Here is a 224,193-nt window from a genome sequence, read left to right on the forward strand (position 1 = left end):
GCTGCAGGGGAGGACCCGTTTTCTCGCCTTTTCCATCTTCGAGGCTCTGCACACTTTGGAGGTTTGACGCTCGGGGCTCCTGACCCTCCTTTTCTCTCTCTTCAAAGCCAGCAGCAAAGGGCGGCATCCTTCTCATGCTGCCTTCCCTCTGAGTCTGTCTTCCAATTCCTTCTTCCACTTTGAAGGACCCTTGTCATGACGCTGGGCTCACTCAGATAATCCAGGATAATCTCCCTATCTTAAGTGCAGCTAACTCCACCTGCGAGCTCACGTTCCCTTTGCCATGCAACTAATACACTCACGTTCGCCAGCTGAAGAACGGGAGTGATCCTTTTAGGCAGCAAAAACTACATGTGCGAGAAAGAGAGGAAGCAAGAAGAACTGGGCATGTTTGAGGAACACAGGAGACCAGCGTGGCTGTGGTTCACTGGGAAGGGGGGCCTAAATGAGGCCGGAGATGGGCAGGGGTCAGGTTAGGCTTTTTAAGGCGACAGCAAGAAACTGGATTTTTATTTCAACTGCAGTGGGAGGCCCTGGAGGGTTGTATGTGGATGAGTCAAGTGATTAAATTTATGTTTTTAACATCATTTTTCTGCTGAGTATAAATGGATTGTAGAGCAAGCAGTTTAAAGGCTGTTGTAGGAATGTATGTGAAAGATGCTGGTGATGCAAATGGGGATGGGAAGTGAAGTTGGGACATCAGGAGTTGATGATGGCCCTGGCCGGTTTGGCTCAGTGGATAGAGCGTCGGTCTGCGGACCGAAGGGTCCAGGGTTCAGTTCCGGTCATGGGCATGTACCTCGGTTGCAGGCTTCTCCCTGGGCCCTGGTTGGGTCTTGTGCAGGAGGCAACCAATCGATGTGTTTCTCTCACATCGATGTTTCTGTCTTTCCCTCTCTCTAAAAATCAATAGAAAAATATCCTCGGGTGAGGATTAAAAAAAAGAGTTGATGATGGCAATGGGACGTGGGTGTTGAGGGGAAGGAGAGACTGATTCGCATTTCTGGAGTCACCGTATGGGAAAGTTTGTGGGGAGACAAAGTTTCAGGAAGAGGAGTAAGCATTCTATTCGAACATGCTAAGTTTTAGACGTTGGGAGGTATCCCAGGGACACATAAAACAGGCAGGTACATATGAAGGTTTGGAGCTGGAAATGTACATTTAAGACGCGTCAACATAAAGGTGGCATTAAATTAAATCCATGAAAATTAATGAGACCACCTAGGAAGAAACTGGGGAAAGAGAGAAGAGGATCTTGGGTTGAACCTTGAGAAATCATACCCTGGAGAGTTTGGGTGGAGGAAGAGAAGTCAGCGTATGGGAAAGAGAAAGCCATGGGCTATGGTCAAGGTTGAAAGGACAGGACTTGAAAGAGAGGTTAACTGCCAGCCAGCGGCCGCGTCCACACGGCCCCGAGTTGCAGTGGGAGATGCTGCAGTCAGGCCGCCCGGGTTCAGGCTCCTTCTCTGTGAGTCGGGTTGTGTGAAACCTGGACATCAACTTCTCGGTGCTTCAGCGTCCTCGTCAGTGAAAGGAGACACTGTGTGCAGGTGTACAAGTTAGGATGGGCCGGCCTCCTAGAACTCAGCATGTGGTTATAATCACTCATGTTCAATAAGGAGAGAATAGAGGTGTCCCCTGGATTTGGAAGCATGGAGATCCTTGGGGAGTTTGGTGACAGTAAGGATGGAGTGAGCTGAAGGAAATGAGAACATCAGACGGCAGGTTTACCAGACTTTGGACAGGTTTGACTGCAAAGAGGGGCTGGAAATGGGGCAGGAGTGTAGAGGCCTGTTGACGCCAATGATGTATGAATTCTTCTCTTATCCATTTAAGAGAGGAGACACATGTAGGTACTTTCTTTTTTTCTCACTCCTCCCAAGATCACTTCCTTTTCATCGAAAGCTGTAGTGGGAGGGTTAATGGTAGCTTTGCCTTCCCCTTACCTATGAGCATCCACTCTGATCCCCGAAGCAGACGAAGCCTAGACTCTCACCTTAGGTGAAGGAAGGAAGCTGCCAACCTAAACTTTTGACCAGGATGTCTGTCTGGCCCTAGATCCCAACCTGGAGTTGCATAGCTCTCTCTGGGAAGTAATAAGCATGCTGTTCCAGGTCATTGAACCCAGTCGCTGGAATCCATTGGGGTTAAATGATGGTTTGAACTGAACGGTAGAGAACAGTGGGGAGAGTGTTGATTTGGGATGATTTGGGAAGTCTAATAGGGTGGAGGAATGTGGTAAACCCAGCAGTCTGAAGGCACAGGGCTGCAGGCGGGGCAAAAGGGAACTGAGAGGGTGCCAACAAACCTCCTCAAGGTCGGGGAAGCCTCCCCATCCTCCTTCACCTGCCCCTTCTCAGTTGGACGAATAGGCAGCCAGTTGCTATGTATTCACATCAACTCACTGACTTGTCTGGAAAACTGTGCACACAGGAGCCCCGCCGGGATTGAGGTAGAGAAGAGCAAAGATGGGGGCCCTAGACCAGAGAAAGAAAGGATAGATGTGGCCTTATGTATTAGTCCACCACGATCCCTTTGCTAGTGTGGGGTGGGGGGGCTGTCACCAAGATGTCCAAGGAGACCTTAATGGTTGAACCCAGAGCCTCCCTATTCACGGAACAGTTGTAAATACACGGAAAAGCCTTAAACGCAAGTGTGCTCATATTCATAGTTTTATTTATTCTTAACCTTTCTTCAATTAAATGTTGAGACAAACTAATAAACTATTAGCATAAAAAGGCTAATTTACTTTTACAATGCCCTTTGAAGGTGCTGACCTTTTCTCCATTCACAAACGATTTGCTTTGCTCTGTAGGAAAAACCCAAGTTGACTCATCTTGAGTAGAAAAGGCTGTCTATCCTCATCACCCCATTAGGATCCTGACAATAATTCACCGATCTTCGGGGACAATCAGTAGGCTTTCAAATACTGCCTGGGCCGGTGATAAACACTATATTTAAAGAATAGTTATAACTGTTACATGGTTCCCTCAGGCAATTAACCTGTGCTGCTTGCCATAAATCGCCCGGCTTCTATCCCCACAGAGTAAGTATTTGGTCTGTCTGCTCAGAATTATCGTGCACTTTCTTCTTCCCTCCAGGTAGGTCACTCCTTTGTGAACAATGGGCATCAAACAGCCATTAACAAGGACTAAATATGTGTAAAATGCAGCTCTTAATATTTCTCTGGAGCACTGAGTCATATTATGCAGAATTATAAAATACTATCAGAAAAGGGCACTTTACATAATAGTCATTTTGTAAAGTTCAATTTGGCAATTCTAAGCCACATTTAATTTTCTCCGGAAATTCCCACGTGGCAGGAAAATACTGCTCTTTGTGGCTTTCCTGCCTCTTTTCAGGGAACTGGTGAAATGATAATCTTTTAGAAGTAGCACTTTCTCTATAAGTAGGCGCTAAACTATTTATACCAAATGAAGCCACATATTCATTTACATTAAAATAAATGCTAAAATAATAATAAGTAATTTTCCTATATAACCATTCTGGGATTTGTGCAAATTAGAATCGTGCATTCTACCTTAGTATCACTTAGAATCACTTGTAATTCTTCATCTTCACTGATAGGTGGAGCTAGTAATTTCTGTATTAATTATAATATTTTAGCATATTAAAATCTATATCTAGATGAAGCAGATACTTCAAAGCTTCAAAACTGATGAAACTGCAGACTTCTCTTTTCAGGGATAAAACTATTTGCATTAATATGTGAAATACACTATTAACACACCCCCTGCTGATTGCATGTGCTTTGTAGGGAGTAATGCATAATTTTCTGAGAATGAAAAGACTGAGAATCAGATATTTATGATGATAAAAATTAGATCTCAAGAACTATAAAAACTTGGAAGATTCTCCTAAGATGGAATTTTTTTTATTCAGTTCAACAATTATTTAACACATACCCGAGGTACAACAGAGTCAGAAGACCTGAGTTTGAGACTCAACTGCGCCCTCACTGGCCAGTAGCAGTGTTCACTGAATATCTTTGTAAACCATTAGGGGTTCAAATGAGAATTAAATGAAGTAACGTGGGAAACTGTTTTGTCACTATAGGTCATAACCTCACAAATGTTGATAATTTAAGATGGCATGGTATAAGACAATAATTCTCATATTTAGATCTGGGGACAAGTTCTTGGGAATCCACAAATTCTCCATGAAAATGTGTTTTTGTTCTTTTAAAAATTTTGTTTGGTTTTTACACTGGTAATCTTTTAAGAAGTTCGTGTGGGCACATTCTGAGCCACCTGAACTTTCTCCTGATTATTGCTATGCAACCTGTGTATTAAGGATGACATCCATGCCAAGTAATTCCACTTCAGTTGTTTCCACGCTAATGAAAATGGACCCAAGCAGACTTGTCATGTAGCTTCTATGTTCCTTTAAGAGAAAGGCAAGAGACAATGGCCAACATTCTGCACGAAGATTTGGTGTTAGTTTGGATCCAGAAAACTGGTAAGAAAATTCAATCATTACATGGCACATTGGTACTGAACTTTTTTTTTTTTTTTAAATTTCAGAGAGGAAGGGAGAGGAAGAGAGAGATGGAAACATCAATGATGAGAGGGAATCATAGATCGACTGCCTCCTGCATGCCCCATACTGGGGATTGAGCCCGAAACCGAGGCATGATGGGGAATTGAACCATCACCTCCTGGTTCATAGGTCTATGCTCAACCACTGAGCAACACCGGCTGGACAGTACTGAACTTTTTACAAAAGAATCCTACCAATCAGCATAAAGAGCAGTGACTTAACATTATGTGTCATTTGTGTTGGTTTGTAGGTTTGCATATACTTATTTTAATTGTGTGTAAGTTAGTCCCATGAAAACTAAACTTATAGTTTACTTAGTTTATATTGTATAGATTTACATAACATTATAAAATTAACATATATTGGTTAAATAATTAACTTGAAAATTTAATACTTGAGGTGTGTGGCCCATGAGATCAGAACTCAGAAAAGAAAAACAGGTCAAATCTTCTCTCTGCATTTTGCTGTGCATCCTGGACACGTCAAATGCCCTCAGCTCTATTTCATAGTCAAATCAGGATAAGCATCCGATCCTCATAGGACCATTGTGAGGACTAAATGAAACAGTGACTATAACTGCGAGTGAATGCCTTCTCGGGTATAGAATGTTTAGGTTCCAATAAGGGCTCTGAATCAAGAGTTTAGGCTTTCAGTCTACATTTCTATGCCACCTTGGGCAAGTCATCTTACCTCTATGGGAGTCACATCCCAATTTTCTAAAGCTAGGAGGTGTGTCAGATTACCTCGCAGTTCCTTCTAAGATAGCTATAACAGAAGGCAGCTGGGTTTTCCATGTCATACCATAGTTACTTGGTTGTCCATTAGCTTTATTTTAAACTTACTACTCTGAGAAGTAAAATAAAAAAAATAAGATTCACTTGTGATCGATGCAGCAATTTGCAAAAAGGATTAGAAAAGCTAAATTACCCTATCTATCAGACAGATTTGATATTTCTTTGCTTTGTTGTTTTCTCTGGTATAATGGAGAGACAGAACGCATATTTGATCCTCCTTTCTGTACTTAGATGTAGCATCCTAGGCAAGTCAAATGACCTCTCTACACTGACTGCACTGCTTAAAAAGAAGGCTCTGGACACAAACTTATGGAATCAAATCCTGAGTCCACCACTTGTTAGCTGTGCAACAGCCTAGGGCAAAACTTTATGTTTTATAACACTTATTGAAGTAATAGGTGTAAAGCGCTCAGTTGTGAAGTCTGGGACTTTGGGAAAAGCTCAACGAATGTTGGCTATTATTATTATGTTCCTTCCCTTTCGTCCTTGGCTTTCCCATTCTGCGAGTAGAGGCTGAATACTTGAAGCATGAAGGGGCAATAAGAAAACTGGGGGAAAGTAAACAAGACAATAAGACTCAATGCAAAGCAGATTAATAGCAAGAGCAGCCATCTTGCAAGTCGGGAAGCTAAGATTGGATCTGGGTCCCACAATTTTCTGGCTTTGTAAATTTAAGTTATATGACCCGAGTTTTTGTTTCCTCTGCTCTAAACTCAGGCTAGTAATGCTTATCCTATTGATGTCACAATACTGTCAGTGAAAAGTTCAGGAACAAATATACACAAAAACACTTCCTAAAGCCTCATGTACTGAACAAGGAAGTTTTTCTCGTTGATGTATACATGTTAAAGGGGCGGGAGAGCTGATTCTGCTAACACCCTCTCCCTAACAAACCGTGCTGACACAGGCTGAACCCTCTGGGCGCATTCACCTGTAGGTGATTGAAGTAGCAGCCGCCGCCCTGGTTGCAGGTTTACCACGTGCCACGCATTGCACCAGGTTCTGAATTCGCACACCCGGTGACCTCTTCCGTTTAGGCAGACATTCTGTCCACTTAACAGATGGAAAAACTAAGGCTCAGAGAAGTTAGAAACCTGCCATCCGCCCTGCAGTGCTGAGGTCCCATACACATCTAACCATGAGACAGAGTTGTGTGTTTTTTTAATATTTTTTTTTATTGACTTCAGAGATGAAGGAAGAGGGGGAGCGAGAGAGAAAAACATCAATGATGAGAATCATCCATTGGCTGCCTCCTACACGGCCCCCCTGCCGGGGTCCGGGGGATCAAGTCCACAACCCGGGCCTGTGCCCTTGACCAGAATCCAACTCGGGACCCTTCAGTCCGCAGGCCGACACTCCACCCACTGAGCCAAACCGGCCAGAGAGTTGTTAGCAACCAATAGTTTTATCTCTGATCACCAGCTTTTCCGCAACTATTAGGTACGTCCACCTACGTCCAGTCAGCCCAGGCTGATGGCTGGGCTGCTCGCATCCTCGGACCCCCTCCGAGTCCCGGCCAACGCCCCGCCCGCCCCGGAGAGGCGGCGAAACGGCGGACCCCCTACCTGCTCCGCCTCTAGCCCGACGCTGCGCCTGCGCGCTGAGAGCGCCCGGATTTCCTGTCCGCGCTCAAGTTCCGGCCGGATACTGCCGACCAATGAGGTGAGCCCGGAGGCGGGCCCTAGTCCTCCAGGCCCCTCCTCCGCCGGGTGCGTCCTGAGCGGCGGGGAAAGGTCCGCGTGCGGCTGGGACTGCCCCCGCGGAGGCTCATGGCGGCCTCCGGGGCGCTCGGCACTTTCCGCCTCCCACCGTTGCCCACGATTCGAGAAATCATTAAGTTGTTCAAACTGCAAGCGGCGAAGCAGCTCTCGCAGAATTTCCTCCTGGACTTGAGGCTGACAGGTGGATGGCTGCCCCCGCCCTGGGCGCGTGGGGCGCGGGGCCTGCGCGCACCCTGCGGGCGGGCGTCCCGGGTCAGGCCCAGGTGTGCACGCGGCCCTGAGGCGGGCCCTTCCTCCACTTGCTGCGACCCGGCGCCCGGCAGACGCGAGGGACGCGTGGTGGCCTCTCGGACCCCCGCGCCCGGGCGTTTGCAGGGCTCTGCGGGCGGGCGGGCGGGCGGGCGACGCAGCCCCGAGGGGAGCAGGGGCGGTGCTGGGGAAGGAAGACGGGGAGAGAGAGGTAGGGGCGGTGCTGGGGAAGGAAAGGCGGGTGTGTTGACCCTGAAATGGGGCTGCACGTGCCGGCTCGGTTTACTTTCCGCCCGAAGTTACCCGAGTTTAGATTTGTGCGGGGTTGGTGTTATCCGTAACTGGTCGCCAAAGAGTGTCAAACGCGTCCTTGTTGCGTCTAAGAAGTCCTCGAGGGCGCCAGCTCTCCTTCGGTAAATGCACGTCGAACAAGCCCTGCAGGTGCTGGAGTCGCGAAGCCGGAGGGAAAAGGGCCAGGCCTGCCCGCGAGGGGCTTAGGTTTAGGAAGTTGGCGTTCCCGCTCCCGCTGCGCAACGAAAGTCACCAGTGCGAAGCGCACAGTTGGATGAGTTTTGCAAATGGGTACATTCCTTTAACCCCTGTTTCCGAGTGATGTTCCCCGGGACGAGGCTGCAGGAACAGATGACAGATGTGCCCGCTGACCTCCCTGTTGGAGCACATTCCGTTTTTGAGGTTTTGATACTCTATTTGGCCTCTCCTCAGAAGCTGAGAAGATCAGTACCTCCCACCCAAAAAGTTCAGTCGGTTCAGTTAAGCACCGTCCACAAAGCACAACTAAGAAGTTTTATTTCTTGGACTTGGAGCCTTTATGCTGCCAGTAGCAAGAGGACTTGGGGTGAAATAGCTTAATTCTGCTTCTGTTTTTTAATTCGTGGATGGAAGGAAGGTCCAACAACAAGACCCACCCCTACAGTTACTTGGTTCTGGTAGTAACCAGAACCAGCCTTTTCCGCCAGTCATGAGCCACATTCTAGGTATAAAGCATCCCTCTCAGGACTGAAAATATAGGTCTTTATGTTTTTTAAAGATTTCTTCATTTGTATTTTCTCCTTGAGCCTTTTATTCTCCCCCGGGAGTGAATTCCCGAATCTAGATACTCTTCTCTCTTCTATGGGAACCAAAAGGAAGGGACATTAAGGTATTTGTCTGAGGTGAGCAGCTCAGTGGGAGCAGAGAAGACGGAACCCAGGCTTAGCCAATTGCCTGTGCCGCTGTGATGGCATTTGTACATGAAGAAGGCACCGACGTGCCTGCTACCGCTCTCCACTTTTAAAAGTGAGAATGTTAATTCCCTCCATCATGCCTGTGCTTAATGTATCCCCTCTGTTCCCTCTGAGAGACCTTGGTCCGCACCCCAGCAAGGATCAGCTTTGGAATTTACACCTGAGCTGGGGCCCCCTGCCTTCTTCCCCTTGCTTTCTAGACGACCTGTTCAAATAAAACAGGCGAGGGAGATGGAAAGTGCAGAGGAGTTGAAGCGGGATAGTGAGCGTGTCCTGAGGACTTGTGAGAAAGCAAGGAAGCGCCTGTGCCAAACAGATGGCCAGCAGGTGCCAGCCCTTCCTGCACCTTGAATAGACAAAGCTATTTGGGGAGGGATGAGAGACTTTCTCGCTCCAAACCTACAAAGGTCAGTTCTCAATAACAGGAGCAGAAATGGGACTTGACAGTGTCAGTGAACACTGCCGAGAAGGGCTGGTTGTTTTCAGTGACTGGATTACCACTGTGCCAGGAGGCACACTGGCAGGGTTTTCATAGCTCGGTCAGTAAGCCCAGCCGGCTGTATGTGTTTCAGAGTGACCACTGGTTGCATTGAATCCTCCATAATCTGCTTTCCCATGATTTCTTAAGGTCTGCTAACTTAAAGAAGTAGATGAGTATTTTACAGTTTTAACTTTTCCATATCAACTTGCATGTTTGCAAAGCTTAAAAACCTCCACGGCTAAATTTAACTTCTAACTGAAAACGACCAAGAACCCCAGTTTCTGCAAGTCTTATGATCTGTGAACTTGTTGCCAGTGCCATATGGTCCAGCAGCCAGAGATCCAGAGGTAAAAATGGACACTGCCAGCACTTTCTGCCTCTGGATTTTAAAATAGCAACATGGAAAATTCTGAATGGGAAACGAGTCTTGTCCATTCAGATGTCTGATGCTCAACAAGTGTTAAAAAGCGGTGCATGCTTAACCAGCCCATTCTTCTTAGGAAATGATTGGTTTGGAGGAAGAACATAAAACACAATGTTAGGCCAATTTAAGCTGAAGACGTTTGTCACGGTAATCCTATTTTTTGTTAAGGGGCTGGTACTTTTCAACAGTGATGAGATAGGATGATGAACGGCCACTATGTGTTGGTTGAGGTTGAGAGTTAAATAATTGGATTCATATTGTATATAAAGGATTCGTTGATTAAGTAATGGCTGATAAGAATTTGTATTTATTTTTTAATGCCATACACCAAAATTTGCCAAGATAATCAAGATAACTGAAACTTCCTTTTCTCCAGATAAAATTGTAAGGAAAGCTGGCGATCTGACAAATGCGTACGTGTACGAAGTAGGCCCCGGGCCAGGGGGGATCACACGGTCCATTCTCAATGCCAGCGTTGCTGAACTTCTGGTGGTGGAAAAGGACAGCCGCTTCCTTCCTGGATTACAGGTGAGACACTGAAAGTGTCTTTTTAAAGACCCAATGGGAATCTTTAGGCCAAGGCTTAACCTTTTGCACTCGGATGTCGAGTGTGACTCGACACGGTTAGCATTAAATCCCGAGTAGAATAAAGGAATCGAGAAAAAAGCAAGCGAGTGCAAAGGGTTAAGCCTCACCATCCCTGAGGATTCGATAGGTTGCAGGTCCCCAGGCTCCATCCCAGAGATTTTGATTCGTTGTCCTGAGGCCTAGAAGGCTGCATTTCTAACGCATCCTCACGTGGTCCGTTGACCAGGATTGAATGAACCTGCTATTATAAAAACACTAAAAAATCTAGCTGTTTTGTGTCACCTTTTTAAAAATCTAGTATCTGTGGGCGTTATGGCCCAGCCCTTTAAAAATAAATAAGGGTAAATAATAGTAAAAATGACTCAGCATGACTTCTGAGAACTTCATTTAAATTCAGAAAATCATTTCTACAAGCGGAAGACGGAGAAGACATTGGCTTAATTGAGAGACTAATTGTTAAGCTTAGGCATTCATAGAAGAGCATTTTTAAAGTGAAGGAATGGAGTAGTACCACTTTGTGTATAGATTCAAGAAGAGGTGTGAATGAAGTGGTATGTGCATCTTCAAAATAGTTGGTACTATATTGCATGAGAAATACTTGAAGGAACTGGACACTTTACAACTAGAGAAGAGAAGCCTGGAGTGAGGGAATTCAGAGCCACCTCTCAAGGTTGGCGGGGAGAGGATAAACTTGTTTTGATCTTCTCAAGGAAAAAATTAAAACAAACAGGTGAGAAGTGAAGAAGGCAGGTGTGGATTTAAAATTAAAAGGGACAGCCCTGGCTAGGTGGCTCAGTTGGAGCGCTGTCCTGTGTACTGAAAAAGGCTGCAGGTTCGATTCCTGCTCAGGGCACATACCTAGGTTGTATGTTCCATCCCTGGTCAGGGCGTTTCTCTCTCCCTCAACTTCTCCCTCTCTCCCTCTCCCTCTCCCTCTCCGGCATTTCTCTGTCCCTTCCTATCTCTCTAAAAATCAGTAGAGACATATGCTCAGGTGAGGATTAAAAAAAAAATAGTAAGAAGAAGGGACATACATTTTAAAAACGTTGGCAGTGATCATTCTTCATCAGGGACACTTAATGACTGAAGGGCCTTTTATTCCCCCCTAATTAAAACTTTAAAGAGCCTTTAGTAATTTATTAGGTGAGTCCAATAGAATAGTCGAATTATCTGCATGATTATTTTCATACCTGAAGAACAGTTGGTTTTAAATTAGCACATTCTAATACATGTATGTGTATCAATGGTAAAATATTTAATTTCTGCCAGAACACTCTGAGAAAATTTATTTGAAAATCTAGGACATGCATCTGATTTTTAAAAGAAACCTAGTGATTTTTTTTTTCTTATTTGCTATATCCTGTTTTTATGTTTTACAAAATTTTATATTTACTTTGATCTAATTTCGCCAGTCTTTATTGACAGAATTGGTTTCAGACTTATAAGTTTATTTGTGGATATTATGTGGTACATATTCTTTGATCAAATGTGGAATTTAATATTGAATTTTTGCTTTGAACTGCTTTCTTATTTTAAGAACTGTATCTCAATTGGAGGTGGAAGTGGGGATATTATTTTTGGTAAGATCATAAGATGATAAAAAGAAACTGAACAGCACTACATAATTCTCTCAGACTAAATCATCTAGCCCTTTTTCAACATAGGGAATACTCATCTGATATTAGGCTCTTAAAGAGACTTCTTAACCCTCAGTCTCACCCAATATTACATGCAATTCTTTCTCATTGGGCAGGGAGGTAAATCACATTTCTGTCCGTCTCCATCTTAATTCACATATTCTGTCCGATTTAAACTAAAGATCTTTGAAGACAGACTTTAAAAAACAACTGCACCCTTTTTATCTCAGCTATGCTCCCCCCCAGCCCCTGCACTCCAAACCACCTTGCTTTACTTGTTCATTAGCTTTGCCATCATCTGATGCCATCTGTGTGTTCTTATGCGTTTGCTGTTTCTTGCTGCATCTCTACCACATGTGAGTGCCCGGCACATGGCAGGTGGTCGGTAGTGCCTCGCGAGGGAAATAAGGTTGACTATCTGTGTATCTATCTGATTAACGGACTAAATGTGTCATTTAATAATGAAAGTGAATAATTGTGTAGCATTCATTATCAAGAAGTTTTGTGCCCTTTTTCTAAATATAAGTAGGTTGATTTCAAGGTAAATTACACTGTAAAAAATGTACACTGTTGCTGTAGAAGAAGCAAGATTCTTGGTGCCTTGTGTGCAGGAAAGGAGTTTGCCTTAAAGAGAAATGTTGGATACCAAAATATCAAATAGACTTCTTTTTCCTGTAAAGAATGTCTCAATATGTAAAACCACTTTCCTTTAGAAGTACTAAATTAATCATAAAACCAAGTACAGGCAGGAGGAGAGCGATCTATTTTAAGGATTCCATTTTAGTGACTTCTAAGCTCATAGAATTACTTTTTAAAGAAATTGTAATAATTTATAAAATGTCTTCTAGTTGGAAGTATGTCATTTGTAGCTTAATTCAGTTCTTATATTATCAGGAGGCAGCTTAGAGGAAAGAACATGGTGATTATGTAGGTCTCAGTATCAGCATGTTGTAGAGGAGGAAAACATCTCTCACCTGTGAAAGCATATAGTACAGTTCTGTGGTGAAGAACTCAGACCCGAGTGTCAGACTCTCTGGGTTCAACTTCAGGCTCTACCATTTACTAGTTTGTGACCTTTGTGGGTACCGATCTCTCTGTCAATTTGCCCATAGGATTGTTATGAGAATTGAATACTTCATACTTAGTAAATTTAGTGCAAATCTTTATATAATTAATCAGTTAAATTATTAATCGCATGCTTTATACACCCCTTTTAATTAAGGATTGATCAGTAGGTGCTGATCTGGAAAGAAGTATAGGAGAAAAGTAATGTTATTTCTTTGAACTAAAAAATCCTCAGTGCTGTGGAAACAATGGGGCTTAGAATTTCTCTTGCATTTTCTTCCAGGTTATTGTATAGCTGTAGCACTTTGTTTGGTGTTTTAGCGGTTTATTGAAGGTGTGTGGTATACGTCTTCACATATCCCAGTGTATTTTCGAGTGTTAGCATACAAACCTACGGTAGTCTACTTGCTTCTCTCCTTGTATGCTCATTGTGATACTTCCCCATATGGTACACAGTTCACCATACAATGCGATTTTTCTTTTAAAAGTCAATTCTGTGTTAAAGAGATTACTATTTTGTGTGTATTTCCATCTAGTATCATTTTCCTATTACCTGAAAGATTGCCTTTAGCATTTCATATAGCGTGAATCTGTTTGTAATGTAACTTTCGGCATTTATGTCTGAAACATATTTTGTTTTGTCTTCATTTTTTGAAAAACGTCCTGGCAGCGTCCTTTCACTGCTCTTAAGGTTTTGTGCCGCTGACTTCATATGTTTCTTCTAACAAGAAATCTGTCATCTTCATCTTTGCTCCTCTGTCTTTTTTCCTCTGGCTTTTATATTTTTCTCTTTAAAATCACTGTTTTGAGCAGTTTCCTCATGATGTGCCTTGGTGTCATTTTCTTCATGTTTCTTGTTCATGGGGTTCATTGAGCTTCTTGGATCTGCAGGCTTTACAGGTGCTCTCTGATGTCCAGTGTCTGTGTATTGTTGTTTCGACTGTTTTGTCCATTGTTTATTTAAGGGAAAAGAGTATATCTGGTCCCTTACAGTCCATCTTGTCCAGGGTAAGAAGTTCTAGGATTCTTCTTAACCTTTACGTTATATGCTTATTTTGTGGAATTTTCGAAATAGGAAGGCAGTGATTATTGTTAGTATTGTCTCTGGGTTTTATAACAGGTAAACAGAGTGATTATTTCTACTTGATAGACAAAGTGGAAAGTTAACAGAATGGAGACTCAAATAGGCTGGTGTTCAAATCTCAGGTATATCACTAGCTTTGTGACCTTGCGCTTATTGTTGAACCTTTCTTAGCTTCGGCTTTTTCATCTGGGAATAATAGTTACCTTTGGTAGTTATTGCAAGGATAGACAGGAATTTATGTAAAGAGCCTGGTATATATTGCAGTAGCTGATCAGTGGTGGTTGTTATAATTACTCCCCTTCTCATCGTCTTATAAAGGGACATAAAATATAATATAGTCATCCTGGCAGAAGGAGCTGTTTTTAATCAGAGATGATAAAATTTTGAAATTCTTCCATCTCTAGCAAACTCGTAAAAGGGAAGACTGCTTGACTTTCTGCTATGAGATGATTATGTAATTTACACATGTAACTTACTTGATGTAGCTAAAACCATATTAATCATAACATAGACAAAAACAACAAGTAAACAAAAGATGGCTTACAGCAGAGTGATTTCCTGGCCCGCTGCGCCTCAGGTTAAAGGTGTAGAGATCAGTGCTCGAAGCAGACCCTCTGACAACAGCAAGAAGTAACAGTTATTACTGTGGCAGACAGCTATAAAAAGCAAATATAAAAACGGGGGGGCGGGGGGGAGCACAGTCGTCAGGGTCATAACCATTGAGGCCATTACTCTACAGGCAGAAATGAAGAAGCCATCAAGAACAGGGTGAAACTGGGTTCACTGTACTTGGCTTAAAGAAGAGAATTGTGCAATATAGTTGATAAAGATTTCCATATATGTCTTTTTAAGAAACACTAACACTTAAAGGAGTAAACGTTCATTGAATAGAAAATGTAATAAGTCAAGCATCTAATTCCTTCATGAGGCTGAGTAAGTGAGTTTCTACCATATATGTTCTGGTCCTGTTTAAAACGCAAAGCAAGCTGACCTTTGGAAATGCTGTAATCTTCAACCTCAAAAAGTCTATTGTAACGTCTTGAATTTTTTTTTTTAAATGGCATTTGTCTTTTCTATGTATTCTGATAAGAATAAATTTGTATTTTCTCCTGTCATATCCTCTGTTATAGTTTTTTTGATTCTCATATAGTTTACCTGACAGTTAGCCCAGCCTTTATTCAGCAGCATGGGGATTCTTACTGTGTCAGGAAGAAGGCCATGGTCCTGAGCTGTGTGGCCGGTGCTTAGCGCACCGTACAGTGCTGGCTGCCCTAGGCCCCTCACCGGGAGAAGGTGGCATAAAATGTGCAAGATGGCTATTTGATACAGTGTTTTATTCTCAAGGAATTTATCATTGTACCTAAGTTCCAAGAATTACATAAATTCTTTCATCATCAAATGAGATCACCACCAAAGTACCTGGGTGGGCCATAGTCACTCCCTGCGGGAAGTGTGCACCAGGGCCTTGACTGTTGGAGGAGAGGATTTTAGTGAGCACATGCGGGCACTTCTGCCTTTGTCTCCTCCTTTTAGTGAAGGCCCTCTCCCTTATGTGGGGCCGCGGACGCTTTACAAAACCTAACACCAGGAAAACCATTTTCTCTCTTGGAGACGTGGTGTAATTACTTCCCTAGAGAGTCAGAATTCTATAATTCTGTGTGTTGGTCATGAGAGCTAGGATTTAAAGAGTCCTTTTACTCTAAGCCAAGCATGTCAAATTTGCGGCCCAGCCAATATAAGGTATGTAAGAAACGTTTTAATAAAAATGTTGTAACTTAATTTTTACAATATCCTGTTATACATAACTAGAGGCCTGATGCACGAAAATTCATGCACTGGAGGAGGTGGGGGTATCCCCTCAGCCCGGCCTGTGCACTCTCATAATCTGGGAGTCCTCAGGGGATGTCCTACTGACGGCCAAAGCTGCGGTCTGGCCTCCCTCTGCAGGAGGAGTCCGGACGGGTGATCAAGGGATGGCACCGCCCCCATCACCCCACCATCGCTGGCCCTGGCCTCCCTCTGCAGGAGGCGACTGGACAGGCCGATCAGGGGACAGTGCCAGCCTTCCCCCCCACCCCCGCCCATCGCCCCTGCACTGCCACTGGTCACTGCTCCCCGCACCCCCCATCACCATTCCCTTCCTCTGCCCGCTGGCACATGCCTTGGCTGGCCTGGCGCCACCTGCTCGCTCGCCCTGCCCCCCACTGACTGGTCGTTCCGCTATTTGGTCGATTTGCATATTACGCTTTTATTATACAGCATTATTAATAACGAACTACAACTTTCGCTAATGACTGATTACTATAATCTTGTTGCATTCATTTCCCTTATGTGCCTTACGCACAGGCGCACCATTTCTCTCCACTAATACCAGCAGCAAATACTTTAGCAGCCGATTGCCACGTTATTAGTCTTGCACTGACTTGTTTGGTGTGTGCAACAATTTCGCTTTCGGAGAACAAGAAAAATAGGTTTATTTGCGTGATGCTTATTAATTTGTGCAGTTATTCAGTGTCTGGTAAGTTAATGTTCAAGAAAAAAATATTAATTTTTATTAAAATTTTCTGTTATTTTATGTTAACGATTCCTCATTTATTTCAGCCCTTTGTATTCAGCATGTCTTTATCAAAATAAACCTACGTTTCTATGAAAATTGAAGCTTTTGTTTTTTTTGCGGCCCACATAACTTAAACCTTGCATATTTGCATATTTGGCCCGTGTTAGCCTTTGAGTTTGACATGCTTGCTCTAAGCTTACTTCTCATTTTGGAAGAATTTAGGATTGAAAACTAGATAGACAGTTTGAGAATGTCCGTAAGGTACACATTTGGCTGTGAGCAAGTGCCTGCACTCATAGTCCGCTGTGCCTGGAGTGTATGCAGAGGTAATACCTCTGGAGTTCTTGAGGGGCTATAACAGTGATCTTTCCCACTCCTCCATCATTCCCAAATATTATGATAATGAGACAGTCTTCTCTGTGAGTGGGTAGTTAGAAAGTGTCCCATTGCTGAATATCCTCAGGTGTTTGCAAGGCTGTTGTCTAGAGTCATACCATTTCAGTTTGCGAGCTTTCTCCCCCAAAGACCCTTCCCATAAAGCTGTGAACACCAGCATTCATCCCTTCTGCAATAGGGAGTGAGAAAGAGGAAGATCGGGCTCCCAAGTAGTCATGGGAGAAGTAGGCCTTGTAAAGAATGGGAGGGTTTGGTTTGTCATTGAAGGAGACTTCAGCCTGAAGGGGAATCAAAACATACATAATGGAATGTAACATTGAACCTAGGAAAGGAAGGTGAATGTGTTATATCAGCTTCCTGATAGGCAGCTTGGTGTGTCAATGTGGAAAAATGAACATCTCAAGCATGGTTGAGTTATCAGAGCATGTAAATTAATGCCAAGGAGCCTAGCTTGCATTGTTTTGTTTTGTCTGAGTCTTAATTACTAATTACTTTCTATATATTGACATTGTGAAACATAGGCCTTTAGTTCTGCCTCTTTGTTTTTGGTATGCTAATTTGTTTTGTTTTAATTATGTGAAACAATTATAGAAAAATTCTAATGTTCTTCATTGACAGTAAATGCTATCATTAAATACACAGTTTTTGTACAGTTAAGAGCCTGTTCCTTAGAGAACTATCTCCTTTTTTATTTATAGTATATTGAGGTTATTACGTTTTCTAAGATTTAGTGTCTGGAAATCATCAAATTAAATTTTAACAAATGGTGGTGATTTTAAATAATCCATATATATTTTAATATCAGAGGTGCACAGTCATTTTTGCTGAAGTACCATGGCTAAATATATTAAACTAGTTGATTCCCAAACTTTAAATGTTTAGCTTCTTACCAGTATAGACAATTCAACTATGTATTTCTGAAACATTACTTGTGTGATTCTGCCTGTTATCAGTCAAATAAGTCTTTGCCAGCTAATTGACCTTACAAATTTATGGAACCCCAAATCTCACAGGCTAGGCAAGGAAGTTTCCAGTGTCACAAAAAACTGAATGCCATTTGGTCATCCACTTAACAGATACCTTAGAAGTACTCGCTCTGTACTGTTGTAGCTGCAGGGGACCTTGAGGTAGATAAGAAACAGGTGCGCCCTAGCTGGTTTGGCTCAGTGGATGGAGCATCGGCCTCTGGAGTGAAGGTTCCCAGGCTCCATTCCAGTCAAGGGCACATGATCCCTATTAGGGGGCATGCAGGAGGCAGCCGATCAGTGATTCTCTGTCATCATTGACGTTTCTATCTCTGTCTCCCTCTGCCTTCCTCTCTGAAATCAATAAAAATATATTTAAAAAAAAAAAAGAAAGAAACAGGTGCTGCCCTTATGGAGCGTGCATTGTTACCGGGGGGGAAGAACCTGCAGACACCTAATTGTGATATAGGTACACATAACTGTGATAGATACACATAATTGTAGCTATAAGCTACAGAGAGGCATGTGCCAGGCACAGTGTAGGCCCAGAGGAGGTCCGTGTCTTCTCTGGCTTCTGTGATGCTTCTTTCATCCTTCCTGTCAGTTGCCTGGGTTAGGCAAGGAGAGAGTTAGGAGAGGAAATGAGCTTGGATTGAGCTAGAGAAGCAAGACCATGGGGTGCTCAAGGCCATAGTTCCCTGAATTGGAGCTGAGGTTCTCTGAGCTCCCTGAGCTGAGACTTAATGAGGAAGAGGGTCACCTCTTCCTTTGTAATCTACTTGAGCCATGTTTGTGCGCATTGACTATATTCATTTCTGCATTCTAGACTTTATGAGCTCAGGGGCTGCATCTGGTTTTACTTACCAAGAACTTCAAGAATCAAGTTTTGTGTTGGATACAGAGGCACTTAACAGAATACAAACTTATAGATGGCTTAGCTGTAAGGCTCTTTTTAGCTAGGTGCCAACACTGTAGTACTGTGAGAGCATTTCTTTCTTTTTTTTTTTCATTTATCTTTATTATTGAAGAATATACCATGTTCATGGATTGGTAGAATCAACAGCACTAAAATGTCTATATTACCCAAAGCAATTTACAGATTCATTGCAATCCCTATTAAAATACCAACAGTATATTTCACAGAACTAGAACAAATATTCCAAAAATTTATATGGAATCAAAAAAGAGCCCGAATAACTGCAGCAATCTTGAGAAAGAAAAACAAAGTTAGAGGAATCACAATACTGGCTATCAAGTTATACTGCAAAGCCAATGTACTCAAAACAGCCTAGTACTGGCATAAGAACGGGCATATAGAGCAATAGAACAGAACAGAGAACCCAGAAATCTAATCAAGCCATTATGCTCACTTAATATTTGACAAAGGAGGCAAGAGCATGTAATGGAGTAAAGACAGTCTCTTCAGTAAATGGTGTTGGAAATATTGGACAGGTACATGTGAAAAAATGAAACCAGACCACTAACTTACACCATACACAAGAATAAACTCAAAATGGATAAAAGACTTAAATGTAAGTCGGAAAACCATAGAAATCTTAGAAGAAACCTCAGGCAGCAAAACCTAAGACATCTCTCATAGCAATAGTTTACCAATATATTTTCTAGGACAAAGAAAACTAAGGAGAAAGTAAACAAATGGGACTACATCAAAATAAAAAGCTTCTGCACAGCAAAAGAAACCATCAACAAAATGACAAGAGAGCCCACTGCATGGGAGAACATATTTGCCAATGATACATCCGATAAGGGATTTTCCTCCAAAATTTACAGGGAACTCATACAACTTAACAAAAGAAAGACAAACAATCCAATCAAAAACTGGGCAAAGGACCTAAATAGACACTTCTCCAAAATGGACATACAGAAAGCCAAGAGACATATGAAAAAATGCTCTACGTCACTAATCATCTGAGAGGTGCACATCAAAACGACAATGAGGTACCATCTCACACCTGTCAGAATGGCTGTCATCAACAAACAACAAGTGTTGGCAAGGATGTGTTATACGCTGCTGGTGGGAATGCAGACTGGTGCAGCCATGTGGAAAACAGTATAGAGTTTCCTCAAAAAATTAAGAATGGACCTCGCATTTGATCCAGTGATCACACTTTTAGGAATATATCCTAAGAAATCAGGAACACCAATCCGAAAGGATATATACACCCCCTTTGTTCATAGCAGCACCATTTACAACAGCTAAGATTTGGAAACAGCCCAAGTGTCCATCAGTAGATGAGTGGATAAAAAAGCTGTGGTACATTTACACAATGGAATACTACACAGCTGTAAAAAAGAAAGAATTCTTACCATTTGCAACAGCATGGAGGGACCTGGGGAGTATTATACTAAGTCAGTGGTCGGCAAACTCATTAGTCAACAGAGCCAAATACCAACAGTACAATGATTGAAATTTCTTTTGAGAGCCAAATTTTTTAAATTTCTTCTAACACCACTTCTTCAAAATAGACTCGCCCAGGCCGTGGTATTTTGTGGAAGAGCCACACTCAAAGGGCCAAAGAGCTGCATGTGACTCACGAGCCACAGTTTGCCGACCACTGTACTAAGTGAAATAAGCCAGTCAGAGAAAGACAAGTATCACATGAGCTCACTCATATGTGGAATCTAGTGAACAAAATAAACTGATGAACAAAATAGATCCAGAGACATAGAAGCATGGAACAGACTGTGGAATTTCAGAGGGAAGTCAGTGGAGGGTGGGTTAGTGGAAAGAGATCAACCAAAGAACTTGTATGCATTATGCATAACCCATGGACACAGACAACAGGGTGGTGAAGGCCTGTGGTGAGGGGTAGGGGTGGGTTAGAGGAGGTCAGTGGGGGGATAAAAGCAACATATATAATACAACAATAAAGATTTAAAAAAATATCTTACAAATGCTTTCTAATTTAATAACTTACAGATAGGAGTTGAGTTTTTGCTAAATCTATACTGAAATACAAGTCATTCTGAGGGTCAAAATATCATTAATATAGCCTATGTTAAATGGTAAGCTATTTTTATACTTTCATCTGTTGCTGTCCCCTCATTCATATGTTAAAAGTGAAATGCCACTGTAGTCTATTGCGGTTGATACTGGGAACTTGAGTTCATTAACAGTCACGCTTAGTCTCTGGCTTTTCAGATTGATTTAATAATGCATAGATTTGAAGTAAAAAAATTGGTTGCAGTATTTGACAAAGTGTGTGAGCTCATTTTATTGGCCTTTCTGAACTAGATGCTCTCTGATGCAGCACCGGGAAAACTGAGGATTGTCCATGGCGATGTGTTGACATTTAAGGTCGAAAGGGCTTTCCCAGAAAGTCTTAAACGACAGTGGGAGGATGGTAAGTGACTTTGGATTGGTTTTCCTTTTGTTGTTGTTGTTATTATTTATAGTGGAAATACTTACATTATTATATATTACAGATGTTATTATATATTTATATTAAAAATTATCCAAACAATTAATAGGTAATATGTATTGTAATTTTATTCTGCTTTTCTACTTTCTTCCAAAATATAAAATCTATTACTCTTTCTTATTTCTAATTTATTTGTCCCATTTTTCAAATATTTTGGGTTCTATTCAGATAAACTTGACATATTTATGCTAGTGCATGAGGTGAACTATAAAGTGTTGCTTTTTCCAAATGGTAAAAAAGAAAGGGTTTTAGTGAACCAAGCCACACCCAACCTTCCTTTTACCTTTGTTTCCATTGTGTTCACACTCAGTGGCCAGCCAAGGCCCTCTTCGTTCACAGACTGTTTATTGAGAACCCCTGTGTTTCAGCGCTTCTGGTTTTTGCCTTTGAAACCCTGTAGAACACGTGGAGGGGCGATGTTGGTGCGCCCCCGTCAGCCGCCACCAGGGGTCTGGCCTCCAGGGCAGGCTCCTGCAGTGGTTGGTGCTGGCCCTCTCCGCCTTCCGACATGCCATGCTCTTCTCAGCACCTGCCTGCCCCTGCCCCGCCGCAGTGACCTCCCCGGGGTCCCCAGCCTATGACAGTTCTCCCGGTTCCTCTGACTGCTGCCGACTCTCGTCTGCAAGGTGGCTGCTCCTGCCTTCCCTGATGCCATGCCCTCCGATTTTCCTTTTACATCGCTGTGAGCTGTCTCTGGCTCTCCTTTGCTGGTGTTATTTTTTCTCCCACCTCTCACCTGTTTCTGAGCTCTTCCTCCTCGGTGTCTGCTGCTACAGATCTGGCTGGGTTACTCCTCCCTGGATTACACCTGCATGTCGCAGGCACTCGCAGGCTGTGTCCGCTTCCCGGGCGTCCGACCCTCTGCACGTTCCTCTGGGGGCCACAGGCACCTTGACCTCTTCGTGTCCAAAGCAAATTCTCTTTTTCCTCAAAGCAGTTCTTACTGTATCTTTTTCCTAAGCCAAAAATCTGAGGGCTTTCACTGACTGACTGAATGCTAATTAGGTAGAATTTTTTTCCTTAATAATTCAAAGCTGATTGGGAAAAAAACAAAAAACATTGCTTTTGAAGAATAAATGGTGTGGAAAATACTCAACCATAGTTTTTCATATATTTTTATTTGATGCTATTTATTTAGTTTGACTTTTACACTTAATTAAAATTATATTCAAACTATATTGATGAAATCATTTCAAGTTAGTTTTTCTCCTGTCAACCAGATCCTCCAAATGTACATATTATTGGAAATCTGCCTTTTAATGTGTCAACTCCACTCATAATCAAGTGGCTTGAAAATGTTTCTCAGAGAGATGGGCCTTTTGCTTATGGCAGAACCCAGATGACGCTGACTTTCCAAAAGGAAGTGGCGGAGGTAAGTTTTAATTTTTTTTTTGGCTATTTTACCACACGATCAAATTCCAAGACCAACTAGTACTGCATTTGTATGTCAGGCTGTGTTTTCTAAAGCTGATACTCCATTACACACACACACACACACAGAAATCCAACAAAGCGCAACCAAAAGTTAAGCATGTGGTGGTGGCGGCAGATGTCACTGCTGTCAGCGCTCCGTGCAGAGTAGGGGTGACATGCTGCCAGCTAAGAGGCGGCGTGGTGAATGCAGGAACTAGCCCTGCTCAGCTAAAGAGAGGCGGAACCCATGCACTAGCACATAGGGATTGGCACGTGACATGTTATCACTGATTTGTTGACCTTAATAGGATGACAGCTAAGGAATGTTATCATCAACTTGGAGCTGAGAAAGGGGAGAGGGTTGGTGGCTCACTACTCAGTATGCAGACTTTTACTTAATCCCCCACCTTGGCCATGCCTGCATGCCCACAGCAGTTGTGTTCCAGGTTCACGATCCAGAAAGTAAACCTTCAGGGTAGGCGAGGGGATCTGCAGACTATCAGTGTTTTTAAAAAGCTGTGTTCTGACATATAAATACAAAAGAATATTTAATGAATATGTATGGCTTAACAAAAAGAACACCCGAGTCCCCATCGCCCAAGACAACTTAGTAATTAAATTGCCAACATCTTTGACACTCTCTTGGATGCCTCATTCTGATTTTATCTCCTATCTTTCACCTACTGCAAAGGTAGTCAATACTATGAATTTGGGATTTATTATTTTCTGCAAGTTTATCTCATGTATCCTCTTTATCCTGATTCATTCATATTGCTGTTATATAGTATATACTAGAGGCCCGGTGCACGAAATTCGTGCACTGGGGGGGGGTGTCCCTCTGCCCAACCTGCACCCTCTCCAATCTGGGACCCCTCAGGGGATGTCCAACTGCCTGTTTAGGCCCGATCCCTGTGGCAGTCAGACATCCTTTTCACAATCCAGGACTGCTGGCTCCCAACTGCTCGCCTGCCTGCCTGATTGCCCCTAACTGCTTCTGCCTGCCAGCCTGATCACCCCCTAACCACTCCCCTGCCAGCCTGATCGACGCCTAACTGCTCCCCTGCCAGCCCGATCATCCCCAATTGCCCTCCCCTGACAACCTGGTCACCCCCAAATGCCCTCCCCTGCATATTCCCTCTTTATTAGATAGGGTCTTTTCTTTAACATATTGGACAGCCCTAACTGGTTTGGCTCAGTGGATAGAGCGTCGGCCTGCAGACTCAGGGGTCCCAGGTTCGATTCCGGTCAAAGGCATGTACCTTGGTTGGGGGCACATACCCAGTGGGGAGTGTTCAGGAGGCAGCTGATCAATGTTTCTCTGTCATAGATGTTTCTAGCTTTCTATCCCTTTCCCTTCCTCTCTGTAAAAAATTCAATAAAATATATTTTTTTAAAAAAGAAACATTTAAGAATTCCTCCATATCTGCCTGGCTGGTGTGACTCAGTGGTTGAGACCCCAGGCTGCTGCCGCTGGCAGGTCGCGCCGTGGGGAGTGAATTTGTTTTTGTTTTTTTATAAAGGGTCAGGAGGGCCTCTGGGCAGCATTCCTCCAGGCTGCTTACTCTGCAGGCTCTCAGCGGCAGCCCTCCCTGAGACTGGGGGACTCTGGCGGGGCTGAGAAGACTGGGCGCCGCCATCTTGTGGTTATGGGCGCTGTCATTTTGTTGCAGAGTGACGGTTAATTTGCATATTACTCTTATTAGATAGGATACTACTCACTCATTGACTGTGTCATAATTTGCCTGTCCATCCTCCTGTTTGGAGACCCTGTTTAGTTTCAGTATTTTGTTATGACGCGCAAAACTGTTCTGAACATTCATATATATATATATGTCAGGCAGAGCACATAGCACATAGAAGCGCTGGATTGGAAGGTCTGCAAATTCTCACCCTTGCTAGTTAATGCTAAATTGTTCTCAAAAGTCATTAAGCCTGTTTGTATTTCCACCAGTTCATTTTGCTCTATATCCTTGTCAGTACGTGCTTTTGCCTAATTTGCCCTTTTTTTGTCAATCTGGGGGAATGGTGTGTCACTGTGGTTTATTCTGTCTTTGCTGGTTTTTAATGATTCTTACATGTTTATCGGCCTTTTGGGTAAGCTCTTTTTTGTGAAGTACGTGCCTTTTACTGAGTTTTCTGTTGGTTGCTTGTCTTTTTCTCGTTGATTTGGAGGAGTTCTAACATATTCCCCTTGCTCGTCCTTTATTAGTTAAATGTGTTGCAGATCTTCTTCCACTGTGGCATGTTATTATTTTCTTTTTACAGTGTCTTGAAGGGCTGACGTTCATAACTTTAAATTGATGGTTAGTGCTGTTTGTGTCTTGTTGAAGAAATTATTTTATAGCCTGAGGTCATGAAGATATTTGTCTACGTTATCTTCTAGAAGCTTTATTCTTTTACCTTTTAACTGTATGTCTGTAATCCACTTAGGGTTGATTGTTGTGGATGGTTGAAGTAGAAAGCAATTTTAATACTGTTACCTATGAGCCTAGTGAACCTAGCACCGTTTACTGGAAAGTCTGCCCTCATTGGCCTTTATCATCCTGTGGCATAATGACAGAAGCCTGTGTAAGCACTGGTCTGATTGGAGCCACAGAAGAAAGGTGGTCTGAAATCTGGGAACGGAAGGTCCAGTACTAGAGAGGAGGGAATCTTCAGTCCACATCACAGCAGATCAGAAATTTCATAAAATACCTATCACGTTTGCATATAATGAACATTGGGGAGACTTTAGGATTGAATTAGTGATGAATAAACAAGACACTAAATACAGTAGGGGTTGAAGCAAATAAAATATATCATTATTGGAAAGAGAAGTAAAAAATATTATTTAGAAATATATTGTTTATATAACATCTCAAAACATAGTTAAGTTCCAGGGATCACGTGGAGAAATTGACCTGTAAGAATGGGTAAGACATTTTGGAAAAGAAGAGTGCTGAGAGACTTGCCTATCGAGTGTCAAAATGTCTGTGAGGCTGTAATAATCAAAGCACTGTGACAGCATGAGACAGACCAAGGCCAGGTTAGAGGGCCCTGAATTAGGCAGCTTAATTATTATGTATTATTATAATACATTGTTATTGTATAGGATAACAATGAGATTATAAATCATCAGAGAAAGACATTATTTAGCAAATGCATGCGTATTTGGTTAACTCTTATGAAAAGAATTTGGTTAACTCTTATGAAAAGGGGGAGAGATCAACCAAAGGACTTGTATGCATGCATATAAGCCTAACCAGTGGTCACGGACAACAGGGGGGTGGGGGCATATGTGGGGAGGGTTTGGGGTGGGAATTGGGGGATGAGGACAATTATGTGATACCATAATCAATTAAAAAAAAAAAAGAAAATACCTGTGAAAATAAATTAATTAAAAAAAAGTCAATGGAATGCAGTTGAGTTTTGTTTTGTTTTTAAAGAATTAGTAATTTGCCATACGTAAAAAATTAATTCCAATTGCTGTCTCTTCAAATTCACCACACAGCAGCCATTAATCTGAGGCTAAGTAAGTCCCACTACTAAGTCAGGACCTTTCTGAGAAATCTGCCCAGTGCCCTGTGTATTCAAGGCCCCTCCACTTTAGCTGTTGGGGATGCAAACTCTTTCCAGTTCTTTGTGAATTCCTTTAGTCATGCTTTCCGAGTGTATTTTCTCCAGCCTGCCAAGCCTGGAGGAGTTAGTTAACCTCAAGCACTCACAGATCTGTGCACCGCCTAAGACTTGAAAAGCATTATCTCAGGAGCTCTCCCTCACTTCCTTCCTTACTCTCTCTCCCACTCCCCACCCTGTGTGTGTTCCCGTTCCGCCAGTGGTCTGCCCCACCAGTGCTGGCTGCTGCGCCTCCCACACCTCCAGCCTCTGTCCGCTCAAGTCAAGGAGATCTCTGGGCTCTCTGTGTCCCCCCTCCCCGTGCTGCAGCCCGAGAATGGCTGAGACTGAGAGACTTTGTCCTAGAGTATTTGGCCATAAAATCCATCACAAAAGTGTAGTAAGACCCTTGTGTGTTTGTTAGGAGCTCCAAGGAGCCGTGCCCACTTTCCTAAGGTCTTTATCACTTCCTGCTCACGACTCTAAGTCTCTTCTGTTGGTTTGAATTGAGGCCATGCGAACAGTTTTCTGTGTTGGTTTTCTCAACCTTTGGATTTGTCCTTGGGTGTTTTTTCTCAGCTGACATGATTATTATGGTGTTTCTGCTCTTGAATAACAATAGAGATGCAAAATACTATGTACTGTGATTCTTTGGGGAGAAAGAGCAAGGAACAGAGGCTTAAGAGGTGGAGTGATGTTTTGTGACTCAGTGTCAGTTGTGGTTATTAATAATAGTGTTGCTCCAACTTCATATGCAATTATTTTTTTAACAAAGAAAGTTGATTTTGGTTGAATTTTAGTGTGAATATTGAAAAGCGTTTATAGTGGGTCTGTAATTTAAGAAATGCTTTAGAAGTACGGGAAACGCTGGTCCTCTGACTGACTGACATTTTGCACGTCGGAGTTTCCGTGGGAGAATATAATAGCACCCTTTTCTTATATACCCTCTCTTTGCTCTTGACAGTCATATTTGAAAATTTGTATTTTACCCACAGAAAGCACTTTTAAACATTTGCTTTGCTTGGCTTTGTGAGTTACAAAACAAATGAGCATGGTCCTCTTCTTTCTCTGTAAGAATGCAAGGCTTGAATATATGAATTCAGCCCACACACATTAAGGGACATTTAGACACCATAAAGCTACAGCTCGTAAAATAGAATCAGACTCGGTAGCAATAAATGATACCTTAACAAATCTCACCTAACCTTGTGTTTCGGTTATAGATGATGAAACCGAAGCTCCAAGTAATTTAATGGTTTCCAAAAGGTCATGAGCCCATTACAGGGAAAGCTGAACTTGAACACAGGTCACCTGTTTCCTGCTGAAGTCATGATGTTCAGCTTCTCCACGTGGCTGGACCTCTGGTCTTTTCCTTCCGGGTCCAGCATCAGCCTCTTCTCTCCTCCCATCTCCAGGGACCCTGGCTGGTTAATGGTCACATCCCAGCAGGAGGGAGTCACCTCTTCATTAATTACGTCGTTCTCTCTGCCTCTGATGTGTGGTTGTTTCACTTCTCAAGTATAAGCCAATCCTTTCTCCTTGTACTTAAAATTTTTTTAGATGAATAAGGGAAAAAAGTAATACTGTCCTTGTGAATTCTTTGACCCCCCTTTTTTTTTTCTTAGACTCAGAATGCTTTTAAAAGCTCAAAGGTTAGGTATTTCCTTTTAGTGAAAAATTAGCTGGTTTGGTTTCCTGGCCTTTTGCTGTTGCAATCGTCTGTCTTCTAATGGAGTTTGGATTTTCATAGCTTTCCCTGTAATATATACACCACAGAAATACCAGTTCATGTTCCAGCAGGTGATTGGCCATTTAACTCTAACGCTAGCTTTTAATGAAGCTCTTTGCTGAGCTCTTTGGTCAGGAGCTTGAATTTTTCCTATATGTGTGCTGCTTTCTTCTCAATTGAGCCATGTGGTTCGCAAGGTTTCGTCCCCACACCATGGCTGTATTGGCTGCGAGGTTGGGTGGGTCAAGTTAAGGGTCAGGACAGCCCCTGCCCTGGCAGGAGAGGACACACCGCACTCTAAGAGAAACAGGCTCAGATGTGTCTCCGTACCCAATTAGCTTACCCTCTGTGCCTCACTGGTTTGCTTTTTGGTTAAAATGATTTTTTTTAATATATATATTTTATTGCTTTTTTACAGAGAGGAAGGGAGAAGGATAGAGAGTTAGAAACATCGATGAGAGAGAAACACCGATCAGCTGCCTCTTGCACACTCCCTATTGGGTATGTGCCCGCAACCAAGGTACATGCCCTTGACCGGAATCGAACCTGGGACCCTCCAGTCCGCAGGCCGATGTTCCATCCACTGAGCCAAACCAGCCAGGGCTAAAATGATTTTTAAATCTCTGAATTCATCTGTGGAAACATACATTTCAGATGTAAAGTGCCATATTGGAAGAAAATCCAGGATGAAATAATACTTTTTAAAATCTGGGTATTTCTTTTGGCTTATATTCTAATTTTGTGATTATGTTCATGGTAGATTTTAGTTTTATATAACTGCTTTGAATTGTGCCAGTTTGCACAGTGCATTTTCAATTAATTTTTTACCAGGGGTAAAATTAAGCGCTTTTTTTTTTTTTCTGACCATTTGAGCTTAGTTTTTAACTTAAATCTGTACTTCCATTTTTTGTCTCTATATTTTTTATATTGGCTTGAGAATATATGTATACTCTTTGGTTTCACATTTTAGTCAGGAAGAGTTTATTTTGTCAGATATACTGCAGCATGTCATCACTTGCCATAAACTCAACTTCCCAGTAATTTCAACTGTCTAAACACAGACAGGAGCCAGACATTTAAAATAAAAAGGGATGAGCTGAGGGGTGGCTTCTGAATAGCGAAACAGATGCTACAAAGTCTACAGTTAACTTAGCCCATAGGAAGTTTTCTCAGCATCTCAGATTGAAACCTACTTTTTATTCTTGCTTAAGGCAAAATACCTTAGAAGCCACATTGTGCGGTTGTCATGTGCACAGCGGGTTAGAAGCGGCAAAGTGAGGGGCTGTTAGAGGGCCGTGAAGCAGGAAAGGGAAGGTCCCGCAGTAAACACGACCCCAAGAGCACTGCTCTGGGCAGCGAGGCTCGCCGCCTCGGCCCTGCCCCAGGACTGCTCCGTACGCGACCCTGCGTCTCAGAAGAGCTGTGCAACGTCTGGTGAACTCTCAGAGCCCGGAGAAGCAGGATACGTTTTAGAAAGAGAAGTATACCTAGTTTTTTTTTAACCCTCACCCAAAGACATGTTTTAATTAACTTTAGAGAGAGGAAGGAGGGAGGGAGAGAGAGAGAGAAGCATTGATGTGAGAGACAAACATCAATCAGTTGCCTCCCAAACGCACCTCAACTGGGGATCGAATCCACAATCTAGGTATGTGCCCTGACTGGGACTCGAACCCGCAGCCCTTGGTGCACAGGACGGCGCTTCAACAACTGAGCCACCTGGCCAGGGCTCTGCCTAATATTTTTTTTCCAAGACAGCTTTGTCCAGTCTTAACATACTGCCATTTTTCCCGAAGAAATAAAATAATGTAGATATGTTTAGAGCCCTCTTCTATTCCCTTCCTTTCCCTTCCATGAGTTGTACTTAGTTAAAATTTCTATTCATCATTCCTGTGCATGTTTTTTTTTGCACACACACACACACACACACTCAGAAGTAATCTTTTGAAGTTTTTATATAAATGAAGTCATATATATTTTCTGCACTTAATTAGTAGCTTTTACTCTATTTTGGGATCTGTCTTGGTGATCATTGCTACTCACTTTGACTGTCATTAATAGTTTACCGTTGTCAAGTTACCACAGTTTACTTATGCAGTCACCTGGGACGGCCCTTCGTTCTCCACTTTTTTAATTACCTATAATGTTGCAGTGAACGTTCATTCTTACACACATCTCCTTGTGTAACTGTATAAACGCTCTCCAGGATAAAGTCCTGACAGTGAACCTAAAGCACCACGGGGGTTGACCTGACTTCAGCTTTAATATGTATATTATCGAGTTACGGTCCAAAGTGCTTGTACCAGTTTCCCCCCACAAGCACTGTGAGAGTTCCTGTTGCTCCAAATACTCACCAGTACTAACTTCGCCCAGGTTCTCTTTCGTGTCACTTAAATTCTGTTCATCTTGTGGAAATGACATGTTATCTCACTGTAGCTTTCCTGTGCTTGTTCCTAATTTGCTGTGTGGTTGAGCATAGCTCACGGGTCCTTTGAGTTACTCTGACACTTTCTGTCAGTGTTTATGTTTTGGTTCTGATCAGACTGGGTTAGTTGTTTGCTAACGTTCCCTTTTGTCTTTCCTAGAGACTGGCAGCCAGTCCGGGGAGCAAGCAGCGCAGTCGCCTGTCCGTGATGGCCCAGCACCTCTGCCGCGTGCAGCACGCCTTCACCATTCCGGGCCGGGCGTTTGTTCCCAAGCCGGAGGTGAGCTTCTGTCGGTTTGGTTACTGCACCAGAACTAGGGTTTCAATTGTATCCATTGCTCCTCTGAGCATGTGTCCTAGGAAATGATCTCTAGGATCTAATCTGATATGCAAACTGTACCAGAAGTTTTCCTTTACCTCTCCTGAATCAGAACCATAAAAATCACAATATGAATAAAAATCACAGTTTTTACTCTAATTTCTCTCCCCTTATTTAGAATGACCAAATGCCCACTTTTATCCATGTTGCCCTGGTCATGGTGGTATTATTATTATTATCCTTTTTTACACTTTAAATTATTTCAGTATGGAAGATAAGGTATATGGTCATCCAATCCTCAAAAAAAGAAATCAGTATTTTTGTGTGATTTCTACTAGAGAATATTAGTTAAAGTTACATCAACCTTATTTATTGTGAATGATTTTTCCATTTTTTGGAGAGACCTTAGTGTGGTAATGTTACTTGCATGAAATGGCTGCTTTTGTGAGAGTTCAAAACACTCCTGTATGTATTTAGGAAGAAAATATTCCAAAAATAAATATAAATTATTTTTGAAGTATAGATACACTTATATAGAATACTAGAGACCCAGTGCACGAAATCCGTGCAAGGGGCTCGGCCCTCACGGCCTCGGCCGGCTCTTGCAGCCCCTCGCAGCCTCGGCCAGCCCTCACAGCCCCGGCTTTGTCCAGAAGGTTGTCCAGAGAGTCGTTCTAATTAGCAATGAGCTCTTTATTATATAGGATATAAAGTAAACTTTTAGTATAGGACTATTGGGTATGTAGACTGCATATACATAAAGCCAGTCACATTAAGCAAAATGAAAGAACCATATAGGTGTCAAAGCAATCCTATCCCATTAATCTGCATTAAAATCTTTTTATTAGAAGTATTTTTAAAACATTTGTTTAGAAAATATTTTGACCACTCAGAAGGAATGCATACTTTAAAGTCATTTAAGCTTCTCTTTCAGTGATTACCTTTCTAATCCATACGTGAAAGAGCGCCTTTTCATTTGAGTGTTCCATTAACAGCTGATGACATTGTTGGAGAAGAGAATGATGATCTACCTAGTGAAATAGGCATAAAATATTTTAGTCTCTACTTCTGTATGAACAAATGAACAGTCTTTACTCACATAAAAGGTATTCTTCCCATCCCTGAATCTTTTTATTTATATGCGAAGAAATGTTCTTTTCCCCCATTTACCATTATCTTGTGAGCAGTGACCGAGCTTGAATTAACAAGTTATAAGGAACAACCATTGCAATGTTTCTTTTGCACATCAAAAAGTTCAGTTTTTATTTTCTTGTTAAAATATTTGAAATACTCGAGATAATTTAACTTACATTTTTAAAAGCATTCTTTATACTTTAAAAATTACTTGCACATCCCATTAGCTCAGATGTTTTCGTTAATGTGGGTCGAGCTTGAGAACAAAATGACAACTTAAAAGTAGCCTTTGTCATCCAAATACTAATCAGTGAGCGAGTAGAGGAGATGGGGTAAGTTGTGTCTGGGTGACTTCATCTGGAGAAGCCACCAGCCGGCAGCAGGCGAGGGCCTCTGGAGCCTGTCCCGACAAACTGCTGTCGTCACTAGCTTTACCTAATGTCTCAAGCCCCGGAGGGAGGAGTTCGGTCTGGTTTGGCTTCGCTGTGGTGGTCTCTCCCAGCGTTCTTCCTCTAGTTCCGCCTCATCTTTGAACGTCACCTTGTCGGTTCTCACAGGTGTATGTAGATACTTTTCTAAAATGAAAAAAGGGACAGGGAGTTCCCAATAGAGAGGGAGTTGGGGTGGCTGGTTGGGCGACGTCTGAAAGAGGTGGACAGCTCTTCTGTCCCGAATGTGCCGTGCCGTGCCACCGGGAAACAGAAGCAAGTTCCTGTGGGTCGCCACCCAGACAGCAAATGCAGGCTGTCCCTGACCTCACACCAGGGCCAGGTGCTTCTCACACCTGGCAATTTAATTCTTTTCTAAAACCCAGTTAAGTACCAATTCGTGAAATATATCAACAGGCTACCTTAAAAAGGAAGAAAAGCTATCAATACATTGCCTTATTAATATAATCAGAGTCTCTTCCAATATAAACTTCTAGATAACCCATGAGAACAGGGATGGAAGAACAATCTTAAAGAACAGGTATAGTTGTACATGAGAGTTTGTTAGCATTTTAAATAATCTTGCCAATTTTAAAGTATTTAAAATCTTTGTGGAGAAATTTAAGCATAATCCTGGGGTGTGTGTGTGCATGTGTGTATTTTAATCTAAAATAAAGACAAAGTCCCAGCAGGCACCTAAAAGCTCCATGTGGGTTACACATTGCTTTACACGTAGTCCTTCAGGTTGTAAGCTGAGCTGCCCTCCGGCTTGGCGGCGGGGGGGTGCTGCTGCTTGGGTGGCGGGAGCCACGCCTCTGGGTCCTTTTTCAGGCAGAAAGTGCAGAAAATTGTGCCAGAGATCAACAGCAGCAAGGCCGCAATGAATCCGATGTAGACGGCTCCTCCCGGCTCATGCTTGTTGCTCTCTGGAACTGTCAGGTCCAGAAAGTTGGCGATGATCTCCTTCGTGTACCACACCGTGGGTATTAAGCCCGAGATCCCCGCGGTCATGAGGCAGAGGCCTCCAGCAAAGGCAGCGTGGCTCTTGCTCTCTCTGTCCCCTCCTAAGCGAATGCATTGCATCCCCACCGTGGCGGTGCAGATCCCCGAAGCCGCCAGGACACAGGCCAGGATCATGGTGGCCCGCGCGGCCTGCACGTGGGCGGGGAGGGACAGAACGGAGAACTTGAGGGTGCAGCTGAACATGCCGGTGCTGTAGCACGTGCAGTCCATCCACAGCCCCTGCAGCTGCACGATGGCCGTGATGACGTTGGAGCCCGTGTCCAGGTTCACCATCCAGTTGGGCAGCAGGGTGGCAGCCAGCACGCCAGAGACCCCACAGAAGGCCAGGGCGAAAGCAAGGAGCTGGAGACACACAGAGGCCATGACTTGAGCGTCAGCTGTCCACCCAGAAAATCCTGGGCTTAATGAGGACGGCTCTCGGTCAGAATGGGAGATTCTGTGCAGCGGAGGACCAGGTAACGAAGGCCGGGGAGAGAAGGCAGATGAGGATTGAGGGAGAGAAAGGCTCCGTGTGCGGGGGAGCCGAGTGGCCAGGCCCCGCCGTGGACGTGGAGGCGGCTGTGCGGGGGAAAGGCTCACCAGGCCTTCCGGGGCGCCACCCCCTGGGTGACCGGCGGCTGTGCTGGGTGGATGGCGGGAAGCAGGGAGCTGCCACTCGGTTCTTTTTAAAACTTCAGCTGTGCTCACGTCTGCAAAGTGGGTGTGCACCTTGTTCCGAGATGTAGGTATTCCACATTCCAGCTGTAAGATCTGGCAAGGAATTTGAATTGCATTTTAGGTTTTTAAAACTTACTTTGTTTTAAGTTAAAATATTCTATAGATAGTAAGATAGAAAAGAATAGTTTAAATTAACCCCTTAATATATATTAATTGATATTTTAGAAAAGTTTTAAGTATTCAGAAGATGGTTTTTTAAACAAGTATTTTTTAAGCGCCCACCAAGTACCTCCTCCAAGTATGACCCAGGGGGGCTGTGGATGGAGGAGAGGCAGGTAGTGGAAAGAAGGCCGGCACCTGCACGATTTTCCGAGTTCTAGTTAATAAACATTGCGAAGTCCTTACCGAGGGTGGCACTTCTTCCACTTCAGGACCAGGTACTCAGAAGCGGGCCAGTGACGCTGCTACCGGCACAATTAAGCTACTGTGCTCGCTACGAGAACGTGAGGCCCGTTCCAGTTGGGACCAGAATCCTTTCCTGACCCAAATGCAGCAGTCTGCTGCAAAACCGGTTCTTCCAACCGTTCCCCAGTAGGGACGTCGAGTCTCGAAAATGCTCAGCAGAAATAACCACATCGTTACTGGTCTGTGAAAGGGCACCAAACATAACGTCACACTTCATTTTCCCAGGGAAAAGCCAGCACTTTGTGGCTTGGCCGTTTCAGCCTGGCAGCACTGCTGCCTTCCTGGAGAAATGCAGTGGTTTCTGAAATACAGCAATTAAATTTTGAACAGTGTGTTCCATCATGAGTCATATATATTTGACAAAAGGCAGTATGTGTGGGTCAAACCTTGGCTTTCCAGAACCTCTCTGAGCCTTAGTCTCCTCTGCTGGAAAATGGGAAGATTATAGGACCTGTGTCATGGAGTTAAATACGTCAGTGCATTTTAAGGACTAGAGCAATATCTACCCTCATGGCAAGTACACAATAAATTATAATTGACAGTGTTATTAGTATTTTTATTTTTTTTCTATCTGACAAGTAAATGTCATATTTATTTTATATCATGGCAATTTCTTTTCCTTCCTTAAGCTGATTGTATTCACTGGCATAGAATCTTAGAGCTGAAAGAAACTGTAGATATAATCTTGTACATCATCATTTTTTCAGGTCAGCCTATTTAGGAGGTAAATCACCCAATGCCACCCAGGTCTCAGCAGCAGGTGGTCAGAATCCAGATCTTCCCCTCTCTTCCCACCTCCCTCCAGCCTGGACGTTTTCCTGCTACCCCAGTACCCCAGGTGTGAAATCCACCCCTGGGTGCTTCCCGTGGGAAGCTGGGAAAACTGCTACATCTGAAGGCATGGCGCACCTTTAAATATCAACTTCACTCCCTTTCCCACCAAAAAAAAAAAAAAAAAAAAAAGGACTCGAGAGGGTATCAATTGGGCAAATGGCTTAGCTTTGGAGACTAAGTCAGGACTTTTCTGTAGTTCTAACATTGATTTTCTAAGAAGTTAAATCCAGAGCTAGCTGAATCCTACTGATCTATTTTTATTCATAATGTTAAAATGTGAAATGTACAAATTTCATGAGAGAATTTCCCCTAGATTTTGAATTCTTAAGAATCAGTCTTACTCTAGGGATCAGAGTGCCTAGGCTTTGCCTGCCATCCAGTTTATTTCTTTACATACTGAGACCAAAATAGAACAAAAGTAAAAGTTTCTAAGAAAACACTGAAGCACATGTTTACTGTTTATAATACCTGTCTTCAGGTTTGGGCTAGGAGCTCCAGCCAGCTCACTCAATTACTGCCTTCTCCAGACCATTTTCAGCTGAGATTCTGCAGAGCGAGGCTGCTGCTAACATTCTCTGAGCGTGTCTCATTTCTGTCTTTTTACTTTGGTTGAGTAACCTGTATGTGTTGATCAATCTATGCTCAGCTCCCCAATTATAGCCCTTTTTTCTCATTAGCCAATACAGTTTATGAATTTCAGTGTACTTCGGACTCCCAGACAGCTTGTTCGTCTTCATTAACAAGTACTGGCTGTGATAAATTACAGACAGCAGAATCCGCATAAGCAATATGACGCTGCATGCAGTTAGCATAGCGCCCGCTGCTGTTGGGTATTGGGCTTGGAATGCTTGCTTCGGCCTGGAGAACGTATGCAAAAGAAAGTGTTCTCCGAAAAGCAGGCCGCTGGTCTGCTGCTTTGGTAACAGCCCACTGGCCTCTGTGTAGCACCACGAAACCGTTCGTTTTTCTCCTTTCCGGCCACAGCACGATGCAGTTTGTGGCCTGTTCGCTCAGATTTCTGTCGGGCGGAGAATAAAGGCACGCTTTGTTTCCGGGGTGGTGGTGGTGGAGAAATACTGTGCCAGTGAGCAAACAGCCCTAAGGACGGAACTAGCTCTCTCATGGTTCCAAGCACAGTGCGTACAGAGCAGAACCGGGGTGCTATATCTGAACCATCCGCCAAAAGAATGTCTGGAGTAGATGTTACTAAAGAGGAAAATCAGTCTTAGCAAGATTTATTTATATCAAAAGTACTATTTAAGAACAGATTTGCAACTTAAAATTCAAACTAAATGGTACTTAAAGAGCTATCTTTAGGCCGCTAAGCTTTTAAAAGCTTCCCTTTTCCATACCTGTTGTCCGTAGCCTTCGATGTCTTAATTCCCTTCGGTCGTTGTCTTCGAAAGAACCCCAGTGAGGTTTGGTGGAGAGACACCACTTACAAGAGGCTCGCTTTACTGCTTCTGAGTATTAGTGGTAAAGCTCCAACAAGCTAACTTGCAAATAGCAAATAAAGAGCCACATAGAAATCTGAGAGGGGAAAACTGCTGATGGTGCCGGAAGATAAATACCAGGTTCTCCATCTCATTTTTTGAGCTGTGGGAGAATTAAGAAAGGAGAGGCGGGGACGGGAGGGAGCTGTGGTTCCAACAGGGTTTTTTCGAAACCTGAAAGCTTGAAAATGCTTTTGTGCCGCTGGATACAGAGGAGGAATTATTTGGGTGCTCACAAAAAGGCTTTTCTTCTCTTAATACTATGTTTTAGTCCACAGTTATAATTTATTTTTGAATTTTTGTCTATGTTGGAATATACAGTTTGTTATTTGATGTTCCCAGTTATATTAAAGAATATGGTCTGAAATATTTTTAACTAGATTGTGCTTTACAAATGATAGCAGAGACTATCTTTTTATTCTGGTGCTTGTGACTTGTCTGAAATCAGGTTTCACAAAATTAGTAACTTTCAAAATACACATTGAAAAGACCGTTTTTAAAATAGCGATATCTGTTCCTGCTGACAGGAACAGCATGTTGTTCCTGCTGCATCGGAAGAAACCCCGGTCCCGTCGGTGCCTGGGCGAGTTCGGCTCCCTGCCATCCTTGTTGGTGCGCCCACCTGTGCTGGGGCTGGCACACGGCAGGGGGAGGGACCCCCTGCCCTTGTCGCTGCCCTCCGGCGTAATGCAGCCGGGAATTAATGGCTTCAGCATGCTTTAATGTATCTCACTATTTTCAAACATTGTTATTAGGCTTCTGCCTTGATACTTATCCAGTATGAACTGCCTGTTTTAAAATGGTGAACTTCTGGAATGAAAATAACTTTTATTAATTGTAGACCTTTAATCAGGCAGAATTTATTACATAAGAAAGAATCTGGAAAGTAGAGGTATATGGAGAAATATAGTTCATGGACATCATTATCTGTTTCTAATGTGGACAGAATTAAAGAGAATGAAACGTTTAAGTCCAGAGACTTCCCTAGATGAATCCTATCAAGTGTGTCTTTTCTTCAGTTTATGTCTCTTCCCCGGCCTCTCCAAGCTGTGCATCCACTTGTGGGTGTGACATCACTGATGACATTCCGACCCGCCACAGACAAGACCGAGTCCCTTAGTGGCAAATTCATCCTTCCTTTTGGCACTTCCTGGATCTCAAAACCATCCTTGTTTCCATATCCAGCTGCCAGTCAACCAACAAATGGTTGTTTCTAAGTTTCCAAATTCCTCAAGAACCCTACCACCTCCGAGCCCTCTCCTGGGTGAAGACCTCCAGAGGGAAACCTCTCAGGGCGAGGCTCTGTGTCTGCCTCCCTCGCTGCTGTTTCCCTTGAGCCAGGAAGGTGCTGGCTTAGAGAAGGGATACAGTAAATATCGAATGACAGATTCCAGAAACTGATTTTGAGTGTATAAAATAACATCAGCTGAGCTGTACACTACCTTTGCATGAACAAACGTGTAATTCTGTCCTTTCCAAATGAGACTAACTTTAAGCGACTTTGCAGCTCTCTTGTTTGATAATTTTGATATAATAGTATCTGTCATTCAGATAAGCTGCTTCCTAGCTGCTGGGTACTGTTTGAGGCACCATGTTATTTGATTTTCAACACAAGCCTGTGAGGTGACGAGTCCTCATTTTACAGATGAGAAAAGTGAGCTCCAGAGAAGTTCAGTGACAACGAAGGTGGTAAAATGAGTGACTGGCAGGTGACACATGGCAGTGGGAGTCAGGCCCAGAACACAGTGAAATCGGAAGTCCTCCTGCACTCGTGGCATTGCCCTGCCTCCACTGGGAAGAGAATGTACTTCCAAGTCCTGGTAGAATGGGGCGCTTCTTCCTGGGTGGCCGGCATTCCGCTGTGGGGCAGCTGAGCCCTGCCATCTCTGCGCCCGCCGGACAGGTGAAGTTCACCTCTCAGCCGTGCGAGTGGCTGCAGCGGGGCTGGCCCGTGACGCCGCAGTCTCCTTTCTCCTTTAAAATGTTGGCCGTTTTCTGTTTTTAAGAAAAAATTACAAGTGCTTGCCGTAGTGCTTGTTTCTCTTAGTGATAATCTGGATATTTAGAAAAGCTCTGCTTTGCTTTGCTTTCTGAACAAATCGGTAACTTACCTGAGTATTTGAGAGAGAAGGGCAGTAACTGGCCTGTGCTGCTCACCGGCCCACCGAGCCTCAGCTACCTTTGGAACAGCCTGGAGGCCAGCCCCTGGCCCGTGGCTCTGACTCCATTGGTCTGGGATGATGCCCAGTCACTGTACGTTTAAAATGCTGCCCACTTAATTCCAGTGAGAAGTTGGGGTTCAGATTTCAAAACAACCAGTCCTTTTTGTAATTGCTTCCTGTTCAACCTTGAAAATATGGTAGTTCAGAATAAGTTTAAAAATTTCCTGTTATAGTCCCACAAATGTAAAGTGATTGACTTAAAGTAATGTTTATCAGCGATGAACACAATTAGTCCATTGTTTCCTCTCTCTTTATGGTCATTTTAGATTTAATATAATGTTTTAGATCAGTATGAAGACTTTTAAAATCAGCAGTTTGTAAATGAGTTGATAATAGTGAAAATGAAGATGAGTATCCGTGGGTTTTTGTGTGTCCTCACATGTCTGACGAGGCCACCTAGTTTCTGATGGTGTCTGTAGCAAGTCCGATACAGGTTTCTGCTGATAGGTGGTACTTCCACTTGCTCTATTATCGATTACCTTATTTTTACAACATTTTGTTACTCCTGTTTGCCTTCACGAGAAGGATCTTGAGGGCTTGTTTCTAAGTCTTCATTCATCACACTATTTTAGAATACTAAGCCTGTCTTTGGACTGTGGTGACACTGACAGATCAATGCAATCTCATAAGTTGTATTTGTGTGGCCTTACCATTGTGTTGTCTTTGTACGTTATTTTGAAGAGCAGGACATTTTTTTTTTAAACCCGGTCATTTATTGGTAGCATCTGAGATTGTGGGCTGAATGCGTCTAGTTGGGGTCCGGCTCTCCGTCACTGCCCCTCCACGTCCTCCTTCCCTGGGACCCGCTCTCTTTACCAGCCTGGTTCCTGCCTCTTGGCCCAGGCCACTCCAGAGTCCTAGGTGGTCCACCGAACCATTGTAGTGGATCTGAGAGGCGGATACTTCAATTCACTATAAATTCCTTAATTGGAAATTTTCGTAAGTCAGGAACCAGGCCATGCCTAGACTGGTGCACTGAGAGACTGAGTTTGGGAAAGGGCTGACAACATTAAACTGGAATTTATACACTGAGTGGCCAGATTATTATGACCTCTGAACACATAATCTGGCCACTCAGTGTGTGTGTGTGTGTGTGTGTGTGTGTGTGTGTGCTCTTGCGCGCATATATATATAATAATGCACCAGGCCTCTAATATTTATATATATATCTATATATTTTAGAGGCCCGGTGCATGAATTCGTGCATGGGTGGGGTCCGGCCAGCCTGGCCAGGGGGAGGGGGACATGGGCGGTTGGCCGGCCTGCCTGCGGTCGAACTCCTGGTCGAGGGGACAATTTGCATATTAGCCTTTTATTATATAGGATCTACACTGAGTGGCCAGATTATTATGCGTTCAGAGATCATAATAATCTGGCCACTCAGTGTAAGTGCATCTGTTCCCTATGTACTGACTTCCTTTTTGCAATCAAATCCTTTAATAGACTTTAAAATCCAGAAAGAAAAAAAAAAACAACAGTTGTCATTTTTAATAAGAATTCAATTATAAGTAAAAAGCATTTTTGTATCTGTTACCATAGTTACCAAGTGGCTTTCCTATAGTTTCAGAGAAAATGGGCTCCTTCATTCAAAGTAATTCTGAGGCTTGCTGTGGGGGGCGGGGCTAGAAGAAAGGTGGCCAGGGTGGTAGCGATTTCCCATAGAAGCAGGACGCGTTCCTGGGAGAGCCCTTTGCACAGTGAGTTTTACAGGGCCCACCACTAAGTGTAACTATATTTCATTATGAGTGGCTTTTTTCTTAAGTTACAATATATTGTTAGCCAATTGGGTACCAAATTCAAACTTTAGAAATCTGCTGCAGTTTACATGGGGTGCTTGCTATATTTGCACAGGACTTTAGAACGTTATTTCAAATGTTAGGCATTTTCTGTATGTGCAAGCACCAACTGTATCTCAGAGGAACAAAATCAGGCAAATAAAGATGAGGCCAAGTGTTTAAACCCACGGGAGCTGGAGGTGGCGGGTCTGACAGGAAGGAGAACGCATCTGTCCCTGTACGTGTGTGTTCGGCCTTCATGGTACCTGAGCATTGGCGTTTTCATAGTTCGTGGTGTAGGTGAGGTGGGGCTTACATTTATCGCCTGTTTTGCTAAGAGTCTTTTCTCTGGAAACGGGCAGGCGTGGGACGACACCTGGTGACTAGGTTTCCTTTCAGAACCGGCGGTGGTAACGAGGAAGAACTGGATTGAAAGGAGGGCGGGAGTTGAGTCACAGAGGGTGGCAGAGGAGAGGTAGGGACGGAGTGCCAGGGAGCGACGTGGAGAGTTAGAGTGATGGGGTGCGGCAAGTCTAGAGAAGATCTAGAACCTTCCCGAACAGTTGGGCTCCCTTCTCTGCCCCAGAGGAGCAGGAGGAAAGAGCGTCAGAGCAGGCTGTGACGTTTCCAGGCCACAGTGTGGCTTGGGCCGTTGCTTCCACTCTCCCAGCCGAGATCCTGCTCTTCCCTTCCCCAGAAATGCTCTCCTTTCTTCCCAGCCTGCGGGAGCCCTCCTGTTTACTTTACTCAGGGGTGGGGAACCTTTTTTCTGCCAAGGGCCATTTGGATATTTATAACATCATTTGCTTAATATAATTCACTTAATATAAACTGACGTTGCTATGGAAAAAGCTCCTAGATTTACTGAATTTCGAGTCCTACCTGCAGTTGCCTTGGCAGGGCCAGAGCTAATGATTTCTTTGGCCTCATACGGCCCGGCCCGCGGGCCAGACGTTCCCCACCCCTGCTCTAAACCCTGAAGCCACCTCCATGATGCCTTGTCCTCTTCAGCCCCCTCCGCTGCCGCCGCCGCCGCCGCCCCCCTCAACTCCCCGCCCCCCTCCCGCCACACACACACACACTTTTTCTGTATTGAGCGCAAACCTCCCTGAGACCCCTGGATGCTGTGCTGTGGTATTTGTGGGAAGGTCTAAGGAGAGTCCTGGCCTTCTCATCAAACCCCTTGGTTTCCTGTAGGACGTACCTGTTACTAGGATTGGTGAAATGGAATAAGCAACACAGAGAACCCGATTTGACAAGTATTAAACTTAGTAACAACATGTCACCTTGTCTGCTGATGTCGCTGTGGAGTGACTGCTGTCCCGCCCAGGGGCATGCTCTTCACTGAAAGTCTGCAGGCTGGCGGACATTTAGGGGACCCCTTCAGTGTGCAGACCCCTTCTCTGGCAGTTTTCACTCCACCGCTCAGAACCAGCCTTCTCCAGCCACAGCATCGACCTGCAAAGTCTTCCCGGAGCAGCTGTCGCCCATCGAAAACATCAGGGCCGGGGCTGTGATCGCTCAGGAGGGAAGGCCTGGGGGGTCAGCTTACCAGCGGGCAGCTCAGCGCCCCCGCCCCCCAGGACAAACACACTGGCTCCCCCGAAAGCCCATCCGAGCCACCCGATGTTGGGCACATCTTCGTTTTTATTGTCCAAAGACTCTCCACCCTAAAAACAAAAGTGCTTGTCCTCCACCCTAAAGACAAAAACATAGTCCCCCACCCTCTATAATACAGGCCGGTGTTAAGGAATTTTGTAGCCACCAGATCCTTTAGAAGCAAATCCTCCTAAGAGAAGAAGATAACCCCTTTCAAATTTAAAAAATAGAATCCCTTTCGAAAAGCAGTGGTACAACCCACACTTCATAAACTGCTGTACTTTCTTAGCCTTTGTAGAGTCTGTGTGATGTTCTAAGTTGCAAATTTAACAAGTCCTTAGAGATAACGCTTCCACAAATTATGAACAGAATTCCCATTTCCTAGGTCATGGTCTCTTGTCAGACATTTTTGTACGTGGCTCACATTTCTCTCTGTACTTTCAATATTTTCCCTTTGTTATTTTGAATATATTTGTGTGAATCACAGTGAGTCCATTTGTAGAATAAGTCACGCTGTAAATCTCTTACCAGATATGCCTGAAAAGTTTTATTCTCTGATAAATACTCTCTACAGCTGGTAGCAGCTGGACACAGAAACAGCGACGTTTTTGGTGGTTTCCTTTTTTATGTGGCTCCTGCCTCTGCCTCCAGGGGCATCTAAAGTGGGTGTCAGATAGCCATGCGGCTGTGCAGACGACACTCATGAATCCCGTCCAGCTGATTAATGGTGTCTGTGCCGAGTAAGTGGTGTCCTAGTTGATTCCCTTTCTGGGGAGTTTGATGCCGAGTGGTCTTTGGTGGCCTGTCTGCCTTCTCCCTGGGTCTTGACGCCCAGTCTTATGGTCAGAACTGCTGCTGCAGCTTATTCTCAATCAGAAGCTAAGTAAAATCCTGTAACGCTACCTGCTATCTGCCCACTGGCTTGGATGATATTTGGGTTGATCCTAAAGGCCATTGTAAAACTGCATTTTAAAATTAAGGAATTGTCAAGCACAGGTCTAGTGGATGTCATTACAGAACTGATGCAACCGATTTCAGCTCAGATGCAAATGTAGCATACTTCCTGCCAGAGAAGATGAAACCGAGGGCCACGTGTGAACACCTTTCTCCTGCATTTCACAGAGACCCGTTGCTTGCGATGCTACGCGTGCAGCAGAGTGATGTGTGTTTGCTTATTACCTTGAAGGTGGACGTGGGCGTGGTGCACTTCACGCCGCTGACGCAGCCCAAGATAGAGCAGCCCTTCAAGCTGGTGGAAAAGGTCGTTCAGAACGTGTTCCAGTTCCGGAGGAAATACTGCCATCGAGGGCTTGGGTAAGAGCCCTTTCCCTCCCGTCAGGAGCACACCTTACAAAATCCTGTCACTGTTTAAAGATCAGAACTGGGCTTTTATAATTCTTCAAGCTGTACATAGTACTCTCAGTTCAAATCCTGTGATGCACCAACCTTTGCCGCTGAGGAAAACAGAAACCTTGACTCAGCCTCAGATGCCACTGACAGGTTAGGTTTGGTTTGATCTTGAGTACAACCTAAAACTGACAATCACGCTGTTTGTAATGACCCTGTACTGGGAAGGTCGTGATTTCTCTATCAGCACTTAGACCACCAGAACTGTTGACTCAGCATTTCTGACACTAGATGTGTGGGCGTTGTTTTTTTTAAGTATAGTTGGCATACAATATTATGTTAGTTCCAGGTGTACAACATAATGGTTGGACGTTATATGCCTCACACTCTGATCACCACATCAAGTCCAACAGCCGTCTCTTAGCAGGCTGAGTTTCACTATGCTCTGATGGTATTTGCTGTGCTGCACACGGCTTCCCTGTGGCTGATTTACTTCGTATTTGCACCTCTGCACCTCCTCTGCTCCTTCACCTTTTACCCATCCTCCCACCACCTTCCCCTCTGGCCGCCACCAGCTTATCTGTGTCTGTTCATTTTGTTAGATTCCACATATAAGTGATAGCAAATGGTATTTGTCTTTTTCTGACTGACGTATTTCACGTAGCATAATACCCTCTAGGGCCATCCATGCTGGTGCAAATAGTAAGATGTCATCCTTTTTTATGGCCGAGTAATATTCCATTACATATCTTTTTCACCTGTTCACCTATCAATGGATACCTGAGTTGTTTCCAAATCTTGGCTATTGTCAATAACGCTGAAATGAACATGGATGGGGGTGCATATATCTTTTCAAATTAGTGTTTTTGTTTTATTTGGCTAATTACCCAGAAGTAGAATTGCTTGAACAGTTGTTGTTTTAATTTTTTGAGGCACCTCCATACTGTTTTCCATAGTGGCTGCACCAGTTGCAATACTACAAACAGTGCACGAGCGTTCCTTGTTCTGCATCCGCGCCAACACTTGTTGTTTGACTTTTTGATAATAGCCATTCTGTCCATTGTGAGACGACATTGCGGTTTTGTGTGCATTTCCCTAATGACGAGTGATATGAAGCCACAATGGCGTCATCAAGTACGCACGCAAGCCCATTTCTGTTTAGCGCAGAGCCTTTGTTCCGCCGTGCTTACCCCTCTGCATCATGCGGGCTCAGGCCTCTCTCCCAACAAGCCCTTTGACATGAGCCCTGCAGAGCCCTCGGACTCGAGAAAAGAAAGGAAAATCCAGGGGAAGCTTCACAGTATTTCAGCGTCAGTTTTGCTATGCATTTTATTTTTTAAAAATATATCTTATTGATTTTTTTGCAGAGAAAGGGAGAGGAATAGAGAGTTAGAAACATCGATGAGAGAGAAACATCGATCAGCTGCCTCCTGCACGCCCCCTACTGGGGATGTGCCCGTAACCAACGTACATGCCCTCTGCCGGAATCGAACCCGGGACCCTTCAGTCCGCAGGCCAACGCTCTATCCACTGAGCCACACCGGCCAGGGCTTGCTATGCATTTTAAAACCGCGATCTCGGTTGGGTGAAATACAAGCTGTACACCTCACATCAGTTTTAAAGATGCTTCAACATATCTTAAAGAGGGGACATAACGATTTGCATTTTCACATCCACTGTGTTCTAACTTTGCCAAGAAAAGGTCATTCTTTTGGGGTGAATGTTCCAAAAACTATGTTCACATGATAGAGAATCGGAACTAATGATGTCTCCCACAACAGTAAACAACCTGCATATTAAAAACTGAGGCAGATGAAACTTACATTCCTCTCTAAGAATGCAGCTGAGGAATGTTACTTTACACTCACCTTAGAGAGGCAGGTGCTGATTGAGCTTTGAAAACGTTCCCCTGCGGGCACGCCTTGCAGGTCAGGCTACCTCGGCCTCCGCGTGGTCCTGCTGCCCGGGGTAGAGCTGACATTCCCTCCTGGGCTCCAGCCCGCCTCTTCCCCTCAGAACCGGGCATGGCCAGAGGAGGGAGGAAGGGAGCACTGTGATTTGCGGCGTTGCTCAAGTAAAATCCTGGTGTTCTCTCTCAGGATGTTATTCCCTGAAGCCCAGCGCTTGGAACGCACGGGGCGGCTGCTGCAGTGGGCAGATGTGGACCCTACCCTCCGCCCCTGCCAGCTCTCTGTCTCCCACTTTAAGAGCCTCTGTGACGGGTACCGGAGGATGTGCGACGAAGACCCACACCTCTTTGCCTACAATTTCAGAGAAGAGCTCAAGAACAGCAAACGCGCCGGTCCGGAGAGAGAGGCTGGCAGGGAGAGCCGCAGTCTGTAGCCGCGCTCCGGGCCAGCGGCTCCCCAGCCTGGTTTCCCCCGGGCCGAGGTCTCACACGTGCTCTGACTGCTACACAACGACAAACACCAGTTACCAGGTGTGACTTTCTTCCCGTTTACTGTGAAGGCTGGTAGAGGAAAATAAATACAATCAAGTTACAGTACAAGCTTTCTTTTAATATATATATAGATATATATATATGCATAGATATGACATGTTTAGTATAAACAGCATCTATTATTACAACCTTACAGAAATGGAATTTCTGCACCTTGTGCCCCTAACCCACATTAAAATAACTTAAATCTGCTTTAAATAAAGCAAAAACTAACAGCTCAAAGTAAATGCCCAGAGGATGGAGAAAGACGACCTTTTTTAAAAGCTATTAATCACAACTTCCCCTCCTTTTCCCACATAAATTAAAATAATTAGACTGCAGTTTTAAGGGTTCTAAGTCATTTTGACACCTGCTCAAAAGGGATATAAACTAAGTATTTTACAGATTCTGACCAGTTGAATCTGGTTTTTTGGTCCACAATAAATTAAAATAACTTAAATCTTTACAGCTATTTTGTGGGAAAATGTATACTGCACAAAACCCAATAATGAACAGTTCAGTTTTTCTGCAATGTCCACTTGACCACCAGTTTACAAGTGAAAGGAGCACTTTAGTCCGCGTCCGATGGAGGCTGCACTAGGAGTCTCCGGGGCGCTCCGTCTCATAAAAGCACTGCTCGCTGACGACCGACGTCAAGCTCTGGACGCTGAATTCTCGCTCGAGCACGGAGTTGAGGTCAAGGTTGGCATTTTCAGGTTGGCTGTCAAGGGACTGGTGACGCGTCTGCGCCTTTAGCAGAGTTCCCCTCTCCCTTTTGGTGCTGTTGGCTTTCCGTTTAATGGCACAGAAGTGTCCCCGGACCAGTTTGGGCTGCTCCCCTCGTGGCCGGCCGGCCGAGCCGGGCTGCTGCTCCGCCGGGGGAGCGTCGGGGTCCTCGGAGATCCTCAGTCGCTGGAACTGAATTTCTATGTCTTTGGTGGGGCTGCCCGGCCTCAGGGTCTGATGGTAGTCCTCATCCTCGTCACTCAGAATGTCACTCTCTTTGATGAGATTGTCTGGAAAATCCGTCAGGCCCGTGTGGGGGTGTTTCGGGGTGTCCTGCCCGCCCCCCGCCGGGTGGCAGCCGCTGCTCTGCGTGCTGCTGCTCAGGCTGCAGTCGTCGGAGTCCAGCGAGCTGGCCTTGCCCGGCTCCCCCGGCCACTCGCTGCTGGAGGAATTCCTGAGGACTTTCAAGGACCGGCATGAAGCTGCGAGGAGAGAAGCACACACCCCCTTGTGACAGAGAAACAGGTACCAGACGTGTGGGTTTGCAGTGTCAGTGACACGGTTTAACATCTTAATTCCTGGAGATGTTATCATCTCACTTCCGTTACCAAGCTTCCTGGGACTTGGGCAGAAATCCACGTAGATTCTGCAGGTATGGAAATTTTATCGGAAATTTGACGTTGGAGGATTTAATATTTTGGGATGACCAGTTATCAGAGCTCAATTATTTAAATAGAATAATCTACCAACTAAGGGCTAGGATTCCTACTTTTCCAATGGATACATTGAAATGTGACAAAATCTAGGTTCCTTTTCTTCACTACCTCACTTTGTCATTTGATAACCAAGACCACACCATATTTCTATATCTGCCTTCTCACCTTATTTCCCTTGCTGCTTCACCAAAAGGAGACAGATGTTCTCTCATGAGAACTGTCTCTGCTGGAATTTCTAACCAACTTTCAGAGATTTCATGTGAATAGTTATTAGCGTGTGCATTTCATTTCTCTGCGGCTGGAGGAGGAAGGGAGCTCCAGTTGTGTTTCTGTAGACGGCAGCATCTTTTTGATGGCTATGGCTTACTTTGGTAAGAGAAAAAATGGGAAATGTACAGTAAATTGGAAAAAGTCACACTGTGACCCAAAAAGAAAGACATTTTATAAGAGTAAAAACACGATCAAAAATAAAAACAAAATAGTTACTACAGAAAGAAGATTCTACGAACTTAAGCTGAAATTTTAAAAATAGGCAGAAAGTTGAGAGCAGTGTGATTTGGCACGTTTACCTGCTGCTCTAATAGGATAAGAATGAGGAATTAGATTTCTGATCTTAAGGCATTAAGTACTGACTTTCTAGATGCCTGCAGTATTCCGAGCACCAGAAATACTGCGGTGAGCAGTTCACATCTCGGTGGAAGAAGCAGATAAGATGGTAAGTGTAGCCGTGTCGGTGGTGGTAAGAGGAGGTTTGGGGTTGGGGTGGTTATCTATGTATATAAAAGGCGAAGTGACCATCCGTCTGACCAACTGGCCAGTACAATGACGCACACTGGCAATTTAAAAATAAAAATCCCGCATGTGCAATGCATATAAAGCTCTCACTGGCGCCATAATCGAAGCTGAGGTATTAACAGGATCTGCGGAAGGAGAGGTTGTTCTGATTCCAAGAATTGATTTGTCCCCATCTGACACTGGCCTCCCATTTAAATTAATTTGATGACAGTTTCCTGTGATGCCAGCATTTGCGATGACTATTAATAAATCACAAGTACAAACTCTATAGACAGAGTGGGAATATTCCTACCTGAACCCGTTTTTGGACATGGTCAGTTATATGGTGCTTTCTCTCAAGTTTGAAGAGCGTGTGACGTTAAAGTTGTAAATAGTTCATCACAAGGGAAATCAGTCAAGCACTCTGAAAGTGTTTTTACTCTTAATGTGGTATACGGGAGATATTAGAATAAGTTTAATCAATGTATCAGTCATTGTCTTTATCAATGTTGTTTTTATATCATGTCTTTGCTGTTATATCATGTTATTGTTTATGTATTAATCAACATATATTATTTTCATATACATTTTACTAACTTTCTTTCATCTTCGACACTTCTATTTTAGAGAAAAGGCAAATAGTGATATTAAAATATTTCTTCTAATTAATTTTCTTTCAGTGTTCACGAATCCATGCACCGGGCCACTAGTATTTTTTAAAAGGAGGCGTGGGAGCAAGAGGCAAGTTCAGGTTTCTTAAGAGGAAACAAAGTTACCACTGCCGCTGTCTGACCGCGCCCCCCCCCCCCCCCCCCCCATGTATTTGGGTGTCTGGTTTAGGGCTGACACGCACCCTGGTAATTTACAGAGTGATGACATGACATACTCCTGTATCGTAAGAGCGCGTCTCCTTTCAGAGAAGCTCAGAGTTTCATGCACACACAGGAGGCTGGCAGAGTTCTCACCTAATTTGGCCGAAACAGGAACGCGGTTCTTAAGGGGCACCAGGCGGTCCTTGCACGCTTTCTCCAGGGGGAGTTCGCTCTTTATGTGCCGCCTGAAGTTCTCCCTCAGGATGGATCGGATCACCTTGACGATGTTGGTTTTGCTTTCACTGTCACTGGGGGGTGGGGATGGCGAGAAGAAAGAGCATTGGTGTCCAGTGTCATCGCGCTTCCGTCCCTGTCCCCTCGTCCTGCTGTGGCACATTGCCGCTCTTAGGACAGACTGACGGCACTCGCCAACCTCCTTGTGCCTTGGTCTCCTCACTTACAGAGGAGTGAGAACTGACGTTGGTGAAGCACTAGGATTTGGGTATCTTTTGTTTGTTTGTTTTGTTTTTTGTTAATCCTCACCCAAAGATATTTTTCCATTGATTTTTAGGGAGAATGGAAGAGAGAGGGAGAGACAGAGAAGCATCGATGTGCAAGAAACACATCGATGGGTTGCCTCCTGCCCGAGCCCAGACCAGGGCCCAAGCCTGCAACCAAGGCACGTGCCCTTGACCAGAATCGAACCCGGGACCCTTTGGTCCTTAGGTGGACGCTCTATCCACTGAGCCAAACCAGCTAGAGTGGATTTGGGTAGGTTTTTATTCAGTGTGTTCTATACCAGGGCCACCGCTGCCCTGTGGGGAGTGTGGTGTGGGCTGTGATCCTGAAGCCACCCAAATTCAGGAGGCACTGAAAGGAACCCTCCTTGTTAAGAGCGCCCCACTCCATCTCAATCCCGCGGCTCTCACTGCGGGGGAAGGGGGGGGGAGGAGTCCTACCTGCAGCACAGCTGGAAGACAGTTTCCGGCCGCCCCTCTGTTTCTGACTTGGTGTGGATCAGCTCCCAGATGGACGAGTTTTCTGTCCCTGGGTAAAGGGCGAGAGAGTTGAGGCTACACCTGCCAGAGAGCCTGTTCAGAACACCTGTGAGCTCTAACACTCCTCATGTAGTCACGTCTTAAAATGTCAACTATGCCCAACCTGACTCTCAGGATTCACTCTATGTCTGACTTTCACAATACTTACACAGAGTTCAATACTTTTTAGTTACTTTTCACATTTCCTGCTGAAGTTTTCAATCCATTTCAGTGCTCCCTCCCTATCCCTGGATTCCATTCCTCCGGGGAAGAGGTTACACGGGTCCTGCTTCCCACCCCGTTCTGCGAAGGACAGTGAGGAGGAGGGGCTCAGGTGCTGGAGTGAAAGGCTGGCCAGGAGTTGTCGTGTTCTGGGCAGCGTCAGCCCTCCGACGGGAATTACACAGGGACCTGGGCGGCCCGCGCCTGACCCTGCGGGTCCTTTCCTCCCAGGGGCCGTGTCAGCCGAACACGGTTACTCGGGAAGCATCTCGGTGTTTTACAGGTGGAAGGTTTTTTCTTGTTTTTACATCATTTGTGCTGCAGCTTAACCTTAAAGAATTTTCTGGCGTATATAAACTTGCAAAAATTTAAGTAGGTGGACCTTTGTTCCTTTAACAAATTTGGGTGTATCAAGGCTATTAGGTTCAAAAGTGTTGATAGTAGAAGTAAGGACATAGTGGAGAAAGGTATTTGGCTGAGAAGAGCCACCCATCAGTCCTTCCTTCCTTCAGAAGTCTATGAGGAAACATCCTCATTTTCCTGCTATAAAACATCAAAACTTATCCCCAAGGTTCCTTCCTATCTTTCATCCCACAATCCAAGGAGGTCTCCTAACATGTGTCTTCGGCATTTGTACCACAGGAAACAGTTACCTGCTGCGTTCCCCAGTCTGACTTGAAGTGCGGATATGGGGATCAGCCAGCGAAATTTAAACGGGTCCAAGTCAGCAGAGCTGTGTGCAGGCCGGGAGTTGGAGGGCTGGAATAGGAAAGTGCCCAGTAAAGTGTCAGAGCTCGCTCTCGCCCAGGGGGACGCGTGCACGGTGTGGTCGCCGTAGCCTCCCCTCCCCGGTGCCAGGCTCCTTGCAGTGTGTGTGCTCAGGCTGCAGGGATGAGTCAGCTCAGGCTACCCCCAGGGCTCAGGGGCTCACAGCTGGCGGGGATAGGGCAGCGTCATGGTTTGGGGGGCAGAAAGTTCTAGGTTTCCAAGCAAGAATGACAACCAAGCCTTCCGTGTCTTCACATTATCGCTGATGGGGAGCTGATGGCTTATAGCAGTGGGCAGCAAACTCATTAGTCAACAGAGCCAAATATCAACAGTACGATTGAAATTTCTTTTGAGAGCCAAATTTTTTAAACAAACTATATAGGTAGGTACATTGTTATTAACTTAATTAGGGTCCTCCTAAGCTGGCCTTTGCTAAAAACTCAAGGGGCCAAAGAGCCGCATGTGGCTTGCGAGCCACAGTTTGCCGACCACTGGCTTATAGTATCCACAGCTAGTTTTGTTTTGTTTGTTTTTTAAGTCAAGGTAAGGGTCATCTGAAAACAAACCAGACTCTCATGTGTATGGAGGAAACCATTTTCAGGGACATAAAAGCTGATTTTCTGTGCAGGCCCAGCATGGGTATTTGTGTCTTTTAAAACAGAATCTTTTTGAGAAGAAGAAATACCTTGAGTATTGGACTCGGTCATTACCCGGGGAATAAGTAATATCAGTTGATGATGCCTGGGTTCTTAGCTGGCCTCTCAGTTCAACATTAATAGGAAAATACAGCCATGAAATGGTAGCTTTAATTAAAACTAATTCTTGTCTTACCAATTTCTTTTTCAGTTTGCAGTTTTCTTTATAAACCAATATGACAGCTCTCTTAAAAACTAAAGAAAAGAAAAGAGAAAGCTTCCATTATTTTCTACAAACTTCAAGGTTGGACTAGAGTTGAGTGTTTCAATGAACAAAAAGCTCTTCAGACTTAGAAGCTCCAGGATCTAAGGATGCCAGCCCGTGAGTGACTACATGGCACTTCCTCTGTCATGTTTGAGTTGTGCAGAAGTGCCTGCTTATCTAAGAGCTATTGTCTGAAGTAGATGCTGTCATTTAAAGAAAAACCTCGTTTTGTTTTTATTGAAGCCTGAGGACATGGTGCTCATCTCAGGGAGAATGCCGACTACGCTCACTGTGCCAGCGCTCAGGGAGAATAAGACATTGAAGTGCAGCAAACTATTGTGATGGCAGGGCTCAGAATAGCCTCGGAGCTCTGTTCCTGTGGCACTCGGAGAGAGCCTCTAAGCCGGGCAGCAGGCGGGACAAGATCACGGGTATGCAGAGCAATGGAGTTTTAAGTAGTTAAGTCAAAAAACTCAGTGATTCTAGCCCTTCTGGAAATGGGAGGGTTTGGCGAGTTCTTCATTATTGCCAGCCTCCTAGTTTACTTACCAAATACTGTGAGCTCGAGGTCCTTCCTGGCTTTTCCTAGAGACAGAAACGGATTCAGCCAGGCCACGGGCGAGTGCAGCAGAAGCTCCCCCATGGAAAGCTCTGTTACCTGGAAAACAGGAGGGGAGGGGTGGGAACCCCACCGGAGGTGCATGTTGGAGAGTGCATCACATAGGTGTGGTCATGGCTAACATGCAAGTACATGCAGTTTGATTTTTAAGATCCCTGTAAACTTGGGGCCTTAAGTAGTGGAAGTGTTGATAATAGGAGCAGCCACACAATTTAGGTATGCCTACATCAAACTGTTGGAAAGTGACAAATGTGGAGGCATTCGCTCCAATGCATATACTACCTGTGGCTGAGACATGCCTGTGACCACAGCGATAAGGTCCCTCCACGGTGCCTGTGTTAGCATTGCCCAGGACCTAGTGCAGTTACAGCTCTAAGCCATCAACGACACCAGGCCTGCTAGCAGAAAGTACCAGTGTTGAAACTGACTGTAGTAAACAATTAACCTGCAGCTGTTTTCTCTTCTCGCCTTTTTCTACTTAAAACACATTGCTCCTTAGATGTAGACTTGAAAAGCTCAAGATTCTAAATTTAGTAATCATCTGGAAAAAATATATATAGACCTTGTCAGATTCCACTTAAACTACCTTGGTAAGTAAGGAGGTGCCCCCAATATTTCATGCTAAAAAAAGAAAAGAGAACAGGCCCTGTTCTCTCCACGTGCTGGCTCCCACTTCCTCTGTCCATCCCGTGCTCTCTCTGCATGTCGGCACCACCTCTGGGATGTCCTGACCTCATGCCACAAGGAGGAAGAGCTCAGGGGCCTGTCTTGTTTTCTCTGGTGCATAACATAAGGTTGCATTTTTAAACCAGGGTCATTAATTTGTTACCTTTATACCTAAATCGTGTGGCTGGGTTATTATGAGCATTAAGATCAAAATGAGAACTTGAGGCATTTTCTCCTCCAGGAAAGCCCTAACAGGGGGGCCTAGTCTGAAGGTCACCCGTAGACCCAGGGAGCAGGTGCGTGAAGCCTCTCGGAACGCAGAAGTCCCACTGACCTCCCTCTCTGTGCCGCTCTGCTCCGCCACCAGCTGGTCGAACACGGTCCCGTAATCCTCATAGATCTTCTGCATCTCATTGATGTGGCTCGCTACCTTCTCCATTGCTTTCAGCGCTTCTGCAAAGCAAGGAATCATATTTATTTTATAATGTTTGTCTCCAATCCTATCCGACAGCAGTAATGAAAAAGCTCAAGATTCATGCCAGGATTCGAAGCCATTTCTCACAGCAGTACTATCAGGTTTGACTCAAACAGCCCATTATAATCCAGTCAGTATAACGAACAGAATTATCTTCCGACTCAAATTCTCTTTGAAATGAGGCAGTAAATAAAAAAGGAAGTAAAGAGTATCAACAATAATAGCTACCATTTATGGAGCACTTTCTATTTGTCATGTACTACGATAGGTAATGGGTGTGAGTCATCTCATTTAATCTCTACAATAACTTGATGACTAGGAACTGTAATCTGTCCCATTGTACAGATGAGAAAGCTGCGGTGCAGAAAGAAGGGTTAAGTATTCAGCCAGACTTAAACAGGGCACCTGTAAAATTTTGCCTCTCCTAGACCAGTTACTGGAATGTGACCCATAACAGTTTTTAACAAGGACTTAGAAATGTCTCTGTAAATGCTTAATTGCCAGAGACATTGTTTGCACTTGTGCGTGGTGTTTATTTGTAACTTTTTACACCAGCCTGTGGAGGGACAAGATGTTTTTGCCAAAGTTCAAAAGCAAAATTTCAGGTTACCTCATACAGCGTGGAGGGAGTTGTGGAAGGCAGTATTCTTAGCAATCCTTTTAAAGATCTTGATGTGAAATGAACTTAACATTAGTATTTGGAACACTAATCGTAATTTGTATCATTTACTTGTCCAATTTAATTTTCATACAAAAATATTTTGTCCTTGGTACTTATGATGTAAAAGTATGCTTGTCATAGTAAAAGAGCCAGTTTGTTACACTCTTCTCGGTGTTTACTAGTATTATTCACTGACAGTAACATGTAGTGAGTTTTTCCATCTCCACGGGGTTTATTACATGTAGCTTAGCTGCCCTCCTGGTTCTGATGTGGAGAATGATCCCTGTTTCTCTCTAATCCAGCCCAGTCTCCCTCTCAGGGATTCTCTGCTGCCATCAAACTGAGGGGCTCTGTGTATTGGACAGAGTGTATCTCAGGCTGATGATTTGCCGGGTGACAACAGAAGACACATCAGCATCCACGTTGAAGCATAACCTGTCATTAGGAGTTTGGTGTCTGAGTCAGGCTCTGCGCAGAGAATCCACAAGGTGGAGCTGCACCCAGCGTATTCCACAAGCAGCACTGTGAACAGCGGCCGCCGCAGAACTTCACCGAGACGGAAAGGAGGCCTGGTTTTCAGTTCTCATAGTTGTTTGCTCACCAGTGACCTGAATTAACCCCTTTCACATCCCTGGGCTTATTACCTTCTTTTAAAAATGAAAATGGAATCATCCCTCCAGATTAGCTTGGGGCTACTCCAATGAGATCATTTTGCCAAATGTTTTGTCCATCTGAAGGGATGGCCATATATCTAACCCTTCCCACATATTAAAACTATATCTAGATGAACAGGCATAGTCCTGAGAAATGTTTTCTAATATACAGGGGGGACTGGTCGGCTCAGCCGGCCCCGCTGTCCTCACCTGTCAGGTGGTAGTGCTCCTCACTGTCGTGGTCCGTCAGGGACACCAGCTCCCTGAGCAGCAGTGGGTACTTGAGCACCCTCTGCACGGGCTTGATGAGGTAGGACTCCAGCGTGGACGAGTGCTGCTTGGTGGGGTTCCGGGCATCCAGGAAGGCCTTGAAGGCGTTGTCAGTTTTGGCTGCAAGCACATGGATGAAAGACTCTTTGAGAGCACAGCCAGATGGTTGCACTTCTACTTCATTCAGTTTTTATGGAGTTACAGATCATGCACGCCTACAGTCCTAAAGCCACTCCTGAGTAAGGTCCCCATCGCGTCAGGGTCAGGCACCCAGCTGTCAGCCTGGATTCGGCATCACAGTGTGTCAGCTCCCGCGGGCAAAGGGAGCTTACTCACTATCAGAATAGCAAAGCCACACACCAAAGGGTACACTGACCCGTGAGAGACTATCATAGGAACCTAACGAGTGAGTTCCAACAATCCTAAAGCCACAACACAATGTTACCATACTCCCCAAAAGATTCATATAGCAAAATAAACCAGTACTTCTCCAGTCCTAGCACAAATTGTTACTTAATGCATTATTCATAGCGCAGTATCTTTTTATCCTTTAAGTTGATAAGCCCTGCAGCCTTCACCTCTCCAGCTCTGAGCAATCTAAGCTTCCACAGGGGGGCAGTGAGAACTGCCTCTCCGCTGTGAGTCCAGTGTTGTGAAGGGCGTGCTCAGGAATCCGAGGGCATTCAACTACTGCTTTGTTCCCACCTGCAGGCACTGGCTGACCAGCTATTTGCAATTCAGCCAATTTGAATAAAGATCTACCCTTCTTTCAAGTTTTGTTACAAAGGCAAAGTCTACACCTTTTAGGAGATGCAGTACCATTCTGAATGAGACTGTCAGATGCAGTGGATGGTGAGATGGCCCTTCTTCATGATGGAGGAACTGAGCAGACCATTGGTACGCTGGGAGGAAATCCCAGTGGAGTCGGTCTCTGTGTGGAGAACTAGAGAAGACAGATCTTGGCTGGGTCTGGTTAACGTGAAGCACTCCGGGCTCCCTTTTACACCAGAGCCTGTTCTAGGACAGGATGAAGTTCTGGATCTACACCAAGTGGCCGAGCTGAGCCAGTGGAGCTGGTGAAACACTCAGCGTCAGAAAAAACCCTAAAGTCCACCTTCCCCTGGTTTTGAGAAAGAAGCATTGACCAGCAAACTCGGGGTCCTCTCTGACAATGCCATTAAGCAGCATTTGATTTCAGAGAGAGGAGGCTTGGAACTTAGCGTGGCTGCCAATACCGTTGACACAATTAACGAAGTTCAAATATAGAACCCTCCTCAAACATGGGCCACCGTCATGGAGGGGCGCTCTGATTCACTGGCTTCTAGAGGTGGCAGATCACAATGGGAACGATCACAGGAGGCCATTAATCCTGAAGAGGCATTCAAATGCTGGGGGAGTCAATTTCATCCTGGAAATTTATGACATTATCCCAGTTCAAGCTTTGGTAAGTTCATATCTTATTTCCAAGTACACGTGAAAGCCTGGAGACAGTTCAGATGAACCTAAATAGGATTACATGTGTTCTCTCAAGCTGTTTTCCACTGCGGGAGCCGAGCAGAGCGCACTCCTGAGGACCTGCATTTGTTGGGTGTTCTCCTTGACTGCGTTACTACTGCTCACAGCCTTGAGCTTGAAGTCCTGTGTCTGCATCACTGATGGTTCCTCCTCTTGTCTCTGCTCCCAGCAATGAGGATTCCAAAGCGGGAGGAAACATCTGAGACTAACCTCACACCTAGAGAGGTCTGCAGTGACTGAAAGAAGCCCTCAGTAACAAGAGCCTCGGTTCAGCACCCTGGTTGAGGGCGTTACAGGAATAAGTTGAACTTCAAGTTGAGCATACAAGGTGGTGACTGCAGCACAAAGACGCCCTCCATCACCTCCCCACCAAAGAAGGTCATTGTCGTCATCAAATGTTTGAATACACTTTCCAGGCTGCACAGACTGGCCTGCCCACTCCATGTGCTGGCCGTGTGCCCACCAGCTGACCCATTGCAGTTCAGAGCCCAGAGCTCAGGCATCTGTCAGCTCCACAGAGTAATGGCTGTTGGCTAAAGGGAAGAGCGATGAGGGTTGACTACCCAGTCTACTCGGACTTAAAAAATTGAAGCCAGTAAGATCCAGTGAGATGACAAAAGTGTGGAGAGATGAAAGGTACTTCAGAGGCAGAAGGTGAGCTATAACAAGTGTGAGTTTTCCCCCAGTTCTACCAAAGAAGCGTTCATTTTACTCTGCTCACTTCTTGTGAGCTTGATGATGGAGTTTCGCAGTAATTTCTCGGGCTTAAGAATAAGATTAACAAGAAGGAAGAAAATGCTGTACATTTTCTACCCCCATCCAGGGGCTTATGGTTCTACGTTTTTAGATCAAGGAATCTGGCGAAAAATAATTCAGATGTATTTTCACAGCAAAGTGACACGTGGCAAAGCAACATCTCTGCTCTCAGGACTTTCACTTTCACCAATAGATTGAAATAAACTTTCCCTTTAATGTCATCAGTTTCAGGTCAAGAATGGAACATGATCCCTTAAAATTGCACTTATTCCTCCTTGTTAGGTACAAATTTATTCTTTGTTAACAACTAAAAATATAAAAAAATACAGCTTCAAAGGTTAGGAGTAACTTACCTCGCTCTAGAACCTTCTGCACTTTAATGTGATTAGCACAGAATCCGCTGTACAGCTTGAAGTGGTCGGCATAGTAAAGGAAAGAGCCTCCCAGGGAAAACAGTAATTTCTAGAAAGGGATGGAGAAGTCCGTCAGACATGGGTTGGGGGTGTCTGTGGCATCTGACTGCTTTGGTGTCTCCGGGGCCCTGTCTTGCAGATACCATGCACTCACGCCTCGAGGAGGCGCCCGCTGCAATAAGCCGGGCTGCCCCAGCGCAGCACAGCCGGGCGTTCCCCTAGCAGAGCCGCAGTTTGCAAACTTGCCGGTGGAGGAGCCCATGGGTGCGGTGTGCAATCAGAGGACACGAAAACGTTCTAGGAAAACACCGCTGACACGGGGGGGGGGGGGGGGGGGGGGATGTGAAGGGCTGAGAGGCGCGTTAACGAAGCCGGCTCCGCTCAGATGCGTGATGCCGTCCGTGCTTCCCTGCAGGGGTTGCGGCCAGCCCCGGCGCGCATGTTGGAACGGGCTCCCTCCTAGGAGAGCAGGTCAGAACAGTTTCCCGTGTGGGTGAGGAATCGCAGCGAGTGCTCCGGGTCAGAGGCCATCACCTGCACACCCTTTAGGTGACCTGAGTGAAGGTGTGGAGATGTCTGCACCCAGGCACCTGGCACAGATTGTGCTGTGCAGACTTCCAACCACCTGAGCACCGACTCCAGGACACAAATGGGGTCTCCTGTCCCCACGTGCCCGAGGGAACCTGTGATGAAGGCACCAAGTTTATCCCATCGATAGCCCAGGACAGGGATTCTTCCTCAAGGGAGAATTCTGCACTGGACCCACCCTCCATGCTTTGAACTGCAGCCTAAAATACTTACTCTAAACTGCGAGGGGGTTTCAAGTACGTTAAAGTCAGACGATGCTGAAATGCCATCCTCCAGGGTCTCCAGAAACACCTTCTGAAATTCAAGCATCTCTGGCAAACTTCCGAAGAGCGACTCCATCTATGTGAAGACGGGAGTGGAAGAGGGTGTTAGCAGCAGGTCTAGGCCCACTCTGACGCTCTGCGGCACGACAGGTCGCAGTCACTGGCCGACAGCAGGCAGAAGTACATCCTTCATAGAATATGGCACCTTCATTATGGGGGCACTTTAGACACACAGAATTTACAGCTCTTGTCCCCATAATCCTAAAATAAGTTTTTAAGTGGATGTAAAGTTTTCAGAATTCAAATTGGGGGAAAATGAAAGAAAGTAGAAAGGAAGTAATTCCTGTGATTTAACCTTACAATGTCATACGTGGAAAAGTAATTTTTGGCCACAACTTCTCTTACAAAAAGGACCATCCTGCATTTGTGCTATACCAGAGGCCACATCCACAGCTTTGGAGGAGGCCACGCTTGGGTTTCTCTGAAGACCCTGAAGTCTTGGACATTTGGGGATCAGTAGATAGAACCTCCTAGGACAGGCGTCCTCAAACTACGGCCTGCGGGCCACATGCGGGTGTTTTTGCCGTTTTGTTTTTTTACTTCAAAATAAGATATGTGCCGTGTGCATAGGAATTTGTTCCTAGTTTTTTTTTTTAAACTATAGTCCGGCCCTCCAACGGTTTGAAGGACAGTGAACTGGCTCCTTTTTAAAAAGTTTGAGGACCCCTGTCCTAGGAGGTCCGCTAAAGGGCAGAGAGACTAGCCTGTGGTTAAGGGACAGGGGAAGGTGATTACTTACCTCATCTTGGGTAAGAAACGTCTCATTTTGAAGTGGCTCCAGGTATAGTTCAAAGAGGCAGCTCAGATCCTAAAAGACATAAGAGTCTTTGGCACTTACGTCTCTAAAATACCCACGCGTTTCCAGCAACCCGGCCCCAGCTCCAGACTCCCATTAGGAACGATGAAGTTTGTGTCTCATTGAAATTCTCAACCCTAAAAGTGGCCATTACTGCTCATCTTGACCCTAAAAGTGGCCATTACTGCTCAATAGGTTCAGAGGTTAAAACCACACCCATTCAGCAGCTGGAGACACAAGAAGTTCCAGAATCACAGCCCAGGGAACACAGGTTGAAATGTCCAAGTCGCATGCAGAGATCCAGGTTGGATGAAAGAACGAATGAAACTCCATGTTAAATGTCAGCAGCAAAAAGAAAGTAAAACATGAAAATGTGTGTGGATCACAAGAGACTGCGGGTGCTGGTTATTTCGTCAGAGAGTGACCGGCTGTTGTCATTCCTTGTGCCAGCGGATGCTGCCCAGGGCCTTACACACGAGGGCAGGTCTGCGCTGACCCGCGGGGCCAAAGACTGCGACACCCGGGCACTAAGAGGACAAAGTGCAGGTTCGCCCATAACAGTCATCTCCACTCTCCCAGCATCAGCAAGGAAAGGCCCTCCCAGTGCCGTGTGGCCTGACAGTCAGAAGCAACAGCAGCGATCAAAAGGGCCGTGGGCTCCCGGTGAGAGCGCCATGACCAGCCTCGAGCTGTCAGAGGGCTCTGTGGCCTCAAACACGGGGCCCAGGGCTGCGGGCAAGGTCACCATGGCTCCCAGGAGGAGGCAGAAATCTTGTCTGGACTCCCTGGATTTTCACCTCCCCCACCCCGGCCCCCCAGGTGTGGGCAGGACGTAATGGGAAATGAAATGAAAGTGTCATCTCTCGCTTTCCTTTCTCCCGTGGGACCAACGGAACGGGTTTGGGTCCTTCTCCTGAGCTCTCTGAATAGGGCCTTTGGTAAAGTCCGGACAGAATGACAGGGACACTGATGAAAGGCGAAGCTCAGCTTTGTCAGGAGAAAGGTGACAGCCGTGTGTGTGCACACCGAGGCTTAACTCGGGGCTCGGCACGTCAAAGCTGCCACAAGGGCACACCTGTCTCAGAGCCCGGAGGAGGGAGAAGGAGGGACCGCCCAGGCCATTCGGGTGGGCAGGCTGCGCCAGGCCTGCATGCTCAGCCCGCCGCCTGTGCCAGGCTGCCCTCAGCTGTCAGCCAGCCAAGTGAGCGCCACACAGGTCCAAAGCTTCGGCAAACGCTTCAAGCCAAGGAGCTGTCTTCCCAGGCTCCTGTATTCTTCATGTCTCTCCAGCACTAGGGGCTTCCGAGGCAAACAAGCGAGTTCTCTGGGCTCTAAGATGCTCGGCAACGCCCCTCTGCCATGTGGGAACGCCCGTGATGAGGGGACATCGGTGGTGGGACCTGTCCCGCAGGGACCACGGTCAGACGGCATCTGGGGCCCGTCTCAGAGGTCGCCTGTAAACCAGCTGTGCCCTCGTTCGCCATCACCTAACGTGATCTCCGTGCCCAGTGCTAATAACCCAGCAGACGCCCTTCCACAGGTCGCACAAACTGGAGCATCTGTTTCCATAGTGAAAGCTACCTTGGTAACAGATGAGCCGAGATCTCATTTTTCCCAAGTCCTCCAAGCATTTCCACCCTCTCCCCCTCCCCTCCCTCCTCTGCAGCAATTCACTTCGAGTGCATGGTGGGGTCCAGCGGGCGTCACCCAGGGACCCCTGACCCCATACCACTGGCCACCACAGGCCGGGAGAGCAGGAAAGCATGCACTGCCCCCTCCTTTACCTTCACGTAGGACTTCTCTGTGTCCATCAGCTCCTGGATGACTTTTCGGAGGCGATCCGCATCCGACAGGTGGCGGGCCAGGGGCCTCGGAGGTGGGTCCTGGCCCTCCCGCGGTCCTTCCATGCTGGTGGTCTCAGTGGCGTTAAAACTCCTACACAGCGCAGCGATCTGTTCCGCACTCTGAGGGGACAGAGGTGGGGAAATGGACAGGACATTCGTTACTATCCACTGCCCACAAGGACGTAAACAGTGTCGCCATCCCTGCCTGGGAATCTCATGGGGGCCATAACCAGGGCAGATGGTTTCGTCCGCCGCAAACCACTCTGTCACTTAAGATGCTGGGGGGAAGGTCCAAGCTTGCACCGTTCAGTATCTCCACCCAGTGCTTCATGGTTGCGGGCTGGGGGGCAGGTGCATCTCTAGCACGGAAGCTAGAGAAGGAGGCACAGGCTCACTCTGCGATACTGTGGAGGTTGCTCTAAGATCATGTCCCAGCTCCCTAAGGGCACAACAAGAGCCCCATCTGGTCCCCTCTGTCCCCTCACTGGTTGGCCTGACACAGCTCAGTCTCCCATGTAAAACAGCGGCAATGAGCAGAGAATCTAACTGTGGCACATTAGATTTAGATTTAGTAAATTTGGGATGCTTCAATGGACTTGGGGTTCTGCCCTCAAACCTAACCATTAAGCTCTGCAGTCTTGTACCAAGTTGCAAAGTGTAAAAGTTGAGCTGTTGTAGAAGCTAGAAAGGAGAGCAGAGACAGAGACTTACAGGAAAGGTAAGGTCCACAGACAGGGAGCAGATGACACAGCAAGCCTGGGTGAACTGGGTGAACGGGCTCTGGGAAACGTCAGAGGGGCCATGGGGCTGGGGGGAGCAAAGGTTCTCGTTCCAAGTAGTGGGAACAGAATCTCAGATTGAGAGGCAGGAAGGAGGGAGCAGGGATGTCCAGGGACTAACAACCTTCAATGCACGTTCCTAGTTAAGACACACAGTGCAAGCAAGCCTTGCCCAGGAGAAGCACTGTACACTCCTGCCTTCGGCTGGCGGTATAAACCTTCCAAAGGTCTCCTGCCTGCCTGCGCAGAGCCTGGAGCCCATCAGGTTACATTTAAAATGCCTATTTATCTTCCTGATCTACCCAGCCCGTCTCAGCACCTGCCAGGCTGTGAGCCGGTCAAGGGCAGGCCACGCGTTTCTCTGTCATTGCCCCGCCCCCCAGAGCCCAGCTCAGAGGCTGGTTGACAGTAAGTGTTCTGTCACCTCTGTTGCCCTGAAAATATTATTGACTAACAAAGCAGCTTAGTCCCAATGTGATGACTAATACCCATCTAGCGCGGCAACTTTCTGTCCCGCAACTAAAACCCTCTGGTTTAAATGCCTTTGTGCCTGATCTCTGTCACTCTGTCTAGGGTAAGAAGCTGAACATGTCAAGCATCTCCTGATACTCATTTAATTCATATTTCAGAGCATGAACATCTTCCACAAGCATGTTGGTCACCCTCAGTGGCCTGGTGAGTACTGGTTATCCAAGCTGCCCCCTGGGAAACTACAGTGCCTCGAAGAGAAAGCAGGGTGCTCTTGCCCTGCCTTCTCTCCCTCTCTGATCTACCCTCCCCCCAGCACAGCGTCTTCAACGGATGGAAATCTACCTCAGCAATAAAAACTCAACGTAGATCTGGGCTAGTCTTTCAAGTCAATTTGACGGCTACCGGCTGAGTTGCCTGCTCAAAGAAACAGAAGGCAGTTTCTGCACGAGCCCTGCCAAGGCAGCCGGGAAACAACACAAGCTTGTGTGGAACAAATGAGAAAGTCACACACATCCGCGCACGGAAGCGTCATTCTGGAAGGAGCCGCCCGGGGAGGCTCCGGTGGAGAAGCGGGTTGTAACTTGGTCACGGAAGGAGCATGTTCCAAGGAAGAACCACAGGATAAGCCAAGGGTGCGGTGAAGTAGGCCCCCACAGGGGTCAGCGATGAGGACTCCCAGGCCATGGGGCTCTTTAAGTAGAACTGCTGCTCTTTTGTTTCCACACTAGTCTTGGTACAAAAGTCAGCCCGACCATCAAGCAGGCGCTTAGCCTCCAACTGGACATATAAACACATATCACAGAATTTATTCTCCAAAAGCTCCACACGTGAGTACTAATGAGTCTCCTTGGATACACTCATGATCCACTAAGTTTTGTCCTCAGCTATGAACACAAGCACATTTCTGCTACCACCTGTCAGAACATTCATTCTGGGCAAATTGCCCAAGAACAAGAAAACAGATGTGGGTCGTAAGGCTCCAATCAAGGCAACTTGATCTATCAAAATGTCTCCTGTGTAAAACAGTGAAATCTTATAATTCACTATTAAAGAAACGCCGACACTTGGGTCATGCCCTGAGAGCTGAATGACACAGAGCGAACGCCAAGGAGGGCAGTGCAGCCAAAAGGGGCTTCCTTCTCTTCCGGGACATGAGCATCCTGACGGAGCACCGGGGAATGTAACAATTCCTCCCCACCCCACCCCGAATCCTGTCCTCCTCTCCAGTGGGTGTCAACCCTGGCCACATAGTCGCTTGATTGGGAGCTTTAAAAATATACACACCCAAACCAACTGGATCAGAATCTCTAGGGCCCCAGGTATGGGCATTTGAAAAACGTTTCCCAAGTGATGCTCACACATGGCCAAGAGAGAACAACTGGTATACCCATCAGCGTAGCGAACACTGCTTGGTTTCGCCCGAGTGGTGCTGCCGATCACCCTGTCCCAGGGTCTGCACTGAAGGATGGCCAGGTAAAGGTGTGTGGACTGAGCTCATGAGACAGGCGGAAGCAGACAGAACCACACCTCTGACCCTGGAGTTCGGGTCTGGTGCTCTACTAACTGAGCTCAACCATCCAAGATAATGATACTCAGACCCTAAAACTCACTTATTTGAAATCTCTTTCCTGGTACTTCTGCACCACCATCTCAGACAACATAATTCTGCAGTCCTGAAAAATAGTTTCCAGTTCTATAGAATCTATATTAAACTCACATATATTGCATAAAATAAGATCTGACAAAACGCACCATAAGTTAAATGGCAGCTGGGGAGATGACAGCTTTGCCTTGCTGGGATGTCAAAATTCACACCTAACAATGCAGTGTTAAAATAACGAGATCTTAAAAATAAAGTCTCTTGCCGTTTTAGAGAACCAGAATTCATTTTACGAAAACTTCTGGTAAGATGAACTTGAAGAGGGGATGTTAGGTGAGATTTTCTTGGCCAGTGTTCTTTCTGAGGTACCACAGTGAAGTGCTCAGGTGTGACCCACCCCCTCGCCCTGAACAGGTGGCTGTTGTCCCCGGGCGCCGTGAGGATGACTTGGGGTCAAAAGGAGGCAGGGCCCTAAACAGAATGGCTGTAAATGTGGTTTGAGATGCTCCTGAAAGGCTCACCTGGTGATGCTGCAGGTCCCCCATTCTCAGTGATGGCTACCAACACTGGCTGCTGAGGGTGGAATTCTGGGTGTCTCTGATAAGCGAGTGCTAGGAACAGTGACTTTCGGCTGAGATATTTTTACACGTATGTGTGCTGATGGGGTGAAAAGCACAGACACCATTCAGAAGCCCGAGTTCTAGCCCTTCGTGCACTCATTTCTGAGTCGATTTCCTTGATGAAAGAGAAGCAGTAGGGCTTATTCCATGAAGGTACCCCTCCAGTCACCACCTGGGGCAAGGAGGAAAGGGAGTGTGCATTTGTCGAATACCTGCTCTCGGCCACAGACAGGGGGGAGGTGGTCTCACAGAACTTGCTGGCATTTAATCCCTGCCCGGACTGTACAGATGAGGGGCGAGGAGGCATCGGCAGGACCCTGAGGGCACAGGAACCATCTAGCTGTCTGCAGGGCCAACCCCTGCCAGGTATCTGGCCGAACATGGGGCAAAGCCAGCCTGTTTCCCCTCTCCCCGCATTTGCTAAGACTATTATCTCTCCCCTTTGGACTCTCCCAGGATCTGGATGCTCCCAGAGAGTTCCCTGCCGAAAAAGCCCGCCTAGAGTCCTTTAAAACCTGACTCCCCATCCCTGGGGACTGGCGTCATTTGGGGGTTCAGCCCATCTGGGTTCCAGATGACCCAGTACCTTTATAATTCTTTACCACTTTCGGCCTCGTGCGTACCTCCTTCGGTGACCCTAACACATGCATCATCCATTTCGGGACGCTGACTGAGGTTCCGCTGCCTCCCCATGAAACACCAGTGCCATGGGGAGCCTGGGCCCACTCCTCCGGGCTCAGGTGGCTGGCTCCCCTGGGAAGCAGGGCTCCCCTGACCGGGGCCTGGAGAGGAGGCAGGGAGGTCACGCGGGCAGAGCCTCCGCACAGCGCCAGGCTGGGGAGTAACGGTTATAATTGGCACAGGGAGCTCAGTTTTCCAAGTTCTGTTATTTTTAGAAGTGTAGAAGAATACATTTCCTCCAAGTTCCCTGAAGGAAAGGCCAGAACAATCCAATTTCATTTATTCAGCAGTTTTTTAATTCAGCACCTGCTCTAGGCTGGGCTCTGTGCTAGGTGCTAAGAAGCAAAAGAGGGAGACCCCAACCTTCACACAGGCAGAGAGGTGACAAGGACAGAGGACAGAAAGCGGGGTGCGCAGTATCTCAGGCACACGTGTAAGGGCTACAGGGAGAAACAAAACAGGGGTGGGGGGGTGGATGGAGGGCCAGCAGGCTGGGCTGCGGCTGAATGGGGAGCAGAGGAGGAGAAGGCGAAGGCTGTGCAAAGGCCCGCGGGAGGCAGGCAGAGGCCAGGGGCCACCTAGCGGGCAGCCAGCCTTGGAAGGCGAGGGCACCGCTGTGGCAGGTGTGCCGGGCAGCCAGTCCTGTGTGCAGGCGGCACAGCCCGAGAAGGCAGGTCAGAGCTGTGAGCCGGGAGGGAGGGACCTGTGACTGTGGCTCCCACACCACAGTCCCCTCTTCGGAGGAAGCCGCTGAGCCGGAGCCAGCGTGGACCAGGCCTGCTGCCTGCCTTCTGCTCGGTTCTTTATTTAACTCGGGTTTGGTGAGAACTGGGGAATGAAGAAGACATGCTCTCCCTGCCAAGGATGTGTCAGGGCTGGGACAGCGTTCCACATCCCCAGGCATCTCGCACATACAACGCTGGGTGTTTCGATGTCATTCTTATGTAATTTACACAAACAGCTCGTCCTGTCTACATAGCCTGTGCCAGGGGCTGCATTTTCTCTTCCATTTTTCACCCAGAGCAGAAGACACGGCTTACTTCTAAGGTACCCTTAAATTAAGGTGACCAGAGCGTCCCGCTTTTGGCGGGACAGTCCCGATTTTTAACAATTTGTCCCGCATCCCACGGCGTTTTAAAAAAAGTCCCTATTTTTGGAAAGATCTGGGCGTGGGCCAGAATCTCCCCCGGACTTCTGAATGCAAAAGCATGGCATACAAGAGACCGGTGACCCCACCTGCAACACACAGCTGAGGTACAGGTGGAGCCTGAGAACAGGGGGGCAGCACACTACGGCCCTCGGGCCAAAGCCAGGCTGCCACGTGTTGATGCAGATAAAGTTTTATTAGCACTTGGCTAATAAATCTGCCTGCTGTCCACGCTGCCTCCACGCTGAAATGCAGAGCTGAGTGGCGGCCAGAGCCTCACGTATTTACAGGAAAAGTTCACCAACCGCTGATAGAAAGAGATGTACCAAGAACAAAAAAGATTCTCCCTTTAAGTCTGAATTAAAATTCAGAATAATCTATACCACCTAATTCTGAAATTTTTCCGTGAGTAAAACATAAATTTAAAAATGACTTTTATATCTTTTTCCAGAGACTACAAATGACATCTGACTTCACATAGGGCATCAACCCTTTGGTGTAGCATGCTTTCAGCTGCGCCGCCGACAGAGCAAAAACACCTGCGGCTCCCCTGGCTCGGATCCAGGCCTCCGAAAAACGACTCTTACATCCTCTAACAGTTTTCACCTGTGTTGCTTTCGGATGATTCCGTTTGCTTTTCCTGGGACGTGGGCATGAAGACCTGTATTTAAGTTCTCTCTGTGATTACCTATATCATTTAACGTTCGTTCTAAATGTTCATCTGGATAAAGAAGGCTCTAAACCAGCCTCCTTCCTGCTCACTGTTTTTGTAAAGCATCTTTAACTATGATGCTCCTTATCTGCCTCACTCCCCTCCACCCACTTTCCACCCACAGGCCTTTATGTCAGGCCTCAGCTTCGTTGTTATTCTCTTCCTCCCATTTTTTCTAACCAGCTTTTGTTCTGAGAATCACATCAGTTCGTTTGAACTTGTGTGTTGACAATAACGCTCCCGTTAATGGTTATCGTTTCCATCTAACACTAGCATTCTGGTTGGTTTCCATGCTTAGGGCCGGTTTTCTTACACACAGCATTTCTATTCAAGGGTTATGTCTTTGACTTGATTCTTGGCCATTGATGACATATTATTGAACTGTTTGTTTGGTTTGTTTGTTTGTTTCAGGAAAGGTCTTTAATGTTACATAGTCTTAGAATGTACTAGGAGTTGAGACAATTTTTCTATCTTTGTCACTGTATTTCAGCAATTTTCAACCGGTGTGCTACAAGAATTTTTAAAACATGCAATATCTGACTATCCAGTCAGGGGCACTAACCTCTTTGCCCGTAGACTGTCAAATAAAAAAAAATGACAACAACCAATACAACAATAGCTATCCAATGTGAATGAATCAAAATTACAGCTATTTATTTGGTCAGATGGGCAAAAAATATATTTTTGGTGTGCAATTACTTTGTATATGCCATGAGATGAAAAAGATTGAAAATCACTGCTTTATTTGAAGAGAAAACGTGTCAATAACACCAGTTCTAATCAACTTCTTGACAGACTACAGCTTGGACAAATTTGTTAGCCACCAACTTTCTGGGCAAGTCTATGCTATACACAGAAGACTGAGGTCATTACAGTTGAACCCTGACAGGAGGCCCCGTGCTCACTCGGGTTTAACAGCTCAGGCTGTGTCCACTGTTGACCCAGACCTGTCTGCCCAACTACCTGCGCCCAGCCTGCCCCTGGCTGACTCCTTCATTTCCTGCGTGGTGGTAACAGGTGGGCTCCCGGCTCCCTAACCTAGAAAAACCAACAGGGCAGACCAAGGACTCAGCTCCGAGAGCAGATCCAAGAGGCTCAGGAAAGCATTCCAGCTCCTTGTTAACATTACTTGGCATCTTCGATCAGCTTCTGGGTGGTAGTAGAGCTGTGTCCCGGCTGGCTCCATCTGGTTGGCTTGGTCCACCTTCTTTTGGATCCTAAGCCTTGGGTCTCCCAAACCTCACAGATGGTGGGCTCCCCTGGGACACAGACTAATGCAGTCTGTCTTGCTTTGCTCTTAATGTAACTCTATCATCGTCCAAGCAGTCTTTTTATTAGGTCACCACTGACATATTGTCGCCATATAATAGCTTCCTCTTAGGAGATAGTTTTGGATAGATGTATTAGGAATATATGCAAATATTTTGGAAATATTAGGAAATAGCAAGACAGACACTATTAGGACACTTACTGCTAGACTTGTTTTTTAACCCGATATTTCTGATGTCGAATGGTGGCATTTTTTCTTGCAATGTTCCTCCTACCACCAAAAAGAGAGAGAGCAGGAAAAGCAGCAAAGAATATCAAAGCAAGAGTCCGAAAAGTTCACTTATGATGACACTTTTACCCCCTTGGGGATGGGGTCGTTTTTATTATTTGGGGTCTTTGTAAATGTAATTCTGCAAGAATGGAGCTCCAGTGGGGAGCCCTACCTTGAAAAAAAAATCTTTAAAAAAATAAAGCATCAGACATAGAAAATTATTTTTAAATCTCACCTGAGATTACTGGCTGTCTATCTTGGAAACGCATCTATATAAAGCCATCTTATCAAGGCCTCCCGTGGGCCACAGAGAGGAGGGCCGGGCACAGCCCGCCCCGTCCCGACGCCTGCAGCCCCCGGGCCCGTCCGCTCATCGGCTTATCCTTCATCCTGTGACTGAATGAAGGGGGTGGGATCTAGAGAATTCCAAGGCCAGCTCAACGCCGGAGGGGTAGGCAGAGGACCCCTACGTTAGGCAACGCTGTGGTTTCTCAGCAAAGCCCGGCCGGGAGTGGAAGCAATTGCACATCTAAGCACTTCCTCCTCTGACATCTGTGTTCTGCACACCCAGGAGAATGCAGGTGGCAGCGCAGAGTTCGAGTGCGAAGGAAGGTGAACCACCGAGGAGAAGGGACGCGCGGGAAGCGGAACGAGCAAACTGAGGGAGGAGGAGGAGGAGGAGAGGCAGCGACCAAAGAGTGGAAAGGAGGCAGCAGGATTGGGGGAGGGGGCTTGCAGCTCATACCTTCGGTTTCCTCCTGTCTCCCGTGTTAGTGGCAAACACACTCCGTGTGGCCCTGTTCTTCATGCTGTTACCAAGGACAGCAGCAGACCGAGAGGCAAAACCAACCCCCCGGCTCTCCTCTCAGCAGGTGGAGGCTGGGGTCGGAGGTGGTGAACGCGCCCCGTGTGCCCGTGTGACGGCTCGTGGGCAGCGGCTCCACGGCCTGCCCTCCCTCGGCCGCCTCGCCCCCAACGCAGGGTGGCACACAGGTCTCCTCGGAGCTGAGACCAGAGAGGAAATTGCAATGTGACGCAGAACAATGTTCCACAACTTTTTTTTTTTTTAAAGTCAAAGCAGCCACACTGTGGGGCTGGGACCGTATTCAAAAGCGAGACTCTGGCCCAGCCGGTGTGGCTCGGTGGTTGAGTGTTGACCTATGAAGCAGGAGGTCAAGGTTCAATTCCCAGTCAGGGCACGTGCCCGGGTTGCGGGCTCGATCCCCAGTGTGGGGCGTGCAGGAGGCAGCCGATCAGTGATTCTCTCTCATCGTTGATCTTTCTATCTCTCTCCTCTTTCCCTTCCTCTGAAATCAATTTTAAAAATGTATTTTTTTAAAAAGTGAGACTCTGCTCTGAGTAATGAAAGGCAGAAAACAAGAAACGCTGCAACTTGAATACACCTTCATGTGCCCAGTTTCCCTTTGAATACAGTCTCTACTGGTAAGTGCACAAAATGCGTGAGGAAGGCATCACATGGCAATTTCAACCGCTGGCCAGGGCGAGCCCAGAGCGCGCCTTCTGAGATCGTCTGAGTGAAAAGGAATGAACAAGCAGCAGAACACGAGCTGCAGCAACCCCGGTCTTGGTAAAATAGTAAAGAGAAAAGATTCATGGCGCTCAGCAGTGGCCAACCACAGCCAGAATGTGACGATGCCTGCTGTTCCTTCAAGACAAACGAAGAGCACCGAGCAGCCACAGGGCGCACGCCGGCTGATGGGCGGTGGCCAGGCGAAGGCCCTGGACTGAGCGTCTAAGCCAGCCCCTGGCCACCTGACAGCTGTCTATTTGACCAAAGGCAGTTCTATAACATTTTCTTTACAGTAAAAACTTAAATTCATGTCCCCCCGCCCCCTGCCAATCACTTTATACCAATGTTGTGATTGGTGCTCAATAATCCAGGGATGTCCAACTACCACCATTAGTACTGTCCCTTCTGGTCTCAACCTAATATTTGTTTGCCATTTAAGCGGGGGGGGGGGGGGGGGGGGGAGAGGGGTGCTATTTATTTAACACTCCTCCATGACTCTTAGCACGTTCAAGAAAAAACACATAAAGCATTAATAGCCACCCCCTACCCCCCCAGACTGATCCCCAGCCCAGCTGGGCAGTTCTCGCCTCCACATGACTTCCTCCTTTCTTCTTCGTGTTGGGATTCCTAAGATGACTCTCGATTTTTTTCTTTTCCCCCCAGAAAAACAGGATGAAAAGGGAAAGTGTGGAGGAGAGTGAGACGCAGGGGCCAGAGGAAGGCAGGAAGGCAGTGAGAGGTGGGAAAGGACGGAGGGAAGAAAGAGCTAGAAGGGCACCAGCCCCACGAACAGAAAGCCAGTTACCCAGGGGAAAGGAAGAAGGGGACTGTGACCCTAATCCTTCCCGCCTCTGTGAGTCAGGGGGACCGTCCCACTCCACAGCTGGGGGGAGGGGAGAGGAAGGGAGAGCTGGGGGGAGGGGTGTGGCTGGCCCAGGCCTCCAGAGCAGAGACCCTGCAGCCTGCCTTCCAGACCAGCCCCCAGGCTCCATGCCGCCGCTGCCTAAACACCCGTGTATTTGACATGAGCACAGAACACGCAAGCCTGTGCCACCATCTGCGGAACATCACGGCCTCCGGAGGTCCCTGCGCCCCAGCCGGGCTTGTCTAGCAGCAGTCCCGGCACCGGAGCCCTCACCAGTGTCTGTGTGGGGAGCCCTCACCAGTGTCTGTGTGGGGAGCCCTCACCAGTGTCTGTGTGGGGAGCCCTCACCAGTGTCTGTGTGGGGAGCCCTCACCAGTGTCTGTGTGGGGAGCCCTCACCAGTGTCTGTGTGGGGAGCCCTCACCAGTGTCTGTGTGGGGAGCCCTCACCAGTGTCTGTGTGGGAGCCCTCACCAGTGTCTGTGTGGGGAGCCCTCACCAGTGTCTGTGTGGGGAGCCCTCACCAGTGTCTGTGTGGGGAGCCCTCACCAGTGTCTGTGTGGGGAGCCCTCACCAGTGTCTGTGTGGGGAGCCCTCACCAGTGTCTGTGTGGGGGTCCAATCAGCCCACACGCTGCCAGTGGCCACAGCCCCCTTCCACTGGTCAGCGTGCTCTGTCCAGGGACACTCCTGGCCCAACCTAAACCCTGAGGACCCTGCCCTGCAGCCACGGCTGAGAGGAAGTGGAGAGAGGTCACCACCAGCAAGATCCCCTAAGAGTCCCTGCTGCTGTCCATCCTCCTTCCCCCGGACACGCTCTCCCTTCCCACGCTGCTGGCCCAGGGTGCTCGCCTCCGGGTTCACCCCAAGCTCACAGCTGGGCCTCCCCACACCTGCACTGGGAGCTGCTGTTCTCTCCTTCCTTCTTGTTCTCACGGGCACTGGGGGCGGCGGCATGCCCAGTGAGCAGAGGGGAAAGCGTTCAGACACCTGTGTATGTGAGACACATGGGGCAGGGGGGACCTTTGGCCTAATAAGCCCTTATATTTGTGCTTCTAGTCCTTTCTCATTCCACCTGCTGACTGGCAGACGTAAGTGGTCCTTAGCACCAGAGAGACAGGACTCTGTGCTCCACTGTGGCCAGGTCCCCTCCGGCCACACCCGGCAGAGCTGGCAGCTCCCCACACGTCAGCCCAGAGGATCCAGGAAGAGCAGGACTAACCCCCCGCAGCTAAGAAAATGGGAAATTAAAAACGAACCCACTGGCCACGAAGATCAGATGGCCTTTCAGGCACCAATGCGAACGAAGCCGGGCACTGGCCGCGTCCCAGCCCTGCACCCCGTCCCTCCAAAGGGACCCGCGGGGCCAGAAAAGAACAACGCACTCGGGAGCAACAGCTCAGCTGGGATGCAGCCCGCGTCCCTGGCGCCTGCCGAGGTCCTGACGGGACGCCTCTGGTCCGAAGGCAGAAAGTCTGCAAGACCCGGCAACCGTCTCCGCCGCCCCAGCAGCGCAGCCGCCCAGCCCTCTCCTGCGAAGGGGCACGCAGAGCCAGCGCACACCTCCCCCGAGGCCCCTGGAGCAGCCCTGCACCCGAGGCCAGCGATTCAGAGCGCGGCTGGGAACCTGCGCCCGAAGGAAGGCGGGCAGACGACACCGAGCTAGGAGGACTCCGTGGCCAAGGCCCTTGGCTTCCAGTTCGTTTTCATCTCTCGGGACAGCTCAGCAGGGCCTGCCCACGGACACTAACCTCCAGAAGACTAGTAGGTGCCCTGGCCGGTTTGGCTCAGTGGCTCGAGCGTCGGCCTGTGGACTGAAGGGTCCCGGGTTTGATTCCGGTCAAGGGCACGTACCTCAGTTGCAGGCTAAATCCCTGGCCCCAGCTGGGACGTGTGCCCAACCGATGTCTCTCTCACAGCGATGTTTCTCTCTCTGTCTCTCCCCCTCCCTTCCCCTCTCTTAAAAATCAATGGGAAAAATCCTCAGATGAGGACTAACAACAACAACAACAAAGACTAGTTAGGCAGCTGAGAGGGCGGCAGCAAGCCCCGGAGAGCAGAGGGGAAAGCGTTCAGACACGTGTCTATGTGAGGCACATGGGGAAGGGGGGCTTTTAGCCCAATAAGCCCTTATTTTTGTGCTTCTAGTCATCCCCGATCCTCTGAACCACACGGGGTTGGTGGCATTGCTATTTTTACTTATCGATGAGGATGCAAAAGCTTAGAAGAGTTGGGGACCTTGTCCCAAGTCACACAGGGGAACAGCTGGTGGACCAGAATATGGATTCAGGTTTCCAACCAGCAGGTCAAGAGTCCTTCTCATGATCCCAGTGCCTACAAGCAAAGGCTGCCTGCAATTAAGCCCCCGAAAATGGTTCTCACGGCCGGAGGGCATCAGACCTCAGGTCGTTTTCCAAGGACAATGGGTTTGCTCTGAGGATGCTCTCTCAGTTCAATCACCTGGGGATTATGTCAGACAACGTGCGTTTAAAGATGCCATGGTGAGTGTAGCAGCCACGTAGAAAGGCCAATATTATAAGTAAATTATATCTTAACAAAACCATCTTACAGCCAAACAGAGCTTGAAAAAATGCAGGAGACTCAGAGGAAGGTAAGAAAGATGGGTTAACTCGAGAATGCTGGAGGGAGCAATGCCCAATAATCTTTTTCTTTCTCTTTAGCTCCTTAGTTACCTGAGCTCTTAAAAGCAATTCACGTGAAACAGAAACCCGCCAAAGGTTAAGCTAAGTGGGTGAGCCGGCATTAACTATTAAACGCAAGTTATGCTTGCGCTTTGCACCACAACATAACCACGAGGGCATGTCCCTTTATTCTCCTTGGAAAAGTAATCGGGGCAAAATACACCTTCAGCCTGGCTCAGTTGCAAAGAGCACAGCACGCAGTGAGCACGCTGAGCATCTCCAGATTCCCGATGCGCTCTGTTCCATCAACACACGCCTACAAACTACGAAAATACTCACTGCCAAAGCCACACGGGGCGCTTACATAAAACCCCTCTGAAAAGCTGAAAAATGTTTCATCGGGCGGAACTCAGGAAAAACGCTGCTTACCTGGTGGGAAAACGGCCTCACGTTCGTGGCTTTTCTTTCACGGCATCAAGCCCAATGAGACTGTGTGCTGCGCTCCCAGGAAATTTTACAAAAAGCCTAAAATCGCTTACAGCCCCCTGATTATTCCTCTCTCTTGTCCAACGTATTCTACAGAGCCGGTATTTGAAATGTCCCCGGGATTTTCTGTATCTTCATATTTTAAGAGGACAGAGAGAGTTCCCAGATCAATTTAAAGAGCCGTGCCTCCTCGGAATGAGGAAAGGAAGGTTGATGGCCCCACAGAACCACTAGGAGCCAAAGAAACTCTCTCTCTCATCCTTACAAATCTACCGCGCTTACGGGTCACTGTCACAAACCCTTCTGGAAAGAAAGGCTCACCTCCTCAGCTGCATCACAGTCTTCAGACATTGTAGAGTAAATCAACTTTCCAGACCCAGGAAAGAACACCCCATGCAAGCACACCCCCCCCCCCCCCGGGGTCCCAACGCGCACCCTCGTTCACTTACCCGCCGGGCATCAACAGGGCAAGTTCAGCCACCTGCTCCCTCGGGGAGAAATGACTACCTCTCCAGCCTGCTGCTGGGAAGTGAGTAAGACACGCGTTCTCAGTTCTCCACGCGTTCTCTCTCACTCTCATCCCCAGGCAATGAAAAAAAAACACAACCCAAATGTTCTTCCAAGTCACAGTCTCAAGGACGTCCTAGCGCCACCATGCTCTTCCTCCCAGGCGGTGCCAGGGCTGTGGGAGGCGCACCCCCGCCTCTGGGGCTCCCCGCTAATGCCGTGAGCCTGCCCGCTCCGGGAGGGCCCGAGCTGAGGGCACAGGTGGAGGTGACAGAAGCCAGGGCCACATCGCTGCAGCCAGCTCGGAGAGCAGAGAACAGCATTTCTGTGGGGGCTGCTGCACACGCCCCAAGTTTTCAGAAACGAACCAGAAACTCGTTCAACCCCCTCGCCGAAAAAAGAAACTGTTTATTCCTTTCAGACTCCAAACAGGAGTGCAAGCTGATTGCTAACGACACTGGGAGAAAACCGCCTCCCCCACACAGGAGAGGTTGATGGGGAGCACACAGAGCCGTGACAGTAATAGGTGCCCTCGGAGAAAGGAGGCAATCAATTAGGAACCATTTGCAGACATTGTGTGACTGTCAAAAGCCCCGCTCACAGCTGTAGCCATCCAGCCAGGCTGCCTGTGATTTTCAAGGGAAATGCTTCCTTATTCTCAAGTCTAGATTTTTGTTAGTCAAATATCCCAAACAGCCCCGGTCCAAGCAGGGCCTAATCCGAAAAGAAGTTAATGACCCCTGAGTAGGTCTGATGGGCCAGAGTGGGGAGCCGGGGACACAGAGGCAGGTCTTTCTGCGGGGTGACCACCTCCTGTGGGCATCGTGAGACCATCATGAGGCAGCGCCAGTGCAACCCAGAAAGACCCACGCCCAGCACACACCGGGCACGCAGGACAAAACTCCCAAATCGCCATTTGGAAAACAGAAAAGGACTGCTTTTAGATATAACCTGATGTTATAGGATGTTAAAAAAAAAATAAAATCCTATATAATAAAAGCCTAATATGCTAAGTGTCTGGTCATCCTGCCATCTGTTCAACCAATCAAAGCACAATATGCTAATGATATGCTAAGGCCGCTCAACTGCTCGCTATGATTTGCACTGACCACCACGGGGCAGACAGTCAACCGGTTGACCAGTTGCTATGACATACACTGACCACCAGGGGGCAGACGCTCCGACTGGTAGGTTAACTGGCTGCTGGGGTCCAGCCCATCGGTACTGATGGGCTGACACACCCTGGAGCCATCCCGCGGTCCCTCCCCGACTGGCCAACCTCCTGCGTCCCTCCCCAGCCCCAATCATACACCAGTGGCGTCCCTCGGCCTGGCCTGCGCCCTCTCGCAATCTGGGATCCTTTGGGGGATGTCAGAGAGCCAGTTTCAGCCCGGTCCCACAGGCCAGGCCAAAGGACCCCCACTGGTGCACGAATTCGTGCACCAGGCCTCTAGTAAATAAATAAAAATAAATCAGAATTCAATACAATTCAAAATGGTCTTTCCCTATTATCCATCATACTTGTTACTTAGGATGACCACTCCCTCTTTTTCCCTAAGGAACCAGGAACGTGAGAGCTGAGTGACTGCCTGGCGTGTCACTAGGATTTGTCTAATGCACTGAAATGCACTGGTTTAGATTGACAGGTATCTTCAAATTTGAAAAGGTGAGGGAACTCCTCTAGACGTGAGAGGGATGTGACAGAGAAAGCCTAACATGCTAATAGTCCCTTTCATTGTTTTTTTTTTTAGGATGTTCTTTGGTATTTACTTGCTTCCTCTTTGAGCCATTTTAACAACGAAAATTAAAGCTCAGATGGCCCCCGTTTCAAGCTCAACCGCAGCCTTCGCTCCTCTTCTCAATTTCTAAGGGATGCTCCAATGTTCATTTTGTAACAGTTTTGTTTCGTTATGATAAATATTGTGAAGTAGTAGATAGATATTGCGAAGAAGAGCTGGAAACGGCCTTCACATGGTAATTTGCATATTTATTTTATTGAATCTTCAAGTAAAATTTGGAGAGAATTTAATATTTTTCTCACGAATTTTAATGTATAACTTGCACCGATGAAAACAGAGAGGAGGTCACTGTTGCTACAGTGTTACGTGATTCCCCCAGGCTGCCCCATTGTGCGGGCCCACAGGCACACTAACCTTAAAGAGACAGACCAGCTTCTGAGTGTTTCAGAAGTATTTGCTTTTTATAAAATATTTAAAACAAAGCAATCAAAACACATCTGTTTGATGCTCTAGTGTCTATTATCTCCAAACAGAAAAGAGATGAGTACAAGCTACAATACTGGGTTTCCAAAAGTGAATAACTCACCAGAGACAGAACAGAGTAGTAAGACTAAAAACGCTGATGATTTCAGTTTAGCAAAAGAGACTGCGTCCTGGGGGCACGACCAGACCAGTGAAGGCAGCTGAGTATTTGCTTTGTATGAGGAATTGGGAAGGGGCGGGGGGGGGGGGTGGTTAGAGGTGGACAGGGAAATGGGGGGTGCGTACAGGTGAGAAGAAAGGGACTGGCTGGGCAAAGGAGAGGCCGCCGGGCTCTAACCTGGGCCACCTTCTTACAGTGACTGTCACCAGGCACCAGAGTGTGCCACATGGCCACTCACCAAGGGACGGGCTCCTGGTAGTGCTAGTCTAAACCCAACTGTGTTGTGGTCCTACTATAAGTTTTATTTAAATAGCTGCCATTGCTTATATTTCCTCCATTCTTATTTTGCATTTAAGACAAAAGCAAGGAATGTAATGCAGGTATAATTTCAAATTCAGTTAAAACTAGACTGTGCATTAAAAGTGATTGTGTCAATCAGACCATTTCTGAAAGGACAGCTAAGAACAGTTAACCTTTTGCACTCGGATGTCGAGTGTGACTTGACACGGTTAGCATTAGAATAAAGGAATCGAGAAAAAAGCAAGCGAGTGCAAAGGGTTAAAAATGTAGGAAAAGCATTGAATATAACAAGTGTGGGTGCAGAGAACCTGGATGCTGGTACTTTGCTGGTGGAAATGGAAAATAATGGTGTGGCACTGTGGAAAACTGCGGGGCTAATCCTGCAAAGGATAAAGATGGAATTACCATATGACCTGCAATTCCGCTCCTAGAAACATACCCAGAAGAACCGAATACACAAATTCAAACAGGTACTTGTATGCCAATGTTCATCAAAGCATTACTCACAACAGCCAAATGGTGGAAACAACCCAGATGCCCACCAACAGGTGAATGGATAAACATGTGCAGTATATTCATACAATGGAATATTATTCAGCCATAAAAAGTCGGGAAGTTCTGACACTACACCTGAATGAACCTTGAAAGCATTATGCTAAGTGAAATAATCCAGAAACAAAAGGACAAATGTCGTATGATCACTCAAAAATGAGGCACCCAGAATAGGCAAATGGGACAGAAAGGATACAGAGGTTACCAGGGGCTGGGGGGCTGGGTTGAATGTGGAGGCATTGTCTAATGCAGTGATGGCGAACCTATGACATGCGTGTCAGCACTGACACACGTAGCCATTTCTGATGACACGCGGCCGCTGAGGCGGCCGCATGCCGAGGATGAAACGTTTGCGAAATAATGTTTTTTCCTCAAAGTGACACACTACCCGAGTTATGCTCAGTTTTTTGGCGAAGTTTGACACACCAAGCTCAAAAGGTTGCCCATCACTGGTCTAATGGGTAAAAAGCTTGTCTGTCATGATGAAAAAGTTATGGAAATGGTAACAGTTGCACAATATTGTGAATGTACTAACATCACTGTAGTGAACACTAACAAATTGCTAAGATGGCAAATTGTACTGTGGAGAGTGGCTACAGCATTTGGACAGGTTCAAGCCTTGGACTAATGAGAGGGCATGGTCCTCTAGTGGCAAAGCCATGTGCAGGTCCCAGCTTGGAGGGCAAACCACCCCCCCAGCACAATTATAGCCAAAGGCTATGGTTGTAAGCTTGACCTTATGGTCCGAACCTGTGGTCCCAGGTAGCTGAATGATGTAGGCTGCGGGAGGTGCAGCAAGTGCTGCCAAAACAAAACTTGATGGAGTTCTCAGGTGCATGCAATTAAGTAGATTTGAAACTCGCGAGAACATTGTAAACATCTTGACCATGCCCTTGCTTTGCCTCGTGGGATCTGACTATAAAATAAAGACTCCACTTGCAGGCTCTGTCTCTCCATCTGAGAACACTGTCCCACCTGGCCCCTGCTATATTCTCTTGTCTGTTTTCTTTAATCCTTCACCACCACCCCTTAGGTTCACCACTGACGGTGCTGGACGTGGTTCATTTGACATCATATATTTTACCACAACAAAATGACAACATTCAAAATATAATTGATCTTCCCTCCCACCCCCCCCCCAAAAAAAAGGTAGGAAAGAACAGAATAGTAATTTAACATGACAGGAAACATAGGGATGGCCACGTTGGCGGCTCTGTGGGACCCTCCCAGAAGCATGAAGGTAGGTCTGGCTACAGGCAATGTTTCCTGTTAGTACTTCATTTCAAATAAATATGGGAACTATTTTCTTTAGGGATAATGTTTGTGACGACTGCTGGACCTAAGGATGAGGTAACTCCATCTTCCTTTTCCCACCTCGGGGTCCTTGTGTGAGATCTGGGCCAGCGTCTTACCCTGAACGTCTGCTCCATCTTCTCCCTGTGGGAAGCCTGGTCCAGCGTGCCATCCGTCTGACTCCTCTTCAGGCCAGTGGTGATGTCGGGGACGTTGCTGAAATCTGTCAGAAAGTGACAAACACATCTGTGAGTTTGGCCACATGCATGGAATAGCCATGACTGGCCTAAAGGCTCAGACAGCAAAAGAAGGAAAGAAAAAAACAACGAACAACCTAGAAGGCAGACCACAGCAGTCTTTATGACAGGGAAGTTACAATTCGCACATAGCTGGTCTGAAACAGCACTAACTGAAGAAGCGACATTTGTCTGTTTTGGTCAAAGGAGACCAGTGACCAACCCAAACTATGGCTTGAACACCTTGTCACTCCCATCATTTGTGTGCAAACTGTACTTCACTAGACTCTGGTCCTACATCATTTATTTGGACCAAAAATAAAACAGCAGTGACCATGGTTGGCACTTGCCTATTTTTGGCTGAGGGCAAATTGCCAGGGATGTCTTGGAACACCAAGGATGCAATATCACAGATTCTTATTACAACCCACAACCTGCTCATTTGCAAGTATAATTCTTCTTTTTCTGGCATCAACACAACTTCATCCTAAATTGAAAGTCCCGAGAGGAAGAGAAAACTTTGTTAACATCCAGGGGAGGGTTAAGACATAGTATAAAAGGTTAAGTAGAGCATGCGGTTTTCCAACCTACAACTCTACACACATGCCACCTCAACAACTCTTCCCAGTGGTTCTCAAAATAACGCATTCTAGAAAGACGGAAAGGCATGCCTCTATCAAAATGTGACGTAGATTATCATTCTAACTCTTGTATTGGGGAGACTGTCCCCTCAAGTAGCTGAAACCAGGTGGTGTTGGATCCCAGTCAGCCACAACAGGAAGTGACCAATTTCATACCAATGTCTGAGTTGATCAAGGCTGAGAAGACATTGGCCAACTCTTCAGCCTGCTGAAGGCAGGGACAATGGCCCGTGGGAGAACTTCAGAAGCCGTGGGAGCCCGAGGAGGTTGGTGGAGCTCACGGATAGGGATACTGGTCCGCACATGCAGAGCACACGACCAAGTGACAGCATCGAACCTGCACTGCTGCTGCCTGCGCCTTGTAACCTAAAGCTCCGGCATTTCCAAGGAGCTTCCCAAGCACAGGAAGCAGGCGCACACGGCTGCACTGACTGGTGGAGATCTCTACAGCGCCTGCTACCTGTCAGCTGTGTACTGAGAGGTGGCCAAACAAAGACTACGGAGACCTGAGGGTCTCACCGATGCCTCAGGCACAAGGAGCTGGGAGCCTGCACAACTAGATGGTGCTCGGGGGAAACCACATGGTGATGTCCAAAGCAGGTGCCTTGTGAATTCTGAGTCTTTGGAACCTAAATGCTGAAAACCCCCTTTTGACGGCTTACAAAGGCGATATGTTTACCAAGTAACAGACACCTGATGACCTTCCTGTCAAAACCCGGCCCACCCAGGAGGGAGGGCTTCACTGGGAGTCCCTGGGGCTCCCCCATGGCCTTCGGGGGCCCTGTGGGTCCTCTCTGAGGCTCAGCTGGACAGGATGCATCGCAGGAACCACCTCCCCGGGAGGCTGGAGGCTCTGGGACCCGAGAGGAGGCGGCAGCTCTAGGTGGTTCCACCACCCACTGCCATGGAGGCTGAGGGCATCTGGGCATAACCCGTCTCCCTGGTGACCGACTCCTTTTCCAACCCACCAGCAGTGCACCCACGGCCAAGCTCAGGGCTGTGGATCCCAGTTCCCAGAGCCTCGGAGTTCACCAGGACCTCTGCCCCCCAGTTCCCGGAGCCTCGGAGTTCACCAGGACCTCTGCCCCGCGAGGAGGGGTGTCCTCAGCACTCTCTCCCGGGGAGAAATGAGAACAAAGCAAGTTCTGGGAGAACAGCAATGTCTTTCAACAGAAGTGGCCGGTCGCCATGGAATGCTCATGTAGCAAGCTGCCTTACACAGGCCCGACATCCTGTCCTGTGTGCAGCCCCCACCCCACGCCACCCACAGCCCAGGCGCCAGCGGGGAAGGCGGGTAAACAGAGCCTCCCTCCCGGCCCAAACACCGCCTCCACCTCGGGAGCCTCCTGGCGCGGCGGGCTGCCTGGGACACGGGTCAGGGCGCTTGATCCGCAGGTCACAGTAAGCACACGCTTCCCACCCAGCCCAAGATCACGCCACACAACAGACGTCCAAGCTGGCTCCAGGAGTCTTTAGCCAGCCTGACTGTAAATAATGAAAAAACTACAAAATCAAGTCAAGACATCTGTGTATACTAGGAACGACACCCTTTGTCTTTCTCATCTTATTCCTGGGGAAGGGAACAATTTGGGGTCCAGCAAGAGCTTCTGCTCAGCAGCTTGGCGCCTCCATTTGGACCAAGTTGTTCAATTATTCTCTCCTCAGAGGGTACTGAGCACCCCACTCCTCTCCTCCCCCCTCCCCCACCACCAGGTGAAACCAGGCGCAGGCATCTTTCTCCTTTAACCAAAAACCACTTTTTGGAGAGTCTGCCCGGGAAGGTGGCTGTCTCCCGCACCCCTGCGCGCCCTGCAGCGCCCCAGGAAGCACGAGGCTTCAGGTATGAGACGCCCCACAATGCAGCGCCTTCCTGCTCTATCACTCGCGCGCCCACTCCTGTCCCTCGCCGCCAGGCAGCCTGCAGCCCCAATTCCTTTACAGCTAAAGGGCAAAACCGGTGTTCAAGTAACATCCTGGGTTTCAACTTAAAAATAGGAACACCGGGAAATGCTGACGTTAAGGTTGCCTCGCCCACACTGCTCATCACAGGCATTCCGAGTTTACATCTCCATCTCTTCCAAAGCCAGCCTGGCCCGGGTGCGCACAGGAGTGTGGGCTCCCCACTCACCACCCCCCATGGCACGGCACAGGAGCACCAGCTGGAGGGGCCGCTGGGACGTGCACGAGGGGGAAGTCTGGGGCAGGGTGGCACAGGGTGGGGCCTGGGAGAGGGAGAGGGCGCGGGGTGCCTGCTGGCCTCCTGCCTGCTGCTCACTCCTGGGCTCTCATTCCGCTCCGCAGGCAGCGCCGATGTCTGCCTCATCCTGCTGATGCGACCCTTCGATCCCAGTCTCTTTGGCTGCCTCCTCCTCCACACCAGGAAGCCATGGAGAAGCAGCAAGCTCTTCCCACGCCCCAGACACCACCCAGCTGGCTGCTGGGACACACCAGGCGGCTGGGTCACAAGGAGGGAGCTGACCTGCGGAGCACAGGCAGCTGGTCCCCAGAAAGAAGGTCAGGAACCCCTACCAACGTCCCAGAATGACTCCTGGGGACTCACAGACAGCAACGATAAGAGGAACTGAGCTAAAAAATCTCTCGAGAAGGCCCAAAACAAGAAGCTGAAAGAACATTTGTTTTTCCCTCTGCGGTCCGATAAGACTTTGTGGGAAATCGATGACAGTAGTCACAGCGTCAGGGAAACTCAGCTTGTGGACTTTTTCTACTCTGACAGGACTGAGGATTCCTTTGACGTAAAAAGACGACAGTGAGGATGGAAATGATTTTTAAGCGATGCTTTTCGTGCTTCAGAGCATGCGTGCAGCACACTAATACCCAGTGGGATCCAAAGCCCCCTCTTTGATACTAAATACCTTTACTGTCCTGAAGTACAATTCGTTTTAATATAATCTACCTCCATGCATAACTTCACTAAAAGCAATAACAGCAACACAAAAAGAAAAGTGAATGAAAAGCAATTTCAACAGTTGTAAGGAAAGGTAATGATTTTGGTAAATCAAAGGTGCCAGTGTTAAGGGTTCAGCATTTTGTAGGTGCAAAATGACGATTTTTTCCGTTCTCCAAGTTTCACCCACTATTATAAAATCCTCACAAGGCAGTTTATCATGGTGCCAAGAGCACAATGAGCAATGAGTTCATTTGCACAGAAGAGCTATAAATGGCCCGACTTTTAAATTAAAATTTGCAAACTTTGTATAACAATAATTAGTTTTAATTAACTCAGATTGCCCTAAATTTTTCTCATGCTTTTTCTTTTTTAAAAAAATGCAGTGGTGTGTAAGATCTTTCATTAATCACACTTGCTGTGCTCTGTCATCCAGGCAAATATTACTCTTCACCAGTCAGTGAGACAAAATGAAAATACCACCAATTAAAGGAAATAATAGAAACAGATGGACTATTCGGCAAGAGGGGAAAAAATAACTTGGAGTTGACTTCATTCGAAAGCTAGTCAATTCCAAAACTATACCATTCACAAAGAGACCACCCTCATAGTAAGTGCTTCTGACATAAAAGTTAACCTACATTTCTGAAGATAACTGGGATCGACATTTCTTTATTGTGTATTTCTCTTGTGTCAAAGAAATTCAAGGGGGCAGCTTGAATGTCATTGTTAAAGCTTGCTGAGAACTAATTCCATCCTAGCATAAATACCATGCCAGGAAAATGTAAATTTCATAAATCTTCCATGTCCACTGAACCTGAGGTCACAGCCAATCGGTGATGTTTTTGACAAGGCAATATCTCTGGTGATAAACAGAGAGAAGTTAAGTACCATAGTAAATGTTTCTTGATAGCAGGCTGCCACGATTTGATTCAATTATCTTGTGCTAAATACCCTCGAGGATGCTCAGAGGCACAGGAATATGGCAGGTGATTTCAGGGTGGGAACATGCTGCAGGCCACCTCCATGTGAATTACCACCTCTGGGAGGAAGAGGCCTTCTCAGAAGAGGGGAGAAGGGAATGGCTGAGGCCCCGTTCTCCTTGGCTAGCTGGGCTATGCCTGTGACAGAGGCACGCGCTTAGCCCACAGAAAGGAGGAGTCATCAGGGTCCCTGATGAAACCTACAAGGTCAATGGTAAAAGGGATCTACAGCCAAAGTTTCGATTCTACCAGAGCTGATTCCCACCACAGCTGGGAGGACCACCCAGACGCCACACTTAATTACAATCAGGGGCATGTGACAGACACCACTGTATTTCAGACACTTAGAGAACGTTAATCGAGTCAAGTTTAAGTTCAAAACCCTTACAAACTACTTGGAGTTGGAGTTCTATTCAAAGACCCTGAGAAGAAACCTAAAAAAAAGTGCACATGATTTCTATGCTGTAGGAGAAAGAAAACTTGAGTAACACCTGCTTTCAGGAAGTGCCATTGTCCTGTGGGGTTTAAAAAGGTCAAATAGAATATTCAGTACCGACTCATGCTACCACACTGATGAACCCAGAAAACTTTAAGCGAAATGAAAGAAGCCACCCCGGCCAGTGTAGCTCAGTGGTTGAGTGTCAACCCATGTCCAGAAGGTCACTGGTTCGATTCTGGGTCAGGGCACATGCCTGTGTTGCAAACTGGATCCCCAGTAAGCAGCCAATCAATGATTCTCTCATCATTGATGTTTCTCTCTCCCTCCACTCTCCCTTCCTCTCTGAAATAACATACATATATTATATGTATAAAAGAAAGAAAGAAGCCAGACGCAAAAGATTATATTGTGTGGTTCCATATCCACAGATGAAATATCCAGATTGGGCGCATCCACAGGAACAGACAGGAGAGTAGCGGTTGTCAGAGACCGGGGGTTGGGGGGATTCGGGGTGACTGCTGATGAGTACCGAGTTTCTTTTTGAGGTGATGAAATGTTCTGGAATTAGATAGTGGTGATGGTTTCTCAACTTTGTGAATATACTAAAACCCATTGAATTGTACACTTTAATGAATTTAATGGTATGTGAATTATCCTCAGGTGTTTTTTTAAAGATAAGAATGTTAATGTAGATTTTACAGGAGAGAAATGAGAGTTACAGTGAAACTCCACCACCAGTATGTTCCAAAGGACCAAATGACACAAAATATATGGTCACGTTCCCTCAAGGTTAACGAAAGTCTGTGTGAATGATTTAAAAAGGCACTCAAACAAAGATAGTGAAACTATTACTAAACACCTGACGTCTCCCCGAACAGAGAAAACCCCCCATGATCACGAGGCCGCAGTTTCTGCTAGCATCCCAGCCCCCTATAGGAACCCAGGTAAGACTGGGCCTTCACCGATCTAGTTACGCCTGAATCTGTTTCACTGCAGAGAACATTATCATTGGATTTTACTCTAGGTGTGTTAATACAGAACTTTTTAAAAGAAAAAAAAAAGTGGTTAAAATCCAGACATGTTCCCCTACGTGGAGGGAAAAACAAGAAGACACAGTTCTCGCCCCATCTACAACCACCACGACCTTGTCCAAGTGACTAGCAGCTTCACGTGCCTCGGTTTACCCAGCTGTGAAAGTCAAGTGATGATTACACCTCCGCCCATCAGGGTGGTGGAGGGGTAATTCGTGGTTTTAAGGCTCGCTGTGATCGTTAGGTTTGACACAGCCTGCTACTATTACGAAGCCTTAACTAACTAACTCCAGGGCAGTCAAGATCTGGTTCTATTTAAAGAGGCCAGGAGATTTGTCACAAAACGGAAAGCTCCCTCCACTGCTGTTTTTTCCCTTCACAGACTTTTGTAAGAAATACACATCCCTACAGCCATTAAATTGTTGCCTTAATCATCTATATATATAAAAGCCTAAGCGACCATTGCAACTGAACAGATGACCGAACAGGCTGCGTGGGGCAACTGGGCCGGCAGGGGAGTGAGTGAGGGGCGACCAAACGACTGAACAACAGGCTGCGTGGGGCGACCAGGCCCGCAGTGGGGGCAGTTGGGGGCGACCATGCAGGTGGAGGGGGCAGTTGGGGGTGAATAGACTGGCAGGGGGGGCAGTTGGAGGTGATCAGGCCAGCAGGGGGGCAGTTAGGGGCAATCAGACAGGCAGGCAGGTGAGCAGTTAGGAGCCAGTGGTCCCGGATTGTGAGAGAGATGTCCAGGCCTAAACCGGCAGTCGGACATCCCCCCAAGGGGTCCCAGATTGGAGAGGGTGCAGGCTGGGCTGAGGGGATTCCCCCCCCCCCCGTGCACAAATTTCATGCACCAGGCCTCTAGCATTAAAACTAAACTTGAGAGAAAGAAAAAAATGCTTAACTGTCTTGCCCAATCCTTCATTTTAAGAGTTAAGGAAATAGAAGTTCAAGGAACTTGTTCAAGGTCAAGCATGAGGCCCAGAATCCAGGTCGCCTTCCTCCAGATCCACACACATTTTCATTACGTCACAACTCAGCAAACAGAACTCAACACCCATCTCCCATCAGCGCTGCCCTATGCTGGTGATACAGAAATTACTGCTCTTTCATAGTTATCGTGTGGGTTTAGCGGCCACAATATCCCGTGCCATGGGCACCGATCAGCCATGAAAGCTGCAGAGCAACACGGACGAGGGACGTGAACTGGGCTCCGTATTCTCCCAGGACACAGCCAGACACCGGGGCTGGGTCTATGGTTCTCAACCCAGCAGAGTCAGGGGCCACCCAGCGTCCCCACAGGTATGCAAGTCTCAGCACAATTCCCTTACAGCCAGAGTTATAAAGAAGGGATCTGGGAAGCTCCAAGGATTCTTTTTATCCCCCCCAACCCCTTCTCAGGATCATCACCTTAACATCCAGTTAAGAGACGCCTAACAACCTTCCCTCCATTCAGTCGATATTTGAGTGACTTGCCTGCAATTCGCCAAGAACTGTGTCAGCTGCTGTGTCTTATGCACCTTTGTATTCCTCAAGTCCCTGCTTTTCAAGGGATTTTCAACCTAGTAGATCAATTACGACAAACACACAGAGTGATACTCCCAGGCACTGAGTCTTAACTTCATTATCCGGTGCACAAACAAAATATTTTTAGTTCGAAAGAGGAAGTACTCATGATCACCCCAAGGTGACATGCAGGCAGCCCTACTTCTGGAATGCAGTCCTAACAGCGAGGTACGGAAATTGAGTTCATAGGTTCTGTGAAGACTTCGATTCCCAGAGATCTAAGCAAATTATGAAATTTCTACTTACACCTCATCTTTTAAACACACCTGACACCTCTTAATCTTCTCTTCCTCCTCCGCAGTGACCACATATTGACCTGTTGAAGATCAAAGACCATCCACATGGTGTCACTCGCTGGCTGGGGCTCACCTGACCCCAGGCATTTACAGGTCATGGGTATGAAGCTTATGAAACCTAGGCCTCTTATCAACATCGCTGGCCCCCTATTCTTCCTCAGTCTTTTTTTATGAAATAGCAATAATTTTGCTAATGCTACTATGCAAGGATGCCCAAACTTCTCAGAAGCGGGAGGTGCCAATTTGTCATCGGAAACGTGAGTCGGAATTAGATCCACAAGAACCAGAACTGGAAAGACAAGTGTAGGGAAGTTGCAAACAGCATGTCCTTCTGTTTAGATGCTTCCCAGTGCTTCCCTGGGAATTCCAGGTCCCGGAGGAAGCCCGTTGGGAGACTTGGAAGGGCATTCTATGAACTGCGCCACGTGGTCCAGCGTCACCCACCCTCCAGGGGCAGCCGTCAGGGCTCCTTGAGGAAGACACAAAATCATTTCGCTAGCAATTTCCAATGTCTCTTTCCAAATACGTTTGCCCAGAGCTACTAACAAGTAACAAAATTGGATCATTTGAACTTTGTCATTTTCTCCCATAACATGTGAAAGACGTTAATGGCCCAAAAGCAAAAATGGGTAACAGATAAAAGGCTTTATGTGGGAATGGACAATTTATAAATGGCTAATCAGAGCTGAGCCCTGTAGGATCAGAAATAAATGTATAAGATGCAACAAATCATAACTGAAAGGTCTGAAATGAGAGCAATTGATTTGCTGTACTTGTGTTTTAAACATGATTGATTTCTCCTATAAACAAGCATGTTTTCGCCTTACACTTAGTGGAAATCTTTAGAATAGGCAATTTGTCATTCAGGTCCCCCCTCTTTCCCTTTACGTTGTTAATTTTGATGGATTTTGTGGACGGCTTTCAGTATAAGCCATTTTAAAACCATTTTGGAAGCAGGTGGAATATTCATTATTCAGAGAGAAGCTTAACACGGTGTTCCAGAACGAAGTCCTGGTCCCCCGCAGCGCTGCCCCCGGACAGCCTCCCCTTGTAGAAGGCAACTCCATCCTCCGGTTGCTCAGCCAAACCAGGAAGCCGCCCTTGCCTCCTGCTTCCTCACACCCACACCGACCTCTGAGCAAGTCCTGAAGGCGCTGCCTCCACCCAGAGCAAAGCCAGCATCGCCTCTCGCCCGGATCCGCACTGCAAACACCTTGTCCCACCCCTGGCCTCCTGCAGTCTGTTCTCAACGGCCGCGCTTTCAAAACACTGGTCAGCTCCTGCCACTGCTCTGCTCACACGCACGGGATGGCCCTCCTGGTCCTCAGGAAACGTCAGACTTTTCACCTATAAAGCCCTCCCTGCTCGCCCCTCACCGGTCCTCCGGGTCTCCTCTCCAGGCCCCTGGACGATTTGCTGGGCCTTCAACTTGCCACGTGCGTCTCCGTCTCAGGGCACCTGTCACTGTGCCCTCTGCCTGGAAAGCTTTGCCTCCGGACGTCCACCTGGCCCGTCCTCCCCTCCGGCACTGCCTCATTCTCCCTGGCAACCACGGGTGCCCCTTCCGCAGCTGCAACCTGCCCATCTCTACTCCGCGCGACCTTGTGACCTGCTGGCTCCCAAGTCAACACTGCCCATTGCAGGCTGCAAAGTCACACGTGAGAAAAAAGATCCATCCAAAGTGCAAGGCAGGCCAGTGGATTTCAACGGAACCCAGAAAAGTCCACCAATCGTGTTTCGGATTCCACGTTGCACCTAACCTTGAAGGGCCGAGCGAGCACTTGTTGAGTTCTGGTGTAATATTAAAAAAGAATAAAACGGTCTGAAAGGGCAATTAAAATACTCGTAGCGTCCGCAGGAATAGTCCTATCTTTTTTTTCCTTTCAGGTAACAGGCTATAAAGTATTCTTTTTCCAACAGCTGTCACAGCTCCACAGAACAGCCACTTCGCAGGGACCCCGCTCACTCTGCACGCACAGCGGACTACATTTGACCTAGTCGTCCTACACTAAGCATGTCAAACTCAAAGGCTAATGCGGGCCAAATAAACGAGGCTTGCGGCCCGCAGGCCATACGTTTGACATGCTTGTCCTACATTCTCGAATGGCTATTAAAAGCGACCTATCCAGTAGAAATTTCATCCAGTGTTGTTCTTCAGCAACATTCTGGCAAGTCTTACCTGAAAGATGCATTTGCCTGTAATAGAGGAGAGGTAATATAGGACTAGTTTTTACTCCAAGTGCTGGCAAACTTGATTTATCAGCTTCTCCCTCAGCTCCCACATTCCACATCTTCTTTGCTACAGGGTGTCTCTCGCCACCAGCTGCCCCTACCACAGGCCACCAGGGCCTGCGACACCTACAGGTGACCTGTGAGGACCACACTGTTCGCAGACATGGCTTCACGATGCTGAGGTTCACTTGGATTTGATAGGCCACCTGCAGTCATTCCTTCTTTCCCCCAAACATGTATCTGAGGATTTATTGTACAAGGTACTTCCGGTCATGAAAAACGACAAGGCTCCAAGTCCCAAAGCGGTGAGGCTGCAGTGGAGCAGCAGAGCTGAACGCAGGGCACAGTCTCCTCCTGGGAGCACCTCGCCACACGTCAGCGGCCATGAAATTCTCTGTGTTCTGATTCCCATTTTCCCTCCACACACAGGCCAGGTGACCTCTGCTTCCGGCCTGTGTCCCAGGTCGAGCTCCCGCCACAGGCGTCCCGATCTATCCCCTGGGCACCTGCAGCTCAGGTCAGATGCTCTGGCTCTGAACTTGTCTCTTCCAGAAACTTCTCTGATTCCCACAGCTCTCTGCTGGCCCCTGTTGCTCGAAATCAACAGGAAAATCCGTGGAATGCTGCCTCTAGGCGGGACCTTTTCTTCTTTGTATTGCCAAGTATTGTTTGCGAATCATGAACGATTATTTACAAGTGTTTCACTGTTCCCACTCACTATAAAGGTGGAGAAAATGTCTACTTCACCTTCATGTGCCTGCAACATTTAACAACATGTAATTGTGTGTTTTGTTAAATTAATCAAGTGAATAAATAAATGAATGCGAATGAGAAAAAGGAAACCGAATGCCCCAACAAGACTACGTTTTATAAGGGAATCGGGGTCCCAGGACCGTCATTCCCTCCCCTGCAAACAGAAGACCACATGCTCACGTCCATGGATGAGAGTGAAAACTCTAAGAAACTCAGAATTTTGAGGCCCCAGTCCTCTGTGTTCTGGTAAAACCAGTATTTCCCAACCAGATTTTTAAAAAGATTTTTAAATACACCAGCCATCTTTAGGAACTCTAATATGTTTTTACATCTGGGCCTCCGGGGTGTCAGCCAGACAGACCCAGTAAGAGCAGCTTTACACACAAGCAGCATATTCTCTGAGCTCGGTGTTGTTAGTCATCCTACACCCGGGGATGGGCGGCGAAGTGCCATCGCTCTCATAAACAGGAAATAAGGGGGTTGGCCACATCAGAGCCGGCTCTATAATTCTTCCCCTGGTGCAAAGGTGTATAACGGACACATACATTCGCGGGGGCAATTCATTCCAAAGAGCAAATTTGCATCTAAGTGGCTTCTGGTAGCTGGAGACTCCACACTACCCAGACCTCAATTTGGAAAGGGAGTGATTCAAAGTGGGGTGAGGGATTAAAAAAAGAACCCCAGGCTGTAATTACCTTCATCATCTGGTACGCATCTGCTGGGCTGATGGTGTCTAAATGGCAGAAGGAACACAGAGGCCTTTTCTAGTTTGTCTCCTGTTAAGTAAACCCCCGCCCTTAACAATGCAGGATTAATAGCTGTTGATAGACGGAAAATACATTAATGCCACAGCAAGTTCGGTGCTCACATAAAGACTTTGTTCAGGAACTGCATGCCCGATGAAACTCTTAAAAGCTGTTGGAATTTTTCAACCGATGGCATGTATTAGAGAAGGGATTTTCCTGCTTAAATCACAAAAACATCATTAACAGGAGCCCAGTATGAACAGGGCTGGCGCGCCGATCCCCTCAATGGCCGCTTTGTTGGCTTAAAAATAACACCGGGCTCTTGGGGGAATTCCAGTGGCAAAATTAATTCTCTCTATAAGAAGTCTTTACAGATGATGTTTCCGCTCAAGTCAGAGACAGCCCACGGACATTTCCTCTCTTTCTACGGTGCATCACAAAGACAGAACTTCAAACCCTGGAACACGAGAATCAAAGGGGCGTTCATGTCTAAGGAAACAAAGGAACCTAATATTGAACTCTCGTCAATCCCCTGTGTATTTCTTGTCTGTTCCGCCCTTCACAGAGCAAAATGGGAGTATCATAGCAAAGCCCCTCTTCACAGAGCATCATGGGAATATCACAGCAAGCCACTCTTCACAGAGCATCATGGGAATATCACAGCAAGCCACTCTTCACAGAGCATCATGGGAATATCATAGCAAAGCCACTCTTCACAGAGCATCATGGGAATATCACAGCAAAGCCACTCTTCACAGAGCATCATGGGAGCATCACAGCAAAGCCACTCTTCACAGAGCATCATGGGAGCATCACAGCAAAGCCACTCTTCACAGAGCATCATGGGAGCATCACAGCAAGCCACTCTTCACAGAGCATCATGGGAGCATCACAGCAAAGCCCCTCTTCACAGAGCATCATGGGAGCATCATAGCAAAGCCACTCTTCACAGAGCATCATGGGAGCATCACAGCAAAACCCCTCTTCACAGAGCATCATGGGAATATCACAGCAAGCCACTCTTCACAGAGCATCACAGCAAAGCCCCTCTTCACAGAGCATCATGGAAATATCACAGTAAAGCCCCCTTCACAGAGCATCATGGGAATATCATAGCAAAGCCCTTCTACACAGAGCATCATGGGAATATCATAGCAAAGCCCTTCTTCACAGAGCATCATGGGAATATCACAGCAAAGCCACTCTTCACAGAGCATCATGGGAGTTATCATTGCAAAGCCCCTCTTCACAGAGCATCATGGGAGCATCACAGCAAAGCCCCTCTTCACAGAGCATCATGGGAGTATCATAGCAAAGCTGGTGACTGCTGGAAGGTCTTTGCTCCTCCGTGCCCTCCACATGCCGATGGGACAGTGTCCTGGTGAACAAGATGTGAGCTAACAAGTCAAGTGGCTGCCTCCCGAGCACATGCAGGAGGACAGTATTGGAAGTTTGGGGCAAATAACTCTTGATTCAGAGAATAGCAACACACAAGCACTTTACCGAAAACTTAACACATATTATCTCATTTAATCCTCACATACTTGGCACAGACGTGTTCAGAAAATGCTCCGGTTCGGACCAGTGTGAGTGAGCTCCGGTTAACATCAAATGGGGCTCAATTCCAGGGGCCACCTGAAGAACCGTCCCAGCAGGGGACAGGCTGCTGGGGTGCATTCACCCACGCTCAGACCTCTCTGCTCAAGGGCTGCCCTCAAAGTCGCACAACCTGGAAAGGTCAAGCCAGGACCCGAACCCAGGTCTGCCTGCCAGCTTGTCACCACAACCCCCCTCTTGGTGTCGACAGGCCTCTCACGTAATCGCGATATTATGCACAAATGAGAGACTCGCCCTTATTTCTCTGTTTATCTTTCATTTTCCCATCTACCCACCCCTGACTTCCCTTTCCCCTAACCTTCAAACTGGACAGACTTCCCTCGGAGCTGTTCACTCACAGGTACTTCCCTTCCCTCACCAGCTAGGCAACTGCTTCAGAAGAAAACAAGCCACCCCGGGGAGCAGAGGGTTTGGGGAAGCAGGCCGCTGTGGCTGCCCGGTTTCCGCCCAAGCCCATGGCCACGGAACAGCAGGGGCCAGTCTCCGCCGGGCAGGAGGGCGGCGTGCGCTCTGGGGAGGATGATTCACCCCCACAGAGCGCACAGTCTGGTGGGGAACCCCGCGAGTGGTCAGCGGCTCTGCCCGGGCTGCAGGGGAAGCACCGCCCAGGGAGGGAGGGACCGAGGATGCGGCCCGCAGCTGCACGGGGACCTGCGGGAAGAGCGGCGGGGACCAGCACCGCCACGCTCGGAGCACTAAGCCGTCTGCACCCACAGACACGCACGCGCTCCTTAGGCAAGTCATCGAGGTGAGAAGAGCAGGATGGCCCCCTAGGATGAGTCACGTCATCCTACCTGAATGCAGGACCGCTGCTTTATTCTGCTTCCTTGCGGGGAGAGGGGGGCAACAAGCGTAATTGACCTACTTGACCCTTACTATTTAAAAAAGGGTAAATTTACTGTGTTTGCTGGTCTCCATAGAAACTCATTCCTACAAGTACCAAGGTGCTATGATGGCAGTGACTTTGTGTGATGATAAAACACATAGAGAAATAACAGGCAGGGAATGCGTCCCTCGAGAATAATGAATCCAGAGAGGGGACACGCGTGTGTGCTAGGGGAACACGGGGGCCTATCACGCAGCCGGGGAAGCTGAAGGACGGCCCTCACGGAGCCAACAATTAATTAGTTCCGTCATAACTTCTGTTTTATGACACTCACTTTTATACGCCAGCAGTCGATTTCGTGGCATTTGAAATTGGAGTGAAGCCTCGAGAGAGGAGCAGAAAGCACTGGATACCTTACTGAGTCCCAAATCTCACAGTCTGATTTTTTTATTCCAAAAATGGCCTAATGAACTTGCTTTATAATTAATGCTAGCCTAACAACTTCTCATTCGTGTTTTTCATTCATTTTTGGTAACCATGCCGCGATTTCAATTGGAAATCCTCTATGGTTGTAATCAAGTATAAAAATTACACCCTGTGCCTCCTGGATAAAGACACTGCGCTCGGTCCCTGCGGGGCTCGCCCGGCTTCCTCCGGGAGCTCAGCGGGCACCCGGTCAGGGTCAGCACAGCCCCTACGTCAGACTGCGATGTGTGAGAGCTGCATGGGGACAAGCTCAGGAGCTCAACCCTCCCCATGACTGCCTCGGATGGAAAGCTCACCGTTAGAAAACTAAGCTGGCAAACGATGTGTCGCTTTTAGGCCTAAACAAACGTTTTCATTCGTGGCCTACATTACAGGTGTGCAGTCTGCTGAGAAAGTAGTACTCAACAAAAGAGGTAAAGAACTGAATTGCATCGACTCTTCTGAGAACCCAACAGATCACCGCGAAATGTTTCTGCCTTCGACTCAGCTGAATAGAAAAATCAACCTTGGCATTTATGTCGGCTTTTGTCTACCTCAATCACAAAGCAATGACAATACTAAGCAGCACGCGTGACCTGGTAAAGATGCTGCAATTTTAAAGAATGCTACTTGGTGCAAAATTATATTCTGTTTTCGTGGCAAGTGTTATGATTACTAACATGCATGGGATTTTGACCAAATCTACTTGGTTGGCATTCGTGTTCTTCTCCTAATACATGAGAAAACACTTTAAGCAGCTGAAATCATCGAAGTTTGTCAGCAAAAGAACAGCCTACGAAGTTTAGCTGTGGATACCAGCGGTGAAGGAGGAGGCCAGCGCTTACCGTTTGCCGTGTCCTTTCTGAAGTTGTCCAGGAACTCCTCCAGGAGCTGGGACTGGTTGGGAGGGGGAAGCAGGTCCTTCTGGTCCCTGGAGAAGAGGTCACTGTCCGACCAGGAGGCGCACAGGGTTCCCTTGGTGCCTGGCGGCCGGGCGATCAGAGTGAGCCCAACGCTCTTCTCAGAGAACAGGGCCTCCATCTGCTTCAGGTCAAGGTCAGACACAGCTTCCCCATTCAAGGTCATGATCTCGTTGCCCTTCCTCAGTCCTAGGAGGATGGGGAAACAGAGGAAGAGAAGAGAGAGAGATTACTCAGAGGAAAGATTTCAAGATGAAAGAAAGCTGCCGACGCGAACGGTGCGCTCCCAAGGGCTGTTCAGTTGCTACCTTCAAAGAAAGTGCCAAAATGTATTTGGACGCCACTGATAGCAAAGCCCCGCTCCCTCACGGCTGGGATCGGACGGAGCAGTTTGAAAGGGAAACCATCTGAGAGCCGTCCGAATGAACTGCTCTCCTTATTTATCTGCTGTGAAGTGCCCCGGGAAATCACACGTGTTTTATCTGTGTCTGTCTGCCTGGCTGGCTCTCACCTCTTCCTCTGTCCGTCTGTATGATATGCATGTATGTGCTCTCTGTGTATGCACAGGGTGTCCCCCCGAAATGTACACACAGCTTAACAGCTGATTCTATTACATTTTGGAAATGAAATGTACTTTAATAAACCCTGCCAAAGCGTACACACACATATGCATATGTATTTCCAGTTAAACTATTACGTTCACTTTCTTTAAAATTCTAGGAAAAACCATTTTCTGACACAACTGTAAGAAGGAAATTGCGCTATCGAGACTGCACTGCACGGGTTCGAGTGAATGGGGAGGGGCCGCACGGACCTTCTCCGTACGCCAGGCCGTCGGGGAGGACGTCGCTGATAAATATCCGGCTGAGATGCTGGTGCTCATCCACCTGTGCGGTCACTGCAAACCCTGTGAACAAAAATAAAGGGGAAACACAGGCCTCAGCTCAGCTCCCTCATGAACTTCCCAGCTCAGCAGTGTTTGCTCGAACGTCTATTCTTATAAGCACAGGATAGAGAGAGAGCCTAAGTCACAACTATTTTGAAAGCACAAGTAGCTAGCAGGATCAGAAAAAGAGGAACACGTCAGATCTAAAGGTTTAATAAACATGAAACAAGCTTATTGAAAGCAAGGGCCATGCACGCATGTTCACAGAAGCGTGACTGACACCAGGCAAAAAGCGAAAGCAACCCCACGGTCCACCCACAGATGAATGGATACACTGTGGTATGTCCATACAATAGAGCATTGCTCACGCTTGCAAAAGGAAGGGCATTCTGATACATTCTATGGCATGGACACACCTTGAGGACCTTATGCTCTGTGAAAATAAGCCAGGCTCAGAGGGACGAATAACTGCCGGAGGAACCCAGAGTAGTCAAATGTGTAGAGACAGGGAGCAGAATGGGGGTGGCCAGGGGCTGGGGGAGGAAGAATGGGAGTTACTCTCTAACAGGTACCGAGTTCCGGTTTTGCAAGATGAAAACAGTCCTGCAGATGGATGGCGGTGATGGTTGCACAACACTGTGAGTGTACACTGAACTGTCATTGTTAACCATTCTAAAAAAATGATTAAGATGGCAAACGGTATGTGTATTTCACCACAATTTTGATTTTTTTAATGTTAAGAACAAAAACTACTCTTATTGAAATAAGCCAAGTTCAGTCCAATGAAATAAATACTGGTTAAGAAATAACTGTATATACTAGTACGTGAGGCGAGGCATTTTAAGGAGGTAGAAAAACACTGGGATGGAGAGAGTGCTTGCCCTACATGTGACTACATGGAACCCTGGAAACAATCCGTGGCCTTGGACACTGCCCTCCTCTGACTCCACGGTTAGGAGCACCCTGCCGGCATGCCCTGGGCCCAGACCCCTGGGAGCCTCCGAGGAAGGAAGGATGGCATGCTCCCGTTTGCCCCTCATTCAGTCCCTCAGTCATTCAAGCGCAAAGGGGAGTCCCCAAGGGTCACGGGGGAAGTAGAGTGAAGGCCAACACAAGCATGGACGAAACGTGACGAGGGCTTCCAAGGATTCCACAACGTAACATTTGGGTCCAACAGATTACGAGAAACAAGAAACAAAGACCAAATCATACAGAGGAAATTTTAACATAAAAAACCATGAGGAGAATTTGATCAGCTTGAGTCATTTTAAGAAAGATAGGTATATTAACAATACATTTAACAAAATAAGAAATAGTCTTTCTATTGGTGATTATCTAATTATTGAGTTCCTATGATAAAAGACAGAACGAAAGACAGAAATGAACTTTATACATGAGCATACTCTAGAGAGAGCTCAAAACCAGCTTACATACAGGTAAACAGAAATACAAGAATTAAACATTTCAAAGTGATTTGGGTAGCACTGACCCTGAGTTGTTAAATGGAGGCTAAAGCAAATAAATGGGCTTCTTCAAGAAAGTTAGACCTTCAGTTAGTTCTGGAAGGACAGGTCTGATTTACACCACCAGGGAGGCGTGAGGAGGGGGCAGGAGGGATCGCTCTCCGGGCGGGTGGAAGTGAGCTGGGAGCAAAGACGCTGTCACATGAATCCTGAGCGACTCAGCCTAGAGCAGCACGCAGCACGCAAGTTCATTAAAGTGCTATCGCCATCATTTCCGATTTCTCATCCACTTTTATATTTAGTCCTTTTTAATTATTTTGGCCTCTTTCCCTTGTATCAATACATATCTTTTTAGCCTGCTAATATAAATAAAAATGAAGGAGATAAAGCAAGCCCAGAAACTACTATCATAATTTCTGAAAATAAAAATTTAAGGGGAAAAACTAGGTCATAAGAGACCATGGCAAACTCGGAAAGAATAGTAAGGGCACTGCTCTGCTCACCAAAGTCAGACACACTCCCGGTCTTCGTGAGCTGCACGTCATAAACATTCAGCGGAAAGACTTCGATTTCGTCATAGACCTACGAATGGTGAAAACCACAAAGCCAGGGATCTGATGTCACGGAATCTTGGAAATGGATCTTGACTGTTTCCAAACTAGACGCCAAATTTAAATAGAAACGCCCCCCCCCCCCCCCCCCCGCAAATTACTTATTTTTTAAATTAAGAGGCCGTGGATGTGGCTCCGATTTATCATCCTACGGCTGACTCCCACTCACCTGTTCTTGCAGGTATTCATAGGGGGCAGGAATGCAGTACTCGATGTTCTCATCTACCAGTTTTCGGAGTTGCAGGCCATAGTGGCTGGGTTCCACCTGCCTCATCTGTAAGGAAAGGGACAATTATTCAGGTTGTAAATATTCTTTCTAAATTCATCACTGCTCTCTTTTCCCCCGTCCCCAACACTCCAACCGAAGGACTTGTATGCATGCATATAAGCACAACCAATGGACACAAGACACTGTGGGGGTGGGATGAAGGCATGCGACAGGGGGTAGGGGAGACTGGGGGAAGGTCAATGGGGGGAAAAAAAAGAGAGATATGTACTACTATATATAATACTTTAAACAATAAAAAAAGAAAAAATAATAAATTCATCACTGCTCATTAAAAATCAAAGTGGAAATTTCTAAAAAAATCAAATACCATATGGAAGTTGCTGAGTTTAAACAATATATAAGAGCTTGAATTTTAAAATGGCAAGAACAGACAATTATTTTCAAATTTTCTCTAAATGATACTGTTTACCACTAAAAGCAAGAGATATATTTTTAAGAGGTTCTAGTCCCAGATATCTGACAATAGAATATACAGGGGTGGGCAAAAGTAGGGCTACAGTTGTGAGTGTGTGAAACATAGGACTTATTTATTATTTGCTATTTTTTATATTATATATTTGTACTACAACTATAAACCTACTTTTGCTCAGCCCTGCATCGTACTATTTTAGCACATGCTATGTCTTTACATATTGGTTGTACCTAACTTTAAGTTGTTTCCCACTACTAAAGCAGAGAAATTGGTGAAATGTGGAAATCTCATATTCTAGACTTCAGAATTAGGAATTTCCTACTAAAAAAATTTTTCAAAAGGAAAATATGTACCCACATACATGTGGCATCATTGCTATAAAACAACATTGTTGACTGACTAAAGAATCTTACATAATGGAGGAAAAGGAAATTCATATTCATAAGTAACCTATGTAAATGTCTTGTATACTAAGGCTTAAATCAAAGTGACAAGGGAGGACTAAAATGAAGGATCATCTACATCTATTAAGTGTGCATGGTAACGAGTTACCAAGCTCTACGTGCCTTTTTTACCTTTTCCTATAGTTGATTGTACTTTCTCTGAAAACTTAAAAATATTTAAGCTCTCCTCTGCCATCTGGTGGTCTAAAAACATTAATCTGAAGGTGCTGGGTCTATTTTTGTCTCAGTGACTTACCATAAGCTACCTTTTCAGAAATAAAGCCCAATTTGAATAATGAATAAAACATCTCATAACGGTCTGCATGAAACCACTGTGAATGGTATCAAGTTACTTGCTTAATCCAGTGGAACTTGGTAAAACTACTTAGGATCAAATCAAACTACTTCGAAGCTTAGAGCACCATCTCCGAGTAACTTAAATGACAACAGCCTTCAGATTTACTCAATCCAGAAAGGGGTTTAGAGAATTTCAGTAAATAGCTCAGGCTCTTCAGGAAGATGAGGGGCCCTGCTCTAGCCATCCTGACTTCTGAAAGATGGACACGGAGAATGCTAATAAATACAACCATTAAGAAGTTTCAGCCAAAACTGGTTTGGCTCAGTGGATAGAGCGTCGGCCTGCAGACTGAAGGGTCCCAGGTTTGATTCCGGTCAAGGGCATGTACCTTTGTTGTGGGCACGTCCCCAGTGGGGGGTGTGCAGGAGGCAGCTGATTGATGTTTCTCTCTCATCGATGTTTCTAACTCTCTATCCCTCTCTCTTCCTCTCTGTAAAAAATCAATAATATATATTTTTAAAAAAAAAAAGAAGTTTCAGTTTCCCTGGTGTAGAAAGTGAGGTCTGAGAACCACAGACGTAGGAGGCATAGGAATGCGACATTAATGATTCTTTTTCTTCAGAATTACATCTCTGCAGCGAAACCCATTACCTTGCATGCCAAAGTCAAAATGTCTTCTACTCTGTGGTCCGGCTTGATCACCACGGTAACGCCTTGACTATCCTGGAAGTGAATGTAGGTCTGGACTTCCCATGGGTGGTCTCGGGGAGCACCATCCACTGCTGAGCTGCACATGTGCAGAAGTTCGTCGACCTGTTTTCAGATTCCAAAAGGAAATGCAGACTGACTTGATTTTTTAAAATGAGGGAAACTACTGAAATCATATCCCCTTCATTTATGGGATTATCCTATATAATAAAAAGGTAATATGCAAATTGACCCTCATGCCTTCGCACAGATGCCCCCCCCCCCCGTGGTCAAAGATGGCCACCACAAGATGGCCGGCAGGGGAGGGTAGTTGTGGGCGATCAGGCCAGCAGGGGAGGGCAGTTAGGGGCAACCAGGCCAGCAGGGGAGGGCAGTTGGGAGAGACAAGGCCAGCAGGGGAGGGCAGTTGGGGGGGACCAGGCTGGCAGGGGAGGGAAGTTGAGGGCAACCAGGCCTTCAGGGGAAGGCAGTTGGGGGCAACCAGGCCAGTAGGGGAGGGCAGTTTGGAGAGACAAGGCCAGCAGGGGAGGGCAGTTGGGGGTGACTGGGCTGGCAGAGGAGGGCAGTTGGGGGCAACCAGGCTGGCAGGGGAGGGCAGTTGGGGCAACCAGGCCAGCAGGAAAGGGCAGTTGGGGGCAATCGGGCCAGCAGGGGAGCAGTTAGGCATCCATCAGGCTGTCAGGGGAGTGGTTAGGGGGTGATCAGGCTGGCAGGCAAGTGAGCGGTTGGGAGCCAGCAGTCCTGGATTGTGAGAGGGATGTCCGACTGCCGGTTTAGGCCCACAGGGATCGGGCCTAAACCGGCAGTCAGACATCCCCTGAGGGGTCCCAGATTGGAGAGGGTGCAGGTTGGGCTGAGGGACACCCCCCTCCCCAGTGCATGAATTTCGTGCACCGGGTCTCTAGTTTTATCTTAACCCTTTCACACTCCTTCCATCTCTGGCTTCTCTTGATCCTCTGGGGCTGGCAGACAAGCCCAGTTTTTCCTTCTTTGTTTAACCCACATGAAACTGATGCCCAGGGAGGCTGAGTGGAAGTCAACTGACTCCTTGGCCCGTGTTCTGGCCACTATGCACTCTGCAATCTTAACTGCCTCTAAGCCATGATCCGCCTGAATTTTGCGACACTCTTATCCATGGCCACAGACGCCCGCCTGCATCCTACCCCTGAACTGCACTTAAGCCAAGCACGCTTTTCTTCTCCCTTACTTCTACTTGCTCCTAAAAATCAGCCCTTCATCCTGGGGAAAGGTTTCTCTGTCCTTCAGCTGTTCCACATCTACATATCCTTTTAGAAAGAAATCATCCCCAAACATCAGCCTTTTCCAAACAAGCTGAGTTTCCTAAACTTCATCCCCGCGGTCATTCAATGACCTCATGCTAACCTGTACTTCCAACGTTTTATAAAGAAAACTAGTGAACATTTAGCAAGTCAATCAGAAATGCTTTCTTCTGACCAGGTTCCTACATGGGTCTGGTGGTGAAGCAGAGACCTGAGGGCTGGAGAGACCTGATGCTCAAGCCACAAACGCTCAACCAGCAAGCGGTGACCCGGGACAGGACACTCCCCTTGCTGAGCCTGTGTCCTGCTCCGTGGAAGCAGGTATTAGTCATATAACTGCACCAGGTCATTAACTAACAATACGAGTTTGTGAGCAAAGGAGATGATACATGTGAAAACACCTTCTACAGCAGGAACCTTACATACGGATTCAATCCGACACAGAATTCTATCCCCCTCGTCACACATTCAAGTTCTTATTGATGGATGATTTTACTTTGAATTCCATGCATTAAAAAAAGTAAAAGACCCTCCTATGTAGGAGTTGAAAACAAACATAGATATATTAAAGAATTTTTTTAAAAAAAACATAAACAGGTTCAGCTAAGCAAGGGAAGACCTATCTTTCTGTGCTGCCGTTTTTGAAAGTGCTGATCATCTCTGAGAGGCATTTCTGGACCTGCCACTTTCTGTACATTTTCCTGGACACGTGACGGCAGCCCAGGATGAATATGAACCCCACGTGCCAAAACGAAAGGAAAAAGAGACAGAGGAGCAGATGCCTGGAGCCAAGGACGGGAGAAGCAGCACGGACACCACGCTCTCCTGAGGGTCCTCATCTCACAGGACCGCGTCCTCTCCGCTGGGAAAACCTCCCAGGTTCTTGTCATCTGAGCAGTGAGCTGTGATTTCAACCAGGTGAGGCAGCCACAGCAGGACCTGCCTTAAAGGCGCAGACCCAACCTCTCAGACCAGGCTTACTCAGAATCGACCCAAACCCCCAGCAGGGGTCACTGTGGAGTAAGAAACCACACTAAGGAAATCAGAGTCCCGATTACTGCAGCAAAGCAGTTTAATTTGGCACTTTGGGAACCGAACAGGAGAAATGTGACTGAGGACAGACGGGCGGGAGAGGGACACGAGAAATGCCAATCCACAACTACCCTCCTGGCCCCACCCCCGCTGTCCATCAGAGGCCGGCACACAGGGCCGATGCAATCCGCTTTGACCTGCTGACAGCCACTCAGGATTCACAGCCCTCTATTTGAACGGGTGAGGAAAACGAGGCTGGGAAAGTTCTCGAACCTTGCCCGAGCTCACGCAGGAGCGATGACTGTGCTATTGTGGGGATCTGAACCTGAGAACCTGGCCCAGTGTGTGCTCACCACCATGACACTAGACGGAAATATCAGCTGGGCAGTCACCTCCCCACAGAAAGGCTGCCACCTCCCTGCCCCCGTTCCTTTCTGCGATGCAGGACACACGCCCGCCATTCATTCCCCACCCAGGAGTCAATGCATGTTTGCCTCCGGATTCTTGTTCAGGACCCTGTCCCACAGCGGCAATGCTGACGCCATTTATAGCCATCACCCTCGTTTCAAATGCTACCCATCTCATGAAGTCTCTCCTGCTCGCTTCCCCTTCCCCAAGTCCACGCAGTTATGAGCTTCTGGCCTGTGTCCCTGGCTACAGGGCCCGGGCGCCCCCAGGCGCTAGGGTGACTGACATAACAGCAGAGCCTCCGGCCTCCTCCCGCCCTAACACAGTGCGTCCAGCACCCAGGACACACCCAACACGTGGGTGCTGACGTGCAAACACCCAGAACTTGGGTCATACATAGGTTTGCAAGGGAAAAGCTTCCCATTTCCCGTATCTTATTTAAGTCTGTTTGTGCAGTGTCACCTTCTTAATGTTCCCTGAAAATTCAAGAGGAGAAATGAACAGATTATTGCCAGGGAAGGAGTCCTGGACGAGAGAACAGGGTGCAGGGAGGTGCAGAGATGGACGGGAGGACAAAAGAAACACGCATTTTATACTCCATTAATTGGGGCTCTGCCCACAGCGGCTCTGAGGAATCACCTCCTGAGTCCACCCGTGGCCTAAGGTGGAGTGGACAGCAGAAGAGAAGGCGCCCAGCAAGGCCAAGAGGGACCCAGACCTCTCAAGAGATACCTCCATGAAAATTTACATAGGATTTTTTCTGTGTGTAACACACACACACACACACACACCCCAGAGTGTATGCAATCACAGAGGTAAAATGTGCTTATGCAAAGGAAGCATCGAGAATGTGGAACTGATTCATTCATTTGAACTAGAAAAAGAAAAGGCTGTGTGGTGCTTATAGCTCTCCTAGGCTGTTAGAAGTTTTGCCCATTTGGACAGAAAACTAGATTGATTTCCTCAAGGGACAATGCTATCCAGGCTGAAAATACACATGCTTTATTTCCAACAAGCCAGGGAAAGCGCTCTCCTACGTTCTTTGAAAGAACAGATCTTGAAAAGCAGCGCCTCAACAGGAGCCATCTGGAAAGCCCTCCTCCCAGTTTAATCCTTACCACTCCCCCCACCCCACCCCCCAGCACGTGATTGGCTACCCCTGTCAAGCCTGGTGCAAACCCAGCCTGCCTCCTCCCCCTCTTCTCCCTCTCACTCCCCCTCAAAATTATCTTCCAATTAGCCCATTCCAGGTTTCCAGCTCCTGCAGAAGACAGACGGAGACAGTGGAAATGTAACAGACAATCTGGGTCCAATCCCAGCCTTGTCAGGGCTGGTGATCTGCCTCCGGGCTCCGGGCTTCAGTATCTGCCCCTTTAAAGGATCCTTAAAATGTCAGCCTCGTGGGAGGTGGGGGGCTGGTGTGAGGAATGGCATTTGAAGGTACATAAACTGTACCTCTTTTTTTTTTTAATGTTTTTATTGATTTTAGAGAGAGAGGGAGAGGAATAGAGAGATAGAAACATCGATGAGAGAGAAACTTCACTGATTGGCTGCCTCCTGCATGCCCCCTATGGGGGATCAAGCCAGCAACCTCAGCATGTGCCCTGACCGGGAATCGAACCGGTGACCTCTTGGTTCCTGGTTGATGCTCAACCAACTGAGCAACACAGGCAAGGCCGAAGGGTCCAACCTTGGGAAAGAGCTTTCTGAAGCCCAGTCTGGATGGTGGCATTACACTGAAACAGATTTAACCGCTGTGATTCTGTGATGATCCCTGTGAAGACCTGGTGAGAGCCTCCCTGGGAACCGTGGTGAGCACTGAAGCTCAGACCACCCACCGTGCGGTCCAGCTCCGGCCACGAACCCGGAGCCTCACGGCTGACCTGCCCTCTGGCCTCTGCAGATGAGCTGGTTAAGGTTTACAAACCACTTCAGGCCCCCGGTAGGGCCGCTCCCACAAAAGCATTTACTGTGAGCCTGGAGGTGGGAAACGGAAGCTCCCGTTCTCACAGCAGATGCTCCCGGATCAAATGGCCTGTAATTACCGCTTGGATCACTGAAGGGAAGTGAGTAGCAAATCACAGCCTGCCTGTCACGAATGGGCCCGCGCCACCGGGGCTGCTGATAAAGGCAAGCCCATTAGCAAGTGAGATGGGGCGGGGGGGCGGGGGGGGGGGTAGGACTCACAGCTCTGGGTGTTCTCAACAGGAAAATTAGGAAAATGTCACGGGAGAAAGTGTGCACTTCCTTCTTGGGCTGATGTCCAAACATCAGTTAATATGGAGAAAAACCACCAATGTCTGTCTGTCTGTCTCTCTTCCTTCCCTTTCTTTTCTTTCTTTCCTTCTTTCCACCCTTCCATCCATCTGTATATGTACGTATGTATTGTAGGGTTCCATACTAATAGTCTACTTAAACAAATACTATGTTATAGTCAAGAGTACATGGTTTCATTCATATTTTCCACTTTTAAAACCCACAGTGGCATTTTCCCCCCGTTTGGAGCTAATGACTAATGTGACAATACTTCATTCACTGGATGCCACAGACCGTTGGAACGCCCAGAGCCAATTTTCCAGGAGAGGGCCGAGGCCCAGGGCTCGGTGTCTGCCGTGAAGCCATCCTGAGCCTCCGTGGGGGACTGTTGTCACCATCTCCATAACAAACTCCTCCCTGCAAACCCTGAGGCTCCCTACTCCTCATCAGGAAGCACCTATAAAGTTTCCCTTGGGGCTGGCCAAGGCTGTCCCCTAAAAAATGCTCACATAGGACTGACTGGCTTGACTCCAACCTTAACAGATTTCAAGTCAGGGTGACTCACTGTTGGGCTGTTCACGAGGCACCACCGAGAGGGGAATATCTAAAAACGCCACGGCCCCTCCTCCCACCGCTCAGGAATGACTGCCTTTCGGTGTTCCACTAATGAACACAATATGCTGACTGTATACAAATAGACGGTTTGTACAAGTTGTAAACATCCTCCAAGAGTGATTAGCGGAGGAAAACTCCTGAAGTGTAATGTTCATTATTCAACCAGCTGCAGGCAGATTTCTAAGTCCCATGGATCTATAAAAACAAATGCCCTTAATTCAATCTGCAACTCGATTAACCCTGGTTATCCAAGTCTGCAGTAACAAAGCATAAATACGCCATGAAAACAGCCCTGTAAGTCAAAGGAATTTCTTTAGCATCCCTATACCAGAAGGAATGCTTAGTTAAAATAAATGGGGGTAGCTGTTTAAATACAAATGCTTTATAAAACAGATGCAATAATACGTTCCTCTTGCCCATTAGAGCGCCGTGGGACTGGCCAATGAAATCACAAGAAGGTTTTTTTTGGTAATCTGAGCCCAATTTAAACAATTAATTCTAATCATTAATGGCTATGTTGGCAAAACTTATTTTCAAGTCCAACTTAAGTCCTGCTAATAGAAAGTGCTTGGATGATTCAACTTCTTAACGTTCACAAACCTGTCATGCATCATCAAGTAAATAGCTATATAAAAATCAGAAAATAAAGCTCCATAAAAGGTGACCCTCGCTTCCAGATGATGTGGACAGCAGAGTCAGAGTAATAACAACCTGTCAAAAATCAAAACAAGACCCACTTCGGAAGTCATCGCGAACACTTTCCCTCTTCCCTTCGATCATCATATGATAACTCATGTGTTCCAGAGTCCCTGGAGAAACAGTAACCCTAAAACATGGCAGTCAGCAACATGAAGTTCATATCGCTCCCTGTACTCGGTGCTAGGAAATGCTTCAGCAATGAGCCCTCAGAATGTCCTGAAAACGTTTCACTGTCCGGGGGCCGCACTTCAACACTAAGTGCTCAGGCTATGCCTTACTTGATAAAATGTTCAAACAGCCGCCCTTCCTCCTGGAAATTCAGTGGCAGCAGCCGGCCAGCGTATGGGACAGGATGACCACGGCCCGGCCCCGCGGCTGCTGGGTGAGCAGGGGTAAGGAAGCCCCTCGCCTGCCCAGGCCTCGGGCCCCTCGTCTGACAAATGTAATGACAAAAGGCCCACTTGGTCCAAGGCACAAGGAAGCCAAGTGTGTGGCACGACCGAGCGAATGTAGCTGCAGTCGCTCTGATTACCAGTCACACACGTTTATTTTAGTATGAAGTCTATAGGAGACATAAATATGAGCACGAAAGGCAATGAAAAGTGGGGATTCTTTTCTGATTCTTCTTCCTGTGTCACCAAGCACCCAGGAGGGAGCAAGGGGCACCAAAAGGAAAGTGAGGAACTTGTGTGCTTCATGTGGGGGAAAGTCCAGGCTGAGGCTGCATTCCTTTGAACCAACTCTGATCCCATTGTTAACGGACAGTGAGCATTTATGATTTGCAGCCGTGAGGGGGGGACCCAGGATTTGCAGCGGTGTGTGGTGGGGGTGGGGGGGGGGAGGACCAGGATGTCCTGTGAGGCCTGGGATAGCTCAGAGCAGAGGCACTTGCCTGAGTCAGGGAGGGCCTCTTCTCCTTGCCTCTCCTGGCCAGCGTGTCCAGCCCTTTCAGAGAAGAAAACAGGCCCTTCTTGCTTCTTCCTCGCTGGGTCAGCGAGAGCGTTCGCTTGCGGAAAGCAGAGTCGTCTCGAGAACACACCTGATTCAGAACAGTTTAGAGCCTTGAGGGTAGTATGGGGGAGGGGGCGGATTAAGCTGCCTGACAGCGCCCGCTGCCTGCTCTAAAGCCCGCTGACCCGCCCTGAGCTGCGGCGTGGCTGGCGTAGCCGATGGGCACCCACCACAGAGCATCACCCACTGGTTAGACGGGCCTGACAACCTTCGGATCGCTCCACCGGGGGCAGCCGGGGGCAAAACACCCACGGACCCCTCCCCAGGCTGAGCTGGGACACCACAGACCCACCCCCACAGGCGCGATTTCAGGAAGCCCCGTAACATCAGCTTCAGCCAGCCCTTTAATTCACCCCCGTGCGGCCACACCCGGGGAGCCCCGTCCTGACTGTCCGGGAGGGACAGACGGAGAGGCAGGTGCGGATGTGAACGGTCAGCGACTGTCTCCCAGGAGCTGGATCCCCGGAGCAGCAGCGAAGCCAGGATGCCTCCCCGCTCTATCCCAGTCACTGGGCTAGGTCACAGCCGAGCTGAGGGCCAGGAGCCGGAGAGAGGGGAGCGTCCTCCGTCCCCCTGGGGACTCACCAGGGCGTGGAAAGAGGATACGGACAGGATGCCCAGCCTGCCCAGGGCCAGCTTGGAGGGGCGGCTGGCGGCGGCCAGGAGGCTCTTGGGGTTGGGCAGCTCCCCGCCCTGCAGGCTGGCCAGGTAGCAGCGCATCCTGAACAGGTCCATGTGGAACCTCTCCAGGTTCTGCTCCCACTGCTGAATCTGGGGAAGAAGAACAGGGGCGATTTAAAGAAAAAGGAGGAGCGTTCACGGGTCAAACGGAAAATGCGAGCCCTTTCCCACACTGTGGCCTGGTTGAAATTAGCCCTCCACCCTCATCCCGCTCCAGCCCGCCCGCCCAAACACAGCCAGCGGGTCAGACGGTACAGCACTGCGTCGGGGGTCCCCACGGTGCCTTGCCCGAGGGGCACGACCTCTGGAGACACCTGACGTAGGCGGGAGGCTCAATGGGAAGTCAGCTTTTCCACTGCGTGTCGTTCCCTTCACGTTGACAGATGCGCTGAATGGCACACAAACGGATGCTGGACATGGGGGGTGGGGGGGCGTGGCTTTCCATTCCTGCACATTCTGAGCCAGTAACTCAGGACAGTAAGAAGCAAATGCACTTTAGGGATCAGGACAAATAAAGCTCAGGCACAAGGGAAGAATATTCCCAGCCTGTCTCACAGCTGTCTTCTCGAGCCGATTCCTGAAAATCCACAGTTATAAATGCATTGTTCTGTCTTCTAATAAAATGTCACTGTTTATTAAAGCTTCTCCCTTATTCATACCTCCAGGTGAACCAGTTTCTGAGATAATTTCTAGATGTTCTGTAGAGGGTGGACGCATGAGAGAAAGAAAACCAAGGAGCCATTGAATACCAGAAGATAAAGAAGCCCAAGCCGTCCACAGTGGGTTAAAAGAAATAAAGACATAAAATAAAATAACCCCAGCTGGTTTGGCTCAGTGGATGGAGCGTGGCCTGCAGACTGAAGGGTCCTGGGTTCAATTCTAGTCAAGGGTACATGCCGGGGCTGCAGGCTCAATCCCCAGTGGGGGGCGTGCAGGAGGCACCTGATCAATGATTCTCTCTCATCATTGATGTTTCTCTCTCCCTCTCTCTTCCTCTCTGAAATCAATAAAAATATATTTTAATAAAATAAAATAAAATCCAGGTCTATGCCAAGCACTAGAGATCGAGGAAGATGACAATCTCTCACACTGTCACTGGATCCTGCACTTTACAAACTATGTTTAAAGGCATCAATGTATTTAGATGACCAACATCAAAGTGCAACTGGAAGGTAAGACAGTTCCATCTTAAACAGGGAACCAAAGTTTTGTCAGAAACGCTGTGATAATCTCCAGCACACCTAGACCTCTCCACCCAAAACGTGGGGCAAAATGCAGGCGAATTCCCGGGAAGAACATGGATTCAGATGCCTGGGTTTGTAGGAGGGAAGACAGGGCTGGCAGACCCAACAGCTTAAAGCAGATCTTACGAAGCTCAAGAAGTTTGCTCAAGTTCAAAAAATGGGTATCTCAGTAAATAGTGTACATTGTAGAGGTAATTTTTAAATTGAAATTAGTAGAAAATACAAATGAGATGGGACCTTAGGACCTATTTCAACAATGCTTCCGATCCTTATCCTGACGGAGCCTTTGTGATAGCTCATTCTGTGCGGTCAGTTTGACTGGGCCAAGGAGTGTCCGGCTGTGTGGTCAAACTTTATTCTGGGTGCTTCTTCGAGGATGCTCTTGGATGAGATTAACTTTAAATGGGTCGACTGAAGAGCAGATTGCCCTTTCTAATGTGGGTGGGCCTCATGGAATCAAGTGAAGACTGAATAGAACAAAACGGCTGAACCCCAACCCCGCCCCCCCCCCCTCCAAGGGAGAATTCCTCCTGCCTAACGGCCTTCCAACTGAGATGTTGGTTTTTCCTGCCTTTGGACTTGAACTGAATGAAACATTGGCTCTTCCTTCACCTTGAGCCTGCCATTCTTGGGCCGGGAGCCAGCTCTCCGGGGTCTCCGGTTGCCGACTCACTCTGCAGATCTTGGGACTTGCCCACCTCCATAATCACACGGGCCTATCCCTTCTAACAAGTCTCTTTATATTTTTCCATATGTCCTATTGGTTCCATGTCTCTGGAGAACCCTGACTAATGCATCCTTTATCCCCACAGATCTCTGAGGCAACGTAAGCCATCATTAGTCACACATCTAGTCCATATCTCAAGACAGTAATTACCTGGTTTTTTTAAGGTCATAGTTTTTTATAGAGAGAATCAGTCATGGGGTTAAATGAGGATTTGTGGTTGGATAAGAACAATGAAATATTTGACTTTTTTTTCCCACAGAGTCACCCAAGTGGTCGGGAAGGACTTTGGGGGAACATGCAGGTGAAAGTACAGTGCAGACATGGCGTCAGAGGCTTGGGTTACGTCAGGTGTCCTCAAACTACGGCCCGCGGGCCACATGCGGGTGTTTTTGCCGTTTTGGTTTTTTACTTCAAAATAAGATATGTGCAGTGTGCATAGGAATTTGTTCATAGTTTTTTTTAAACTATAGTCCGGCCCTCCAATGGTCTGAGGGACAGTGAACTGGCCCCCTGTTTAAAAAGTTTGAGGACCCCTGGGTTATGTGAAGGGAAGAGGACAGTAGAAAGACTGGATGCATGGGGGGGGGGGGAGGAGACTCATGTAATACTTTAAACAATAAAGAAATTAAATAAATAAATAAAGTTTACACAAAGAGAAAAATAAAAGATTAAACAAAGGAAAAAGGAAAGACTGGATGCACGAGCTCAGAACAGATCTTGCAATACTGAGAAAGTCTGGCAACATCAGCAATGAGGCTGCTGGGGGAGCAGGGTTAGCCCACCTTTTTATCTCAGCCCAGGAGGCTGAGGCCCAGGAGGGAAGTGACTTGCCCGGGGTCACATTATAAGCTGCCCTTCCAGACCAGCAAGGCTCAAAGCGGATGCCGAGTGAACAATACGTGGCGGCAAGCCTCTACCATGTACTTACGACACAGCTGGGTCCCAGGTCTTCTCACTCCTAAGGCAGCTATCCGTGTCCTTTCCAAGAACTGCTTCAGCAACTTGTATTTAAATGTCCATCCAATTACCATCTGTTTTTCTCCCCACACCCCCACGTGTTCTGCACACGGGATGTAAGACCATCTACGCTCTCACTTGGGGGCCCTATGTGGACATGTATAACATCATTCGAGGGCCATGTGAACATTTTGCATTTCAATTTCCTACCAGCCATGTGCAAGTTCAGCCTAAATTTAAAGTAATGTTATATTTTATAATTATCCTTCAAAAGATGAGGTAAAGGAGGAGATGGAGATATATTTTTTAAAAGTAAAGGGAGAAATAGAAGACAATTTTGTAGCTACTTAGACATACACTACTTTAGGAAAATACAATCATCATCACTAAAATAGTAATGTTATCTGACATCACATTTTTCGGAGGAGTTCTGGAGATTTTTTTCTAACATTACCTAAGGTTAAAATGCCCCAAATCAATTCTCCTGTACCAAGGCTGTTTTTTCCCATTTTTCAAAATTCCTGAAAACCTGATAATTGCCCCTACGTATTTCTTCATTTTAAAAATAATCTTAGGACATAAGAATAAAAACTCAACTTCTTTGAAGAGTAAGCTTTCATTTCTTTCTTTTTTTTAAAAAAAATAAATAAATTTTTATTGATTTCAGAGAGGAAGGTAGAGGGAGAGAGAGATAGAAACATCAATGAGGAGAGACAATCCTCAATTGGCTGCCTCCTACACACCCCGCACTGGGGATCGAGCCAGCAACCCGGGTATGTGCTCTGACCGGGAATCGAACCATTACCTCCTGGTCAACGCTTAACCACTGACCCACACTGGCCGGGCATGTTTTCTTTTAATGTCCATGCACAAAACAAACAAAAAAATGACCAGGATAAAGAAAACTTGCTCTAAAGAGGTTTCCACTGTGTTTCATTTCAAATGGAAAAATGAACAATATTGAGGAGGAAAACTCCCATTTTTGAGCACTTTCACAGATACAATGTAAAAGTTTCCTCTTTATTGCTAACATAGCTGTATTCATTTACTGAGCCCTGGAAAGTGGGAGGGGGAGGAGATGGCGCCCAAGGCTGAACACAGCAGATGAGTAATGACACATAAAAAGATGACCAGCACATGCAGGCCACACCCAGGTCTCCTCACACAATATTTTCTACCCCTTAGTCATCTGATCGCAGTGCATGGTCTTCGTCCACCACCAGGTTTGCCCTGAAAGATGAGTGTCCTTCCCTTTTGACAGAAGAAGCTGAAAAGTTCCACGTTCCAAGCACCAAAACCTACCTTCACAGAGAAACCCACACAGTGACGCAGACCACACTGAGGCTACCTAGTGGTTAGAACAGCCAAGGTGGTTTAGTTTTGCCTTCCAGGTATAACTCACATGCCAGGAAATTCAGCTTTATAATAAATACTAGAGGCCCGGTGCATGAAAATTCATATACTGGAGCGGGGGGTCGCTCAGCCCGGCCTGCCCCCTCTCACAGTCCGGGAGCCCTCAGGGGCAGGAGGTGACCCGGCGATCAGGGGAAGGCGACGCTCCATCACACCTCTGCTGCTGCCACTGCCGGCAGCACAAGCCTCGGCCGGCCCTGGGTCTGAGTGCATTTGCCTGGTCCAGACTTGCACTCACAGAACTCAGCTGAATGCTCATCTCCTGCCCCAGATCCTCCCGCCGGCTCCACGCTCCTCCTCCTGAATGAAGCCCTCGCTTTGGCCCGGCACCTCCATCGTCTGGCCTTGTCTCCCTCAAAACCCTTCGCAGACTCTCCATCCCTTACTCCCCAAGTTGCTTGCCCCCACCACACCCCCCATATATATCGTATTTCCCTCAGGCTTTGTTCCCTTGGCCAGCTTCCATTTGTCCAAATTCAATCCATCCTCCGTCATTTTAAAACTTGAAGTAAATATTTAAGATGAAGCCCACGTTTCACAAACCCAGAGCCCTCCCACGCCCACCAACCATGAGTGTGCGCCCCCCTGCATCACCCCATTCTAACCGCCCCTCCCTCTCTGGTCCCGTGACCCACGGGGAGTGAGAAAGGCACAGGGCTCATCAGGGATGAGGGGAGCCATCTGGAAGGAAGCCACGACCGCCTAAGGGTGGTGAGGTTTTGTCCCTGTTTACTTGTGGAAAATAATAAGCAGAAAGGGAAAAAGAGTTCTCACTGGACTTAATTTACAGCTCTTCCTGCCTCCCAACTTCAAAAGGAAGCCGACATGCGGCCTGGCCGCGTGGCCGGCTCCACACGGGATACGCTCACGTGAAAGTTGCGTCATTCTGCCCCACCCAGATGCCAGCGGCCCTGGGGCCAGACCATAAGATGGGTGTCTTACAGCAAAGCACCCACCACCCAACGGGACGAAGTTCAGCCGCTACTGTGGTCAGGGTCTTTTTATTTGGACAAGCCATTGACCGTGATCTTGTCCACCCCGGTTCTTCCAACAAGACCTGTCGCAGAGGCTTCATCTTGCACGATGCAATGTGCCCTGTGAGTTCAGCTATTAAGCTATGAATGGCTTTTTTCCTGAGATTCTTGGGGTCCCTGGGGGAAAGCACTACATGAATAAAACAATATTTTCTTTCATGTAAAATACAGTAAAGTTCAGATTTTAAAGTAAGTGGATAAAGCACTGCTCTTTTAAAGAAGTTTTCCAAAGGTCGTTTCGAGAAAACGATACTTAGGGGATGTTTGAGAGATCACGTTCTTATTGGTCTTGATCTGGAAATACCTTTGCCTTTGCAGCTTCACAGAACGTTCTCCACAGACCATCTCATAAAAGTAATTGTAAGCACGTGCTTGTTCCCCCAGCATTGCAGGCACTTCGTGTCTGCAAGGGGAGAGCACACAGCATCTGGCAAGCGAGGCAAGGACAGTGGGTGCAGAAAAGGGAGTTCACGTGGCCCGCGGCAAAGCCCTCTGGGAAAACGCCCTGAAACCCTGCCACTGTGGTGGGAAGGAGATTTTCAGGTGGAATTTCTGAAGATCAATCCCAATAATTTCTTCCCAAAAATTCACAAGCCTAGATGGCATGAGATGGTGAGTGTGTGCATGCATGGGAAGGGTGAGGACAGCAGGGTCGGGGAGGGGAGAATTGAAATGAAAAATTAGTCGTATTTGTACTTAAAAAACCACGGAAGTGACGATTCTGTCAAAGGATGTAGAATGGGCCGCAAGTAAGAACTGCCCTAACTCTTGAACACAGTTTCTCCTCGGGCACCCAACCACCCAGACCTTGGGTCTGTGTGGGCATCAGGTGAGAGTCACCCCTCACATCCCACTCAGAGAATTGCACCAACGGTGACGTCACAAAGTAAGTATTTACCAACTGTGGGCAAGGGAATCAAGTTACGTTTAATGAAAATATTAAATTTCTAAACATGTTGGCTTGGACTTCATGCGGCCATAACGAGGAAACGCGGAGGAAGAGGAGGGGGAGAGGGGAGACTAGCCAGGAGCCATTCCATGGCACTAGCTTTCCCTCTCTCTCCCTGGACCTAAACATGCGACGATACAGAAAGTCTTGAAAACTCCAGCCTGGGCATCCCACCAGAGGGCTACCGCGTGGCCTCAAGGTTCAGGCTTGGAGAGCCAGGAGGAGTGAAAGCCACGCTTCCCGCCACTCCCGTCGCCGTGAGGGCTGAGTGGGCGCCCTGAACCGTCGGAGGCACCGGACCACGGAGCACGGAACTGTCAGTGACACGCGCCCGCGTGGTGGCTGTCTGAGCAGAGAGAAGCACATGCTCAGAAGCTGCTTCTCCTCTGAAAGGCACAGAGCACCAGCGCTGCCCGTTTCGTCGTTACATGAATGTGAAGTCAGACCAGAGGAGGCGTGCTCCTCAGCACTTCACCTGCAATGGAAGCAACGCTGCTTTCTGGAACCCACAGCCGCAGGGACTTACCTCTCATCCTCTGGGGCAGTGGTCGGCAAACTCATTAGTCAACGGAGCCAAATATCAACAGGACAACAATTGAAATTTCTTTTGAGAGCCAATTTTTTTAAACTTACACTATATAGGCAGGTACACTGTTATTAACCCTTTGCACTCGCTTGGTTTTTTCTCGATTCCTGCCTCCGATGCTAACCGTGCCGAGTCACACTCGACATCCAAGTGCAAAAGGTTAACTTAATTTATGGTCCTCCTAAGCTGGCCTTTGCTAAACACTCAAGGGGCCAAAGAGCCGCATGTGTCTCGTGAGCCGCAGTTTGCCAACCACTGCTCTAGTGGTTTTATTCTATGGAGTTTGTCCTGAAAGGGACAGTATCTGAGAGGCTCAGCGAGGCAAGGGGGAGCGGCTCAATATTAGGAAAAAAGCTTTTGGCACAAAACACCGCATCAGATGTGCACAGCAGCCGAAGGCCGAAAGGCACATCCCACCACCCAGGCCACAAACAGGCAGCCACGAGGTGCCGGGATGAGAAGCCACGGCACCTGCTCCCGGGAGACGGGCAAGGCCGCAGTACCTGGTTCTCTATGGCTTTCCTGTTCTTGGGGTCGCTGACCACGGACAGCTGCAGCTCGGCCATCTTCTTCATCTTGCTGTCCATGTCTATCTTCTGAGCCAGGTGTCTGGTCTGCGTCTTCAGCAGCCGGACCGTGTCCTCCTTGCCGCGCTTCTTCGCGAAGAGGGACGCGCACGCCGAGTGGATGGCAGTGACCCAGTTTTCCAGATCTGTCTGGCTCGTGGCCTAAACGCAGGAGGGTGAATAAATAAAATAAAAATAAAAACTCTTTAGAACTGTTTTAGCACCAAGTGCTCTCCACGGTGGCAGGCTGGGCTTGGATGTGTAACACCGAAGGGGTACCTTCACCCCATAAAACTGTCTAATTTCAAAAACACACACAACTACTCATCTCAGGCTCACAGATTCCCTGATTCCAGAGGGCCTGGGAGAACAGGAGGAGCAGAGCAGAAATAATCCTGCCCGGCCCGGGTGGCTCAGTTGGCTGAGCATCAGCCATGAACCAGGAGGTCACAGTTCGATTCCAAGTCAGGGCACATGACTGGGTTGCAGGCTCGAGCCCCAATGTGAGGCATGCAAGAGGCAGCCGATCAGTGACTCTTATCATTGATGTTTCTTTCTCTCTCTCTCTCCCTCTCCCTTCTTCTCTCTAAAATCAATTTAAAAACATTGTACACATATGATCCTGCAGCCCCAGACATGTGGGAAGATGAGCTAGAATCAAGCTGTCAGCCTAGGGCAGGGGAGTACTAAGAAAGCCAGGTATGGCCACTCAGTGTTGTGCTGCTCTCTTAAGATGGCTTATGCTCATAAATTTAATAGGATGAGAAAACAGTAGGATTAAAATTTGAAACCAGGATATGAAACTTCATGTCTACAGTATGGACTCAATTATGAAAAATGTCAATAAAAGAATGTTTTTTCTCTGCTCTCAGGACCTGCGGACACAAAGACCATGATACTGTCAGGTAAGGGGTATATCTCACTCAAAAGCAAGAAAGTCTGAAGGGAGCAGGACGGGCGGAGGCGCGTGGCTCCAAGCAGGCAGAGAAGCACTTTTGGTTCCCCATATGCGGAAACAGCCACACTCACTCCCAAGCCCCCAGTCCCGGGGCGTGGTGCACCACGCTCTGCGACTTCTCATTTGCTGGAAAGTTGCAAAAGGTCCCAGCAGCAGATCACCTGAGCCTTGCCGTCCCTACCACCCCTCCCCCCGGGAGACGAGACCGCAGAGCACCCGGCTGGGAGCGTGTCCTGAACAGCCGCTTCTCCCACTGCCACTGGGCCCTCAGCAAGAACCTAGCCTCTCCTGTGCGCACTCCCCCGGCTCCATCTATGCAGCCTCCACTCACCGGCCGGCGGGGCTCAGTGGTTGAGCGTCGACCTATGAACCAGGAGGTCACGGTTCGATTCCCGGTCAGGGCACATGTCTGGGTTGTGAGCTCGATCCCCAGTGCAGGATGTGCAGGAGGCAGCAGATCAATGATTCTCTCTCATCATTGATGTTTCTATCTCTCTCTCCCTCTCTCTTCCTCTCTGAAATCAATTGTGTGTGTGTGTGTGTGTGTGTGTGTGTGTGTGTGTGTATTAGAGGCCCGGTGCATGAATTCGTGCATGGGTGGGGTCCGGCCAGCCAGGCTAGGGGAAGGGGACATGGGTGGTTGGCCGGCCTGCCTGCTGGTCGAACTCCTAGTTGAGGGGACAATTTGCATATTAGCCTTTTATTATATAGGATATACACTGAGTGGCCAGATTATTATGCATTCAGAGGTCATAATAATCTGGCCACTCAGTGTGTGTGTGTGTGTGTGTGTGTGTGTGTGTGTGTGTGTGTGTGTGTGTTTTAAGCCTTCACTCTGGGGATTTCGGACCTCACACCCACTAGATCACCTGCTGTTCCCGGATAGGGATCAAGACTTTGCTTTGTATGAAGAACACCCCGCGGGCACCAGGAAACGCTCGCTGCGCGAGTGACTGACCGGCACTGGGGCTGGCTCGGGGCTAAGCCCCGACCCCCAGCCTAACTGAGCTGTGGCTCTGTCACCGCCAAGCTGTCCTGTCGCTCTGCCCCTCACACCCTCAGTGGACGCGCGTCGTCTCAGGCCTGGGCGAAGGACGCTCGGCGGTACCTGGAACAGGTAGACGTCCCCGAAGGAGTTGCTGAGGCAGAACACGTTCTCCTTCTTGGGGTGCTCGGGCACGGCCTGCACGATGCTGTCCTCCGCGAACAGGGCGCAGCGGGGCGCGCTGCTCTGGTCCAGGGAGTTCTTGCCGTAGGTCTCGTAGAAGAGCAGCGTGCAGCCTGTGGAGAGAAGCGGCCGGCCTGTCACACGGCCTGAGGACCCCGGGGCGCCGGGAGAAGGCAGGTATCTCACACACACAGACTGAACGCAGCAGCTGTGTCACACGGAAGGAAACGCTGGTCTCCAGAGTGTGCCTGGGTGTATTAGCGTTAGCTGGTGAAACGAGGGGGGTCTGTGCGTAATGTTGGTAAGAGCAACACTTCGCACGTATCGTCATGTACTGCTGCTTACCCCCCCTGCCAGGAACGCCTCTCGGATTCCACACCTACCGGCTCACCGGGGCCCCACAGCTGCCCAGGAAGGCAGGCGTGCTCTAGCCCATTTCACAGATGGGAAAGCTTAGGCGACACCACCTGTGCAGGTTCCACAGCTGGACCCAGACCCTCTGGCCCCAGAGGCCTCGCTCTTACCCACAACACCCATTAGAGAGAGCTCAGTGCAGGAGGCCGGAGAAACTCCCGTATTCGTTAGCTACTGGAGCTTCCACACGGACAGTACGCCGTCACCTGAAACCCAGTAAGCCTGGGAACCTGACCACTTGTGTGAACACACCAGTTTATTCTCCAAATGCCAAGTAAAACAACATTAGTATATTCTTCTATCGCACAGCGACAGGAAATATTGCTATCATCTTACCAGTTTAGATTGAGAGGAAAGAGAAAGTATTTGCTCCCCGAATTTCAAAGATTACTCCAAAAATGCCGCCGCATATGCTTGCAAGTATAGAGCTTCCCCCAACAGGCTATAAAGTGCTATAGGCAGAAGTTATTAAACGTCTGTTTTGATAATTAGATAGAATGTCCTATAATTACTATAATTACCATTTAAAAACAATTTCACTCTTCCCAGTTTCATGTTTTCCTTTAAAAACAAATCTCAGGGGGAAGGCAGGGGTGGGTGGGGAGAGATTAAGAGAGCCTATAGGCATATGTGCATAACCCATGGACACAGACAATAGTTTAGTGAAGGCCTGAGGGTAGGGTGAGGAGGGTTGGGGGGGGGCATCTGTAATACTCTCAACAATAAAGATAAATTAAAACACACACACACACACAAATCTTAACATGTCTATGTAATGCAGCACAGAAGGCGGGAGAAAAAGACGCCGGCCCCTCGCCCTGCCCTCGGAAACGGCTCCCTTTCTCCCTCCCCTGTGCTTTATGGTTTCTAGAAGCATGAGCAACGCTCTTTCCACAAACAAAACTCGTCCAAGCTTTGAGCGAGGCCCTCCGAAGGAGGGAGGGCAGCACGAGGTTTACGGGCAGAGCTGCTGCTGCGGGCTGAGCGTCTCTCCCTCCAGCGTCTCTCCCTCCAGCGTCTCTCCCTCCAGCGTCTCTCCCTCCAGCCACCGCATCACCTGGAAGCAACACCCGCAATCTTTCTGTCCGGGACCGGCACTGCCGCTGGGGACCCAGTGCCATGCATGACCTTGGGGCCAGGAATCGGGGCAAAGATGACAGAGCAACACCAGCCGTCCCCAAGCCCAAATTCCTCCCCAGGGTTAACGCTGGACTTCCCCGCCTCCCTCGCACTGTGCTCCCGGCGCCGTGGTTTGAATCAGTGCGTCCAGAGGAAATGAACACCACGCTGGGCAGATGCCAGGGTGTTGCCCAACCTCCCACCCCACGGACGACAGAATGCAGCTCTCAGGTGGCAGCACGAGACCCAAACGGGACGTTTCGCTTTAGAGCCAGGCCGGGGGTAAGCCCGTATGCGGAGCGCCGCTGCTGCGGAATTTGAGGCACAGGAAGTCAATCGCACATCTGTTACGTCAAGTTGGCCTAGCCTGGGTCTCTGACGCCGGGGGCCTCGGCTGACGGGAGGGGCTGCAGCATGTCAGGCCCGGCACCCCCAGGGTCGTGGCTGTCAGCCCCCGGCCCAGTCCCCGCCAGGAGCTGGTGGTGACCTGGGGAGTGGACAGTGCAGTGCCCGCCACAGTAGCACAAAGAGAAAACAGGCTGGGACAGCGGCGGACGCACAAGAGGAGATGTCATATTAGAACGATCATCCGCGAAGAAGAGCCGTTAGTCTCTGTTCTCCTCCAAATCCACCTTTTTGTTGACATCCTTTGAACCCAAACTCATCCCTCCATTCCTTGTCCTATCGAGGGGCAGAGCCGCCAGCACCCTAAACTTCCTTTATGCACCCCCCTGCTGACATCGGCCCGCTGTTGTGCATCCTGAGGATCTCTTTAGTGACCTGGGCAACTATTCCGCCCAGGACGCCCCCTGTGAACCGCATGAGAATCCACTCATTGGAAAAGACAGGACTATCTTTGTTAAGGATGCATTACACCCTGGAGCCCTAAAACACACCTGTGCCCTGAGCATCCCCATCATTTGATGTAGGTAGGTAATCAGGCGGTTTGCTCATCGGTTCTCTCTCCAGAATACTGTTTCGTTTCTTTACACAGATACCTCCAGGATAATTTTAAAATTCTGCCTCAGTGATCACATGTGCATACAGACACATATATATATATGTTTTTAACCAAGATTAAGCCCAATGGCTAAGTGCAAGCATTACAACTTGGGTTCTAAGCCAAGAGCGCTAAAATCAACACGCTGAGTCCCCGGAGAGGAGAGGTGAGGAAAGCCACGGGGGAAGGTTGTGCTGGGGAAACGTCTCTACGGCACGCCTCTCCTTGGCTGCAGCGGGAAGGAAGCTTGGTAACATTTACTGACAAAGCACCCTTCGCCCGCGGGTCCGGAAGTATTTGACAAGAAGCACGAGACGGCAGGGCCCAGGCCGGACCGCAGATCTCGTTCGTCATCATCCGAGATGACTCGGGACCATCCCATCCCTGAAGTCGGCAGCCAGAGGTCCCGGTGTGGCTTACACCGGCAGGCGTCCTCAAACGACGGCCCGCGGGCCACATGCGGGTGTTTTTGCCGTTTTGTTTTTTTACTTCAAAATAAGACATGGGCAGTGTGCATAGGAATTTGTTCATAGTTTTTTTTTAAACTACAGTCCGGCCCTCCAGCCGTCTGAGGGACAGTGAACTGGCCCCCTGTTTAAAAAGTTTGAGGACCCCTGGCTTACAGGACGGAAAGCAAGAACCCTGAGATGCGCTCTTCCAACCTCAAGTGATACGGGCCTGGCCCCCCCGGGAGCCTCCAGCGGCCGGCTCTGTGCAGGTGCCAGCGGCCGGGATGCAGGAAAGCAGGAGCTTTCCACTTGCCCACGGCCCAGCCGCTGTTTGTTTCTTTTTACGTGAAATTCAGAATCCACTTGTCTTCCATCTGTGAGTCCTGTCCTGACCGCTGGTGAACCAGATTAAATTCCGTGTCTCTGCCCCAAGACTGCTGTTTACTCTCAGCTCAGCCCTTATTTCCTCCCGGCTAAACAGTCCCAGATCCTTATGTCACCCTCCCTGTGGCACGGCTCTCCATCCCCCTGGTGTCACCTATGGCCCTGCTTCTCACAGAATACGTACACACACACACACACACACACACACACACACACACACACCATCACACGCCGCCACCACCACCACCCGAGGACATACAGAGGGCGGGTTTGAAAGCTATAAGACAGGTAGGGAACAACTTCCCAAAGCATCAATTTTAATCAACAAATTTACCAAAAAAAAAAGTAGGTACAGCTAGGCGGCCATCGGTGTGGCTCAGAGGTTGAACATCAACCTATGAACCAGGAGGTCACGGTTCGATTCCAGGTCAGGGCACAGGCCCAGGTTGCGGGCTCGAACCCCAGTAGGGGGCGTGCAGGAGGCAGCCAATCAATGATTCTCATCACCGATGTTTCTAGCTCTCTCCCCCTCTCCCTTCCTCTCTGAAATCAATAAAAATACATTTTAAAAAATAAGTACATGACACATATGGACCAGAGTGCGTCTGTTCTAACGACCACACCAATAAGAGGCAGCATCCGACTGTGATTCACAAACAAGTCCAGATGTTGCCCCCCCCCCCCCAGGGACACAGGCACTCCCCTCCCCAGTGACAGGTCAGGTGGGATCTGTCTGAGGATCGTCTGTTTACTAACGAACCTCCGCAGCACCCCGCCGAGGAGAGAGCAGGGCGGGAAAGAGAGCCGGACCTCACATTCGCTTTTTAATCACGCTTACTACCACCTTGGCCTCACCCCAACGGACACTCCTGCCATGGATGGGCTGCACATCAAACCCCACATCGTCTTCACTAGTCATACTTTGTGGCCACGTCTCCCTACCGTGTCCTTGGGGAGTTATTTGGTTACTAAACCTTAGAGCATAGCTTCTCCCTCCAGCATTTTTTCTTGCCAATTCAAGCCATTATTCCAACGTTCCAGATCCCGTCCGTCATTCCGGGTGAGCGCCTGCTTCCCTGGCTGCCAAACCCAGGCGAGGCCTGTGCCTTCCTCAGCCGCACGGTGTCCCGGGACCCGAACCCGGAGCGCAGAGGATGGCACTCTGTAGGATGCTGGGCTCGGGTTTTATCAACCCTCCAGTTTGCCGGGGAAGGGTGCACCTGTCGCAGAGGGGCGTAGGGGTCATTATGCAATCACGTCAGCACCCCAAGGTCGGGGGCCGGAGGGCTCAACGTTTCTAAATAGGGGCCAACAAAGCAGAAAGCTAGCGAGGGGCACAGTGGGGTGGGGGTGGGGGCCTCCAGGCTTTCACACACACTGCCTGGGATGTGATCCCCATTTCTGCTTCCTCCCGTCATGAGGAAGGGCGTCGGCCCAGGAACGCGGTCTGACTCTGAACACCACACTCAGTTCCTCTGAAGAAGTCACAGGACAATTGCAGAAACGCCGGGGCTGCGCGGCCGCTGTTCCTGCCCCGTCGGTGTAACTCGGCACTGTGCCCACTGAGAGCCGCGCCCCTCCTGGGTCTCTGCGTCCCTGCAAGTCCATGCGCCGTCCATGCGCCCACACCGAGCAAGGCGACCCTAAGTTTCAAACAGCAATGCTTGGGAGAAACTTCTATCAGATCCTTACTCCTGATCCCTGTTCATTAAAAACAAAGCATCTGGCCCTAACCGGGTTGGCTCAGTGGACAGAGCCTCGGCCTGCAGACTGAAAGGTCCCAGGTTCGATTCCGGTCAAGGGCATGTACCTTGGTTGCGGGCACATCCCCAGTAGGGGGTGTGCAAGAGGCAGCTGATCGATGTTTCTCTCTCATGGATGTTTCTAACTCTCTATCCCTCTCTCTTCCTCTCTGTAAAAAATCAATAAAATATATTTTAAAAATAAATAAATAAATAAATAAAAATAAAAACAAAGCATTTGGCCCTAACCGGTTGGCTCAGTGGATAGAGCATCAGCCTGCAGACTGAAAGATCCCAGGTTCGATTCCGGTCAAGGGCATGTACCTTGGTTGCGGGCACATCCCCAGCTGATCGATGTTTCTCTCTTTCCCTCTCCCTTCCTCTCTGTAAAAAATCAATAAAATATATTTTTTTAAAAACACACACAAAGCATTCGGTTTTCTACGGTATCAACGTGACTCTCTTACTTCATAAAGGTGGGAGGACACAAATCAAATAACCCAGATGAAATCCCAGTTCTACAATCTGAACACGTGCCCAATAGGAAAAGCGTGATCTGCATTCCAAATAACTAAACTACATTTGCTTACTTATCTGGGGGTATTTTCTTCCCTCCAGATACAGTAAAGGTATTTAAAAGTGGTACAGAAATACCTACAACATAATAAGCAAAAACTATGAAGTTCAATCATGTGTCCAATGGAATCACAAATGTGAATATTAAGTAAGCCATATCGCACGGGTTTGAGAAAGTGTTTGTGGCCCTGGCCAGTGTGGCTCAGTTGGTTGGGCATCGTCCCAGTCAGGACATCTGCCCAAGTTTTGGGCTCGATCCCCGGTTGGGGGCTTGCAGCAGGCAGCGGGTCCATGTTCCCCTTCACATCAATGTTTCTCTCTCTCTCTCTCTCTCTCTGTCCCTCTCCCTTCATCTCTCTCTAAAAATCAATTTTAAAATCTTAGAGAGAGAGAGAGAGAGAGAGAGAGAGAGAGAGAGAGAGCGATTGTAGTAAAGCATGCAGGAAGATCCTATGTCAACTCCCTTCACATGAACTGATGTGAGCGCGGGCCCCGGCACCCCCAGGAGAGCGCAGCGGAGGGAGGGTCCCGAGGCCCGGGGTCCCCGGCACACTCACCTTTCAGGGTCACCCAGTACTGTTTCCACTTCCTCCGGGCCACCAGCTCCAGCTTCTTCTCCTTCTGCAGCGTGACGAGGGGCTTGAAGAAGAGCCAGCCGGCTTTCCGGACCACCCCCTGCTCCTTCTCGAAGAGCAGGTCCAGCTGCTCCAAAGAGCTGAGGGACTCGCTGCTGGACTCGGCGGTTTCCGTGGACGTGTCTACGTTCTCCGTGTTGGTCCTGCTGATTTCCAACTCGCGCATGAAGTTTTCATAAATGTTCTGCCGGAGGGGGTCGCTGCCGATCGCGTGAGCGGACTCGCTTCTCTGGGACAGGAGCTGCGCCGAGCCCCCCGCCCACAGCGAGGCAGGCGCCCCGAAAGGCCCCGGGACGTCCGCGTTCAGGCCATCCGAGCGGCTGTCGAAGTAGTCGCTGCCCTCCTTGGACCTCGGCTCCTGGGAGCAACCAGAGGACCCCGATCAGAAGTGACGCACATCCAAAGCGTCCCCCCGACAGGACACACGTGGGGCACTGTTGGTCGCTAGTGCTGTTGCCACTGAGCAAGATGCTTTTAGCAAAAGCGCATCGTTAATCAAGTCTCTAAACCAGAAAGAGCTGTGGGAATAGTGCTGCCCAACCCAGTTTATAGCCGGTGGAAGTCAACGCTTCAACATGGAAACAAAAATACCACTGACTCTCCTCCATGTAACCTACGCTTAGCATCAAGAAATCAACTAGTGTATTTAAAACCCATGAGTGAAGATTTCTAGGCTGAGGTTTCTTTGCTGACTGTGAATCGGAGGCTTAGGGGCAAAAATTCATGTCCTTGCAGTCTATTTGTTTTTTTTCCTGCATCCTTTTAAAGGTAAATTAGAAAATCCTAGTTCCAGGGTCAAGGGGGAGGGGACATGGGACTCAGTGTGGCAAAGCACAAGCTTCGAGGCACAAACCTGTCCACAAGGTAAACACGGCCTCCAGCTCCCCGCCACCTGCCCAGGTCTAGGCTCGGGGTCTCTGGCAGCTTCCTTTCCCACTGAAGAAACCAGGCTCCTGAGATTCCTCATCCACAGAGGGCACACAGCGGAGCCATGCCCCCTTTCTTCATCATTAATATTGTGTGCTTAATTTGAGACTTTCTTTCATGAAAAGAATTTACTCTGCATTCACTCTCAACCTTTCACTTGAACATCTGTTTTATTCTAGGCCAGGGGTGGGGAACCTTTGTTCTGCCAAGGGCCATTTGGATATTTATAACATCACTCTCGGGCCATACAAAATTATCAACTTAAAAATTAGCCTGCTGTGTTTGGTGAAACATTTAATTAACTCACCCCTCATGCCTGGGCAGGGCCACACCAAATGATTTCGCGGGCCTTTTACATCCGCTGGCCGGACGTTCCCCACCCCTGTTCTAGGCACTGGGCATACCAAAGACATGGTTCTTGGCGTTCATATTGATTTCAACACAGAATCAGAGACAGGCAGCTCTAAATAAAATTAAAATTTCTACAATAACTTCTACCCCTACGAGGACTGAACAGGCCGAGCACAGAGCTGAAAACATGAAGATGTCCTCTCACATCTAGATTACAAGTCTAGTCATTCAGGAAAAATACCTTCCATAGAGCCCGTTCATTGGTAAATAGCAGGCAAGTGTGCTTGAATTATGACTCAAAAGATACTGGCATCCCAAACTGGGAGCTTAGGTCACGGTCACTCTGCTGAGAGATGCTAACCACGCTCACCTACTCTGCTGCTATTGGCCTTTCAATGTTGGTTCCTTATCCATTAAGAATAAAAATGAAAGAAAACTGCGTCCAGGGCCATGCACTATTGGCCTTATTTTGAATACTGCAATGTGAGAAGGGGTTTTATTTCCCGGAATTCCACCCAGGAAGCAAGCGGCAAAGCAGCGATCACTTGCTATCTTTTGTAGGAAAATCATCAGCTCTGAAGAGTGCTTCCAAATACCCAGCGACAATAAACAGCTGAACCCCGAACACGGCTATTACTAATGAAAATACTGTTTTCCGTGTGTGTTTACACGGTGTCCCAAAGCCACATTTATTTATACACGGGTACTTATGCAAGAACAGAGCAAATAAGCCAGCTGCGGTGAGTCATTTAGGAAACTTTCAAAATAGTTTGATTTTTTTTGAAAAAAACCTGTCACTTGTTATTCTTCAAAAACTCTTAGGAAGTGAAGCAATACTTCGCATGTAGCTAGCATTAACACGATTGCAGCGATGAGCAGGACTCTGACTCAGCGCCCCAAACACGGGGCTGCCTCATACTCAGCAAGAAACACCACGGGGTGTCCAGAAGAAGCAGAACCCCGTCAGAAAGGCACTGTAATGCCAAACTTAAACACGACCTGCAAACCCTCTTGACGTGGTTTCTAATGAGAGACTTCAAGCTGTCGCGCTAACTTGGAAATGTTCAGAGGTAGCAAAGACAAAATGTTCTCCCTGAGCAATGGGAAAAGATGACATTTTAGTATTTGTAGCTGATTCTTATACACAGACATGAACTTCCCCAGTCTCGAATAAATTTCGAAATCTTTCCATCTAGAATCCTAATAGCCAGGGACGAGCAGCGTTCAGCAAATAGGCATGGATGAATGAATGCCCCTAAATAGGCTCTCTGGTTGTGTTTTGGGTGTGAAGCTAACATGCCATGTGACACAGGTGCACTGAGCAGACCGATTTCCATTCCTCCAATCAGATCATCATAAACGAGGACACTGAGAGAGAGACTCCGGATGTCACTCGGCATCCTGGGAGCTAAGGGAAAACTGGTCACCACCCCTCACTTTCTAGGAAAGAGGGCCAATGTCACCTCGTCATGGTGCGCGCGCATTTTCCTTCAGCGCAGAGCACGGACCGCCAGTCCTCTAGAGAATTCCCTGGGGACTCTGCAGGCGTGCGGCCCACACATATCCTGGTCCTCCCCGGGGAACAGGGCAGGGTTATCTCCTACTCCCAGCCTCCCTCCCTCCAAGTGAGGCACGGCCACCTGACATGCTTTAGCCCATAAGTGTGCACAGTGCAGAAGAGAGACACGCTCTGTGCAAATCAGAGACGTGGACTCACCGGCTCAAGGCCAGTGTCAATGGGGGTCACAGCAGACCACAACTGAACCTAAGTCGGCAGGCGTGGCTCAGTGGTTGAGCGTGGACCTAGGAACCAGGAGGTCACCCTTGGATTCCGGGTCAGGGCACATGCCCGGGGTTGCAGGCTCCATCCCCAGTAGGGGGCGTGCAGGAGGCAGCTGAGCAATGCTTCTCTCTCATCATTGATGTTTCTCTCTCTCCCTCTCCCTTCCTGTCTGAAATCAATAAAAAAAAAACATTTTTTTAAAATAAAAGAAAATGCAAATCTGAAGCAAAAGGGGAAAACAACAGGATCGCAGGTGTTGGGCTCCCTGAGGCCCCGGCCCAGCGGTGCGGCACCTTCTGCCCACGCGCCCATTTCCCAGAGAGAGGAAAGCGGGGCATCCTTGGTGCTGCTGCCCGGCCAGCTCACCTGCAGTTTCCGCTTCTTCCGGGACAGGCTCCCGGTCCAGTCGCTGATGCGGCGCATCCTGGCCTTCAGCGTGTCCTTCTTGGCCGCGTCCTCCGCCAGGGCCTTGGACTTCCTGCAGGGCAGCGTGAAGGACGCGTACTGGCCGGGCTCCCCGCGCCCCACGCGGGACAGCACGTCCATGTCGGAGGCGAAGGACACGCGGTGGCTGAGGCCGGCGGGCGCGCCCACGTCCTCCTCGGAGCGGCGGGCCCCGCACCGGCCCCCCAGGGCGGCCTCCGGGTAGAGCTCGCGCAGCGAGGACAGGGACGCGCTCTGGCTGAAGGGCTTCGGGGCGTCCCGGGGCGGGGAGCCCGCGGGGAGGCTGGGGTCGGGCGAGGCGGGCGCGGGGAAGGGGCCCTCGGCCTCGCTGCCCTCCGCGTGGCCCCAGGGCGAGTCGTACCAGGACGACTCGGAGCTCAGCGAGCTGCCCTTGCTGGAGCGCGGGCGCGAGCGGGCGGGCGAGGGGCGCGGGCTGGGCGCGGGGCGCGCGCGGGGGGCCGGGCTGGGCGAGTAGCGCAGCAGCCGCACCGGCCCGCCCGCCGCCTCGGCCTCCGGGGGCGCCTTGGGGTGGCCGCCCCCGCTGTGGAACTCCACCCGGAGGCAGCCGTCCAGCTTCCCCAGCGTCTTGATGAGCACCCGGGGGCTCCGCTGGTCCTCGCCGGGCGGCGTGGAGGCGAGGCTCTCGTTGCCCGCGTAGCAGTTGAGGAGGTGTCCGTGCCGGTCCTTGGGGGCCACGTGGTTCCCCGCCGGCTCCTGCCCCGCGTAGTGGAACCCGTTCTCGGCGGAGAAGGCGGCGTGGGTGGCCAGGAGGTCGCCCCCGGGGCCGATGGTCCTGGGCTTGGAGGGGGCGCCGCCTTTGGGGGCCTTGCAGGCGGGGCCCCCGGGCCTGGAGGCGTAAGGCTGGCTGCTCTTGAAGTGAGAGAGGCAGCTGCGGGCCAGCGAGCGGGACTTGTAGCCCGCGCCGCCGCCCCCGTGGGCCCATCCGTGCAGGGACTTGTCGTCCTTGGCGTGGATGCTGCGGATCTTCAGAGAGCACGGCTTTGGCTTAGCGCCGGGGATCGTGTGGCTGTGGTTTTTAGATCCCTGAAATGTGTACTGGCTCTCGGAGTTCCCCATTTTAACCTGAAGGAAGGACAGGGACATGGGTGAGCGCCAGGACCTAAATTACATTCCATAGGACGGAACTCTCTAAAAAAGGGAAAAATAGCCCTAACCGGTGTGGCTCAGTGGATAGAGCGTCGGCCTGTGGACTGAAGGGTCCCAGGTTCGATTCCGGTCAAGGGCATGTGCCTTGGTTGCGGGCACATCCCCAGTACGGGGTGTGCAGGAGGCAGCTGATCGATGTTTCTCTCCCATCGATGTTTCTAACTCTCTATCCCTCTCCCTTCCTCTCTGTAAAAAAAATCAATAAAATATATTTTAAAAATAAAATAAAAAGGGAAAAATGATCTTCGTGTGGCAAAGGAACCAAGCAACTTCTCTCTGTGCCCGACACAACGCCGCCGAGAAGCAGGGACAAGACTCGCCTACCGGAATCGGTTCTCCACACCCTGCAGGCGAGTCATTAGCCAGGTGCACGATACTGCATGGCCGCGCGCTGCTTACTTTAAACACACAATGTGTCGTGTGAGGTCAATTCAGAAATTGAACTGGCCTAAAAATCAGTTTAAGGCAGGGCTACCTTGAGGCTTGTTGTTACAAGGTTTTGAATCAATAATTCTTAAAGAAAACGAAAAAATTAGGGAAAGGTATCTTTCCTCTATCAGTCTAAATACAGTGATTTTTTAATGGCCAGAGAGAGATATTTTCATTCTACATACACTGCTTACCAATATAAGAGAGTACTGCTTAAAAAACTACCACATTTAGAGCATAACTCCAGCTTTCATATGTCACACAGGATAGACATATCACAAGGAAGGACTCGAATTCCTCAAAAACGAGGCTGAGATGAAAAGGGCGGGGGGGGGGGTAAAAGTTCTCATTTGGGGCAGAAAAAAAAATTTTAATAAAACAAATCTCTAGAGCTTTTATAAAGACTTGAAGAGTCCTCACTTTAGAACACGGGAGAGAAAAAAGTTCAAATAGGACTTGTATCTCAAAAAATGGTTAGATTCTTTCAATTCCTTTTAAAACCCCAAAACCCTCAATGAATCTATTCGTGTCGCCAAACTCAAAGTGAAATGTGACCCAAACCTTCCCCACTCAGTTTTAGGAAGGCTGGAGTTGAGGTTTCCAAACACATTCGGCAGGATGTTAATTCTTTTATATCGACAAGGTACAGCCACCAAACCAAAGTCACATGGCTTGACCCAATAATGAAACCGTCACTCATATACCTTAGCCACGGTCATGCAACCTGGCCGTGACCCACAAGCCACGTGAGCCGGATTTACCTGCAGTCTACTTTGTGCTCTGGGGGAGATCAATGGTCAGTTGGCTTTCTGAGGTCCTGGGAGCAAGGCAGCATGGTTAACAAGCGAGTCCATGAAACGGCCCTGAAAAACAGACAATATGAGACACTCTGTCAAGCATTTGACATCAAGTGCCCCCCCCCCCAAAAAAAAAATAAAAACAAGGATTTCATGTAAGTTATCTGAAGAAACAACTGCTGGGTCCAAAATCACCGTCAAAGTAATAAATGAAACGTCTGTGAGCTGCCTGAGTCATCGGGTTGTTTGGGAGATGTAAAGGAAGCCAGGACTGCCCATCCAACCTTGGAAAGGCCATTAACTCAACACACAGCCTGGAGTCAAATGCACGCCTTTGTTTCAGGGGTTGAGCAGGTGAAAGCGCCCGAGTGAGTCATGGCTCATCTGTCACCACCGCTAGGAAAACAGCTCTCAGACTCACCGCACCGACAACATTGCAGGAGCATCACCCTGATGTGACAAGAACGGTCATTGTTCTCCACTGGACTCAGTAGTAAACACAAAACCCCAAGTGCTGACACACAGCGAAACAGTCCTTGGCTGGAATAACTGAAGTTACAGAAGTTGACCTCATGAATGAGATGAACAGTTTTCCTCAAGCACATGTTTGGGCCTCACTGCACAAGGGGCAGGCGGCCCGCCTTCGGTGGGGAAGAGGACGGGCCGGGGGTGCTGCCATCTGGCAGTGATCACTGCTGGGACACAAAGCCTGTATTTTCTCTGCAGACATAGAAAGCATTGCTATGAGGTTTCAACAGTGAATTGTTTTTCTTTAAAGAAAAAAAAAAAGTATGAACAACCCTATACATCAACAAACTGGACAATCTGAAAGAAATGGAAAAATTCTTAGAAACAAACATACAACTTAACCAAGACTGAATCTGGAAGAAATGGAAAATCTGAATAGACCAATTACTAGAAAGGAGATTGAATCAGTAATAAAAAAAATCTTCCAACAAATACAAGCCCAGGACCAGACGGCTTCACTAGTGAATTTTACCAAACACTGAAAAAGAATGAACACCAATCCTTTCCAAACTCTTCCAAAAAAAATCGAAGAGAATGGAATATTCCCAAACTCATTTTACAAGGCCAACATTAATTACCCTATTATCAAAACCAGACAAGGGCACTCCTATAAAAAAAAAAACAAAACTAGAGGCCAATAGCCCTGATGAATATAGATGCAAAATTTCTCAATAAAATACTAGCAAACCAAACTCAACAGCACATTAAAAGGATCATACACCATAACCAAGTGGAATTTATCCCTGGGATGCAAGGGTGGTTCAATGTACACAAATCAATCAATGTACTACATTGCATTACAAGAATGAAAGAAAAGAATCATATAATCACCTCAATAGACACAGAAAAGGCATTTGACAAAATTCAGCATCCATTCGTGATAAAAACTCTTAATAAATTAGGCATAGAAGGAATATACCTCAACATAATAACGGCCATATATGATGATAAGCCTGTGGCTAGCATCATACTCAACACTGAACAGTTGAAAGCTTTTCCTCCAAGATCAGGAACTCTGCGTGTTAGAAGGTCGATTTGGGTACAGACTAAGCAGGAATCACTCCCAAGTGGGTCTGCCTGAAAAGATCAGTGTACAGACCCACCGGGAAATGTCTCGGTGATTAACACAGTGCTGCCTAGAACAGGAAAAGGGGGTGACGGATGACAATAGCATGTGCATGTTAGGACCAGTAATGCTGACCAGCTGTTCCATGTCACCCCTCAACACTGCAGAAGGAAAACAGCCTTGAACTGTGGCATGAAGGCTATCTCCCATATTTGTGAGGAACGTATTGACGGGAAGGGTGATCTCCCAGGGAAACTATGGGATTGTTGTCCCTGAGGAGTTTGGCAAGTGGAACACATACTATCTGCCATGCTCCGGCTGTGATTTCTGTCTAGAAGCAAGACAATGAATAGGTCAGATTGTCAGCACCCTGACTCCAGACTCCTTTTCTAAGGGAATTTGACGGTATTCAAGTTAAAAATTTTTTGTTGTTCATAGGGGGCTGGAAAAGATCGAAACAATTGATTTCCTGCGAGCTTTTTTTAAAGAAATACTTAACAGGCCCCCATATCTTTAAATAGAAAAAAATATGCACATTAGGTACACCAACCTGCAACAATAGAACATATCAGGTATACCTAACGTGCCATGAGGCCCACAGCTGACCGAGAGATAGTTTAAGTGAAGTCACTCTGGAATAAATAATTACATGGCACTAAGACTGTGTGTACTTGGCAAATATTGTATGCTGTGTACACACTTTTTATAATTATTTTCAAATTATTGATTATAAAATATTCAGATATTTTAAAATTGACCACAATCTCATGAGCCTAAAAAGAAATCCCTGTCTTTCATTTTCTGAATTCCCTTCCAGTCCCCCTTCATAGGACTGTGCTGTGCAGCTTTTTAAGCTAAAATCCTAAACAAGAATGGAAGATTTTTTTTTGTTCTTTTTAAAAAAATGTGATCAATTACTCACCCAGGAAATGTGCAGCAATAGGGAGGAGTTTCGCAAATACGTCCTCACAACCCCAGCAGCAGCTGTGAGTTACTGGGTCCCCCAGCAAATCACCTTTCAGGAGGGCATTCAAGATTTACCTTTTCTTCATGTGCCTTCAGCTCGCCTTGAACTGACGCACCGGGTTCCCAGTCTCCACTTCCGGGGAGCGTCGCGTTTAGAGCAAAGGAAACGAAAGTCCTCCAGTCCTGCCTTGTCCCAAGCCCTGGGCCAGCTGTGCAGATGGAGCAACTACAGGGGAACCAGAGGAACCCCTGGCGGGCCAGATGGTGCTGCCGGGAGGGCCAGGACTCACTGGGGACAACAGAACAGAGGCCTGGGGACACTGCACAAAAGCGGACCTACGCCGAGCCAGGCAGCTAGGGAAGCTCGAGTTGTGCAGCCTGAGACACCCACAGGCTTCTCACATCACTCCAGAGAGAGTTTATACTGAAGCAGGAGCCTGACCATTGTCCAAGGCAAACATTTCAGATAGCGCCAAGAGCTAAGGAGGAGATAAGAACAGGGCGGACCATCATCAACCACAACAATATCTACCAGGTTCCCCTCACTTTCGGGTGGGAGGTTGGGGGGGACCTTCAATCACTAAGGAGACAAGTCTCAGAAGCCTGGCCTGGTTTGTGTCAGAGAACTCGGGCTGCGGACCTGCCTCCAGGTCTCAGATAGCGTGTGAGTCCTTGGGGAAATGACTCCTACTTTCTGAGTCTCGTTGTCTATATTTGCAACTTGAGGATAAAAATATCGGCCCTACCTACCTTGCAGATTGAAAAATCAACTGTGAAAATAACAACAAACAAAACCAAAAAAAACCCTGTGAAATGCAACACAAATTTGCAGTACTGCTATAAATTTTTAACTACAAATTTCATTGTATGTACTATAATAGTACACACAGAGCTTATAATAGTCTGCTGTTTCAGATATTTTATTAACTATTACACTAATTATTACATATGTTTATATATAACCTACTTTTGCCCCACCGTGTGTGTGTGTGTGTGTGTGTGTGTGTGTGTGTATGTTTGGGACTTTCCAAGTTCCAGTGTTAGCATCTGTCTGATTTTGATCAATTCCCCAAATTACTACAGCCATATAAAACTAGCTAACTTCTCTGACATCTGTCACATGCCAACAAAAACAATGACACAGCCATGTACCTGTCTTATTAGATTCTTATGTTAGAAAATGTAAAAAAAATCACCTACATGCTCAGCGAACAACTGGCACTACCTTAACGCAGTCATTCTCAGCCCTGGCGATCTTGGCCCCCAGGGGATAATTGGCATTATCTGTGGACATTTTCGGTTGTCACACTGGGATCATGTGACTGGCATCTCATGGGTAGAGTTGAGGGATGCTGCTAACCATCCTGTAACCCACAGGACAACCCCACAACAAATCATCATTTGGGCCCTACGTCCACACTATCAAGGCTGAGAACCCTGCCTCCCCGTTACATTGCCTGTCTCATTAAAAACACTAACGTACAGAACAAATATGCCTAAAACTCTAAAACAGAAGCATTCGAGTCAAGGATCCAACTTCCACCTCTGTAAATACTCCCCGTGCCTGCTTTTCTCATCTTGCATCAATGAACGGCACCCAGAATCACAAACTGAATACCAAGACTGGAAGGAGCTCGTTTCTACGCAGGGAAGACCGGAAGCCAATCTGTACGAAGAGGCAGGCGGAAGGAACATCTGTTCCCCGCAGGACGGTGCTGAGGAAGGGTGAGCCTTATACACAGCGTGGGCAGAGCGCCAGCTGCTGCCGGGCCTGCACAGCGGGCACCCACTGCGGAGGGCCACCGGCTCTCTGGCAGTTCAGCAGGACCCCTTCCAAGTGCTTGTTCACGGATGAATGGAGAAGACAATGAGCAGCAAGGAATGCCCAGGGGCAGGAGCCATGCAGGCATGGCTGGCATTCAGAGGGGAAGTCATAAATTCCACGGGGACAATAGCCCCGCAAAGCCGCAAAGCACGGTTCACCGCCTCCGTGAGCCAGCTCACACAGGCAGGGTCAGCGTCACACCTGGTTCAGGAAGAGGGCTAACAGCTGCAGCCTGGCTTACAGAAGTGCTCATCGCACTGTGGGTCATGAGACTCACGTAATGACTCGAGGCCAGTATTGGTAAGTGAATAGAACAGCATAAAAACAGAAGAGCAGAGAATACAATAAAATGGAAGAGAAAATAAATGAGACCAAATTGTTCTAGGACCCTACATTCTTATGTGTGGGTAGCATTTGCCTGTGTAGTGGCTGTGCAGTGGAAGTATGTATCTTGAGTGAGGGTCCTAAGCAGAGTTTGGAAGACAACGACATACAGTCACAGTCACAAGTGGCGGTTTCGCCAGAATGGCGCATCCCGTCCAATAAGGCCCAAGGACAACCAAAGTCGAGAGAGTCCCGAAACATTGGAAAAATCACTGCCCACGGCGAACACTTGAGCTAGACACAGGAAGAATGGCCATCACGAAGGTCAGTTCTGGCCCCACAGGTTAGGCCCGAGGTCCTCACCCTTCACATTCTACCGCTTAAGAGAGGCTTTCCCTGGACAGTCACGTTATTCCTGTGAACGTTAAAAATGACCCCCAGAGAAGCTAACGGAACTGAGTGGTGAAGGATGAGTGGGATTCTGCTGGATGAAGACAGGAAAGGGCACGCCAAGGAACAGGGAAGGGCACGCCTAAGACACGGCACCCCGTGACCGCTTGCTGAATCCATAAATGACCGAGTCAGCGAGTGAACTAAATGGAAAGAGTCCCCCCCCCCCCAGCCCCAGCACCCCTCTATTCAGGAATGTGATCAGGGCAGCAGGGCCTCAGCTCGGGGGTCAGGGACAAAGTTTAGAGAGATGAGGGGAAGGGGAGAGGAAGGGGAGTGAGGGAGAGAAGGCTGGGGAGACCTGGACAGTCATTTGCCTGTTACCCCCCCACCCCACCCCTACCCGACTGTCCTCAGAAGCACCACAGTGGACACCATGCCCTAGGGACCCTCTGGGATGCCGTGAGGGAAGGAATCCACAGTGGGCACCAGCTCAAAGATCAGCGTAGGAGCCGCGTTGGCAAAGGAGGAAAATGTTCTTAGTGTTGGCAGAAACTTGGGCAAGTGAAGGGAAATACTAGTAACAGTTCCACTCACCAACTCCACACGAGTTTTCGGAAGCGCTCCTCCAACATCTCCCTGGGTGCTGGGCACTGGGAGAAGGCAACAGGGCTGGAGGTCGGGCCCCTTCCCCAAAGGGCGGGCCCGCGTGTGCAGGCAGGGAGCGACGAGCAGCACAAAGCATTTGTAGGATCAACAGGCCGTTTAGGACAACATCAGCGGGACGGGGTTTATGAGAGAGCGGTGAGACAGCGACCCCACAAATATTGCTGGTATGTTTTTGGAATGTCAGTGAGTGGAGAGGCCCAGCTAAACGGAGCTGTTGGAGAGAAACTAAAAATATTTGGGGGATTTTTTAAAAAAAAACCTTCATTTCAATCAAAATTACAGAGTTAATACAGGCTAGAATTTTTAAACCCTGGTAAAGATAAAACGTTTTTCTTTTAGAAATGATCAAAGTGCCTTCATTTCCCGCATGATATCCACCCTCTTTCTGGCATTTTTAAAATATATCCAATGTTCAGCCCCACTCTGCCTTTTCTCCCAAGTCTACTTCAAGGCTCGTCCACAATTTGGTCAATGTCCTGGTCTCTACGAACCATGAGCTGCTTTGACTGCCAGAACCAACAAATTGCAAGATTCAAAACGATTGGCATGACTTTTTAATAAGCTTTTTGTGTAACTTTCATGAACATGAGATTCAAAATGGTTAGCATGACTTTTAAATAACCTCCCTGTTTTTAATGTTTATGAACATGAGCCATTCCACAAAAAGTGAGTCTAGGCATGGGGAGGCACTTCTCAAGGGACCCTCCCAAAACGCTCACAGTGGGAAACATCTCCCAGGGACACTTTGGGGTGCCACCGGGAAGGACCACAGGCTGTAGCCACAGGCCTTCTCCTCCACTCGGGCCTGTCCATCCGGCAGCCACGTGCTTCCGAAGCAGGCTCCGCGGTCCTAAACCTCAGTCACATTCTGTGACCAGAATGCACCACGGTAATTGTACCAAGTTATTCTTGGCAAAATGTCTCTCCATTATACACTGTTCCATTTAAGTCACAAAATGAACAGGCTTACACCGCACACAGTGCCCCCCATTTTAAATGGGCGCTTTCTTCACCCCCACCCGTGTACTTCTCGGCTTGGCTGGTAGTCCGATCTGAGAGTTCAGTTCTATATGTGTATGTCTTCAGGCCACACTGGAAATTGTTCTTGGGCCTGCGTTTAAAAGCAAGCCAATTACTGCTGAGTTTTTTTTGTTTTTATTCATAAATTATATGATTATTCGCAACAAACCTGGTAAGATTTTAGCTAGAAACTTTTCAGAAACTTTCAGAAAAAAAATTGAAAAGTACTAGTAGGTATAGTTTAAATTTCATAATTTACAGGAATTAAAAAAAAATTTTGAAACCTAATAATTCTGAGCTGCTGTGGGCCAGGGCTGCCCGGGCACAGGTACCCCAGCGGCTCCCATAGTCATCTCTGGTTTATGGGAAAGAAAACTTGAACCAAGATCAGTCAGGGCAAAAGTCAGATTCATACCTGGATTTTTTTAGTATGACTTTTACATATGCCATTACATCAAAATAGTTTTACAGTTTTCTGTGCTTTTTAACCCTGAAATTACTCCATATACTTTTTTTAAAGTCTAACACCTTTCAGGCTCCTCTCTAGAAGGATGGATGTGATCTATGCCCCCTTCACATGAAAAGCATCGAAAAAAGTCTTTTCCTAGAGGCATCCTTTTCCCAGACAGCAAGAGGCTCCCACAGCTGAGGAGGGAGAGATGAGAATGAAATCATCTGAAATCTTAAGTGAACTGAGGAGCATAAAAACTAAAATGTATTTATTTTTTTCTATTGCTTTACAAAGAACATTGCACAAATGAGAGTTTTGTTTTCTTGACAGTTTGAGCTTCAGGCCATCATCCTAAATATCAATGATAACTTTGAACACACCTCCTCCCAAAGACTGTGAGGATAGGCCAGGCCAGTGGTCGGCAAACTCATTAGCCAACAGAGCCAAACATCAACAGTACAACGATTGAAATTTCTTTTGAGAGCCAAATTTTTTAAACTGAAACTTCTTCTAACGCCACTTCTTCAAAATAGACTCGCCCAGGCCGTGGTATTTTGTGGAAGAGCCACACTCAAGGGGCCCAAGAGCCACATGTGGCTCGCGAGCCACAGTTTGCCGACCATGGGGCCAGGGGGACCAAGGTCACGTGGATGGGGATGCTCAGACCACAGAATAATCAAGGGACATCTTTCTGAAGCTTCAATTTCATTTAATGCTAAGCAATTTTAAAATTGCTTCCCTAATAAAGAAATACATATCTATCATAAACTACATAATTTACCTTTTTTAAAGGTAAAATATAGGAGTTCAATGATATTGAGCATTTATAATAGGTCGCTTTGGCTACATCATCAGGTGTCCTGGGTAAGCTACACTTGCAATAATTAATGCAATACATGTTTAGTGAGCAACTACTCTGTGCTACACACTGTTCCAGGCCTGGGGATACAGCAATAAACAGACCCCCCAAAAATCCCTGATCTCATGGAGCAAAAATCCCTGATCTCATGGAGCTTATATTATAGTGGGGAGAGATGACAAATAAAAAAGGAAAATAAGCACTAGTATACATTAGAGAGGGATAAGTACTTTAGCAGCAGAGTAGAGAAGGGAAGGGGGAAATCTATAATAATGAAAGCATAATATGCTAATTAGACCGGATGACCTTCCGGACGAGGCCGGGACTGCAAGGGAAGCCCAGATCCCGGGTGCCAGAGGGAAGCCGGTGCCAGCAGCCGGGGGAAGGAAGGCCTACTCTTGCACGATTTCGTGCATCAGGCCTCTAGTAGGTAATATGAGGGGAGGGTGCTGTCATTTAGAAAGGAAAATACAGGAAGGCCTCCCTGAGTGGTGACTTTTAAGCAGGAACTTGCAGGAGGGGAGACCGTGTAGATGCCGGGGAAAGAGCATTGGAAACGGACGAGAGAAAGTTCAAGTGCCCAGAGAGGTGGGACAGGCAGGAGGCCAGTGTGGCTGGAGCAGCAGGGGTCAGAGAGGGGACAGGGAGCCAGAGAATGCAGCCCAGAGGGGCATTTTAGGGACTTTGGCTTTCACATTGAGACTGAAAGTCATGATTAGAGGGCTTTGCCTTGAGAAGGCTGACCATGGGGCATATTCTGTGGCTGCCCTGCGGATCTGGACTGTGGGCAGCCAAGTGGGAGCCCTGGGGCCTGCTAGGCTAATTCAGGTGAGAGATGATGTGGGTCGGAGTCAGGTGGGAGCATAGGAAATGGTCCCGTCAGACAGAGTTGAAGAGAGAGCCAACGGGATTGGGTGGATGGGAGGGAGGGGTGACAAGCCACGAGAGATAAGATTTTGAGTGCAAGCCATGTGAGAATGGGGAAGGCGACGTAGAGCAGGCTTGGGAGGGAGGCAGGGTGTGGGTTTCTGCATATGTCAGGTGTGAGTTGTCTGTTGGACGTTAAGGTGGCAACGTTGAGTGGACAATCAGCTAAAGGAGCCTAGAGTTCCAGGAAGAGGTGGGCTTAGGTACAGACTTGCTAACATGCTTGTGAAGATGGTATTTAAACATGCACAGATGAGCTCCCCAAAAGAATAAGTAAACACAGGAAAGAGTAGAGGTGCAAAGAGGCCCTGCAGCACCCCAACATGAAGAGGCCAAGGAGATAATGAGAAACACATGAGGGAACAGAAGGAGCAGTCGGCAAATCAAATTAAAAGGAAACCAAGAGAACATGTCGTCCTCAAAGCCAATGGGGGGGGGGGGGGGGCGGGGAGGGAGTCATTTTAGGGAGGAAATTGTCAACAAGAGTCAAATCGCAGAGGGCGACTGCTCTTGGACGAGGGCATGAGGAGGACTCCTCCAAAAGCCATCACCCTCTGCGATTTGGTTCAAAGAGCAAGGACTGAGAGGAGAGCCCAGGAGGTGAGCCGTGAACTTGACCAGAGTAGAGTGGGGTGGAGACAGCCGGGTTGGAGTGAGTTTGAGGATGAGGTCCATGAAATTGAAGAGACTGGCAAAGACAACATGCTCAAGAGCTTTCCTGTAAAGGAGAAAATGGAATCAGATGATAGCTAGAAGGATGAAGAAACATTGTTTTTTAAATGTTGGTTGTTGTTGTCATGTATGTGAACCTTAAGGAAAAATCCCTGCATGCGAGTGGGATGCTTGGAAAGAAACTCTGATGTGGCAGTGGGGAGAGGGGCAATTGCTAGTGGTGTCCTTGAGTAGCCAAAGGGAATGACTCTCATGCCCACGAGGAAGACTCATCCAAGATCAGTCGCCCTGTACGTTAGAGGATGTGAGAAGGACATCTGAGAACAGCTGACTATACTAGTATACACATGTGGTAGGGCACTAGAGAGCATCAACTGCCGTGAGGAAGTCTTTGGTAAATTGCTTATCACTGTGTCTACTTAGAATTTCCATTTTCCCTCTTCTAAGTCACATCCTATATAATAAAAGGCTAATATGCAAATGGACCGAACAGCAGAACGACCGGTCGCTATGACACGCACTGACCACCAGGGGGCAGATGCTCAATGCAGGAGCTGTCCCCTGGTGGTCAGTGTGCTCCCACAGGGGGAGCCCCGCTCAGCCAGAAGCCGGGCTCATGGCTGGCTAGTGCAGCAGCAGTAGTGGGAGCCTCTCCTGCCTCCGCGGCAGCACTAAGGATTTCCCCTGAGGGTTCCCAGACTGTGAGAGGGTGCAGTCGGGTTGAGGGACCCCCTCTGAGTGCACGAATTTCGTGCACCGGGCCTCTAGTGTGAAAATAAAAACGTAAGTGAAGGTTTTTGCTAGGTTCCAGTTATTTCTGGGGTTCTGTTATTGTTGTTTTGTATTTAATTTGGGCGGTTGTTTTTGACCTGTTGGTGGTCAATCCTATCAATTTTCAATAAATTATGCATAGACATATATGTGAGTGTGCATGTGCGTTCCATGAATTTACGTCCACTTGTCACAAAGTTCTTTCTTCTCTGCTCCCTCTTCAGATCCCGGGTTCCCTGGTTCATGGCTGTTGCTGTATAATGTTCCTCTCACTCATCTCTAAGATGCCTTTTTCTGCTTTCCGGGAGTGGCTACAGACGACTTGAAAGCAAATCTATTTTCATTCTCTCCATTCAGCGTTTCCTTTCATTGGCTTTTGTCACATGGATTTTTCGCTTTCGCAGCTGCACACTCCATACCTCTTTAGCCCTCTTCACATCTGTTTTAGAAACCTTGGCTCTAACAACTCTGCAGCCATGGAGATGTGGCACGGTCACGTACCAAACAGCAGAGGGATCATCTTCGCTTTCCCATGCTGTCCTGAAGATACCCGGGATCCCAAAACCTTTATTTAAGTCCTAGGAACGCCCTGGGTCCGTTTCCTCCTGACACTATCTGTAGCTCCTACCGCATCCCTTCCCGAGAGTCAGAGGAGAACTCGTCTATCACTGCATCTGTAAGGTTCATTTTTCCGAAAGCTCCTTCATGACCTTGGCCCTGAAAGCTGAAGCCCACCTGCGGTGTTGTTGTTGTTGTTGTTTTTGTTCCCTTCCGTAGCCTGGCTCTCCTCAGGAGGCTGGGAACTACCAAACCCTAACCGTCTTCCATTGGAACGGGATTGGGATCGTGAAAAACCTCCTACTCTAAGGCTGAAACCAGAACGGACTGGCAGGGGAGGTCTCATCCAGGCTGCTAATCACCAGCGGCTGGAGTCCTCGGTCAAGGGGAATGAGGGCCACCAACCGAGTGCACAGCTTTGAACTTCACTAGGATCCGAGAACAACAAAAGCCTTTGTGTTGTCTCTGATTCGAGGTTTACTTCTGTCTGGCTTGGTAAGTAGGCAGGTAAGCAGAGGCAAGAAAGAAGGGAGGAAGGAGAGGCTGGGGGGGGGGGGAGGACAAATGGAGAGATACGTGTGTATGTACAGTATAGGTACATATGCACACACATACATACTTACGTATACACATACACGTCTGTGGTAATTTACGAAGATATCTCAGGATGTGCCAAAGTATTTGCAATTAAAGAAACAGGGAGTGTTAGGAAAGGACCAACAGGAAGCCTGGGATCTCCCTCCAGATCCACAACCGAGCATCTCCGGAATGCTGGGCAAGCCGCTGTGTTCTTGTCCTGTGTTCTTCAGTTTTCCCATCTGAGAAACTGTCTAAGGTCCCTTCTCGGTTCTACAATACTTAAGGTCGGTACGGAGCTGAAATCCAGTATAGGTATATTCCTGGGACGCCAACGTTAAAGCCTCCATTTTAGATACGACCGAGTAATCAAAAGACACTCACCCACCATTATTAGAAACTCAAACTGTTACAACACAATGTTTAGTACTTCTGTGTGTCAACAGTCAGAAATTCAGGTTCATCTGCCTCTGTTTTATTACTTTTTCCTGTCTCTAATTTTTTTTTTTCAATTCCATACCCTAATCTTTTTTAAGCCATTCTTACCTTGCCTCTTATTAGCGTACACTTAATATCAAATGAAAAATACCCATTATCACTGACATTATTCTGAATGTCCAAAAGACTTGTTTTAAAGCTTCCATAAAAAGGACATAATTTTTATTTAATTGAACAGTTGAGCTAAGCGATCGCATGAACGTGGTTTGCTGTCTCTGAATCTCACAAAGTGGGCAGACCTGCGGGCGCACGCGGACGCAGCACCGTGTCTCAGTGAAGGCGTGCGGCCTTCCCTGTCAGCCCCCTCTGTGCTCCCCCCACGCCCACTCGTGTCGGCGGTAGAACGGGGTGGAGACGGTGCACTAACCTTCAATCTCTGCAAAGGGACCATGGCTCTTCTCAAACACAATCTTGGACCTCCAGGACAGAACCATCTGTTTCACTTAGTGGCTAAGTGGGGGCCACTTTGCAAGCGCAATCTCTTGGCAAGGAGCCCGGCCCTTATCTCCACCCCCAGGCGCCCTGAGCCAGGCCTGGGTGAAGGAGGGGGCTTTGCAAGCCACTCCCTCCACCCTGAACTCTGCAGACAGGTGTCATCGATTTGCATCCACAACACTCTTTAGTCTGGTCCCTGTGGACTGGAGTCATGGGCTCTTCACCAGACCTCAGTCTGTGCCCAGGAACTCTGGTCAAAATCAAAGCCGGTGACAAGCGTCAATGCGGCTCCAGAAGAAGGCTGGCAACGCTTGCTCTGAACCTGCTCTAGACGGTTGCAGGCTGTGTCTCAGCAGAACATTCTAGATCCAACGCAAAAGTACTAAATAGGCGTGGCTCATTGGTGGAGCATCGACCTATGAACCAAGAGGCCACAGTTGGATTCCCCATCAGGGCACATGCCTGGGTTGTGGGCTCGATCCCCAGTGTGGGGCGTGCAGGAGGCAGCCGATCAATGATTCTCTCTCATCATTGATGTTTCTATCTCTCTCTCCCTCTCCCTTCCTCTCTAAAATCAATAATACATTATATATATATATATATATATATATATATATATATATATATATATATATATATATTTAAAAGTACTAAATAAAATGTTACCAATGTGTCTGCTCATTCTAAGCTCCCTGGACAACACTGGCCATCCCTCCACCGCTAGCTGACACTGCTGTAAAGGAAATGAAGGACCCGGGGGTGCCTGAGGTCGCCACGCAGGGGACACGGCCGGAGAACACGCCGCCCACCCTGAGCTGACTCACAGCCCCATCGCCGTGAGCGAGCCGAGGACGCCGGGCCGCAGCGAAACGCTCTGACTTGTTAGGAGAAACTCCAGCAGCTGTGCAGCTGGCCCCTTACTTTCCAGAAATTCTATAAATAATCCTCCGAGCTACAGCGACTTCAATAGAGCTCCCTATTTCTGTCTCTCCACCTACCAATTTTCGGAGAATTACATGCTTGGCCAAATGAACGTAAAGCGGAGGCAGCCCCATGCCAGGCCGGCTTCCCGGGTCCTGGCCGGTAGGCTCCGTGCCGGGACAGACGCCTAATGAATGAGCCGCCTCGGAGGGATGAGGGGTGACTCAGTCACTCTGCTTACACAAGGTACCCCTCCTCCCCAACACACACACTCAGATCACAGCGGATTCCACTTTTTCAGAAAGCTCGAGACAAAAGTTAAGGACAAACTTGAACAAACAGTGAACCTCAAATTACAAGTCTGAAAAGTAACTCGTCGAGCAGCTCACTCAGCTCAAAACGAAGGTAATACAACGTCCAGGAAACTACAGAACACAGACTCTGCCACATTTTAACTTCCCTGTGTGTCTGGTAAAGATAAGGCGATAGTCATTAATGCCTTCACGTGGTCATTCTGAGAGCTGGTCCTTTCTCGAGATATCAGCAAAAATAAATCCACGCAATATATACATCCGCTTTGGGGGGATTCATTAGTAGAAGGAGGTGGGCAACGGCAATCCATCACGAGTAGGTGTGTAAACCATACAGACACCCCAATTTCCAGGTCCCATTCCCCCAGGCACAGCAACGTGTGCAGCCCACGAACAAAATAATGTAAAACACAGGCAAGTGAGCGCAGGATGAACTACCGCCCAAAAGAACATGTCAAGAAACATTTCTGTCTCACATGTAAAATCCCGTCCCCGCTCCAGAAGCGGGGAAATACACCCTGTCCCCTTACCTTCGCCCAAACGGGTGGCCGCAGCCAGCCTTTCTCAGACTCTGTCGGTGAGAAGAGCGCGTTGCAGAGTCCGGGGCTCCGTCCCCGGCACCAGCCCTCCTCCCCGTCTGCCCATGGCCAGGCAGGAAGCAGCGTCTGACTTCCAGCGCTCGGCCGTTACAGCTAAAAGCGGATCCTGTGCGAGGCTGCCTGTATTTTTGTCTGCCAGCTCCACGCCCTCGCCGTGTTCCATTTTTTCCATTGGTGGGAGAGCGTGATGCAGCCTCCCCAGAAAGCGGTTTTCCATGGGCTGCCTGGAGCGCGCGGCCAGCACAGCCCGGGGCGGCCCTCCTGCCGCCAGGCTGGCCCATGACTGGGCTGCTGTTGGAGCCGCATTCCAGGATCACCACCAAAACTCCAGAGGAACGCCGCCCGGGGCTGCTGCATAAAGGCTCACTCTCTGGGAGGGAGCCTCGCCTGCTTTTTTTTTTTTTTTTTTAAGCCTTTTCAGCTGGAAGAATGCACACCTACCATCCTTGTGTTTAAAAACGGGAGTAAACATTCTGTCTCCAGAACCACAGCCGGAATGTTACGGTCATAAAGCCCTGCCTCAAGAGCAGCCCTTCAAACCCACTTTGTGATTTGCACAGTATCGAGTGTGCACTTATGCTAGGCTCCGTGCGGGGTCATTTCATCTGTGAGCTGGCTGAGCTGCGGTGGCCGGCTTTGACGGCCTTGTTCTCCCCACAGGTCGTTGGTTTAGCACAAATAGGCACTAAGTGGCCTTTTACAAGGTGGCAGGCCAGAGGTGCAAGTGTTCTTTAACCTTTTGCACTCTGATGTCGAGTGTGACTCGACGTGGTTAGCATTAGAATAAAGGAATCGAGAAAAAAGCAAGCGAGTGCAAAGGGTTAAGCTCTGCTGCATCTTTGGATGAAAGGCCTTCAATGTCAAGTAGGCCCCCAAATCATTTTATGTTAGTTATTGGGGAGAGGGCGTGAATGGGGAAAAGAAGAATTCTATCTCTGTAGTTGTTAAAATTTTTAAATTATATTCCATAGAGAAAAAAACAAAACATGTAAGCAGAAGTTTTCAAGTTGTCCTGGATAAACATGTGACAACGTTTTAAGGCAATATTTTCATTATTTTTAAAATGTGAATGGATCTGCATATGCAATAAGATTTATGCTTAATATTAATGATCAGATTCTACTTTAGACATATATATAAGCTTTAAATTCCTTATCTTCATGAAAATGAATCATTACACACACACACACACACACACACACACACACACACACACGGAATGTTTTCTCATCCTGTTTCTATGTAGTTAATATATACTTGAAGCTATGTTTTCTAATCTTAATTGGCAAACAGTATGACCATCCATCTACTAGTTATAAAAATTAATCTGAGCTCCACAAAAAATTTAGTGTGAGCACAGAACCAAGGGATTTTTAGTGCTGCTGGAGTAGACTTGCAAAACACTGCCTAACCCAGTCCCCTCGCTTCTTTATGGACAAGTAACCAGAGACCTTAAGTGACTTGCTCAAGGTCACACAGCTGGTCGGCAGCAGGCAGCAGAGCCAGGGCATGCCACCCAAGTAACCACAGCCCCCGGGACTGAAGTCAGAAGGTTGCCACGGAAGCCAAGTCACATAACAGAAAACATGGGGATTCCCAAAATGTTCACTTGTGTGTGTGTGTGTGTGTTTAAAATATACTCTGGGTAAACACGGAAGAAGTAAGAATGCTTGAGTCATTGGAGTTCCTGTTCCCTTAGATCTAGCAACATCACTTCTGTTATTAACAAAAAAAGTAAAATGAACTATCAGCCAGCATGTAACAAGCATATTTCTTCCATAGCACCTTGAGACAAGAACTACTTGATATGAAAGGAGAGGATTTTTATGTCCGAAGGAAGAAGGAAATTTAAAGAGATGCGCTTCTAAGGTTAAAAAAGTTATCAGAAGAACAATTAACTGCATGGAAATATTTGCAGGCCTGTTCTATTCCTGCCTCTAGATTTAAGACAATTCTGACCTTTTGACACATGTTATACACCCATCTCTGTATGCCAGAACTGCCTGTAATTTGAATGATCTCTAGCATTCCTCAGACACTGCCAATGGGTTCGCATTGTCTGGTTCCATTTTATATCACTGAGGTCACCCAAATAATTTTAGTTCTATGAGTCCATAAAGTCACTTGGGGTTTCAAACTATGTAAGATTTCTCAAGTTCTCTAGACTTTGCCCAACTACTCTCAATTTAGTACTCCATTCTAAAATTACAAAAACCAGCATACTTCCAAATCATAAAACTAGACTTTATCTAATGCCTCATTCTGAAATAATAATGCAGGTCACATGTGTTAACATCTAAAATTAAGTTCCTGGGCAAAGACCTCCGAGAATTATGTAAATTACTACTTAAGAAGTATCCTGTCCTCAAACACACAATGCAAAATGGCACATGTAAAAGCAAATATAGCAAAATGTTAGCAGTTATAGAATTCAAGTGGTAAGTTTATTGTTCACTGTTCAAGCCTCTCAACCTTTTTATATTTTTGCAAATTTTCTTAATAAAGGGTTTGGGAGAAATGACATATGTAACACAAACACACACACATGCCCGCGCACGGGCACACACACACACACACACACACGCACACAGTCAACTTGATAGAAACAAAGAGCAGAAAAGTGGTTGCCAGGGGCTGGAGGGTGGGCAAAACAGGGACAGGTTGGTAAAGGGTATAAACTCTCAGCTACGAGATTAATACATCCTGAGGCTCCAGTGTGCAACATGGTGGCTACAGCTGACAAACTGCATTACATAATTAAAATCTGCTAAGAAAGAACTGTAATGTTCTCATGTATATATATAACATACATGTAGAAATATAAAAGCTCTGTGATGTAGACTTAAATGTCTTGCAATTTTATATGTCAATTATACCTCAATAAAGCGAAAAACCTTTTAAAACATCATGTTTACTACATGGCTAGTCAAGACTAACCCAAAACTGTTGCGAACCTAGTTGTAATCAAGGACATGAATATCCTGCACTCTGCTATCACAAATCATAATTTAAAAAATGGGCCCAGGGCGTAGTGGGAATATCGCAGGCTTCAAAACGAGCCGACGGCCTTAGCCCTGCATCTCCCCGTAACTTAGATGCCTTCTGAATCCCATCCCCTTCACCGTAAAATGGGGTTGATAACAATTACGCTCATTTCAAATAAAAATATAAAGATGTACCAATCTATAAACAGTTATAAGGAAAACTGACATTAAAAATACAATTGCTGCCCTAACCGGTTTGGCTCGGTGGATAGAGCATCGGCCTGCGGACTGAAGGGTCCCAGGTTCGATTCTGGTCAAGGGCATGTACCTTGGTTGCGGGCACATCCCCAGGAAGGAGTGTGCAGGAGGCAGCTGATCGATGTTTCTCTCTCATCGATGTTTCTAACTCTCTCTCCCTCTCCCTTACTCTCTATAAAGAAATCAATAAAATAAAAAAAATATTTTTAAACAATACAATTGCTGAAGTAATGCGAGCAGTCAGAAATAATGGCTTTGCTTAAAATTCAAGAAACTCGACTCCTTCCCATATTCTTCACTTTTTAAGTCAAACACACAAAGTTATAGAAAAAAAAAAAATGTCCCGTGAAACCTAATTCTTTATTGAGTCGATTCTAAGGATTTCATTTAGTAACAATAAATAAATATAAAATAGCAATAACAAATAAAGGTTAAAATATAAATTACATTTATCCCAACAGGATTCCAAAAGATTAAATACGCTCACAAATATACACATCACTTTGATAAAATTACACAAATGAGCAACGACCCGTGATACGCGCCCAGGTAATGAACTTGAGTCTATTTCTCACGGAAAAGCAATACTTTAACGTAGGCTCAAGAAACATGGAATTTGAGAGCTACGCCGTTGAAAAATGTTCTAGATGAAGGCAATACTAGGAGAAAATGAAGCGTGAGAAACACGTATTCATGTGAAATTCCTAAAATCCACAGAGATCCGACTTGGGGAGACAACTTTTCTCCCCATTTCATCAAAAGGCACAGACCTAGCAAGTCTGTTTCTGAAGCCAAATGCTCCAAACTAGCCCAGAGAACTCAGTGAGAGTGCAGGGCTGGCCTCCACGCCTCAAACTGCCCTGGTTTGGAGGTTTCACCTCCAGAGTGCATGGCTGAAACCCACACAAAAGTGCAACTGACACGTGCAATTCATGTGCCCCCCAGTCATGTTCCCAGGGGCCAGCAAATCAGCTCAGGGCCCAGGTGTTAGAGGCCCTCTGCCCTGACCTCAGACCCTGCTATGTGGCACTGGACCAGTCACTTAACCTCAGGTTCTTAATCTGTAAAATAGGAGTAATTTACCTGCCTCACAGGGTTGCTGTAAGAATTGAGTAAAGTAACACATGTAGATAGTTTAACACAAGGCCTGCCTGCAAATGTAAACTCCATAAAGCAGGGATCTTATTTAAAGCGTTTACTGGTAAGCCTTCTACTTTAATCAGTACCTGGCACATGGCGAATGCCCGTGGGTGGTGAGTGAGTGAGTGAGTGGGTAGGTGAGTGGGTGGGTGAGTGAGTGAGTGAATGAGTGGGGTGAGTGAGTGGGTGAGTGGGTGAGCGGGTGAGTGGGGTGAGTGAGTGAGTGGGTGAGTGGGTGAGCGGGTGAGTGGGTGGGTGAGCGGGTAGGTGGGTGAGTGAGTTGACTGGGTGAGTGAGTGGGTGAGTGGGTAGGTGGGTGAGTGAGTGAGTGGATAGGTGGGTGAGTGAGTGAGTGAGTGGGTAGGTGGGTGAGTGAGTGGGTGAGTGGATAGGTGGGTGAGTGGATAGGTGGGTGAGTGAGTGAGTGAGTGAGTGGATAGGTGGGTGAGTGAGTGAATGAGTGAGTGGATATGTGGGTGAGTGAGTGAGTGGGTAGGTGGGTGAGTGAGTGAGCGAGCGGGTGAGTGAGTGGGTGAGTGGATAGGTGGGTGAGTGAGTGAGTGGATAGGTGGGTGAGTGAGTGAGTGAGTGAGTGAGTGGATAGGTGGGTGAGTGAGTGAGTGAGTGGGTAGGTGGGTGAGTGGGTGAGTGAGCGGGTGAGTGAGTGGGTGAGTGGATAGGTGGGTGAGTGAGTGGATAGGTGGGTGAGTGGGTGAGTGAGTGAGTGAGTGAGTGAGTGAGTGGATAGGTGGGTGAGTGAGTGAGTGGATAGGTGGGTGAGTGGGTGAGTGAGTGAGTGAGTGGATAGGTGGGTGAGTGAGTGAGTGGGTAGGTGGGTGAGTGGGTGAGTGAGCAGGTGAGTGGATAGGTGGGTGAGTGAGTGAGTGGATAGGTGGGTGAGTGAGTGAGTGAGTGAGTGAGTGAGTGAGTGAGTGAGTGAGTGGATAGGTGGGTGGGTGAGTGAGTGGACAGGTGGGTGAGTGGGTGAGTGAGTGAGTGAGTGAGTGAGTGAGTGAGTGAGTGGATAGGTGAGTGAGTGGGTGAGTGGATAGGTGGGTGAGTGAGTGAGTGGACAGGTGGGTGAGTGGGTGAGTGAGTGAGTGAGTGAGTGAGTGGATAGGTGAGTGAGTGGGTGAGTGGATAGGTGGGTGAGTGAGTGAGCGGGTGAGTGGGTGAGTGGATAGGTGGGTGAGTGAGTGAGTGGATAGGTGGGTGAGTGAGTGAGTGAGTGAGTGGATAGGTGGGTGGGTGAGTGAGTGAGTGGATAGGTGGGTGAGTGAGTGAATAGGTGGGTGAGTGAGTGAGTGGACAGGTGGGTGAGTGGGTGAGTGAGTGAGTGAGTGGATAGGTGAGTGAGTGGGTGAGTGGATAGGTGGGTGAGTGAGTGAGTGAGCGGGTGAGTGAGTGGGTGAGTGGATAGGTGAGTGAGTGGGTGAGTGGATAGGTGGGTGAGTGGGTAGGGAGTGAGTGAGTGGATAGGTGAGTGGGTGAGTGAGTGGATAGGTGGGTGAGTGGGTGGGTGAGTGAGTGAGTGAGTGGATAGGTGGGTGAGTGAGTGGGTCAGTGGATAGGTGGGTAAGTGGGTGAATGGATAGGTGGGTGAGTGGATAGGTGGGTGAGTGAGTGAGTGAGAGGTGGCAGTGACGTTGGTGACAGCGGAGCGGTGAAAGGAAGGACAGGGCCTGCTGTGGTTGATATCCAGTGACAGAGCCTCTTAAGCCCCTTTGTTTACAACAAGCCTCCACGTGTTATCTATGCCGACTGAGCAAAACTTTCACAGTTTCTGCTTAAAATCCCAGCTGTTCTCACATCCAAGCTGCTTGGCCTCTAGAAAATGCCGGAACAGCCCATGGCCAAGCATCTTGTATATCAACAGCAACTTTAATAAAATTCAAAATGCAACCCGAGCATGGTAAGCACTGCTTTAAAGCCACAGAAAATCTAAATTTCATCATACTTTTCCTAAGCAGCTCAAAGTCATCAAACATGTACAAAAAACTTTTAATGAAAATGAGGGATTCTCCGGCACAAATATTTATAAAGTCCAAGTGGTACCTTACATTACATACAAAGCAGCCCCAATAATTTAACCAAATGATCAGTTCATTCCTTTTGCAAGAATGAGCAAATATTAAATGACATAAAAATTAAGATTTAAAAGTTTTCCTTTAAAGGAACTTTTATTTAGTATGTCATTATATTCCAATTAAGTACATCTCGACAATTTACAATTACTGACAGTGTATAAAATCCTAAATTCTGAAATTAAATAGAATGGTTTATAACAAGTAAAGGTAATGTTTTATATAAATGAAAAAAATTCATATTAAAAATCATGCTACCAAAAATAAAACTACAAAATGAGTTTCAGCTAAGGTAAAATGAAATTTTTCAGTAGAAAAATGTCATTTAGGGAATATGCTTATAAAATTCTGGCTTATAAATACTAGCCACGAGGCACATCTGTTTGGAACATGTTGGAAGGGTTATATGAACGTTTAAGGAAGCCCAAGTCACCTGCCCAGAGCTAAATGTAATTAAAAGGGGTTATAGTCAGACTCTCGGTCCACTCACAATATTTTCTTCTTATAAACTGAAGTGCAACTGCTCAAGCTGAAAGGTTCCTAATCAGTTTAATTCCTGGAATAATTAGATCTGAGTTTTCGAAAGAGACGGTGGAGGTCATCTATCTGGCCCAATCTTGCTTCTCATTTGAGGCCCTCGCACAGCAGCCTGACAGATGGGCCGCTCTCGTCCACCTACGGACACCGAGTGACGGGAAGCTCATGGCCCCATTAGGGAGCGCATTCCGCTGTTAGCGAATTGATAGATGAGAACTCCTTCAAATCAGGGACTTCCCAGGAGCCACCCTAAAATCACTCCACTAATTAGGTCCAGTCTTTCCATCGTTATCAACACACACCCCTCTCCTCTCCTCCAGCCAGTCACCCTACAAACAGCAAAAGCCAGCTCTCCTGGTCCGTCCTTCCCTCCCCACCTCCCTCCCTCCCTCCCTCTCTCCCTCCCTCCCTCCCTCCCTCCCTCCCAGTTTATCTTCACCATGAAGGCAGGACCCTTGTAAAACAGAATAAACAAACAAAAGCACATTATATTTTTAATATGAATTTTATCCTTTATATAAAACATTACCTTTACTTATTATAAACCATTGTATTTAATTTCAGAACTTAGGATTTTATACACTGCCAGTAATTGGGAATTGTCAAAATGTGCTTAATTGGGATATAATGACCTACTGAGTAAAAGTTCCTTTAAAGGAAAACTTGCATTAAGAATGTTTTAAATCTTAAGTCAAATGCACACGAGAGAGTCCCAAGACGTCGGTCTGTGCCCCTGCGGGCGAAAAGCACGGTCTCTGGGTAATCCCACCCAGAGTACATGAGGTGACACACCCTCATCTGTGTGGTGCCAGAAAGTCTAGGGAGCATTGGGGGGTCCCCCTGGAGAAGGCAGAGTGCAGCCTCGTTCCGGAGTGCACATGCGTGTGCAAATCACACACTGTCCCCGGGTCACGGAGCCAGGAGACCCAACAACTGATCTTCGGGAAGGAGAGGGATTTTGCTGCTGAAAGAGAGAAAATGGCCTCAAATCAAAGCAAAAGAACTGTGTCTGAACACAGAGAGAAATTTTTACCATCCAGAGAGGGGGCCGGTCACACGGCTCCGGGGCTGTTGGAAGCGTATGAGCGCGCAGGCCTGAGGGCTGTATTCTTAAGAAATAGAACCCATTTGCTTGCCAATTAAATGTGTGCAAGCATTCTTCAGCACACAACACACTCTCTGTTCCGTTTTTCTTGAAATATGAGACTCTGCGAAAATATCTTTACTTTTTCCACGACTAATACGGAAGTAGAGGCAACGTTTTCAGTTTTCTCCTAATTCTACTGTAAGGAAAACAAATTAGGTAAATGAAAAAACTCCGTGTTGGGGGCTCTGCGTGACCATCCACAGGGGCCGGCAGCCCCCCGGCTCCCCCTGGGAATGCAGAATTTTTAAGAAACACTGAAAAATACTGCTTTTATGTAAAACGTTCCAATATTAAAGGCAGACTTGTTTTAAGGATATTTAAATTATCCTAGAACCATCCAGAAGCCCACCAGCTTGCACCACTTCTGATGCCAACAACAACACAGGAAAATTTTAAATCCTGAAAAATATTTTAGAAGAAATCATGAATCCTGAGTATCTCCTCCGGTGTGAACAAATTTCTCACCGGGGGACACTGAGCATGGCGCGCAGCAGCTTCATTTCGCTGTTAAGCTCATTACATATTTAGGCAAAAAAATACCTGCTGGGCCCGACGCTGGCGGGCTGTGGCGCTACGTGAGGACAAGGCGGACCAGAGTCCCGTGACTGTGGGACGTCTGGTCCAGGGAGGGCGACAGGCAGAGCAACACACCAGGGAGAGCCCACCGGGCAGGGACCAGCACGTGGCAGAGGAAGAAAATACAGCGGCGCGGAGGCCGGTGGCTGGGGAGACGGCCTCTGGGAGGCAGCCCTGGAGCCGAGAAGGACAGGAAGCCGCCGGGAAAGACGGGCCGCGGCTGCCTGGAGAGCCTGTGCGTGTCTGTGTCAGCACAGCCAGCGTGAACTGCAGGCACCGCGCACGCGTCCAGGCCAGCGCCTGCACCCATTCCCATCGCGGCCTGGCCAACCGGTCGGCGTTCCTGCTTGAGCACTTAACCTGCAGCACCAGCAGGTCTTCTCCCAGCACGTCCCAGCCAGCACCAACAGCCTCAGCAGCCTCGGCGGCACCTGCTTTTCCTCGGTGGGTTCCTAGGATCCGCGTCTCCTGAGCTTCCCTGAGCCTACAACTCCAGCCGGAAATCGCACGCTCTCAGATGTGCTCTTCGGCAGGCGCTGCTAGTGGGTTTGGAGTTCAAGTGCGGGCTCTGTCAGGCCTGGGCACGTAGGGAGGCCGAGGTGAGCCCTTCTGGCCGTGGCTCCCAGAGGGGAGGGCGCGCAGCCTTCCGCACAGCGAGGATCACCAGCCCCGTCCCATCAAAGAGCATTGGGAATAAGCCACTCGGACTCGGCAGCCTATTCCCTGCAGGCGCCGCGGCCACCAGCACCTGAGCAGTGAGCGCACTGTGGCTTGCCCCACGCAGGTCCACATACAGAGAGCAGTGAGCAGAGGTACATGGGAAGCAGACTCAGAGGACGTACAGACTGACAGGTAGTAAGGCCTTGGAGATGCCCAAGTGCCTGGAACTTACCCCTAGAGGAGTGTGGGGGACACTGTGGACCCATTCATTCATCCAGAATGGGCTGGCTGAAGAGGTGTCTTCGCGATTCAAAGCCCTGGCAACAGAAAACAGAAACACAGATGGGGTGAGAAACAGTGTCTCAGGATTAGAATTTTGTAACGCAAGTTCAATTTCTCAGCATTCTGCCATGTCTTGTGTTTGATACAAAAAGGGAGCATCAGGAAGAAAAATCAAGGGTTAAGTCATTAGCGCTAGAGGAAATCTGAGGGTCTCCCCACATCCTAACCGGAAAGTAGATTTACTGCTTCATCCAATAACTTCATATGACCAAGCCATTTTGCAGATAGATACATGGAGGGAGGGAGGAAGAGGAAGGGCAGGGGATGGATGGATGGACGGACGGACAGACAGACATCCTACTCTGATCAATCCACTAGTCCAGAGGTGGGGGTAGAGCAGTGAATAAGAAAATCTCTGCTCTCACTGAGCTTCATTCAAATGGGAGGAAGCAGTGGAAACAAAACTATAATAATAAAAGCGTAATATGCTAATTAGACTAATAATAAAAGCGTAATATGCTAATTAGACCAGACAGCCGAACGACCTTCCGGAAGTCATTCCAGACATCCTTCTGGACGAAGCCGTCATGGCAGGGGCCAAGGCAGAGGTGGTTAGGGGTGATCAGGCAGGCAGGCAGAGTGGTTAGGGGTGATGAGGCAGGCAGCTGAGTGGTTAGGGGTGATGAGGCAGGCAGGCAGAGTGGTTAGGAGCCAGCGGTCCTGGATTGCGAGAGCTGCAGGCCTGGCTGAGGGACACACACACACACACACACACACACACACACACACACACCGCCATGCACAAATTTCATGCACTGGGCCTCTAGTAGGTAAATAAACAAATCAGAAAGACATCCTACAGTGATACCTGAGATGCAGGGTCAGGAAGATGAGACAGTGACAAGTGGCCAATTTAAATGGGAAGCTCAGGAAATGTCCTCGAGGTGACCACTAGGCTGAGATCTGACTGCTCTTTCAACGTTGGGGTCATGGTCCCTAACACATGGACCACTGATCCCTTGGCAGAGGGACCAACCAGAACCCTAATAAGAGCCAGAGTTCACGGACAGTTACCATGGACTGTGGGGCAGAGTTCAAATGCAGGTAGGAGTTCTGTTACTTATTAAGCAGGAGGTTTATGGGTCCTCTCTGATTGTGGAGAGCACTACCTCTTCCTCTGACATGATGTCTAGTGATACATTAACATTCATGGCCCCATTAGCCTACACACCAGAATTGTTCCAAGTGTTAGATTGCTCTCAGAGAGTAAGACTTGCCTTTCTATAAGACATTACTTGCCCTCTGCTATGTACACAAGATACTGCACCATGGCAATAATTGTGTGCTGTGGGTCACAGTCCTTGATAAAGAATGCAGACTTTGGAGCCACAAGATCGAGGTTCAGCCCCCAGTTTCCCCGTTAGCACCGGAGTGAGCCCAGCCCGGTGGTTTAAACGGTCTGAGCCTCTGGTTTCTTCAGCTCTGAAATGGAACGGATCTTCGCTACTTTTCTTGGTCATTCTTAAGCATTTAGTAGTTAATGCACATAAAGTGATAGAGTGTTCACGAAATGTTCAAAGCAGCAATATATTACTTTCATTGTAAATAGTCACTATTGGGAAATGATTATCACAATGACTCATGCTATAGAAATACACCTATATAAGTAGGCACAGCAGCGATAATTTCATTTACAGGATCATAGACTAACCTTTGAAAACCAGCCCAACTCCTGGTCACTACAGGTGAGAATTTAAAGCTAAAAGAGGAAGACTGGTTTGCCCAAGGTGATATAATTGGTTCAGAGAACATTTTAAAATATATATTTGGTCAAAAATGCTTGCCTTATAAGGCAAATCCTACACAGGCCGACATTTTGGATTCACTTTGTAATTAAACCATCATGGACAGGAAAGCATGTTTCAATGGTACAAATGTAAACTGGAACAAGTTTCAGTGGAACCTACCTAATACTTTATACCAGGGGTCCTCAAACTTTTTAAACAGGGGGCCAGTTCACTGTCCCTCAGACCGTTGGAGGGCCGGACTATAGTTTAAAAAAGAAACTACGAACAAATTCCTATGCACACTGCACATATCTTATTTTGAAGTAAAAAAACAAAACGGCAAAAACACCCGCATGTGGCCCGCGGGCCGTAGTTTGAGGACGCCTGCTTTATACAGACCATTTTTAAAAGCCAAGATTGTCATATTTTGCTGATGGTATTTTACTGACCAAGAAACTAGGAAATATCAGATCCGCCACATTTTAATTTTTCCAATGAGAATAACAGATATTGCGGCTCCTGCACCTGTGACACAACAGAAGCTTTCTATGCGTTCATCCTGAACCTCTGCCAGTTCATGAGGGTGACAGCTTCTTATCCCCCGGGCCTTTGCACACGCTGCTCCCTGCTGGGAACGCCTCCCTGCGGAACTCCTCATTACCCCTCAGACCCAGCTTACGTGTCTCCTCTCCTGTAAAGTCTTCCCTGACCCCCTACCTTCCTCCCACCAACACATGAAGTGTACACCTCTCTCCTTCACCCCACCTCGCTACCTCCTACAGGCAACTGCACCGTAGCTATTTCCTTTTCACCTGTCGGTCTCCTTAATAGAGGTTAACGACTTTGAAAGTCTCGGGCTCATCTGACTTATCTTTACACATGGTGCTTAATAAATGCATGATGAACGGACGGACGGAAGAAGTGACGCATCAGATGGCTAACACGACATGATTTAATTTTAGATTAGCCTGCTTTTCCATCACGAGACATATTACAAGTAACACCACAACTTACAGGACAAAAAAAAGGGGAAGTTACAGCTTAGCTCTGTGACCGTTAATGTTATGTGCCAACTTGGCTAGGCTATGGTGCATAATTGGTCAAATGCCAGCCTAGATGTTGCTGTGAAGATATGTTTTAGATGTTGCTAACATTTAAATCGGTAGACTCTGACCAGAGCTGATTATCCTCTATACATGGGTGGGCCTCACCCAATCAGTTGAAGGCCCTAACAGCAAGCACCGGGGTTTGAAGAAGGAATTCTGCCTACAGACCCCAACACAGAAACCCTGCCTGACTTGCCCACCTCCTGCCGTGCAGAATTCGAACTCATGACTGCAACAACTTCTGCCTGAATGTCCAGTCCGCCAGTCTGCCCCCAGACTCACCGGCTCCCACTACAGTGTGAAATGATTCCTTAAAAAGATCTCCACGGCTAGCCCGACAGACAGGCCCTGCTGGCTCGGTTCCTCCGGAGAATCCCGAGTAATAATAACTGTTAATCATTTTGGATTGAAACCCTCTCAGGCAGGATTCCAGAATGTTTCCGGTGAGAGCACACTGATTTAAACCCTGCTCCTTTTGCAGCTGAAGAAAGCGAGGCCCACAAAGGACCAATGAGACCTGGCCCGTTAGCGGTGGGAAAGACTAGGGCTAGAACTCAGACCGCCAGACAGCTCCATAGCTGTGTGCCAGAACAGACGGCTGTGCCCCAGGGACAAGTCAGTGGATCTTCCTTAGGTCCCAATGTCCTCCTCACGACCTTGTCCACGCTGTGTGAGCATCCCAGGGCCGCCTGAACAACGAGTCTCATCGGGTTGGATGAAACATAACCCACCTTCAGCAGTGGATGTCTCTCAGCTGTGTTATTAGCAAGATATTCTCTTACTCCAAGGCATTAGATAAGACGACAGAGGGATCGCCCGGCCGGCGTGGCTCAGTGGTTGAGGGTCGACCAGGAGGTCACGGTTCGATTCCTGGTCAGGGCACGGATGCCCGGGGTGTGGGTTCAGTCCCCAGTGTGGGGCGTGCAGGAGGCAGCCGATCAATGATTCACTCTCATCATTGATGTTTCTATCTCCTCCTCCCTCCCTTCCTCTCTGAAATCAATAAAAATGTTTTGTTTTGTTTTTTTAAATATTTTTATTGATTTCAGAGAAGAAGGAAGAGGGAGAGAGAGATAGAAACATCAATGAGGAGAGGGAATCATTGATTGGCTGCCTCATACACGTTGGACCGAGCCCACAACCCAGGCATGTGCCCTTGACTGGAATGGAACCTGGGACCCTTTGGCCCACAGGCCAAGGCTCTATCCACCGAGCCAAATCGGCCAGGGCTGTTTTGTTTTTTGTTTTTAATAAGACTACAGAAGGATCTGACAGGGCCTGCTGCACATTGAAGCCTATGAGATTCCGGGCAGTGCTGGGCCCACGACGTCTACGACAAAGCCCTGGCAATCCTACGTCTGTAGCTACAGAGCGTGCTCCTGTCTGTAACGGCGCCTGGGACCACGTGTGGACACGGTCCTCATCGGCGGCTCCTCTCCTGCTCGGCCCGAAAACCAGCCAGTCCCGGAGCCTCTGAGCCTGCTGCCCCCTGACGTCATCTTCATTGAGGATGAGCCTACCTGACGTCTTCTCCCGGGGCTTCATGATGAAAAGATGTTCGATTTTCCGATGCCAAAGGCTCTGCCCCCGCGCCTCCCCTAAGAGCTGAATGTAATCGGACCTCCCGCCACCTCTGGGCTCACAGGAAGGCCACGCCCAGGGGACGCTGCGCCCGTCCATCCAGGAGCCTGCTGTCAGGCCCGGGCCCGGCTCACAGGGCTCGGCGCTTCCACGCGGGGCCGGCCGGGGGACGGTCAGAGCCGGCAGCACCCAGCACAGCCGCCAACACGGTCACGGAGAAGCAGCTGGGGAAGAGAGAGAGCAACTTACCTGACCCCAGGCCTTCTAAGGCGCTCCCGTGGACCAACCCGGGGAAAGGCATGCCTCTCTCACTGAGACATTTCTCTCCCACGTTCACGCCTTCTTCCATTTAAACCCCTTTGTCGCCCCATCGCCCTGAATAAAGCACGTTTTAACGTTTCTGGGTTCACTTTAGCCTTGCTATCAGCTGCCCGGCTCATCCATCAGAGACTCCGCTCGTGTCTGCCCTCGGTGTCTGCGGTAAAACAATACAGTGAGTGGGAAGTTTCCCAGGAGCCAGAAAGGGGCCAGGAGCAGAAATGTGACTCTGTCTCCTTTAACCCTCGTGTGACCGGGTCTGTGCGATCGGGCTGAGCCCCCGCAGGGCCCGCTCACAGCGGGATGTGCATGATCTCAGCCTCTCGGGCCCGGGGGCGGGGGGGGGGGGGATGCAGAGACACAATGAACAAGCCGCTCTGCGATCCACCGGGGGAGGGGGGGGGCTCCAGGTGAGGCTGCCCCCCCGACGTGCTGTGCGCCTTCCATTCAGAACAGCTCTCCCGCCTCTCACGCCGGCACCAACACCGGTTCCTGCACAAAGAGCTCGTGGAATCAGATGCTGCCGTCACAAAGGAGGCTGCAGAACGTGAGACGGTCCTGATAGAAGGAATGATTTCAATGAGAATAGGAAGTTTCAGTCTATCCTCCCCAACGGCAGGCGTGTGTACACGGAGCGCGGTGTTCACCGCTCACTGCGCTCCAGGCACAGCAAGGCCCTTGTTGTCTCTGAGACGGCGCGTGGGAAACGCACCCACAAACAGCCAATGGGCGGCGGGAGCAGGACAGGGTGTATCCCTCTGGGCCACTGTATTCCCCAGGCTGGCTTCTGTCTAGAGTACGTCTTCCCTAGCATTCCCACCAAGTTCATGTATCCGGGGACAAAACTCAAGATGCAAACGTTAGCACAGGATAGCCTGCGTGCAGGGCATTTACTCAGTTATTACATGCAAGGCAAGAAGTATCTGTTGAACATCGATTGTGTTCAAGGCACCATGCTAAGTGTTGGGAATAGGACAGTGGCCGAGAACCTGCTAACGGTCTCACACAGACTGTAAAGCCATTGGTCACAATGCCCTGTGGAGAGGATGTGGTCCAGAGGGGTAAGATGCTCACAGGAGTGGCCCGGAGCCCAGTCTTCACGTAAGACCCAAATACAGTGAGAGTAATGTGCGCACCTCAAAATGTCCTTCTATTCAGTGTCCCAGGTAGAGCAGGTGGATCTTCCTCCACTAGGATCCTAGGAATGTTTGAAACCAAGTCCACATATTCTTTAACATGCTCCTGTGGAGGAGGGCGGGCCGTCGATGCTCCCTACCCCACCCCCACCGCCGCCTCCCTGTGAACCTGCTTCCCGTGACCCTACCGGATGTCCGCCGCCAGGTCAGAGAAGGCCGCGAATTCACACGTGGCATTCTTGGGGCACTGACCTGAAGCCCTGAGGCAGCACAAATGAGGCATCACATTGGTTTCCTTGAGCCCTATGTCTACCTGACACCTGTCGCCATACCTTCCAGTGCATGAGAAGACACTGCTAACAACCCCATCCCATCGCTTCCAAGACAAAGGACACTATTCAGCATCGGTGTCTTAAAGCCTCCACTGAACTGTGGCTTCCACGCTGAGGGATGGCCCTCGTCCAGTTGACTGACAGAACTCATTGAATGACTGGGGGGGTGGGGGGGTGGGCGGTGACTTTCTTCATTAGAGAAACCACAATATAGTAGTTCCTTACCACGTCCAAGACCACCGCACCCACGCACCAAGACTCACCTGCGTTCAGCATCAAGGGAGGCTCGCACCCCTCACAACACGGTACGGGGCCTACGGAACACAGGTGAGCCAGGCAAGCACCTCCTGCACGAGAAACTCAAAACTGTGCGGGACCAGGAGACCACCTGGATGATTGTCCTGCCACCTCGACTTCCTCTTCCAGCCCCATCAACACTCAGAAACATCCCATCCTCACACCAGCATCTGTTCCACGAGGGAAGAGGAGGGAGAAGAAAGGAAGAAGACTCATAAGCAAGCACACCAAGATGCCTGGAGTTGGGAGGAAGGGATTAAAAGGGAGCAGGGCTCAGCCTCACAACTCCAAGGCTGTCTGCTGGAAAGTGGCATATCATGGAAAAGAACGTTGTGGGGGTTTTCCAGAGGATTCGTTCATAATGACACCCCATCATCACACAAGAGCAGACTGGGATCGAGAAAGATGGCCCAGAAATGACACCCGCCAGAGCGTCACCGGGGGTGGGGGTGCAACCCCAGGTGAGTTCAGACAAGGGTGGCAGGACATCAGGCTGGGCAGAGCAGGGCGGCCTGGCTGGCGGACCAGGCCTGGAGGGATGATCCCATTTGGAAGTGAGGAACCAGGGAGGCTGTGCATTCTGTAAGGACAGAGAAACCAGGGAGCCTGAGACCTACAGACGACATGGAGAAACATCAAGTGTGAAGGTCACAGCGGGCAGTGTGAAGGTCACAGCGGGCAGTGTGAAGGTCACAGCGGGCAGTGTGAAGGTCACAGCGTGCCGTGAGTGCAAAGAGAGAAGCCGATCAGGACGCCCTGCGACAGAGGCCCCCCACGTCGAGCCTGTCACTTGTATCTTGGCCATTAGAAGATGACCTTGAAAGCAGAAGTCACAAGCCAGCAGTCAATGAGCCCCTCCCACCAGCACCAGCTCCGCCCCATCCCCCACCACGGAATGAGGGTCCATTGTAAAGTGGTTTGTAATGATGAAAAGTAACTGGAAATCAGCACTGACACGCGTAGCCATTTCTGACGACACGCGGCCGCATGCCGAGGATGAAACATTTGCTGCTCCTGAGGATGAAACATTTGCGACTAGAGTCTTGGAGTTAGTTTTTTCCTCAAACTGACACACTACCCGAGTTATGCTCAGTTTTTTGGCGAAGTTTGACACACCAAGCTCAAAAGGTTGCCCATCACTGTCCTAAAGTGTCTTTACAAAACAGACAATTGCACTTTCGTGAGAATGTCGGGGCACCTAGTGAGGCCTCAAGACCCACCTCAGCTCTGCCCCCTGGGACCCCCCACACTCTGGCTCACTTATCCCCCTCCCTAAAGCCATTTCCCTCCAGGCCAAAGGACATGATCATTCCTACCTCCCGGGCTGCAGTGAAAATAAAACGAGGACATATCTTGGGATTACCTGACACAGGGCCAACTTAATAAATGTTAAATAATAAACGTTAGTTCTCTCTTCTTATGCTGGCTTCTGGGATCCCTGGTCTGAAATGCAGGCTTTCTTCCACAGCGAGCAGCACTGATACAAACTCTGAATTGTTTTTATTTTATTTTTGTTTTGTTAAATATATTTTTATTGGTTTCAGAGAGGAAGGGAGAGAAACACTAATGATGAGAGAGATCATTGATTGGCTGCCTCCTGCACGCCCCCTACTGGGGATTAAGCCTGCAACCCCGGGCATGTGCCCTGACCGGGAATCGAACCTTGATCTCCTGGTTCATGGGTCGACGCTCAACCACTGAGCCACGCCGGCCGAGCCCCACCCGGCACGTTAAATAGCACTGGGATTAGTTCTGAAGACAGAAAGTACATCAATCATAGTTGAGGAACTAAGTCTCTTTAGTCCCTCAAGAAGATCTTAATGAAGATTCAACAGAAGACTTCTTGATCATAATAATTTGAAAAATATGTTACATAAGCTTATCATTACACTCGAACCATTAGATGAGATTATTATGCTTAAGCCTTATACAGATATTTTTAAGTCACAGCACACTAACTTTCTGGCAAAGGACTCATTTTGAAGTAAATTGGCTGATATGGAGAGGCGCCCGTGACTAAGTTTGTCTCGTGGGTAGAATCCTTGCATCCAGATCAGCAAGTCCGTACTGATACCAGCTCCTCGTCTGGCAGGAATTACTGACCTACGCAGGCCCTGGGAGCACAGGGCGCCATCGGCTCAGAGCGGAGCCTGCGGTGAGTCTTTGTCCAGATTGCACATCACATCCTGGTTCTCCTCTGGACCTACCGACAAGCTGCTCTGGGAAAGGCACCCTCGGGCTTCCTCCTCCATCGGCGCCTTCCACCTCCCAGCCTCAAAGGGGTTTTGTGGGGATCCCTGGTGTCTGGAAGGCCTTTTATCTCGGGGGATGAAAGGTGCTAATGAGTAGGTGCGGGGCGGGCCTCCCACTCAGCCACGCAGAGCCCTTCTGAGGGTGCCCGCTGCAGGTAGGAAACTGGCGTTTGAAGTGGGGATCAGACTTGTAATTACGGGGAGCCGGGCAGCCCGCTGCTGAGCAGAGAACAGGGCCCCGCGATCCTCACTTCTCCTCCGAGGCCCTGGTGGGCGTGACCTTGGCCTCCCTTTCTGGCTCTGCAAACCCAGGTGGCGCACACGGAGCCCCTGGGAGAAGACGCAGGCCCCCGAATCCGAGGAAATCGAACGGAAGTGGAAATATCGGTACCATATCGCCATTGTGTAAAGGAGGACTTGGCCACCGGCTCGGCCCTTCTCTAAACGCACTTCGTCAATCCGAAACAGGAAAAGCACCGGGACGACGAGAAATGGGGATCAGCGCAGACTGCCACGGGGGCTTGAGAGCCCTTTGATTCCGAGGTTTTAACGGCAGATCCTAGGCATGAGAAACAGCAACTTCTAAGTGGAACCTAAAATAAGACCGACTTAGTTCCTCACAGGAAATATGAATTTTAATCATGCGGACTGTAGACTATTGTTTCTCCAGGAACATTTTTCCTTTACCATAAAACCTAAAATAAGAAAGTCTCCCTGGGCAACCTCCTGGCCCGCTGTCCTCTCCTGGGCTCCCGCACTGCCCGCCGCCCTCCTCGGCTCCAGGCTCGGTCCTCGTCTCTTCACCTCTGACATGCCCTTCCTGGGTGACTTCAGGACCTTCACGGTCGCTGTGACAACCAAGTCTCCATCTCCAGCTTCAATGGATCGTCTCAGCTCCAGACCCACTTACCAACCTACTGGATGTGCCGCTTCAAAATCCAGATGCCCCCGACTGACGCTATTTCCACCCCCACTCTGCCCCCAAATAACCTGGGCTGGTACCCAGCCTGGGATAATGGCCTTTCCATCTGGCCGCTCTCGCAAGATAGAAACCTACCAATTATCCTACGCTCGCCTCTCCTTCCCCTCTTCCTGACAGACAGGTTTCATTCAGTAAGTCCTCCAGGTCCTATCGCTCAGCACCTGCTCCCCATGCACCTCACTCTCCTTCCCTCCCCGTCATTCTGACCCCAAGCGCTGACCCCCCCTCTGCCTCTCGTTCCCCCCTGGAATATTTCCAGTCTTTCTCCACCCACAGATCTCCCCTGCACACGCAGCCGGAGGAAAATGTAAAACGCCAATCAGATCCTGGCATGCTCCAGTTTGAAAGCTTTCCTATTACCTGTCCCTTAGAATGAAAAATCCCCAGCATCTTTTCATGGCATACAACCCTCCACTGACTCTTCCAGCTCCGGGCCCTCCAGCCACCAATGCAAATTCTCTGCAGCCCGCAGTACCGTGTCCTCCCGTGCACCCTCGCCTCCAATGGGCTAAAGTGCTCCTCTCAGCTTTAACAGCTTACAGCTTTCTCCTCGTTCTCAAAACCAATGTACTTAGTTCTTCTGAGATGTCTTCCCTAAAGCCACATAAGAGGGATAATACATCTTACTTACTGATACATCACTGTACCTTGTACAAAGAAATCTGTAGGGGCCCGGCAGGCGTGGCTCAGTGGTTGAGCGTCAACCTATAAAGCAGGAGATCAGGGTTCGATTCCCGGTCAGGGCACATGCCCGGGTTGCGGGCTCCATCCCCAGTAGGGGGCATGCAGGAGGCAGCTGATCAACGATTCTTGCTCATCATTGATGTTTCTCTCTCTCTCTCTCTCTCTCTCTCTCTCTCTCTCTCTCTCTCTCTCTCTCTCTCTCCCCCTTCCTCTCTGAAGTCAATAAAAACATATTTTAAAACAAAAACAGATAAATCTGTAGGGTACTTGCCACACTGAGTAGAAATTCTTTGCTCATATGCCCACCTGCTTCCCTGAGACACACACTCTGTTCTCTGAGTCTGTCTTCAGCATTCCTAACGCGGGGCATGGTCAAGACTATCTGAGTGAGCAGTGAGTGCTTGGGCAATGACTGACTTCGTAAGCAAACACAAGTCTGGAATACAGTGGTCCAAATGCTTACTAAGCCCATTCTAAAATGCTGCTCCCCCTCTCTTCCTGTCATCCGAAAGTCCGGAGTTATTTCAGGTTCCAGTGCCTCCTTTTATTGATGAAGATTCCACAGAGACAGGCCCCCCAGATGTCTGGAAAGCCAGTACACACCCACTCCGTTTCTCTAATGCCTAAGCTCGCTTTAAAAAATTATTCCGTACACATTCGAAGCCGGGGAGTAAAGACACATAAATAAAGGTGCTTTCTTGGGAACTGAGTCTCCACCCCCATCGCAAGGCACCATCATTCGGACATAAATTTTCCTTTGAAAGACTAAGCCGGTCAATTTGCCCCAGTGTTTTTACGGCCCTGTGTCCTTGGTGGTTTCTCATTTCCCTGCCTAACGCCCTGGCTGGTGGCATCTGAACCGCCTGCGCGCACCCCTCCGCAGGCAGGGACCCTCCCCGGCCGCACCGCCAGCAGGACCCGCAGTTCTCACTCTGCCCACGTCACACGTGGAACCAGATGCAAACAATAGGCCACAGACAGCAGCAGAGCATGACCTGAACAAGTAAGAAACTGTCAGAGCCCTAACCGGTTTGGCTCAGTGGCTAGAGCATCGACCTTCGGACTGAAGGGTCCCAGGTTCGATTCCGGTCAAGGGCATGTACCTTGGTTACGGGCACATCCCCGGTGGGGAGTGTGCAGGAGGCAGCTGATCGATGTTTCTCTCTCATCGATGTTTCTAACTCTCTATCCCTCTCCCTTCCTCTCTGTAAAAAATCAATAAAATATACTTTTTTAAAAAGAAGAAGCTGACAGAGACTCCAAACCAGCGACAGGGAGGAGCCTTCCTGGTGACGCTAAAGGGCGGGGGAGGACGAGAGGACAAGAGTGGCCACACAGTGGAGAGGGGCCCAGGGTGGCTGGGGACGACACTGGGGCGAGCGGTTATTCCGGCGGCTTCGGTGCGGCGGGGATCACCCCCGGGGACTGGCCACCAGGGGAGAGCCACGCGCTGGACACAGGGCAAGCGCCCATTTGGCCCGCGGGCCTGATCCCGCCCAGAGTTCGCACCAGTCACCATGCCAGAAAGAAGCTGCAAAAAGCTGCTCCTTCGCACTGGGCCATGATTTTGATTCAAATATAAACTCAAACTTGAAAGCGTAAAAGGAAGTTATGCTTTTGTAAAAAAAAAAAAAAAAAAGGTTATTTTCATTTAAAAAATACGGTCACAGGGGGCAAGAAGAAAGGAAATGGCCAGATTTCCACAGGCTCGTTTGCAGTAGAACTTGCATTGCTTGGATGTAAACTGAACTAGAAAGAAACGCTTCCATAGTGTGTATATATGAAAAAATAATCATTTTGCCAGTATCCTACTGCAGAGAGGAGAGGAGAGGGCAGAGGAGAAGGGAGAGGGAGAAAAGGGGGAGGGGATGGAAGGGAAGAGAGGAAGAGGAAGCTGGGGGGCGGGGAGGGAAGATGAAATGAGAGGATGACTTTCACAGCAGCAGCCGCTGGAGCCGGATAGATAGAGACCCTGCGAGAAGGGTGCCTTGCTTATCTCAATGCTCGCACACGAGCTCTTCATCGCACCAGCCGCGGACTGGAGTTATGTAACCCGGTTTTAATGTTGCAAGCCAGTCAAGCCTCCACCTGGAGTTACTCAAAAGCATGCTGCCCCATTGAGAAGCGAAGTCTGGGCCGCAGGAACAAATTCCGGGGAGGGCTTCCCGGCCTCGCCTGCCAGCTCCTGCACTGCCTCTGGCCCTGGGCCAGCCCAGAACTTCGGAGGAGGTCGGAGAGTCAGGCTCCGGCCCAAAATATAGTCCCAGTTCCCAGGGAAGACACAGGCAAGCCAGACCCATCAGCTTCTCGGGGCGGCAGGGTTTCAGCCGTGTTTGTGAGACGGTATGCTTTCCTACAAGTTGTACACGTTTCTGGTCCTGGGGCTGCAAAAGCTGGACCACACGCTTCAGGTCTAGCTCCCCAAAGTGCGGCCCTGTGGCTCACGCTGCTTTATGCTAACGCCAGCAGCACCCACATTCCTACCGCGTTTGAGAGGAAATCAGGGCCATCGCTAACTCAGCACACAGGGAAAGGAGCTTAAGAGGAGTTTCCGGGGAAATTGGTAGACTGTTAATAAAACTCTGCAACGGGACAGCAGGCTACTCCTCACTCACACTTACCAAGATAAAAGTGCCAGTGTTCAAAGCTACAGGATATCCAGCCCGTACGCATGAGCATCTATCTACGAGCACTGGTCTATCGCCTCTACCATCTGTCCTAAGATTCTCTCTACAGTTTTCTGTGGCGGGATTTGAGATGAATACTTGGGCATATTAATCCATCCATTGTTTCTGCATGATTTCTGGTCTTTCTATGTATTACTTTACCCAAGATGCCACCACCTTCCATGTGCACGCATACACACACATATACACACACACACACACACACAGTTATTTTAATTCAGTTATAACATGCATGCAATAAAGTACACAAGTCATAACTATGCAGTTCCATAACTTTTTACATTTGCATGTACTCACAGAGCTATCCCCCAGATCAAGACATATTGCAGGAAATATACACAGAATTTCTGGTGTCTTTGCACATGTGCACAGACCCACTCTCTCTCTCTCTTACACACACACACACACACACACACACACACACTTCATCCTCAGGGTCACATGAAAGCTGCGGCATAAACAAACAGGAAAGAGGTCGGCCACAATATGATCAACTGCTAAAACACTGCTTTTTAGTTGATTGTGGACAAAATGAAGTTTTTCAAGAATCATTTACGATTTGATGCAGAGATCTTGTTACTGCATTTCTGGGTCCTGAGTCACTATCCCTTTTATTAAGTCATGCTGCCTGGCCACTAAATCTGAACGAGTTCTTTTCTCCTAGAAAACGTTGCCAGGCACAGAAAATATTTGCAGATCACATACCCAATAAAAGGCTTTTATATATCCAAAGTATATATAAAAATGGTTAAAACTCAACAGTGAGAAAATAAACAAGCCGGCTTCTCAAATGGGCCCAAGATCTGAACAGACACTTCAAAGAAGACATACGGATGGCCAACAAGCACATGCAAAGAGTCTCGACATTATTAGTCATTAAGGAAATGCAAATTAAAACCATGAGGAGATACCACGGTACACTATTAGAATGGCTACGTTAAAAACACAAACTGGTAACACCAAAAGCTGATGAGGATGGTGAGGAGATGAGTAACAGGTGGGGATGGACAATGATACAGCCCCTTTAGAAAACAGTTTCACAGTCTAAACATACCCCTACCATACAACCCAACACTCCTACTGTTAGTATCTATCCAATCACTTACGCTCACAGAAAAACCTGGATGCAAAGGTTTATTCACAATCACCAAAAATTGGAAAGAATCAAGATGTCCTTCAATAATCACATGATTAATAAACAGTGCCACATCCATACAAAGGAATACTACTCAGCAATAAAAAAAAAAGAATCTATGATTCACCCAATAAACCAGATGGCTCTTACATGCATTTTTCCAAGTGAAAGAAGCCAGATCCCCCCCTCAAAAAAGGCTATATATTTTTATAACCCCATTTATATGACATTCTGAAAAAGGCAAAATTGCCAGGGGTGGGGACCACACAGAACATTTTGGGATGACAGAACTGTTCAGTATGGCACACGACTCTAGGCATTTGTCAAAACCTATAGAACTGAACACAGAGAGTGAATTAAATTGTTATGCAATTTTTTTTTTAATCAACCAAGGTGTCAGGTGATCTCCGGTTGGAACACAGACTGTAAGGAAGACATGTCACTACATTACAACTGGGTGGGGTGGAAACAAGAGCTGATCTAAATCAAATAACTTTAGAACCCAGTACTCTAACTATAAGCTAATGACCAAAAAAAGTACATAAAGGCTGTACTGTGGTTGGCAAATCTATTGCTCTCAGTAGTACAAGTGGGCAATTCTGAAACCACTTCACAAATGCACTAGGATTGAACAAATGTGTAAATAAATTGCAGATGACGGGAGCCAGGATTTCACTGTCAGAAAAAGAAGTTAGAAAGAGGAAGGGAAGGCAGGAGTGAACCCAGCAGTGCTGGAGAATACATACACAGGTACTAGGCACAGAAATACAGACATGTGTGTAGAGTCTGAGACGTCAGTATGAACGCACGTTGATTTTAAGACAGAGAGAGAGAAGAAGAGCACAGATGTGTGTACACATGGATTAGTATTTGCACAAATGTTTCCTCGCTCTGTTTTCTGGGAGTGCCTGGAGAGGCAGCACACTCCACAGCAATGAACACACCCAGCACCCAGATCTTGGTTTCTAAATACCATTTTCAACTAAAAGAAACCAGGGCTCCTTGGAGAAATGGCTGACACAGAAGATGAACCTGGCTCCTCTTGTGACAGAATGCCAGTCCTTTTTTATTAATGCCAAGTGCTAATGAGCCTTTTATTCCAAGGCTCTCCATAGCTCCTGGCATTAGGACTCCATAAATGTTTGCTAAATAAATGAATTAATTAATCATTAACATCGAAAGTTACCCAATAGCTACTCATGTATTATCAGCTTTTATCCTGAAGGGCTTTACAGACTATACCTGCTTCTAAGGTAACTTTAACAATATACTAATGCCCAAGCCCCCGCCTCAGAAATCCTGATATAATTGGTGTGTAATATGGCAGGTTGAGCCACTAATCTACTTAGGAACAGAAAAGATGCATTAAAATACATGTACATAGAAGTAACATCATCCCAGTAGCAATAAGAACACCTGGCACCAAGATCTAATATCAAGGAATCAGGGCTCCTTGGAGAAATGGGGGATTCCAGGGCAGAGGCAGGAGGAACCCACCATGCCGGGGGATGTCAAAGGAATACAAGAGCCAACTGAAAGGGCTCCCAGTGGCCTGAGCTGGGATCATTTGGATGACAAAATGAAGTAGTATTGGATTATAACCTAAAGTATAAAATAAACATCCATGAGTCTATATGGACATAAATAAATTATTGAATAAATAAGGAAATGTGGGAGAATAGGCAAATCTCCCATGCAGAATTATAAATAATTACTAGAGGCCCAGTGCATGATTGAATCATGCACGTGTAGGGTCCCCTACACGCTTTCGCTTTCGATCACGGGGGAGCTGGGTGCCTGTCCGCTGGTGCACCAGGCCTTTCGGAAGCCTCCGGCGTGGTGGAGGCTTCTGAAAGGCCTGGTGCCTGAGCGGACAGGCACCCAGCTCCCCCGCTTTTGATGGTCCGTGGTGGGACATGAGCTCGCTGCCCCAGAAGCCGCTTCTGTGCCGCAGCACAGCCATGGCGCAGACGCTGAGCTCCCGCCGCCGCTGGCGACGCGAGCTCAGTGTCCCGCTGGCCCAATCGGCTACCCCGACCACCCCAAGTCCCGCCCCCCCGCGCCTCCTGGCCAATCGCGAGCATGGCGAAGGTACAGTCAATTTGCATATTTGTCTATTATTAGGTAGGATGGGAGATTCTTCTTCTTCCTCAAGGAGGTAGAGCCTAACTCCCACCCCTTAAGTGTCTTTCTTCCAAAGAGTCTAGCATGGAAAGAGAACGACAAAAAGAGTAACTTTATGGTGGGAAAAGCTGACAAACACTACCTCAAGCCAGGAGGTCAAGGTAAAATTCAACAGTGATATCTCATACTGAGGGTACACCCCCTTGATACCATGTGAGAACAATGGCACTTTACCTCTGTGGTGTCCCTCCCAAACACACACTAGCTCAACCTTATCAAAACTGAGGCCCCTAGCCAGTTTGCTCAGTGGTTAGAGTGTCAGCCCTACAGGACTGAAGGGTCACGGGTTCAATTCTGGTCAAGGGCACCTCAGTTGCAGGGTCATCGATACAGGAGACAATGAATCGACATGTCTCTCTCACATTGATGTTTCTCTCTCTCTCTCTGTCTCTCCCCCTCCCTTCCAATCTCTCAAAAAACCAATGGAAAAAATATCCTTGGGTGAGGATTAACAAGAATAAAAAAGATTGAGGGACACTACAAAATGTCTGAGCAGTACTCCTCACAACTGTCAAGGTCATCAAAAACAAGAAAATTGTGGAAAACGGGCAGAGATAAAAGGGGGCTAAGGAGACATGATGCCTAAGTGTATTGCTGTGTCCGGGTGGGATCCTGGAACAGAGAAAGGACATTAAGGAAAAACAGCAGCAATCGGAGTGGAGTAAGGGCTATAGTTAATACTAACATATCAGTACTGATTCATTCGTTGTAACAACAGTTGTAATAATACACTATGGGAAATCTGGTGTGGGTTATCCAGGAACCCTATCCTACCTGTGCAATAATTCTACATACCTAAAACTACTCAATAAAAAATTTATTAAATGAAAAAGGAAGTTGGCCAAGAGACACAATGGACCATTGCCTTGTCATCAGTCCGAGTGTAAAGAAATCGATGAAGAGTCATGAAAAATTTCAGAGAAGAATAGGACTTGGGTTTGGGAAACAGGGCGACTGATTGCCAAGACCCAAGAAAGGAACAACAAGGAGACCCATTCGTACCAGTTAGACAGGAGCAAGCATACATAGAGTATACAGAAAAAAAGCAGTGAAAAGACAGTTTGAACAAACTGTGAAATAAAAAGACACTGGAAGAAAAGAGTTCATTTAGAATGGATTTTGCTGGCTACAGATGCTGAATTCTTTAGCAAACACTTTTCTCTCCAACATGTCCATTCATTAATACCCCCAAATTTTCCGTCTCCATATGCAAAAGATCTTTTCAAGTTAAATATGTGTATTAAGGGAGAATGAGCAAGAAAAATCTCATATTTAAAAATCAAAAGCTGCCCAGTTGGTATAACCCAGTGGTTGAGCATCAACCCATGAACCAGGAGGTCATGGTTTCAATTCCCGGCAGGGCACATGCCCAGATTACCGTTTGATCCCCAGTAGGGGGCATGCAGGAGGCAGCCGATCAATGATTCTATCTCATCATTGATGTTTCTATCTCGTTCCCTCTCTCTTCCTCTCTTTGAAATCAATGAAAACATATTTAAAAAACAAAAATAAAAAGCTGTTTCAGATATCAGAAGATGGACCCCCCAAACTCAAGACAAGAAGTCAGTATGTTTCTGACTTTGTTTTTATCACTGGAGATACATAGAACATGTTATTCAAATATATTCATTCACTCTTATGCAACCATGCTTCCAAAAACTGATCTTTTGGGGACTTCCTGGGTAATCAGCATGTGCTTGCTAGTTTTCTTTGGAAAACTTTTGTACGGAACTATGCTAATATTTCTGATGCATGAGAGAACTTGGAATGGTTACGCTGCAGTTAAAGTATGAGAGTTTGACTTTAGCATGAGCCACAAAAGGAAAAAGCCAAAGTTTGGAAAATATACACAGCCCGGAAAGGCACACTGCTTCCTTGTTCGAATGAAATATGTTCTGGGGTGGCCGGTGTTCCAGACGAATCTCTTCTAATGGGAAACACACCCAAACAATGACTCCCCAAGTGAAGGAAGCGGCCCCAAAATGTAATCCCACAGCCAACAATCCCATTCCAGAGCTTCCTGCAGTTACAAAATGTTCTCATCCACCTCACACATAACACTATGAAAAATAACACGCAAAAGTATTTCCTCAGCGTGTACAGAGACCGCAGCAATTAAACCCATGTCTGTAAATAAATTACAGGCGTCACAACGGACACCCTGCCTTCTCCTTTGCAAATGTCCTGAAGGCCAACAGGAACTCCCAGAGGTCTTCTGAAGTTTTCTGAAAAGGCATTTTACAACAAATACACAATCTTAAGTATATTGTTGGCTAACACCACAACAGATCCTTTATGTCACAATTACAATATTCTCCTATACTAGAGGCCCTACATGAAATTCGTGCAAGAGTAGGCCTTCTTTCCCCAGGCTGCCGGCACCGGCTTCCCTCTGGCCGCTGGCATCCGGGACCCGGGACCCGGGTGGGACCCAGGCTTCCCTTGCAGAGGGAGGCCCCACCCACTCGCTGCAGCCCACCGGCCGGTGGCCCAGGCCTCCCTCTGCAGGGCAATCATGGGGCGACGGCTGGGCCCCCAACCAATCGCATCACACCCGACTTGGCTGGCCTGGTGCCAGTGGGTGTCATAGCGTGGTCCCAGATGGTCATCCGGATGGTTGTCTGGACGGCCGTTCCACTGTTCGGCCATTCAGTCGATTTGCATATTACACTTTTATTATATAGGATAATAAAAGCCTAATATGCTAAGTGTCTGGTCGACCAGTTGGCCGTTCAACCAATTAAAGCGTAATATGCTAATGATATGCTAAGGCTGCTCAACTGCTATGACCACCAGGGGGGCACACAGTCAACTGGTCGACCAGGCGCTATGACGTGCACTGACCACCAGGGGGCAGAGGCTCTGACTGGTAGGTTAGCTTGCTGCTGGGGTCCTGCCGATCGGGGCTGAGCAAGACCAGCTGGACACGCCTTGGAGCCATCCCACAGTCCCTCCTTGATCCTGATCATGCACCAGTGGGGTCCCTCGGCCTGGCCTGTGCCCTCTCGCAATCCGGGACCCCTCGGGGATGTCAGAGAGCTGGTTTTGGCCCAATCCCACAGGCCAGGCCAAGGGACCCCACTGGTACACGAATTTGTACACTGGGCCTCTAGTCTATATATATATAAAAGCCAAGTGACTAGAATGACTGGAACTACTGGAATGACCGGTCACTATGATGCGCACTGTGGCCGGCTAACTGGCCTGATCGGGGGCAGGGCCAGCCAGCCAACCTCCCATGTCCCCTCCCCGCAGCTGGCCTGGCCCCGATCCACCCCAATTGAGGCGAGCTGCTGGACCCCACCTGTGCACAAATTCATGCACTGAGCATCTAGTATTTTATCAATACTGTTCTTACAGAAATCCCTTTTACACCTATGAATACTTCTAGTAGACCACTACCAAAACACTTCCCAATTTCCTTTTTTCCCCTTCATCTAACTTCTGTTTCTGAGATTGTCTCTCAGCATTATTTAGCGCCAAGTGGCAACAGAGCTTTACCTAATCTGCTCTTAACTGTCTACTGTGTTTTCGGTTGCAATGAGTACAATGTATTTCTACAAGTTTTATTTGGCTCCTTTTCAAACGTTTCTATTCTCATTTCATAGTGTGCTATTGATTTTATTCCTAACCTGAATTAGTTCTAAAACACTTATTTCATAATTTCTCTGACTTTTTATCTTAATTTCTTAGAGTATTACTGTTTTTTTCTGCCTCTTCAGAGTAGTTTTTACTTCATGTTGTTTTTAATTTGTGACCATGAGCTCATCCTCAGAGAAAATTATTTTTCTGTATAAAACTCACTTAGTTTCTGCTGGTTGTCCCTATGTTTTCACCTGCCCAAGGCCAGTATTTAAGTTTATTATGAACTGCTTCCTCCATACTTTCAATCAGAAATGAATGTCCTTTGTTTCTAAGTCATTGAGAAAGATGAGAATAAATTTTCACCTTTAAATGCTGTCAAACTTGTGAGAGCTTTACTAATGACAAAATATATAATAGTTTTTGTAGTAAGTACTTTGAAATAGTTTCAAGCCTACATAAAAATTGCAAGTATAGCTTAAAGAACTCCAGCCCAGCCAGTGTTGCTCAGTGGTTGAGTGTCGACCTATGAATCAGGAAGTTACAGTTCAATTCCCAGGCAGAGCACATGCCCGGGTTTCAGGCTCAATCCCCAGTGTGGGGCATGCAGGAGGCAGCCAATGGATGACTCTCTCTCATCACTGATGTTTCTATCTCTCTCTCCCTTCCTCTCTGAAATTAATAAAATATATTTTTAAAAATCAAATAATAAAATAAAGAATTCCTCCATGCCCCTCATCTGGAGGTCCAGTTTCTCCAAATGCCATCACCTTACCACATTTGCTTCCTCTCTCTTTTTCTTTTCATATAAGTGCTTCAGAGTCATATCTTGATTACGATATTGTATTCTTATGATCTGAATGTTCTAAATTTAAATAATGTTTCAGTACTTTGCATGTCCAATGTTATAATAACCCATTTTTATTCTATTATACCATAAAAGGAATAGAAGATTGGGATAAACCTGCAGTAAAATTAGGATATATTCTGGGTTTTGTTTTTAGAAGTAAATTTCATTCATTTATATACACATTCATTCAACAAATACTTAATAAACCAACAAATGCTAATAAACATGATTCTGGTAGATGTTAAGTGTACAGTCAACAAAATAAACATGGTCTAAGCAATTATGGAATTTATAGAATATTTTTCTAAGACTTAATTCTATCTTAAAATTCATAGCTAATCAAATCATGGAGAATAAAAATTTTCTATGGTGCATATCATATGGTATTATCAATTTCTGAAATCTTTCAAAATTCAGTATTTGTTAAGCATAATCAGAAGATAATTAGAATATTAGTAATTTCTATGAATAATCAATAGCTCAAGTAACTTGTATATCATTTCAAATAGCATGGTAATATTAAATATTATTTTGTGCCTAAAATATAAATCAATAACTGGTATTATTAATTTAATGGTACAAGTAAAAGTAAAATCACCATAGGGGGTTAAATTATATTCTGAATTTCTTTGCATTTTAATTCATTGTGTACAGGAGCACTAAATAGTCAAGCACATTCTTCTCCCATCCCCTCCTGCCCTCTCCCTAACACACTCGCTCCCCACACAGACCAAGGGTAACATTATTAAAAGTAACTCTACTTCCCACGGTGGCAACTGCTGAATGAGCTGTGCAAGCTACACCTTCAAATAGAACAGGATGGGAGAAATTGCCACCTCCACTTAAAATGCTTGCTAAGGGCGTTGAAAGAGGTGAGATTTCAGAACTCACTTGCTAGAAAAGAACCCTCAATGACAAGAGAGCATGTTAGGCCAGAACCATGTGGCCAGTAGACTGACAGGGAACACAAGGCTTTTGTAGAAAGAATGTGCTCTGGACCAGGTGGACTGGGTCTGCATTCTGGCCTACTCATTATTAACAGCGCCTTTCTGCCCTTGAGCAAGTGACTCAGATGACTTCCTTCTCCAAGTAAAGCAAATGCGGAGAATATGACCCAGCCCGAATTGTTAAAAGGATTAAAAACAACAAACTAGCACATAGCAAGGTCACTGGCACCCATGGGGAGATGCCTCAGTGGGCTCTACTTCCTGGGACGGGCCATCGACAGCGCCCACCCCCCTTTGTTGGGGACTTCTGTCCAGACTCTGTCTCTGACATCCAGACTCTCCAGTCATCTTATTCTCAACTAGAGACCATTTGCTTCCATTGCCGAGGGTAAGCAGTGAGCTGAAGAGGTATTGCTGCTAAAACTATCAAATACCACTCAGCTTTTACCCAAATAAAACACTCGTTATGGTGTGTTTTCTCTTATGATATACAGGGTGGGGCAAAAGGAGGTTCAGCCGAAACCGGTGTGGCTCAGTGGATAGAGCGTCGGCCTGCGGACTCAAGGGTCCCAGGTTCGATTCCGGTCAAGGGCATGTACCTTGGTTGCGGGCACATCCCCAGTAGGGGTGTGTGCAAGAGGCAGCTGATCGATGTTTCTCTCTCATCGCTGTTTCTAACTCTATATCCCTCTCTCTTCCTCTCTGTAAAAAATCAATAAAATATATTTTTAAAAAAAAAGGAGGTTCACAGCTGTTCATATAGAAAATAATACAATCTACATATATAAAAGCCAAGCCACTGGAACGACCAATCACTATGATGTGCACTGCAGCCGGCCAACCAGCCTGATGGGGACAGGCTGGCCAGCCAACCTCTCCCCGGCTGGCTCCGCCCCCAATCAGCCCCCCACCCTGATGGGGGGGGGCGAGGCCAGCTGCCCAACCTCCCGCGTCCCCTCCCCCAGCCATCCGCCCCGACCCCACCTGTGCACGAATTCGTGCACCGGACCTCTAGTAATTAATAAACAAGAATACAATAAACTGTGTTTCACATACTCACCACTGTAAACCTGCTTTTGCCGCATGCTGTGTATATTTAAAACACACTTTCCCCTATAACTACCACATTCCTTTCCTAAATCACCAGACTTTATTTTATAATTTAAAAAGTAACATTTAAAGAACAGCATCTTACTTGCCCTGAAGTTACTTTTTCTAATTTCCTTTCCAACCAAACATCTATACCATTTTTTAAAAAGTAATGCTCTTTTTAAATGACTACTATTATTTCAAATTAGAGCTATTCTGATAAGTACGCCAATTGTAAAACGTACACTCCCAGGAAAGTTAGCTGCTCATGCAACAGACATGCCAAGACTTCGCTGCAGGTAAAGCCAGACGAACTTCCCAGCCCCCGCCAAAGCTAACAATTATTACAGCACTAATGACCCATGGCTAATGAGCAAGCTTGGCAGCTAAGCAGGCAAAAATTAGGAAAACACCGAGACTAAACAAAACCATATTCCATTATCTAATTTTTTTTAAAGACTCAGCAACGTCCAGGCACGAAGTGAACAATCTGCAGGAGGAGACCTGTGAGCGCACATCCCAGGCCCCGAGTCCTCCCAGGGGCTCCTCGCACCCGGGGGACGGACGCAGGGGACTCACCACACTCCAGGCGGGAATCTCTGCAGGCCCAGGGCACCGCGGCCCTGGCCCCAGGGCCGCCAGTGCGTTCTCGGCCAGGTCAGAGCAAGAGGCAGCCTCGGAGGTTGAGCTCCAACAAGGAGCCACGTTCCCTCTGGAGTGGATGGGGATTTCGCGATCTCTCTCTGTTCAAGCATGCCCTGAGTTTATTTGTTTGTTGCGCCATTTACCACGCTATAAAAATATTCTGGAACGTTTCAGCCAAAACTCGCCCACAGTCCCTATGCTACCTCCCCAAAGACAGCAGGGCCTCCCGAGTGTCCCCGCCAGCTCCAGCCCCCTCGTCCCACCCCGTCACCCCAACACCGGGCTGTCTGCCGGCTCTCCCCACTAAGTGGGGCCTCAGCTATACACCAGGCAGTGAGCTCTCATCAGACACTGCGTCTGCTGGCACCTTCATCCTGGACTTCCAGGTTCCAGAACTGGGAGAAATAAACATTTATTGTTAAGCTACCCAATCTATGGCATTCTGGGATAACAGTCCAAACTGATTAAGAAGAGATATAATTTAAAGTATGCTTCATACTTATTGCTGCATATTAGTATTTCAGCTGATATTCATTGGACCATAGCACAACCATCCGATTTTTTATAATCCTCCAAAACCAGGCCTGAGTACACAAGGCATGCATGCATCCTCTGGGCCAGGGGTGGGGAACCTTTTTCCTGCCAAGGGCCATTTGGATATTTATAACTTTACTCAAGGGCCATGCAAAATTATCAACTTAAAAGTTATCCTGCTGTGTTGGGTCAAACATTTAATTAACTCACCCCTACTGCCTTGGCAGGGCCAGACCACATGATTTTGTGGGCCTTACACGTCCCTCGGGCCGGACATTCCCCACCCCCGCTCTAGGCTAAGAAGCATCTCATCCAATGTTTCCTGTATCTAGACTCAACTGTCAGGATTTGGAATGAGAACAATAACGAGAGACCAAGGGCCGTCAGAAGACCTCGGGCCACGTGCCCGCTTGGCACTAACCAGCTGACTGGCCTGGAGGAAACGTTGGGCTTCAGATTCTCCTGGAAACTGCCGGAGATGGACTAGGCCCGGGGGAGGCCCCTGCCTGCACGGCAGAATCACCTGGGGGCTCCTACCAGTGAACCCTGGCGGGCCTGGGCCCCACCCCAGCGGCGCTGACTAGCTGGCCTGGGATAGACTCAGGGAACCTCCTGCTGAACTCCCCAGCCGACTCCATGTGGAGCCAGGGCTGAGAACCACTGGACGAGATGCTCTCTGAAGCCCCTCGAGCTCCATGGAAGGCAGCAGAGGGCAGCAAGGGAGTCGGCAGAACCGGGTTTTAAATGCACTCCCTGCCCTTCCCATCCGTGTGACTCGGAGTAAGTCTCTTCTCCTGAGTCTGGCCTTCCTCACCGGTAAATGCAGATAATAATGCTTCCCCCCATAATGTTGGTTATCAGGCAGAAATGAAATGATGTAAGTGAGGAACCTGGATACCGCAACAGGCACTTGGTGGGTGATCACAAAATGCATGTGTTACTATTACAATCCTCTAATTAAAGTAACGAAAGAAGTGAGCTCAAAAGGGCAGTGACATCCTTAAGGTCCCTGCTGAAACGGGTTGGTTAGACAATGGGATCCCGCTAAGGAGGCAGCTGCAAAGGGGTGAGCTGGGGTGTCACGCATACAATGTGCCCAGCCCTCGAAGGGCGGGCAGGGGAGGGCAGGCGGCTGAAACAGTACTGGGGATGCTGGGGGGGGGGGGGCGGGCACCCTGCCTACAGTAGGGCCAGTACCCACACCCACCAGGAGGCCGCAGGAAAAGGCTTTCCTCTCCTCAAATGAACAAGCGCTGTAGAGAAAACGTCTGGGGGAAGGAGAATAAAGCTGCTAACACTGGCGTCTGGCCAAGCTGCCAGGGCGAGGAAACAAATTCCAACACAAAACCATTTCAACTGGGACGGCCCGTTTATTTGTTCATTTATTTGGAAGCAGGTTGGTGCCAGCAGGCCCCTGACTTTCCTTTCATGCTAAAAATAAAACTTTCCAAAATGACCTAACTGGGACTCGCGTCGCCCTGGCAATGTGAATGCCTCGGATGGCGAAGGAAGGAGTATGGAGAAGCTCGTTTTAAAACAAACCTAATTGTCCACATTCTAACCGAAGTGGTTTAAGAATTCAGACTAAAGCGTGTTTACCAAGTTTCCACCGGAAATGAAGTTTATGAATGTTCGGCACTCGTTGGAAAACAGCGAGGAGCTAATCAATGCTGTCACATGAACATGCAAACTAGTGCTTACCTGGCATTATTCTTTTCAAAAATTCTTCCTTCTTTTCCTAAACGCACTCAGAAAGTCAGAACAATAAATAATCCCTCCCTGGGTTACTCCTTCTCAACATCATTTTTCCCCACCACACCCTTTTTCTCTGGTGTACGGACCAAGCCAAAAATAATCTGGCTAAACTCAAACCTACGGAAATGCCCGCCACACTTAAAGGAGCCGATTTTGAACTCATGTTCATTTCATCTTTCCAGCGTCTAAATAAGCAGAGGAGCCCTCACTGCACCACGAACATGCACAAGTTTTATAAAGTTTCCCCTAAATTTCTGAAAAAAACAAGAAACAACAACAAAATGCCCGGCTGGCGTTGCTCAGTGGTTGAGTGTCGACCTGTGAACCAAGAGGCCACAGCTTGATGCCCGGGTTTCGGGCTCGATTCCCAGTGAGGGGCGTGCAGGAGGCAGCCAATCAATGATTCTCTCTCATCCTTGATGTTTCTCTCTCCCCCTCTTCCTTCCTCTTTGAAATCAATTAAAATCAATTAAAAAACAACAACAACAAAACACCTGAATTTTTTTCAATCATTTTCTTTTATCCAACTGCTCAGAAATAGTATAAAAGCCCCACTTGACGGATAACGAGGTTTAATTGTCAAGGGACCTTGTCTTTCGCCTTTAACTTAGGACTCGAATTCTGTCTTTGCCTAAGAAGCGACAACGAATTCGGCAACTACATCCCAGTGCCCACTTGGTGTTGAACAATGAGCAATCTGGACACTGAACTGTGCATCGGAAAGTAAGGGATCTGCCGAGTGGAAAAGTCTGAATGGCCTGGCCCTGCCCACACCAGGCAGGGCAAGTGTGAGCTCCCTAGTTACAATGAACTCTACTGCAAAAGACACCAACACGTGGCACACTCTGATTTTTTTTTTTTTTTTTTTGGCCTTCATTTTCATGATATACAGTAAATACTTTTTTTTTTTTTTTTTTTTTTTACTTCTGAAAGCTCCATTTCTCCTACAAGAAAAAAAAGAAAAGAAAAGAAAATATGCTATGATTGAAGGTAAAATAAAACAAGAACCAGATCCCACCACGGCTTCCTGTGCGCGTGTTGCGCCTCATTAAACGTCTTCCTGCCTGACATTCAGCAGGTTGCTTCCAATGAGTCCATCTGGTCACTAAGCCCTCCTGGTGACAAGGGCTCCCTAACCCTCCGATAGGCCTGAGAGGGCCTCCCTAGGTGGTGAGGTTATCCTGACCTCTGGTTGATGGAGGATTTATCCAAGTAGGGAAACAAATAGGAAGGCTAATCAGAGGGGGTGCCAGGGGGAGATGGGAAAGTAACTACCAGACAAAGAAGTAAGGTTATGTATTTTCTTTGACACAAGAACACCTCAAGGTCATAATTATCATGGAAATTTTACACAATTTCTCCCAAAAATGCCTCTAAAATTTTATCACGCAACAGTCTAGGCGAGAAATTCAAAGCTAACTGGTTTTGGTCAAAGGCCATTGCGTACTACTCCATTACAGCGCACATTATTGCCAAATTGGAGTTTGAAAGATTGGCTACATCAACATGGACGCCAGTGAGTTTGAACTGCACACACCGTTTTCCGTGCCTCGGGGCTTGAGCTCCTGTCAGTGCTCGGACTGTAACCCGCTTTTCCAAAGCTCTGCTTCTGAGCCGAGCGCAGAGGGTCGGCAGCCGGCGACAGGAGGCCCCGGCTCCGTGCGGCTCCTTGTTTTGGAACAGACAAGTTACAGTGACCGAGTGAAGCTGAAGCTTCGGGCTCCTTCTACAGCCCGGGGGGGGGGGGGTTGGGGGGGGGGAGTTCACGGATGTGGTGACGCGGGTGCCGCACAGTGGCTCCTGAGCAGCACCAGCCCAGGGGAGCCTGCCGGAGAGCCTGCACGTGTGATCCCCGTTACCTGAGGCTGCAAATACGATGTTCATCAAACTAATCGACCACAAATTCTCTAAATATTGGCCGAGTGCATGCCACGAGCCCCTTAACTTACTGTGCCAGGTACTTTAGGATATGAAAGTGACTTATGCCATCTGCTCTGAAGAAGCTTATATTTCTGATTGGAAGATTATACATATATTACATCTATTACAGATTATGTAAAATAGAGTTTATGTAAATGATGTAATAGGTTATATAGTATATGTAAACTAGAAAATATGGTATTTACATAATGGATTATATTATACATGTTAAATTATATGGAATAGATTATATTAATAAGATTATACATATGGTTGACATTTATATATAATAGATTATGTTATAGATACTAGAGGATTTTATATGGTATATACAATAAAGATCACATATATTTTATGTAATATATTATATACATTATGTATAATAGAGGCTTTATATATATCTTTGTAAATGAAATGCATAAATGTGTAATGTGACAGTGTGTGAAACGGTGTGACATGTGTGGTGAGCACGTGAGGAAAAGGGGGAGAAGCAACCTGCTCTGGCCCCATCGGCACCAGCTCGCCAGAGACGCACGTCTGATAATCCGTGCTCCAAGCTGTCCATCAAAGCGAGTCACCTTTTCAAATACTTAGCATGACAAATATGAAGTGCATAGCAATCAAGTTAAGACATAACTTACTAGGCTACAAAATGGTATGGTACAATGAAGGCTATAATCACAAGAGAGTAAGAGGTTGGGAACATAGACTTTAATTCTGATCTTATCAAAGCCAAAGAGAAGGGGAAAAAATCTTTTTTTTTAAAAAGCATACCCATATACTGCAATAAAGGTATTTTTTTTTAAAGTATATCCACCTCTGAGCAAATCCCTATCAAACCCCAGATTTAAATACAATTACAAACCAGCACCCTCTTTACATCAGGATTTCTGGATACAGACAGATCTTCTACGCAATGGAAATATGATTCCAATAGCCGGCAACCATGTCAGGCCCTCCCCCAGCTGAAGCCTGAGATGACAGCAGGCTGACCGTCACCACATGTCACACCGGAGCCAGAGGCAGCCAGCTGAGCTGGGCCCAGATTCCTGACCCACAGAAACTGAGAGAATAAATGGTTGTTTTAAGCCTCCAAGTGTTGGGGTAATTTGTTACACAGCAGTAGATAACAGCTGCCTTTTTAAAAATTATCTTATTCTGGACCCAGAAGAGAGATCCCAACTAGAAGTATGGGCAGTAATGGGCATGTCTAAATGGCAGCTGAAGGCCGGAACACAAAGACAATTCTCCACAGAAGAGGACCCGGGATTACATCTAGAGTATCCGCCTGCATTAGCCCACTCCCCGCCTGCATAACCCCACTCCCGCCTGCATAACCCCACTCCCGCCTGCATAACCCCACTCCCCGCCTGCATAACCCCACTCCCCGCCTGCATAACCCCACTCCCCGCCTGCATAACCCCACTCCCCGCCTGCATAACCCCACTCCCCGCCTGCATAACCCCACTCCCCGCCTGCATAACCCCACTCCCCGCCTGCATAACCCCACTCCCCGCCTGCATAACCCCACTCCCCGCCTGCATAACACCACTCCCCGCCTGCATAACCCCACTCCCCGCCTGCATAACCCCACTCCCCGCCTGCATAACCCCACTCCCCGCCTGCATAACCCCACTCCCCGCTGCATTAGCCCACTCCCCGCTGCACTAGCCCACTCCCCACCTGCACTAGCCCACTCCCCGCCTGCACTAGCCCACTCCCCGCCTGCATAACCCCACTCCCCGCCTGCACTAGCCCACTCCCCACCTGCATAACCCCACTCCCCGCCTGCACTAGCCCACTCGCCGCCTGCACTAGCCCACTCCCCGCCTGCATAACCCCACTCCCCGCCTGCATTAGCCCACTCCCCGCCTGCATAACCCCACTCCCCGCCTGCACTAGCCCACTCCCCGCCTGCATAACCCCACTCCCCGCCTGCATTAGCCCACTCCCCGCCTGCATAACCCCACTCCCCGCCTGCACTAGCCCACTCTCACATCCAGGACGGGAACCAGGAGACCTGAGAACAAGGAAAATCAAAACCAGTTTGGCCAGATGTGAGCTTAGGATCCAACATCACGGCCACACGTGCGAGAGCACCAAGGCGGCCAACACAGGAAACCCTCCATGAGCTGTGCTCCTGGAATGTCCCACTACAACAGCCTGATACATGGCTGTTTCAAGGTAAAGACATAAAATACGAAGGGAAATCATTCTTTCATTTGCCAAAAATCCCTCTGGTCTATAGACAACCCCGGGGTTGAATTTAAAAGTCTCCTGCATTCTGAAGAGGCGCAGAGAGCAGAGATGAAGAAAACAAACCCTAGTCACCCTCAAAGGATTCTCCCAGAACTCTTGGGCAGCTGCCTCAACTCTCCATTTAGTTTTGCTTGTAGGAACAAGGGAGTCATGATTAATGGTGCAGATCACTATCAGCATCTGTATTTTTCAAACCTAAGCCCACTGAGTGGTTCATTCCATGCCCGACATGGCAAGGGGGCTGTGGGGGAGGGCCATAACGCCATCTTCCCAAACTAACTCCTATTCACAAACAGGTTCGCACAGGCACGAGGCGCGGGTATGTACAAGGAGAAAACACACAGAAACGTTGAGGAAAACATTTTGGCAAAATGGCTTAGACGCTTCAACTTAAACATCATTTCCCTTCGACATGAGCCCAGCCTCTCTACTGAACCACAGTTTTTCCCTCGCAGACCTTCTGCTCTGTCACTCAGCATAGTCTATGTTCTATAACGTATATCCTATGTTTTGAGAAGCTCTCTGTCTTCTCCCGTATTTTCAGGGGCTGTGGATTTTCCACCTCTATTAATAGCCCCTGGTTGCACTCCACGCCTTCAAAATACACATTAAATTAATGTTCATAGACCCCCTTGAGTTAAATATACCAGAAAAGCAAGTGAGATCATTGAAACTGACAATGTTACAATTTAGCCCTTAATTCTATGACCCAGAAATCTCCCCAAGTATAGGCAGTTCCCCAGGCCCGGAGGCGGGCCCCGGGGCCCGGGGCCACACAGGCTGCCACCTGTCCCAGGTGAGCCGGCCCCGGGAGCCTGCGTAGATGCGTCCCCTCCGGCCTGCCGTTGGCACAACCACGTCCAGATGAACCCCCTCTTCCGTTTCAAAAACAAACTCGCTTGTCATTTGAAACCACTAATAAAAAAATAAAAAAGCTGCAGACAAACCAGAGGATAGGGGGAAAACTATTTAAAACACAGAGTAGTGACCCTATCCGATGGCAAAATATTCTATGAAATTACCATTTTAATCGTTGGCTCCTATGAAAAGCCCAGCAATACTTCAAGGCCAGAAGCAGGTAACAGGTGCACGGAGACAGGACAGTGTGCAGGTGGCGTGTGCGAGAGGGGAGAGAAGAGGGGCGCTGGGACACCTGACGCTGGGACGCCAAGTGCGTTCTCTCCCCGGCCCTTGCTCTGTGGATGGTCCAGCCAGCGGGTCCCGTCTCTCCTAAATCTCAGACGTTGCCAGAGCCAAAAGGTATGTGTGAGCTGCTTCCAGCCAGGGGTGAGCCCACACCTGCACCGAGCCAGAGTCACTGCCGTGCACCTTCACTCAGTCCTCACGGAGAGCCAGGCCCACAGGCAGCCCGGGGCCACGCAGGCTGCTGCCCCCCAAGTCCCGGTGAGTCAGCCTGGATGCCTGCAGCTCGGTGACACAGGCGTTGCCAGGGAGGCCTCCGCCCTTCAGAGCGGGATGGTTACCCACAGGGAGGTTTGCACAGAAAAGTCGCTGCTTAAAGCATGCTACCCCCCTGGGGAGAAAAAGCAAGTGAGGAACAATTCCCAGCGCAAAAGGATGCTTACAATTCCCATCGCATGGAAACCTTAGGAAGAACCGGGGGAAAGCAAGTCAGCACGAATGCCAAGACCACTGGTGTTTGCTGAGGGACCTTTGTCATTTGAAATTCTGAGCATGTCCCCACGGGGGACACTGTTCAGCATGTCGTGATGCGGCAGCTCACCCAGGTCTTAACTGTCCCTCTCCTTGGAGGTTCCTGTTCCTCTAGTGCCTTAGGCGAAGCCACGTCGCGTTTTCAGAAGACCCAGCGATCGCCTGGGGTTCCACGCAGAAACCCCACCTGTGATTCCGGGAGGGCCAGCAGGCGGCCCAGCACCCGTGGGCAGGAGAGGGAGGGCGGCCTGGCCTGCTCCCGAGGGGGAGGAACATGTAGACCAGTTAACGCTGGGTGTTCTCAGCTCTCAGAACTGCCAGGGGAGGCCGACGCCCAGCCACTCCGCTCTGAGCAAAGGTCCAAGGACTCTCCCAAAGGCTCCCCATGCTTCTCTGTCCTAATAGCTTTGCTTTGGGGGAGAGGGTGGGAGGCAGGGAGGGACCTGCTACGTGCACGGAAATCAGTTTTTAAGTGTGATTGGCACAGTTGGCAGGTACTAGTCTAGCTTTGGTGGCCCAAGACATGCATGTTCTCAAGCACCTGAATTCTAACTTTAAAGGAGAACTAGGGCAATGGGTCTGAGTACATATTAAATAACAAATGACGTCCTGTAAACAACAGAACAGGCTCCACGGGATGCTCAGTGAGTAGAATGACATTGAACAAAGCACAGGCTGAGTTTCGGAGCCCTGCGCCCTTCCCAGTCTGTCTCTCAAGCCACCGATGAGCGCTCACAGGGAAGATCGCCAATGCCATGACCATGGTCCTGATTGTGAAACATCTGCATTCCCCCACACGGCCACTGCAGGACACAAAAGGGAAGGAACGTTCGGGCCATTTGCTTAGGAAAATGAAATCCTGTCTTGGCTCTCGTATGAGTTCACTTTCTTTTTATAGCTTGGCTTTCAAACATAGTAATTGCTTTCTTCTTCTTTTTTTTTTTTAAAGACATGGATTTACACCACATTTAATTTGAGTGTCTCTATATATAGGTCTTGGTCTACGATAATAGCAAATTCATAGGATCCCACCCCTGAAGACCTAAATAGAACAGCAATTTAGAAATAGAATCTTCTCCTTTAAAGCAAAAATATTGAAGTCATCAAAGATAACTTGTCCAGAAGCCACCAAAGACAATGCCTAACTCCAGTTTCATGGTACTCTCAGAAAGAAAAACAAACAAACATAATTTTCTCCAGAAAAGTTGGGGGTCTGAAAATTCCATGAGATTAAAAAAAATTGTATCATGTTTCATTTCTCTTAAAATCTCTTCGCTCTTATAGTTGCTGGTTCAGATGTTGGTGCTTAGTTAGAAAGTCAGTTCTCCTAGACTGCTCTCAATTCTCAGGAAGCAGATATGAAATTCACTCTATTCTCCAATTGCCAGGTGTACTGGTTAATAATGCGGATTTTCTAATAAAAAAAAACACACGCTAATTTCAAGAGAAACATCAAAAGTGCTTTATTCAAAGTAATGTCCATCGCTAGCTACACAGTTCTCCCATCTCTCAGGTAATTTGTGGATACCGTCCCAATAGAACTTTTCTTGTTTTGAGGCAAACCATTCAGAGACCCAATTTTCCACTTCTTTGTACGTTTTGAAGTGCTGCTCAGAAAGTGCGTGTGCCATCGATCGGAACAAGTGGTAATCTGAAGGAGCAAGGTCTGGTGAATACTGCGGGTGGGTTAATACTTCCCAGGCAAGATCTTTTAACGTGTCTTTAACTGGTTTTGAAGTGTGTGATGGTGCATCATCATGAAGCAAAATTACTTTGCCGTGTCTTCTGGCCCATTCTGGTCGTTTCACCATCAAAGTGTGGTTCAAATTTATTATTTGTTGTTGGTAGCGATCAGTAGTAACGGTTTCACCTGGTTTTAGAAGCTCATAATACACCACACCCTCCTGATCCCACCAAACGCAGAGCATTGTCTTCTTTCCAAAGCGATTTGGCCTTGCAGTCGATGTTGATGGTTGACCTGGAGCAACCCATGATTTTGTGCGTTTGGGATACTCAAAATAAATCCACTTTTCATCGCCAGTCACAATTCGATGCAAAAAAGACTTCCTTTTGTGCCGATGAAGCAACATTCTACTGATGACTTTTCGGTTTTCCATTTGTCTTTCATTCAGTTGATGTGGCACCCATTTTCCTTCCTTTAAAATCTTTCCCATTGCTTGTAAACGATCGGATATTGTTTGCTGAGCAACGTTTAATCTTTCTGCAAGTTGTTTTTGAGTTTGACACGCATCTTCATCCAGTAATGCTTGTAATTGTTGGTCTTCAAACTTTTTCGGTTGACCTGGACGTTCTTTGTCTTTCACATTAAAATCATTACTTTTAAAGCGTTTAAACCAGCGTTCACAAGTATCTTGAGATGGAGCATGTTCACCATAAGCTTTCCGAAGTATACGATAACTTTCAGCAGCACTTTTCTTCAAAATGAAGTAATGAATTAAAACTTCCCGCAAATGCTCTTTTTTTGGCACGAAATTCGACATTTCTAAGCATAAAGATATCTAGGATGTTAACACCTTCAAGCAAATTTGACATACGAAGTTTTGAAGCTCGCTGTCAATACAACAAAAATAGCATGCATATCAAATCGCATATATATCAACATATGTGTAGCTCCATCTATTGGGGAAAAAAAGCCGCATTATTAACCGGTACACCTGGTACTTCTCTCTCACCCGAGCACCGTGCCGCTGAGTCCTTTTCCCGGGATCAGGGAGCTGTCGGGGACAGCACAGTGCAGTCCGCAGAGTGAGTGCTTGGGAATCAGACTGGGTCCAAACGGGCTCTGCCGCCCAACCCCTCCCTCTCTCTGAGCCCTGCGGCCCTCTCTGCGGACAGGGCGGGCACCCCCGTTCTGGAGAAATGCAGTTACAGGAGATGCGGAGAGAGTGCCGGGGAGAGCGAGGCCTGGCACGGGCAGCTCCGACGAGGCCAGCGAGATGACGCTGTGGCTGATGAGGCAGGGCTGGGAACCTCCTCCAGAGAAACGAAGGTGCCCGCAGCTCAGCAAGTGGCTCACGGAGCAGGGCGAGCGGCCTAGGGCTTCAGCGAGGACGTCTGATGGACAAAAGCACAAAACTGTTCCCGTTCGGAAGGGGCTCCGCCTCCGAGGAAGCCGCTGGCCCTCCTTACGGCTGCGCGTGGGCACAAATCAGAACTGGGCCACAAGGGGCCTCCAAAGGGTGATGGGAGCACCCGCCTTTATCCAACTGCAATGCCTCTTCGTCTTTGCTCGGCCACTTAAGGCCCTTCACTCACAGCTGGTCCCAGGCCAGGGTGCCCCCCGGCAGCTCAGGGCGGCGACAGCAGCAGGGAGCACGCAGGCGCAGCTCCATGCCCGCAGGCACGAGGTCCCGGCCGCCGAGCGTGCCGACTTGGACAGAAGCATCTGGAAAGGACGGAGGTTCGTTATGGAAAGGCAAGTGCTCGGCTGACAAGCTGCAAATGTTCCTAAGCCTTGTTTTCGCGGCTGATCACGCAGGCCCCTCGCCTGGCCCCCTCCGCGCTGCACCTCGGCAGGAGCTGGCACCTCGGCTTTTCCTTCTCGGCTGCTGCTCGGCTCAGACAGAGCCAGCTGCCAGGTCCAGGCGGCACCTCCAGCTGCGATTCCCCTCGGCTCCGATTCTGCTCCAAAGTCCATTCCCCGAAGCGGTTGCAAGCGGGTCCAAGTCACAATCGGGCATCGTGAACAAAGGGGAAAGGATTGCAGATTTCAAAATGAATTCATTTGCCAGGAAAAAGCAGGAGGAGGCGCGCTGGGTCCCTCCTTCCCTCCCCATGCCCTAGTTTGAAAAACCACTTCTTCAAAACAGAAGCCATAAAAGAGGAAACCTAAGATGGGTATGAAAACGAACTCACTTTCTACAAACCCACAGCCAAAGCCAAACCCGGACATCACACAGGACGTCCTGGTTAAGCCTTACTAACAACCGTCATCGGTTCTAACGTTCACTACCCGGAGCCTGTAATTACCTTGTAACCATACTCAACTACAGTAAGCTTTTACTTCTCCTAATTCAGGGGATGCCTGAGACAGGGAAAACACTCAGGTAGTATTCTATGACCAATTTAGATTTTAAAGTACATTCTGTTAAGACCAGTGGGAATGCAAATGGATCATCTATTTATTCCCTGGACAAACATGTGAGCTCCTCTCGGGGACAGAGCCCGGCACGGCAGACATAACCAGAGGCCAAGGCAAAGCCCTTTTTCCAGTCCTGGGCTCAAGGGGTCACAATCTAGTGAAGGCAATGCCTGCGTATCTTCCAGGAGGGAGGTAAGAAAGGCTTGCAAGCAGATTTCAAACACAGATGGGGACAGAAACCCTGTGACATTCCCCACAAAAGCTAGGAGTACATGATAAGAGTCAAGACAATCGGTGTCACAGCCCGGCAGGCGTGGCTCAGTGGGTGAGCATCGACCTATGAACCAGGAGATCACGGTTCGATTCCTGGTCAGGGCACATGCCCAGTGGGCTTGATCCCCAGTGCAGGGCGTGCAGGAGGCAGTTGATCAATTCTCTCTCATCATTGAGGTTTCTCTCTCTCTCTCCCTCTCCCTTCCTCTCTGAAATAAAAATAATAAGTGTCGCAGACAGGAGAAGAGTTTACAAACGGATAAAGAGACTGAGAAGCATCCAGCAGAGAAAACTGCCCCAGCCAAGCCGAGGACAGCGCTACCAACAGAAACAAGATGTGCTGAGAAAAGTAAAAAGAAGCAAGTGAAATTGGTTTTAACACTCTATTCCAATCCAGTATACCCAAGTTACTATCACTGTAGCACATGAACAACATAAAGATGGTTGAGAAGCACGTTTCATGTCCTCTGCGTGCCTCGGGCCTGGTGTGTGCCGCACTGGCCACGTGTGGCTGGGGGCTCCCGACATGGACACACGGGTCGCGAGGCACACGGCTCAGAGTGGGGTTTTGGGGGGGCAGTGACTAAACCAATTAGGCCAAAGCAGAGACTTTAGGAGAAATCCCGAGGAGCGGGTTTGGAAAGTGAGGCTGGGTTTGGGCATCATCTGTGCGGGGACAAAGGAAGCCAGGGGGGCGGTAACACAGAGAGCATGAGGTAAGGTGAGGTCGGGCATCAAACAGGGACGCTGCCGCTCCGAGAGCTCAGACTCCCGGGATGCGACCCCCTAATTCCATTCCATCCCGCTGCCTCCCTCGGGCCCCAGCCCCTCAGCTCTCCTCTGAGCGACCCTCTGACCTACCTGTGTCCCTCTATCAGCTGGACACCACTATGCCCAGTCATTCCCACCATGACCTCATTTCCAACCGAAAGCCTCTTGACCCTTAATTTTCGAGGCTATCTCCTTGGTCCCCACCGGAAGTCAATTCCAAAGTCCCTTTCTGCATCCCTGCTCCTGGGCTGGCCAGTCCCTCTACAGATGACCTTTACCTTTACTACTGGGGGAGAGGACCAGGCATTCCAGTTCTCTACCTTTCCTAGAGTCCACTGAGGTGTTATTCTCCACCACCCCCTGCGGAGGCTGCTCCCCACTTCCCACAGGTACCCAAGTCTGCAAAGCCACCCTACAGCCCCTGTGTCAGCCAACAGTCCTGCTCCCAAATTATTATTTTTTAATAAATATATTTTTATTGATTTCAGAGAAGGAGAAATAGAAACATCAATGGTGAGAGAGAATCATCTATCGGATGCCTCCTGCACACCCCACATTGGGGACTGAGCCTGCAACCTAGGCATATGTCCTGACCGGGAATCGAACTGTGACCTCTTGGTTCATAGGTCAATGCTCAACCACTGAGCCACGCCGGCCGGGCCAGATTATTTTTAAATCACTGTCCCTCAATGTCCTTCCTCTAAACCTGGAAATCATTCCCTCTCTTCACCAGGCCTTCCTGCCGGCCAGCCTCCGATGGTCCCACTGGCCAGGCCATCCTCATGCCCCAGGAGACCCAGCGGGACCGCGTGTCTACTCCCCACGCTGGGGCATCTTCCTTGGCATCTCCAACGCAGCTCCTTCCTCCTCTGCCTCCAAACCGCCTACTCCCCTGCACGGAATGAGCGTCCCCTCCCACCGCTCTCTCCAGCCACAAGTTCGTTTTTCTTTTGGCCCCAAAATGTTTTCCCTCAAAGTCTCCTTCGAAAAAGCAGCCCCTCGTGATCCCTACTTTGCCACCATCCCTGGCAGTGAGGCATCGGGCTTCCCCTCCCAACTGCTCTCCAACCCAATGGACCCTTCCTTCTCCTTCATTTGCAACCAACGCAGAGAAGTTATAAGGAAGAAAACAGAATCTGACATACTGACTGACCTGGAACATTCTAGGGACCACCCTCCCCTGTATGTGTGGTTTACCTTAGACATTTTGTAAGCAGTTTTGTTTTTTTATTTACCTGCCTACCTGCCTCCTCCCTCCGTACCAATGTCTCCCGCCCCCCCCCCACCACCACCACCACCACCCCCCTATGGCCAGCATTCACATAGAGATTGCTTTTTATCACTTTATATTCTGCAAAAACAAGATCCTGGCACACAGGGCCCTCTGTCTCCTCTTTTCTCGTGGGAATCCTTCCAAGTCAAGCGGAACGGCCATCCCAGGCATGGCGCGCCCCATTTTCTCCAACCAGGCCCCCAGGAAACGTCCACTTCGGTCGCAGCTCTGCCACCGCGCACAACGCTGCCACAGACATTCCTGCCCGAACACACGCCCGGCTGCCTGTGCTCCTCGGGGCAGAGGCCGGGGACGGGCGCTGGGGCCAGAGGCTGCGTGCCTTTCACATCCTAGCGGACTACAGACTCTGCCCGTCTTTCCGCAGCGGCTCTGCCCCGGCCACGGGCAAGGCTGCCTTCTAAAACCTGACCCTCACCTCCACCCCTGGCGGCTCTCAGGAAATCTACTCCCTTCTCTGGCAGGCTTTTAGAGCCACCACCTCTGTCTCCTTGTCTTCCATAACTTACTTCCAAAATTAAGCAGACGACCCAGCTGTGTGCCTGTCCCTTTCTCCCCGCTCATCGTATCCTCCTCTTTGATGGTGTCATCCTCCCACAGGGTTAGTCCGCCCCTCTGACCTCTGACCCCTCAGAGGACTTTTTTAAATTTTTTTTTTTATTATTGATTTCAGAGAGGACGGGAGAGGGACAGAGAGACAAAAACATCAATGATGAGAGGGAATCATGGGTCTGCTGCTTCCTGCACGCCCCCACACTGGGGACTAAGCCTGAAATCCAAGCATGTGCCCTGCCCGGGAATCGAACTGTGACCTCCTGGTTCATAGTCCGATGCTCAACCACTGAGCCACTCTGGCCAGGCCGGGCCATACTCTCCTCTTCCCTACACTTCGCCCCCACATCCAGCCAGCTGCCAGCCCGGGCAGTTCGTCCTCTACATCAGCTACATGGCCACACTCTGACCCATCAGGTGCAGACTCCCCGCAGATCACCGGGACACCAGCAGTGCTCTGCGCAGCCCCTGCCCCGCACACGCCCCGACCCTGCAGGCCCAGCCCGCCGTCACCTCCTCGGGTACAGGCCCAGTGGAGTCCAAACATCGTAACCACACTTTGAAGACCTTCCCGGTTCTGTTCCAGCCTCCTTCCCAGCCTTGCGACCACAGCCCCCTCACCCTCCAAGCTCAGCAGGAAGAGGCTGGCTGCTGCAGCATCAAGGAAACACTCCTCTGACAGGAGAGGAATGTGCGGAGAGGGGACAGAGAGGTGAACGGGTGGGCACTGGAATGCCTTTCTTTCTAGCTTGAAGAGGAAAAACATTTGCCAGGAGAACGCCTTTGTTTCTTAGCTTTAAGAAGAAAACTGTTTGGTAGAAGAAACTGGACTGGTAAATGGATCATTTAATATAAACTTATAAGAAACTACAACAGAATGTTCGCGGATATTCCAAAATGACCAAGAACTAAACAGAAGACCAGGAAAACCGTCCGCCACAGCCAAGAGCGCCCTCCATGCGTACACATAGGAGGGAATCATCTTACAGTCACATGTCCTGAACCGGATATTCGTCAACGGCTGGCATTAAAGCGCAGCAAGAGAACCTGGTTACATTATAACAATAAAAAATCACCAGGGTGAACCAAAACTCACTGCGTAAAACTTGAAGAGAAAAATCTCGAAAACTACTTGGTGTAATGCTTCGTCTTTACACTAGTAATCGGAAAAAAAGAAACACCGAAAGTGACAACTGAATAAACACGGAGCTGATGCCTAGGAGTTAAACTTTGTCCTGACTGAGGTAATAAGGAAAGAAACGGATAAGCTCAATGACCTCAAAGAGGAGCACGACCAGCTAGAGAGATGAAGCATACACCGAGGAAACGAGATAAGGGGTGAAGAAATACACTGTCAAGGGCAAAAGGTCAATACAAATGGAATATGAACATGAGTAGCATGAGATTGGTCGGAAGAGATTTCTGAACTGTGGTACGTGGAAAAGGTGCCCACACTCTTTGCGTCAAAGCAACCAGAGTGACGACCTGCTCCACTACGTTGTTTCGAGAAGAGAAGAAGCTTGCCTGGCAGTATCGGATGTGCAGGAAGATCGGATCCAAGTTCAAGCATCCTCAGCACTTGGGAAAGAGTGGGCGCTGCTCCAGACGGGACTTCAGCCTCTTCTGATGGGAAGTGTCGACAGTCTGTCATCCAGGCTGATGGCGGGACGGGAGTCACAGACAATTTAACCAGCTGCCAGGCGGAGGGCTCTCCGCAGTCCCATATGGCTTGTCAAACGCACGTGGGCTCTGCCCCCACCCCCCTCCAGAGGGAACGGAGAAAGGATGTGAAGTCAGACAGCCCGGGACCCAATCCCAGCTCTCGGCCTCACTAGCCGGGGCCTCAGTGCGGATTTCCCAAGTCCCCTTCATGCCGTGGAGGGGCATCGACTTAGGACGCTGTGTGCAAGGCCGGGGAGGCAGGCCACGCCGCAGCCGCGCCCTCCTCTCTTCCCGGCGGCCCCTCAGCCTCTCCCAACAGAGTTCTCTGAAGCGAAAGCTTCAATGTAAAAGAGACAACACCCAATGCCAAGTGGGAACTGTAGAGACTATCCAACAGAAGTAAGCACAGAGGAATTTTCTCACCTGCTTCCTGGGTTACCTAACCACACACACCTTCCCCAGCACAGACCATCCCGCCTGGCTGCTGCCTCACACCCAGCAGGTGCCGAGAAGCAGCTGATGCTCAGAGATGGGGTCTCCCGCCCAGGACGGGGCAGCAGCAAGGTGTGAGGAGCAGGAAGGGAAGTGAGAGGAAGCCCCAGTGTGATGTCCACACTGAGCGGGAAGGAGACAGGGGAGGGATGGGGGAGGGAGGCGGGAGGGGGGGAGGGGGGAGGGAGGGGAAGAGAGAACGATTTCTACAGTAGCATCACAAATTGTCCTGTGGTTAATTCTGCAAAATATCATTATGTATATTATAAAACCATGCTTCTGTTTTTAACACGCTCACCCACCCAGCACAAAGGTAGAAAACGTATGTTTTTTTAAGATCATATCCCATGCAAAGCTCAAAAGGGGGATAAAAACACACCAAAACATGTAAGGATTATGTTTCTCTCCCTGCTCTCTGAACTTCCTTTTTCTCAGCGACCTCATAGTAAAGAACAGAATGAGAAATTCAGCGCCAAGGTGAAGAGCTGCACAGACCTGCACTACAGTATAAAATGGAATTGAATGGTGTGTGTGTGTATGTGTGTCTGTGCGTGGCAGGGGGGTTGGGGGGGGAGTAGAGAGAATCAGGACTTGGACATAAACTGTTTGTGACAAACTGGCCAGAAGGAAAGATGATCTCCTTGAATGTGCGGGCTCTGCTCAAACACTGAATGTTATTTATTAACCACTCCTTTTTTTTCTTTCTAGAAAGGACTTCAGCCCGGGATCCGCTTTGATATATTTACAATACCTCTCCTGGCGGAGGGCCAGGGTCTGCATTTGGTTCTGGAGGGAGGCTCTTCCTGCCTGGGAGCGGCTCAGCGCCCAAAGCACACAGGCCAGGCCCACCCCGAGCTCCGCCATGCGGTGCCCACCAGGACCCTCCGCGGAGGCTGCCAACTAGCGTCCTGAAAGAGGGTCCATTTGCAGAAGAATGCCATTTTGCTGGGCTGCCCATCAGAAGTTGACTCTCTCCCCAGGGAGAGTTCCCTGGTCTTGGTGACTTGGCCAAGTCTCCACAGAGCTGTAATTAAGTGGCTCTCTCGGAGCCAGCTCAGGCATCAGAGCGGAGGGTGATCCCAGAGGAGCTGAAATCAAGCCGAGCACATGTTTCAGTGATATCCTAGTCATCAGGCAAACTGCTGTCTGACACGCCCGAGGAGCAGAGCCGGTCAAGGGGAATGAGCACCGAGACACGCGTGGCTCAGGCCGGCGCTGGCAGCGACTGAAGTAGCTGCCTTCGTTGTTCCAAATGAGTCATTTCACACCCCATTACTTTAATGTGGCCCGAATCTGAGAAGCCACACGATCTCAACTCAGTGTGTCTGACTTATAAGTTGAGACACTCTTGGGGTGCAACAGCTCTGTGGTGAGGCCCGAGGAGACGGCTTCTAAGTCAAAGGTAAGACCCATATGGGATGATCACGTGTCCAGAAGTTTCCCACTAATGTCAATTCCAGAACAAGGCCCCCCACCTCCTAAGGACACCTACCTGACCCAGGAGTCAGTGGCTACCTGAACTATCTAAGGCCGTGGTTCTCAACCTTCCTAATGCCGCGACCCTTTGATACAGTTCCTCATGTTGTGGTGACCCCCAACCATAAAATCATTTTCATTGCTACTTCATAACTGTAATTTTGCTACTGTTAATGAATCGTAATGTAAATATCTGTGTTTTCCGATGGTCTTAGAAAGGCTGAGAACCACTGATCTAAGGAATCATTTTTTCTGTCACGCCATGTCGTAGAGGGCTCACGCAACATTAACAAGGACTGGCATTTTTTTTTTTCATGTAAAATATATTAAATTTTAAAATAAAAAGTTAATCATGTTTTGACCTCTTTCCCAGCCTTAAGAAAATGACTGACCTGTTGAGTTATGTACACAGCAATCCCTCGTCCCTAGGAAAGCTTCACCAGAGCAGAGCTGGCCGGCCACCTGTGACTCAAAGGCTCATGTCTACAATATTTTTAAGAATCCGTCATGACAACACATTTGTAAAGCATGAGAGAGGGTCATGGGAATCCCAGGAGCACCTGGCACAGGCTCTACAGACCGTGGGCATTACCGCAGAGATTTTCACCACTCAGCACGAACGTTCGCGTCTGGGTAAAACCTGGGGCGTAGGCGGAGCAGCATTGGTTTTCATACAGCAAAGAGCAAAGCCAACCATCGGTACTACGTCCCCCGTCCCCTGTAGGAGCTCAGAAGAGCCCCAGCCCCTAGTCAGTGCAGTGGTCGGCAAACGCATTATCAACAAAAACCAAATATCAACAGTGCAACGATTGAAATTTCTTTTGAGAGCCAAATTTTTTAAACTTAAACTTCTTCTAACGCCACTTCTTCAAAATAGACTCGCCCAGGCCGTGGTATTTTGTGGAAGAGCCGCATGTGGCTCGCGAGCCGCAGTTTGCCGATCACTGCCTTAAACTAAAAAGTTTCAAGAAACAGTAACTATCCTCACTACAAGCAATATGTGTACATACTTTCTAATCCATAGCACGCTTTGTTATTCTATCTTGGATGTGTCTTAGTATGGCCTTTGGCTAAAAAAAAAAAAAGTTGAAAGCCACTGAAATTTTTTTTAAGTCTGTTCCTAAATTTAAAAAATTATTTTTTAAAATCTGACCCACTAAATTGATGTCACCACCCATGACTCACAGTTTGAAAACCACTATTTTATTCAAAAGGCTGCATACAGTACACCTTGTTCCGTATTTACGGATATTTAGTTTGTTTCTATTTAGATCTTGTCTTATAAGGACAGTGAGCTAAGAAAGAGGAGCAAAAATAAGTTTCCAAAAACCCAGAACAGAGAATCTTTGAGTACCAAAGTCAAGTTAAACTACATTTCCCTAATTTTAGGGCTTCTTAAAGCGGTTGAATGAAAAGAGCCAAGAGCAGCAGGCAGACATTTCTTGGGACACGTGTGACTTAGGAAATCTTTCCTTCTTTTTACGGAAACACTGGTACTCCTGCTCTCCCTCTTATCAGGAGAATCTTTCCAGCAAAGAATCCGGTAGAGATTAGGAAATTCAATTTCAGGTATAACCACCAGACTCACAAGAACAGGTTCAATTATGTCAATCCAATGACACACACCTGCTGAGTGCAAGGCAGGAAGACACATCCCTGTTACCCAAATCGTACCCCCCATTCTCTTTCTTTCGAGACTTTCCCTATTTCTACCTGAAATGTAATTCTTCTATGTTACCATGAAAGTCTCAAGCTTACTGGAGTATACCAGTAAGTAGGTATCCTAAACATGATTTCTTATGTTAAAAAGTTGTTTTTTCGTCAGATTCTTTCAACAGTTTCAAGAGTATATAGAATCAACGAGAAAGCTGCAAATGCTAGGGTCCTTAGCAATCATCTCTATCATTGGGTTCATTACTGTACTAGGTTCTTCAGGGGGACCCCAGGGACCACCCCCTCATTCACCCCAGGGGAGTGGACATATGAATCCTTCTGTCTTCTACCTCTGCTTTAGCAAGCATAGTTGCAGTTTATTACCTTTTTTCAAAAAATATTTTATTGATTTCAGAGAGAGGAAGGGAGAGGGAGAGGAAGAAAGAGATAGAAACATCAATGATGAGAAAGAATCCTTGATCACCTGCCTCCTGCACGCCCCCTACTGGGGATCGAGCCCGAAACCTGGGCATGTGCCCTGACCAGGAATGGAACTGTGACCTCCTGATTCCTAGGTTGATGCTCAACCACTGAGCACACCGTCTGGGCTATTATCTCTTTTGAATTTGGAGTTGCACACATCATGTAGTTTGGAAAAAAGATGCCTCTCATTTCAAAGATTTGGAAAACACTATTATTGTACCATTTCACCGATAGGAAAACAAACCCTGAGAAAATGAATGGTACCCATACGTCTAGATCCCCATTCAGTATAGACCAGCATGGAGCCTTCGGGGCAGCAGTTCTCTGAATGTGGTCCCAGATCAACAGTAGCAGCATCCCCAGAAATGTCTTAGAAATGCCAACTCCTGGGCGACCCCAGAGTCCAGTCAGAACCTGCAAGGGTGGGGCCAAGTGACTTGGGTTTTAACAAGCCCTCCAGGAGAGTCTGATGCCCTAAATTCTGAGACTCTTTGCTCTGGAACAATCCCCATGATTTTTCCATTGTTCTCGTTCTCTTGCTCTTCCTCTTCCTCTTCCTCTTCTACCCCCACATCACTACTGCACCGCACAGGAAACTGCCCCCAAAACACTTGCCCTAACTAGAGACTCACCCACCCAAACAGCAAAGAGCTCATGGGGAAGTATTCCAACACCACTGTAAGGCAGCCCGTGCATGCTCCTCTCCGTTAGAACACCCACATCCACAAGGGTCAAACAAGTTTCAAAGTTTTCAAAGAATCATTCTGCGGAATTAAACCTCAAAATGATGAGCCAGACCTTGAAACTTATTTCCAGAAATCCAGGATCAATGATATCTGCAAAGAGCACCATAAAGACCACGAGATAAAACGCAGGAGTTGATTACACTAGGAGACAGCTCCTTCCAGGGAAATCTAATTTGGCCACTGAGACATCCGTAGGAACAGCTGTGTCTCCCCAGCCTGAGGTGGTTAATATGCTTTGTGAGGTCCGAGGTCCGACTCCGCCATCTACACAAGTGAATTTGCTGACCGCCTGCAAACATCAACATGTAAGAGGCCGCAGGCAGACTGTTAGCTGTGAGCCCCATCTCCGTCTCAGGCCAGTTTAACAAACTCAAGAATGCCCAGTGAACAAAAACTAAGAGAATGCCCGGTGAGACAGTACAACGTGCAGCTTGTACATCCAGCACTGGGAGACGTCACTGTCGGAATGGATGCATCCAAACTGCTACTCATTTTCTCCTTCATGAAGTCAAATATTTTAACCTAGTCCCTGTTCGGCACTCACGAGATGAATTTTCAGTGGATAAAATCCTCGTGTCTGTATCACTGCCGTTGACATACCTTCTAAAGTTGGTCATGTCTTCTACTGCACGCAGAAATTTGCCGAAACCGGTTTGGCTCAGTGGATACAGCGTCGGCCTGCGGACTCAAGGGTCCCAGGTTCGATTCCCATCAAGGGCATGTACCTTGGTTGCGGGCACATCCCCAGTAGGGGGTGTGCAAGAGGCAGCTGATCGGTGTTTCTCTCTCATCGATGTTTCTAACTCTCTATCCCTCTCTCTTCCTCTCTGTAAAAAATCAATAAAATATATATTTTTTAAAAAAAGAAATCTAACTGGACTTCCACACTTTGAAATTATTCAAGAATGTGTAACGCACCCTATAGATGTTTCCAGGTTTTCCTTTCGAGAATAAGGAAGTTATACCAAGTGTCATTTGATGGCGACAATAAAATGTGTGCGTGCTCATCCATTTTCAGAACTACCCATTCATTGGTTGGCTGAAAATTCCAAGTGCTGGCTGCAGACTCCGTTTACGCCACGCCAGTTCTAGTGAATTTTCTAACTAATGAGGTTTGTCAAGCCATCCAGATTGAGCTCTGCGACAGACAGCTCATCAGAAATGCCACCCTGCGTGACATGCTCTTCTCAACAGACACCCGGGCTTCGGCAACTGCCAAGCATCCTTCCAGACTCCGTTTCCTCACACATTGAGATGAATGGCTACGGTGGAACTCCGAACAATCGGATTTGGTGACATCCCTAAATTTTTAAAGACTGGTACTTTTAAAACTCCAATTACATGGAAAGCGATAACGGAACTAAGCAAAACACTGCCGGTTAGTATTTCTCAGGAAATGGACTCTCCTGAAGAGATGGAAATACTTCTCGATTATAGTTATTACAAAATAGGTATTTCTAAGTTGATTGAAATTTTCCCTACTAGTTTTCACTGTTAATATGCTTATAATTTATATATCTAACAAATCTTTTCTTTAGAGAGATTTTTTCAAAGTCTTCTTTTTTAATTGAGTTTTTTGAGAATGAGAGAGAGTGGGAGAGGGAGTGAGGGGAGGAGAGAGAAAGAGAGAGAGAGAGAGAGAGAGACATCAACTTGCTATTCTGCTCATTTATGCATTCATTGGTTGATTCTTGTATGTGGCCACACCGGGAATGGAACCCATAACCTTGGTGTTTTGAGAAGACACTCTAACCAACTGAGCTACCTGGCCAGGGCCAGATGTTTCTCTTTAAAATAGTCCTGTCAAACCACAAATCATGGCTCAATCTGAATTAAGGGAAATGGTACCGCATTTATATGTGGATAACCTCCAATCTCTTGCCCTTCCCGACAAATTACCCGCCATGGTTAAGTCCTCACAGTCCTGTACAGGCGAGTCTCACCCAAAGGCAGAATTTCTCCAAATGCAATCCAAGAGCCAGCAGCAGCACCTGGCGTGCTTGATAAGACGCACCCAGACCTCCGGTCACCGTCTCGGCGTCGAGGCCCAGGCCTCGGCATTACCAGGCTCCAAATGGATTCATGAACTCCTGTCACTGGCTTCAGTTTCTCACCAGGAAGAAGCTGAATTCTCTCCTGACTCATCTTCCCAGTCTGTCACATTAAGACTCAGCAATGCCACCACTTCATCAACATTCTCCTAACAGCTTTCCCGTGGGCCGAATGTGGTTACCCTGGTCTACATTTATTTACGCTCCTACCTTGTTTGCATACGGTCTGCGTGGCTACTGTGTTTACATATATTCTACGCCTGCCCTGTTCTCCATAACTCCACCTTCACCGCCTCCGTTGAGCCATTGATCTTATTTCAGGTTCTTCCTTGACCATTCTTCTAGTTCAACACTGGACTCCCTTACACCCAGTACCAGGGGCCTTGAAATGCATAGTATCCACAGCCCTCAAGATCACAGATAAATAACCACCTAGCAATGTCTAATTTCTCCATCTGGATTTACCAAGACCCAACACATTTCACCAGTCCTCCTGGCATTGGGTGCTGGTTACCTGTCACTTTGTCATGTTCAAATGCCAGCGAGTACAACAGCACATTACAAATACAGGGCTGTTACATTTTCATGAAAGTTTTCTTCTGCTTTCTCATCCTCCTATTGCTACGTAGAATCATTGAGTTTTATAACTGAAAGAAACCCTAAAAGCCAGTTAGCCCATTGTGACCCCCCTGCCCACCAAAGTAACGAATTAAGAAATCTTATTCCTGATGTATGGGAATCACTTACTAACAGTAACTCTGGAAGAACTACGTCTAAGAGGCACATTCAGAAATCAAACCAGGAATGTCAGAGAAACCCTGTAATCCAACACCGTGAAAATACAATGGAAGCTGCAGGCCGGGTTCGGTTACTCCATCTCCAAGCCTCGTGAATGGAAACAAAGCAGACGGATTTCCAGCTGGATGGGCCGCCTGGGAGGAGCACTGGGTCCCGGGCCAGACGGGATCCGAGATAAGAACGGCATCACGCACGCTGGTGGGAACCTTCTCGGGCACCGGCCTACACCTGCTGGCCTGGCTCTGCGGGAGGGCTTCAGACTGGGCACTTCTTGTTCTTTCTTACAATTATTAACCCACTCAGAAAAGCCAAAGCTTTCACATTCTAGATTTGCTTCACTTGCAGCTACAGACGTGCTAACAGTTGAGACAGGATGGGAGAGAGGAAAGAGCACGGAATCAGGCCTGGGTCCAGTCTCCGCGATGGGACTTCATAACTGTGTGAAATGGGTGAGTAGCTCTAGCCGGTGTGGCTCAGTGGATAGAGGGATGGCCTGCGGACTGCAGGGTCCCGGGTTTGATTCCAGTCAAGGGCACATGCCCGGGTTGCGGGCTTGAACCCCAGAAGGGGGCATGCAGGAAACAGCCAATCAATGATTCTCTCTCATCATTGATGTTTCTCTCTCTCCATCCCTCTCCCTTCCTCTCTCTGAAATCAATATATATATATATATAATTTTTAATTGGGTGAGTGGCCCCCACAGGTCCCACCCTTCTTCTGTGTTGCCAGGACCAGGAGACAACCTTAACTGGATATAACCCTTCCTGCTCTCCACCTTCTCTCACCTGCCACGTGCGTTCCACCTCCTTTACAGTTCGGGAACCTTCCCCTTGCCTGTCTCACCACCCTACTGGCACACCCTCTGACCATCTGCTCTGTGACAACTGATTATCTTCCTGCCAGTCTTGCTTTCCTAAGTCCACTCACCACAATCTGAAAAGGGACTGGGCTACAATGCAAATCGCTCCTCTGCCTAAAACTAAAGAGATTCGCTTTGATGTCACTTGCTCTGCATCTCTCCTAGAAGTAAAGTTGTCCTACTGAAGTTCAGAGATGAAAGGTACTGAAGACATGAGAGGGGCTCACTAACCACCAGTTCAATGTTGGGGGACCGTTGTGTAGGCTTCAGTTTCTTCCTCATTCCACAAAGCGCTGCCCTCTTGCGAGGAATACAGGGATGATGGATACAGAGCCCGCCCCGGGGCCTGGCAGACACTTCCTGCCACACGTTCTGACTTTCATCTTGTTGCTATTCATGTCCCAAAGTTTGCAGAGTGCTCTCACGCACGTGAGCCCCTCTGATCCTTCTGACAACTCTGAGACTTACGGGGTTACCCGAAGACACGGAGGCTGGTGATGTTTAAGACTTGCAGGATCGAGGCCAGTGTGGGGCAGGCCTATGGCTTCCCAATCCTGGTTTTTCCCATGATGCCCTTCTGTGAGGGGTTCTGGCTTCTTTTATAGAAAACAATTCCTACCCGTCTCTTCCATAAAGTTTATCCGATACTTTTTATTACATTTAAGGAATACAAACGCAGAGGCCAAATTCCACCATAATGGACTCCAAAGGACTTTGGCTTGTGCTATACCAAATAATTACTTTAAATAAGTAAGCTATCAACTGGCTCATTGATGCATTCCTGCATTCAGCAAGTATTTATCACATGCCTACTTCCCACAGGGATGCTAAGAGTGTTCCCTTTCCCCGAGATATTAGAATTAGTCTATACCTTCTATAACTGAAGCCAACGATGGAAGACACAGGCCCTTGAATAAACAGCAATGAATTAAGAGCCAGGATCTCTGAGAGCTGTAACCTCTGTGGCCCTTGATGAGCCTCTGGTCCTAAGCTTCCTTTGCCATAAACGGGACTATCGGCATGATCTCTCAAGTTAGTGTATGTTATACGGTAAATCCTGGAGATTCGGGGATTTCCTATAACTGGCAAGTTCTTTGACATTTACAAGTATATTATTTTACAACGCGTTTTTATACATCTTTGCGAGATGATCCATATGTTGATTGTAGCTTAAAAAGATATCTCCAGATTGCCCCACACGTTGTCGGATGTGTTGAACTACATACAAATGTGGAGCATGGAAAAGAACCTTGCAGCCAGTTGAGCTTGCACCCTGCTGCAACGTGAAGACCGTGTTTCTCATGTGCAACTGGTGATCTTAGACGTGGACCTCACTGGAGAACCTAAATAAAGGCGACTCCAAGCCTTCCTTTCTCACTCTCTGGTTTAACTCGTGTTTGTCACTTAAGGATGCCTTAAATTCTTATATATGACATGGCACTCCAATCCCATTTATTAGCACATGTTAGTGTGCAAAGCTCCTTATCGCCTTACTTTCCGGATTCTTGCACCCTTCACTCCCTCAGCAAATCATGATTGGACATTAGAGGTGTAAACCCTAGTGCAGGCGTCCTCAAACTACGGCCCGCGGGCCACATGAGGGTGTTTTTGCCGTTTTGTTTTTTTACTTCAAAATAAGATATGTGCAGTGTGCATAGGAATTTGTTCATAGTTTTTTTTAAACTATAGTCCGGCCCTCCAACGGTCTGAGGGACAGTGAACTGGCCCCATGTTTAAAAAGTTTGAGGACCCCTTCCCTAGTGCCTTGAGTGGTAATCAGCTGAGGAGGCCCAACACCTGTGGGCGCACACCTGTGAATTCACACGCCCGGATTCTCCCCTGTAATCAAGAAGACATCTAAGCATCACCTGATCCCCCAGACGTGCGATAGAGTAAACGGAAGCACATTCCTATATACTGACATATGAGAACTCTGCCCCCAAACTACTGTAGAAACAACCCTTTCTTTTCTCACTCATTCAAGGAACCTTAAAAGTGTCTGTCCTGGCTGGCGGTGTGGGCTGGTGGTGATCCTGCTTTCACCTCTCTCCACTTTGAGTGAATCACACAAGGCGCCCCCTTCAGGGGAGAGGAGAGGACTGCACCAGGGGCTTGGCAAGCAAAATGCAAATTGGATTTCAGCCTCCACTCGACAGGCTGACCTTGGGCCATGAACAACTTGCACAACTGTACACGCTGGCATGGCCAGATGTGTAAAAAAAATGTTCTGGAAGAGGCAGTGGCTACTAGAGAAGAAAGAGCTTAGCGGCCTAGAGATAATGGGAAAGAAAGCCTCGTAGAGAAGGAATTTGACTGACACATGAAGGATGTGGGGGGGATCAACAGATGGACAAGCGGCGCAGGAACATATAGGCAGGGTGTTCATTCATTCCGGACAGTGGTCTGGAGCTGACAGCTTGGAAGTGGTGTGATGGGTCTGGCAGGGCGTGTGCGTGTTCACATGGGGGAGAGGGATGGGAGGGAGACCTGGGAACAGTCAGGAAGTGAGACTGGAAAGGCAGGCGGAGGCCAGGCTCAGCAGCAGCTTCTGTGGATGTCACGGTGTGGACACCTGATGCTGAGACCTCTAGGGCCTTCTTGTGTAAATAATAAGCTCTCCTCCAAGTGCACCGCGCCAGGGCGTTCACACAATCAGAAAGCCTCTCATACCCGAAAGCAACAAGTCTCGTCCCACAAGCTGAGCAGGTAAACTTCGATGGCCCGGCGCTTTGCTTTTAGACCCATGCCGCTCTCGATGCTGCATTTTTGGAAAGCCAACACCTCCAAGAATACCAGGAAGTATCCCTGAGTGTGCGCATACACAAGTTTTATTGGTTCTGCTCAAATTATAAGCGCGGTCATTGACAATTCTTCTGCGGAGGCCAGGCCTGAAAGACTGCCAGCATCTGGCCTGCACCTGTAAGAAACTTGGGCGACTACCTCTGTGAAACACTCTTCTAGACACACTCTGCTGAAATCTGCTGGCGAGGGAATGGGAGATGGCCAGGTGCAAACCGTTAAGATAATTATGTCAGCAGCATTTGAGGAAGGGAGGAGAATGGTGAATAGCCCGGAGACCAGAACCCCAAGATCCTCACCACGTGGTGAATACAGGTCCCACCAGACGGCAAGGCTACCTGGAACATTCAAAGGGTCACCAGGCCACCGCAGAGGAAACGCAGGAAAAACTGCCAGCGAATGCAATTATCCTCAAAACCAGGCCGCCTCCCCCTCTCCCCCAGTTCAGTCAAGTCACCCTACTTTGCTGTTTTAAAAAAGTCCGAAGAGGCAAGGAAGCATCCATCCCAGGTTTCACCGTTGCTTGAAGATAAACTCCCCGGGCAATCTTACCCCCGCCCCTCGCCCGCGGCGGTCGGCGTCCGCGGTGGGAAGAATGGGCTCTTTTCTTCCCAAACTGTTTTTGGTAAATGTGATCCATTCGGGACACACCGTGTCGGCTTTCCCAGAAACTTGGCACCTCGCCCCACCCCCACCCCAGCAGCAGGGCTCTTGGGGACCTCGGCGCGCGGCGGGCGGGCCTCCCCCAAATCCCCGCGGTGACGCGCGGCCCCCCTGCCCGCAGGGCCCTGGGCTGGGCCGGGCCGGGCCCCGCGGCTCTGGAAGCGGAGCCGCCGCCAGGCCAGGACGGGCGCCCCAGCACCTTCCCCGCGCGCTGCGCCCCCGCCCGACACCCACGACGGCCTGGCCGGGGCGGAGCTGGGGTGACTCGCGGGCGTGGGGACCGGGACACCGCGTGGGACTCCTCCGTGGGGCCCGGCGCCGCGCGCCGCCACCTCCTCGGGGCTGTGCGCTCCGCAGCCGGGACCTCGGCGCACCCCCCTCCCCCCGCTCCACCTCCCCCTCACCCCCCGGGAAGGGAGAGTCGGGAACAAAGCGAAGGAGGTGGACGCCGGGACGGTGCCGGGCCGGCCCGCAGGGGAGGCCACGAGGGAGCATCCCGGCTCCGGGCAGGTCTGGGACCCGCTCCCCGCGCCCCGCGCCCCGCCCCGCGCCCCCAGCCCTGCGCCCCTTACCTTGGCTACACGCTCGCTCCTGCGCCGCCGCCGCGCCCCCAGCGCGGGGCCCCGATGGACGCGGGAGGCGCCCGGCCGAGTCCGAGAAGTTGCTGGGGCCACTGAGTCCCCCTCCGGGGCCGGCGGGGAGTCTCCGGCCACCCCGGCCCGCTCCCTGCACGCCGCGTCCCTGCGGGCGAGTGGCCCCACCTCACTCCGGGGCGCTCCGCCCGCCTTCCTCCCCGCCCAGCCCACCCCGCCCCCAGGCTGCCTCCCCAGCCGCCCCGCGCCGCCTCCCCGGCGCGCCCCGAGTTTTCTCCGGGACTCCCCACGAGCAGCACCGAGAACTCGGCAAGCCCCCCGGCGCCGGCCCGGGCCCGGGGCTCGGCCGCCGCCGCGGACGCCACGCGGGAAGCAGATCCCGGTCCTCCCCCGGAGCTCACCGCGGAGACGGCCCCCCGGCCCCCCCAGGGCAGCGCAGGCGGGGTCTGAGGTCCCGCGGGCGGGAGGGGCCGAGAGAGATCGGGGTGGCACTCGAACGCAGACGGAGTTCGGGAGAATTCGGACTCTGGGCGGAGAGGCTGCGGTTTGGTGGAGACACCTGAGCGGGGGGAGGGCGGGCGGGGAGGCGGCTGGGCCGGCAGGAAGCAGGGCCGTGCGCCCGGGCCCGCTGCCCTGGCTCTCACTCCGGCCTCCCGGGCAGAGGGGAGGGGGGGCAGATGCAGGGGGAGTGTGGCTCCCCCCAGCAGCGGGCGCCTGGACGGGACGGGGTGCGGGGGGGCCGCTTAGGGAACTGGCCGTGGAGGTAAGTGGGCGGGAGCCGAGGGGGCCGGGGCGGAGCCAGGCGCACGCACAGCTGACCCCGGGCAGGAGCGAGGGAAGCCGTCAGCCTCGCCTGCTCCTTACCCAAGGAAGATCATCGGAGTCCCACCCCGAAAGGTCCCCTTCAGGGGGTCCCCGTTCTCCTGGGAACCACCTGCCCTCGTATGCACTGTGCACGCCTCCCCCGGTCCTGGGCTGGGAGCAGCAGGTGGGAAGTGGGGGGGGGGGGGGGGGGCCGCAAACCCAGAGATGAATGTCAGAGCGCGGCCGGGTCAGTAGCTCTGAGAGCTGCAGGTGACTGGGAATCCGCCAGGAAGACTCCTCCCGCTGCCTACGGGCTGAGACCAATGAATGGACTTTCCCCCACACACTGCTTTGCAGTGAAGGCCCGAGGGTGTGCTGGGAGCGGACAGACCTGGCTGCCCACCTGCCTCGGCCACAGTGCTGTGCACAGAGCTGGTGACCTCCCTCTAGTCCCCCTCCACAGGGCTCTGCCTGGGAAATGCCTCCTCCTGGTAGCTCTCCCCTTAGTATGTCACCTATTTCTGCCACAGACAGACCTACCACACTGGGGCTTTTAGGTGTTTTCCCTGTTTCTTGTATTGCATTTTTTCACACCTTTATTTTATTTTTAATTTTTGTTAATCCTCACCTGAGGATACTTTTCCATTGATTTTTGGAGAGAGTGGAAGGGAGAGGGAGAGATAGAGAGAGAGCGAAACATCGATGTGAGAGCAACACATAGATTGGTTGCCTCCCACAGGCATCCCTACCAGGGCAGAGAATCGAGCCTGCAACGGAGGTACGCTCCCTTGACTGGAATCAAACCCTGGACCCTTCAGTCCTCCGGCTGATGCTCTATCCACTGAGCCAAACGGGCTAGGGCTCACACTTTTAAAATGTTTATTTTTTTTATTATAATACGGGCAATATGTTCATTGCACAAACTTGTAAAAATACTTATAGCCCAGATGTCTCCAACTCCCCAGTCTTCCGGGGCACGTTCCCTTGATACCCAGTAGTCAGAGCCGGAGCCCCCATCCCATGTGTATCTGCCGGGGTCCAATCAGGAGAGAGAAACCACACAGCAATTAAACAGTGCACGTTTACTATAACGAATTATTAACTACAACGGGATTGGGACAACGAGGGATTGACTAGTCAGAAGTAAAGAGAACTCAAAAGAAAATGGGAATACAGATATGAGGGTGAAAAGAGCAGCCACTACCCCTAGGGCTGAGCTGCAGCCCTCAGGGTGAGCCTCCCCCTCCCCCAGGCTGAGCCCCAGAGCCTGTTGGGGGCACCATGGCCATGGCTCATTAAAGGGTAGAAAATTCACCTGGCTGGCATGGCTCCGTGGTTGAGTGTTGACCTATGAACCAGGAGATTAGGGTTCGATTACCTGTCAGGGCACATGCCTGGGGTTGTAGGCTCAATCCTTATTGGGCGATGTGCAGGAGGCAGTCGATCAATGATTCTCTCTCATCCTTGATGTTTCTATCTCTCTACCTCTCCCTTCCTCTTTGAAATCAATAAGAACATTGAAAAATAAAAATAAAAACCTTGCTCAATCCCACAGAGCCTCTCTTGGTCAGGGCCAATCCTGCACTGCTCCGTCCTGCAGCGTCTCCAAGAAGGAGACAGGTCCTCAGTGTCCGGGAGGCGTGCCACTCCTCGCTGTGAGAGTGAGTTTTGAGTGCAGCAGCCCAGGTTGCTGGCGCCTACGTAACCCTGTGCAGACACCCTCCAGGATAGACTTTCAACCTTGGACTTCACCTTCAAAAGATACAGCCTTAAAAAAATTGCCTGTGACATTGATTGTTCTATGTTGATAAAACTCATGTTGTTTTAAGTTCCTTTCTTTTTTTTTTCCATAATTTATAAAGTTAGTCAGGTTAACATATCTGAAGATGAGAAAGTTAATATTTTATGCATCAGAGTAAAGTGCTGATTATAATACAATATACCTTAACGATGTCCAACCAATTCTTGCTCACCAGTGCTTAGGGGGCCAGCCCTTATTTTCCCTGGGGCCCTGGGCATAGGAACTGTGCTTGCTGAGCCCACGAACTTTCTGTGACATGCGAAGTTTACAACATCTGAGCACGCCCCTTCTCTAAAAAGTCCCTTCGTGGGCCCAAGTTCCACCTCTTTGATTTCTCATCCCATCAAGCTGGCCTTGGACTTTGTCGCAGTTTCTCCTGCGTTCCTTCCACGTCCTCCCAACCCCACTCATTACCCTCCGTCATTCCCACTCTGCCCTCAAGGGCAGGGCCCTCTGAGCTTTCTGTTCTGTAAGAGCTGCCGCTTATTGTTATTGAAAGTAGTGAGGTCTGGGTTTGGATGTCACAGTTCCCAGTGGGTGGGAAGGAAGAGAAAACAGAGAAAGTCTGCCTGCTGACAACGATAACTCGGGCCACGTTCGAAGTTGAGGGCTGTTGGCAGGGAGCCAGCTGGTGCACAGACAGTACTGCAGAAGGGAAGTGATTTTTGAAATTTAATTATGTGGAGAAGGGCCGTCTGCCAGGACATCAGAACCAGCAGCTTTCCTCTCTGAGCAGAGACAGCCATGAAATTCACTTAGGTGTGCTGGGCGTAATTGAACAGAGAGGCACATGAACCGTTATGGACGCCCTCAAAAAGATGTAACTCGGAGACATATAACTCCGGGGTTTCCATTTCAAAGCTGGGGTATTAAGTGAGCTAAAACCCGACCTTGAGCTCAGATTTATATGATTGCCAATTTCTTCTTCGTCCAGTATATCTCAAAAGAAAGAAAAAAAAAGTCTTAGGGTATCCTATAATAATTATAGTAAATATTCATCAACTATGTCTACCTCCTATATTTACATGTATGCATCCTATATAATAAAAGCCTAATATGCAAATCGACTGAACGGTGGAATGACCAGCAGAATGACCAGTTGCTATGATACGCACTGAGCACCAGGGGGCAGACACTCAACACAGGAGCTGCCCCCAGCCCGCAGGCCCCAGGCCAAGTGGGTGCCAACGCCTCCCATCACTGTGCCGATCGCCCCACAGATCGGCCATGATCGCTGGCCAGGCCTAGGGACCCTACCCATGCAGAATGTTGTGCACCGGGCCTCTAGTATAAAATAAATATATGTGGATGTCAAAACATGAACTTACAAGATTCTTTTAATAGCTGTATAAGTACTGTTACATTTTTAAAGGAATTTATAAACTTCAGTGATAGACAGAATGTAGAATCATGTCATGTAGAAAAAAAAAATCTGCTTTTTAAATTTTGTGTCTAACACATACTTACTTGAATTAACAAATATATGAACAGATGAATCTTTACTGTCTCCAGTTACAGCAATAACACCTTGAACTTGTGGTTATTGTTAGTTTTTACACCAACTTTCTAATTTCTAATTATAAGCTTTAAGCTAGCCACGGGCTTTATAACCGGAACTCTAGGCTTTTAAATTAGATAAGCTTCCTACAGGTCTATATATAACACCTTTTTATAAGATGTTAGCTTTGTCTCATTACACTGTCATATAGGTTTCCACAGAAAAAAATTCAAATCATTTCGACATTAAAATGTTCTCCTCTGGATTCTATGAAACTGCTGTCAACATCCACAACGGTTCCCTGAAGTTCAGGGTTAATGAAATCTGGCTGCCACAATCTTCCCCTGCTGTTGGGTCGAGGTCTAAAGAGATGTGTAGCTTCCCATTTTTAAAGGGAAAGAAAGAACGAGAAAGCAGAGCGGAGAGCTATTCTCCAAGCCTCTGGAGCAGAGCCTCCCTCCTTAGCCCACCCCCCACCCAGGAAGGGGCCGGGAACTTCCCTCATTGGAGTGAGCGTCCCAGCAAACACACTGTCCTTGTGGGATTCCCTAACAAAACAGCCAGTGTGGAGCTCCGCCCTGAGGACAGGGGAGGACCGGAGCCCGGCAGGCGCTGCTGCGCTTCTTAGCTCCCACCTGGTCTCCCAGTCTGCACCCACACTCCCAGCCCGAGTGCTGCGCAACAATGGACAAAGCAACCTGGGCTCCTTTAACTAGGCTGACCCAGTTTGTCACGTGTGTTAGAAAATTTTTTGGTTCCAGTACAGTTTTCTGTAACAGGAGGGAGTTACTCATCTGCGTGCAGTCCTCCCTGGCCCTGCAAGGGAGCCAAGCAGTGTGCCCGCCGATGATTATTCCCAAGCAGCAGCTCCTGGCGCTACTGCTCCCACAGACACCTGCGGGCTCTCCCAGTTCACCTACGGGGGCAGCAAGCAGCGCCGAGAAACCTCTCCTCCTCGCACTGCGGTGGGCGCTGAGAAACAAGCCGTCCTGAGAAAGTTCTTAGCTCCCACATGGTCTCCCCAGGGAAAGTTCTTAGCTCCCACCTGGTCTTCTCTGGGTATTTGTGTCTCCCAAACCTCGGTGAACTGAGGGCTGACGGACAGGTGGAGGCGGACACCTGCTGTGAGCCCCACCATCGCCCAGCTCCTGCTAAACATAGTGAAAGAACCAGCAGTAAGTCTGAGAGTCACCCACGTGGTCCACAGCCTCAGGGCCCCACCACAGCCTCCTCCCCACCAGCTACCCCCACAGAAAGTCTCATTTCACGTCCATTTTACTTCCAGTCCAACACAAGCTCATCTGTATGAAAATACTTACTAGTGGGGCGAGGACAAGAAGTAAATCGGGAGAGAAAGATTCCCACTGCCCTGACTCCCACGCCCAGGAGGGGTGACCTTGACCTTTCTGCACAGGCACCCTGCCATTCTGATGCCTCCCAGGCTTCCCCCCCTCTCTCCTGCTCCCCGCCTCGGTCAGTAGGTCCCTATTTCTCCAAGCTCTTACCTATTTCCTGTGACCTCTCCTGACCCTCCCTCCCACACCATTTGGCCTCCAGTCTTCTCCTTGCTGCCTCCGGCAGAGTTTGCAAACCTCTCTCATCTCCACCACCTTCCCCTCAGTTCTGCCCCAACGTGGCAGCGAGCTCCTGGGAACCTCTCACACCTCGGGACCTGGCAGAGGTGGCAAGGGTCTGCCAAGGTCCTCCTGTCTGGCCGGTGGAGCCGGGTCTGTGCTTCTGTCCCGTGGTGACTGTTCGAGTGCAGCCCGTGGGCCACAGGGCGGGGGTGGGGCGTAGCTGGCCCAGGACCTGGAGCAGCACAAGCACCTGCCGGCCACGAGTGGCCCTGTCTCCTGGGCGCAGCTGCCTTCGTCTTTGCTGAGCATTCACTTTGCAAAGCCCCAGGGCAGGAACCTCATCGTCTTCTTTCCACTCTCCCTCAGGCAACCCGGTGACCAGGTTTAACAGAACTGGGTTCTAAGTCTCCTTCGGCTCTTCCCTCTGGGCGCTGGCCGCTGATAATCCTCCTCGCTGTCTCCTGTGGCCCCTGCCCCTCGGAGGGGGGAGGGGGGGGTGAGCAAGAGCTGGTCGGAACTCCAAGGGTGGCCGCCCTTCCCTCCCAGCTCAGCCTCCAGAAAACCGTTCCCTGTTCAGGAGGCTCTTCATTCAAAAGCCAGTCTCCCTCCCAGTTCCGGCCCCCACGCTCCATCATCCCAGCCGTGGTTACACAAGGAGATGTCTGAAAGCGCCGAGCATCATACATTTTCCAGTGAATGTAAACATAGTGTGTGTGAGTCCATGTATGCGTGTGCATGGGCATGTGCGTGTGCGTGTGTGACGTGCACTCACAGCATAGGATAATAATTAACAGCCCCTACTCTGGAGTCAGCATGTCTGGCTACGTCCTGGCTCCAATTTGTACACTGGCCATGTGACTTAACCCCTCGTGCCTCAGTTTCCTCGTGTGTAAAATGGGGACAATACAATTGACCTGATGGAATTGTATAGGGATGAAGTGAGTTAGTGTTGATAAAGGACGCAGTAGGCACAATCTGATATTACATAAGCTTAGAAACGATTGCAGGCTTTCTTTTTAAAAAAAATACATTTTATTGATTTTTTTTACAGAGAAGAAGGGAGAGGGATAGAGAGTTAGAAACATCGATAAGCTGCCTCCTGCACATTCCCTACTGGGGATGTGCCCACAACCAAGGTACATGCCCTTGACCGGAATCCAACCTGGGACCCTTCAGTCCGCAGGCCGACACTCTATCCACTGAGCCAAACCGGTTAGGGCTGCAGGCTTTCTTGAATCCGGATGCTTTGTCTGACTTCAGCCTGTCTGCAACATGAAGAACATAACCGGTGGCAGCGTGCGGGCGCGGCCAGGTGCAGGCGCTCCTTACCGCTCTAGGACCGACTGACGTCGGAAGTCACTTGAACAACACAGATGATTTCGGCACAAAACCAGCACTGCCTGCTGAAACGCAGCTGCCTGCTAACCTGCAGAGAGACGTCCATGGCTGGTGCTTCACGGCCCTGGCTGAGTGTTTGTGCCAAGCACGGGGTTCGTGCACTAGACAATGTATTTCATTTGTCTCATGTGACGCCCTAATGAGCAAGGTAACATCATTGCCCATTTCACAGGTGAGGAGCAACCTGAGGCTTAGAAAGGATAAGCAACCTGCCCGGGGTCGAGAGCAGGCGACCAGCTGGCCCGGAGTGGATGGGAAGATGGGATTCTTCGTTTTATTAATGAGCGCCTTTCTATTTTGAAAATATAGTTCCAGATTTCCAGGTGAGTTGTTACTGTTCCTACATGGATGTTCATCAACTACTGGCCGTCGATGAGCATGGTCACGCTCAAGGCACGGTGGGAAGCCAGCATGGCCTTCCCCGTTATATCCTCGGTACCGCCTCCAGGTCCCAGGATAGAGCCCACGCAGTAAGCTGCTGTCGGCTGCTGCTCAGAGCTTAAGCCGTGCACTTTCTCAGGGGATATTTGGGCTTTAATTGAAAAACTGGTGACGCCTTCGAGGAGCAAAGGAACAATGATACGTGATGGGATCTCAGACACTCGTATCAGCAATGAGGGCAATGTAACTGAGGAGGACTCCCCGGAGCCCTTCCATCGCCCCAACAGCTTGTCCTGGGCGGTGCCGCCATATGAGAAAATACTGGAACTGCACTAATTCTGTGATTCCCTTCCTAATGAGGCCTTGGACTGAGTGATTTTTCTTTTCTTTTTTTCTTTTTTTTTTTTTACCACAAAGTACACATGGCTGAAAACTGTATCTATTTCCTCAGTCGATGTACATTCAGACTCAAGCCTGCTATTCTAGCTTCATGAAAGAACCAGAAAAAGCAAAAGCCTCCTGTCCCTGGCTAACCTGATGTGGGTAAGACGAGGGCACTGGTGTAGATACAAACTCAGGGACTCCTTCGCACACAGAGGACAGAGGGGCACCCGGGCCCAAGGAAAACATAGGCTCGACCTGAGGGTACTACGGAACGTGAGGACAGGTACAGAAATCTGTCTTTCCTTTTTCATAACTGAACTCAGCAGCCCCATTCTGGTCAGTAGTTGTGTTCATTTTTTGGGCCGCCGTAACAAATGAACACAGCAAGATGGCTTTCAGCAACAGACATTCACTGTCCCATAGTTCTGGGGTCTGGAAGTCTGAAATCAGAGTGTCAGGGGGGCTGATCTCCGTTAAGGCTGTAGGAGAGAATGTTCTATCCGGTCTCTCAGCTTCCAGGAGTTGCCAGCAGTCCTTGGCATCCTTGGCTTGTGGATACATCGCTCCAACCTCTGCCTCCGCGGCCCCATGGCCTTCTCCCTGTGTGTGTCCGTCTCTGTGTCTCTTCTTATAAGGACATCAGTCCTACTGGACTAGGGCAGTGGTCGGCAAACTCATTAGTCCACAGAGCCAAATATCAACAGTACAATGATTGAAATTTCTTTTGAGAGCCAAATTTTTTAAACTTAAACTTTTTCTAATGCCACTTCTTCAAAATAGACTCGCCCAGGCCATGGTATTTTGTGGAAGAGCCATACTCAAGGGGCCAAAAAGCCGCATGTGGCTCGCGAGCCGCAGTTTGCCGACCACAGGACTAGGGCCCTGCCTAATGACCTCATCTGAACTCAGCTGCATCTGCAAAGACCCTGTCTCCAAATAAGGCCGTACTCCCAGCTACAGCATTAGGCCTTCAATAGATCTTTCTGACACAATCTAACCCGCGACAGAAGTGGGACACGGAATCTCACCACCAAAGCCACTCGGTTCCCTCCCGTTTACAGCTCTAGTCTCTTTTGGACACTTACTTTGTTCATCCAGGATTCTCCCCCATTCCTTGTTCCTTTTCTTTTCTTCTTCTCTCTGGACTGAAATACGTTCCAGGGCCCGGCCGGCGTGGTTCAGTGCTTGAGTGTCAACCTATGAACCAGGAGGTCATGGTTCGATTCCCTGTTAGGGCACATGCCCTGGTTGTGGGCTCGATCCCCAATGGGAGGTGTGCAGGAGGCAGCCGATCAATGTTTCTCTCTCTCTCTCCCCCTTCCTCTCTCTCTAAAAAATCAATAAAAATGTATTTTAAAAGACCAGCAGCTTTGGAGTCCAATGGAGCTGCTGGGAACCCTGCTTCCATGACTTCCTCGCTATGGGCTTTGGGCAAAGCATTTCCTCTTCCTCTGGCCTCCCCTTCCTCACGTGTCAGTGGGACCAGTCCTCCTCATGCGGGTGTGCTGAAGAGCTGCACGTGTGTAGACATTGCCCTGTGACAGGTACACATGCACTTCCCATGTGAACATCATTCCAGTTTAAATAGCAAATCTCCCCAAATTATAACTGGGGCTCCATGTAATTTACGATATCTAGGAAATTTGGAGAGTTCTCAAGGTTTTTGCAGGAGGTGATCTTTTGATATAAAAATAAACCGGCCTGTGCCAGCTTTTGAAAATCGCGCAGCCCAGCTCGGCATGTTGGAGTTCCAGAACCGCTCTGCGGAAGCGCGAGGCAGGCGTGAGCATCCAGGCCACTCGGCCTTGCCTGCAGCCCGTCTCCCACCACGTGTGTCTGCTTTCCCCGGCCGCCCAGGGTTAGCTTCTTCGGGCAAAGCCTCCCCGATCCAAAGAAATCAGCCATTTACCATGTAGCCAGGAGGCACCGGAGGGAGCAGTCAGGATTTCCATTTCCCAGGAAGCCCCTGAGAGGTCTGAAGCAGAAACAGGGAAGCTGAGTCATACCAATCAATGATTCTCTCTCGTCATTGATGTTTCTATGCTCTTTTGAAAGGAAGGTTCTTCACCCGCCATCCTGAAAGTCATTCACAAAACCAGGAAAGGAACCCGTGCGCGCTGGCTATCTGGGAGGGGCAGGAGTTATAAAGTGACCGTGAGCTGGAAATCCAAACACTGAAAACCTTCTGGCCGGCCGACCTTGTTCCCAGGCAATGTTGTTCTGCGGTGGGAAGGCTAAAGCACAGACAGTTATTGTTGGGTTTTTGTGGGGGAGGGGGTTCTCATGTGGACAAGAGTTAGATAAGACTGTGTAGGATTTGTCTTTCAAAAACTTAGGGTTGACATTTAAGCAACTAGATACGGTGCGCGCGCGCACACACACACACACACACACACACACACACAAACTAGCCTTCCTTTTTTGGTCTTCATGTTTTTAAAATAATTTCCACATCATCCTTTCAGGAGGGTTACCTAGAACTGAAAAGGGTGTTAATGGACTCTTTGGGGTAAATTCTACTGGTTTTAGCAGAGGAAAACCATAAGGGTCAAGGTGTTGGTACATTTCCAAGTCTCCAGCCCTGTCAGGAATACGACACTCCTAAATGTTCAGTACATGAATTAGTACGTGAGTGGATGAGGTAAAGATGTTGAACTCAATCCCTATGTACCAGAAGAAAGAAGAACATGATTTAACAGAAGGAGGAAGGCAAGAGAGAATAATGAGAACTGGAGTCTGAACGCATAGCTACTTAGCCCCGGTGTTGTTCGAACCCTACTTCTCCTCTCTCTGCCTTTACGCTCCTCCTGGCCAGCGTCTGCGTAGTACGCGGAAGGTGGCCTGTTCAGGAAAGGGTGAAGTAGGGCTATTGCGGCAGGGACCTGCTTAGCGACTCTGAGTAAAACAAAACTAAAAGAAAACTGGCGCTTAAAGATCATTAAGTCCATCCCCTCACTTTGCAGATGAGGAAAGTGAGAAATTGAGTGACCTGATTAAGGATCATGTCACTGTTTATTGCTTCTGGGGGCAGAGCAATGTGATCCCCAATACTAGTAAAACTTACCACAGGCCTGCCTGATACCAGCCCCGCCCCACCCCCAAACTCTGGATCGCATTTCTTGGGTTTGACCAATTAACTGGCTGCTTTTTTAATACCAGGGTTCGATACCAGGTCAAGGCACATATAGAATCAATGCGTAAGTCATTGGAACAACAAATCAATGCTTCTCTTTCTCTTTCTCTCTCCCTCCCCCCCCCCTCTCTCTAAAAAAAAAGAAATGCATAGCCGGCTGGCATGGCTCAGTGGTTCAGTGTCGACCTATGAACCAGGAGGTCACGGTTCAATTCCCGGTCAGGGCACATGCCCCAGTTATGGGCTTGATCCCCAATGTGGGGTGTGCAGGAGGCAGCTGATGGATGAGTCTCTCTCATCATTGATGTTTCTATCTCTCTCTCTCCCTCTCCTTTCCTCTCTGAAATCAATAAAAATATATTTTTTTAAAAAAAGAAAGAAATGCATATTTTTTAGCTCAACTCCTGAGATTTTAGCTCCACCGATCTGGAGGTTAAAGCATCTGAGTTTTTACAAACATAAACAGGTGATTGGGATGCAGAAACTGTGCCGAGAAATAAACACTCAGCTCAGCCCACAAACCCGCCTCCTGGCAGGGCAGCTGGGACCCCCCGCCACTGGTTCACGGAGCCCCGGAAACGAGCTTCGACGTGTGGGGGTAAGGTGTGCACACGGTGCTTTGCGGAATGCTGCCATACCAGCACTGTGGGAACATATCTTCCGTTACAGAGAACTGCGTGCTGGCGATGAGTGCTGTGCTCAAACTCATTCATTTTCCTGAACTATTGGACACTTTCTGAGGGTCAAGCTCACTTTGGAAGACCAGCTAAATGGCCTAGTCCAGTGGTCGGCAAACTCATTAGTCAACAGAGCCAAATATCAACAGTACAACGATTGAAATTTCTTTTGAGAGCCGAAAACCGACTTCTGCGCATGGGCCACGAAGTTTCAATCGCACTGTATGTGCGCGCCCGCACGTGGTATTTTGTGGAAGAGCCACACTCAAGGGGCCAAAGAGCCGCATGTGGCTCGCGAGCCGCAGTTTGCTGACCACTGGCCTAGTCCTCACGGGATGGGAAGATGCGGGGGCACCACAAAGACTGAAGAAGCTCCATGACAGAGGGGTCAGGAGGGTCTGGTTTTGCTCACAACGGTCTCCCTAGCACCCACATTCCCTTTGCACACAGGAGGTGCATGGTAATACGTGTTTACAAATGAACCCAACACAAAGGAACATGAAATAGTATGAACATTTGGATAATGCCTCTGCATACGTGAACACCAAATACTTGTAACTATGAACTGATTAATCCTTGATTAGGAAAATAACTCAAAGGTTTAAGAATGATCAACTACAAGTCTGCGGGGGGAGGGGGTGCGGGGGGCAGACAGCAAGAAGTCCGGCGCTTGGGAGGAAATCTGACCTTTTCCTGGGCTCAGTCTGTGCTTCTGAGTCCCCAGCGTTCCCTGACTCCAGGCCACGGGTTTCTGCACGGCTCCGTGTCTTTTAATTAAACTCCGAGGGCAAACACAGACTTTCCAAACGTCCTCCTGGCCTGTACCGTTACGCTTCAAAGCAGGGTTCCAAGAAAACACCCGAGGGGTCCTATCGCCAACGCACTGGGAGCTCGCACCGCCCTCCCACGAGGCAGAGCCGCAGGACGGCGTGAGCAGTGACCCTGTGCGCGCCGCGGCCTCTGCGGGGACCGGCTCCTCGCTTTCATGACGGGCATTTGTGTTCTGCGTTCGCCTGTCTCGTGTCCACAAAGCCAAGCTCTGTCCGTGTGACTCAGGCTGTGAAAATGCTTCCCTTGGCAGCCACGCAGACCTTCCCCGCACAGGCCCCAGCACGAGTCCAGGGGAAGCATGAAGGCCAGCGCTGTTCCCTGCCCTGTGCCATGTGTAATGGTCCCGCGGGCCGTGCCAACAGCCACAGTGGAAGGGCGGGGGGGGGGGGGGGGGGGGGGCGGGCTGTGTCCTGAGCTAAACTCTGCTCCTGGAGGCGGCTCCATGGAACTGGATGGGATTGACGGCAGGCGCGTTCACCTTCCCTCTCTCCCTCTCCCTTGTCCCTCCCTTCCTTCCTCTCTCCCTCCTTCCCCCCCTGCCTCTCTCCCTCCCTCCCTTTTACTGTCTCATGTAAAAATAAAAGAATCAAAAATCTCAGAGAAACATCCAACTAGCAGAGATTTCTGGGGACAGCATTGGTCTTTCCCCAAGTCTGTCACTCTCTCCAGCTCCGCCCCTAGTTATGGTGAAAAGAGTGAAAAACCAGAGAAGACGACACTGACTGGCCCTCGCCGGGAGCTGCCGTTACCCTGGAAGCTGGGAACATCCCCGGGGGCAGCCTGCGGAGTCCGTGCAAGTCGTGTGGGCGGCACCCAGTGCCGGCGTGTCCTTGGCCGCTGCATAACCAAGGAGGCTGCGGGGTGACCTTGGCCCGGGCCCTGAGCCACCGTCACCTTGAAATATCCGCTAGAAATGCCTTTTGGACGCGGAAGACAATGATGACATCCACGGAGCCTGCCAGCATTATGGTGTAAATAAGGAAAATATGTATTTTAAATATGAAACAATTCCATTTCTTGGACAACCCCCTCCTAAAGTGGACTAGGAAGTTAATTCTCAGTCTGCACCCATTTATTCCACACAGAAGCGTGTGCTTCAGAGGAGGGGTCTGGAAGGGGGCTCGCCCCCGTCCGGCCTGGCTCCCCCGATGCACCCAGAGCTGCCTGGCTGCCCGCCAGCCACGGGCCGTAAGTTCAAGTCCAGGGAGTGAGTGGGCATCCTCATTTCAGTCCTCTGACCTCAGATTCCCAGGCCAGCACTTGCTGGTGCGGTGCCCAGGGCAATTCCAGATGTGGAAACAGCTGCAGGCCTGCTGCCCTGTGGGTGTCTCAAAGCCTTTCTGTCCTGAGTGTCCCTCACCCCGAGTCCTCCTCCGATCCCGGCTCGGCTGCCTGTGAGTGGGCGCACTGACCTCCGAGGGTCCACGCCAAGTGCGCGGTCCAGGAAATTGTCGTCGGCGTGATTCGAGCGCCTGCCCTGAGCCCCACCGCGCGCTAAGGAGGTGGATGCTTTGCTAACAAATGTCGCATTCATCGCCTTCGTTTAAGGTGACCCGAGTTGGCAGCCAAAAGCGTTCTTTCCAATCAGCAGCCAACTTGCCTTCTATTAAACCTTGGGGAGAATATATTACCCACTTCGGGGAATGACCACGTGCATGAGGCTGAGCCGTGGTGGGTTGAAGAACTGAGCGTGCGGGCTGCCTGCCCCGCATTCGGCCCACAGGTCCACGTGGCCGGCGGGTCAGACTGCAGGCTCCGCAGGCCTCCACGGGTCTCTGCCCAACCGCACACCGAGCGGGCCCAGGAGGGAGGACCGGGAAGCGGTGCGGGCAGGTGTGGAGTCTGTGCTCAGAGACGGGTATAAAGTGACGAGGAAAGCTGGCTGCGAGCTCGCGGGGATCGTAATTCGGTTGCAATGATAAGACGGCACCCATCAATGTGTAAGTAACACTCTGAGCAGCGGTGGCCATCTGCCCGATTTACATGTGAAGTTCTAACCCTTAATGTGACCGCATTTGAAGAGGATGAAGCCTACGGACATAATAAAGCTTAAATCAGGTGCTAAGGGTGGGCCTTATTTTGATAGACCTGTTATCCTTATCAAAAGAAGAGAAGCATACCTCCCCCTGTCTTATAAAACCATATCTCCACCACCACCACCTCTCTCTCCCTCCACGTACACGGAGAAGATGCCACGCGAGGCATAGCGAGAAGGCGGCCACCTACAAGCCAGGAAGAGGGCGCCCACCAGAAGCCAACCCTGACAGCACCCTGACCTTGCACTCCTGGCCTCCAGCACCCTGACCTTGCCCTCCTGGCCTCCTGCACCCTGACCTTGCCCTCCTGGCCTCCAGCACCCTGACCTTGCACTCCTGGCCTCCAGCACCCTGACCTTGCACTCCTGGCCTCCAGCACCCTGACCTTGCACTCCTGGCCTCCAGCACCCTGACCTTGCACTCCTGGCCTCCAGCACCCTGACCTTGCACTCCTGGCCTCCAGCACCCTGACCTTGCACTCCTGGCCTCCAGCACCCTGACCTTGCACTCCTGGCCTCCAGCACCCTGACCTTGCCCTCCTGGCCTCCTGCACCCTGACCTTGCACTCCTGGCCTCCAGCACGGTAAGGAAATACATTTCTGTCCTGTAGGCCCCCAACTGTGGCAACACCAGCAGACTAATCAGTATGTGATACATAAACAATCAAAAATGGGAAGAATGAACTATATCTCAATTTTTTAAAAGACTTTGAAAAACTGAGGAACAATGCAAACCTACTTTGTTAATGTGCCTGATCAAACGGGTTTGGGGGAAAATGTTCCAGGCGCGAGGGGCCGGAAGTGAGATGGCTGTGCGTGTTAAGAGCTACATTCAGTGCCCCCCTGGGTGTGGGAAAAGGGCGGGAAGGAGGGGACTGATCTCTGTCGTTCAGCCTGGGAGACGGGCAGGGAGGTCTATTCCCGTGGGAGATGTGGATGCAAGAGCTGCTCCCACGGCCGGTCAGAGAGCCTCAAGGCCCCGAGGACGGACGGCCCTTGTGGAATGCCCTCCAAACAAGAAAGAGACGTTGCCAGAGAGGCGAAAGGACATGGGAATTTCAGGGCCACAGAGGTCAAGGGAAGAGAGATTTTGGAGGAGGATGGGGTGGGCCACCACCAGGGCGGTCAAGAGGAATGACCCTGAGAAATGCCTCTTGGAATTCCATGGGGAGCCCACGGGAGACTTTCAAACAGTGGAGGGGGGGAGGGGATTTGGACATTCGGAGGCTAAGAAGGGAGGAATGGAGAGGAAATGAAGGCAGCAGGTTGTGTTTAGGTTCCAGCTGTTCAAATGCCAGTGTCCTCTGGGCTGGAGGGTGGGAGGGTGTGATGTGTAGGCCTTTCCCTTCACCGTGACCCCAGAGGAATTCCCTACGACCAGCTAAACAGTGATGGGCGCTGACGGGCGGGGGAGGTGGGACAGGGGGAGGTGGCGAGGGAATGAGGTGTTCAGTCCTGACCCGGAACTTCCAGACAGCTCGTGTTCTGTGTGTGACAGGTTATAGGACCGTCTAGTTCTGTAGAGCCGGAAGATACACAATTCTCAAGTCCCTGCGCTGATTAGAAGTCGGGAAATTTCTCCCAAACGTCACACTGTGTTGGCTAGTCGAAGGTCAGAAGCAGGTCCGAATGGAAATCAATGGTAGGAGGGGTTGGGATTCACGTGGGCATCGGTGTCAGCCTCATCCCCCAGCCGTCGGACACCTGGCATCACGGAGACGAGACGCCAAAGGAATCTTCTGTCTAAAGATAATGTCCCAAGTCCTCATCACCGCCTCTGCCTCTGTGCGAGCCAAGGCCCATCCAGGCTTCTGCTGCCCGGTCTCCGTCATAGTCACCCTGGGCTACTCATGCCTCTGGTTTTGTGTTTTTGCTCAGCCTTTCAAAATCGGGTCCCACTGGCAAGGCCCCAGATTTTCTGCAATAATGACTTGCAACGTGTGCACATGGGTGCTCACTCACCCGATGGCTTTTGTGCACAGGGACTTGCTGAAGATGGAAAACCAAATCTGACCTGCCTGCAGGGTCGTATGGTTCACATCCTCTCGGCGTAGCTCAGTGGCCACGGCCAGTTAGGTCGATGGACTCTGAGGTCCAATATCGGTCCCTGACTCAGCTCATCATGAACTCCTCGTGCCAGTGGGCACAACTGGCAAGAATAGAGTGGTGATGGGGCTCGGGGCTGGCTTCCTATCCGGGCCTCAGCTCTCTCCTGCCCAGGGTCCTATGGACTTGCCAATGCCATTGGTCACAAGAGGAAGGGCCAGGGAGGGGAGGATGGCTCAGAGCAGTCACTGCACAGGGTTCTGGATACACAGGCCACAGTCGC

At 48.4% G+C, this 224,193-nt stretch overlaps 3 protein-coding genes across 8 annotated transcripts; 1 reads left to right on the forward strand and 2 right to left on the reverse strand.

Annotated features, from left to right (window-relative positions):
- Positions 1–7,057: 7,057 nt before the first annotated feature.
- Positions 7,058–46,698, forward strand: TFB1M (transcription factor B1, mitochondrial). 2 transcript variants are annotated; one of them, XM_079779712.1, is made up of 8 exons: positions 7,058–7,256; positions 9,850–10,001; positions 21,022–21,130; positions 22,429–22,580; positions 30,527–30,646; positions 43,502–43,629; positions 45,762–46,102; positions 46,572–46,698. In XM_079779712.1, exons 1-7 carry the CDS (start codon positions 7,124–7,126, stop codon positions 46,003–46,005), a joined length of 1,038 nt encoding a protein of 345 aa, XP_079635838.1. In that variant the 5' UTR covers positions 7,058–7,123; the 3' UTR covers positions 46,006–46,102; positions 46,572–46,698. The 2 variants fall into 2 exon arrangements, with proteins under 2 accessions (XP_079635838.1, XP_079635839.1); XM_079779713.1 differs by lacking the exons at positions 30,527–30,646; positions 46,572–46,698 and having other exon boundaries at positions 45,762–46,013.
- On the reverse strand, positions 31,426–36,852 carry CLDN20 (claudin 20). The gene has a single exon (XM_079781454.1). The coding sequence runs from the start codon at positions 33,631–33,633 to the stop codon at positions 32,974–32,976; it is 660 nt and encodes a 219-aa protein (XP_079637580.1). The 5' UTR covers positions 33,634–36,852; the 3' UTR covers positions 31,426–32,973.
- On the reverse strand, positions 46,687–207,887 carry TIAM2 (TIAM Rac1 associated GEF 2). 5 transcript variants are annotated; one of them, XM_079779696.1, is made up of 28 exons: positions 207,747–207,852; positions 207,325–207,493; positions 154,296–154,380; positions 130,276–130,377; positions 127,841–129,001; positions 124,336–124,771; positions 118,035–118,207; positions 115,906–116,130; positions 108,397–108,582; positions 107,693–107,839; positions 100,454–100,615; positions 98,530–98,634; positions 98,253–98,331; positions 96,215–96,307; positions 95,326–95,589; positions 79,861–79,964; positions 61,577–61,756; positions 59,736–59,804; positions 58,887–59,012; positions 58,026–58,134; positions 55,342–55,521; positions 53,677–53,795; positions 52,607–52,715; positions 51,989–52,047; positions 51,043–51,148; positions 50,090–50,177; positions 49,284–49,438; positions 46,687–47,310 (listed from the first exon to the last, which is right to left on the reverse strand). In XM_079779696.1, exons 5-28 carry the CDS (start codon positions 128,993–128,995, stop codon positions 46,700–46,702), a joined length of 5,040 nt encoding a protein of 1,679 aa, XP_079635822.1. In that variant the 5' UTR covers positions 128,996–129,001; positions 130,276–130,377; positions 154,296–154,380; positions 207,325–207,493; positions 207,747–207,852; the 3' UTR covers positions 46,687–46,699. The 5 variants fall into 5 exon arrangements, with proteins under 5 accessions (XP_079635822.1, XP_079635823.1, XP_079635824.1 ...); XM_079779697.1 differs by lacking the exon at positions 207,325–207,493 and having other exon boundaries at positions 207,747–207,887; XM_079779698.1 differs by lacking the exons at positions 207,325–207,493; positions 207,747–207,852 and adding an exon at positions 185,430–185,502.
- Positions 207,888–224,193: the final 16,306 nt, after the last annotated feature.

Source organism: Cnephaeus nilssonii (assembly GCF_951640355.1).
Source record: "Cnephaeus nilssonii genome assembly, chromosome: 9".
Lineage (NCBI taxonomy): Eukaryota > Metazoa > Chordata > Mammalia > Chiroptera > Vespertilionidae > Cnephaeus > Cnephaeus nilssonii.

Bases quoted from the DNA above. Each gene is read 5' to 3' on its own strand.
- TFB1M (XM_079779712.1), top strand. From the start codon at position 7,124: ATGGCGGCCTCCGGGGCGCTCGGCACTTTCCGCCTCCCACCGTTGCCC. The intron at 21,131-22,428 runs GTAAGTGACTTT...CCTGTCAACCAG, and splicing joins TAAACGACAGTGGGAGGATG to ATCCTCCAAATGTACATATT. The intron at 43,630-45,761 runs GTAAGAGCCCTT...GTTCTCTCTCAG, and splicing joins TACTGCCATCGAGGGCTTGG to GATGTTATTCCCTGAAGCCC.
- CLDN20 (XM_079781454.1), bottom strand. From the start codon at position 33,633: ATGGCCTCTGTGTGTCTCCAGCTCCTTGCTTTCGCCCTGGCCTTCTGT.
- TIAM2 (XM_079779697.1), bottom strand. From the start codon at position 128,995: ATGGGGAACTCCGAGAGCCAGTACACATTTCAGGGATCTAAAAACCAC. The intron at 124,772-127,840 runs GTGAGCTGGCCG...GGTTGCTCCCAG, and splicing joins GGAAGAAGCGGAAACTGCAG to GAGCCGAGGTCCAAGGAGGG. The intron at 52,716-53,676 runs GTCAGTGGGACT...CCTGTTTTCCAG, and splicing joins AGAGCGGCACAGAGAGGGAG to GTAACAGAGCTTTCCATGGG.